Raw genomic sequence first — 224,765 nt, forward strand, 5'->3', positions numbered from 1 at the left:
GTTTATAAGCATTGATTGGCGACAACGTCAAAGTGAGCGCCATTTCATATATCCTGCTTAACGGCATGCTGATGGATGCGCAATGATCTCCGATACGATGCAACGGGGAGATCCGTGCAGGCGGCATATCAAAGACGTGCACACACCAGCACAATTTCGAGCACATGCACACGCTCGGGGGGGCTTATTCAGCACAGTTGGTTTGTGGCGACTTGGATGCATAAATACGGCGATACGTGCAGTCTTGAGCTCGGGGCAGGGGGGGATCGATATCTCCGGGGATAGTTTGTGTTTTCTTAAAGTCTGGGTGGGAATAGCTAATGATAGACTTGGAAATAAAGACAGTGAAATTATGTTTGGAAAATATGTTAGAGTGGATTGTGGTTGCTGTTTGTATTTGTTGTAATGGACATGATAGGGAAGAGTTAGTTTATGTACTAGACTAGATTTGAGTAGTATGTGTTGAATTGGACATTTTTTGAGGGGTTGTTGGATTTTGAAATGGTTGGAGATAGGGTCATCTTTTGTAATGTTCTTTAAAACTGTAGTACATTGATGGCATAGTACTTTTTAATATGAGAAACAAGAGTATGCGTGAAAGATTAGTCTTATTTTGCCAGGAAAAACTGTTTAATTCCACCCTTTACCGTTTCTTTGTACTAAACAATGTAAAATTAGTTGTTTATGAAAGATTTCTCCACAAAATTATAAATGTGTACTCACAAACTGGATTTTATCTCTAGAATGAAGAAAAAAACCTTCACTCTACCAGTTCAAATGCATTGGATGTCTATAACTGTCACAGTCAATTACTAACCCAATTTCTAGCTGTAAACACAATATCTCCTACCTGCTAATACAGATCAGCTTTTTATGTAAAAAGTGATTAAAAATATGCAAATAATTATTCCAACCATCGACACGGCTTCTTTTAGAAAACCCATTGATAGTAAAGATGGATTGCGTTTACCAAATTGTCGCCATTGATAGAATCCAGGAATCACTTTATCATCCAATTTATGATGTGAAATTTTCCATGCGGTTTGGAGTGTGAAGTCAAAGCCGGAACGGCACTTCTGACAAATCCCGACGCCGGCCGGCCCGGGGAAAACCGTGCCAGCACTTGAGGGTGAAGATCCTAAAGTGCTATGCGTGTTTTCCCTGGAAAAGCCTCAACGTGTTGACAGCATGTCCAGAAAAGCTTCCACACAGCAGATGGAAAAAAAACAAAGCTATTTTCTTACCCTCTGTGCAAGTCATATATGGGAAATATTTTAATTTAGAAAGTAAATCTTTCCTGTTTTTATCAATGTGTGCAAACCAAGTTGGAAAACAACAAGTTTTTTTCTCCCTAAAGTTAAAAGCGCAAGCTTTAATTTGAAAATGCCATCAAACGTCTCCAACATTGGCGAATAAGTAATGAGGTGGAAAGCGAATGGCTTACATTCATTATTTCAATCATCAAATTTCATTGGCGTCCATTCGTCTTGCGCCTTCATTACGGATCAATGAGCAAGCGTCCGCATCGGTAGCCGCGCTGTCATCAACGGCCTTAATTAAGATCTTACCTGCATGCCGAATGGCTTTCTCGCTTGTCGCCATGGCTACCGACGTGCCACTCCAATAGCTAAATGACACTAGCACTTGCGCGTTAAACATGCAAAGAAAGTTTCTTCCTTTTTTTTGCACTTTTTCCAAATAGGATGTTATAGTAATGTGTCTATTTTGTACTTTAAGCAAAACTTTATACATTCACCTTGTTTTTTTGCCATGTTTTCGGACAATAAACCAAAAAATAGTCCAAAAACTGCCATAGAATTTCTCACAAATATGTAATATCCTTTTATATTGATTGATTTAACATCTTTATTGCTTTTGACATTGACTTATTCCGACTTTACTCACTTAATGGTGCTTTTTTTTAAGAAAGTGTTAGCACTGTAACTGTGAGGAGGAAAAAAACTAAACATTTCAATGTGTTTTTTAATTTTTTCCCCCCTGATAAATCACTCCATAAGAAGGAAATAATTATACTCCAAACCAATATCTGGAATGGATTTAATGCAGTACTCTGTGTGTATTATGTCAGTGAAAACAGCAGTCTAAAGTCGTTTGCATTCCCCGTTTATTTGTTTGAATAATTTGCTCCACCACGGTGGCGGCGTGCCGTAGCCTCGTTCTGTCAAGCTCCTCCTTCACTGGGGTTTATTTTAGCGGGGTGGTAAGTGGCCTCATAATGTCACCGTTATACTGGGTCAGCCTCCTCCAAATGCAAGGCTGGGGACGAAGGATGAGTGCGCGAGATGGGACCAAAACATCCCTCGTTCATCTTCTGAAATGCTGAAAAACATTGTGCCACACTAGTGACAAAACGGGCTAAATTCTTCGCCATCAAAGTCAGGTATTTCCACGATTGTGTCAGTGAAAGCAGCTTTAAAAAGACAACACATTGAGAATATGTTCTTTGTATTTTGCAGCAAAGTAGTGTCAAAATCCAAAGTCTTTTGGTAGTGTCACCATCTTCTGAGGTTAAGGATGCAAAACCAAGTCTTTCACAGTCTTGTGTGTTTAAATGTGATTCTATAATTGTGGTGGCGCATCTGAAAAGCTTCGTGTTGAATATTCAACGCTGTCGCACGGCTGTCAACCTTTCAGGAGAAAAGGGAACTAGTCAAATTACCGTCCGTGCTTCATTCTGTCTCCTGTGATGACACATTTGTCAGAGAAGGCGAGCAGTCCTCAACTCAAGATGTCGTTTTCTTCCATTACTCTCTTCTCTTCATTTAAGCATCATCGGAAAGAATTTAGCCATGTCGCCGCATCAAATTCTACCTCCTTAAAAACAAACACATACAAATCTTTTCCCTCCATCTTTATCTCAAGCAAAATCATTGTGGTTAAGGCCATAGATTCGGAAGCAGGTTCAAATCCTGCCAACAACCAAGCCGATGTGATCCAATGTCTTTATTTGTCGTCTATTTCCCTTAGCGTTAATGTCAGCAACATTTCTGAAACTTCTCACTTTCCTCTGGGACTGAAGCACTTTGTTGACTACAGCTTGTAGCTAATTGGCTAAATCAGCTCACTGGGGCTAATTAGAAGCAACTCAAAGACACACCAAAACCCAAAGGCTCTTTTATGACCTCCAAATTTTTTAGGGTAGACATTAGCTTTGAGTTTGAATTAGCTAGCTAAATGTACATTGGTGCTTTCATGGCAACAGTACTCAAAAATGGTCTTCACAGTCTCCACCAATCCAGCACAGGCATCAGATGAAGGAAAGCCCCTGTTTTGATAAATGATCTGTACACTACAAGACAGATAGATTCATGGAGGACTAGAAATGAGTCAGAAAACCAGAGTGACGGAGTAACAAAGCATGTCAGCTGGACTGATGAAGACAGAAAGTGAAAGACAGAGTCTCCCTTTGGACAAACAGAGGTAATGCCCAAGACAACTTGATGGAAAGATACACTCACCTGTTCGAATCCTACTATTCTTGCATGTCATCTTAACAAGAATCGCTTCATGCTGAAGATGCACTTGGAAAAGTGCTGCGCCACACTTTGTCAGGTGGTTGAGGAGCTTTGTATAGATTCATTGATTGACAAGATGACTGGAAGCGTCTAGGATTGAAGCATCGAGTTGGCTGGGTCAATGTGTCCTTGTCTACTCAAGGATTGTGATGAGCGTGCTATCAAAACTAACACTTGTATTTCCCATACACTTCCAAACTGTGGCAGCTAGTGGCAGTTGCCATGGTACCAAGCTGTAGGGAGGCATGAACAAATTATCCCTTGACCTCCTACTAGAGTAATAGAATTATACGTAACTATCTTGAACAGAACATAAGGGTGAACACTGTTTTGTTGCCTTAATGTGATAATAATGATTGAATTTATTTACCTACCGTATGGACGGCATACAAGTACACAGCGGTCCAAGTGCAGTGCGAGAACACCGACAGGCGTCCTTCTCTCGCCTAACTGCAGTGAACGCACCTTCCGCCATTCATCAGTGTCACCACGTCGCCGCCGGGTATAGCCCCGGAGCCAATGGCGTCTTCATTACAGTCCAAATAAATCGGAGGGGGAAAAAAAGAAATGCCGCGGATGATTTATTAGCTTCCGATGGCGTCACGCTGGTTAGCATGGTCCGACGCCACTCAGGCCCAAAGAGACGCTTCTCAGATGTGAGCGAGACGGAAATGGGAGGTGACAGAGAGACATTAGTGGAATGATATCGGTTGGTGATGCCTCATAAGAGATGGAAACGTGCCTTTAGTTTACATGGGACCAATAGACAGGACATCGGATTTGCTTTGGCTTTAGGGACTAGTAGTTTTGACTTATCAGGTTCCAGAAGTCCTACCCATTTCATCAGGAAGGCTTGGTACCTGCATAGTATGATTCCCCAGTACAAATAAAATGGACATTGTCAATGACAGTGAAATAATTGGAGTTTACATCCATATTATTTCACTTCAATTGACCTTAACCTAACCAAAACCCACCTTTAGCCAATCATGCATCCTAAAGTGACAACCTCCATCAAACCTTACCATCATTCTTCTATAACACTTAATCTGGTGGAACGTGGGTATTTCCCTTCAGAAAAACCAAAAAAAATACCCAATGGAATTCCCAATGGATTAAACAGTCACCATGTACAACGTCACTCTCTAAGTCGGCATTTCCATCTCAATTCACTGATTTCTAACACTAAAAATGGACCCAAAATGTAGGCAATTGAATATGGAAACAGACTTTATGTGCATAAGTAAGATAAGAAGACTTTGGTGTACGTTAAAGACATGTGGGGGATTTAAGTCAGTCAGAAATAGAGCAAGCCAATCAGTAGGAAGGGTGGCTTCTCCCTTGGCTCTCCGATCCATGTGGTATCAGGATGAGGGATGGCCTGCCAGCACTCAGCCCAAGCCTGTACTCACACTCCTCACAAGGATTCCCCCCTGAAACCATTAGTCTGCGCATTAAACGTCATTAGATCACACATACACTCACAAAGAGGAGTGGCTACGAGACGCTATCGTCTGTGTGTGGCCTTTTTTTTGTCTTTTAATGGCCTTCTACTGTCTGGTATTTACGTGGGCGAGGGCGTGTCCCCCGTGGTCCGGGTGTAATTGGGTTAGTGACGAGCATGACAATATGACACCTGCACTGTCTGGCCTGGAGTCAACTGGAGCTCAGGTATCCTGAGTGACCGATCTTGGGTTCTCATAGTCTTGACAGCACTGTCAGTAACACCTGGTTGTAGAAATGGCCGCCAGCTTCTACCAAATAGTTTTCACGTTCAATGTCGTCAACAAAGTTTGGTAATCCAGACTCTGTTTGGAACAACCCGTTGATAATTGGACAGTAGGTTGATAGGATGGAAGGGTCTCCTGATAGTACAGTTGTACAGACATATGATGGTTTATTTCAGTTTGCTGCAATGTAAAGCTAAAGGTGAGAAGGTTAGAAACTGAGGATATAGTTAGCAAGAAGTGCTGTAGTGCCTGGATGGCTTGAAAGGGAAAGGTTGTAAGGTGAGAGCCAGGAAACAAAGTAAAGGAGAGAAGGTTTTTTTGCGAAGGGGGAAGGAAGGTAGACCGTATGTAGATTGTTGGGTGTACAGCATGCGGGCTTGCGTGGGGGGGTGTCAGTACAGATGCTCTGTGACCGAGTGTCACAACTCAGGCGCGGAAGCTGAATCCGACAATTAATCACCGGGCCCCTGTGCTTGTAATCAAACTGGCTCAAGCCATGATGTATGAGCCGTGTCACAATTACGGAGGGGCGCACACACAAGCGAGCCCCCATAATCGCAAAGGGACCCTCGGAGTTGATCATGTGCATGCGTGCATACACCTAAGTATGAGGATGACTAGACACAAGCACTCAACCTTTGGGAAATTGCCATGGCTGTATTCCAAGACTTACCGATATCACACACAAAGGCAATGGCTTTCTAATCTTAGTCAGCACAGCACTCGAGTTGGTCAAGTGGCTAGTGATGGGGTGAGGTAAATGGAGGGAGGGAATTAGAGAGCAAATCTGTGGGAGTTGAGGGCTAATGAGGGAGACGGATGAAATGGGAGGGCGTAAATGAGCAAATCAGGGCGGAGATAATGAGGAGAGCAGGAAGAGGAGGATCCATAGGGATGCACGGGATTGGGAGGATTAAAGTATTGGTCAGCGCTTTGCAGGGAAGATGCCAGTTGACAGGGTGAATAATTGAGGATGAGGGCCGGACATTGATCCTACCACGCACTTGGGCCTGACCACAATGTGACAAACTAATGTTCTCAAGTAAGCCATTAGAAATTCGTCACTCTTCCTTTTTAACCACAGTTGCTGGATTCGATGTCTGTCAGCGGAAAGGGTTTAGTATCTGCAGCATGTTTTTTGGCCCAGAAAACTGTGTTTTGGAGATTTTTTTTTTATGTTGACAGGGATTGTTAAATTAGGACAGCCATTTTACCAATGTTTTAACATAGTGTTACAAAAGAAAAATTCAATGCAATTCAATGCAAGTCAATGCAATTCATTGCAATGCAATCCAATTCAATTCTGTGCAATCGCAAAGGACAGGGTTTTTTCACATATCGCCATAGCGCTTCCAAAGGTATCACCAGACGTGATTAAAACAAAATGTTGAATTATGTATAATTTTTTTGGAAGACTTTTAGCAACAAAAAAAAGCCTGTCGGCCCACTTGGTTTATAAAACACCACTAGAAAACCCATCAGTAAATGTAGCTAACCCTTAGAAGGCCCGCTTCTTCCTGTTTAATCCACCCACTTCCCGTCTCCGCAGCCTGATACTTCCTGGTTCCAGTCTTTGACTTCTCCATAATTTGTCCGCCAAGCCAAACACAATAGCTTCCAATCTTCAAAGCGTAGTAACTCCTATTTAAAATAATTGACAAAACCTCATTTTCATATTTTCTCAGTTTATACCTAACCTCCTCTTGACATTGAACACATCTTATTTTTTTGGGAAGGGGGGGTTCCTACCATAGCCCTAGGGTATGGCACAACACAACCATTTTTTAAGCGTGTGGAACAATGTTTCTCTCGAATCTCTCAGGCTTTTCAGACACCTCTCCTCTTCATTCATCACGCAGCCTGAACAAGTGACCGGCGAATGACCTCCCGCTACACACACACACACATATATGCACATACACACTTTCCACCAATGCACAAACATGGCATCAACTCGCACAAAAGCCCGATTAATTCATCACAAACGACGGATACCTTGGAACACATGCTCAAACACGCGTGTGTGTATGTGTGTGTGCGTCCACGTTACACACACTCACAAACACAAACGAGAAAATACAAACACACACACACATCCCATCACATCCGTTACAGATGGCTTCACCTCCTCCTCCATCCTAAATGAATATAAATATGTCTGCTTGACATCATTCATCTGCCAGGCGCTGTTGTGTGTTTTACTCTGTATGGCCAGTAGAGGCAGTGTTGCCCCAAGTTGAGAGGGGTGAATTAAGCTAAAACGCAAAGTAGTTTGTTTTGGTCATTGTCAAAAATGTAGTGTATTCGTATTCCGTATTTATTCTGTAGCCATCTTGTGTAATCAACTGTGATTTTATCTTCTCTCTTGACAGGAAGTGTTCACAATCAAGTATTTGAAAGGCCATTAGCAGCACTTTCCAGCGCCGCCGAGCCAACGGCAACCTGATATCATCAGCGAGAGTCCCGATGAAGATGACGGCCAGATGACAAGGAAACTAAGGAGGCCAGAAAGGAAAACGATAACATTGATGAGAAGGCAACATATTCACAAGGTTAGTAGAACATATTAGCAGCAAATTAAGGATTTGAGCAAGTACAGGGTTTCCACTATATTCAAATTGGACTACGCCACCCATTCAAATGTACTTTTTCGTATTTTGGATTTTTTTTTAAATGACCTATGTAGTGGAGGGCATAATTTGGACATTTTACATTGGGAATTTTTCTAGCAGGCTTTAAGTAGTGATTTTTTTTCTTCCAAAATGAAGCAATCTGGAGCTATTTCACATTACACATTCCATTGACTGTAATGTTATGTTTATGGAAAGGGCCCCCCCCCCCCTGACTTAAAATAGCCACTAAGTGATGACGCCTGTCCGCTTTGACCTCCATAGTCTGGGAGAAGATTTGCTAACTGAGGTCACAAACCCACTGAAGTTATAAATGGCTCATTTCCACACTGTCAACTTAGAAAAAATGATCACAATATATTGATGATCTGCTATCGTTACATAACCAATTATAGTATTTACAGTTGATTTGACCCATGCCAACTCAGTATCGCTTATCTGACTAAATTATTGATAACAATTTGGCTAATGTTAATAGCTAGATTATTAAAATATTTATCTCAGAAGAGACAACACTGATAAAGGTAAGTGTTTTGAACCATTTTTTTTTCTTTTTTGTAACTTAGGTATGAGATATGCATACTAATATTTATATTTATATATATGAGGCTGGTCCTGAACCTGTTTAAAGTCTATTTTGTAAATGATGAGTCTACTAACTAACTAACATTGGAGGGTTGATGTGTAGTGCTTGCTTAATCCTTTGGGAGGCAACAGTGGTTTCGCATTGAACACCAGCATCCTGACAATCTGTGCTCCATATGTCATTAAAGCCATTAGGGAAACACTAGATGAACACTATGGCCAGAGTAGGGTCTTAACATGTTTGACATAAAACTGTTGTTTGTAGCTCCTTAAAAAAAATAGATTAGATGGTCGCAGGGTCATGAGCAAAGTGCGCGCCGTCAAATATAGAATTCAAACATTGAAATTACGGATACTAATTCCTTTATTTGTATAAAGTTTGTATTTACATACCCCCGAATGAGAAAATGACTAATTTCAATCGCTGAATAATTTATATTAAGATCACCTTTTTGTTAATTTTTTTGCAGTTTGACAAATAACAATTAAAATTCACCTTAAACTAATTATCTCAAGGCAAAATAAAACGTATAACAATTAGGAAAGGCTCTCTAAAATTAATTAAAACTAAGAAAAAAAACATTGTTTATGTCCCGTTCTTAAGTAAATGCCTGAATATTTATTATGAATCTTCATCATCTGTACTGTTAGCATTTGAACTTTGAAGCAATAAAAGTACAACTTTACTACTCGAAACGGTCAGCATACTTCACCATAACTCACCACTAGGGGCAGTAGAATCGACACAAAGTAATGTCTGTCCATCTATCGGAGCCGCTCTGTTATCTCTGTATGTTTTGTGACGGAAACATTGTTCTAGGCCGTGACGGCTTGTCCTGGCGGAATCCAAATCTAATAGTCGAGAAAGGGAATTTTTCAGCCCAGGTAGAGAGAGAAACAAGCCATCAGCAAGTAGGCAGCCTCCAGTAAAGCAGAAAGCAATATGTCTACGTAGAGGTCGGGCGGAGGTCAACGTGGAGCGTCTGCCTACGGTCCTCCTCCTCCGCCTCCTCCCTTCATTCCCGTGACAAAAGAGAGGCAGTTGTGTTGCTAGGGAAACAGGCTTTTTTCTTTTTTTTTTCTTTCCACGGCCGTGGCGGTAACACGTGGGTCGGGCAGGGCGGCTTTGTTTGGCCCGTGATGAAGCGCCCGGCGCGTGCATTTTTAATCGGAAGCCCCGCGTTGGCACTCCCGAATCCAAAAGTCATCTACAACGGCCTGATTATGTTCAGCCGAGCTTGTGACACTTGTCACGTTGCCTCTTTTATCACGCGGCGCGCCGTCCCATTGTTACGTTGCCCGGCCGGCCTGACGCAGAAATGGCGCAAACACCTTCGCCGACTCCCCCCCTAAATTAAAGACGCCACACCTGGTCAAATAAACACGCCAAGCCGAGGTATACAATTGCTTTTTTTTCTTGTTCTTTTGTCGTAATGGAGCGAACGCCACTGTTTGGCTTAGCTCGACGGGAGGGGGGGGGAAATGGCCGATCGCTATGGTAACGGTGTGTGCCGTTCTGCTACAGCTGTGATGTATATGGTGACACTTTTGACCCTCGGGTGAACTCGCAAGAACGCAAGAGAGGAGCGAGAACGACGTCGTTTGCTCCAGCGTGGAAAAACATGACGGTCATTATGGTGGATTGGGTTGTAGATGCTTTTTGATTGGTTTGGAAGATTTTTTTGGCTCGAAATTGATGTCATTTTGGTGGTTTTTGGTCTCTTTTTAAGCAAATTGCCTGACCAAATGGATTTTGGATGTTTTTTTGCTGTCAATCGTGCTGAAATTTGAATTTTTTGTGTTGTATTTAGTGGAGGGTCCTTGTAAACATGGTGGAAATCTGGTAATTTTGAATTCATCTCAGGCTGTTTTACCTATGAAAGTTTCTGTGGTAAGAGTTCATTTGGATTTTTTTAGATAAAGTACAAGCAGAAAAACCATAGAGCAGACAACAAGTTGATGTATAAGTAGAAAGCAGTATTTTTTCGAAAGGTTGTATTTATTTATCCGTTTGGCGTGCTGATTTGAAATAATAATTAGAATATCTATACATAAACATCTTATTGCTTCAATTTGTTAGCTGACAAATGCAATTTCATGTTTTTCTTCTCGTATTTTGTGTAAAAAAAAATTCTCAAGAGATATTTTATAGGAGATTTCTAATTAGAGTTTGCAATTAGTGCAAACATTAAAAAGAACTTTCAGATTTTTTATTATAGTCTTCACCTTTTTCGTCAAGTTTATTTGGCCCTCATTTGTCCGTCCCCAACTATTGTCCCACAACACTGGCGCGCCATTTTGGCTGGCATATGGAGCCATGCGTGGCGTCTCACGTTAGAAAGCGGCAATCCAAAACAGGCGTAGACAAAACTCGCTGTTGAAATTGCCACACACGTGACTCACAAAAAAAAGGATTCGGAAAGGTCACCCTAAAGTCGGCAGGCGCTCCTTCGGCACACAAAACTAACGTCACGGGCCACACAGAACAACACAATGCAAAGCCACGCCAACGTATGAGTGCTCTCAATCAGCACTTGTCTCCTCATGTCTACTTTTCCCCCCCTTTTTTGTGTGCCTGTATTCTGCATGTTTGCCACTAGGGGCGCTGCAGCACGGCACTTGGAGCGTGCCCAATGCTCCACAGCTGCTTCTGCGGAGGAGCTGACACGCCATAGACGCACATAACCAAGCACCTTCTTAATCATCCGCCTTGTAGTTTTTTTATTTTTGAATTGGAAAAAAATTAGTTCCACATGGCGTTCAAAAAATGACGTAAATAAATTGAAATATCCGCAACGTGAGGCCACACTTTAATCGTTTCCATTACGATCAGGGCCTTTTTTGGCAGCCATTTACATTCTAGCCCTCCCAGTTCAAATAGATTTGGCATATATCGCCGTCAATGGCCGTAAATGAGATAAGAGTAGCAAAATGCCCCCCCCTTTCCGACCTCTTACTTGTCACCACCATTGGCCCCGCCTACCCGCCACCAATGTTGAGCAGGTGACCTTTTCTTTCAGATAATCCACACCAAAAAGCCCTAATTACTACGGCCTCCCCACCCACCTCCACTATCCCAATAATCAATACGGCCGATTGACCGGCAGATCACCGCGTCAAGTCGTCGTCGCATAACATGTGACTAAACGCGCGTATATTTGACGACGGTGGCATTTTCAGGAGAGCCGACGTGAACTATTAAGATATGGAAATAGAAGGAGAATAATACACAGAAAACCTTTCATATTGTAGCTGTATAAAGATGCCACTTTTTGTAGACATTTTGTCCTTATCATTTTGTTTTTATATATGCTAATCGTCACAGATGTTGGTTAGCATTATAGATTTAATGATTATTTAATAGTGAATTTATTTGTCCAACTTTTTGCAGCGTGTTTATTTGTCCAACTTTTTGCAGCGTATTTAGCTCCAAAACTGAAATTCATGTGACACCATAAATAATATTTGATTAAAGTAAGACCAATTTAAAAATAATAATAATAATAATGCTACTTTTTGTAGACTTTGTGTGCCCCGCCATTTTGCTATTCATCACAGATATTGATTAGCATTAAAGCTTTAATGATTATTTAATATTGAATTTATTCATCCAACTTTTTGCAGCGTATTTAGATCCAAAACTGAAATTTTACACCCAGTGTCATATGACACCATAAATAACATTTGATTAAAATAAAACCAGTTAAAAAAACATGACCCTTTACCCCCATATTTATTTGAAAATATCATAATATAAAAATATCTTTATTTTCCCAGCATAGAAAGCAACAAATTGGCATTAATGTACAACACACGACTACTAAGAATAACTCTCAAGGTGGTTTTGACATACGAACCACAAAAATGTATTTTACTCCAATAATTACAGTACTGAATTTCACAATTTGACAGCGCGGTATGTACATAACCCGAAGCGCCTTAACCATTTCCTTACCTGCGTATTATTTTTTATTTTTTTGACGCAATAACCTTAAAAAGCCCAATGTCACAGCAGGAGCGTCAACACTAAAAAAAATGTCTGAAACAATGTTATCAGACAGAAAAAGGAAGTTCCATTTTGGATGCGGCTACAAAAACATGGCCATATCTGCAAAAAAAAAAAACGTCCTGACGCCCCCCCCCCCCATCCTAATGCCGTTTACTTTCTCCTCGCGTCACTCTCACTGACATACTTTGATTGTACGAGACAAGTTAATGAAAAGCTCTTCTGTAGAAAAAAAGGCTGCACCTGCCAATGCGCATACCTGCAGGCGCATTTGTGTTCTTGTCTTCGGGTCCTCGGGCGCTACAGCAGCCGTGACGAGGGGGTGCGAGAGTCGGGGGTGCGAGGAGAAAAAAATAACTAAAATATGACTAACATACTACTTTGAAATCTGCATGTAGATTTCACAAAACTAAAGAACAAACACATAATGCATAAGTCGTGCTTACTATACACAGAAATACTTTTTTAACCTGTTTAAGTCAATTATTGTTTTTACATCCAGTGTGAAACCACTAAAGTAATTCACTTAAAAATATATAAAAATACTTTGTTTTATTATTAGGAAAAATCACTTAAAAAACTATAAAAACATTTTTTTTAACTATTAGGAAGACAAAAAATATAAATCCACATTATTTTGTAGCTTAAAAAAGACCAAGGGTAGGGAACCTATGGCTCAGGAGCCAAACATGGCTCTTTTGATAGGTGCATACGGCTCTAAGCTAAACTGTTAGCTAAAATATGTGTTGCATACTCCTATTTATTATAATTGATGAGAAACAGGCGACAATTTTGACAGAAGATCTTATAAAACGTTAGTACTTTAAAAGTGGTGACATTACTACAAATAGCACATATTTTAGTGTATTTTTCCTTTTAAATTTTGAGTATAGCCCTTACATTTGAATTTTTATTTTTTTATGGCTAACAGTAGTATAGTCCTAACAGCAGTTTAATTTTAGTAAAAAAAAAAAATTTATTTATTTTGTCAATAAACCTATGGTTAGCATTTAGCTTTCTCATCCCTTAACAAAAAATACCAAAGTGCCTATAATTCTTTTTTCGTAATATTGCTAACCCGGAATCAACTGCGGTTAATCTACGAGTCGTGGCAGCATAAAGACTCTAAAGGAGTCAATAACTTTTCAAAATGTCTTTTGTTATGAGGCCAGGATTGTAACCCCAGCGCTTTAATTCTTGTGCGTCGTAATTAGAAAAGCGTCCCGGATGATAAAGTAGACAGCTGAAGCCTTCCCCCAAGTAGCCATATGTAAAGCCAAAATGCCATCCAACGACATAAATAGCCACATCACCTTGATTTACCGACTACGCGGGTAGATTTGAAGGCGTCTTATCAGCGATAAAACCGCAATAAATAAAACGTGTTGTGTCTCGTATCGTGCAAAATGGCCGTCGTATATCTACGATCTTAACAGATTCAATAACAGTGACTCAACAATTGCGCCGCAGTCAATAATAGGCTGTATAGTGAGTGTATATGTTGTGCCGCAGGTACTTGTTGGGTTCAATAAAAATGGTTATCTTATTTTGCAATTGACTTGAGATACATTTTTTCCCTTTTAAAATCCATGATAGTATTCATTTAAATGAGAAACAAAATTAAAATAACATATTTATCTCATTGTCGGGAACTTTTTTGACGAATAAAGAACCTTAAACAATTCAGATTTTCATACATTATTTATTGAGAGCCATATTCAGAATTTAAAAGTAAAAATACATTAAAATGTGAGCATTTATTATTCATTTCATCACCTTGAAAGTTAAAAAAAAGTCGGAATTCTTTTGAAAATATTATTTCAGTTTCTAATCAATGCGTATCAATGAGTCTAATGAAGAAAAATTATAATTTAAAAAGGCAGAGAGCCATTTCCACCCATCAAATGAGCCACATATGGCTCCTGAGCCCGTTTTAAAATGTAATTAATCACTAATATATTTACATGTTTTTTTTGTCATAATTTTTAATGAAGATTTGCATTACCTTCATATATTTCTAATTTATCACAGTAATTTAATCCAAAGGCATTAGATGTCCAATCCATTTGATGTGAGAGATGTGGTCAGGAAATGAATATCACCGCAATGACAGTGATTTTGGTTTTGAAATAGAATAAATAATGAGCAAAATGCATGTGTGTCGTGAAGACGTGCAGTCCCACAGAGAGCTGCCCCAGTCAGGCCGACCCGCTGAGTGAAAGCCTGTGGTAATGTTTAGTTTTCGGGGTGAAGAAGAAGGCGAGGAAAGGGGGGAGTAAAGGGCGAGGAAGGAGGGAGGACAGAGGGAAGGACGAGCGGATGACAAGGTTGAAGTTGTGTGCCCGGGCCTAGAGTAAAGAGCCGTCTGAAGGGAGGGAGGGCGGGACGGGTCACGGAGGATCTTGGAGTCAGGGAGACGGCCAGCAAGCAAGAAAGTCAGCCAGGGAGGGAAAGGAAAGGAAGGATGAAAGGTCCGAGCGGGACGGCGCTTTTTCCCGGAGAGCTCCCACTCGCTCTCGTCAGTCAGCCGTCGCCGGCTGACACCTGAACCTCGGCTGACCCGGTCCAGGCCGCCCCCGCGCGACGGTAGATATGGCAGGGGGGCGCTTCACCTTTTGGCCTTTCCATCGCCACCGCAGCCGGCTCCAAAGAGCTTTAGCCAACTTCTTCTTAGTCGGCTTCCGCAACTTCATTCCTGTGGCTAGCATCTCTGTCGCTGATAGGGAAATAATGCAAAGATTATTGAGAGTTTGAGAGTACACTTGAAATAGTTTAAAATACTTTTTGCAGTTGGGATTTTGTGTAAAAATTGTCATGGTTTTATGGTTGTTGTATTCATTGTCTTTGAGGATAGGGGTCAATAGGTCATGTTGTTTTTTTGTCGGTTTTTTAAAGGCTTATTTATACACTATATGACTAGCTTATATTTTACGTAGACATTTATTGAGGCTTTCAAAATATAATGTTTTATATTATATCACCAAGAAATTAGTGATACTACACTATGTATACATTTATTTCTATTGTATAAATCTACTTATACAGTATTAAGTCCTAACACATTACATTACCTCATCAAATTTGAACAAACTTCATTCAACGTTGTTTATTTTATACAAAATTCACCTGCTAGCAAAACATAGTAATTTTTTCTTCCAAAATAATGAGTTCACAACCGACTATTTAAGTAAAATTAATAACATAATTTTGCATTTTTAACTCTGACCTTCATGAAGTTAAATGGATATAAAAGCTTAAAATGTACATCCTCCATGTTGAAGTAAGACGACCTCAGTACTTCTCAAAGGCCAATTTCACAGCCACACACACACACACACACACACACTTTCGTCCCCCTGGAGAGCAAAGCTTAATCCCGGGTTTACATTGTTAGGACAACAGGGATAATCCCGCTAACAGTGTGTTTATCTAGAAAGTACAAGCATCGAATCCTCAACACTAGCAGTATTGACGTAAAGCCAAAGAGCAGCCACCAAAAAAGACTGCAAGAAGGAATGAAGACAGACAAGTAGGAGAAGAAATGTAATGGAAGGTGACGGGAGAAGACTGTGGTAGGAGATGATAAAAGAAGAAGCTAGATTGCGTGAGGAGAGGATGAGACAAGGTCTGAGCTGTCAAGCATGCAGATGAGAAGCCCATCGCCATCAATGCAGGACGGACGCCGGCACTCCCTGCGGACCGCGGCAAACACTCACACACGCCAAAGAGCATTTAAGCCTTCATTAGCGATCAAAAACACGGAGCAAGGGAGAATGCTAATATGATAATGCTAAAAAGCATACCACAGGGAGTTGAGGAGGATCACTTTTAGGATGATTAGGAATTTGCTTCACTTTCTGAAAAACAGGAGAGCAAAGAGTAGGGATATTCGCAAGCAGCATGTAATGCTACCGCGCGAATTTCAAAATAAAAGAATGGATACGGTTAATGTATTGATGTTTTGGGAGATTTCAGAACTTGGATCTTGTTTTTGTAGATTGGAACAGTAAGGATTTTGTATGTAGAAGCATTCATAAGTAGTATGTATGTTTATTTTTGTACTTTATTCCATTGGCAGTTGGGATTTTTAGGCTTCAGAAAACTAAGCTAACAAGCTATAGAGTAATAACTTGTGTAAACCACAGTTTTATCAGTCTTTTTGTTGACATTTATTAGAAAGCAAGCATGTATTTTTCCCCAAAAAAGTCATTCTTATCATCAGCTTCTCATTAATAGGCAATCAAGCACTTTTTGTCGCGGATAGGTCACGCCCCTTCCCAGTTCATGTATAGATCGGACAACGGTGGCCAGTGCGAAACCCATAGAGGTCATTCAACTCGACTGACTTCTTTAGCATCCGACGCTATGTATTGTAATATTGCCCCGTCTGGCGTAAAGTTGGGAATATCGGCAGAAAGCGCTGCAAGTTTAGCATGCTTGTCAGAGCCTGGGGACGCTCCCTGAGCCAAATGCCAGTCTATAGATCGTGCAGGGGTGGGGGTGGGGGGGACTAAAGATCACATCATGGTCCGCCCGGACATTGGTGACACCCCGAAGGAACGTGGGAGAGGCGGCGCCAGTGATCTCTGCCAGGAGCGGCCGTTATAGACAGCCGCTGTCATTGCGCCACGCGCACGCCGTGATGGCCGCGTTATAGACAAGTGCTGTCATTAGGACGGTCTCTGTGGGGCTGAAACGATAACGACCATTGGGGGGGAAGAGGGGGTTGTGGACCAGGGCCTTTATGTACTGGGCTCGCTTCTTTTTATGTACAGTGGGTTCCAGAACTTGTTTGGATTTTTCATCAATAGAGTAGCATTCCACTGACCTAATTTTTTTTTTTTTTTAAATCTGACTAAATCCTTTAAACATTGATTAAAGTGTTTGAATTTTGTAGGAAATGGGAGAAACACACAATCGAGAGAAAATTAATGTGATTTTTTTTTTTTAAAGTGGAGCGTAGGGATATTTTCAAGCAGCATGTAATGCTACAGCGAGAATTTCAAGATAAAATAACGGATATGGTTAATGTATTGATGTTTTGGGAGATTTCATAACTTGGATTTTGTTTTTGTATATTAAAACAGTAAGGATTTTGTATGGAGAAGAATTCATAAGTAGTAAGTACATTTTATTTTTGTACTTTATTCCATTGGCAGTTGGGATTTATCGGGTTCGAACCCAGGCTTTAGAACACTAAGCTAACAAGCTACTAGAGTAATAACTTGTGTAAACCGTTTTATCAGTCTTATCGTTGACCTTTATCAGAAAGCAAGCATGTATTTTTCAAAAAAAAAAAAGTCATTCTTATCATGCTTATCAGCTTCTCATTAATAGGCAATCAAGCACTTTTTGTCAAGTGTGTCGCTTTCCTCGGCTTAAAGCTGACTGAAAGAGTCCACTTTACAGCAATTTGTCTGGATTTGCACCGAGTTCCCCCACGCCGATCTGGACTGGTCTCCGCCTGAAGGGGACAGCCAGTCACTCCATCAGCGCATAGTTTCACACACTCTCTCGCAGTGGGACGCGCTTCAGGGCGTGCTTAGAGTTACGCCGCTTGTCACTGAAAAATCTCTTTCACTTACAGCACCACCGCCTTCGCAATTGTACGCCATCAATGGCCGCCACCATGCCGATGGGCGACCTATCCGTTTAGACTGGGAGAGGTTGGCTTCGTGCCCAAACGGATGGGTCGCCGCCTATGGCCGGCGGTGGCGCTGAAACACGATCGATGTTCTGTAAATTGTATCTTTCCGGGCAGGTGGCTCACTTAAAGCATCTAACGTGAAGACATTTAATCTGAAAGTGTTTTTTGCCTGTGGCCATTTTGGTTTCTGCACCCGTGTAGTAATACAGTGTTGTTTTTTGTTTTTTGTGTGTGTGCAGTTAGAAGCCGCCCGCAGGCCATGGGAGGAATGGTGCCACTTGATCCGACAAGAGAACAAAGACCCGGGTCGTCATATCAAAGACTCGTCTGGGGCGACATGATTGGAGCTTGAAGGTAGGCCTCGCGGTTCAGTTGCGTTTGTTTAAGCGTCAGAACCATCGGCTAAAATGTAATGGAAGGAAGAGATATGTCAAGGAAAACTTAGATAAGCAAGATAAACCATTAAGTCTAGAAAATAATAAGAGTAGTGTGCCCGAGTATTTTAAAAAATGGATTTAAAATATCCAAATACTTAAAATATCTGACTTGTACAGTCAATCTGAATTGCTGTATTCAATACAAGTAATTTTTGTTTCATCAAAATAAGACATTTATTTAACTGTGAGGAATAACGTACTAATGTTCTAAATTAAAGCAGAGAACAAATCAAAATTCTTTTTATTGGTAGGCCCTTTATAAAGTGTACAAAGTATATTTACTGGTCTAAAATATCTATTGTGATGTTTGCAAAGCTGCAGTTTTTAGCCTCCTTATTTCCAGGTCAGTTGTGATACATGAGTCGTCATGAATATATTATCCTTATGTTACCTTAACTTTGACGCTATTTGATTCGTTAATATTTGAGTCATAGTTTGTTCTTTTTGTTGATCAGGACTCAGTTTTAATAGATTTGGAATTTTCTGTCAATTTCTCAGTGATTTGAGATTTTAAAGGTTAAATAGCGTATTGATTTTCTTGGTTACTGATATGGTGTGGCATATTACATATAAATCCTGCATTGGCAGGTATTCAAGGTCAAAGATCCTAAACCTGTGAGACAGGAATCAAGCAATGACTCTTTGAGTTCATAAAAGACGTAACGGTGAAGCAACCGTAAATCCCACTTGAACAAAACGGAAACTTTGCTCCGAGGTTGTTTGCCAGGTTGCCGCGGCAACATTAATCCCACCCATTTGTTCGTTTGCATTGCTTCAATGACGAAGCCTCGCATGAACGACAAGCTTTGAAATGAGTCACTTTGCCAGTGACTCATTTATTTTCTTCGATTTCAGTCCGAATGGAGCACGCAAAATGTCAACCGCCATTGACGCCAATAGAATCCCAGATAGCCCCTCAAAGCCGTGTCGCCGTTCCCCTTTAATTCTATAGGAGACGGCCTCTTTTTGTACTTCGGGGGTGAGGGGGTTCCCCAAAAGACGGAACGAACGGCTCTTTTTTTTATCAGGTGCCGTTCCTCGCATTAGTCATGTAAACACAAAGAGAGCAAAAAAACAGCGACGGGCGACACAAAAGGGCGTCCGGCCTCCACTCGGCGTCACCCGATCCCCTTCTATGCGGATGCTCGGGCCCGATAAGTGCAGAGGGGGAAGAGGGCGCCTCATTGGCTGCCGACTCGGGGTCACCCCAAGGTCGGGGTGCGGGTGATGGATGGAGAAAGAGCTCCTCCAGGCCCTCAAACTTGATCATAAAATGGCTCCTACACTCACATGGTTTTGTGTGGTCGCGCCAGGCCGAACGGAGTCACTCCACGGAGAGGATCCGGCTCCCGAGGAACCCCGAGGCGAGTCGTGGACCAGATAGCGTTCTCGCACTTGACCGTCGACGGCGAATCGGGAGGCCAAGGAAGCTGGCGGATGTTAACGTGAGTGACGTCACAGTCGTCCGTCACCTTCCCTTCCGCCGCTCCTTCAATCACGCTGTCGATCGCTCGATTGGCTCGCCGGCATTATCGGCGCCACGAGACGAGACGTCTGTCGATGGACGGATTCATTTTGGACGCCCGTCACGAGAAGCTCGTCAATGAACGCGTGGGGTGCCGATACCTGGACGGCTGTGATGAGTGACTTGTGTCGTTTTTCTTTTTTTGTCAAAAGTTTGCATAGGAAAGATGGTAGGATTGGTTTCTTGGGTTACTATGTCGTTTTCCTGAAAAAATGACATGGTAACCTATGTCATTTTTTTGGAGAAAAACGACATAGGTTACTATGTCGTTTTTTTTTTAGAAAAACAACATAGGTTACTATGTCAATTTTCTCCAAAAAACGACATAGTAACCTATGTCGTTTTTCTCCAAAAAAACGACATAGGTTACTATGTCTTTTTTTTTTTAGAAAAACAACATAGGTTACTATGTCGTTTTTTTGAGAAAAACAACATAGGTTACTATGTCGTTTTTTTTGGAGAAAAATGACATAGGTTACTATGTCGTTTATTTGGACAAAAACGACATAGGTTATCATAGGTCGTTTTTGGGAGAAAAACTACATAGGTTACTATGTCGTTTTTTTGGAGAAAAACTACATAGGTTACTATGTCGTTTTTTTGGAGAAAAACTACATAGGTTACTATGTCGGTTTTTTGGAGAAAAACTACATAGGTTACTATGTCGTTTTTTTGGAGAAAAACAACATAGGTTACTATGTCGTTTTTTTGGAGAAAAACAACATAGGTTACTATGTCGTTTTTTTTTTAGAAAAACGACATAGGTTAGTATGTCGTTTTTTTGGAAAAAAACGACATACTAACCTATGTCGTTTTTTCCATAAAAACGACATACTAACCTATGTCGTTTTTTCCATAAAAACGACATACTAACCTATGTCGTTTTTTTCCCAAAAAACGACATACTAACCTATGTCGTTTTTTTCCAAAAAACGACATACTAACCTATGTCGTTTTTTTCCAAAAAAACGACATACTAACCTATGTCGTTTTTTCCAAAAAAACGACATACTAACCTATGTCGTTTTTTCCATAAAAAACGACATACTAACCTATGTCGTTTTTTTCCAAAAAAACGACATACTAACCTATGTCGTTTTTTTTCCAAAAAAACGACATACTAACCTATGTCGTTTTTTCCATAAAAACGACATACTAACCTATGTCGTTTTTTTCCATAAAAACGACATACTAACCTATGTCGTTTTTTTCCAAAAAAACGACATACTAACCTATGTCGTTTTTTCCATAAAAACGACATACTAACCTATGTCGTTTTTTCCATAAAAAACGACATACTAACCTATGTCGTTTTTTTCCAAAAAAACGACATACTAACCTATGTCGTTTTTTTCCAAAAAAAACGACATACTAACCTATGTCGTTTTTTTCCAAAAAAACGACATACTAACCTATGTCGTTTTTTTCCCAAAAAAACGACATACTAACCTATGTCGTTTTTTTTTCAAAATAAACGACATACTAACCTATGTCGTTTTTTTCAAAAAACGACATACTAACCTATGTCGTTTTTTCCATAAAAACGACATACTAACCTATGTCGTTTTTTTTCCAAAAAAATGACATACTAACCTATGTCGTTTTTTCCATAAAAAACGACATACTAACCTATGTCGTTTTTTTCCAAAAAAACGACATACTAACCTATGTCGTTTTTTTCCAAAAAAACGACATACTAACCTATGTCGTTTTTTCCATAAAAAACGACATACTAACCTGTCGTTTTTTTCCAAAAAAACGACATACTAACCTATGTCGTTTTTTTCCATAAAAACGACATACTAACCTATGTCGTTTTTTTCTAAAAAACGACATACTAACCTATGTAGTTTTTTTCCAAAAAAACGACATACTAACCTATGTCGTTTTTTCCATAAAAACGACATACTAACCTATGTCGTTTTTTCCAAAAAAACGACATACTAACCTATGTCGTTTTTTCCATAAAAAACGACATACTAACCTATGTCGTTTTTTTCCCAAAAAACGACATACTAACCTATGTCGTTTTTTTTCCAAAAAAACGACATACTAACCTATGTCGTTTTTTCCATAAAAACGACATACTAACCTATGTCGTTTTTTTCCATAAAAACGACATACTAACCTATGTCGTTTTTTTCCAAAAAAACGACATACTAACCTATGTCGTTTTTTCCATAAAAACGACATACTAACCTATGTCGTTTTTTCCATAAAAAACGACATACTAACCTATGTCGTTTTTTTCCAAAAAAACGACATACTAACCTATGTCGTTTTTTTCCAAAAAAACGACATACTAACCTATGTCGTTTTTTTCCAAAAAAACGACATACTAACCTATGTCGTTTTTTTCAAAAAAAACGACATACTAACCTATGTCGTTTTTTCCATAAAAACGACATACTAACCTATGTCGTTTTTTTCCCAAAAAACGACATACTAACCTATGTCGTTTTTTTCCAAAAAACGACATACTAACCTATGTCGTTTTTTTCCAAAAAAACGACATACTAACCTATGTCGTTTTTTTCCAAAAAAACGACATACTAACCTATGTCGTTTTTTTCCAAAAAAACGACATACTAACCTATGTCCAAAAAAACGACATACTAACCTATGTCGTTTTTTCCAAAAAAAACGACATACTAACCTATGTCGTTTTTTCCATAAAAAACGACATACTAACCTATGTCGTTTTTTTCCAAAAAAACGACATACTAACCTATGTCGTTTTTTTCAAAAAAAACGACATACTAACCTATGTCGTTTTTTCCATAAAAACGACATACTAACCTATGTCGTTTTTTCCATAAAAACGACATACTAACCTATGTCGTTTTTTTCCCAAAAAACGACATACTAACCTATGTCGTTTTTTTCCAAAAAACGACATACTAACCTATGTCGTTTTTTTCCAAAAAAACGACATACTAACCTATGTCGTTTTTTTCCAAAAAAACGACATACTAACCTATGTCGTTTTTTTCCAAAAAAACGACATACTAACCTATGTCGTTTTTTCCATAAAAAACGACATACTAACCTATGTCGTTTTTTCCATAAAAAACGACATACTAACCTATGTCGTTTTCTTCCAAAAAAACGACATACTAATAACCTATGTCGTTTTTTTCCAAAAAAACGACATACTAACCTATGTCGTTTTTTTCAAAAAAAACGACATACTAACCTATGTCGTTTTTTTCAAAAAAAACGACATACTAACCTATGTCGTTTTTTCCATAAAAACGACATACTAACCTATGTCGTTTTTTCCATAAAAACGACATACTAACCTATGTCGTTTTTTTCCCAAAAAACGACATACTAACCTGTCGTTTTTTTCCAAAAAAACGACATACTAACCTATGTCGTTTTTTTCCAAAAAAACGACATACTAACCTATGTCGTTTTTTTCCAAAAAAACGACATACTAACCTATGTCGTTTTTTTTCCAAAAAAACGACATACTAACCTATGTCGTTTTTTCCAAAAAAAACGACATACTAACCTATGTCGTTTTTTCCATAAAAAACGACATACTAACCTATGTCGTTTTTTTCCAAAAAAACGACATACTAACCTATGTCGTTTTTTTCCAAAAAAAACGACATACTAACCTATGTCGTTTTTTCCAAAAAAACGACATACTAACCTATGTCGTTTTTTTCCCAAAAAAACGACATACTAACCTATGTCGTTTTTTTTTCAAAATAAACGACATACTAACCTATGTCGTTTTTTTCAAAAAACGACATACTAACCTATGTCGTTTTTTCCATAAAAACGACATACTAACCTATGTCGTTTTTTCCATAAAAACGACATACTAACCTATGTCGTTTTTTCCATAAAAACGACATACTAACCTATGTCGTTTTTTTCCCAAAAAACGACATACTAACCTATGTCGTTTTTTTCCAAAAAACGACATACTAACCTATGTCGTTTTTTTCCAAAAAAACGACATACTAACCTATGTCGTTTTTTTCCAAAAAAACGACATACTAACCTATGTCGTTTTTTCCATAAAAAACGACATACTAACCTGTCGTTTTTTTCCAAAAAAACGACATACTAACCTATGTCGTTTTTTTCCATAAAAACGACATACTAACCTATGTCGTTTTTTTCTAAAAAACGACATACTAACCTATGTAGTTTTTTTCCAAAAAAACGACATACTAACCTATGTCGTTTTTTCCATAAAAACGACATACTAACCTATGTCGTTTTTTCCAAAAAAACGACATACTAACCTATGTCGTTTTTTCCATAAAAAACGACATACTAACCTATGTCGTTTTTTTCCAAAAAAACGACATACTAACCTATGTCGTTTTTTTTCCAAAAAAACGACATACTAACCTATGTCGTTTTTTTCCATAAAAACGACATACTAACCTATGTCGTTTTTTTCCAAAAAAACGACATACTAACCTATGTCGTTTTTTCCATAAAAACGACATACTAACCTATGTCGTTTTTTCCATAAAAAACGACATACTAACCTATGTCGTTTTTTTCCAAAAAAACGACATACTAACCTATGTCGTTTTTTTCCAAAAAAACGACATACTAACCTATGTCGTTTTTTTCCAAAAAAACGACATACTAACCTATGTCGTTTTTTTCAAAAAAAAACGACATACTAACCTATGTCGTTTTTTCCATAAAAACGACATACTAACCTATGTCGTTTTTTTCCCAAAAAACGACATACTAACCTATGTCGTTTTTTTCCAAAAAACGACATACTAACCTATGTCGTTTTTTTCCAAAAAAACGACATACTAACCTATGTCGTTTTTTTCCAAAAAAACGACATACTAACCTATGTCGTTTTTTTCCAAAAAAACGACATACTAACCTATGTCCAAAAAAACGACATACTAACCTATGTCGTTTTTTCCAAAAAAAACGACATACTAACCTATGTCGTTTTTTCCATAAAAAACGACATACTAACCTATGTCGTTTTTTTCCAAAAAAACGACATACTAACCTATGTCGTTTTTTTCAAAAAAAACGACATACTAACCTATGTCGTTTTTTCCATAAAAACGACATACTAACCTATGTCGTTTTTTCCATAAAAACGACATACTAACCTATGTCGTTTTTTTCCCAAAAAACGACATACTAACCTATGTCGTTTTTTTCCAAAAAACGACATACTAACCTATGTCGTTTTTTTCCAAAAAAACGACATACTAACCTATGTCGTTTTTTTCCAAAAAAACGACATACTAACCTATGTCGTTTTTTTCCAAAAAAACGACATACTAACCTATGTCGTTTTTTCCATAAAAAACGACATACTAACCTATGTCGTTTTTTTCCATAAAAAACGACATACTAACCTATGTCGTTTTCTTCCAAAAAAACGACATACTAATAACCTATGTCGTTTTTTTCCAAAAAAACGACATACTAACCTATGTCGTTTTTTTCAAAAAAAACGACATACTAACCTATGTCGTTTTTTTCAAAAAAAACGACATACTAACCTATGTCGTTTTTTCCATAAAAACGACATACTAACCTATGTCGTTTTTTCCATAAAAACGACATACTAACCTATGTCGTTTTTTTCCCAAAAAACGACATACTAACCTGTCGTTTTTTTCCAAAAAAACGACATACTAACCTATGTCGTTTTTTTCCAAAAAAACGACATACTAACCTATGTCGTTTTTTTTCCAAAAAAACGACATACTAACCTATGTCGTTTTTTCCAAAAAAAACGACATACTAACCTATGTCGTTTTTTCCATAAAAAACGACATACTAACCTATGTCGTTTTTTTCCAAAAAAACGACATACTAACCTATGTCGTTTTTTTCAAAAAAAACGACATACTAACCTATGTCGTTTTTTCCATAAAAACGACATACTAACCTATGTCGTTTTTTCCATAAAAACGACATACTAACCTATGTCGTTTTTTTCCCAAAAAACGACATACTAACCTATGTCGTTTTTTTCCAAAAAACGACATACTAACCTATGTCGTTTTTTTCCAAAAAAACGACATACTAACCTATGTCGTTTTTTTCCAAAAAAACGACATACTAACCTATGTCGTTTTTTCCATAAAAAACGACATACTAACCTATGTCGTTTTTTCCATAAAAAACGACATACTAACCTATGTCGTTTTTTTCCAAAAAAACGACATACTAACCTATGTCGTTTTTTCCATAAAAACGACATACTAACCTATGTCGTTTTTTTCCAAAAAACGACATACTAACCTATGTCGTTTTTTTCCAAAAAAACGACATACTAATCTATGTCGTTTTTTTCCAAAAAAACGACATACTAACCTATGTCGTTTTTTTCCAAAAAAACGACATACTAACCTATGTCGTTTTTTCCATAAAAAACGACATACTAACCTATGTCGTTTTTTCCATAAAAAACGACATACTAACCTATGTCGTTTTTTTCCAAAAAAACGACATACTAACCTATGTCGTTTTTTTCCAAAAAAACGACATACTAACCTATGTCGTTTTTTTCATAAAAAAACGACATACTAACCTATGTCGTTTTTTTCAAAAAAAACGACATACTAACCTATGTCGTTTTTTCCATAAAAACGACATACTAACCTATGTCGTTTTTTCCATAAAAACGACATACTAACCTATGTCGTTTTTTTCCTAAAAAACGACATACTAACCTATGTCGTTTTTTTCCAAAAAAACGACATACTAACCTATGTCGTTTTTTTCCCAAAAAACGACATACTAACCTATGTCGTTTTTTTCCAAAAAAACGACATACTAACCTATGTCGTTTTTTTCCAAAAAAACGACATACTAACCTATGTCGTTTTTTCCAAAAAAAATGACATACTAACCTATGTCGTTTTTTCCATAAAAAACGACATACTAACCTATGTCGTTTTTTTCCAAAAAAACGACATACTAACCTATGTCGTTTTTTTCCAAAAAAACGACATACTAACCTATGTCGTTTTTTTCCAAAAAAACGACATACTAACCTATGTCGTTTTTTTCCCAAAAAACGACATACTAACCTATGTCGTTTTTTTCCAAAAAAACGACATACTAACCTATGTCGTTTTTTTCCAAAAAAACGACATACTAACCTATGTCGTTTTTTTCCAAAAAAACGACATACTAACCTATGTCGTTTTTTCCATAAAAACGACATACTAACCTATGTCGTTTTTTTCCATAAAAACGACATACTAATCTATGTCGTTTTTTTCCAAAAAAACGACATACTAACCTATGTCGTTTTTTCCATAAAAACGACATACTAACCTATGTCGTTTTTTTCCATAAAAAACGACATACTAACTAACCTATGTCGTTTTTTTCCAAAAAAACGACATACTAACCTATGTCGTTTTTTTCCAAAAAAACGACATACTAACCTATGTCGTTTTTTTCCAAAAAAACGACATACTAACCTATGTCGTTTTTTCCATAAAAACGACATACTAACCTATGTCGTTTTTTTCCAAAAAAACGACATACTAACCTATGTCGTTTTTTCCATAAAAAACGACATACTAACCTATGTCGTTTTTTTCCAAAAAAACGACATACTAACCTATGTCGTTTTTTTCCAAAAAAACGACATACTAACCTATGTCGTTTTTTTCCCAAAAAAACGACATACTAACCTATGTCGTTTTTTCCATAAAAACGACATACTAACCTATGTCGTTTTTTTCCATAAAAACGACATACTAACCTATTTCGTTTTTTCAAAAAAAAAACGACATACTAACCTATGTCGTTTTTTTCCAAAAAAACGACATACTAACCTATGTCGTTTTTTTCCAAAAAAACGACATACTAACCTATGTCGTTTTTTTTCAAAAAAAAACGACATACTAACCTATGTCGTTTTTTCCATAAAAACGACATACTAACCTATGTCGTTTTTTTCCAAAAAAACGACATACTAACCTATGTCGTTTTTTTCCAAAAAAACGACATACTAACCTATGTCGTTTTTTCCATAAAAACGACATACTAACCTATGTCGTTTTTTTCCAAAAAAACGACATACTAACCTATGTCGTTTTTTCCATAAAAAACGACATACTAACCTATGTCGTTTTTTCCATAAAAAACGACATACTAACCTATGTCGTTTTTTTCCAAAAAAACGACATACTAACCTATGTCGTTTTTTTCCAAAAAAACGACATACTAACCTATGTCGTTTTTTTCAAAAAAAAACGACATACTAACCTATGTCGTTTTTTTCAAAAAAAACGACATACTAACCTATGTCGTTTTTTCCATAAAAACGACATACTAACCTATGTCGTTTTTTCCATAAAAACGACATACTAACCTATGTCGTTTTTTTCCTAAAAAACGACATACTAACCTATGTCGTTTTTTTCCAAAAAAACGACATACTAACCTATGTCGTTTTTTTCCCAAAAAACGACATACTAACCTATGTCGTTTTTTTCCAAAAAAACGACATACTAACCTATGTCGTTTTTTTCCAAAAAAACGACATACTAACCTATGTCGTTTTTTCCAAAAAAAATGACATACTAACCTATGTCGTTTTTTCCATAAAAAACGACATACTAACCTATGTCGTTTTTTTCCAAAAAAACGACATACTAACCTATGTCGTTTTTTTCCCAAAAAACGACATACTAACCTATGTCGTTTTTTTCCAAAAAAACGACATACTAACCTATGTCGTTTTTTTCCAAAAAAACGACATACTAACCTATGTCGTTTTTTTCCAAAAAAACGACATACTAACCTATGTCGTTTTTTCCAAAAAAACGACATACTAACCTATGTCGTTTTTTCCATAAAAAACGACATAGGTTAGTATGTCGTTTTTTTGGAAAAAAAACGACATACTAACCTATGTCGTTTTTTCCATAAAAACGACATACTAACCTATGTCGTTTTTTTCCATAAAAACGACATACTAATCTATGTCGTTTTTTTCCAAAAAAACGACATACTAACCTATGTCGTTTTTTCCATAAAAACGACATACTAACCTATGTCGTTTTTTCCATAAAAAACGACATACTAACTAACCTATGTCGTTTTTTTCCAAAAAAACGACATACTAACCTATGTCGTTTTTTTCCAAAAAAACGACATACTAACCTATGTCGTTTTTTTCCAAAAAAACGACATACTAACCTATGTCGTTTTTTCCATAAAAACGACATACTAACCTATGTCGTTTTTTTCCAAAAAAACGACATACTAACCTATGTCGTTTTTTCCATAAAAAACGACATACTAACCTATGTCGTTTTTTTCCAAAAAAACGACATACTAACCTATGTCGTTTTTTTCCAAAAAAACGACATACTAACCTATGTCGTTTTTTTCCCAAAAAAACGACATACTAACCTATGTCGTTTTTTCCATAAAAACGACATACTAACCTATGTCGTTTTTTTCCATAAAAACGACATACTAACCTATTTCGTTTTTTCCAAAAAAAAACGACATACTAACCTATGTCGTTTTTTTCCAAAAAAACGACATACTAACCTATGTCGTTTTTTTCCAAAAAAACGACATACTAACCTATGTCGTTTTTTTTCAAAAAAAAACGACATACTAACCTATGTCGTTTTTTCCATAAAAACGACATACTAACCTATGTCGTTTTTTTCCAAAAAAACGACATACTAACCTATGTCGTTTTTTTCCAAAAAAACGACATACTAACCTATGTCGTTTTTTCCATAAAAACGACATACTAACCTATGTCGTTTTTTTCCAAAAAAACGACATACTAACCTATGTCGTTTTTTCCATAAAAAACGACATACTAACCTATGTCGTTTTTTCCATAAAAAACGACATACTAACCTATGTCGTTTTTTTCCAAAAAAACGACATACTAACCTATGTCGTTTTTTTCCAAAAAAACGACATACTAACCTATGTCGTTTTTTTCAAAAAAAACGACATACTAACCTATGTCGTTTTTTTCAAAAAAAACGACATACTAACCTATGTCGTTTTTTCCATAAAAACGACATACTAACCTATGTCGTTTTTTCCATAAAAACGACATACTAACCTATGTCGTTTTTTTCCTAAAAAACGACATACTAACCTATGTCGTTTTTTTCCAAAAAAACGACATACTAACCTATGTCGTTTTTTTCCCAAAAAACGACATACTAACCTATGTCGTTTTTTTCCAAAAAAACGACATACTAACCTATGTCGTTTTTTTCCAAAAAAACGACATACTAACCTATGTCGTTTTTTCCAAAAAAAATGACATACTAACCTATGTCGTTTTTTCCATAAAAAACGACATACTAACCTATGTCGTTTTTTTCCAAAAAAACGACATACTAACCTATGTCGTTTTTTTCCAAAAAAACGACATACTAACCTATGTCGTTTTTTTTCCAAAAAAACGACATACTAACCTATGTCGTTTTTTTCCCAAAAAACGACATACTAACCTATGTCGTTTTTTTCCAAAAAAACGACATACTAACCTATGTCGTTTTTTTCCAAAAAAACGACATACTAACCTATGTCGTTTTTTTCCAAAAAAACGACATACTAACCTATGTCGTTTTTTCCAAAAAAACGACATACTAACCTATGTCGTTTTTTCCATAAAAAACGACATAGGTTAGTATGTCGTTTTTTTGGAAAAAAAACGACATACTAACCTATGTCGTTTTTTCCATAAAAACGACATACTAACCTATGTCGTTTTTTTCCATAAAAACGACATACTAATCTATGTCGTTTTTTTCCAAAAAAACGACATACTAACCTATGTCGTTTTTTCCATAAAAACGACATACTAACCTATGTCGTTTTTTCCATAAAAAACGACATACTAACTAACCTATGTCGTTTTTTTCCAAAAAAACGACATACTAACCTATGTCGTTTTTTTCCAAAAAAACGACATACTAACCTATGTCGTTTTTTTCCAAAAAAACGACATACTAACCTATGTCGTTTTTTCCATAAAAACGACATACTAACCTATGTCGTTTTTTTCCAAAAAAACGACATACTAACCTATGTCGTTTTTTCCATAAAAAACGACATACTAACCTATGTCGTTTTTTTCCAAAAAAACGACATACTAACCTATGTCGTTTTTTTCCAAAAAAACGACATACTAACCTATGTCGTTTTTTTCCCAAAAAAACGACATACTAACCTATGTCGTTTTTTCCATAAAAACGACATACTAACCTATGTCGTTTTTTTCCATAAAAACGACATACTAACCTATTTCGTTTTTTCCAAAAAAAAACGACATACTAACCTATGTCGTTTTTTTCCAAAAAAACGACATACTAACCTATGTCGTTTTTTTCCAAAAAAACGACATACTAACCTATGTCGTTTTTTTTCAAAAAAAAACGACATACTAACCTATGTCGTTTTTTCCATAAAAACGACATACTAACCTATGTCGTTTTTTTCCAAAAAAACGACATACTAACCTATGTCGTTTTTTTCCAAAAAAACGACATACTAACCTATGTCGTTTTTTCCATAAAAACGACATACTAACCTATGTCGTTTTTTTCCATAAAAATGACATACTAACCTATGTCGGTTTTTTCTAAAAAAAACGACATACTAACCTATGTCGTTTTTTCCATTAAAACGACATACTAACCTATGTCGTTTTTTTCCATAAAAACGACATACTAACCTATGTCGTTTTTTTCCAAAAAAACGACATACTAACCTATGTCGTTTTTTTCCAAAAAAACGACATACTAACCTATGTCGTTTTTTTCCAAAAAAAACAACATACTAACCTATGTCGTTTTTTCCATAAAAAACGACATACTAACCTATGTCGTTTTTTTCCAAAAAAACGACATACTAACCTATGTCGTTTTTTTCCAAAAAAACGACATACTAACCTATGTCGTTTTTTCCATAAAAACGACATACTAACCTATGTCGTTTTTTTCCATAAAAACGACATACTAACCTATGTCGTTTTTTTCCAAAAAAACGACATACTAACCTATGTCGTTTTTTTCCAAAAAAACGACATACTAACCTATGCCGTTTTCTTCCAAAAAAACGACATACTAACCTATGTCGTTTTTTTCCAAAAAAACGACATACTAACCTATGTCGTTTTTTCCATAAAAACGACATACTAACCTATGTCGTTTTTTTCCAAAAAAAACGACATACTAACCTATGTCGTTTTTTCCATAAAAAACGACATACTAACCTATGTCGTTTTTTTCCAAAAAAAACGACATACTAACCTATGTCGTTTTTTCCATTAAAACGACATACTAACCTATGTCGTTTTTTTTCCATAAAAATGACATACTAACCTATGTCGTTTTTTTCCAAAAAAACGACATACTAACCTATGTCGTTTTTTTGGAGACTTTTGGACTTCTAAAGACACTCAAATGATTACAAATAAAATTGTAGCCACTTGGTTGGCGCAGAGGTTAGATCACTGGACTCCCGTGTGGGAGTTGTGGGTTCGAATCTCGGATGGGACATTTTTTCACTTAGTTGTTTCTGTGGACTTCTAAAAACACTCAAATGATTACAAAGAAAAATGTAGCCACTTGGTTGGCGCAGAAGTTAAATCACTGGACTCCCGTGTGGGAGACGTGGGTTCGAATCCCAGTTGGGACATTTCTTCACTTAGTTTTTTCTGTGGACTTCTGAAGACACTCAAATGATCACGAAGAAAAGTGTAGCCACTTGGTTGGCGCAGAGGTTAGATCACTGGACTCCCGTGTGGGAGACGTGGGTTCGAATCCCGGTTGGGACATTTTTTCACTTAGTTGTTTCTGTGGACTTCTAAAAAAAACTCAAATGATCACAAAGAAAAGTGTAGCCACTTGGCCGGCGCAGAGGTTAGATCACTGGACTCCCGTGTGGACGACGTTGGTTCGATTCCCGCTGTCGGTGTTTGGGCTGATCACTGAACCAAGTAGTCTGTAAAATGGAACAAGAAGAAAAAAAACTCTTTAATTCATATTAAACATGTAGTCAGACTTTTCAGGAAAACAATTTATTAGTTTTTCAATTTATAGTTTTGTAGAAAAACGACATAGGTTACTATGTCATTTTTCTCCAAAAAACATAGTAACCTATGTCGTTTTTTTTTAGAAAAACGACATAGGTTACTATGTCGTTTTTTTTTTAGAAAAACAACATAGGTTACTATGTCGTTTTTCTCCAAAAAACGACATAGTAACCTATGTCGTTTTTCTCCAAAAAACGACATAGTAACCTATGTCTTTTTTCTCCAAAAAAAACAACATAGGTTACTATGTCGGTTTTTTGGAGAAAAACGACATAGGTTACTATGTCGTTTTTTTGGAGAAAAACGACATAGGTTACTATGTCGTTTTCTTGGAGAAAAATGACATAGGTTACTTTGTCATTTTTCTCCAAAAAAACGACATAGGTTACTATGTCGTTTTTTTGGAAAAAACGACATAGTAACCTATGTTGTTTTTCTCCAAAAAATGACATAGTAACCTATGTCGTTTTTTGGAGAAAAACAACATAGGTTACTATGTCGGTTTTTTGGAGAAAAACGACATAGGTTACTATGTCATTTTTCTCCAAAAAACGACATAGTAACCTATGTCGTTTTTTTTTTTTAGAAAAACGACATAGGTTATTATGTCGTTTTTTTGGAGAAAAACGACATAGGTTACTATGTCGTTTTTCTCCAAAAAAACGACATAGGTTACTATGTCGTTTTTTTTGGGAGAAAACGACATAGGTTACTATGTCGTTTTTTTGAGAAAAACAACATAGGTTATTATGTTGTTTTTTTGGAGAAAAACGACATAGGTTACTATGTCGTTTTCTTTGGAGAAAAACGACATCGTTTTTTTTGGAGAAAAATGACATAGGTTGCTATGTCGTTTTTCTCCAAAAAAACGACATAGGTTACTATGTCGTTTTTTTGGGAGAAAACGACATAGGTTACTATGTCGTTTTTTTTTTTGAGAAAAACGACATAGGTTACTATGTCGTTTTTTTTTTTTAGAAAAACAACATAGGTTACTATGCCCTTTTTTTTCCAAAAAACGACATAGATTACTATGTCGTTTTTCTCCAAAAAACGACATAGTAACCTATGTCTTTTTTCTCCAAAAAAACGACATAGTAACCTATGTTGTTTTTCTCCAAAAAATGACATAGTAACCTATGTCGTTTTTTGGAGAAAAACAACATAGGTTACTATGTCGGTTTTTTGGAGAAAAACGACATAGGTTACTATGTCGTTTTTCTCCAAAAAACGACATAGTAACCTATGTCGTTTTTTTTTTAGAAAAACGACATAGGTTACTATGTCGTTTTTTTGGAGAAAAACGACATAGGTTACTATGTCGTTTTTCTCCAAAAAAACGACATAGGTTACTATGTCGTTTTTTTGGGAGAAAAATGACATAGGTTACTATGTCGTTTTTTTTGGAGAAAAATTACATAGGTTACTATGTCGTTTTTTTGGGAAAAAAATGACATAGGTTACTATGTCGTTTTTTTGGAGAAAAACGACATAGGTTACTATGTCGTTTTTTTGGGAGAAAACGACATAGGTTACTATGTTGTTTTTTTTGAGAAAAACAACATAGGTTACTGTCGGGTTTTTTTTTAGAAAAACGACATAGGTTACTATGTCGTTTTTTTGGAGAAAAACGACATAGGTTACTATGTCGTTTTTTTGGAGAAAAACGACATAGGTTACTATGTCGTTTTTTTTGGAGAAAAATGACATAGGTTACTATGTCGTTTTTCTCCAAAAAAACGACATAGTAACCTATGTCGTTTTTCTCCAAAAAAAAAACGACATAGTAACCTATGTTGTTTTTCTCCAAAAAACGACAGTAACCTATGTCGTTTTTCAAAAAAAAAAAACGACATAGTAACCTATGTCGTTTTTCTCCTAAAAACGACATAGTAACCTATGTGGTTTTTCTCCTAAAAACGACATAGTAACCTATGTGGTTTTTCTCCTAAAAACGACATAGGTTACTATGTCGTTTTTTTTAGAAAAACGACATAGGTTACTATGTCGTTTTTTTTTTGAAAAACAACATAGGTTACTATGTCGTTTTTTTTTTTAAAAACAACATAGGTTACTATGTCGTTTTTTGGAGAAAAACAACATAGGTTACTATGTCGTTTTTTGGAGAAAAACGACATAGGTTACTATGTCGTTTTTTGGAGAAAAACGACATAGGTTACTATGTCGGTTTTTTTTTTGAGAAAAACGACATAGTAACCTATGTCGTTTTTCTCCAAAAAAAACGACATAGTAACCTATGTTGTTTTTCTCCAAAAAACGACATAGTAACCTATGTCGACATAGGTTACTATGTCGTTTTTTTGAGAAAAACAACATAGGTTACTATGTCGATTTTTTTGGAGAAAAACGACATAGGTTACTATGTCGTTTTTTTTTTAGAAAAACGACAGGTTACTACGTTGTTTTTTGGAGAAAAACGACATAGGTTACTATGTCGTTTTTTGGAGAAAAACGACATAGGTTACTATGTCGTTTTTTGGAGAAAAACGACATAGGTTACTATGTCGTTTTTTGGAGAAAAACGACATAGGTTACTACGTCGTTTTTTTTCACCATAGGTGTACCTAATCAAGTGGCCAGCAACAACATTTCAAATCATCTAAATCGAAACTCGAAGCATGACAAAAATGTTTTGAAATAATTATTTAGTGGAGTAAAGGGTTTTGCTCTTATTTACAAAAGATTAAGAACATTAATCCAAAAGCAGTATTACTTTTTAATATTATAAAATACTATTTTATTTTTCAACAGATTACAATACAGGCGATTTTATGTATTACTCTAAATAAATTGTATTTTGCACTATAGTTAGTTAGTTTGCGTTTTAAAAAAAACTACAAGAGGCATACGTTTGTGTGTTTTCTTTGTGTGTGTTTGTGTGTGTGTGTGTGTGTGTGTGTGTGTGTGTGTGTGTGTGTGTGTGTGTGTGTGTATGCTGTGACAACAAACTAGCTAGTGTGACCGCAAGTTGACCTTAGGCTTTCTTTTTGGGGGGTCAGCTTTGTTTTCAATTTGCTTCTTCGATCTCACAAGCTTAAAGTTTATTTTATTTTATTTTTTACTGGATTTTGTATTTTTTTTCCTAGGCCTTTTTTTCCCAAATGGTAATTCAAATTCAGATCAGATTCATTAAGAAAACATTTAAATGAATTACTTTTACTCTTTAAAAGGTCTGTTTTTAAAATATATTTTAGTGTTATAACATGCTAAACAATGTAATTCGGTTAAAAAATAATGGGGCAAGATTTGATGCAAACAACCTAATTCCTTTTCAATCGATTCAAATTATTAAAAGATTAAATGTCGTTTTTAGTTTAATGTTTTTTAAATTTTCATTCTACTACAAACCTGAATTATAAATGCTTTAAAGTTTAGTAAACGCTTGAAAATTTACTTTTGGGTGCTTGCGATTCCTTTTAAATAAAATACTAATACGCAACTAAATGTATTTTCAGGAAGCATTTAAAAATAGACTAGTAGGATTGAAATTACAATGCAAAATTACACGAATTATATAAGCATCTTTTGTAATTATTAACCACTAACATAGGATGAAAACGATTTTAGAGGGAAAAAACAGGCTCGAAAGCAACTCACATGCGGTGGTTCGTGGTTTTGCCTCAGCACGTCCTGCAAAATCCGCCAACTTCAAGTGCACTGCGATCATTAATCATGCTTCTTTTTGTCCTTTTATGGAGGAAGGCTGGACTCGCATGCTGCACACAAGGAATTAAAACAATTAGAACAAAAAGACAGGGCCGAATACATAGAGCATAAAAGGCCCGGCCCATTTTTTTAAAGGCATATCATCAAAAATTGTCATTTTGTGTGAAATCACAAATAGGACATGACGTGCTTTCAAGTTCTCACTTTAATTATTGACCCGTAAATGTTTGAGGTATCGATTAGGAACACAAAAAACCCGGAATCACGTGCCAGGTTCAACTGATAAAACTCAGCAATAACACTTGACCTCACCATGCAATTCAACTTTCACACTAAAATGTTGATTAGGATTGTTTGGCTTTGGAACACAACTTTGGCAAAGTTTTAACTAAAAGAAGTGGACCCCTATTTATCATATGGATTTGGACTACAGGCCAAAAAAAATGCAATTATTTGGATCATTTTCTCTTATGGAGGAATTAAAATTATTTTTTTAAACTTAATAAAATGGTAAATAAGTCTTAATCAAAAGACTTTTTGCGGCTCACTTTTTTTAAGTGATATTAAATGTAAAGGAATTCCAAAAAAAATATCGGGGGTGGGCAAATCCATGAATAAACGGGGGTCCACTTTGTACTGCACATTTTCTGGATTAAGACAACAACGCACAATAGAAAAGCAGAATTTTGCGTCCATGTCCAAAAAGTGCACAAGTCCCTCCATAATGTCAATTTGGCGTAGTGGGAGTTTAGTAGGCGTCGGCGCCGTTGGAAGAAGGCGGCGACGGCGTCGAAGGAGCCGAGAGGGAGCCCTCGGATGTCGCGTCGTCTGATTTATCCGGCGGACGTTTCCCGGGGTCGGAGGTCGTTGCCTTGACAGGGAGCAAGCCTTCCTTTTCTCGCTTTTTTTGCTTCATCCTGCGGTTCTGGAACCAGATTTTCACCTGCGTCTCGTTCAGTTGCAAAGTGGCGGCGATCTCCACGCGGCGTGCTCGCGTCAGATATTTGTTGAAGTGAAATTCCTTCTCCAGCTCCGTTAGTTGTTTGGTGGTGAAGTTGGTTCGCACTGTGTTGGGAGGACTGCCGTAGCCATATTCGCCGGAACGGCCTAGAAGAAAAGAAATTGTTCACTTTTAGATTTCAACAATTGTGCTTTTTAGCTGTTCACTTATTGTTTACATTTTATACTTCGTATGGAAAAATGTGCACCTTTACATGTTGGCCTGTTGTTGACATAATACATGTCGGGAGCTTTATAATTTTGGCTGTTGGTGTTATTGTTGGTCATGAAAATACCAAAGTGGTTTCTCGGTAATAGGATCAATGGCTAGTTTTGCTTCTGTCTCAAAATTTGCGCCCTTGGGTTATTTTATGCTTAAAAAAATAACCAAGCTTTATTTAGTATTGAAACTAATAATTTGTACTTCAATATCTATGAAATGTTGATAAATTGTTGCCTGTATGCTAAACTTCTAATGTGTTGTACAAACATACATATATATACATATATATATATACGTACATACATATACATACATATATATATATATATATATATATATATATATACACATATATACATATATATACACACATAAATATATACATATATATACATATATATATATATATACATAAATACAGATATATATATGCACATATACATATATACACAGATATATACATATGTATATATATATATATACACATATATACAGATATATACATATGTACACATAGATATATACATATATACACAGATATATACATATATACACATGGATATATCCATATATACACATACATATATACGATATATGTCACGTACATACATACCTGTGCTATAGAACCTGGAAGCAAGAGTATTTGATACATTAGTAATGCCACTTAGTGGCTGACGATTAGACAGACCTGTTTTGGGTGGATTCCTCTTGACTTTCATCCAGTCGAAGGTCTGTGCATTGGAACCCCCCTCAGACAGGGGGGAGCAGCAGCCCTCAAGGTGAGCCGCATGCAGAGGGGACAGAGGGTTCGAGCACCCCGGGAAGGGGGTGCCCTGCTCGTGGCCGCCCCCGTAGGCAGGGTGGCCGTACTGCAAATGAGCCAGCTGTGCAGACGCGCTGTAACCTTGTCGATGGTGCGCCTGCACCACCGAGGCGGAAAGGTTCCCCGAGTAGACCAGGGGGAACCCCGCAGCGGCGGCGTCTACTTCCTGGTTCAGGGCGTAATGGTTGTAAGAAGTGCAAAAAGTTTGCGCACCGTAGCCCGAGCCGTAAGCGAGACCCTGCAAGTTGCCCGCAGCCGCGGGGGGCTGATACGAGCTCGCCTGCGGCTGGTGGGGGGCGTCGTCCGGGGAAGTCCTGTTGGCCACTTCGGCACCGCACGACTGGAAAGTTGTAATCCCGTGATCCGGGTGGAAGGCTCTGACCGAGCACGAGCCCCCCTCGCCACTCATGACCGAGTAGTCAAAGAAAGTGCCGCTCATTGTGGCATCTTCGGGAGCGTGTGATTGCGCTGCGGGGCGGCCGGGGAGCGCCTCTCTTACCCTGAGTGACCGTGCCAACATTTTACCTTTGGACACCTCGAGAGGAGGAACGGTGCTGGTCACGTGAACAGGGGTCAGCCAGTCAGACACTTGAGCTTATCCCCTCAGTCGCTGACAGATCGCTGTTTGAGTACCTATTGAAATTCCAGACGCTCGTCGATCAAGGTGACGCGCGTCATCGACCGACCGGGCGGGCGGGCCAGGGAACGACCGGTCGTCCGGCCAGCATTCGCTGGCGGACGGCGGTCGGGCTGCCACGCACCGGGAGGTCGGATGGCGGCGTTGATGGTCCAATTTCCAAGGGCTCAGGTACATTATCACATTTAACTGCGTTTTTTAGGGCGTAATGGTTATAAGAAGTTGTTTTTTGTAACTTGCTGGAGGCTATCAGTGTGCCATTCTAATGGCAAATGTGTCACGCTTTAACACTGCTCGGGATTTACTTGGCAAATATTGTCACAGTGGGGAACAAGGGCCAATTGTTTCGCTCCATTGACCCCCTGGTAGAAACCGATGGAGGATAATGTGCTTTTTTTTCTTCTTACGTTAGCGTCGCACGCGCTCTTTAGTGAATTGCTGGAAGGGGAACGAAATGGCCAGTTACTAATAGAAGGTGATATTATAAATTTGTTTTCTGCTCAGGGTCATCTTCGACTTCACTTATACACCCTGTATGTATTCATTATGTGGTGATCAAATGATGTGATAATGCGTAGCCTGCGGCGAGGGTCTGTTGAAAAGTTCATCAAATCAAGCTGTTGGGGGAAATAAATGAAGGTTTGACGAGATGGGGCTGGCGTGGGAAGAGGGAGTAAGTGGGAGCATACTGGAGGGCAACCTCTTTACCGAGGAGGGAGAAGGGGGAGGAGGTGGAGAGGGGAGGGGTCTAAAGAAATTCAAAGGGAGTTAGCGCTCATAGTGGTCTAATGTGGAACTGCAACCACAATCCATTGCTGAAAAAAAAGAAAAATGACTATGTAAATTCCACAAATAATGACATATGTGCTGATGTAATCGTGTATATAATGAAAAACTAGAAGTAGGTTTGAATAACGTTCGTACTATACGAAGTTTAAGGATATATGCAACATTGCATTATGCTAATAGGAGTCAATGGAGTCTATTCACAATGTTAAAGTAACTCAAGTTATAGTGTGACATTGAAATAATCCAACTATTTTTCAAAGTGTCTTTTTTAACTTAAACTCAAAGTGATAGGGTTAGAAAATAATTGCTAAACTGTGAGCCATTATATCTATAAATGTTCCAGAATGTTCTATTGAAATCCATTTTGTTGCTTTCATTTTTGTTTAATGATAGAGAATATATTTTACTTCATTTTCGATGTTGGTAACCCAAAAAATAAGTAAAAAGACATGTTTTGTGTGTGGGTGTTACTTTACCTCATTGGCTGCCATTGACGAGGATAGACGTCCAATCCTGTTTCAGTGGGAGGGTGGGATCAATCATTCTATCATAACTCAAAAGTGAAGTAACAATGACTTATTTGTGTTTGTTGTCATTACCTTAACTCATTGGCTGCCATTGACGAGGATAGACGTACAATCCAGTTTGAGTGGGAAGGTGGCATCAATCATTCTATCTCAACTCAACAATGAATTAACAAAGAATTATTCTTATTTATCATCATTACCTTAACTCATTCTTGCCACTGACAACTCCAGACATCCAATCCATTTGACAAGATTGGACGCCCAGCGCCATCAACCTTTGCAAACAAAATGGATTCGACGTCTATAAAGCTCCATCTGAAAGAATACAAAATTCAATGCTTTTAATCACAATTTGGTCCAAAATGGACTACCAAAATACTTATACCTTGTCAACATGGATCAAACAAACAACCAAATGTTTGTTAAACCAGACATGACGAATATAAAAACTGAGTAATCTGCAATTCCTTCTCAGGTTGAACTGTCATGGCCGACTACGGACGTCTAATCGCTGCAAGAACAAAATGATTGGACGTTTCTCTGCGACAAGAGTGACGACAAGATTCCAAGTGAGCAATGGCGGTCAGTGGCACTCTCTCTCTTTCTCTCTCTCCCCTTCCCCCCTTCGACCAGCATCTGCTGCGCATGCGTGGGCGCCATTCTGCATTCTGACGCCCACACATTCGAGCGAGCGTTAGCCAGGCAGTCCTCCACTCTTTGTGTCCACCTAGAAGCCCAGAATAGACGCGTTGTCTCGGAATGATTTGCTCACAACCCCACTCTGCTACATCCCCCCATTTTTGTCACCACTAAGGCAACGATTTTTATCATCTTCAGATGATTAAATCGATCCACGCAACTAGTGGCTGTTGATTTGACGCCCAAAGTCCCATCCTGATATCGAGCCTAACGATTCCCATAAGTCAACTCGAGTGTAAAAGCAATAGAGCAAAGCTATTCATAATCATCCTATCGAATCCAGCGTCGAAATAACCCCCCTCCTAGCACCCCCTGACGACTAAAAGCAAATAATCCTGCTAAATAATCGTAAAGATAATAAAAGAAGCCCTCACAATTCATCCGTCAAGGAAGGACGTGTTTCGAATCGGAGGTTTGTTTGCCTGTTTAAACAGGCTGCCCATAAAAATGAATCATTACCCAACGCGTGGAGACACTCTCAAGCCAGATATCGAGGTGGGGGGTGCAGGGGGGGTTCGGCAAAATGGAAGTGGCCTTGTATTCGGGAACATTAAGTCACAATTGCTCTCTTTAATGTCCGTCCCATTCATGCCAGGGTGGTGATTTATGAGCTCCTGGAGGCAAACATGCGAGGCGAAGCAAGACTTGCATGTTTGCTTGCACCGTGTCAAGAAGCCCTGCTAGAAAGCATAGAAAATAACATTAAAATTAAATGGCTAAAAATACATTTAAGGTTAATATAGAAGGCGTTCATTAAAAAAGGGGAGGGGGCTCTCTAACCATTTATATTCATTAGCAACCTGTTGTACAATTTGCATGGTTGTTTAATTTCCTATAGTCGAATTAAGTAAATCTCAATAATAGCTCGGTAAATAGAAAAGGAGTGCAAATCCAAAGAAGATTGTAGCAAGATAATTGTATTCTAACAAAAATAGTCAAGACGTTGGAAGCTATACAAAAATAAAAAGGACGTCGAATTCTTCACACACACACACACACACGGGCGATTGTAATGTTCACACACACACACACACGAAAAAAAATCAATTCGTTCTATAGTTACAATCCTGCTTAACGTCCCGCAAAAATAAAATTAAAATAAAAAAAAAACGTGTGCCGAACGTACATAAAATGTGAATGAAGCTGGGGGAGAAATAGCCGAGGATTGATTAGCGTTAATAGTTGAGATTCTGCAGGTCGATTGTAGTCAGGGATTCGGAGAAAAAGTAAAAAGTGTCGGCGCAAATGTCCGCGGGGCTGTCCAAGGACTCGGATAAACTGGGCGAGGCGGCGTCGGAAAGCTGCAGCTGGCCGCAGGAATCCGACGAAAAACCCTGGAAATCGTGTAGAGAAACATCCAGGCTCGGAGGACTGTGGCCATTGTCCGGCACGGATGCCGCCGAGCCGGGGCCTATTGTTGCCGCACAGGCCGCCACAGTAGGAAGAAAATGTTTCACATTTTTCTCATTGCTGCCGCCACCGAAGCCGGCCGGCCCGCCATTGTGGACCTGCGAGCCATTGTTGTCCTGAAAGGAGAAGGCATCCCGCTCCGGATCCGGCTCACGATCCCTCTCCCGCTCGCGATCCAGCTCATAGCCGGCTCCCTCGTCGTCGTCCTCGCTGCCGGGCCCGAGTTTGCCGGCCTCCCCGTGCTGGTTGTCCTTGCACTGTGTCTGTCGCTTGTGCTTCATTCGCCGGTTCTGGAACCACACTTTAACTTGGCGTTCTGTCAAGTCGAGTAGAGCCGCGATTTCCACCCTCCGGGGCCGGCATAGATACTTGTTGAAGTGGAATTCCTTCTCCAGCTCCAGTAGCTGAGTGTTAGTATAGGCCGTGCGGAGGCGCCGCGAGCCGCCGTTGACGCCTCCGTTTTCGGCCACTTCGGGCGAGTCTACACGGAGGAAGGGGTGGGAGAACATAAAGAGTTAGATTACGAAGATTTCGACATAAAAATCAGTGCGTAAATCGTCTCGCGACAGTCAAAGTAAACACGAAGAAGTGCCGACTTTTTTTAATGAATGCTACGCCATCACTCTTCATTACTGTCATGCAGGACGAGGGGGAATAAATCAAAGCGTAAATCGAGGCAAACTTTTTTTTTTTAGCACGTTTTTTTTGAGTGCGGAGAATAAAACATGGCTTCTCTTTACCTTTAGGAGAAAAGCTGCAGACGGGGCCATTGTTAGCGGCGGCTGTAGCGGTGACGGTAGCGGCAGTGGCGGCGTTGGTGGTGGTGCTGGAGGAGCTGGGCAGGTGGTTCCGCTTGGAGGCTTTCTTCTCCCGCATCCACGGGTACTCCGGGGGTAGAGAAGCGGTGGGTAGTGGGCTGCATCCGTCGGGGCTATGTCTCGGGCGGCCGTGGCGTGGATGGCTGCCCGGGTTTAGGCTCAGGCTGGGGATAGTCTGCTCGAAGGGAGGAGGAATCAGTGTCGAGCTCTTGATTGATGAACTTTGAAATGAATCAGCGACAGGGGGGAAAGATGTCAGGCACTCAGCAAGCGACGGCTGACTATTGATAAATCCGCTCTCTCGCTCGAATTCGTAATTCATCTCCTCTCCCTGCGAGCCGGGGAAACTTTGCGCGCCTTATTTGTCGACGAGACGAAAATTAGTCCGGAGGAAGAAAAAAAAAACACCCCACTCACTCGTGCACACGCACGCGTACACGTATGCGCACACACATACACACACATATACACATAGGAAAAAGCCTGACTCTTCCTACATCAGCGATTATGGCCGTGCAGGGACCCAGCTACTATCAAACTATTGAATTCATGAAGACAAGCTGCAAAGTGGAGCGAGTTGCCTGTCACATGATTGCTTCTGCCCAATGACAATTTGGGCTTTAATCAAAAGAAGCCATGCGCCCGACGGATGCAAAAAAGTCCGCTACTCTGGCCTACTTTGATTTCCATCCTCCTTCTCCTTTCCTCTCTTTCTCGCCCCCTCACCTTACTCAAGAGCCCCCCGGCTAGACTAAAAAGAAGAAGAAAAAAAGCTTCTTTTCAAGAACAGCCCCGATATTACAGACAGGCAAGATTCGTGCACTCCTCTTTCTGGTATTGTTGGAGGGTGTCAAGCGAGAACGCCCCCCACCCCACGCCCTCGTGCACGCGCGCGTGGGCGCCCACGTCACGCGTAACCCACGAACTGCCATTTAAAGACTTGTCCAAGTTAGCCATGCCGTATCCACTTTGAAGGTGATCAATCCTAGCCAACTCAGTGTTTTAAAGCTCAATTTTCACGATGGCGTATAAACGCCTCGACAGGCCTATAAAACCCCCTCCAAAAAAAGCCAAAAAATCGGCAGCGTAAACGAATATTTGCTTTCGAAGCACCCCTGCTGTGACTTGGCTTCTTTTTTTTTACGGCCGTGCAAAGTGCGAAAGCCACATTTGAGCTTTTTTTAAACACGACGTGGTAGATTTTTTCCTATCCAAAGACAAATAGTGAGTACTAAAGAGAGAGGAAGAAACGAGATGGCTCTCTCCGCAGTTTTGTTGCTTATACACCAAACAAAGAGTGCTGGAAGCCTGTGCGCGATCAATCTTACTCGCCAAAAGGTCTGACAGCTCGGTGCCCTCACAACACATTTAAGGCTTCTAACTCTCCCCCGCATCAAATGCAGCCAGGAAACGGCCACAAACACTGCTCGCTCACATTGGAAAGCATTTTTTCTTTCAGCTTCGTTCGGCCCTGTCGCTGGAGGGAGGGAGAGAAGATAGATTAGAAACCGAACAACATGTTTCCTGAGCGGGGAAAGACACTTGAACGCAACACTGGGTAAGTAAGCAGAGGTATACCTACCTTAAGTGTTATCTTGAGAAATATCTGGAAAAAAATGGTTTGTTTTAATATTATTGTTGTTTATTTTTTATTTTTTTAGGGGGTGAGTGTTAAAAGAAGATGGCCATTGGGAGTTTTGCAGGAAGCCTTTGTGTGGAAAAGGTGTGGGTGAGTATTTGTTTGGATGGGGGATTTTTTCTTTTCTTTCGCCGTGCCTATACAAGTCAGAAAAAAGGGATTTTAAAGTAACTTTCCCACGGATGGGAATATATATGTGTTAAATGTATTTTTTGTAGGGTTTAAATTGCTGGTGGTGAGCAGCCGCGATGCTAAAGTCCAGATTTGACATGTTTTTGACAAGACATTGTTCTACCTTTTCCCTGCTAACCATATGTCGTGCACTAGTTTTTTTTGTTGGATTTATCGTGTATATGTTTATATTTTAGGGTTAAGGATATTAGGGAATTGTATTTTTTTAGAGTAGGGGGATTTTATTGTTTTTTGTTTGGGGAGTGATGGAGAATTGATATTTTTTAAGGGGCTAAAAAATTGGTTGTTATTTTTTTTAACAAATCGACCAAAAATTAATGTTGCTTTTAGAGTGTATTTTTCTTATACTGCTTGGGTATTTTAAAAGCATTTTTTTTTTACAGGAGCAGAATGAGAGCACATTAGGCGAGTCGGAGCATGTTGGGGGGAAAAAAATGTTCGTTTTTTAAACGATTTCTCATTTGGCTTGTTGTCTATTTGCAGGGGCTGACATTTTTATGATTATGGATGTGCCCACGCAGGAAGGGAGAAACAAGAAGGCCACCCCAGGATTTGCTTCACATCTCATCGCAGATACGAGGATATAAACAAGGCAAATATTTTACCTTTTCTTATTGAAAATGACCATTTTTTTGTAGATAATCATTTACAGGGTATTTAGGGGTAAATTTGACATAGGCGTTTTTCCTAGTTCTAAATTAACGAGTTGCATTCTGAAGCTAATTTGAATTAAAACAAATATGCTCGGTACGTAATTCAATGGTTTTATTGATTTCGAACTGGAGCAGCATGGAATGTTTATGAAATTGTTCGTCGTGTGTTTAAATTGTGTTCACTAAAGGAAACTCGCCTTATGCTTTTTTCCACCCTTATTGCGTCGACTGATTGAGTTTACATCCTGCGAATATAAAAAAAAAAAATTGAAGTAAATATTCAATCTAAGAAAAAAGGGTGGAAATAGAGCAGATTGAAAATAGAGGGACGCTTAAAACTCACCTATAGCTTCTTCTCGCAAAAGCTGTCAAATAATACCAAGGCCATTTTTTTTGTGTTAAAACTAAAACAAAAAAATAAATAACATCAGAAAGTCCAAATAGAACTAGACAAGCTAAGGGCTACAATAGCTTGTTACCCTTATTTTGACAAATGCATCGGATTCTTTCACAAGTGCAACAAAGTGCATTAAAAAAATTAACTTCAAATGCGGATAAATAAGTTCACATAAAAAAAACAAAAAAACGACTAGCATGTTTACATAATAATACCCTGTTTTTTGAATTTGAAAAACATTTCAAAAAAATCGATTAAATAGGCCCTCTTCGAGCCTGGTTGTGGGGGGTGGGGGGGGGGGTAAATGTCTTATTGGAGCAAAAAAATATATAGATATAAAAAGAGAAAAAGATTATTTATGCTAACGCTACGTCACACGCCATCAAACTAAAAAGAAGGAAGAAAAAAAAGAAGAGAAGCTCGACGCAGTGTGGAGGCACACAAAGGAAAGAGGGTGATGCGGTCCGGAGGTGGCCGCCAGACAATGGGCGGAGTGATACGGACGTATAGGGGATGGGGGGGCCGGGGGGTGGATAGGTGGGTGGGTGTATAATGGTGGGCTGCGCCCTCCTCACATCGCTACAGATGAGTCAGTTTGGGCGCCTCCTGGATTCTTCCCTGAGAGTATTGCGGCGTGAGGTCCGTATAAGTGGGGGGGGCCTCGCAACCACCGCCATGGTGCTGACCGTTGCCCATGCTGATTGCTCCGTTGTAGTCCATGTTAGGGGGCGGGTGGGAAAGGGGGCCCAGGCCAAAAAGGGACGCCCCGGAGTTGGGCGCCGCTTCGGCGTAACCCCCGCCGACGTACGCCACCGGGCTACCCTGCATGTAGTTGCCACCACCCTGCAGGGCGTGTGTGTCGTACTCTGGGGTAGCAGAGTCGGGGTACCTCTTGTGGGCGTTGCCCAAGGGCGCCTGGTAGGACGGCGCCATGCCGTAAGCGTTGGGGAGGGCTTTGGCGTACGAGTTGGGCGACTGGGACTCGTAGGGGACGCCGTTAACCAGAGAATGCATAGAGGTGAGGTAGCCTCCGGCCGAGGGGGGGCCCGCCGGACTACGTGGCGATTGGCCGCCGGGGGATGGCATCATCCCCGCGCCTTTCTGGTCCTTCTTGTACTTCATTCGTCGGTTTTGGAACCAGATTTTGATCTGTCTTTCCGTCAGGTTCAGCAAGTTGGCCATCTCCACGCGACGGGGGCGGCAAAGGTAGCGGTTGAAGTGGAACTCCTTCTCTAACTCTACCAGCTGGGCGCTGGTGTAAGCTGTCCGGGCTCGTTTGGAGGCCGCCGAGCCGGGGGGGCTCTTGTCTCCGGGGCAGCTCTCCGCTGTCGAGAGAAGGACGTCAGTTAGTAATCAGGATGGAGTATAAGACCACCACGTGCATGGCAGATAAGAGCGCCCTGACAAGTTTTTAACTGTGTTGGCCAATCTGTATGGACTGGGGAAGTTGGCAGACATGTTCAAATGGGTCCAAATTATCACTCATACCCAAAAAGAAATGGATTGGATATGTATAGCCAATGGCAGTGCTTGAATTGTCTTGGGTGGTGCACTTAAAAAAGAAGTGGGTCAATAGTTTGAAAAATTATGGATCTATTGACTATTTTTTACCTTCAATCCTCCAAATGGAATCTGTATGGGTCAAAATAAAACTAGTTCAACTGGTAGTTGGTTACATTTGAACCCAAAGTGTCTCTAAAGTGTCAATGTGTTCAAAAATTTGCTGTAAAAAAAGGGAAGTATTGTTTTGAAAGGTATACACAACATTGCATTATTTAAACCCAATAAGTTGAATCACCAAAATTTCAGTACATTTAGAGAAAGGATACTTTTTAAACTTACCTTTAGATGGTTTTGACAGGGAGATGGACAAATAAGGTAATTCAACTTTTTGGTCAAAACAACCTAAGTGGTTGTTGGTCCCCCTTTTGTTAAAAAAAACAAGTTATCTTTTAAACTTGGTACAATTTCCAACTAACAATTGCATTTTTTAGGTCAAAATACTCCAAGTGTTACTTACCCCTTTTTTAACCAAACTGCAAAAAAAGTTTTCAAAAAACATTAACATTTAAAACTATTGGATAAAAAACATCCACCATAACTTTAACCCAAATACATCAACAACCTAAATGTTGTGTTCCCTCCAACCAAACTATCTCAAAATGTTGATTACTGCAATCATCTGAAATACGAGTATCTACACTTCAATACATCTGCAAAATCCGAACAGTTTAAGCAACAAAAAGTCTCCCATATGTCAAACTCATTTCCATCATGGTACACATTGCGGTTTATCTCCAACGGCCTTCACGACTCTAAAGAAAATCCTATAAAAAGTATAATCACCTCATCACATGACACAGATGGGCCTTCACATAAATTGACCACCATCATACACAAACACTATATTACCAAGTACTTATTTAGTATAAAAATACTTAACAATTTGGCTAACATTTCATTTAGCTCCAAAATATTCGCGCAAGATGTTAAACCAAGCATGTTATCCTAAAGGTTTGATCACAGACGCCATTTTTGGGCCAAAACAGGACAGTACTACGAAATAGTAGGCCAAAGTGTCACATTGGGAATCCCCCCCGACTTGCCGTCGCACGGTAGCAGCCGCCCAAGGCACATTTCTCATTGTGAGTGCAGCAGATAAGCAAGCCTGCCTGCCCCCTTCACACAAAAAAAGCAGACACGCTTCTTGCGTGCCGTGGCGGGCGGCCAAAAGCCGGCCGTAAATTTTACTACCTGTCGTGCAAAAACGTGGAGCAGAGGGACTCCAGAATGACATCAACGCCACTGAGAATTTCAGGAGGTTTGTGATGTAAGAGCTTGTACAAGTGCATGGATGGGAGGGGAAGGGGGGGGGGGTGTATAGTAGGCTATTTATAAATATATATGACAGATATCAGAATGGGATGTTCGGGAAAACTACTCACTTTGCATTTGCCTTAAAGGCGCAAAATGCTGAAATTAAAAGACAATTAAAGTATGGTAGCTTATTTTTGATTCAAAAATGGGGTTAGTTGGATGCCAAAAAAGGGTTATTTAAGATATTTGGGTCAAATTTGGACAAATGGTTGTTGGTGATTTTTGCGTAAATATTTACATAGCTTCATTTTGGTGTTTACAGTTTTAAAAAATTACATTTTTTTTCTAAGTGGGTCAAAAAGACATTTAACGATGATTTGGACTATTATGTTCTAATATACTTAACTAATGGTGCAAAGTACATTTAACTTAAATGCATTTTATAAAATAAAAAGGCTATTTTTAAACAAACATGCAATATATGGGCATTAGAAAAACTACATTTATGAAAATAATCGTTTTAAAACAGTTATTTCAAATGTACCAGTAAGGTTAAGTAACCGAAAAACGTAATTTAACTCAATTTCTATTGTTAGTCCCTTTCAAAAAGTCCAAATTTGATTTTGTTTTACCCACAATAATTTAAGGTCTCTCTAGTTATAATATAAATGTTCAAAAAAGTACATCCGAAACAGTTACGAAAGAGTAATCCAAATACATTTTAGGGGTAGTATTAAATTGACCCAAGTGCTAGTTTGTTGAACAAAAGTACATGAATTAAAGGCCTGCTAGGTTAACAACAACAAAAAAGCTAACCAACAACACAAGTGTCCATTTTTGGGGGGAGTATAGGGGCAAATATGGGCAAATTCTTATCCTTGGTCAATCCCATGCAATATCTATTTGTGGGGGTAAAAAAATAAATAAGCAATATTAGTGCTGTATTTTTGGAGTTGACATTAGTGGCTTTAGGGGAAGGCTCACTTGAGACAACTGCTTGATGTTAGCGTGCATGTTTGTTGACTCGGCGGGGACGCTATGTACGTGCGTGTGTGTGATGGCTGTGTTTACAGTAGGCAGAGGTCATCTGCAGGCCAACTTTGGGATCTAACCTCAATGCGTGGGGGCTGGGAACAAGGGGGAGCCGTGGGGGGCCTTGAAACGTCCTCGCCAATACACAAAATGAAGTAGGCCAAATCGCGTATGTATCGAATCGAGTGTAAAATAATGCATTGCGTGTGTATTCATGTACCTGAAGTGGCGTTATTTGCGGGTTTTTGCTTGGTGTTCTGCCGCGATTCCTTCATCCAGGGGAAGATCTGTTTGCCTCGATTGGTGGATGAAGAAGGGGATCCGCTTTTGCCGGGTTTGCCGGAGTCCGGGGGGGAGCGTGACGGCGTCGGCGTGTGGGTCGGCGTCGGAGTCGGGCTGCCGTCGTCGTTAGTGGTCGTTGTCGTCGTCGTCGGCAGCGGTGGTGGTAGTGGTTGTTGTGGCTGTGGCGGCTGGGCGGAGCTCGGGTCGCCGCCTCCACCTCCGCGGCTCTCCGCCGCCGAACCGCCGTCGGGAGACTGTAGCGAGCAGGCGGGTCGATGGTAGTCACTTTCCACATGAGAGGCGCGGGGATATTGGACCTGATTGGCATCATAACCGAAGCCATTTGCGCTTTGATACGGGTAGCCAGTGTAAATTGCCGAGCTGTCGTAGTAGGTTGCCTTTTGCATCTCGCCGTTTCCCAATATTTATTTCACAAAGTGACAGGGTCTTGACACCCTTGTAGAAGAACATTGGCACCCCGTGGTCACGTGACGCCTCTCCGCCAATGGCCTCCTCGGGTGAACCTGGGGTTACAACAAGCACTGTGAGGAGACGAAATGGTGGCGATCCATCTTACTTTTCAATGCGGCCCTGACACGGCGCGCTATAGGCGAGCCGGCGAGATTGGGCCCGTGTGAGATTACCGTTTACCGTATGGCTACTTTGAACGACCTTTTCCAAAAACCATCTGCGTGTGCTAAGCAACGTTCAAAAGCTGACGGCCGAGAATGCCATTTTAAAACTCTGCTCTTCGTTAACAAGTCTAACGCGAAAGCCTTTTTCAAATAACCAACACATTCCTTTTCGTCTGTCTACACATGACATCTTTGCCCACCCACCCCCCTAAAAAAAAAAACTCGAAAAACCGGGTGGACATTGGCGCATCTTTAAAAGCCAAAATGTGAACTTTTTCCTATGCTGACCCATAATAAAGGCTGACCGTCCCGGGGCGTCATTACAACAAACGCGCATGCATACGCACAAATAAAGTAAGATTACATTTTTTTACATTAATTATAACGCAAAAGAATATATTTTTTACATATATATAATCTAAACGCTTCATTTTTAAATGAAAGAGCCTCCCCAAAAAATAAATATAGTTTCCCTACTAGATAAACTGTCTTAAATCCCCCCTAAAATAATTCGTTTGCTCCATCTCCAACCAAATTTAAAAATATATATACAATTTCGCCAAATGCATTGTTGAATACGACTTCCAGCCAAACTCCTCATCGCGATTCTTTGTCTAATCCGATCCCGTAGAAGAAAAAAATAGGGGGGACGCTTTGCAAAAATTCCGCCTGGATCTCCCGTGGTCCTCTCCTCCACGTTAAGCGAAATCTGCTCGCGTGTGCGTGTGTGAACTCTTCCTGAACCGCCGTCCAAGTCACCGGGTGATAAATCACCGCGTGTGCGCGCGACACCCCGACTCGTCCGGCCATGGAGAAGGGGAGCCGGGTGCCTTTTTTCTCTCTCCCCCCTTTTTAGCCCCGCTTACCTTAACCTCTGACGCCCGGTGCAGAGCAGCGGGCAATATTTTCTCATTCAGCGGCGAAATCGATCAAAGTAGTAATCCGGAGGAAAAAAGTTGGGGAGGCGAACGAACGCCTGTGCATGCGTGCACGCAGCCACCACAACAAGGAGAGTGGCGAGGAGGGGAGGAGAAAAAAAGAGAAAGAAGAAGAAGAGGAGGAGGAGGAGGAGAAGGAGAAGTAGTAGTAATAGTAGTGGTGGTGATGGTAGCAGCCCCTCTTTGGTTTTTTTTTCTCCTCCTCGTCTTCTTCTTCGTATCTACCCCACTCGATGTGGATGTGTACATGGAGATTAGCCCCAAAAAACGGGCGGGTCAGTTTAGATAAGTCTTATCTGACTCCAATCGATGGTTAGGCCATCGGAAGCGAGGCTCGAACCGGACTGGAATGGACTAGAGCTTCTGGTGCGAGCTAACGCCACTCCAAGTCGTAGACAAGCAAAATTATGCAAATGGAGTCGCGCCTCAGTTCAAAAAAAATCAAGCCTCCTCCTCCTCATCATCTTCCTCCTCCTCTTCCTCATGTGAGCAAACGAGGGCGAAGGAGAAATTGAACATCATCACAAAAAAATGCATCCTTGATACGAGGAGAAGACAAGGAATGTGTACGTAGAAAGGGGGGCGTAGGTGGGGATGAGGGGGGGGGGGGGGGGGGGGGTTAATGATTAACTTGAGCAAAGTGGATGCAGGAGCGAGTGGTGGGGAATCCCTTGGCGTAGTAATGTTGCCTTTTTCTTAAAGGAAAGAAAGAAAAACGTCTGCTCAGCTCGCTCTCTCCATTTTTTTTTTTTTTGTTGTGGGGTGGGGGGGGCATGAAAAAGTCAGTCCGCGTGGGATGCTGAGGATTAATTATTGACCCCTTTGTGCTTAAAAGTGCTGATTCTTCTTCTATTTTTAAAAAGGAAAGGGTTAAAAGTCATCGACGTAAAGGCCGGTAAAGAGATGTATCGAATTTATAAATATGTATCGCACGCGTACATGGTTGGAGTGGAAATGGCTTTTTGAAAGGAGGCAGCGTCGACGTCGTCACGTTTATGGTGACAAATTACAGCTCGCTTGGCAGACAAGTGCACCGCGAGGAATGATTGTTCCCGGCCGAACGAAAAAAACGCTGCTTAGGTCGGCATAGCCTTTCTTTAAAAAATAAAAAAAGTGGACGTTCTACTTATTATCGGAAATAAATAATAATAATAATAAATAAAGATATCAAGATAGACTTACCGGTAGACTGGAGTGTTGCTTGGTGTGCTTTTATGGAGCCAAAGTTCTGAAATGGAGAAGAAAAAAATGTTAAGGAATGGGATCTTTTTTAAATATATATGTATATATTAATTAGATTTAATGTATTTTTTTTTCTATGGGAAATGAAATGGAGCCACCCGTGTGGAATGTTTAGTCAAAAAAAAGACAGAAAATAGCTTTATGCAAATAGGTTTCTTGTTGTTTCGCTCAGCTACGGATCGAATAGTCATTAGGTGCGGAGCCCCTTCTTCCCAGAGTCCCTTCGCCCATAAATCACGGCGGAGCGTCGTGACCTCGGCTCGGGGCCGTTCGAGCCCCGTCGAGGCGAGCCCAAGCTGCTACTCCGTCTTTCTTCCCAGCCAATCTCCCCTACCAACGGTCACCTACTTCCTAGTACTTCATTTTTACGCACAAATCCAAATGCATTTACCAAAAAAAAGGTACATTCTCAATTCAACTTACGAATTATTTTACCCTTTATGTAGGACTATATATTTTTTAACCACATACAAAATATATATAACATAACCACTTCTAATAAGATCATAATTTTAAATAAAAATGGAGGTGGTGATATTCCTACATCTCAATAAAACAAAAAACACACACACACGCTTTCACATTTCTACACACACACACACACACACACACACTTAAAATGTCATTTTCTCAAGTGTTTAATACTGACCTCTTCTTTGGGCCACAATAACTCACCCCAAAACCGAACAATTGACGGAAATGCCTCCAAATAAAATCCATCCTCCCAAAGCTTGAGCTCTCTCCGCGTGGAAAAACATATCCGTCGGTGACAGCCGTGTAATACCACACACACACACACGCACACACACACATACACACACACGTTCTCTCCTATCTGGTTTGGCTTCTTTCTTTCTTTTTTTTTCCTGCTTCTGCTCTCCACGCGATAAATCCAAACTGGTGAAGGAGTCCCCTCGTGTAAAGTGGGGCTATCAGCAGCAGCATCATGGGCTTGCTCGCCACTGCCACCATCACGTCACGTGACTTAAATCGCTTTTATTTCACCCTGGGAATCATTAATGTGGGAGGTAAACAACCATTCCATACTATAACCCACGTTTCAATGAAATCTTAGGATTTCAACACAACTTTTTTGCACAAAATGAAAAATGATTCATTTGTACAAAATGAAAAATTATTCATTTGCACAAAATATATGAATAAAAAACTTGGGGTGCAAATCACCATTTTTCTAACCCACAAAGATAAAATACTAATTTAGGTGAACTAAGTATGAATTTGTGTAAATAGCATACTCACAAATTATATTACAAGAAAGCATTCTAATGAGGGTGATTTGCACAAAGCTGCAGAAAAGCAATTTGTGCAGAAATATTAATTTGTTTAAATGAAATTCTATATAACACGGGGTGTTTACTAGCAATTTTATGACGATACACAATGTATTTTTTAGCACCGCAAAATATTTACTAATATTTACTAACCCTAATATTTTTAAGGAGTGTTACAATGTGTACGCATTTAGAATACATACATTTCACTACAATAAAAATACTAAGCATTTTCCATAACATTTTGACTATTTTGCTCCCAAAACTTTTTGAACTACCTATTTTTTTTACAAAAAAAAAACAATTCAAGTTACTCTCGGTCAACATATATAATTACAACCCTCCTCCATTTTTTTACGTATTAGTAAGCTCATAAGCCGCCTATTGGAATCCCTGCCAACCCTCCCAGTCAAAAGAAATTGAACATCCATTACATCCAACAAGCTAAAACTACAAGCTAACCGCTGACGACCTCAACTCTGGTTCACAAATCCTCATTTTCAGTTCTTCCTCGGCCTGTTTGTCGCTTGTTTTCAGTCAACACCAAGAAGCGGGCGTGGAAAAATCCCACCAGGTCAATTAATCACTAGTGGACATACACGCTAGCTAGCCCTTCCCCGCCCTGCCCTGCCCTCGCGGCCATCCTTTGTGTAGCTAAACTTGAGCGAAAAACTAAGCATTTTTTTTGCGTTTCTTCTCCCCGTTTACAGACGGAATCCCGGCTCGTCACTATACAATCCCAACGTCGTCGGGGAACGCCGCGGGCTGCTTTCCAGCCGGCAACGCTTCTTATCGTGTCAGCGAGGAGGAGTTCAAAGAGCGGCTGGACGATGGCCAGAAGCAGGCAGGAGCGTATCTTTGCACAATGTTGACAAGCGGCTCTAAACAGCTAGCTTAAGTCAAGATATAGCTTGACATCAGTGATCGTGAGAAAACTACATTCCTGTGGTTTGCCTTTGTACAATTCTACCACGTGTACTTAGCTTTTACTCAATAAAGTGCCTTTTTAAACGGTTGCCTGTCTTTTAATGGGGAATTATGTGCAAAGTGTAGCAATAATAATGAACATAATGGCAAGCAAGTCAGGCCCTGAGGACTATGTTAATGATTTACAATTGTGGCTGGGTGTCCATTGTGTTTTCCTCTTCAAAAGGACCTTTCAAGTTGTCCTGACAACTCCAAAGCGCCCCTAAAGTTCTTGCTATATTCAAAATGAAGTATTAGCTAGCTGTTATTGACGGACATAGGTGTCCAATCTTTGGATCTGGGAGATAGTTGCTAGACTTTCTCGTCTATGGCCGTCTTTGACTTAGTGTAAGTGGGCAAATTACTAATAGTTAGCTAAAAACATACTACTTATTAGTGCTTTCAAAATAAAATGCTTACTACAGTAGTAAGAGTAGAAAGGGGACCAATCCTTCAGTACATGATGGTACAAGATATCAATTTTTTGAATTTGGTTCACTCATTTTAAACACACGCATTAAACACAATTACTTCTAGTTTTCCATAGACAAAAAGCCGGCGTCCAATCCCTTTCTACCAAAAAAATATGCATTGGACATCTTGCACCATTAAGGACAGTAAAATAATCCAATAAAAAAACAATTTTCAAAAACCTGTGGCTCATGAGCCACATGCAGCTCCAGAATCTAGCTCAAATGGAATGGACTTTTCTCACCAGTCAATAAAAATTCATTTTACATTAAAAACGCATTTACTCTGAAACCTAAATGAAAAGTAAGTACTATGGACATTGCAAGACTTAGACATATTTTGAAGGAAAAAAAAGTCTACTCACAAGTCATGCCGGTCAGCGCGGGAGCAGAAGACGTGACCGACGCTGTGAGGAGATGACTTGAAATGAAAATATAAGTCCCATTTTCCATCTATTTCTAACCCGGGGCCATTCATTATTCAACGTGATGGGCAAATTAAAATTTCAGTACGTTGGAAGTGACCTCTATTGGCAAATGACTTCAAATTGGACTTCTTTGGGCCAGTCGCTCACACTCTTTGGACAGCAACATGATATTTAAAATGTTTTTTTTTTGTATTAAAATCCATTCTTTGAATTTTTTTTCCCCTCAAGGTGCCGTCTCGGGGTCACAATCGTCAACGCAAAAGAAAAGACTCTCGGGGGTCTCAGCACTGATGTATGGTCTGAACATTGTATGTGTCGAAAGGTCGGGGGGTCACGAGAAGGGCTGCGGGCCGGTGATTGGTCAGTTTGGTCGTGTCCTTTACGTGAACCCTTCATTGTTTGGATGTAGCAGGTAGTGAGGAACGCTCACACTCGGGTGTATTCGGGCTCGGGGAACATAATAGGCAAATGCCAAGGACGATTTGCCGTCGGCTTGCAAAAAATTACAACAATTTAGGCCTTAAATTTACAGTTGAGGGTCATCATTAAAATGTATAGTGACACTCCCTTAAAATATATATTTTTAGACTAAAACATGCATTGCAAAAGCCAGTTTGACTAAATTAGCTGTAATCTATATTTTTTTAAGTACAGTTATCGGCCCTTATAAATATTGTAATTTTTTGGGGGGGTCTAAATTCAAATCCTATGCAATTGCCAATTATTAAAAATCAAAATCTGTCTCATCCTTACAAGTGAATCCACATTTATTTCACAAAGACATATTGAGTCTATACAACACGACTACGTCGACACAAAGACGAAGGAAGGAATAATATTCACAGTTTCCACCAACACGACATGAGACGGGGCGAGCACGACGACTCCGACAAACAACTGACGACGCCAAACTAACGAGCACAACAACAAAAAAATGTCTATCTGTAGAAATGCACTCCTCGTCGTTGAGCCTTCATTTTTTGTCAATATGTACATTACAACGTGGCCGCATCAACTACAATCAAACACATGCACAACCCTGACTACAATTCAACTCCTTTAACAAATCTGCTTTAAAAAAAACAGCCACTTTCAAGTATATTTAAATTTTCCATGGAAAATTTGAAATGGGGTGGGAAAATTAAAAATAAAATAAAAATCCTAAAAGGATTTGAGCGTCTGGCTCGCCCATTTTTGGCCATTAACGTGAAATGCAACATTTTTTTTTAGTTTGATCCGTTTGACTGTCCTTTATCCTTCATTTGTAAAAAAAATAAAAATTAAAAAGGAAAATGTGAACCTTTCAGTCGCCATGGGGGGGAATTGAAAAAAAATATACATGTCAAGTGTGTGAAGATGGGGGGAAAAAGGGGCAAAATATTGACTCGGTCCGTTTATTTCCATTTGTGTTGTTTCCCATCTCAGTCTGGTTTGGGTTGTTGTTTTTGTTGTTGTTTTTTTGGTTGTTTTTTTTTAAGGGGCCATTATAGAGGGACGGTGCACGGCGTGGGTACGAGCTGTTGGCCTGTTTTCATTTGCTGTTGTTGGGCCCCGGATGTGGAAGAGGCCGAATTGGAGCGAATTTTAGTGTTGGGCAGCTTGTGCTCCTTCTTCCACTTCATCCTACGGTTTTGAAACCAGATCTTCACCTGGCGCTCGGACAGGCACATGGTATGCGCAATCTCCACCCGCCTACGTCGGGTCAGGTAGCGGTTGAAGTGGAACTCCTTCTCCAGCTCCAGAGCCTGCTGGCGGGTGTAGGCAGTGCGGGACCTCTTGGGTACTCCACCGGTGTAACTGGCATTGACTGGGTGGTGGGGGGTTTGAGGTGGGGGGGGGTGCATGGTGGAGGAAAGGAAGATGGTAGTGGTGGGGGGGGGGGGGGTGTAAGGAGGAGGAGGAGGAGGAGGGGGGTCGCAGACAGGCAAACAGGCAGGTGTTAAACACAATTCCACAGATTGTGCCTAAATCGTAATAAAAAGCCATGGACTATTTGCTGCCAATGTTTCCGCGTTTAAAGCGATGACATTGTGGGCTACACTACAAACGGAGTCAGGCCGGCTTAAAAAAAAAAAAAAGAGCGACAGACGTACACGGGCGATAAAATTTACGAGGGTCCTTAATTACCGACCCCGCTGCTCCATAGTCGTAAATTGCAGCCGTAAAAAGAGGGCCGCTCGCTACTGAGCGCTCCCCCGGACAGACGCGCGCCTCTGCGCTGCTCTCTGTGTGCTCAAAGGCGAGAGACTCACCGGTGCTAACGTGGACTTTTTTCATCCAGGGGTAGACCACGGGTTCTCTGCCCTGCTTCCCCGTGCATGGGTAGGCTTCGCCGGCTAGGCTGCAGTCCTTGGCGGGGCCCGGGACGGAGCCCTCCTGGAGACGCGCTCCGTGGTTCTGGGCGAGCGTCGACGTGGTAGACGTGGTCGATTGCGGCGGTGGAGGAGGTGGTGGTGGTTGTTGTCGTGCGACGGCGACGGCGGTGGCGACCGAAAGGTGGCCCTCTCCGAAATCATCCGCCGCTACCGGCACCCCGGCGTAGTCGTAGCCCGCGTCCGTGTAGTTGGAGCGGGGGTAAGACGGCTCTTCGTGGTGGGGGAAGCCCGAGTCCTTTGGCCGCTCGTAGTAATCCCCCGGGTTGGGGATGTATCCGCCTTGCTGGTATTCGTCGCATGGAGGGAAGGATGGCTCGATATAGTTGGAGTTTATCAAGTAGGAACTCATGGTCATTAATTTGTGAAGTGCAACAATACTAATTTTTATCGGGCTGTCGTTTTTCGGATCTCCACAAAACCCTCCTACTCGCTGTCAAATGTACAAAGTTGCGTGGTCACGTGAGCTGGGCCGCCAATCGTCGAGCGTCCTGCGGGCATCATGTAAACAGGAACCAATGGAAAGCATGGCATTGGCACCAGCACAGTCTCGGTGGACTGCCTTGACGTAGCCCCCTTTTTTTCCACCTTCTTCGATCTTATTAGATCACAGCAAAACCAATCAAGCGACTTGTTTACTGCGCCCCGTCAAACTTGTGTGGGCGAGGTTTCGGATTACAAAAAAAAGGGGGGGGGTAAAAAAGAGCAAAAACTACACGAAATGTCAGGACAATATTCATCACCTGGGATCACTTGACAACACGCACGGGGCTTTCAAATATCCTCCCTAAAGGCAAATATAGTCTCTAAAATAAAGCTGCAACCACCAGCAACATCATACACCAATACCAATAAAAAAACACTCACAATCGCCAATTTTTCTTTAAAAACAACCACTGATATTCATCAGATCATCCTTCCTTATCAAAACAGCCATCGATAAACACACAAAACCACAGTGCGAATGCTTCTAGCTAGGAAAAAAAATGCAAAATACAGCCAAACTAAAGCGACATATACGTAGAGGAAGGAGGATTTCCTATCATCCAAGGACAAACAGATTTCCAACCAAAAGAATATCAGCCCTATGTGAAAAAAATATATCCAAAAACTATCATTTCCATCACTTACCTTATTTCAGCCCAAATCCACTTCAGCTAAAATACTATATTTACATCTACATCACCCAAATATCTTAATATATTTACTATATCTAAAAAAATAATTAATAATCATAATTCAAGTTTACAAAACGATATTTTGAAATATTAGCTAGCATCCATAATTTCCCATTTGGTTCCTATGTGTACATTTATATGACGTATTTATCTAAGCATATTTAAATGGTAATAATGAATACATTGATAGACATTTCGTTGTGGTGTACTGCAAGAAGCCCCCCCAAATAGTTGTAAATCCACATTTCTGACCTGCAGCCATCAGGTGTCCAAGCAGCCTCCTTTCCTCCATGTTGGGGGTGATGAAGCAAACTGGTCCAAGATGCTCCGAGGCCTCTGCAGGCACAAACAAGAAGCCCAAAACTTAACAAATATTCCAAAGTGTTTCCTTTCTCCCCTATATGCCCCCCTGTTCCAAAAAAAAAAAGAAAAAAGAAAAGAAAATCCCCCCCCCCCCCCATCTCTGTCTTCACTCCCCCAAAGCGAGATAACTTGTGCCTGACCCCAAAGTGACACAGTTTCCATTTTGTTTCTGATTAATCTTGCCCATTGACAGTCTTTGTTAAACAACAAGGCGTGCCCCCTTCTTCCAAAAGGGGGGACATTTTCATATCGCTTAGACACGCTGACCCGCTCTTCACCCCGGACTTGGACTTCTGGATTTGGGGTGATAGAGCGATGGGTCCATCCACATGCACTTTTTTGCTTTCCTTCAACGAGGAGCTCACGGGTGAGTACTTGCACATTTTCTCTTACCATTTTTGAAATGTGTCTTCCTAAATTTTTGATAGAAATAACCTATAAAACGAATGGAGTGCTATAGAATTTTATTGCATAAGCGGACCGACTTCAGGTGAAATTTTATTCATTTTTTTGGGGAGTGTGAAATTTCAAAAGGCCTTTTCTTGCTATAAATTATTTAAACGAGTGTATTATGAAGGCCGGCAAATATGCATATATGTATGTGTATAGAGGTGTGTGTTGGTGTGTGTGTGTGTGTGTGTGTGTGCATACATATATATTTAAATGTCTATATACTTGCAGCTTTCTATATCTATGTAATTGCATATTTCTATTTCTAAGTTTATTTAAATGTATATTAATTGATCTATGGATATATACATATATGTATATAAAATACCTTTAAGTAGAAACCATCTATACATGCATGTATGTATATAAATGTCATATTATATTCAGCTATATCAATGCGTATGTATATATGTATTGCATATGTGGATTTATTCTATAAATATATGTCATATTATATTCCTCTCTGTATGTATATATGTATATATTTATTTATTTGAATGCCTATATAAGTGTATTTACTTCTAGATCTATAGATATAATAAAATATGTATATGTCTATAAATACATGTAATATATTAATCTATACCTATGTATATATTCATCAATATAGTATGTCCATGAAAATGTATGTTAACTTATATCTATTAAATATATTGAAAAAATGTGTCTAACCATCTATAGCTATATCTCCATATATGTCTCTACATATGCTAAATATGCTAACAAAAATATGTCTATCTCTATGTACGTATATATCTATATCTATATAGATACTAGATGTAATTAATTGGCTACAATTGATAGATGTCCAATCATTTTAAAGTACAAGAATGTCAGAATGGAGAAACGCTGCATGGAAACACACTTTGGTGCCTTCAAATAATTGGACATCTATTGTCGTCAAATGGCAGCAAAGTCTACTGTTCCACTTCATAATTCCAGCAAGGTCTACTCAGGTAAGATTCATCACCTTGTGTGACAGCTTACTGTAAATTTAGATTAGAAGTGAATTGCTGGCGGCTCACACAAGGTCTCTTGTCTGCTGCCTCTAATAATAATGAATACTATCTTCGTGCTTTCAATGTGAATGTGAATGTGAAGAAGGAAAAAAATGTCCATTTCCAGAAAAAGGCCTGAAAATGGAAGAAAATGTGAAGCTGAAGAATGGTGCTGGATATCGAAAAGCATTTAAAAAGGGAGCTGCTGCTTGAATTATTTCAAATTTGAGATTGGTGTCAAGTGCAAATGTGTTATTGGATGCGTGAAGGTTGACTCTTTTGATACTTTGTCATTTATTTTCAAATGAAATATGGGATGGGATGAATAAAAAGGCTTATCAAATAGGGAATGTGTAGCGTTAGCTCATCAAAGTTAAGTTATCACATTGAGACTGTAATATTACAGCTAAATAATAGCATATGAGTAATAATAGCACAAATATGTGAAATACTGAACCCAAAAAAAGGAATCAAATGTATTGATCTAACCAACAAATAAATCAATAAATGTCTCCCTTTACTTCAATTTAATTCCTATGCAATACAATCACTCGCTTTGGAATGAAAATACAAAAAATACGCAAATCTAGATTATTCAAACAGCCATCATTTCATTTAAATTTCCCAAACTTCTCATTTTTACATCTTCCAAAAACAATTCCGTTTTGAATCCATTCACCCCAAAAAAAAACCATCTGTGCCATTTCAGTCCCCCTAAAAGCTTTCTATTCAACACGATGGGGATGAGAGCAGCTAAATGGTTTTTAAGGGGTCCAGGCGCTCCTTTTTTGGGGGTGTGTGGGGGGGTTGCACGCCATCAGACAGGCTGGGCCTTCCCATTAGGCGGTGACCGGGTCGAAAGTATCAATCGTCCAAATGCAAATGTCGTCCCCAAACATATCAAACGCAATTTATTCAAAGGAAATTCACCAATCAAGCGCCATAATAAAACGCCAGTCACGCACTCCATCTTGTTGGCGGGGACGTCGGTTAGGGTGGGGGGTACAGAGGGGCTTTTGGGGGGGTCACCGTGCAAGCAGGGTTCACCTGGAGTGCACGCTACAACATATGTAATCCAAAGCTATTCTGCCTTTTGTGCAACTACGACCAGTCAAGATGGCCGGCCAACTTTTGACCCCCATTTTTCCTTCCCTTGCCAACATTGAGGCCCCCCCCAACTCCCTTAGAAAAGACTACCCTGCACCTCTATTGACGATGGAATATGTAAAAAAAAAAAAAGAATGTTTTCATTTTTTGAATGCATCCTTCCTTTACATTCGTCTCGTTTTTAGGGGTTTTTTTGCAGATGCTGACGGTGAACTTGGCCTAAAGCGAGCTCTGCTGGTGGCTTAGAGAGTCTGCACATTCATCTTAGAGCGGCCTGACCTGCATCTGAACCCTCGCCATCTTTTGACGTATGGCCTCGCCTTTTCATTTCGAAAAAAGCCAAGCTCTCTCCCTCTCTCGTGTTTTATTGGCATTGTGCTGGGAAGACGACACGCCTAAACCTGAGCTCATAAGGTGGTTTGAGGGGGTTTGGGAGGGGGGTATATCATCCAATGAGGTATAGGCAATAGGCGAGGGATGTATGGGCAATAGAGGTTTGATTAAAATGTTCCGAAAGCATAAAAATATGCAGAAAAAGAGCCAAAAAGTAGCCATTGGGTTTCGAGAGTGCTTATTTGAATGAGACTGTTTTTGAGGGAAAAGATGGGGATGTTGGGATTTTATTGCCTTGGAGGCCACTTTAGTGATCACATATACGTAGCCCAAATGCACTTAGGCATACTTTGGGGAAAATGGAATAAAATTAATATATCAAATATGGGCTGTGTTTCGTCTTTTTCTTATCGATTGGGTAAAAGGGGAAATTGTTGTTGTTGGAAAAGGATTTATTGACGAGGTTGTTGGGGGCTAAAAAGATTATTTTTGGGGGATTTTTTTATGTTGGGTTTATTAAAATTGCTACGCACTGATGTTTTTGGGGGATATTGTTGATTTACATGGTTAATAATATTAATTTGAGCTGTAATATAAATATATTTACATATATTAGTATTTTGTTTAGCTTTAATTTTCATTCAAAATGATACACACTTGCTTTAAGATATAATTATGGTGTAACAAAAGGTTGAATAAAAAATTAAGGTTGCCATTCGCACAAAAAAAAATGGATATGCTTTTTTTAATGCAAATTTTACTGAATCTACCAAAATATTTAGGCCTATTTACGTATAATAAAAGCTTGCAAAAGGCCCAGAAATAGTCAAGTGATCCAAATGAAGACAACAATGGGTTTTGGTCTGAGTTGGGGGTCACCCCAAAGCGAGAGTGACTTTTCCCTTAAAAAACGAGGCTTGAACTTTTCAACCCCGAAGTCGAAATGACACATCTGACACAAAACGGAATTCCTTTTTTTCCAACGTGTCCCTGCTGCTAACTTGTGTTTACTTGACATCGTTTACATCCCATCACCAAATAAACTCAACACGGGGGTGTACTTCCCCTCCAAAAAAAACCAATTCCCCCCCAAAAAAGACACACATCCTCCTCGAAGACAAGTCAGTGGGTACAAATGAGCACTGACATAATGACATGCAAAAAAATGGATTATGACTCGCAACCCAGATGGAGAGAAACAAGTTACGCCGGGGAAGGAAGCAATTAAATGTCCATAAGCCGGACGGACCCAACCCTTGCCTGCAACATCTGCCCAGACCCAGAATTCCGCCCAGCACTACTGACAAATTAGCCTAATTGGGAAAGATAGAGAGGAGCTCGTATAATAAATAAGCGAGCCTTAAACACAGACTCGCTTGTTCTCCAAACTCACCCGAAGAGGCGCTTCTCATGTCGGCCATACGTCCGGTCTATCCCGGTCCAATTCGATCATAGGTGATCCAGTCCGGTTTGGTTCGGTTCTGTCCGGTCAAGCGACGTTTCTTGCTGGGCTGCAAAAGGCAGAGTCAAAGCAAACCTTCTCGTCACTGCGATTATGTTATGTGCAATATACTGTCAACTCCCCAAAACCATAAAACTTACTTTAATGGCCATCACGTGACCGTTTATGGCCTGTGAGCCTATCTGGACGCGCTCACGATGATTTTTACGATCTAATTCCTAGACAAACCGCCCCCCCTGCATGAATCCCCCCCATTCATTTAGCAGACAAATGTCAAAGGAAGTAGAAAAGGGCTTAATAAAGTTTACAGCTTGAAAAAAGACACTTTGCTGTATGTCCGAGGTAAAAGAGGAACCCCTAAAAAAGCCCACCCGAACCAGAAAGGTGAGTCAAAATCGATATTTAACTGGAAAACCTGTTGAATTTCTGTCAAACTTTTTAAGAACGAAATGGAATGCGGCCTTTTCTTCTTAATTCTCAGCACACTATAAAAAATGCAGTTCCAGTAGAAAGTTTATTATGATGAACAAACAGCAACAATGTTTTTTTTACAGTACATTCTCGACTTCCAGTCTTAAAAAATAAAATAGGAGAAAAAAATGATAAAGCTTAACACCACGCGGGTTATACACAGCAAACTTGTTTCTTTTTTTTTTTGAAAGCTGCAGAAAATAAAGAAAAAAAATGTAAAATACAAGAATCACTTTGGAATTTTCTCGTCGTTTTTCCATTTAGCACAACGCACAAATAAATACAATACACAACATACTGGAAGTATACACACAAAAAAATGGAACAAGTGAGTGTACACTGAGTGCATTCGCTGGATGTATTAATTTTTTTATTAGGTAGCATTTTTTTGCCCTTCTTTTTCTCCACGAGAAATAATTTAAACCGACATTTATTCGTTTGCTCTAAAATCTAGACAGAACTGTACATTTATTTGACCACTAAAAATAAAAAGTGAAGTCTCTGCAACTTTTAGGGAGGGGGGTGGGGTTAATGAGGGGTAGTAGGGGGGTGGGGGTTCCCCGTTTTAGGGCCTGTACCCCCCTGCACCCGCAGCCATGCTCATGCTCTTCAGCTTGTTGTCTTTCTTCCACTTCATCCGACGGTTCTGGAACCATATTTTGATCTGTCTCTCTGAGAGGCACAAGGCATGTGCGATCTCGATCCTTCGTCGCCGGGTCAGGTAGCGGTTAAAATGGAACTCCTTCTCCAGCTCCAGCGTCTGGTAGCGGGTGTAGGCGGTCCGGGCACGCTTGCCCTCTGGACCGGATAAATCTTAGAAGACGAGCCGAGAGAGAAAGACAAACGTGGGGCTTTTAGTTCCTTTCAAAAAATAATAAAAGTGCTGGACTATGAAAGAAATATGTGGGGAAACGATGTCCATATATATATATAATGTATTTTTTGTTTTTACCATAAAAGTATACGTTAAAAAGGGGCCTATTTTCCTATGGGAAGCGTAAAAACTAATCAAAATAAACTTGACTTTACTACATTGGTCAAGTGTGTGAATGTTAAGGACTATAAAAATGCTAGGTTTGGTGGGAAAAAAAACAACAAGCTCCTCTATTAATATTCTCGAAATAAAATATGGAAAAAGCTGCTCCTTATATGGGTAGAGTAAGCCCCTCTGGCTATTTACATCGATGAGCGAAGTGAAGTTTACCGTGACTTATGTGTAGTTTCCTCATCCACGGATATATCTGAGGCTGGGCTGGGTCGTTGTGTGGCGTTCCTGGGGCGCTGCCTGTGGGTTTCTCTTCGTCATGGGGGGTGCCCTTAGGGGTGCAGTCCCGGTTGTGCAGCAGGGTGCCGGGGCAGGGACTGGTTAGGGAGTTTTTGGCTGCTCGGTGCTGGTTTCGAGACTCGCCTGGGGAAGTGGAGGACGAGGAAGAGGCGCACGGGAGGACTGCTTGCTGTTGTTGTTGTTGTTGTTGCTGTTGTTGGTGTTGTTGCTGGTCCGTAGATGGCGTGTACCTGCCCGGGTCGGTTGCCGAAACCGGCGCCGCCTTGTCCCCGACCCAGTCGGAGGTGCGCTCGCCGCCCTGCTGCTGTTGCTGTTGCTGTTGCTGTTGCACAAAGTGTCCGGCGTTGGCAGATGAGGGCCGACCGACACTTAAGTCCATCCCGTTGTAACCATAACCGTACCTGGGCGCCGGGTGCATACCACCAGAGTCTCGGTAAGGCTCGTCCGCCGAACCGTGCTCCCCGTAATTATGCAACTGGAAGTCCGCGCCATTGGGATAGCGACCGCAGAATGAGTTGACGAAATAGGAGCTCATTTGTTGACAATTCCTCCACCGGTACTGGATTTTGGGGCTCGTTTTTTTTAAGGGGGGGAGACGGTGTGGAAAGCCGAGGCGAGGTAAGGCAAGGCGAGGCGAGGAAAGGCGACAGAAAAGCGCAAAAAAGCCAGCGCGCTTTTGATTTGTGGCTCTTATGCTTTAGCGCGTCCTATAGCAGCCTTGCACAATTTATGATGAATTATGGAAATGAGCGGGCCGTGGACTTGATTCTTCGGCTCTTACGTAGGCACCCAAATATGGGGTACGGCGGAGTATCACGTGCTTTTGTTGACCAGTCGTAAATCCTGCTTGGTGACCTCCGGAGGTAAACTCGCGAGGGAGGGAGGGGGGAGTTGTTCGGTGGGAAGTGAGGAGGACTCTTGCTGGCTCCCGGGGACGAACTTTGCCTGGTCCTGCTGCGCCATCCTCTGGCGCTAGGGGCGAACTGACGCAGCGAGGTCATCGGGAGGTTAACGAGCATTGCGGCAAAAACGCCTCGGAAACAATGCCGTCAAGTGCCGTGCAAAAAAAGTGGACGTTTTTCTTCGACCTCAACGACGCTTCTCGAATATTTGCTAACGTAGCGACAGATTTCGTAGTAGGAAATTCGTGTTTTGGGACGTTGGAAACAAATGTGTATATGTAAATACGCATTTTTGTCTTTTGGTATGTATTTTATGCACCTTTGAATGCATTTGTCAAAGTAAAACATACCAAACCCATCATTTAAATCAATATACTTTCCAAATAAGGATCCCATTTAGTTTCAAAAAGTAAAAATAGGACTATCTATTATATAACATTCAAGTTCATTGGGCAAACACTATTTTTCCTATATTATCATTCAAATTGTGTTATTTTTAAACCAATTTAACATACTCATTGATACAATTGGTTTACAAATAACCACTTTGTTTATATATGTAATAGACGAAGAGAATAATTATCATAGCACTATTTGACCTAAATAAATGAAGTGTTTATAACCAAGAAATAGCATTAGCAAAATTTACATTTCACATTCTAATAAATATTTACAGTTTGCATAAAAAACTATTTTATGGCATCCAAAGAACTGCCCCAATTTTTAGTGTAAAATGACATTAAATGCAAATCGGCCTCCTTTAACACAACAATTTGGTTAAAATTTAACCCAATTTGGGTTTTTTAGTTAATACACAACAACATTTGCAATTTAACAAATACAATTATACACTTAAATCCACAGTATGCGAATGTACTTCTGATTAAATCATCCTAAAAAAAAATTCTGTCACAAAATCCAAACAAATTCACAGCAACAAAATTGCCCTCTGTCCTTCCAGTCCTGTGGACATGAATTGTCCCAAAGGGAAACTCGTCCTGCAAACCGCCGGATGCAAAACAATCGACACCCTTGAAAACTATTGAATTCAATACAAAACAATCCAAAGAAGAAGAAGAAACATAGCCTTCCACGTCACACAACCACAAGACAAAGATTTAGCCTTGGTGCAAAATGTCATTTTACCGCAATTTTCAAAATAGATGGCCTTAAATGCCTCGCCGTCTATTCTAAACAAAAATGGACGTGCAAAAAGCAAGAGCCTATGGAGCTCGACTCCGTTTGGTCACACGCAGACTTGAGGAATTTTTATGGCAGCCCTTTGCTTCTTTTGTGAGCTTGTCAAGTCGCTTTCTGCCTTCACACTTTCCCACCCTGTACTCACACTTACACAGACCCAAAATACACGGACAACCCTAAAAAAATATCAATATAAATGCCTAAATAGCTACACTATTTCTTACAAATTCTTGTATGTACACTACGTTGATTTGACGGTGCGTGAAGGACAACAAAGTGAGTGTATTTCCTCAAACAGCTGATTTATGGCAGGCCAATGGCGACAAAGTTCTCACAAAAGCATTTCCCCCCTCAAGTCGAGACAAGGACACACCCAGGAGCTAAAAAAAAGGGGGCTCGTGGAGAAAAAAAACAGGGGTTGTGAAGAATTAACAAGGCGGCAGTGCACTCTACAGGCTTCTCATACACCAACACATTTTGGCAAAAATATGGATTTGAACTAAAAACTGGCAGATTTTCCATTTTTAAATTGGAATCATATTCTTAGCCACACATAAATAAAACAATAATAGTCATTGTTTGCTATTGTCCAATCCATTTGAAATAGGAAGGGCTAAAAGAATTAATTCAGTAGCCAATATTATGAATTATTTTCATTTACGGACTAGCATAGTAGTTCTTATGCAAGTATTATACATCTAAATAACATTTGCACTGAAAAATAAAATGCAATTTTAAAAGTAGAACATCATTTACATGCAATTGGAATAATTTAAAATCAATGGAGTGTCCGTCATTGACAACCAATCATTTATTGAAAGGCAATTAATCAATATAAAATGTTATTTTTTCTGTCCTTGACTCCAGCAATACATATATTCCAAATTATATCAAGCTAACACAAAAAGGGAATGATTATTATTTAGCGTGTTGATGTATGCCGGCACGAAAACCAAATTCAACCCAGAAAATGTGCCCACTTTTGACACATATGACAGTCAATGGCACACGTCAACCTAACATGAGTGGGCAAGCAAACATGTCATGGTTCCATTTAAACCACATGCACTTAAAAAAAAGAGATTAGCTTAGAAGTTAGATTCATTGTGAAGGCGATGGTGCACTCCCACCGAGCCCCAAACTTCAAACACATATTTCCACTGCAGGAATAGAGGTCAACGTGCCGATCGTTCCTTCCACCTAGACTATAGCGACCACCAGGGGGAGACAAACCCTCCACTAGCTACGTAATTGCGGTTCAAGCCCATCCCAGTTACAAATCCATAACAAACACACATAAGGGCAAACAAATTACAGACTAATATGAACAAGAAAATGATTCTGCTGACGTCACCATGAAGCATAATTCATTAAAAAATGCTGGTTTTAGATAGAAAAATATAGCAGACGACTTACCGATTGCGGTGATTCGAGTCTGGGCAGGTGTTCGGATAGAAATCCAATGACTCCTGGGATTTGTTTTCTCAAAAGCATCCAGTCATATAAATGGGGGAGGGGCATGTTGCTATCAAATCCTTCAAAAATAGAAAGAAAAAAATTAAGAATGTGAGGTTGTAGAGGACCACCGCCTGGAAAAGAACATCCGCGTGGGAGCCTCAGTCTCTTTAATGAAAGGCTGCTGTATTCCTCGATTGGAAATTATATAGAAAAAGTTCATGTTCACTGCTCCGGGCCATGTGACGAGCCGTAGCCAATAGGAAGCCAGGATAGCTCGTAAAGCCGGATCGCCGTGTTGTAAATTTTCATAAACAACAACGGATTTATGACCCAGGAAAGAGAGGGGGTGAGGTAGGGATGAAATGGAAGAGAGGGAGCAGACGCCATCTTTGAAAGGGAGGAGTTGGATAGTAAATTCTCCTTTTTGCGCAGAGGAATGTTGCGCCGACCTTCTACAAGTCGTCTTATACTCAAATTTTGGGCGGAGGGGGAAAAAAGGGATACGTAATTATGGTTGTAAATACAAAAGTGGGGAATATGTTTTCTGCTTTGTAATTTGAGGGAAAATATGACGATTGCTCGGAATATTTTCGTTGGAGAGTTGGAATCAAAACATTGATCAAATAATTGAAGAAAAAATAGTACAATTGATGTGTATTTTTTGTTCTAAAATGTTTATATTATACATATTAAATGTGAATATACTTTTCTTGAGGTAAAAAGGGCACGTGCACAATATGGATGGCTATTGACAGACAAGTCCAATCAATATTTGGTGAATGAGTTCCTAAATGGGACTTTATTGAATTTGTGCACGTGCTTAATGTGCTGCCATAGAATTGACATTTCAGGTAAAATATATCTTCCTGGAGCTTACTATATTTCTTTTAAATGTGCAATTTAAAATGTCAAATGTGCCTGAAAGTTGTCTTTTATTTAAAATGAATTGTCTATTTTTTAATGTATATTTCTGTGCTCATTTTGCAGTGAATCTTACCTTGGAAGGATTGCAGTATTCATATGTTGCAGCAAATTAAATTCCATCCCATGCCGGACACTTTGGATGACAATTTTTCCTCTCCTGTTTGATTATTGGATGGACATCAGCTTTAAACCTGGAAACCAAAGAAGATTATTTTTATATTAAAAATGCAATGTACAAAAAAAAACATGTGTACATTGTCGTTTTTCCCCTGAAATTTGTGCAATTGTGCACCATAAAAATACACCTGACAATTTCTACTTATTTATTTTTTCACTTTAAAAAAATGTGAAAGTAGAGGCCAAGCTGATTTACACAAAAGCACCCTTTTTTTACAACCACAAAGGGAATAAGAGGCGATGAGAGTAATACCGCCCCCCCCTCAACGGCAGGGTCTATTGGTGCCGAACACAGAGGCGCTGACCAAATGAATTTATGGCTGCAAAACTCATTAGTTGCGCAATAAAACTTTTACGATTCCTCCCTTGCAACACCAGTGCTTTGCCAAATTAATTGAAAGCCCAATAGTTAGCCTAAGTATCATTGTGTGAAGAAAAAACGCAGAAAGAAGGACATTTTTCTTAAGAGTAGCCAGCACGTACCTGCTGTTTTTTTTGTGCTTTCAGGCAGACCGCATCCGGCCTTGTCGATCCGGCGGCGGAAAAGTCTCTGCACTTGGCTCGCCCGGCCGGGTCAGACTAGTATGAATGGATTCATAACACAAAATGCGGACTGACCGGTGTTTATTTAGCTAAGAAGGAAAAAAAAAGGCTATCGGATAATAAGAAATCATATTTTGTCGAGGCCTGATTTGTTGTTGGACAATCCTCAGTGTCGTTTTTATGAGCTGCTTTGATATATGACAGCAATAGGGCTGAGATTTACGCCAAACACCAATTTAAAAGCGTGAACCAAGAAACTATGTCACGTGATTTGGGCCCGTAGATAAGGAACCAATCGGGAGAAGGATATGAAATCCGTCATGGCGAAGGCTGCAGAGTAGGAAACAAAGGATTCCCTCGTCCAAAAACTGCACTACTAAACACTATGCAATTTTAAACTGTGCACTAACATGGAAATGGTATCCTTAATATCAAATGCCAAAAACCCAGCAATCCATTTTCTACATTGATATATATAATTCTCAAATATGAATACATCTAAAATTGCTAAAAATATCAACTTCTTCCTTAATTCTCAAATTTCCATCATCCACTGCATTCTAACCTTTAAATTGTCATTTACATGACTATCATTTACGTGTATTTAATTCCAGCATACTGAGTAATACACTATAGAAACATTCCATCCTAAAAATATATATAAAACACATAAAAAAATAAAAATCGATCATGACAAATAAATACTAAATTAAAAATTTCTATGACCCAATTGTTCAACTCCAACATCAAATAACAAATTGCTCTTATACATAGTGTGCGTGAATACACACATTCATAGTCATGTATACACACACACACACACACACACTCAATATGTACACGCCGCCTACACTACATAAATTCAAACATGTATTCTGCACAGAATATACATACATATATATACATACAAATATACAGATATATATATATATACACATATATACATACATATATATACACATACATACATATATATATATACTCATATATACATACATATATATACACATATACATACATATATATACATACATATATATACATATATACATACATATATATACACATATATACATACATATATATATATACATATATACATACATATGTATACACATATACATACATATGTATACACATATATACATACATATATATACACATATACATACATATATATACACATATATATACATATACACATACATATATACATACAAAATATATATACATACATACATAGTGTATATAAAAAATATACTATATGTATTCATACACACACACACACACACACACACACACACACACACACACACACACACTAACACATTTGTAAATACGTATACATTAACACACAAATACACGCTTGTATGCAAAACATGTTTACACCGATATATTTACGTGTATAGGTAATAGATACCACCCATGCATAATATACATATGCCAACATGTATTAAGTTGCAAATAAACTAATCCTAATGATATAATATGGCAATTATAAGGACAAAAAATGATAAATAAAACATCATCATGCTGTGCACAATATAAGAACTATTCAGTAAACAGATTTAATTTTTTCTCATGCCACTATGTAATATTTAAAATAAGATTCAAAATAATGTTATGTTCAACGCGGAGATAGAAAATAGACGCAGCAAAGATATGCCATGACAAAATTGTATTCTTTCGTATAATATAGTAGCAACATTGTATATTACATAGCAACGAGTAAAAATCATCGATACATATTAGAACTGGATTTTTTTGAATAATTCAAGCCCACACTTAATTCATATTTTGCCTTAACAGCCCAGGTTCCATTTTTTGTTATTGCTGCCATGTTACAAGTAATTCCACGAGCCACTATATTCCACGCTTTGCATGTTCAACGACTGCTAAAAAGAGTTAAATTCTAAAAGTGTCAAATTGTTAGTGTTAAAAATGTTACAAGACGATTCTAGCCACCGCAGAGCAGGTTTATTAAAAGGACGTATTAAGGCACTATTGTGGAACAGTGTCGCCACCCACTGGAGAACAACCAGAATGCAGCAAATTGCTTTCTGAAGTCATTTTGCGATTGACGGCGAGAGACGTCCAATCCATTTTATGGAAAGACAATATGTATCTTCCAATTTACATAAACTGGGAGAAGTTCAACTTAAATGGATTGGACGTCTTTCTTCACCAATGGGATTTAGGCAATAAAGATAGTTATTACAAAGATGATACATAGTTTAAATTTAACAATTGGTTTTAAATACCCATTTCGGGTTTTTTTCTGTACTCAAAGTTTACACAACTGGCAGAATTTGAAAAATGGTAGCCATTTTAAAAAAAAGAAAACATGAGGGAAGCAAGTAATTATCCATTAGTTATAAGAGGGTTAAAATAACAGCACATTGATTCAACAAAATAGCAATAAAAATGATTGAGTATTATTCATCAGAAGGAAACGACTATATTTCACACATTTTGCTATCATTTAAACAAAAATATGTGTATATCAGGCTCATAGAAGAGCAAAAAATAGTGTGTTCGAGTCTAGCCTTGATTTTGCAGTCAAAAAATGCTTTACATTGCGAGTAGAAATATTAAATACTAGAGTTTTGTTGTTTTCTCGTCCTTTTAAATATATTTTAGAATCTCCCCCTTTATTTTTGGCTTTTCTGAGACAGTTTATGATCGTCTCGCCGTGTTGCAACGGGGGTGCAGAGGGCGGAAGGTTCCCAGGTAGAAACAAAGGGCGAGTCCAAATGACCGTGAGTCGTGTATGCGCGTCCCCGTTGGGAAGACGCCAATAAAGCTGATCATTTCCGCTCGGCCTTTTGTCCGCCAGCAAAAAAAGAAGAAAAAAACAAATGGCAGCCATTCTGGAAACAGCCTAATTGTGTCTGGACGGTCATAAAACCATTAAAAGTGGAATGCCAGACAGTATAGAAGTTTATGGCACTGTCTCTTCTTTGAAGTTAGGGTCCATCTGTGTCGCCCCCAAGCGCGTCACAACACACTCCAAATTCGCCTTGGAATATTTTTGGGTTTCTGTGTGTGTGTGTGTGTGTGTGTGGGGGGGGGGGGTTCTTATATGATTAGGCGTCATGTTATTTTCTTCATGTGTTCATTTCTTGTCACATATTTTTCTTCGTGTTCAGACTTGAACCTCGAGGAAGGTCCATGGTGGTTTTTGTGTTGTTTTTGGGGGGTTTGCAGATTGAATCTGGTAAAATTCAAATTCCAAAATTCTCCACTTCGTCGTGCCTTGTTCTTTCTTGTTTGGTGTCCGCTCGCCTTGCAGCGATTTGCACCCCATAAAATGTTATAGCGGTAATTGTCTTTTACGGCTCTATAGAGCCATCGACATCCTCTGTATACTGTATCCTCAAAAAAAAAAAAAAAACATCTGCTTATATTTGTTGAGCGTATCCGCATTTTGTCGCCCCCCCCCCAATTAGAGTCGCCGTGCACTTGTGCAGATATAATTTGTTTTATTTTTATTTATTTTTTTAATAAATAAAGTACAAATTACATTTTTGAGAACCGAGATGAAGACGGTCGGTGAACCGAGAGGTAATCCATTTATTTTTTTCACCTACAGTGTGTTATTTAATTCCTCCTGGTGAAATAATGATTAAAAAAAATGCATACTAATCAATGGAGGGATTGGAAAATAATTTACCAGGAGGAAAAAATAGGTTATTGTAGGTAGTTGATAACACATAATAGGTAGTCAGTCATGTAACAGAACTATTCTAATACTTTCAGGAGGTTTGAGATGTAGCACCTATAGGAATATAATTTTTTTTTACTATAATTGTCATACTAAAGTCATAATTCTAGCAATTATATAAACAACAACAAAATGCAACACATTTAACAAACTAGCTCAATTGGAAACATCCAAAACACAAACAAGCACAAAGATCAGGCCAAAAAAAAAATATTATAAAAAAAATTTAAAAATCACTAACGAGGTACTATTTCATAATCGTAAAAAAAACACAAGAGGAAATGACAACTAACATAAAATGGGCACTGTTAAAATTGTGCAATATTAACAAAAAAAGGTAGTCGCTTCAAACGAGAGCCTAACATGCTTTTTTTATACAATAAACCTAATAGTTTGTACTATATTGGGAGCCTAGAGAGGATATTTTTTTCCTGTGCCATTGGCCTCCAAATGTGCTTCATCATTCACTCCCTCACTCACACACTCACTCATCTTTAGACACGCCATCTTTGTTAAACTTCTTCATCTTCATCCGACGGTTCTGGAACCAGATTTTAACTTGTCTCTCGGTGAGGTTCAAGAGCCTCGCCACCTCGTACCTTCGATCCCTGGTCAGGTAGGTGTTAAACAGGAATTCTTTCTCCAGTTCCAGGATCTGGTGCTTGGTATAGGGACAGCGTTTTTTTCTCGTGCTGCTCGCGTGGAGCCAGTTGGACACGGGGTTATCTGGAAACAGCGCATGCAATGCACGGAGGGGAAGGGGAAGAAGGGAGGTGGGGGGGGTGGATGGTGGATGGTGGTGGGTCAACACTCTTTATGGATACGAGGGGGGGCCAAAAAAATCATAAATGCAAGGAAACCTTGACGGGTCGTAAAAAATCTAAGGTGGACTTGGTGGTTATTAATATGGAAGATGCTACTACTATACTCTATACGTATAGAGATAGAGAGGTTGGGGGGAAATGGGGGTGGGGGGGATATAGCTTGGCTAGGCTCGGTTCGGGCGCGCCTACAAGGAAATGGCATGTAAAGAATGGCATGTGACGCCTGACGTGACAGCCAAGAAGCCCTAAAAACTAAAGCTAAAAAAAAAATAAGACTGGACTTACTCGGATCCAAGCCGGGCTTGTCTTCAGCCTCCCCATTCAATTCGGCTCCTCGGCCGCCTGGTGTATCCTTGTCCCCGGCTGGAGGCATAGAGCCGTAGTCGGAGAGCAGCAACGCCGCCGCGTGTGAGCCGCCGGCCTCGGGTTTGATTCCGAAATGGTGCGACGCTGCAGCTGCTGGTAATCCCGATACAGGCTCCAGGAGCCATGACTGGTAGCGGGGGTCTGACTCGGCTCCGACTGAGCCTTGTGGATGCCCGTACGGGTGGTGGTAGACTGACGAGACGGCGCTCGGGAACTGCGCCGGGACGTGTCCCCACGACGGGCCGAAAACGGGCGCTTTAGACGGGAAGGTGCACGTCCCTAACTCGCCGTGGTCTCCGATGGGAGTCGGGTGCTGACGGCCGTGTGGGTAGCCGGGGGTTGGGGCGGGGGGGTATCTCGCCATGGAGAGCTCCTCGCTCTCGGGGAGAATGAGGGAATCGACGTAGTAACTAGTCAGAGCTCCGGATGTCGACATGGCGGACAACTGCACGATCGCATGCACGCTAGTCCGCCGGTCGGCCACACAACAGCGACGGTGGTATAGCAGCGACGATGACGACGACGACGACAATAACAATAACAACAATAACAATAACAACAACCACAACAACAACAAAAAAGCACACACGCGCACGCACGCACACACACAAGTGGCCTCGCCTCGCAAAATAACAATGTGCAGAAATCAAGTAGCAACTTGGCCCCTCGCAAGACTACAGTGGGTTGTAATGTGGGAGCCACGTCGCCATGCCATTGGACGAGAAGGTTCACGTGATCCTACGGCTCGAACAATAAAGTATAAATCAAGCCCCTCCGCTCATTAAATACGCACCCGGCCCCCCAATAACGAGCAGACTCGGGGAAATGAGAATAAACGAATCAAATGAGCAAGATTTGGGGATAAAGGACAAAAAAATGAATGAAGTATTAGATGCCAGAAGCAGAAAAAAATGCATTGGTCGTTGCTTTACGTTCAAGCGACGCTGCAAAAAACACTGGTATTTTCTCGGCTCCTTTTATGAGCTATTTTATTGGCCACGTAAGCAACCAGCATTGCTGTAAAGCAAAACAAAACAACAACAAAAAAGAATTCAAAGTACAACAATGTGTTTCACATGAAGGACTTTTTTTAACACTACATTTGACGTCAACCTAATTTCCATGACTATTTCCATTTCGAATTCAATGATACAAAACTACTTTATTCATTTAGGGGTGGAAATCAAGTGGTTATTTGCACCCTTACGATTGGGATAATGTGCGTGTGGGATGGAAATAAAACATGGCCGTTAACTTTAACGTGGATTGGAGTTCGATTTTAACAACTTGTTCACAATTTACAGTTCTCAACAAGACCAAAACACACACACACACACGCACTACTATCCGTGTGTTTACGCCATTAATATGGCATATATAACTATATTTCCATTTCAAATTCACCTATACATAATTTTTTTGTCATATCAACAGCACACAATTTTGTCCTATTCAAATCATGGCTTGGAATTAGACGTTTATTTTATATATATTTAAATGCAGGTCGCTCCACATTTTAACACACCAAATATAAAACTAAACAAAAGCCATACGTACTTCAAATTGGCAGAAATACTGCAAGAAAATGACAATTTCTAACTACATTATGCACCTTTTTTATAAGTATTTTCGCTACCCAGACGTTTAAAGATGAACAATATAGCATAGTAACTCATTTAAGCAATCAATAATACAAATCAAATAATATCGAAAAGTATTGCATTTTGCACACTGCAACAACATAAATGTATTAGTAATGTATTTTCAGAAATAAACCAACTGCGATCACTAAATTGACATGTTTATAATTTATTTAACTCCAATTAACGTCTCTATAAGCACACGGGCCTGTTTTTTTTTGCGTTTTATTATTGCACCATTACAAAACAGTGCCGCAGTGAAAATCTGACGTCACAATATATGAAATGACATTTTTAAATTCGTTCAAAATAAATCATGATTAGGAACATTTAAATTTACTACCATTTTGTTGCAGACACGAATGTTATGGGGAATAACTGCAAGAAAATATGACACAATATTTACTATAAGAAGCAAGTCATTTTTTTTCAATGCAATGGAAGATTTTAGATATCCAAACCATTTAAAGAGGAATTGATTATTTCATTTTTATTGACTGTAATAGACATCCAATCCATTTGAACAATGCTGGCAGCAACTGTACAATTAGTACTTTCTATTCAAATGGATTAGACGTCAATAGCTATCTATCAGCCTTGACCATGTATATATCTTAAAAACTTTACTCTATTTCTAATGATAGAGAACATTTGGTGTTAAATGATTAGTCCAAGCGACAAGTAATTTTTTCTCAATGACACACAAGGCTATAGATGTTCCATCTATTTCAATTGCAAATGAATATTTCACTTTTATTGACGACAATAGTCGTCCAATCCATTTGACTTACAAGAGTGGCTGGTAGCGAATATACAATCGCTCCCAGCACTCCCAGTTCAAATGAACATGACATATTTGACCATCCAAGCCAAAATGAAACAAATGTGCATCCTCTTTAAATGTTTTAACTCCATTAATTTTCTTATAGAGAACATTTGGCGTTAAAATACTATGTGAAAACTGCAAAAACACATCAGCATATATACAATCCGCAACCAAGGTTTTAGATGCCCAACCCATTCAAACTGCAGTGGAACATATCACTTCCAACCTTCCAGTTCAAACAAATTGGACGTCTATTGCCGTCTATGCCAGCCTTGAACAAGTGTACATCCTAAAAGGTGTGTTGTTTTGCACACAGACAGACATCAAAGGGGGGAGTTGGGGGTATATTGACAGGAAGGAGTGCCTGAATTGAGGAAAGCACACCGCTATTGCGACTGTAAAAACTGAATGAGGGTGTGTCCCCCCTCCCCAACTTTACCACAGGGGCTATTGAGCTCGTTTGCTGGGCTAGATAACAGCAGCCTGTCTGGCGGATCTAAAGCTAGCCATAAAGCCCTTCTCCTTTTCTCTCTCTCTCCCTCTTTCTCTCTCTCTCGACCTCCTTTTGTCTCTAGATTGCGCAGCGGAAGCATCCGGTGTCACACAACCCGCGGAGGTCGCTGTTGGCCCATTCACCTTCCCCTTCCCCTTCCCCTTCCCCTCCACTGCAGTGGTCGTAACCGAGGCCTTGCGTCTGCGTCCACGTCAAAAGCATTTTCTCCCAAGACAAGCAACAAAATAAAAAATAAAAAAATAAAAAAACATGTCATATTTTTTCATGCTTTCTTCATTCGACGTCGACGTTCACAACTGGGGCAATTAAGACAGTTTCATGTTGCAGAGTTCAAAAATGCACCCCAACAACATGAAACTACCTAAACCACACGACAGTCCATCAAGGGGGAGTAAAAAAAAAAAAGTCGTCACAATCCAAATCCTCGCAAGGAGAACCGAGCCTAGCCGAAAATAGCCGAGTTTAGCCGAGCCATTCCGAACACACACGAAGCCGGGCCGCATTGCCGCACTCACTCACTCACTCACTCACCCAGCGCCGATCGCCGCCTCCTGTCTCGATTCCCAGTTAATCCCAGTTCCCCAGCGTCCACACGTATACGCAAAAAGGAAGAAAGCAAAGAAGAAACGTGCAGACAAGTATGGCCTCCCTTCCTCTCCTCTCCTCTCCCAAGACTAAAGCGGGGAGAGCGAGCGAGAAAGCTCGTATAGCATGCAGCCGGTCATAAAACTCCACAATAGCCGCCCGCGTGCAGCTCAGACTCCTTCCAACCTCGTTTCTTCATTATTTCCGATGCTAATTAGCAAACTACATTGCCCCTCGCCGCGCAAATCAAAGATGGGGCTCGGATTTTAGGGGGTGCAGGAGGGGGGGATTGCACCACACGGGGAGCAAAAAAAAACAAGCAACTACTACGTAAATGCGACAGAGCGATAATTTATTCAGCATGACACAAAAACACAATATCGGTATGTACATACACACACACGCACGCGCACACAGGGAAATAAAAAACGTGTGTGTGTGGCTTTTTGCACCCAAAATTGTTGCGCAATTGGCGCACTTGGTAAGAGGCCTGTTGATCGAGCAAGTGAGTTTCGTGCGTGGGTTTTTGTTGTTATTAATTAGTAATAACGTGTGGATTCCAAAAATGTTTCCACGCATGCACAGTGAGGGATTTTTGTGTGGAAATTTGTGTAAAAAAAGAGGAGAAATTGTGGTTGGAATTGAATATTTTTGAGTGTTTGTGGGGGGAATTAAGTGCAGTGAAATGGCTGGGTGGTCGTGGTAATGTAGGGTAGGGGGGGCAGTGATTATGAATGTTTGTTTTTGTTTTTTCGTCACCTCGTTTATCACGAAAATCCGTAATTGGACGTGAGCTCCCGGATCCTGTTTTCCCTGGTCATTTTCTTCAATTTCATTCGTCGGTTTTGGAACCAAATCTTGACCTGTCTGTCAGTCAGGTGCACGTTTTTGCTGATCTCAAGGCGGCGCTCTCGAGTCAGGTACATGTTGAAGAGGAATTCTTTCTCCAGCTCCAGAGTTTGGTGTTTGGTGTAAGGGCAACGCTTCTTCCGGCCACTTTTTGCCGTCAGCCAGTTGGCTGTGTTTTCGCTTTTGCTGTCGCCTAAACATAAGGAACACACCAGTGTGTTGATGCATTGCATTGTGGGAAATCCTCTACACTAAGGTGTCCATTTGGAGATTTGTGACAGTAGGCAGGTCTAAATTCTTCATTATGTGTGTGTTGGGTTGGGAAATATAACTACATTTAAGTGTGCAAATGGGATTAAAAACTAAGAAAAATATTTCCCCAAATTTGGGACTTTCACTATTACTAGTATTTTTAAATCTTTAGAGGGTGTGTTTTTATACACACACACTTATAAAGAGTGTTTGGGCACCAGCAAAACCCATTAAGAAAAAACTGAATAAAATAGTGTAGCTATAGTGGTGTGCTTTAAAATTGTGATATCCCAAATTAATAACAATTTGGTTATTACTTTGATCCAAAAGTGGACACTATTTAGGTAATCTTGACCCAAGTAGTTAAAAAAAGAGGGGATTAAATTAATACAACTGGTAATAGTTAATAATTAATTAATTAATAATTTTCGGGGGACATGGGCTATATTTTAAGTGAAAATAGGGAGAAAATGTGTTAGGATTGGGTTTGTACTTCAATAAATGTATTTTACTTTGAGTGTGTGTGTGTGTGTGTGTGTGTGTGTGTGTGTGTGTGTGTGTTGGTCGACTAGAATGTGTGTGTTCAGATTTTATGACAGTGATTGGGAGTGTTTGATGTTTTGCTTGTGGGTTTGTGGTTGTGTGGAGTTGATCTGTATTCGTGTAATTATGTATTCTGTGTCATTTTATTGGTCTCATATTTTACTTTTGTATGTATTTGTCAAAAAAAGTATTAGTATCCATACTGCTACTTTATATTTTTATTCAAGTCGCTTCGTATGTGTGTGTGTGTGTGTGTGTGTGTGTGTGTGTGTGTGAGTGTGTGTGTGTGTGTGTGTGTGTGTGTGTGTGTGTGTGAGTGTGTGTGTGAGATAGTGTGTGTGTCAACATGCACGCGGATTTAGTACTTTTCATTGTGGTTGAATCTTTACGATTGTGGCAGTGTCTTGTATATGTGCTTTTGTTTACTAAAGAGACTGTTGACTTGCAATAAATGCTGTTTAGCATTTTCATGAGTGGCGAGTATTTTAATTCGTTTCAATGTTTTAAAGGGGGTGTGTTTCTGTACGTGTGTGTGACTACTAATATGCATATCAGCTACATGTACTGTTTGTGTGTGAGCACTAATATATGTATCTGTTATATGTACTGTTTGTGTATGTGTGTGTGTGGGGGGGGGGTACTGTCACAAGTTTCCAAATGCCTTTTAAAATTTGAAGTCATTGTGGTATGAACACAATAAACATTTCGAACACCTGACGTGATATAGAATTGAAATCTATCATTAGCTTCAAATAAAATACACGTCTACAAATAAGCATCGTGCATATCTATCAATAGCTTCAATGAAATAAATATACATCTAAATAACCCTAGTCTATGGTCAGTCTTGTTTCTTTCTACCAAGTAGCTCATTTAAATGTTAAGACTGCAAACAGGTGATGCATGCTAACACGTTGTGGAAGTGCCCCCCTACCCCCCAAAGGACCCCCCACCCCCTCCTACTCCCACCCCACATACACACACACACGTGAAGTCTGCTTACATTTTCCGTCCTTGTCTTGCTCATCGGTATCCTCTTCCGCCGAGGAGCCTTCCACATCTGTGCCCGACTCTCGCGCCTCTTCGCGGGCAGGAGCCACCTGTGCCTGCCGGTGTTGTTCAGCCACGGGGCCGGGCTCACCAACACCCCTGCCGTCCTCCTGCTGAGGCGAGCGGAAGCGGGCTGGAACCCCCGAATGCGAGTAGGGCGGATTGGGCGTTGGGCCGTCGGCGTTGTAAAGTTTATGAGGGTGCGCATGAGTCGGGGACGAGCGGAAATAGCAAGGCATAGCCAACGCGCTTCCTCCTCCACCGTTGCCATTGCCGTGGTCGTGTTCGTCTGTCGTGCCGGGGGCGGCAGTCCTGGCATACGTCAGATCTTCAGCACCCCCGGAAGATTTGGAACCCTTAGTCTGCTCGTAGAGACAGTAAGCACTCTCCTCCTTGATACCCGGGAAGGAGCAAGGCGCCACCTGAGGAGCCGAAGAGGAGCGTTCTTGCTCCACTCGGCACGACCTCTGCGCGTCCATCCACATCTCCATCCCGGACAGGTAGGCGCCCGGCCCCCCCAGCAGGTTCTGGGCGCCCACCTCGGTGCGCTTGGGTGCAAAGTATCCATAGTTGTGGAGTCCGTAGGGCACCTCCACGGCCGCGTAGTGACCCCCACCAGTTCCGGCTCCGATCAGAGAATCCACCAAGAAGGCATTTCCTGACGGGCCGTCCGAACATGACATTATTGGAGAGTATTTTGGCGAAGGGAGAAGGAAGCCCCCTCGGTCTGACATTTCTCGCGCATAACATGCCGCCTATGGTTAGGAGCGCCCCTCGTCGCTGCGTGAGCGAGTGCTGACCAATGAGAGGCTCGGGACTGACCTAAGTCCCGCCCATTGGCAGCCTGCGTAGCTCACCGAGGCGAAAGACGACGAGAGCAGCCATTCGGGATAAATATGCATTCGTCTTGCTTTATAATGCGACTGACAATTCCCTTAGTATCTATACTACATGATATTCTTCTACAACTATGAATGTACATAGAGAGAAAGAAATCAGGTTGAAACATGCCTGCCTAAGACTGCAAAACAAAGCCAAAGGGGCTCGATGGGAGTCCTAAAATGTTGCTAAAAATGAGCCCAGGGCAAGAAAATGGAAAGCACTTTTTCAAAAGGAGAGTGCACTAAAAAAAGACATTTTGTTTGCGAAAATATGCCCTGGGGAGTTTGTCGAAACAGGCAAAAGAAAATTCACTATGCAAGGCCTGACACAATCTCGATACATTAATAAAGCACAGATTTATAGGCAAATGTATTAAATCAAAGCATATTGGCAAAAATGTTTGGTCACTATAACAAAAACGGTCACATTTAGACAAAATGGAAAGCAGTTGCAGCATTTTACTGTCAAATGTTCGAATAAATGTCAACTTATACACTCTTTTTGCTTCTTTTATGGGAAGCAATTTATTCCCAAATACATGATTTTATGATTTGGGGATGGGAAAGGCTTTGTTCAATATTTTTTTATGCAGAAGAATAAATTGTTGTTAAAACCTGCAGGCAAATTACCCAAACTGCAAATTGCATTAAAGCGTGTATTTGGAATAAAATGTCCATAAATGTAAGGGCAATTTAGAATAAAAATGCATGCATTTTTTTTTTACAAATCAATTTTTGGTTTTTGACGACAATAATCATTCAATCCATTTCAACACTCGCTGCCAGTCAAGAATTGAAATAGATTGGACGTCATTGTACATTTTTAAATACAAAACAAACTAAACTATATTTCTATCTTCAAGTAATCAGCAAATATTAAATGGCCTTAAACAAATATGCTTTCACACAACATTTTGCACCAACAAAATGGTAATAAACATATATAAAATCCTTTATAAATCAATTGACTGCCACTATCAACAACTGACACCAAATCCAAGACGTCTAAAACCGCCAATGGCATTACATATGCAAAAACTGAACTTTCCAAAGCACCTCTATATTTAATTCCCCATATAATTTTACCTTAGCTTGCAAATTCAGAGTTATTTGAAGCCTTTGAAAAACATAGCTCACCACACACGTCAACTATTCCAAACGGCTTTAAAATTTCAAATGTCATAAAAAAAACCATGAAATGAACCAAAAAAATAATAAATCCAAGAGCTGATACAAAAAAATGATATCCCTCAGTCTTTTGGGACATTTGAGTCAATGTACGTGGAACTAAATCCATCAATTACTGTGGAGGAGATGGCTATCGATACCTTTCCGCCGCGGTTATTAATTACAGCTATTAAATGCTCCTTTTCACAGCTGCCCGAGCGAGTATTTCCCATCCGACCGCTGTCTTTGATCGGCTTGGGGATCGAGTTCGCCCACCGACGATAACACGGCGTTTTATTACACGCAGCGGAAGCCTTGCTTTGCCAGCTATGGGCTCCAATCGCCTCGGACTAATAAGTCCCCGTGCTCGCTAGGCACGTTCAGCCAAGTGTTCCTTCTTGGCAGGCCGTCAAGCGGTCGGAAATGAAGACAAACGTCCACCCAGGGCCTGCCTTGATTTAGGGAACGACACTCGCGTGTGGTCCTTTCAGCGTAGACGACTTTACCGGAGGAGTTCTCGTCTAACTTTTGGATTATTATTATCATTTATTGTCTTATTTTTTTTGTTTTGTTTTTGTTTTTTACCTGCGGCCGTGACATTGGCTCCCATAGCGCCGCCCGGTGGTAAAAACTAAACCGGAGCCGGTCGTCAAGAGCTCTCTCTCTCTCACCGCGGAGTCAGTGATCCGGGAGCCCGGTAGAAGGAAGGAAGGAAGGAAGGAGGTAAAAAAAAAAAAGTGAAGTCCAGCAGCCAAGAGGCAAAAAGTGTAATCCCCCTTTCTCCTTCTTCCTCTTCCTGTCGCCTCCTTAGCAACAGTTAATAACCTTGGGTCTCAGACGCTTTATTGCGGGTGCACTCCAATTGTACAAATGCTCCAGACCCTCAGACGGCTTTTATGGGCGCGTTGCCGGGGTAACGGGGAGGATGTCCCGTAATTAGGGACAGAATTCCAGCGTGTGCGCGCGGCCAGGGACGGCCAGGCAAGGCAAGGCAAGGCAAGGCAAAGCAAAGCAAAGCAAGGCCGGTCGGACTGCACAGAGGACAACCATAAACTTCAGTCTCGCTCTCTCTCACCCCCCTCGCTCCCTCGCTCCCTCACTCTCGCCGCCGGCCGGCGTTTATGAGCCTTTTGACTGTCATATATGAACGCCAATGCGCTGCGGCTGCCTGCCATAAAGACGCCGATAACAACAGCAAATATGGCGAGGCTGACCAAAGCCTAGTGCTTTGGTGAAGAAAAAAAAACAACAGTGGGGAGACACACCAGGAGAAAAAAAAAAAAGAAAAAAGAGAAGCACTAAGTGCCAAGAAAGAGTGCATGTTGGACGAAAATAAAAGAGGCAATAAGACCACACCAAGTTAGTGAAATTTGAGGAGGGGGGAAAGGCCATTTGGTTGTTTTGTTCGGGTTCATTGCTAAAAAGACGATAGTTTCAAAGTAATGGGGTTTATTTGAGTGAAATAATAGACAATACGACCGGCTGAAATCTACATATCAATGCTTTTTTACAAGTCTATATATGCAAGGTGGAGAAATAGTGGGGTATAAACTAACTAAATTGTGTGATTTTTTTAAATCACATTTCTTAGTTAATGTCGCTCAACGTCATTTTGAGTCATGTGAAGAGACTCCCCCCCAAAAAATGTGGGTCAAAACGTAGCAAGTCATTTTAAAGTGACCTTGTTGTAAATATACCTGTCGTTGGATGTGATATATAGCACATTAGAACAGGTTGGATCTAATCTGGCTGCAAAAAGGGAACATCCTTGGACTGCTTTGACCTACAAAATTGGATTCGCTCAGTTGTAGTTCATCCTTTTAACTACTAAAAGTCACACAAGTATAGTTGTTCCCTTACTGGGTCTTTTTTTTTTTACTCATGAAGAATGCAAACTTTAAACCAGTTGCTTTTGACTTCATTTTATTTGACCCAAATAGTTGAATAGCCCATTTGTTAGGGTCAAATTGGAGGAAAGGGGGAAGAGTCTTTCCTTTTGAAAACACAAGTGGGTTATTTTCAAATTTGGCATTTATATAACCCAAATGTTATTAGTATACCAAAGGCAAAATGCAAAAAAAAATCTAATTTGAGTCAATCACATAACAAAATGTGTCAAAAAGTGACAAAGTCTACAATACAAAACATTGTATGTATTTTAAACGGAGTAAAATGACCAAAGTAGTAAGTATAGGCAGTCCTTTGTTAACGTTATAAAGTTGTAATATATGACAATGCAATCTATAAAAAACACTTTCTTAAATAAGTGATTAGAATGTTGCAATGCAAGTTTTTTTTTAAATACCATCTTCCACCATGATTGACAAGTCTAAATCATTTTAAATGAAAGCCTACAAAATATAGCAAAAAAATACCCTCTAATTTAGCCACCTTATTTGAACATAATATAAACATTTCATTATTTTTGTAAAACTTACCTGCAAAACACACTTTTTTTTTAGACCTGCAAACCGCTAATTTGAATAATACCACTTTAACAAGCCAAAAACACCCACAAAAACACATCCAGCAGTAATATTTTCAATTGTCTTTATTTGCAAATATAGTATAATACACAATTGTGTTTGGGGCAAAAACGAGCGAGAGATTGGACAACCCTGACCAGCTTTTTTTTTTGACTTGACGCATCCACAAAATTCAACTTTTTTTTTGTTTTTTTGACATGACACGCGTCAGTCTTAAAAATCCAAACAGAAAACAGTCGAGTGTTTCTATACTATACCTGCAATTTTGGCCGTGTATTAACGTCAGTGCAACGAGCTTATGTCTCTGGTGGTTAGACCTGCATTATTTAACCACAAAGTCACTTTAAGAACAAAAAAAACAAAAAACAATCTAAAGACGTTGTGGGCTATTAAAAAAATCGATATAAATACAATTCGCTGTGACGTGAAAAGATAGTAAACGAGTGCCTACGAAATAAATACACCCCCCCCCCCCCGAAAAAAATTAAAATAAAACAAAAAAATAAACATCACGTTACATTCTCATTCGTTCTGACGTCATTTGGTCGCACCGTTACTTGTATTGATTCACTTATTAAACATGAATTGTGATTTAATACCAAAAAAATGGATTTTTTTTATATATATAACAAAATACACTGATTCAGTCAGTCCTTTCCACCCAGGACTTTGATAAAGAACCACTGTTGATGTCGGCGGGGAGACAATTAAAACCGCAGCCTGAGAGAAAGAGAGTGAGAGTGAGAGAGTCCCAGTCTCGTTTGTCCCTCGGTGAGGGTCCGAATTAATGGCCGCTTGCTCCCACTAGAGCAACGGGTTGACTGTATAATATTGCAATCGGTCTCTGTTGAGCTTCTTCTCCTTCATACGTCGGTTTTGAAACCAGATCTTGACTTGACGGTCGGTCAGGTTGAGCATCCGAGACAATTGCAGACGTTTCTCCTTGTTAATGTACACGCTGAAAAAGAACTCACGCTCCAGTTCTCGGATCTGATATTTGGAGTAGGGGCACCTCTTCTTGCGGGTCCTGGCTCCATCTAAGAATCCCCCCACACAACAACAAAAAAATAGATGGACATTTAACAATCCCTCTATGAATCATAAAATATCCTATTTTTTTTTACGCTGTTCTCCACTTGACTGAAAACAGTCGGTGCTGTTTGGCTTTGACCTTTTCCAACTGGGCTGGCACACTCCGAGTGGTATTTTGCACACGGTTTTAACGTTAAAAACGGAGAATAAACTAAATATAAAGTGGTTGAATTTTTTTTGCACTTATTTGAATGTAAAAAAAAAGTATTTTCATGGTCAATTTCAAAAACGAGCACGTGATGGTGCCGTTTATACCAAAGTTTGTTCGGGACAGAGAGCAAAGGAGGAGGGGGTTGGGGTGGGGGGTCCGTGGACCCTCTATAAACATTATGCGCTTATAAAAAGAGCATATAAAATGTTTAACAAGATGGCAAAGTTGCAAAACTTACTGCTGGTGGATTTGTCCTCATTGTTGCCGGAAGACAGCTCGGGACTGCTGTTGTCCTCTTCGCGTGGTTCCTTGGCTTCGGAGGAGCCCGAGACTGAGTCGTCCGGAGCCGAAGCGGGGGGTTTGCCGCTCGGCTTGTCCGGGGCGAAGTTGGCCGAAGAGTTCTCCGACGAGGGGCCGTAAGCCGTCTCATAGAACTGGTCGAAAGCTTGTGGAAGAACCCCATTTCGACCCACGTTGCCGTAGAAATTAGAAGAGCCGGCAGCAGCCGCAGCGGCTGCGGCGGCAGCGGCCGCGGCGGCGGCGGCGTGATGGTGATGGTGGTGATGGTGGTGGTGGTAAGCGGCGGCAGCGGCCGAGGCCGGGCTACTCTTGCCGAAAATGTCCGCCTGCGCTTGCGCCTGCGCCTGCGCCTGGACTGGGTGAACCACATCTTCGGCACCCGGGTAGCACTGAGCCAAATTGCTACGGTGGCTCCATTTGCTGGAGGCATCTATGGCAGCGTATTCCCGGAACGTCACCTCCCGGACCGGCTGCACTTGCGGCAGGTTGGACGAGTACGAGTATGGCCGGGTGGATGGACTTTGGGACAAAAAGGAGGGCAGCGCCGAGAACTCATAGTAAGTGCAGCTGGGTAAATACATGTTGGAGCCGACAGGGACCCTGTCGTCAAAATCCATCATGGTATATTATTTCCCCCTGTCGCCGGCCGAGCGACCGAGGGACCGAGGGACCGGGGGACCGAGCGGTCGCCTCCTCCTGCCTGCCTGCCTGCCTGCTTGCCTGCCTGTCTGTCTGCCCTCCCTCTCTCTCCCTCTCTCCCTCCCTCCTTTCTTGGGTCCTTCCTTGCCTCGGCTTCTTCGAGCGTGGGTTGCTTTCTTCTCGCCAAGCTCTTTCTCCACCGGGCAGAAATTGCAAAAGCTGACGTGGAGAGCCGTCGCCATCCACTCCACGGAGGCGGGCGTCACGTGACCGACCGCCAGCCAGAAATTGACAGGTCGCCGGTGCGTGCGGGCGCGCACGCCAAGCGCGTGCACGCCTCCACTAAGCTTGACATTGATAGTTTATCGCTGCATTCGACTCGGAATGAATTCTTTGAAATTGCAACAAATCACCACAACGAGGGGGGAGGAGGTGTGTATGGGGATGGGGGGGGGGGGTTAGTCGGTGGGGTTAAAAAAAAAACTACACGACTTTGTTTGCCATCTTGTGCATTTTTCTTCAATAATTTCCACCATGTTAACTCTCCTGTCGAATGGTTGACATTCTTTGACTGTATTTCACTTTGTGTTCTTCAAGGGGCGAGAAAAAATAATAAAAACAAGAATAATAAACAAAGTCTACATTTTGGAGGCGCCTCAGTCAACAGCATTTGCTGTATTTTACAACTTGCCAGCATTTGGCTGGCATTTGGTAATCAGGGTCATGTTCAAAGCAATGTTGCAACTGTCTGCATGCAGCAAGGTGAAAGGACACTAATCCCCTCCAAAAAAAGTCCAAATGAAGTCTTTTCCACTACAAAAGTGGTTTGACATCACTACAAAAAAAGTGGTGGAAGTCGTCAACTGCTCTTAAGGATAATAATATTCTCTTTTCAATGATACGTGTAGTGATTCCAAGACGGGAGATAAAGCGCTCCATTTCTCGCAGCACGCTGACTTTTTACGTGCGGACGTCTTCATCTTCCCCCTCGACATATTTCAAAAAAGACTGATATTTTGGAAATGGCAACCCAGATTACACACAATATTCTCCAAGTGAAATCTGACTGGATTTTGTGGCTTTTCTTTCCTTTTTTGCAGCAAAACTCGGATTAAGACAACCTAGTCAGCATTTTTTGGACTTTTTGATAGCATTGTAAAACTCAAGCTGGAAAAATATCCCCTTTTCCTCTTCCATCTTGAAGTGACTGGCTTATATTTTCAGAATTATTATGTGTAGAAACAAATAAAACAAATGTTTTAGTCCACTTTTAAGACTCCGCCTCTTGTTGAGTCCGGACAGAATTGGACGAGGTGCGTAGGGTCTTTTTTTGTCAAGTCCTAATTGAGCACAGGATGCGTAGACGTGCCTTTTTATAGTCGGTCGGCTCTTCTGCTGTGCTTCTTCACCCCCGCAGACACCTCACACAACAAAAGGGGTAAGTTCCACTCACGTTGCTTGGCTTGGGCTCAATCGGGGTCTTGTTAAATGGCTTTGGAGTGGCTATTTTCCCCCTTTTTTGGCAAGGAAAGTGCAGCCGGCACGCTGCGTGCGTGGCAGAGTCGTCAAAGCCAAAGCTTTGTGTGGACGGACGGTCGACTTCAAGTTCGGGGGAGGGAAAAGAGGCCCTGAGAGCAAAGGGCCCCGGATGAGGTGCTTTTAATTGCTCTTGCCTTTAAGCACGCTTTTGGGTCATGAGATGGCATTTCGGGGCCTCCATGTTGGGGAAAGGGGGATAGGATAGGAAAGTCGTTGTTGGGATGGAGGGGGGAATATTTGGCTTACAACTTGTGATGTTATTGATTCGTGTTGGCCGAAACGAAAATGTCTACTCCTTAAATGATGGGCTTGGAAAGCAAAGTTTAGATGTAAAAGTTAACTCTAAAAGTCTAGTTTAGGGTATAATGCGTTTTGTTAGAATTGTGTGAAATAAACAGTCACTTGAAGGAAAAGCCTAACTCGAAAAAGCACATGTTGCAGTTTTTAAAGTTGGAAGATGGAATTCATAAATAAACTTGCATTGCACAGAAAATGTAAAAACATTTTTTCTTTCATTTTATGAATTGTCTTGTGATTTTGCAAAGAAAATAGTGAGTGAATTTATTTGACCTTGCACTTACCTTGCAATCTGGTACACTATATACACTACAATTACAAATAAAGATATACTTAAGAAATATACACACACCAAAAAAAGATGCCAAGTTGAAAATAAGCTGCACTTGAGCATTTTAGAATTTTTAAAATACATATTTTGTGAAAAAAGGAGGAAAATACGTCATATTTGAACACCATTTGCAAAATAGTCAACACATTAAAACAAACGCAAGCCCCACACTTTCCCAAATTTTGCCTTAAAAGCTCCAAACATCTAATTCCACCAATCCATCTCCTCTAAAAAAACCAAACAACTGCACAATTTCCTCGCCATTTAGTCCAAAAAAAAGCCTCCAGAAAACCGTCTGACACATGTAAGCATACACACCCTCACACACACTCGACCAAATACACTACACTTCCACTTCTCGCTGTTTAACAAGCACTATTTCAAGCTTCTTTCTCCCAAATTATAGCAAATCTCAATGCATTTTTTTCTCTTTTAATCCCCCGTGCAGACAAGTGCAAAGAAAGCCTATTTAGCGAGTACAGTTAGCCGTCAGGTAGGCCAGCGTGCAGGCTGTAAAACAGCCCCAATTGACGCATTCAAAGCCCCCAGAAAGAAAACCTCCTGTAGTTTCGCTGCACTCCTTCAACGAGAGCAAAAAAAGCCCGTTTTTTAGTGCCTGGTTTTGTCTTCATTTTATGGCGAGAAGGAGAAAAATAAAAGAACTATTACACCTGCAAGGGGGAGTAAAAAAAACTTTACAAAAGATCTAATTTAAAGTGAAAACTAAAAGAAATGCAACTTGTCGTTGCTTATTTCGTGACTAGGAGTAAACAAAAATATGCCGTTTTTGAACTTGAATTTTCACGGGGAGTGTAAAAGTCATTTAGGGTGGAACAGAGACTAAAATATTTACAGAGTATAAAAAGATGGAGAAATAATGAGGTAAAAACCTGATGTTGGACGCTGTTGTTGTTTTTCTTTTTCTTTTTTTGCTCCTCTACAGGTGAGAGCAAATTACCGAGGGATCGAGGATAATCCTTCCGAGGATAGTAAGCAACTCCACGGTCAACGAGAGCACAACGCCGACTGGTGTGTGGTTAACTTGGGCGAGCAACAATGGAGGAAGAAAGACGATTTGAGGCTCACAATAAAGTCAACTTCTTCACACACTGCTTTACATGTGGGTAGTAAAACGCATTTCAACTATCAAAACACTGCAGATATTTCACATTTAGGGGATGGTAATTCACTTTAGGCTAAAGGCAGAAGCAGTTATAATGTTGAAAAGAGGATTTCCTTATGATTAATGCTTGTATTTTACATTAAAAAATATATAATCAAATGTTTTTACCCTGAGTACTTTTTTCTATATTTACATTATAGTAAAAAATAGTATTATCAACTTGTTTTAAATATCTTTTTCATTTACTATTAACACAGTCCTTGACAATTTAGAAGTCTGTTTATAAAAAGTAATTAAATCAAGTTCTAATTATTGGAACAAATTAGAATGCTTATTTTCACGCTTTTAATGGACTGGATGTATATATCCACATTAATAACAACTCATGAGTTAAAATACTGTGTTCACAAATATTTTTTTCCATACAGCCAAAACACATTAGTGTATTGTAGCCCATCGAGTTAAAAAAATACTAAGGGACATGCAAAAGTATTAAAATAGCAATCCATATGTATATTTTTGGAATACAAAAATGCAGTGGCTGCTAATTTCTATTTCACATGTGAATTAAATGCAATTATTTAACATGGGCGAATTTTATTGGTGTCTCTAACATTCTTTTGACGACCTAAACTGGAAGTTCCTGTTGGTGTGTGTGGGCCTACAGCGAAGGTCAAAGTAAAGAGCAAAAGGAACGTCTGGCAGACTCATTCGGCGACGGAAGATGACGTCACGCGCTTATATAAACAGTACTCTTTACATTGTAAAACAATGAAAAAAATCATATGTTCAATTTCAAACGTGGTCATGAGTAAACCAAAGTCCTCTTCCCGTTCAAGTTAAGTAAAAGACAAGGTCAATGCAAGCACGGCAAAACCACTGTTGGCCTCATGGTGGCAGTACAAGCTCATTTGTTTTGTGCACTACTCTACTAAAAACAATGGGCGGTCCATTCATAAAAGTCCCACGTGATGACTCCCTGCCTGCGAGAGTGACGAGGGATCGAGTGACGGGGGAAGCAAAAGAGGCAGGGCTTGGGTTTGTTTTCATTTGGACACGGCCAATCAGAGCTCGCCACCATTGGGTGACGCCTCTCAAATGAGCTTCCGCAGTAGCTGCCCAGTGCGCATGCGGGGAGAGCGTCAGTACTCAGGTGACGTCAGCATAGAAGAGCTACGGGGACACTGTTTACAGTATTCTGGTACCATTGACGGCGACAGACGTCCAATTTGTTGAAATTAATATACTTTTTTGAGTCTAGAAATAACATTTATGTAAATTGGGACTTAGGCAGACTGTCTCATTAGCAAATACAACTAAATACTAAACAAAAGTCAAATAAGGTCACTGGGTGCTGAACAAAAAAGTAAATTAACGTCACTGTATGCTGAAATATGTATAAATGTTAATGTAAAATATACCTGTATGTGTTAAAACAACATAATTTTGTCAATATATATTTTGAAAACATTTAAGAATGTGCCATGATGTTGTCTTTTAAGAGTGTAAACAAAACAGGACAATGTTCAAGATATAAGGAGTGTATTTTTAAATTATGCCAAAAAATGTACAGTTTAATATTTGCTGAAAATATACAGAAATGTCAATTTTGATGAGCGATATTAAGTGTCGTGACAAGCAACTAGTTAGAGTACAATGGAGAAAAATAAAAACTATGGGGTACTTTCATGAAATTATTTGGTACCGTAAATAGGAAAAGCATGCGAATTAGATGAAGATTTCTAAATTTCACTGCACATTCTTATATTTTTGCTACATTTTTTATATCATAGTAGATAATACAGAGCATGATGAAAAGCGACATAATGCGATAAAGTGATGCAAGATTAGGACCGTTGATTGAAACGATTGTTAGTCACAAGATGGTCGCTAAGTGGCAGTGTTTCACTACATATCTGCTCCAAATCCTCCCACAATCTAAATTTACGTCACACATTTTCACACGTTTTAAAGATTTTCAATCCTCATAAAAGCATTCCAATATGATGCAAGCAATTCCACATGACACGTTCACGTTCAAGTTGACCACAAACTCAAAATCCCAAAGAAATCCTTACGAGGACATATTTAAAGAGTCTGCTTTCGACCATCTTAGATACATTTCGACCAAACGTTCCATACTTTATTAGCACGGACACGCACACGTTGACATCATGCTCGAGTTGACTTCATATACAAGCCACGCGTTATCAAAAGCTATATGCACAACATCAACACATAATATATCCCAGAAGATTATCTGAGCATTGCAGAATTGCACGATGGAGATGGTTAAGAACAACAATCACTACAAGCTAAACAAGTGAGTAAAATGAGAAAAAAAACTGGGAGATTAATATTTAACAATCCCAAGGTCCAAATCCGAAATGGCGTCGTTTCCTACGGATCTTTGAATTTTTATCACTCTCGTTAAAAGCTGCAGATAAAAGGGTGGAAGCACCCAAAAAAAGATGGAAGTTCAATGTTTGCTATTTCTCCTTCTTGGGGAACAAAATGGCTGTTTTTGCCCCCAGAAAAAAGCTCCAGGATATCAAACCAACAAATGACTGCAGTTCCAACCTACTCTCTGAGTGTGTGTGTGTGTGTGTGTGTGAGAGAGAGAGAGTGTGTGTGTGTGTTTTTGTGTGAGAGAGAGAGAGTGCGTGATTGTGTGTGTGAGAATGTGTGTGTGAGAGTGCGCGTGAGAGAGTGTGTGTGAGAGAGTGTGAGAGAGAGTGTGTGTGAGAGAGTGTGCGTGAAAGAGTGCGCGTGAGAGAGTGTGTGTGAGAGAGTGTGTGAGAGAGTGTGCGTGAGAGAGTGCGTGTGAGAGAGTGTGTGTGAGAGAGTGTGTGTGAGAGTGTGTGAGAGAGTGTGTGTGAGAGAGTGTGTGTGAGAGAGTGTGTGTGAGAGAGTGTGCGTGAGAGAGTGTGTGAGAGAGTGTGAGAGAGTGTGTGAGAGTGTGTGAGAGTGTGTGTGAGAGAGAAAGTGTGAGAGAGTGAGTTTGAGTGTGTGTGAGAGAGAAAGTGTGAGAGAGTGAGTTTGAGTGTGTGTGAGAGTGTGTGTGTGAGAGAGAGAAAGTGTGAGAGAGTGAGTTTGAGTGTGTGTGAGAGTGTGTGTGTGAGAGAGAAAGTGTGTGAGAGAGTGAGTTTGAGAGTGTATGTGTGTGTGTGTTTGAGGAACTAGCTGACAGGCTTCAATTTGTTGACCACCTTCTTCTCCTTGACGCGTCTATTTTGAAACCAAATCGTCACCTGTCGTTCGGACAGGTTGGTCTGGGCAGAAATCCTCCTGCGTTTGTCCTTGGTGATAAATTTATTAGCGGCATATTCCCGTTCCAGTTCCTTCAGTTGCACTTTGGTGTACGGGACGCGCTTCTTCCTCCCACGCCTGTACGAGCTCGGGTCGCCTCCTGAGTGCAAGGACACCGCCTCTGCAAGCCGGGAGGGAGGGAGGGAAGGAGGGAGGGAGGGGGGCACAGAGTGCGTCAACAAGTGGATCTTGGACACGCACGCCGTTTTTTGAATCATTCCAATGTAAAAATATAAACGGGAAATTTCTATTTGGATTCATAGTGAGGGGGGAATGGAATCAAGAGGAATTGTCCATTGCAAGATTTGTTCTTGTGTTTTTTTAAATCATTAAAGCAAAACGTAAATATTGCATTTTTTTACGTATGATAGTTACTACAAAATGAGATTGTTGGGAATAAAAACATGGAACGAGAGATTAATTTGATCAAAATAGTCAAAGTACTTTTGTAGTGGGCTAGCCCAACTCGTTTGACGTGTAACGTTTTTATTTTTAATTAAAAGCAGTTGTGTTATTTTTATAGGGTAAAATGACTAAATTGTTGGAGTATTTGAGCCCTGAAATGTACTTAAATGCCCCCCAAAATAGATCCATATAACTAAGTAGTAATTGTATTAGGGGTAGTTTCGACTTTTGACAGCTAAATTATATTCTTTTTACATATACATTTTAAAAAAAGCAAATGCAAATGTAATAGGGTTATTTTGTATCAATTTGGATCCCTAAATTATAATATTTGTGTCCCACTAACTCAAGTAACTGCAGTTTTTCGTGCAAACGTAAATGGGTTTGTTTAAAAAGGACACAATTGTAAAATAATAATCATAATAATACTACTTTATATTAAGGTGCTAAATGGATACAAATACGCCATGGGATAGTTCTAAGCCCAGAAAAATCGACGAAGTAACTATTTAGGTCAACGTAACCCAAGTGGTAGTTGCCCCTTTTGACCCAGTAATTTGACTCAAATGAACCCCTATTGGGTAATTTGTTAAAAGCCAAGTGCCAAGACACAGGGGCATTATTTTGTGAGGGGGGGCATATTTTGTATTTCTTCATTTTTTCGCCCCTCGTGGCTCTCACCTGGCAGCGAAGACTTCCACTGCACGTGCCCGGATTGGGGCTGCTCTTTGCCGCAGTAGAGCTGGCCGTTCCAGCCGTTCGGGGCCAGGCTCCAGGGCGGATAGCTCTCCATGGGAAGCAAGGCGGTCGGCTCGTGCCTGGCCTCCGAAGGCGCTCCGAGAGCGGGCACTACGGGGACGTCCAGGTAGCCGGGCATGGGCTGGTAGGGCCCCGACGAGTAGGTGGGGTAGAAGGCGAATTCCTTGGCCCGGGAGGCGAAGTCTTCGCCGGGACCAGGGCAGGGACCGTGGCCGTGACCGGGGACGGGGCCTGGCCCGGGGGCTGCCGATGCGTCCTGCATATAGGCGGAGGGGGGCTGCGCTCCACACGGCTTGATCCCGCCGTGGTGCGGCGCCATCCTGCACGGGTAGTAGCCGCCTCCACCGCCTCCGAAGTAGCCGTAAGGCAGGGAGGCGCTGGAGGAATTCTGCGAGGCCGAGCAAGGGCTGCACTGCTTGGCCGGCTCGCCCTGCACACTGCCGGGAGGGACCTCGGTAGAGGCGGCCGAAGACGGGTACGCCGCAGCGCTGGGCGCCAGCGAGGCCGGGTGGTGCGCCATCAGGTTCCGGCACTGGCGCGCGGCGAAGTTGCCGCCCGCAAAACCACCCTCCATGTTCTTGCTCACTTCATCGGAACCCCCTCCGCCGCCACCGCCGTCGTAGAGGAACATCCCCGACGGGTCGAGCCAGCAGCGAGGAGGACGGAGCAGCAGTGACGTTGTCATAGCACGCCGTCCGACATGGAAGCTTGTGGCTCTCGTAGAAAAAGCCCAGCGAGTGAAAAAAGAGCCATCCTGGCTTGCCGGTGACGCGCACCGGAGCGAAGAGCAAGCGTTGCCATTGGTTGGCTGAGGCACACGTGACCCACTGTGCGGCTTCGGGAGGGAGGCTAAACAATCCCACTTGAGATCATTCCATGCAAGACTATGTCCAAGTTGACCGGACCATCCTTGGCCATAATCAGGAATGCACACCTATAGATTCGTGTAAATCCCCCCCATGTTTCCCCACCACGTTTCTCCCTCTGCCACACCCCTGATGAACAACATTAACGACTCCTGGCCGACAAATCAGTTAAAATACAACGCACCCCTCAACCGTGGACACCCAAAATGGCAAATTGAGATGACACAGCTCCTTTACACTCTTATTTATGCATACAATCTTGTCACAAATGAGACCCCCCCCCCCCCTCCAACCAACACACACACACTCAAGTGCACACTACACTGCGGAATAAATATACTACATATCAATACTATTCCTAATTATAATGATATTAAAGCCAACGTGAATTAGTGTAATTAAAAGTCACAAGAATACTGACAGAAGGCAGAATGAGGCACTTGATGCATGCCACATACTTTTACTGTAAATAAAGTCAAAGTACTTCAAACCAGGTTTGAATTTCAAGCGAACACGTCCACACAGATGCCAGGCATTTTTTTCAGAAGCACTCGCAACGTGTCGACGACTATTTTCATGGGTAGGCGTGCTTCCGAATACTGAGACTGACTGAGAATTCCATTTAAAAAGAAGAAGAAGAAAAAACAGCAACGATGCATAAGCTAAAAGTATGATTCAAATATTCCATTCCTTTCCCCCTACGTCTAACCCCTGGGGTATAGCAAACAAGTTATAATAAAAAAAAGGAAAATAAAAACTATTTAAATTTATTAGTTCCTATTTAAGATGATATTTTCCTGATTTTTTGGGGAGAAAAAAACTTTTGCGACCCCCAACGCAGTACAGGTTTAGGTTTGGAGGGCTATTGTTGTGACTGGGGCTAATTAAGGGGGGTGTGGGGGGCGCCGCTGGAGGCCAAGGTCAAGTTGAAAGTTGCCGTCTCGCCGTTAAGCAGCCTGGGGGCCATTGAGGCTTTGAAGGGAGCGTCTGAGCGCCTTGAAAAGAACGGAAGGGTGAGAATTCCTGTCCCAGTTAAGGCGATTGGAGGACATTAACTTTTACTGTCATTTGGTTTTCTCCAGCACGCAGCTCGTTTCTAACTGCACTTTTCCACGCTGTGGTGAGGGTCTTTTAGGGGCCAAGTGCATCCAAACACGAGAAATGACTCGGGCGAGGATTTGGACATCTTTGGGGGTGTTTTTTTTGTTTTTGTTTGCGTGTGTGTGTGTGTGTGAGGGGAGAGGGTCTAAACATTTTGTCTCTATCTGATTCAGAATGATTTTTTTTTGGTGCATTTAATCTACTATGTTGGAATTATTTTAATTTTTAATGCTCAAAGTTGTTTTATTTTATTTTTTATTATGTTTTATATTTTGTTTGGGGAGGGGGGGTCTTAACGTGTCTATCTGGTTCAGAAAATGACATTTTTGGTCTATTTATTCTACCTTGCTGGACTTATTTTTATGTTTCAGGCTCAAAGTTGTGTTATTTTATTTTTTGGGGGGGGGGTATTTTGTCAATATGATCTTAGTTTTTAATGGCAAATAAATTCATATATATATTTTTGCAGTTGATTTTAGTGGAAAATATGAAAAAGTATCATGAGCATATATCACCAATAAGAATATAGCACATGGTAGTATGATGCTAAAGCCTTGTTTTAAAGTTAACGTTTTACTATACAAAATAACAACTGCATATTCATTTTAAATTAATATTATTTTACATTTGAGTTCATTTTTATATTGGATGAGCTGTATATTTTTAAGCATAAGGAACATGGGGAGGGAATTTGTGTAGTGTGAAGTATAAACTCTATCAATCACGAATATCTGAAATTATTTCATATTATATGATCCAACATTCAATAAAAATAAAGAAATAACTATATAAACTCACAGAGGAAAAAGTTGCATTCAGTTGAAAATTGCTTTTAGGCGTTTTAAGTCATTAACGTCATTTTTCCAATTGGAAAATGATGAAAAAAGGCCCTTAGAATTCATCCACGCGTGTCAATTGGCTGCATATTGCAAAAAAATGTGCAGTTCAAACGTGTCTTACTAGGATAGTGTAGTAAATTCGACAATATTATCAATTCCAAACTATATCAGCCCAACTTGTTGCACGTACAATTTGGACATTCATGATGAAACTATGACGTGAAATGTATAAATAAAAGTACAACGCCCAAATGAAGCGAGACTACAATAAAAGGTATATTTTCAACTGCCGTTATAACACAAAATAGATTAAGATTGACATCTAAATGAGGCGCAAAAGCAAGACATGTCCTATTTATAAAATAAGTCCAAATGTCATGATAAAATGTGAAGTCAGACTAGGATAGAGAGCGAAAAAATGAAAACCAGGGCAAATAGACTCGCCCTTGTTTTACTTTCTCGCCATAAACTGCAATTCAAAAGGACGAAATTTCATATTGAACAAAAACGGAGATGTAAACGCGACAAAACACTACACGTGACTATAATACAATTGTATTGATCATGCTCAAATGATGAAAAATAAAGTTAACAGGACTCCATTTTGGGCCTGACGCACAATCAGTTTCCAGACGAGAGACGCAAATAAGAAAAGAATTTTAAACATATGTATTTATCTCTCGTTTTGAGGTACTTATCCCAATACAAGAAAAAATATCGAGTACAGAAGCAAGCCCATAAATGAGCATATAAGCCTAAATAAAAATAATCCATTTTCTGAGCTATAAAAAAATAAAAGATGCACCCTCTTCCTTCAAATACCACGACACTATTTTAATTCAAATACAAAAAGTATTACTTATGGTATTGCACCCCACAAACGCCCATTAAATTTTCATATATTTCTTAATATTGGAGTTTGAAGCTACGTGTCAAAACGAAATCAGGCAAAACTATAATAATATTCCTATTTTTAAACCAAGATCAGTCCAAAGATAGACGCTTCTAAAATGACTGTTTACAAATGACAACTTACAAATATCATTTTTTCTCAAAATGCCAAGAATGAGTTACCTCGCTATACCACAACTGTTGCCCTACTTTATGCCCCCCCCCCTTCCCCAAGCTTGTCGTTTTACAGTAAGCAGTATGACAGGGATGAGACTATAACGCAAAGAGTTTCAAGGTCAGCCATGCAGTTAAATACACGTATGCGTCATATTCTTTCAAGGCCAAACTGAGGCAAGAAAGGGGGAAAAAGAAGAAGAAAAAAGCACAGGGAGAGGCAATCATCCCTTCATTTTAGCTTCAAAACAAACGCATTTTCTTTGCAAGAAATGACTGGAAGCAACAAAAAGCAAAACAAAACAGGGCCAAAGGCGTGGACTTCCCAGACGCCATGGTCAAGTTCAAGTTGGGCTGCCTCATAAAAAGTGAGGGGGTGCTTTGACACCCCCTCCTCTAACTGGGAACTACCCCCCCAACAAATAACAAGTCACCTTTGTGGACATGAGCCAGAATGAGGCCTCAATATCAATTCGGATTACAAAAATATTAATAATAATCATATTCAAGCGTCTAAAAAAAATGGTCCACTTGTATACTTTTCCATGTGTGTGTGTGTGTGTGTGTGTGTGTGTGTGTGTGTGTGTGTGTATTTCGTCGTCCAATATCCAAAACACACCCTGGTAAAGTAGGACGTTACCGGAAAGCGTTCAAGGTCAAGACGGTTGCGCAAAAGTGTCTTGTTATCGACGTGATTTATTTATTTATTTTAAACAAGAGATAGGACCGTCGCATAACAACAAGGAGTGTAATATAATATTTGCCATATAGGACATTTTTGACATCAACATGGATGCTGAATGGCTTATAAAATAATCAAAGGACGACGAGAGAGTGTATAGTGTTTCTAGACATTTGATAATAATAAATTAAAATATCACTGGAGCACAAATAGGTAAGTTTCATTTGTAAAGCAACTAATTGCAGTGTTTCAATACTAAACGGACTACAAGGGGAGCAAATATTGGAAAGAGATGAACTAAATTCAAGTTAGGAGTGGAAAATATTTACTATATTGATGCAAATCAAATCCAAGCAATGATTTATTTAGAAAATTATATATGATATATTGCATTGGTTAGAAAGGCTGGGAATAAAAACGTATTAAAATAGCGCACTAACAATTGGAGAGTAATAACAATGTATACATTGGGGTACTTATTTAGCTTGATTCAACCTAAATTCTATATCATTCAACATTTATACTATATCAATAATCTTTGCAATGCATTTTGCTTTGACTAATATGAACGTATTTTAAATGTCCCTATCAATAAGTGCGAATATTCAAACAGCAGTACATTTAAAAAGGAGTATGGAGTTATTTAGCACTGAAAAATACTTTGCTATTCACTTCCAGAATAATAAAATTGCCACATTCTCTTGAGCTAATGCACAATATATTGCAATACAATCTAATTTCCCAACAACTGCAATATTATATTTAAAAAGCATGTCATTTTATAGTTTAAAATAAAACCAATGCACTTGTAAGAAACGAAATTTGATTCCAATACATTGTACACTAAACACATACTTTTCTAAAATACTACAATTTCAACAAACATGGCCAAAAACTGCATATTCATCTAACTTCATTTATAATAAACACTTGGTCCTACTGTACATAATATAGTTATTTTGGGATGCATTTCTCCTGGGGGGCAATTGGTATCAAAAATACATTGCAGGTGTATCAATCCTATTTTTGCCAATGACGTCATGACTCATTGGACAACGACTGTCACTCAAATGTGATGAAAAGTCAACGACAGTAGAATAGCCCCCCCAAAACCCCCCTTTTGGAGTTGGGGGAGAAAAAGCAAAGGAATTTGCTTCGACTTCTCAGCAGACACACAGACAGACAGTAAGTCTAGGGGGGGGAAGGGGGCCTCTAGCCGGGGCTTTTCCTTGGACAGACAGGTGAGGGCGCACAAGGACAGCAGAGGCTACCGCGCCTGTCCTTGGCGTGTCTGTCCCAGCATGCCCTGCGGCAACAAACGGGAGGAAAGGGCTATTTCCGCAGGCTGAATTGAAATGTTGAGCACGACTTTCCTGTCAAAAAGTTTCACTCTCCATTCTGGGAATTGCACTATTCAACATCACGTGACTGTCCCCATCTGGATAGTACAGTACTTCAAATAAGCCTCATTTGGACACAAATGCAGTAGCAATTGGTCCATTTGAAGACGTTTGAAGACGTTTCAGACTATTCTTTGCCATCCAGACAAAGATGGAGTATATTATTGGATGGAATGAGTCATTGGAGGGCATTATTAAAGATATCAGGCTCAATCTTCTCTAGTAGAAGTGCACAAATAAAAGGAGGGATGTGTTGACATAGTGATGAACTTGATGTAAAGCTTGAAGGAGATGCAAGATATTTTGCTTCCTGGTCTGCGGGGCTCTTCAAGGCTCCGATGTCAAAGGGTCTCTTATCTAAAGTGACCCTAAGACTTGACCTATGAGGACTTTATTTGACTCCACTTAAGGGAGTGCATGGGAGCAGCAAATGACATGAGGGATGTTTTATTTTGGGGGGGGGGGTGCTGTTATTTGTGTGTGTGTGTGTGTGTGTGTGTGTGGGGGGGGGGGGGGGGTATAACTGGTTTTGAGATTTAAAAAAACAGGGATGTTTTTACAACTATATCCTGCAGTCAAAATAACTACTTATTGTGTTATATGGCTAGAATGCTAATGACATTTTTTGGAGGCAGTCATATGTTGGCTCAAATTGAGCTCTTATTAAATAATCAATCATGTACTTAAAATAAATACTAATACTAATATAATGTGCTTTTCATTTTTCAAGTAGCAACTAGGCAAACTTTTCTATGTTTATTCCTTTGCATGAACTACCAGGACTGGACTTTGGCTTTCCTGGCTTAAACAACAACAACAGTGGGTGGATTTCTTATAATAGCCAACCCAGTAATTCGAGTGTAATTCTTTGCGCTTCCAGTTTAAACATACAATCAATATGTGACGTCAACGGGGCATCCTATACTGGCCTATGACGACTAAGAGGAGGGGGGGGGGGGGGGCAGGCGAGGGAATAGTGATCCCAAGTCTAGCTCCTTCCTCCGCACTCTAGTGTCAGGGTCAGAGCGGATTGCATCCCCACAGAAGCCTCCCTCCTCCACTTCTTAGTCCGGCCGGCCCACAAGACGCCAGCGACCCACGAGCGATTGCACCCCCCCCCTCGCCCCCGTGATACGACCAGCAGCGGAGGGACTGCGCACTTCTGTGCCGTTATTTTTTTTATTTTAGTTGTTGTTGTTTGATTGTTTGTCGGGATGGAGAGCCGAGAGGAGACGCCACCGGTCCAGTCCTCGGAGGACCGGAGCCCGGGGAGACGCTCACTGGGAAAGCCCGAGCACGGACGCTGCGGAGTCGGCGTTAGCGCCTTCACCAGGACGGAGGCGGTGATGGAGATGGAGCTCGCCCGGAGGAATTTGGGGGAGCGTCCCCGTGGCTCTCGAGACCAAGACGGCAGCAGTTCGGACACAGAGTCGGACTTTTATGAGGAGATTGATGTCAGCTGTACTCCGGAGAGTATGGACTACCCCTCAAATAAAGGTGGGTGAGGAAGTTTGGAGTATTGAGATAAAAGGGGGGACTACACATGTGTGTATACATGTGAGATAGGGAATCTAAAAAATGGCCGTCATAATATTTTAGTGAATAGAATCCACTGATTAGAGGGATCATTCCAATTGTCAATATACTGATGCCAGTTTGGCATATGATCTTAGAAAAAGATGAAATGATTGACCACAATGTGTATTTTTATCCTTATAGATCGCCATGGGGATTCACCGGACGCACCCAGCGACTCGGGTTCCGACCCAGGCAAGCCCGTCCCGGGTGCCAACTCCCTGTCCTACTCGGCCGAGCAAATTCGTCGGTACCGAACGGCCTTCACCCGGGAGCAAATCGCACGGCTGGAGAAGGAATTTTACCGGGAGAACTACGTCTCCAGGCCCAGACGCTGCGAGCTGGCGGCCGCCTTGAATCTCCCGGAAACCACTATCAAGGTAGGACTGTTTAGGCATCATCTGAATCAAAAAAATGATCAGAAAACAGCCCTGCCACATCTCACAGATTTAAGGCGGAGCTTAAGCTTCAGCCTGGTCTCTGATCTGGTTAATATTTCAACCATGGCATCTCCATCCCACTCAGGTTTGGTTCCAGAACCGGCGGATGAAGGACAAACGTCAACGTCTAGCAATGACATGGCCCCACCCGGCCGACCCCGCCTTCTACAGCTACATGATGAGCCACGCTGCAGCAGCCGCCGCTACCGGGGGCCTACCCTACCCCTTCCCGTCCCACCTACCCCTGCCTTACTACGCACCCCTGGGAGCCGGCTCAGCTCCGACACCCACCCCATTGCGGGCCTTAGACGGCTTCCGGATGCTGCCTCACCCCTATCAGAGAGCTGAACTCCTATGCTCCTTCAGACCGCCATCTTTGTACCGCCACGGCTCGGCCCACGGGCCGGGGCCCGGGGGGAGCCCCTGCACGTGCCTGGCCTGCCGCTCGGCTACTACTCCCGGAGGAGGCCTATCGCCGGGGGACTTTATCTGCTCCCCGACAAGCCGGACTGAGGCTTTAGTGACATTTACGCCTTCTGTATTGAGCAAATCCGTCACGGTGGATCAACGTGAAGAACTTCCGCTCACTAGATAGAACCTGGACTACATTTCAAACCTGCACCACAGCAAAAACTACAAATTATAACAATGAGGAGCCACAAAAAAAATGTACTGAGATCTCAATTGCTATTTCCAGTCTTTTTCCTATCCGTCGATGACATATAAAGTGACTGTAGGATGCTATTTCTAACAAGGGGGATTTGTTAAGGGGGCTACAGCCGTCTCATTAGAGGAAAATCTTCCCAACGTGGTGGGCTCGACATTACAGCGTGATGTATTTGCGCGCGCCGGTGAATTTTGAATGCGGAATTAATGATAAGAGCAGAAAAGGGGATGCTTGCTGCCGGAAAAAGGTAACAAGGCGCCTGGGGAGCGGATTACAACAAAAAGATGGAGTGGACAATCAAATACGTGAAGAAAAAAAAAGTATTTTGTATTCTTACCTGAATTGAAGAGCCAACACATCATTATTATAAATGTTACTATCAGTGTATTTATGTATTTTCGTTTGATTTCGTTTTTGAGGTGGACTCAATGCCAAGTTTGGAATAAATGCTTAAAAGTATTTTTTTTTATAGTGTTCCATTTTTTGGCTCATGATTAGAGCAAGAGTAAGTTAGTTCTAAGTAGTGTTCTTTTTTTAAATTGTGGGGCAGCCTCATTTTATTCTTCCACATCTAAAAATGTGTATATGTACATTACGAGGGTGAAAAAAATCAACTACACACAGCACTGAATAAAATTTGACAAAATACAATTGTTAACTTACCTTTGAATCCAGTTAAATATCATAAAAAAACTGTTGAAATGTATTCTTTGCAAACGTGCAATTCATATGCATTATGGCAGCATTTTAATTTTGTCTGCCAATAAACACTAATAATACACCTAATATACACAAAAAATATAATCCTTTCATACACATTTAGCAGAATTGGCTAAATAATACATTATCACAACCACAGAGCAAAATGCACCAATTTTAAAACAAGCTGCATAATCATTGCACAATTTCGAGTCCTGAATTATCTCTCAAAAAACACTACTCTCCAACAATTTCCAAAACCTCCTCGATTTTATTCCTAATAAGACACTCGTGCAGCCACGCGTAGCAAAGACCCCCTAGCACCCCCCCACCCCCTACTTGCATCTTGATTGATGGCCTTATTAGCTGCACTTCTTGTAAGTGTGACCGCACTGATTAAAATGCATATGTTTGGAATAACACGGCGTTTAAGCAGATTGATGTCAACTATCAAGGCGGACTTACCTTAAATACACACATATACCATCATGACATCAATATTACTTTCAAAAAGGTGCTGTGCATCGACAAAATGTAAAACCACACACAAATTTGACGCATAAAACGCCATCCACATTTGCAGCTATTGCACAGAATAGGCCAATATCTGCTCCCAGCTTTTACTATGCTTTACAAAACATTTAGACAGGGGGCGGTTCGGTATACAGCTGTCCCAAACCAAACATGAAATATCACTTTAAATGGGCCTCAATCTTAATTCACAACGGGCCACAGCGCAAAAGGCTGCATAATCATGATAAATGTGAGATTAATGTGCATACTAGCAAGACAATTGGGACCTTCATGTGTTTGGATGGCCTGCTAGTGTCATTTGGGAAATGCGATATATATGTGTGCGTGTGTGTGTGTGTGTGTGTGTGTGTGTGTGTGTGTGTCTGTGTGTGTGTGTGTGTGTGTGTGTGTGTATGTGTGTGTCATGTTAAATCAATGGAGGGAGGGGGTTGAATGCCATTTTAAACGGCGTAATGTTTGCTGAATAGACAGATTCAAGCATCCCCAAGATATTCCTAAGCATCCACATTTAAACATCAGTGCAAGTGAATTATTGTACAATAATAATTCAACCCCCATCCCATTTGATCGTGTTTGCACACCAAAATATGTAATTTGCACATGTATTGAAATACAGGGCGAAAGGCCTCGCCCCAAACATTTCAAAAAGCATGCTTCACGTACCTATATTTGATGTCTTGCATCTTGTATGATCCATTTAGAAGAAGGAAATATAAATCCAACAACGATCTTCTGGTGTGCATTTTGGACACCAAAAATAATCCTGATATCGAATAAATCCATTGCAAACAAATCCAGGGTGATCAATCGGACCCAAAGCGAGTAAACGCATGCAAACATTTCGGCCGATTAGAATTGAATTCCACGCCACTTGTTTGGACTGTACCATTTGAGTTGTATATGTGGTTGTCATTAAGTCCGATAAAGCTGTCACTCTGGTCTAATATTAAGACACAGTAAATTCTTTAATATAACTCAAAACATGAATATGATATATTGTATATGTAGATAGATCGATATTCAGATCGAAGAAATATTCATTAAATAACTCGACAAAGTTGTCCATTCATAACTTGTGGTGGTCACTTACCCTTGATAACAATGGTTGAGTCCAGAAATTCCAGAAGTGTCGTCATCATTAAAAAAATGCGTTTCCGTTTTTTTTTTTAATTTTATTTTATTTATTTATTTTAATTTCCTCTTCGTCCAATGGAAATTATTATTATATGTTGTTTAAGTTTGCATAGGAACATTTGCAAGAAAATTACTTTTCAGTTATTGTTTTTTTAAAACACAGTCATTTGTAAACAAATAGAGTTACAAATGCAACACCAAGTATTCAGTATTTTTAAAATTTGTGATTAATTTATCTAATTTTAACCCTTTCCAGGAAGGTGGTTACCACATTAAACATCTTTTTAGATATTGACAACAATTATTTTTAGAAAATTATTACTCATAACAGTACTTTGTTTACATAATTCATTACTCTAAATGTATTTATAAAGGAATACATTGTTAATATGAAATAAATTATCAAAATTAAGATGAATTAAAAACAGAAATACACATTAATGATGGCCCATTGTGATGGATTGGACGTGCATTCCCGTCAATGGCACTTAGTCAGCGTTTTCCATTTTGGTGGGTTAGGGTTACGCCATGGGAACTTAGTGAGGGGAGATATCGGGGGCATAAGAGCTTGTACTTAGTGGCTTAATGGATGATTTGAAAGAACACTCACACTCTTTGGCTTGGAGCAGACCTCCCTAAAACAATAAAAGTCAGCTGATTGACAAGGTAGACTGGGGGTCAAATCATGTGTGTGTGTGTGTGTGTGTGTGTGTGATGTGAAAACATGATTCCGCTTACCGTGTCAAGCTGTGGAAACTTGGTTTCAAGGATAAACAGTACTTAAAAAACAACATCTTTGCATATGTTTGGAGACAAAAAAGAAGTTTCTGTCAAATGGATGATGTTGATTGGACATGGTTTTCTTAGTAATGAGTGCAGATGACGTCAATCCTTGGGAGTCAATTGTTGTTTTGGATGTTGTCGTTTTTCGTTGCTTGGACGGCAAAGATGAAAAGTTGTGTGGTATTACCTTAAAGCCAAGAACTTTAGTGGTGTACTTTTTCACTGTTGAAAATACACAATGACTCTAAAGGTTTCCATAAAAATATCAAATTATTAAATAATAATAATTATAATAATAGCCAATAGATGAATACATGAATATGTTGGGGTCCAATTTATGAATTTAAAATGTCAATACGTAATGATATTCAAAAATAAAGTGCAATTCTCTATAACAGGGGTAGGAAACCTATGGCTCGGGAGCCATATATGGCTCTTTTGATGGGTGTATATGGCTCTCCGACTTTTTAAAATCATAATTTTTATTTATTAGACTCTTCTGTGTGCATCCTCTCATTGATATGCAACAATGATATAATATTTTCAAAAGAATTTCGACTTTTTTTGACTTTCAAAGTAGTGAAATGAATAATAAATGCTCACATTTTCATGTATTTTGACTTTTAAATTCGGAGTATGGCTCTCAAGGAATAATATTAGAAAATATGAATTGTTTATAGCTCTCTTGGTCAAAAAGGTCCCGACATATATACACTTTAACCTGTTTTAAGTCATTTAAAAAAAAGTAGCAGGCAAGCTATTGATAGCAGATTACAATCTGTAAACAAAGCGAGTAGGTGGCCTCCTCTCGCAAACAGGAAACCGCCACTTTGAAAGCCATCAAAATCTGCCACGATGATTTTACATGATCGCCCAGCCGTAAAAGCCGTCGCGACCGGATGCGGCATTTAATAACGCAGACAAGCTGACGCTAACATCTTTAAAGACGCGCCAGTCGCCGCCGAATCGTGTTTCGGTCATCTAAAGGTGACTTTCCTAAAAGGTTGGACACGCCGGCATGGGCACGGTTGGACATTTTTTTTTTTGAAAAAGGAGAGCGGCATTGCGGAGAGATCAAGAAGAAAGGAAGGAGGCTTGGCTTTATGGTGATGCTTTGTTTGTGACGGCTGTCTGCTGGATGAAAACAGGGCCTCTTTAACTTCTCTTGGGTTAATGGAACTTTTATGAGTTTGTCCTGCAATCATGCAACCCCTGGCGTCTCCATGCCTCCCCGCTCCCACGTTTTTCTTTCTTTCTTTCTTTCTGTCGGCGGGCAGATCAGAGGTGAGCCGTCGGGGCCTATCTGTAAACAGGGCTCCTATAAGCGCCACGGCGTCTTTACGAGGACGGGACCGCGGCCCACTCGTCGGCCCGACCCAGTTTACGTTGGGTAAAGACTTGTTTGGGCAGCGGTGAGGAGTTGAACGCGGGAAGGATTGGAAAAAGTCCACTGAAACGTCGACTTTGCTTAAAAAGAGAGAAGTAGCTCATTTGTTTTATGGCAAAAGGCGACACGTTGCTTTTTCCAATGCATGTTGCTTTAAAGCTGGGGTGTCAAAGGTATGGCTCATGGGCCCAAAGTGGTTCGCTAGGGGGTCCGATGTGGTCAGCACAAAAATCAACTGCTGTTGATTCAAAATGGATTAGATTCACAGTGATGTTGAAATTATGCAATAACAATGATATATTAAAAGGTCAGCCTCTGCATAGTTGAAACCAGTGATGAAATAGCTTGGGGTTCAATAACATTGGCTACATCTAGAGGCTAGCATACTGATTGAAAAATAAATAACTTATTAATCTTCAAAAAACAACAACAACTAACACTGGGTGACACAGCCATGCTAACTTTGCTAGCTCTGGTTCCCTGGCTAACAGAAAAATGACATTAACAGTGTGTTTTGCACTATTTTTGGGGTCATTTTTACAAAAAAAAAGATGTGGCGCAGTAAAGTCCAATCTATGGAATTCAGTAAAGTGTGACTTTAAAAGTAACTCGCAAGCATAAAAATACGCAAGCAGGGATTGAACATCGGCCGTCATAAAGCAGGTCTGAGTAAAGAACGCCCGAGTGTCACATTCCACTTTTAATACGCGGTCGTGACTCACGCGCCGTGCTTGTCACTCGCAGTTTTATTCGCTTCCATCATCGGAGTGTCGATTGCAATCATGGAGCTATCTGAGAGAACTTTGATTGACGGGGCAGAAGACAAGTGGAACTACAACTGAAATCAATGTGCAGACGGCTAGCTTAGCATGCTAGGACTATTGGATTGACTGTACACTTGTATTGAGTTCAACCTAGAAATTCTTAATTCTTAGTTGGAATCGTCTTATTTAATGTGAAGATGCGTCAAAGTCCCAACAGTCCTACGCCATCTTTTCTCAAAACAGCATAATAACGTTGCGTCTCTCTGGCTGGCCAAGCCTCGGATCCGAGAGCTAATTTGTCACAGTCAACGGCGCCCCTCCCCGTCCGTCTTCCATTCTACTCTCCCAGGACAATTTTAGCATTCCGTTTTAGTACGCCGTGGCGATCTCGACCTCTCGGCGAGCCACGAGAATGACATTAACAAGCGTTTAATTTAGCCCGACCCGATAACGTAGGGGGGCGTTAGCGCATCCCCTCCGCACGCCTCTAAACGAACCAATTATAGGTGTTTATGTAGCTTTAATGCTTGTAAGCGTCAGGAGAGAAACATTGCAACGCTAGCAAGCTAATCAATAAGGCCTCCAACGCCCGTCCTCCCTCTTTTTTTACCATCTTCCCCCCCCTCCCCCGCTTGTTCCATCTCTGTTCAATTAGCGGCGGACAGGCGTAGCGTATCGGGCCAATTGGCCGTGACGATAACTTTAAAGAGAACGAGATGAGGCTATTGCAGACTCTAAACCAGGGGTAGGGAAGCTATGGCTCGGGAGCCACATGTGGCTCTTTGGATGGGTGCTTATGGCTCACTGTGAGCTAAAATCTGTACACTATGTCTAGAGTCTCTTTAAACTTCCAGTTTTTAATTAAACCTTTCTGCATGCATGCATCCCATTGATTAGCATCAGGGTAATAATTTTTGTCAACATAATTCTGAGACTTTTTCAACTATAAAGGCAGTGAAATGACTAAAAATGCACGTTTTTATGTTTTTTTTACGTCTAATAAATCCTGAGTATGGCTCTCAAAGAATAACAATTGAAAATATCAATCTGAAAAATAGGGACGCTTACATATTTTTGAAGAATCTGCCAATTTCACATGGTTGGAAATGGGAAAACACTTCATGTTGATCTGGCTCTGATTGGATGAGGGAAAAAAATGAATACGCAGGTTTAGAAAACAACAAACTAAGTGTAAAATCCATTAAACAACTTCACCTGTAGCCTTTGGAATACAACCACCCAAACACAGGCAAAGATAAATGTGTTTTCCCGGGATGCCGACCCACCCGCCGGGTATTTAAGACCCCTCGCCGAGTTCTGCGGGGCGCTTTTAGAGCGCGGCACGATTACTCAAGAAGGACTCCGTCGGTACCGGGGCGCCGTTGCAATCCGACCGGGGCCCATGATCACTCTTCCAAAGAGAGTAATTAATATAATGAAGAGCTACTGAGCACGTATGGCGGCGGCGGCGGGTGATGAATAGCGAGCGCCCGCTATCGTTACTCACAGGTGACGTCGGGCGACTGTACGCCCGCGGTGTTCGCGGTTTTTGTTCTGGGGAAATAGTGGAAGGTGGAGAAAGGGCAGGAAATACATGAAGATATGGTAAATATGATGGATAGATAGAGATTGGATGGTAAATGTCTTATAGTAGCATGTTTGGAAAATTGGGAGTTTGTTAATGACTATTATTATTATTTTATTAGTGGAGTATGTTATGGTTGTTAAGGTAGAATTGTTGGGTACAAGTTATGGGATGGATTTACTGTATTGTTCTAGTCTTTGTGGTACAAAAGTGGGAATATATTCTTCATCCTCTGCATGACATTCGCTTTTTTTTAATGATGTCATCACTCAACGTATTGTGAAGTAAAATATTGTATTAAAATACTCAAATATGGTAAAATAGAGTAATTCTGATAATAATAACAGGTTTGTTATTGTGTATATTGCTTTAAATGGGTTTCATTTAGTTTTTAAGAACCTTTTATCAATGTATATGCATTTATTTATATTTCTCTATGCAAATGAATGACATGCTCAAGTCAAAGAATCATGATGTTGTTTTTTTTTCATTATTAAAGTGACTGTTTAGCATGATGACATTCCAAACTAAGGCATTGCATACATATTCAAATCCAAACGTGATGTTGTAATTAGCTGTCACGCCGACGTGTTTGGCGTTGGCCTGCAGTGAAATTATCTTCGCTAATGAACCTAAGCGGAGTCAATGACTCAAGAAGAGGGTTGGGGGGGGTGGTGGGGCGTTGTGGACCAGACTTGTTTGGTGGCGGCCCGGGGCTGAATTATTATTGGCGGCGTTGTGGCAAAGATATCAAGTCCACAATAGTTTACTGTGAGGGGCTTGTTACGGGCTACTGGGCAAGCTATTATAGCTTCCAGTTTTCAGCAGCTAATTTAGCGACGTGTCACTTTGGCTCCATTCCGAATGAATCATTCCATGGCTATAAGAGCCGGTTTGGATTGGCTAGAAAGCACAAGACGACAATATGGACGATGTTATTGAGAGGCGAAACTAAATTGTATTAAGTTATAATTGCATTCATTAATAGAAATGAGAAAAAAATGCAGCCGGGTTAAAAAAAAAATTAAAAGAAAGCGTACACAGAACACATTTTAATAAACATCTTCGGTTCAAGTATAAGGTTGATGGGGAAACTGTTGCTAATACGACAAGAAAAATAAATATATACATTTGCTTAACTGGATTGGCAGTTAAAGCAGGGATGAACTAACAGTTCCTTGACTTTATCTATTCAAGTGACAACAGGAAAACAGGTAGAAGTAGATAACCGGTCGGTGTACAAGTCAAACTGTGATTGACAAGGGTTAATACTTGAGTGGCAATGAGGTAAATTCAAGTCAATCCTATAATCCGGACCCCCTCCCCTGAGTAATGCTAAAACTCAAAACGTCTAAAATGTAACAATATTCCACAGTGAGGATCGAAAAACGGCCAAAACTATCAATTCTTATAATTATCCTGAGGGATAAGTATAGTGAAACGTAAACCTGTGTTATTCTATGCACTGTGTTGTCTAATATTTGGATTGTAGATTTACCAAAAAGCAAAAGTGTAGTCTACCCTGAGTATTTTAGGACGTATTTGTGTAGTTGGATTTTGTGTGCTCGCCTTACTGTCCTTCCTCTTCGCGTAGAAACTGGAAAATGGAGGAGAAGTCCTTGTTGGCGTAGCCGCGGGAAGCCATTACTCTGAAAATCTGGTGCGCCAATGAGCCAAGAGGGATCGGCGTCTTAGTGTTGGTGGCTGTGTTTTGGGCTAAGCCTAGATCCTAGGACAGAGAAAGTGTCAATCAAGTATTATATCTCATTGACTTTTTGCTTACTTTGGCCATGAGTGTGGTTCCAAAGCCTCCTTGGTAGTTATTGGCGGAAGGGACCCCCTCCATGACGCCAGGGACGGGATTATACGTGTCACTGGACCAGCAGCGACCGGAGGACATGTTGAGGACCTTGGCGAGTAACTTGGGGTCCAATCCCAATCTGAAATTAGAAGAAAACATTCAATTTTTTCAATGAAAAAATGTGAATTCGATGTGAATTCAGTCAATGTCTGATTACCATATCAAGCAATGACCAAATATCTAATGCACCAGTCTAAGACCCCTTAAAATGACCCCTGCTGAACTTTCCGCCCGCTTGCGACCATTCTTTAGCGTTAATGGCAGTAGGCTTGGTAATGGCGCCTAATGCAGTATTGATGTTTAGCGCCACATCTATCCTTCATCATCCCTTCGTACAAGAGGAGGAGGTGAAGCGCTTTAAGCGGCACGGGAGAGCCATAAACTTGACTGTCGCCTCTGATTGGACGCAAAAGCAGGCGCAGGATGCCACAACTAAGATACTAAAAATCCAACGTAAAGGCTGGCCACATTTAAGGCTATGTTTTGGAAACGTGGCGTCTATTTTCACTTTCCTCCCCAATCTCCCGCGACTTAAGGGGACATATGTTGGACATCCCCCCCCCTCCGTCCCAGGCATAGACGCTGGCCCCTCCCCACGTTCCGGGTCAGCGGCTGGAAAGGTTACGGGCTGGGCGCACCATAAAACGCGCCAGAGCGGGCCGATCATTTGTTGTGGCGGGCGGGGACGGCGACGGCGAGCTGCTGTCCCCCCGTTAACGATAAATCAATGAATTTCTTGGAGGTGGAGGTGTTGCCCGCCCGCAGTAATTTGCGAGGAGAAGTGGACATGTCACGCTTTTAACAAGATTGTCACGGATGTGCAAAACGTGTTGCTATGACAGAAATGTGCTATTGAGGATTAATCGCAAGTTCTTGGAGGAAAAACAACAACAACAACAACAACAAAAACAAACGTCAGATGTTAATAAAACTCAAGATTCTTCTATGGCCCCCAACTAGAACTTTTACTGTAACGGTATTCCATGTTCATCTCGAGTTACTTCCACTTTAAATTTCATCTTTCAACATATCACACGATAAACACAACAAGTATTCGTCCATATACTCTTTTCCCAAATGTCCTTTGCTGCTATGATTTTTTAAGAACACAAAACCACAACATAACTCTACATAGATATCTATTTTTTAACAATAACAACAAACAGTGAGTCTTGCTAGTCCATTTTTGAACACTCTTTGACAAAACTATCATTTAAACAGTGTACAAATCCGTCACTTGAATCCCATTGCAGGCACTAGCTAGATGCTAACAAATTGGACATCTACGCCAGCAAGTGATATAAAAAAAACCATAAGAACATGAAAAAAAACAACTTTTCGGATCTCCCACTTCAATTAAAGAGCCCAACTCCTGTTTGTTATGGCACTAAAGAGCTAATAAGTGAACTGACGAGCTTCAACGCTTTCATTTAAAGAGCCAACGAGCACATTTATAAGCACTAATCAATTCCTTCAGGCAGCGCTGAGAGAAAGATTTAATTCCTCTTGGCAAAACATGGCTGCCTGTTGTCATGACCTTTTCAAATTTCCCGCACCACTATATATACGTGTGTGTATCTGTGTGTGTGTGTGTGAAAATGCGACGCAGACGCGCTACACTATAAATCCCCTCCTTTCATGTTCATGTACATCATTAAAAAACACAGTTGCAGTCGGCACCCCCCACGCTGACTGCTTGACTGCATGCAGAAATGACAGGACGCGCAAATGAGGCAAAAGAGCAGCAAAGGGATTTAAAAAGGACGGAATAAAATGAAGAGGGAACACAAATACAGACTAAGAAGAAGAAGAAGAAAGACGGCTGGTGTGCGCCTTTCTAATTGGCACGCGGGGCCATTCTTTGCATTTTGACAACGTCACGCTCTGCTGGTGGACGGGTGGGTTCAACCTCCATCTGAGATCAACAAATTAGCTTCAAAAAACAAGAATGAGTAGCAAAAAAATAAAATAAAAAAAGGAAAAGTGTGCAAAAGAGAGCCATAAACAATTCATTTTTTCAAACATTATTCCTTGAGAGCCATACTCAGAATTTAAAAGTCAAAATACATGTAAATGCTCACATTTATGATTCATTTCACCACTTAAAACTAAAAAAAAGTCTGAATTCTTTTGAATACTGTTGCTAATCAATGAATATCAATGAGAGAATATGCATGCAGAAGAGTCTAATGAAGAAAAATGTATGATTTAAAAAGGCGGAGAGCTATATACACCCATCAAAAGAGCCACATATGGCTCCTGAGCCATAGGTTCCCTACCCCTGCCATAAAAATATTGTCGGGTGAGTTAAAAGAACAAAAAAAGGCGCGTGTGTGTGTGTGACCCAAATGTTGCGACGTGTAAATCCCTGTTCCTCCTTTAATGCCTTCATATTTCAGTAGCCGAGTATGAGGATTTACGTGCGACCGCTCTTGCCAATTTTCCTTTTTTTTCCGTCTCAGCAATGATAAATCAGCAGCCAAAGCACAGCTGCACGCACGCACGTTCATACGAGCGCATCAAAACCAGGTGCACAACGCCATTTAAGTCGTCTAAACCCGTAAAAAAAAAAAAAAAAAAACACCTCATATTAAGACAGAACGGAGGAAGTTGTCTGACAAGACAAGTGTATCACTTTTGGTAATTTACACTTGGGGAGGACAGTTTCTATTGAGAAGAACAGGGATAGGCTAAAGAAGGTTATTATTGATTTTTTTTTAAATTGTCATTTATCTTGATATCTTGTTATTAATACTCTTAAATGCAATCTGACGGGATCTTTGTGGGAGTAAATCAGCAAATGTAAATCAGAGGTAGGGACTCCACCTCCTCATCAATCTTTCTTGCAGGCTATGGTGACCTTTTTTGCACTCCTAGGAACTAAACTACTGGATTTTTTGGACTATAAAGTGCTTTTATTTCCTGGATTTTTACTGGCTAACGGGCTTGTGATGTTGACATCTTCTGATGCAACTTTAGCTTTACAGCATGCTAACATATTGTGACAAAAACATACTGTAGAAGAATATAAAGAAGAATGATTTGACGCTACGGTTTAGCAAAAAAGGATACCCATTGTTTTCTATGATGAAGCGACTATGCTAGCACACTGCAAACTAGGGGTAAAGTGACCTTACCTGATCCCAAGGTTCATGGTTTCTGCTGTTCCAATCATCCCAATGGCCAGAAGCATGTTGTTGCAGATCTTTGCCGCCTGGGGAAATTGAACAAAGAACTTTCATGAATCGGTATTTGCATAAAAGTGACAATTGAGACTTTTACCTGTCCGGAACCAACTTGTCCACAGTAGACGACATTGGCTCCCATGCAGGTGAGAAGCTCCTGCGCGGCATGGTACTCTTCCTCGGCTCCGCCCACCATGAAGGTGAGCTTGGCTAAGCTGGCTGCGCCAACACCTGAACACATCACATAATACACCTTATGTAAAAATAAGCAGCCACCCCAAATTTCAACATGTTACATATGTATATGTATGTATATGTATGTATGTGTACTATGTGTATGTGTACTATGTGTATGTGTACTGTGTATGTGTACTGTGTATGTGTACTATGTGTAAGTGTACTATGTGTATGTGTACCATGTGTATGTGTACCATGTGTATGTGTACCATGTGTATGTGTACCATGTGTATGTGTACTATGTGTATGGGTACTATGTGTATGTGTATTATGTGTATGTGTACTATGTGTACTATGTGTATGTATATATATGTATATGTACATGTATATGTATATAATCCCTTGAATATCACGGGTATTGTCGAACAAAGATGGCCACGACCGTTAAAAAACCGCAAAGTAGGATCACCCCTATAATTAGTACATATTCTAATTATTCATCATCAGAAGGCATTGTTACACATTGGGTACATTTCACTTGTAATGTAACTTAACCAAATTTTGCAGTTCATCTTTACACTTCCGGCGTGTTAAGTAGCGTTGTAGCAGAGGGACGTTCGCATGTTTAAAAGGCGATTGTTGCAATCATCCGCCGCACAACCCTCGCGGGAGCCCTTTTGCCTTTTGTCCCGTGGCCCCTTCTCTTTCACCCTCACGCAGACGTACGTCCACGACGCGGCAGCTGCGCCCGACCGACGCGGCTCCTCCTCTTTGGCCCATCGCTGACAAGCTTGAGGGGTAATTAACTTTTCACTTTATCATGTTCAATTAGGCATCCCTCCCCACGCCTGATGGCTTAAGGAGCGTGCCATGTTGTGGGAGGCAACGGTGACCCCCCTGGTGCCCCCCCTCTGACCGGCTCTTCATGTAAAAAAATAACATCTTTTCAAATGCGTTGGAGCCCATCGGGCCAGTGTTATCCTTTTAAATGCTTCGACGGATCTCCCCAGACGCCCGAACAAAAGCGCAAAATGTTGAGCAGCTTGCAGAATCCAAGACTTTTATGGAGGTAGAGTGAAAGGGGAAAGAGAAATTTCTGAATCTCTTCGGGGTGTCGTCAAACTGTAATGAAAGAGCTCTTAATACTGACCACCTAATAATGGCCGTGTTAATAATTGAACAGGAATTAAGAGTGACCAAAGAGACAAAATTACATTATATAGGTACAGGAAGAAGAAGAATGGAGAGGATTGTCATGCAATGTATGCGAAAAAATTAATCTTTTTCTTTTTTACTGGTAGTTTTTACAAATCTTTGGTAAGCAATATTTACACTTTGCTTCTATTGCTAAATACGGATTGGACATCTCTTGCCGTCAATTGAAATAAAGTTTTTTTAAAGCAATTCAGCACTTTGCTCTCTTTTCTATTAATGGTTCACAGTTTTGTCCTGACACATGCTATGGCATATCAAATAAAATCTACCCTTTGAGTCTATTTCTTTACGAGATGCACATCCACTTAAAAAGGGCAGTGCGACAACTGCCGCTTAATTAGCAGAGATCACGGTTCGCCGGCAACTAAAGAGGCAATTATCGATAATGCGGTCAATGCACCGATCAATACACTTCACTAAAGAGAAAACAAACAGCGAATATATAGAGACTCAAATACATTCTTTTTTACCTCCCAATACTTGCAAATGAACTAATCACCCTAATAAGCTGTGATGATATGTAGAGGATTTCTGTAAGCAGTTGTCATAGAGGACGGATGGAAAATCGAATTTAGTCGGGGCCAAAGAGAAAAATACCAATATCGAAATGTGTGCTGGTTAGAATATCGACAACTATTTTTCAACATGCATAAGCGTGTTAGCTATGTTATGCACATATGCATCAAGGTGCACGTGTAGAGGGACGTCCCATTCTCGGGTCGGTTCTGTCAGAGACGGATTAAAAAGGAATCCTAATGAGGTTTCTTGAGAGCCCGGCGCGCCGGCTCATCCATCCCAGCGGGAGTGACAGTCGCGGATCGTTAGCGCCGCGCAGCTACACGACGCCCCCTAGGGGGAGACAAGATGTGTGAGTGCGAGGAGGGGAGGGGAGGAGCCAGGCAGTTGTTGATTGGGTGACTCCAACTTCAGTATTCAACACAATTTTTGGAAAAAAATGCGGTATCGTTGAATAAGGTTTGTGTGCCTTTAGGAGGCGGGGCCTAGCAGAGTTCGAAATGTGAAAAATTATGCAGGGGTGTCAAATCTGTGGTCCCCGGGCCAAAAGTGGACCGCTAGGGGGGTTTGATGCGGCCTGATGGGTACTTTTTTGCTCATTCTTACTGTATGGACAGAATTAAATGCTTTCATTTTTTTGGGGGGACAAAGGAACATTAAGCCACTATTAAAAAAATAGTTCATATCTGATATGCTGGCTAGTGTGAAATAATATTTAGGAATTTGTGAATTTAACCTAACCTGAGTATAAGTTGCAATGCCAATCAATAAGTAAAGAAATGTGCTTTTTAAACATTACATTCAAAACTACTACAATTATTAGTATTGTGGCCCAATTTGATTTGCAAGGCAGTACGTTTGCAGTAAACAAACACAACCTTGTTTACTCCCAAACATTTCCCAGCTAACTTTAGCTTCCCTGCAGGAGCCAATCAATGAATAGAAGCCAACGGCATGGCCTCATGTGCTCCACCAATATAATTACACCCACGGGATGATCGCCTTCTCAAACAAATTAAAAAGCCATGAAGGCGCCATTAAAACCATAACGGATATCGAGTAATTCAGTTAAAGCATGCAAAAAAACAAAACCTCCAATCGCGCAGACTCATAAAAGCTATTAAAAATGTCACTTCCAACCATTTGTCTGCCAAAATGTGCTAATGCGGCGACGTGGTGCTAAAAACACTCTGGCTAATGAGTACAATACTATGAGAACTGACACCGTGAGAAACTGAGACTCAAGTTTTCCTTTCAATTTGCTTCTTAGGGACAACATCGCTTTAGGATGCAAAAATTGCTACGCCAAACCATCGACCACGAGACCAACTTTAATAATCAGCGCCATCATGATCATCATCACCCTCAACAACGGCTCAATTCCGCCAACCGAGCCTTGGTAGTCAATGCTAGTTGACAAGAGAATGGAGTGGGAAGTCAAGGACCACAATCAATCCTTTCTCTCATTTAAAAAAAACCCACACACCCACAAAATGTGCAAGCAAGCGAAGAACTGTGTACAATTATTCTAGCGGCACGTCATTATCAGGACTCTTTTCAAAAAGTGAAAGCAATGCTAATTCCTGCTTAAGCGAGTGACATTTGAGTTGCGTTTGATGGACAGAGTTGGTTAATACCACTCGTCCACCAGCTGACATTGCGCACAAACACAAGTGGGCACGCACAAACACAAACGACAGATGACATTGGAGAAGTGGGAGCCAGTCCACAGCTGCTGTGGCTCCAGCTCCATCTGGAGCACGGGTTCCAGAACCCCTACACCCCCAGAACACCCCCCTCCATCCATCCATCCACACTGACTGACTGTTTACCACCCTTCCGTCCGTCCATCTCCTCCCAACTCCCCATCTCTGTGTCACCAGTAGCCTTCAATGGGGGGCTTGTTATGCTAATCTAGTCTTTGGGTCACCGTCTCACTAGTTCTGGTTAGCCGTCAAAGTGACAGACTGCAACCACGACACACCCCCACTGGCCTTCGAAGCCAAATAATTGCTAACCTCTGCTAACTGGCAGTCAGGCTATGTGACTCATCTTGTCATTAATCCCATTCTCAGACTGGATTAACCTGGACTGAGTGATCTGTTACTTTCTACTGCCACTGACATAGATTGAAAACATGCCTAATTTTTTCCTTGTTCTTTGCTAAAATATCCGAAAAATAGTTTGACTACAGAACTAACTAACATTAGCCTCAGTTTGAAAGAATTTAAGGATTTTCCCAGTGCTGGGGAAAAAAACAAAGAAAATTTTTCAGGGTGGTTTTAAAAGCGTTAGAAATGTGGCACACCGCCGTGGGCATGGAGGGACAAACACAGCCATTTTGGGTCATTACTGCTAACGAGCTTGCCACAGTTTCTATTTTTTTCCAAGTGTACGCCAACACCCTCACAACACATTATTTTCCCATCTGAGGAGGATTCAAAATCATCAAGAAACTTTCACATCATCTAATTTTCTCAACTAATATAACCTCACTAGAGTCACTATATCCTCACTATTTAGAAAAAATATTTTGTGTCTTTTTATTTTCTTAAATAAAGAAATATTTTTCTCTTTCAGTCTTAAATAATGGTTAAAAAAGGGGGAAAACCCTATAAATATTCTTTAAAAAGATTCTGTAGTCTTCCCTGTAATAAAAAAAGTATTGTATAATAATTGAGAAAACCATAAAAAATTAAAAGTAAGAGTATACACGAATGGAAAAAGTGTTTGGCAAAGCCAGTCATAGAAGAAGGTCAATCATTGGCCATCTCCGTCTAGTAAAAAGCTCATTTGGGAGACAAACTTCACAGAGGAGTGCACACACTAACTGTTCTCTGTCTGTAGTATGTAAACAATGTGTGTGTTAAGGGAGAGTATCTGGCTTACGGCTCTGATCTCGCAGACGCCAGCAGCTGGTAAACACGCCATCCTTTTTCGAACGGGAGCGGCCGAGTAGCCGAGTGTGTCGTGCGTTTATTCCCAATTGCGCAATCGAAAGTTGGCTACCGTCAAAGGAAAGCAAATCCGTACGTCACAATTTGGCTTTCTCCAAATCTAAATTTTACTTGCGAGATGAAAGGAATCCCGTTTAAACCTGGTGATTGACAGTTTGAGCGTGGGAGCTTTTCTCCTCTTTATGACTCTCTATCTAACATGAAAGGCACTAACATAGGTTAGCCGCCATTACGGCTCCATCAAGGTGAAAAAGCTCTGACGCGGGACTTCTTCGACGCGGCCCATTAAGAGCGACTGGCGATCCTGTGCTCTGTCAAGCGGCCATGGCGAGGCAGACAGCGCCGACGTAATGAGGACTTAAAACCTCAACCCTGTCTCCGAGACCTCTTGGTCAAATGCGGTAATAAAACCTTAAGACGGGCACCTCGCCGCTTCAGTAATTACGACCCGTGTTGTGACATTAACCCAAAAGGTCCACTAGGTGAAATTTACAGTGATTGGGTCAGGAATAGGTCGCAGAATGACCAATAAGGATAGTCCAATTGGATTCTTAGTTACTTTTAAAATGATATTTTAGTGCTGTGGACAGTCAAAAATGACTTTAAAAATATATAGCGTATTTTCAGGACTATAAGGCGCACCATCAACGAATGACAGATTAGATTTTTTTTCCTATATATAAAGCACACTGGATTATAAGGCGCCATGTTTATTTTGGAGAATATTTAAGACTTTTAAGTGCGCCATATAGTGGTAAAACTACGGTATATGCATTACCTCCTGATACTGGTGCATCCATGAATACAGCGCCCATCTTCTCTGCAGCCACCGCCATTTCTTTCGAGACGGCAGGGTCGATGGTAGAAGAGTCGATTAGAAGCGTCCCCTTTTTGACCTTCCTAATAATGAAACAGATTTTTTGATAACATCGTCAATTTGTGACATGTTTATCGGGACATTTGAAAGTGTGGCAACACTTACTTAAGTATGCCATTTTGGCCCGTGTAAACCTCAACGACATTTGGACTTGAGGGTAGCATTGTGAAAATGCGGTCTGCTTTCTCAGCCACATCTGCTGGGGTGTCCACCACCTGCAAAAATAAATCCATTTATGTACTATTTATGTGCAGCTAGGGTGTCAGAGTCGGCCATATTAACGTCAACTGGATTTTATGTGGGCTGGAACGTTTTAGATATAATATTAGATTTTTTAAAATTATAAATGGATTAAAATCCCTGAATATTCAGTTTTTGATAGATCTAAAACAATATTTTTAGATTTTACAAAATGATTTTTGAACTAAAAACAGAAAAAAATATTACAAAATAACAATTATAGATTTAAAAGGGGGAAAATCAGGAAATTTAATATACATCTATACTCTTCAGTTTAATTTGATCCTAAAACAGAAAGTCGGCACACATGATTTACATTCTCGGGCCGCACAAAATGACGTGGTGGGCCAGATTTGGCCCCCGGGCCGCCACTTTAACACCTTGGATATACAGTGACAAGTATTGAAGGACTTTACAACCACTGTATTTGCGTATGAGAGCTTTTAAAAGTTGTTACCTGGGCTCCGAGATCACGCAACTCTTTGCAGGACTCCGGAAAGACATCAGTACCGATTATAGGGTATCCATTCTTCAGGAGATTCTTGGCCATGGGGCTGCCCATGTTTCCCAAACCAATAAACCCAACTGGTGTTTTGGAGGCCATTGACCGCATGAAGACTGAAAGACAAGAACAAAAAAACAGCATAGAGTCAGCCGTGTAAAAGAAGTCATCAAAGAAGTATTCACTTGAACTTGTTTTTTTCCAATAAAAAGTGCCGTAACCTAAAATGAACTTGTGCAGGTCACTTTTAGAGCCAACCTTTGGATTTTTTTATTCTATTTTTTGGCTAACCTATTAAACAGTGAAGGATGAGCCAAAGTCCTGGCAGTGTAACAATACTAAATACTGGCAGCTCACCAAGCAGACAACAAAAAAGCTTTACAATGAAGTACAAATACTAAGCGCATTTATAGTTAGGCACATTTATCACAGCATTAAAGTTGACCAATAGTTTTAGTCTAAATTCAAAGAAGCTTTTGTGCCAAGTACTGATCAAGCAAAATGGTTTACTTGCAGTAAATGAATGGTGCATCTTGATTTACGATGTATCTGAGTAATTTAAGACTGGAAAATCTAGTTGCTTTATTTTTAAGGGATGATAATTCTGCATAAACATTCATTGGCACGCTGATGTTATGATGTAAGAAGTCATTGGAAATGTGGTTATTTTGAAATGTATTTATAACTTCAATTATAATTCTACTTATTTGGAACTAAAAATACAATTGCAATTTGCATCTGCACGATAAAGATGATTTAAAAGATGAATTAAGGTTGCATTTATGGAACCATGATTGCACAGAGCAGGTATAGTTAACAAAGGGACTGCTGTCACTTCAGCATGCTAACACAACTAGCATTGGTCTTAGCATTCTTGCAGATCTAAAACAAGACAACACCAGAAAAAACACATGGGGAGATACGTTACCCAAAGTAGGGCTGACATGTTTATTCCACGTTGGAAAAACATTTGCAACCCCTCTAAACAACGCTGCCATGCTTTTTCCCCTTGACCTCGGCAGTCGGCATTCACTGTGACAGTTGTCACGCCTCTCGAGCAAAATAAACCACTAAAGATTGACAGTTAATTCAACCAATTGTAGTTCGAGAGCTTTCGTCTCAGCCAATAGGGGTGATTTAAAGGCGGACTATGGTTTGTTTTCATTGCCCTTCAGTCGTACATGCTTTCAAATTAACACAGATATATCCCCCCGATCGCTGTTTTAAGGGTACACTACTTAAAAGTAACATTTTTCTATGATTTCTTGTGTTTTATTTTTGAATGTCTCCCTCAGCATCTCTCGTCATCGCATCATCCCGGAAGTTATCTATCGTTTGCTTTCAGGAAGCGGTGCATCCTCCTCCTCCTCCTCCGCGCTTCCATAACATCGCAGACAGGACAGGGACCAAAACAACGAACCGCTCGTGAGCTATTCCTCTGTTTTCCCACTTGCAGTACTTAGAAATGTGATGCCGAAGCCAATGGGGCGGCCGCGACGCCGGCGATCGAACCATTGTTTCTGCTAGCCTGCTGACTCAAGCCATATTTAGCCAGCTAAAGACTTGACATGACATGGCCTGTTCCCAGGCTTACGTAGCTACTTAGCCAATAGAATTGAGATGACTGCGTATTTACAGCAAGATCGGCTCAGGACACTATAACAAGGCTTCGGATTTGACAATATATCAATATCAGCTTTCTATTGGCTTTGATTTCTACAAATAGTTAATATAAAGTAACGCACTGTAAAGCAGTGTTTCTCTTTCCGAGGGCAATCGAACGCAACACCATCAAAACAATAGAATGCAGTATTTTGGATTAGTATATTATATGATAGGTATAGTACTGTATTATTAATTTACATAGGAAATAGCAAAAAACTATTAAATTGAATCTCATTTAAAAGAAATAAAGTCTGTCTTTAATCACTTCAAAGCGTTTTTAGACTATGTATATTTTGTTATGTGCTTTCATGACTTTTCCCAAACATTAAAGCTTAAAAATGACATAATATATGTTTTTTTAAAGAGCCTCTCACCTCCCCTGATCTCTTTTGTGTCAATAGGCAAATGAAAGTAAACTATATTTTTGTAGCAGGAAATAAATAGTTTCTCTGCATCTTTTTCTAGACCAATGAAGTGAGCAAGAAGAGACCATGTCCTCATTCCAGGTGGTGGATTCCTCACCTGGCAGCAGTGTCATGAGTATCATGGAAACGTCCAATTTTGCTCATGTCATATTCCAAAACGTCGGCAAAAGTTTCCTGCCTCAAGCACCCCTGGAATGTCGCTACACTCTCACCCCTTACATCACACCTCACTTCAAGGACTGGGTGGGCATTTTTAAGGTAAATCAAGCTCCAATCTCCCATTTCCATCCACTCTTTTACTCTTAATCGTCATCCCAATTAAAAGCACCAAATGAAATGTCTCCATAAAGTCACGATACAAAAACATTTTATCATTGACATCAAATCTGCCGCTCCAATTAAAAAGGAATAAAGTTTATTTGCCAAAAGTGTATTGGTAACGGTTTGTGCTAATTAAACTTTAATGAACGGTCATGTTTCACTGCCATCTACTGGAATAGACGTCCAATCCATTTGAAATGTAAAAGGCCTCACAGCGCAAATAAATTGGGAGTCTATTACCGTAAAACCCGTGAAATAAACAACAACACGCAGCGTGATTCTCACATTATTTTTCACGTCAATGACTCACGCAGTTGAATTGACTTGTGCACCGATGCCCCCTAGCGGCCACTACTATTCACAACCTGTCGATCATAAACACACTGTTCCAAGCCTACCATCTTTTGTCTAGTATTCCTTTTTCCAACAAACCTTGAATATAATCCCCTTATTCAACCATTTACTTTAGTTTTTACCTTTTTTTAGACTTCTTATTTTTAATTTTTAGTTTCTCCAATGCAAACAGCTGTCTAAAAAAGCCCCGTGGAAGATTTTTGGTCGTGGCATGTTTTGCCAGGTGAGCAGGGAGAAACCCAATGGCGCGGGTGTGTAATTTAGGTGTCATCGCGCTGTTCCCTCACCCCTTTGGCTGAATGATTGATAGACGCCATGCCTGTGATTACTTTATAACACGAGTGCTGTGCTGGAATGCCGCACCATACCGAAGGCCGTTGTCAGTCACCTTCACTCTGCAATTAGCAAAATTATTTATGTTTCCTCACTGTAACGCAAGCACGCGTGAGCGGACAAGCTGATCTGGCGGGAGGCCGACAGCGAGAGGACGTACACGAGATACTCGTGTCGCCGCATTTTTTTCCCCTCGCGTGGCACGGGTTCGAATCTTACTTTGGTTAAGTGCCACATAGCAGCATACAACGTCTTTTCCATGGCATTTTGTGTCAAATTGTCACATTACACCACCCCACCCTCCTTTTTTTAACCCTAGCTACAGTTTTGGCGCGTATACACACTCTCACACACAGCTGCAGTGTAAACTGTAGACTGACACCTCCCATGAAAGCCTCATTTTAAGAAAGCCAAACAGGCGCCAAAGAGAGGAGAAAAAGCAGTGTTTTTTCTATTGTGGTCCTTTGTTGATTTATTTCTGGGTTTTAAAGAGTTGATTCAGTATTTTTTTATAGGCCTTTATTTATGTTGTATCATAGAGGACGATTCTTGTGGTTGTTGTGGTTTTCAGGAGAGGTTGGGAGGATTGTAAGATTTAAATATGTTGCAATGGTAATGCTTTTAAACTAAAATGTTTGGGACATCGTTTTTTTATAGCAGTTTATAAAAATATTTAGAATTAAGATTAGGATTTAGCATAATCTAATTTTTTTTGCAACTAAAAATACATACAAAAATCCCTTTTTAAGTCAAATATCGCCTAAAAAAATCTTATCATGATACCGCAATTTTAAAAAACTAACATTTAAAAAGTACAGTTTTAATTTTAAAATTCCATCATTACAAAACATTCAAACTGAATAAAAAACGACCTATTTCTAAACATACAGAAAAAATATTGTGAAGCATAATAGTTCATGTATTAAATTGTAGCTAACATTAATATGTTAATGTGACTAAGATGCCATTCTATTATACTTAAATAAATATTAAAAAGGTGAAATTAATTTTAGTGATTGGCCCTCACAGTCAAAATAGATTTAAATGTAAAAAGAAGAGAATTTGACTCTTACCTTGACTTGTGTCGTCCTCAGGTTGGCTGGAGCACAGCTCGAGATTACTACACCTTCATGTGGTCCCCCATGCCTGAAAAATACGAGCCGGGAAGTACTGTGAACAGAAGTGTGGTGTTCCAAGGTATACACTAGCCAATTACACACGCTTGATTTTTTCCCAAATAACTTTAGCATTTTATGACGCGTATTAAAAGAGCACTTTTATTTAATCAGGAAACATAACCGGGACCTGAGCACCTTCAAACCAACCATACACACACACACACACACACACACACACACACACACACACACACACACACACACACACACACACACACACACACACACACACACACACACACACACACACACACACACACACTCTCACACACACATGGACTTAAAGTTATGGCCAGTATGCAACTGGATTTACTGGGCCCAAAATGGTCAGATATTACAGAAAGAAAATATGAGCGCATGCTGTGGTTATGTCGTTAGTCCATAAAAGAAGTTTGCAGACGGATTTCCTGCACTGGAGGGAAACTTAGTTAAAAAATGGTTAACATAAACTCCTGTATATTTTAGCCTCGTTAGTACTAGACATTTTTTTTTAAAAGAAGAAAGTTAGTAGTTAATAATGCAAAACAGTAAAAAAATATTATTTTTTAAAAAAGTGTAGGAGGCATATTAGGCCTGGGCAATATGGCAAAACTTCTAAAATTCACTTTATCCTGATTTGTCACATCGACTCCATATTAGGTCATTTTGTTTATTCCTTAATTTTTAAAGTTGGCCAACTAAAGTCAACCGTCAATTTTTCAATATGAACCACCGCCAAAATCAACTATTTTTCCACATCCTCATTCCTCAAAGCATTACAATGAATCAATTTGCGGTTTAACGGCAAGCATAATCCAACTAATCCATCTATTGTCATGTTTCACTCAGGTTATTACGTTCCAAAATCTGACGGGGAATTCTACCAGTTCTGTTACGTGACACATGGTGGTGACATCAGAGGGGCCAGTACACCCTTCCAGTTCAGGTCGGCCACGCCCACCGAAGAAGAACTTCTTACTGTCAGTGAAGAAGACAGCAATTCCGACATATTGGTGGTCACCAACAAAAGTGGCTTGCTGGAGGTACGAAAAACGGGAAAAAATCACCATAGCGCCCGTTAACTATCGCCCCATTTCGTTATTTCCCTTTTCTTAGCGCGTGGAGGAGACGCATCAGGAGCTGAAGGAGCTCCGGAAATCAATGCGGCTCCTCCAAGAAGAAAACCAGCAGCTGCAGGACGAACAGAAGCGTCTTTCCCGCGAACGGGAACAAGAAAGGGAGACGTGCTGCCTTCTCCGAACACACAACCAGGTTAAATGTTAAATCCCCTTCGACGCCATTGACAGCGATAAACGTCAGTTAAACACGATTGGTTAAACGAAGATATAAACAATAATCTAACGCAAATGCTAACTTGAACGATAAACTAGTTGGCCTAAAAGGGCTTCCGATAGTCCAGTTTTTGATGCTTGTGTGCTATCGCCCTCTAGCGGCGCACTAAGGCCTAAAATTCAAAGCAGGCTGCTTTGAGTTAGAATTGTCTTTGTTTGGCTTTTCACTAAAGGCAAAATGACTATAAATTACGGGTTGGAAATCCGCACGCTCTCTCATTACCACTCAACTTCCTTTTTCCGTTTGTTGATATACGACTAGTGGACGCGTGCGTCCATTTTTTTTTCTTTTGCATCAGGCGTGTTATGCCCGATGAAAATCTTTTTGTGAGTTTTACATGAAATGCTAAGTACATTTTTTTTGTGGTTGCTAATTTTATGACTACACTTTTTATAAGGTCTTTATGAAGTGTTAAAGTGCCTCCCAAACTGCTGCCAAAAAAAAAAAATCATACTGATGTTGCAATGCCCTGAAGCGACAACCGTTTGCATGTCCACTTTGAATTACAATTGAGGGTGTGGAAAAGTTCCTCTGTGGTGACGAATGATATTATTTGTGATTTATTGCGCTCTGCTACTCCAGCGCAAGTTGCAACAAGTTACCAAAGAGCACGTGAAGAAAATAAATATTATTTATTACCGACTGTGAACAAGTCGAACGGAACTTTTAAGGTGCTCGGACGTTTGGTCGCTGGTCTTTTGGCCGCCTGTCTTTTGGTCGCCGTTAGGGATGTCAAATGCATTTAGATATTAAACTCTTACTCTAACCCTGACCTACCCTAACCCTAACCTACCCTAACATACCCTAACCTACCCTAACTTACCCTAATCTACTCTAACCCTACCCTAATCTACTCTAACCCTACCCTAATCTACTCTAACCCTACCCTAACCTAACCCTACCCTACCCTAACCTATCTACCCTTCCTCCAGGAGCTCCTGCGTTCCTCGCAAAGTCTGTCGGAGGAACGCGAGGAGGCCAGAAGGAGGCTAACGGAGGCCAGCGATCGAGTACGGCAGCTGGAGGAGGACTTGTTGGGAGTCACACAGCGAGGTCTACAGAAAGAGACTGAGCTGGACTGGTAACGTAGAAACCATTTTGGAGGAAAGTACGTCTGGTAAACAAGGCAAATAAAGTCTGGATTTTGTACTTTCTAGTTTACGTGACCGTTTCAACAAGCTGACGGGGGAGAGGGATCATTTGGAGATCCAGTTGAAGAATGAAAAGGACGACAGAGATCTTTACAAGGTAGGAGGAGATATTTGTTGACCCGCAAAGAGTTGCTCTGAGCTTTTGTTTTTGGGATTCGTACCTGTGCAGGTTCACCTGCGGGGCACCGAACTGGAAAACACCAAGCTGAGTGCCGAGCTGCAGATGCTGAAGGCGGTGGAGCTCAACCGGGAGGTGACCATCGCTCAGTTCCAGGAGGAGTTGGAGCGGCTCCGGATCTGTGCGGCACAACGGGATAATTTGGAGAAGGAGTTGCTCATACTCAAAGATGACAAGGCAAGCTTCAAAAAATACTAGCATAACAGTTTCATCAGTATATATTATCACTAGATTAAAAGATATGAACAAGCTAAAACTCATGTCTAGCCTTAGCCCTCAGCTAGCATCCACCTGATCTTTTTCTATTGCATTAAAACCCCCAAATGTTAAAAGTAACAATTTTTTTCCAGGCCGAGTTAGCACACGTGCGGGAGAGGCTACGCCAGGCCGAGGAGCAGTTGGCGGCATCCCGCCAACAAGCATCCCTTCTAGCCTCGGAGCTCCGCGACTCGACCGGCGCTCGCGAACACTCCGTGACGGAGCTGTACCGCGCCCGCCTGGAGGTGGACAAACTTCGTGCCAGCCTTTCCGACGCACAGGCCGAATGCCAAAATATGGAGGAGCAGCTGGATCGCATGCGAAGCGCCACGCGCAAGGTGGCAGTTTGTCGTTCGTTAACCCATTGGAGTAACTATTGGCGCATCAACATTTTAGTTGTCATTTTTTCAGGGCGAGGCGGCCACAAACACGCTGGTCGTGTCGGAAGCAGAAGCCGAACTGCAGCGAGAAGTGGAAGAACTAAAGTTGCGTTTGCACATGGCGGCCGAACATTACAAAGAGAAATACCGAGAGTGCCAGCGGCTGCGCAGGCAGGTGGCCAAACTCAACGCCGGCGAGTCGCACGCGGTGAGTGACTTTGCCGTGGAACCAGAAAGACCAAAAAAAAAAAAACCCAAGCAGGAATCACCCACATATTTGCACGCTATTTTTCTGCTGTACGCAGGAGCACAAGAGAAACGCGTCTACCGAGACGGTCCCAGAACCGCTGACCCCAACTCCGGATTCACCCACGGCGGGTATGCTCATACCCGCGAATTTACTGATTTGGAATTGAGGAATGAATATTTGAAATTCCTTAAAAAGATAAAAAAATGTACGCCTCAGCCATTACATATGAAAGTAACATAAAAAAAAACCTACACATGATTTAAAATTGAGTTGAATTAGAATATAATTGTGATAATAATTGCATTTGGCCAATGCACAAAAAAAAATAATTTAAACTATTTTCCCCTTTAGATATTAATCAGAATTTTTCTTTTTTTTTTTAATAGGAATTATTGCCCTCCAAGAGGCGTCTACCTTGACAATCAGCACTGAACTAGAAAACCCAAGCACCACCGCGGACATTGCGGGAGTTAAGCGGGACGACGACAAGTCGGCCCCGGAAGGAGAACGCGATGAGAGGAGGGAGGACAGCCTGCGAATGACCAGCTGGGTGGAGGTCCCGTCCAAGTGGGCGGGTGCCGGGGAAGAAAAGGACGCGGCGAGGGAGGAGGAGGGGGTCAGACAGGAAGAAGACGAAGACGAAGACGAAGAAGAAGAAACGGCGCCACAAAGCCCCTCTGTGGAGGAGGAGCTAGCACTAATGGAAGAAAAGTGGAAGGAGCAGTGCGCCATTAACGAGACGCTCCAACAGCGGCTGGCCAATGAGGAGGAACGATTTCGAGTGAGTGCTCACCGGGGATTGGCGTCCCATCCATCGGAATTGGAGTTGCGATGGATTGGACGCCAATCGCCGTTCAATAAATCCAACTGTAAGCAATCTTAACTTAACAGCACTTTTAAGCATGAGCCCCCTCCCTCCCTGGTCTTTGATCGGACCTCCCGTCTGAGTAGGGGACCCCCACCCGCCATGTTTTACGACTATTTACATCATGGCTGAAGTTAGAGAGGCAGACGGACAGTCGCATTCGTTCCCCACCTGAACTTCACCCTCCTAATGCCGTGCCGTAAATCCCCTCGGGGCTTTCACCGAAGGAGATGAAAGGGAATTTGGAAGAAGGGGGCCCAAAAAAAAAGAAAAACAGAAAAAGCAAACACTATTCAAGAGTTGGCAAAGCCGTCCGGACAGACAGACAGACGCGAAGGGTTTTTGGGGATGAAATAAGAGACGAGATGGCCACTAGGTTGCTATAACTTCTTGTTGTGTGTGTGTGTGTGTAAGGTTCAAATGGCAGAACGGACCAATGAGGTGATGGAGTTGAAACAAGACCTTGCCCGGGCTTTGGAGGACAAAGAAAGGCTACAAGAGGTAGAAACTGGATTTGAAACTGGCACTCATTTCCAGGCACCCTTAAAATCCCATTTTAAAGGCTATATTATTATTTTTCCATTCTGCACGAACACACGTGTGCTCTTTAGTGGCGTGGTTCCATTCCCCGACCTCCCCCGCTAATTAATCTCTCCATGCAAATGCCAGGCGGCGTGTCTGTTTCACCTAGCCAACCCTGGTTTAAATGTTAAACCTGCTAACAGAGCACTAATGAAGTCATCTGTGGAGGTCGGGGAGGGGGTGATGGAGCCAAAGTCTGACACCTATTACAGTAATGAGTAGAAGACTAATGCTAAAGCCGCACATATTATCACAAAGGGCGACGTCAGTGAAGAAGGAAACTAAAGTTGAATCCTTTTGACTTCTTTTCAAGGAATTGCATTACTTTTTAAGTCGGGAGCAAGATGTCCGCGATGAGGAGGCGGACGTGGGGCGGGCTTTGGTGATGAGGTACCCGCTACCGTACCCGCAAGACCCCTCGCCGCCTCCGTTGGTGCCACGAAGGCCCGCGGAACTGCAGTTTGGGAACCCGTACGCCGACCATGACACGCAAGGTAGCCTATTTTTTTTGGATTCTTAAGTCGCAAAAAATAAAATAAAAATTATAAGTCATAGACCCAGCCTAAATGTGAAAAAGTGCGACTTATAGTCCGGAAAATACGGTATATTTCTAATAGGAAACTGGAAAAAAACTTTACCTTGACTTTTTTTTAGACCAGGAAACAGACATCTCTCTTTCTCCGGAGCAATTGATTCGGCCTCCACCCGAAGCCCCGCCTTGTGCCACTCCCTGCGCGCCGCCAATCACTCCAACGGACCCCATTTCCAACCCCGGGGCGGGCTGGGCCCAAGAGGTGGTCCGCATCCAGCCTTCACGCAGCACCAGCCCCCCGAAGACTGCGGAGGAGCCACCTAAAGAAGCACATGACGTAAGCGAGGAAATACTTCCACCGAGCCGCCCAGCGACAACTTACTTTTTGTTTACTTTCCGTGCATAGAGGGGTGACGGAGCTCAGGCGTCGTGCGACCATCCACCCGGGAAAAGGGACGAAGCAAGGGCCGCCTTCTGCTTTGAGTCCAGGTTGGTTCACAACATATAAAATAGTTGTACATTGACACAACAGCTGCCTTACAAGACTTTGTTAAAAAGCAGGATGTCCTCAATATAGGTTATATCTGAAATTAAAAATATCACATACATATTCAACCATTTAAGATTTCAATGCACTGATACTACTTACAAGTGTACTGGATCATTTCTGGTAGACGAGTGCCCCTAGTGTTGTTAGAAGAAATGACAATTACATTTGAGAACATGCATATTATTTCAGCTTCAACTATTCTTGAAGTCTTCTTAATTACATAGAATTAAGTGATTTTGATGGCACTTTTAGGGGTCATTTTGAACATTTAAGGGTATTTAGATAACACATTTTAAAATCGTTTTAATGTAGTTGTTTTTAGAGTGTGGCATTTTGCATCACTTCCATTTTTGGGGTATTTGTGGGTTACTTATGGTCAATTTTGGATGATTTCCTAAGGGTTACTTATTGTAAATGTTGGATAATTTCCTAATGATTTTGAAGGAGGCTTCTTGTTTGTTTGTTTTTTTTGGTTCCTGTTGGTTTTTGGCCATTTCCAGTTGATTTTCTGTTGGTTTGGTGGGATTTTAAGTGTTACGTTGAACTGATTGGCTGCCATTGTCATCCCCCAGCAACCACGTGCACAAACGCTGCCCTCTGTGCGAGGTGATCTTCCCTCCCCACTTTGAGCAGCGCAGCTTCGAGCAGCACGTTGAAAGCCACTGGAAGGTTTGCCCCGTGTGCGCCGAGCAATTCCCCCTCGAATGCCATCAACGCGTCTTCGAGAGGCACGTCCTCACGCACTTTGACGGCCACGTGCTCAACTTTGACCAGATCGAGTAACGGGGGCGACCATTGCCGTTTTGTGTCGTCAAGTGTACAATCATCCGTAGTATTTAATTATTTTTGTTGCAGGTTACAATAAGGGAGACACGCAAAGGCTTTTTTTTTTCCTTCCAAATTTGTCAGCTCATTTTGTCCCCCACTTGCTATTGCATGTGGATATTGTATTTAAAAAAATGGAGAAATGACTGTGTAAAAAGAATTGAAATAAGTGTCATCGTGAGCTCAATCGCTTCCGAACCATTACGCTGCTCTGCCTCAGGGAAGAGGATTTAACATCCATCGCCATTGACGGGAATAAAGCATCGTGTCTGTTAAGATTGGCTTTCCATGGCGTTGAAACGTCAAAAGAAAAAAAACATTACATTTTAATGTATCTGCACTAAACAAGGCTTTATTCTGAATGTAATGTACATAAATGGAAACGTGTGACGTGTATGGTTACTACTCACGTGTGGCCATATTCCTCCATATTCTCCTGAAAAGTACACCAAGTGTCATTTCCACATTCATCAAAAAAACAACAACAACCCTTGATGAATAATAAATGAGCTTACCCATAAAACGACTTGACCGTAAGTCTTTATTTTTTGCATTTTTTTCCAGGCTGGCACCTGTCTTTACATTGAAGCAGCTTCTCTTTTATATGAAAGACGATACACCCTTCCCCCGATACAAAACACTTAAGTCCACATTACATACGAAAATATAATTTAAAAGCACTTGACAAAAGGACACCTTACGATACATTCACTGTACATTGTAAATATGGGACTCCTCGCCTTTTACCCCCCCTCCCTCCCACGTCTAATACTGTACTCTCATTGTCCAGAGGGGGGGACGTGGAATCGTTACCGTGGCGACAGTCATCACTCTTCTTTCGCCGCGGATGGGACTTTTCTTAATGCACAAAATGGACCTTTTCCGCTCCTTTAAAAAAAGGGACGACGTGTAGGTGGCGCTCTTTCCTGCTCCACAGGATTGAGCTGGCACACCCACATGACACAATCGCACTAAACGGCACAAAAACACTCGAAGCTGACGTCTTGATATGCGTGCACTTTCCCCTACGCGCAATTGGAATGCTCTCGTGGCACAAAAAACGGGTTGTAGCTGCTAATCTCTTCTTTTTTTGTACAAATCACCCTTATGAGTGCATGCGTAAAACATTCAACGTACGTACACCCATTTTCCTTCTTTTTTTTTTTGTTTAGGGTGATGAGATACGCCCTCTCCTCACCCTTTTTCTCCCCCCATTCAGGCACATGTTATGGTGGATGTTTTGGCAGTGGAGAGCTGTTGGCAACCATCATGGAAAAAATGTCAAAAATGTTGGCAACTGGAATGACATGATTGATAAATGAAACTTGCTATGAAAGAGGGGAAAAAAACAGATTGCAAATATTTATGAAGGTGTATTACAGCCACATTAGGAAAAAAAAGTCCAGTATCACCATTATAGCTTGTAAAAAAAATCGAATAACTGCCGTTTTAACATCATTATAAAACTTTAAAATGGACTTTTTCTCCTCATGTAGCAACAATACACTCACATTATTATCTTATTGATATTTTTCCCATATTAGGAAAAAATTAGCCGGCGTATTAGAAAAATATCTGAAACTTCAGGGCCAAAAATACTGACGAGAAAAAGTATATAAAATAAAGCTTGCAAATAAAATGTAACTATTCGTGTATAGGCTTATAGTTTTTTTTTGTATATACAACTATGTGTCTACTGTTTATATAGCAATATATCGATTTGTAATATAACTTAAAAGTTGATAAACAAAAGGCAAAAAAAAAGGAAACAAGGAGGTATAAATTGTGCGAAGGGGGCGGGGCTTGGTTGCGTTTTCGCTCTCTTTCTCGCTCGCTCACTTCCTTTAGCACCAAGTTAAAATGTGAAAAAAATAACTGATAGCATATACGAAATGTGCAAATGTACAATCAAAAATAATGCAAAGATATACTTTTGGAAATACGAGTGATATAAGATAAGATAAGAAGGAACTCATAGGGAAAGAACTTAAAGCATGCATTTTTTGTTTTTAGTGTGAGGAGAGGAACCTTTCAGGGGGAGGAGCCTAGCCTTGAATCTTGCGCAGGATTTCCGTGGAGACGGGCGGGTGGAAGTTGATGGTGTGATGCCTCAGGCCCTGCGACGTCTTGTAGCTCTTCCCACAACGGCATTTGAACGGCTTCCTCACACGGATTTGCGTGCGGTGGCCATTCTTGGCGTGGTACTTGATGCCGTTCACGTTCTGCAAGTGCACAATGCCAATGTCTTTAGTTTTTTTTTTGTTTTTTAATAAGCATAAATCTTCAGGAGCAATTGGGAACGCGTCCATAAAAATGTCTGCGGGTCATAAAGTGTTCCGTCATGTTCACATGTGTCAATGTGACATTGAAATAACGTTAAACGATGTAGTAAAAATGTCATTATTCTGAGCGGGCCTCAATCAAGTTGTGTCGAGGGTGACTGACTGACTGATTTTATTCTTGGGAACTTTTGGCTCACTTTTTGACACTTAGCGTGTCAGGGAAAATGTTGTTTATCTTTCATAAATTCAGTCAAATATCACCATAATAATTGGATATAGTGTGTTTTCAATTGTGTGATGACCAACTACAACTGTTATTATGAATGTAAATGGGGGACTGGAATTAGACCATTGAAATAGCTAACAAATGAAAACAAATTATTTTGTATTTCAATTGTTAAGGATGCATTACTCACCACACAGGTTAGACTGTCCTCACTGACCAATAATTGATGCTGGAATTCCTAGCATGGCTTTAAATATAATGTCATTCATATTTAGTTGTTAGGTTAATGCCTTTGTTTGTGGCTAATTCATTCTCAGTGCAATAGTAGTGTATTGTATGTCTAACATTTTTATTTTTATAAAATTATTTATCATGTAGTGGGCGCCCCATTTCACAAAGTTGCACTACTTCAATAAATAAACAGGATTTTTAACATTATATAATTTATCACCATTACATTTATATAAAATAGTCTAATGAAGAAAAACTATGATTTAAAAAGGCACCCATCAAAAGAGCCACATATGGCTCCTGAGCCATAGGTTCCCTACCCCTGATATAAACAGTATGTGCCTAATGCCTAGGTAGTGGGAGTCGTTTGTTTTTTTTAATATAAAAACAAGTGATCTAATTTTTGGTTATAAATATGGAGAAAATGAATGAATTGCGCTTTCCACATTTTGCTCACTCACCTTGTATCTCTTTTTGCAGCCCGGCACGGGGCAGGCAAACGGTTTCTCCTCTCCACCGTTCATGCACATGGAGCTAAGTATGGATTCAGAGCTGATGGCGCTCTCGGTGGTCCACGATTCGTCGCTGTCCGACTCCTCGTAGTCCACCTCCTCTTCGTCGTATTCGCTCCCTGAAAACACGCCAAGGCCTGTAGTAAATATGCTGTCGTATTCGGGGAGAACATTAAATGGGAGCAATTCCCGTCACCCAGGCCGGGAAAAAGTTTGGGCGCGCCGGCCCCCCGCTGTCTCGCAGGATACGCTGCACCACAGCAAGAGGAAATGGATGCTAGGTACTCTGGCACGTGTGGAAAAGTGCAGACCTAACACTAGTTTTGGGAACCATTTGGGCCGATTTGTGCAAGTGTGTGTGTGTGTGTGTGTGTGTGTGTACACACGGGGCCCATTTTGAACACACAGCATGACAGCTGCTATGTAATTAGAAGAGTGTTGACTGGTCTGCTCGCGGCAGGAGTCCTTTTTATTTAAAACACACACACACACACACAGTCTAATGGGCTAGAAAGAACTCATCTTAGTTTTTCTGTGTGTGCACAAAGACGAATACTATTCACATACCAAGATGACGAATTTGCTTAAGGCAAGTGGTGTTAGCATTTTTCAACATATAGTGATTTACTTAGTGGATGAGTTCTGTGGCCAGGCTCATAACTTTTTAAAAAAGACATATTTTAAACTGTTTTTTAACATTGAAATGAAAATAAACTGGATTTATTTTCCCATTGTAGCACCTTTACCAATAGAGATTTTTTTTTATATATTATTAGAAAAGATATCATGTAGTGCTCAGAAAATATATTATATATGCTATATACTATTGTAATCTGACTGGGAGAAATGGCAGTGATCAATGACTGAAATGAAAATGCACATTTTTGATAATTCATCTTCTTTGAATGTATCTTAGAGACGAAAATAAACTCTTCCCGCATTTGGGGCGCACGCACACACACCTGTCGTACCTGTCGGCGTGCTGCTGCGGAAGGACGAGGAAGGAGTGATGGGGGGCGTGACGGGCGGCGTCAGGTTGCCGCTAGTATGGCGAGGGGGCGTGGCTGTACTGTTTCTGGACACGGCGCCCGTGATGGACAGCGAAAGTTTAGGCGCCGCTTTCTTCTTCAGGGTCTCCTGTTCTCGCCGTGCTGCGTCTGTCATGAACCTGAGGACAAAGGGGCGCTGTTTAGATTAGATTAATTAGATTGGACGTCTGTGTCGGTAAGAAAAAAGGTTTTAATGCCCTCAAAGATTAAAAAAAAATGTCTCTTTAGGCACTAACATTTTTTTCATGTTGTGGCTCGGAGTGATTTAAGAGTCATGTGACGTATCGGTTCGCCACAAAACAGCGCTTGGGTCGTCATCCTGAATCAGGCGTCTAATGTCTTCGGAGTGCAACCCCCCCCACCCCCCGCTCTGTGAATGAGTCATGCCGTCGATGGGAAGACATCCGTCATTATTTCGACGGCTGCCCGCCTTTGGCGAATTGAAAGCACGCAAAGGGCCAGATCGGCGCCGGCAGACCCACGCTGCCCCCTAAAGGTGGCGGTTGGTATACCTGTTGATGTAGCTGAGGGCCAAGTAGGTGGGTTGCTGCTGTTCTTGTTTCTCCAGAACTCGAGGATCAGTGTCTGAAACAGAGAGAGATTCCCCATTGAAAAAGTGGACTGATTTGTCGGATAAATGGCGACCATTCAGAAGGGCGAGTGACAAACACGGCACGGAAGACGGTCACGAGTGGCGATAAGGCCCTCTGTGAATGCAGCACGCTGCCCTTCCCAGACTTTGTGTCTTGAGAGCGGCGAAAAAAAGACTTTCGCACGGGACCAAAGGATGAATGTATACAGTGTACTTGGAAAACACACACAAACGGACTTTAGGGTGACTTCCATTGCCCGAGGGGAGTGCCATTAACAATTTCACATCAAAAAAAGGAAGTCTCCTTACCAAGCAATGGGGGGGCCTCAGGATAGGGCTACTGCGAAGCACTACCGCCATCCAGTGTTGAGCTAAGGAATTGATGGGATCCACAATTCGTGTGTGTCATGTAATGGTTGTCAGATGTGAGCGTTTTTTAGGTGCCATATTCTGGATGCTAACACTGACAAACAACTAACGTGGTGACAAAAGGACCATAAAAGTCACTAAGCGGGGGCTTTTTACATGTCTACCAACGATTCAAAGGATTGTGAACCAGCAACGCAGTCGGTTTTATGCGGTGACGATGTCTGTGAGGTGAGCCAGGTGCGGGTTTTCAACGGGCGCCATATTTACGACGTCTGTTCGCCTTGCGGCGCAGGAAACCTTCATAGCTTTACTTTTCTGTTGAACCACTCAGATTCTCGATAACCTATCGTCGTTTTGGTTTTCGGATTTTTTTCAGCGTGGCAAATGAGCGCCCCCTGCTGTTACGATGTAACCTGTAACTAAACGTGCATATGTGTGTTTATGTGTGTGTCTCCACATGTTTTGGAAGCCGTCCAAGAATGCACAGCTTGTTTTGCAGGCTGCTAATTAAGCCACACGCAGTATTTGAACATGTTTCTCGAGCAGCAGGCAACCGGATGAAGGCCGACGCACGGGAATGTGGGAGGGGCTAACAAACCCCCCCAAAAAAGGTAACGTTCCCTGTAATTACACTGTGCGGTGCGTGGCGTGGCACTTGGGGCCCAGGCCACTTCCGCCACACGATGATGATGTGTTAGCTGGCTTGCGTGGTGTGAAAAGAGAGCTTCCACAGTTCCGCTTTGGAGATGCCGATACACTAATTGGGCCGCTACACCCTCACAGGTCATTCAGGAAATAGTACACTTCACGCACACCCTTTCCCGTGTCACACCTCGCCAACGTCAGTGGGAAACAACGTGGCTTTTGAAAGGCCAAGTTGGAGACTTTAGTCAGGCTATGAGCGCCATCTAGGGGGCCGCTAAATCGATTTTCCTTTCTAACAATGGACTTTAAGTGCAGAGGCTAAAGTCAAGCAAACTGCAAGTACATATGTATATATGATTATTAAAGTAAAAACATTTTTTGGGGTGAAATTGCAAAGCACAGATGCGCTATTGTCTATTGTAAGTAACATCATGGAAATGGGGGCAGACTTGTTTACAGTATGGAAAAAAAGAAGCCATTTGGCATTTCCCTACTTTGCCCTCAAGTGTTTTCCCCTTGTTTAATCTCTACTGTGCTCAGATTCTTTGTGCTGCCTTTGTTGGGGTGACGGGGCAGGTTGGTGCGTGTGTTGGTGAAATCCCAATGTGAATGCGGGCGGGTCGGCCTGACATCATCACATTCCACACACCTGACCTATTGGGACAACAATTAAATCTGCTTTTCTTCCTCAATCTAAAGAGCACAGTTATGTCATTGTTGTTGTTGTTGTGTATGTTTGTGTCATCGCTGTTTTTAAAGGATGAGGTCGTCAATGGATATTATCACGGAGTTGTTTAGTTTTCATGTTTGTAGCACTCTAACTAGTTTGGGTGCATGGTGCAATGTGGTAGTGCGACCACAAGACGGCAGCGCTGTTACAAGAAAAGGTTTTTAAAGAGGGCTTGTGTAGTAGTGATGCTTTTAAGCACAACTAACTTAGTTCAACTATTCATGGCATACATACCACTAGTCCTGTAATAATATTGAAACGTCATTGTATGAAAATGTCAATTTAAACTGAAAGTTACATTACAATTTGAAAGCCATTCACACACATTAATCATGAACACATTCACTATCACTGACTGCAACAAACATTCCATAAATGCAGTCAAAATGAATATCACCGCCAATAGCAGCCAATAATTAAACAAAACTATGCTTCTGTCACTCAGGCAGATGCGGTAACCAATCGCATGCCAGCTATCGATTAAACTTGGAGCTTTCATAGCCACTGACGACCAGCTGTGGCACTAAAAGCCAGCAGAGCGCCGGTCATTAATCGGACTGGTAAATGACCAGTCAGCAGGCTCTACGGCTCCGAGGGCAAAGGTCAAACTATGGGGCAGATGGGGGGCCTGTATGGGCAACTGATAGCTGACCCAGGAGAGTGTACAGAGCTATTCATTTTACCACCAGGTGAGCTGGAGGTCCACCCTTGCCTAATTATCAATTTGAAGGGAGTGTACAAATATTTCTTCTCTTCTCATTTTCGACTTAACTAGAAGCAGAGGTAAGAACGTCAGCGCTATTCACAGATTGGAGCAGCCCCCCACCCGGCCTACAAACACATCATCTGTTCTGGTGTGACATCACATGGGGTGTCCTCACCCCGACCGACGGCACGGCCGCGTGGGCTCTTTGTGGAGCAGACAGCAGGTGTGCCGGCTTGACGCCAAAGCGCTGCCTTCCTGACCCCCTTTTAGAAGCTGCCAGTTGCCATAGCGACCGGGTGCACAAACGTTTCCGTCTACGGTCACCGTCGTGCATCTCTTCGTTCCACTGCACCAGAATACTGATGAGCTCGTAATTTTGTTTATTAAGCGTAGTAGGGTTCTTTGTTATGACTGTCAATTTGTCGCTTGTAGATGGGAATTTACATATTGGCGAGTTTTGAGGCGCAGACAGAAACATTCTGGCACCATCTTGTGGGCATGTCTATGTCAAGGAAGTGAGTTGAGGAGTTTCATTTTAAAAGTAATAGGGCCTTGGTGTCATCTCAAATTCTCTTATGGAGACTCTTGGAGGCTGTTATTGTCAGTGATAGATGTCCATTCCATTTTGACCGGGAGGGCTGGCAGATATGTTCAGATTGATTTGTAAACAATCACTGTCAATGGCAAGGAATGAGTTAATTATGCATGGAGTTGGGGATTTTGTCACAGGGTTCTAGTAATGTATTTGTGGTTAAAACACATCTATAAAAAGTCAGGTCAAATGAAAATGAATCTTTATGCTAAGTGAATTTTTAACACCCCCCCCCCCCACCCACATCTAATGGCTTTTCATTGCTCACTGAGGAATTATTACTCTGAATTACCTTGCAACTCATCCTGAAAGGAGACCCCCCCCCCCCCCAACCAAAATAAGCCTATAGGAAATGGTTGGATGAGTGGATGGAATGAAAAGCCTTGCAGGCAGTCCTCAAGCCTTGCAGGCAGTCCTCAATTGCGGACAAACTTTATGAAAAGTGCAACAAGTTCTGACTTGTGCATTTTAGTGGATGGGGGGTGGGGGTCATAATAAAACAAATGCATCCAAGTCAAATGACAGGGACGCAATCACACGTCAATGAGTGTGATTTGTGCTCAGGGTGCCGCTTTGCGGACGTGTTGGATCCGCTAACCGAGGGGCATCGGGCAGGCCCTCATCGGTGGCCAACATTGAAACGTTAGCTGGGGAACCGCTGTCTGATCGGGATGCTAATTACGCGCAAACGCCACCGGGGTCGCATCGGCAGATCGGACGACCCCGATCTAGGCACCGACGCCAAACAACGCTCACTCGGCTTCATTTTCAACGCTAAATAAAGTCGACGCTAAACCCCGCTGCGGCAGTAGCGGAACCCGAGTTGACGAGGCTTTAGCTGGCTAGCTAGCTTGGAGGCTAAGCCGATTGCTCGTCCAAGACCCCCACACACCCCCCTCCACACCCACCGACGGCCGACTCACCGATGTGATTGTCCTCGATGTGGACGATGAGCTCGGCGAGAGACTCGAACTGGAGCCCGCAGCCTCCAAACCTGCACGAATTGGAGAAGAAGGAAGCGGCGGCGATGCCCGTCATGTTGTTTTCACCGGGGTGGTGGTGGGGGCGCGCTGCTGCATTCACCGGGCGGGGTGGGGGGGCGACGGGGTTCTTTTTTGCGGGTGCCGGAGGGTGCGGGGGCGGTGGAACCGAGGGAAGGTTAGCTGGCGGGGAGGGATTCGGGTCCGGGGAGAGGGATCGGGGAAGAGAGCGGAGCAAGGGAGCGCACGCCGGGGCGACCAGACGGGGCAGCGGCGGACGCAGCTGGGAGGCGAGAGAGGCAGTGGGTGGGGGTGGGGGAGGTGGTGCTGGGGGGCTGCCTGCCTGTCTGCCTGGTCCACTACGTCATGACCCGCTTACCTGTTTGCAAGTGTGAACCTGTGAAAACACACCATCATTCATATTCAAATAAGCACCAGACTGCTCATTTACGTGTATATGACAACAATTATCGATAAAGCAATGTTTTATATGCAAATGTCCATACTGAATCGAACATATGTTGTCTTTAAGGGTCTATTTAGATACAATGTCAATATGGCAGTCCAAAATTTGAACAGGGGAATTGAAATATATGTATATATGTTTTTAAATTACATCAGGCCCACATGCATGTGGTACCTGACTACTGCACCTTTAGAAGAACTTGAAATATAATGCTAAAAAAATTACTTGTTAATTTATTTGTGTGTCAAAGGATGGGAAACTCAATGCACATAGTTCTTTTTAGAGTTATCATTAGTTAAATGGGATGGTGAAAAGTGGTTATAGCACACTCACCTCGCAGTGATGAGATCGGGGGTTCAATTCCCGGTGCGTTCCGACGTTCTTGAGTTGTGCCTGCGTGGGTTTTATCAAGGTACTTTGGTTTCCTCCCAGACCCCTAGATGTGAATGGTCATCTGTCTCCTGGTGCAACCAATCTGCGGTACAGAAAATGAATGAATAGAGAAGTCACGGATCTGTAAAGTGGCACAATAATTTCCTCACTGGCTGCCATTGACAGTGATAGGCGTCCAATCATTCATTAATTCCATTCTCAGACATCCATCCATGCCAATGGCAGTAAATGATTTAAACTATATATGTATTTATACCATGAGAGGCCCACTTATGTAGCTGACGTAAAATTTCAGATTTGGATTTTGTTGATATGTCTCAACAATAAAACCAAAGTTGCCTACGCCACTAACAACACATGTCCATCTATAAAGCTTACTGATTAATGTCACTTTATAATGCTTGACTCCAGTGCGGCTCCCAGAGAGTGGAGAATGTTCTTAAATCAGCGAGGTTGGCTGATCTGGGCCGGCTGGCCTGTTAATTGAGCATTATAACAGCCTGCCATAAAATACTGGCCACTGACCTCGGCAAACTCACCCGTGACATGCTGGAAGCACACACTCGCTCACCTCCACGGCCCATAAACAAGATGGTGGAAGATGGTGTAGTAAATTAATGCAAAAACCAGCTAGGCGCCACATGTCATGGGTCTTTGAGAGAAAAATTGCTAAGGACTGTTTTAGGGGAATAGAATGATGGACTTGGAAGCCATCCAAGAGGTATTGTCTACCCCACAGAACCAAGAAGAGGGGCCCTGGTTGTCGTGACGGGCCTGGAGTGTGACTGTTAAGTGCTACTTTGCACTGGCACGCACCCTCGCTATAAAACATCCCTTATCTTGGCTCGAAACAGAACTCTGATTCACGTCCACATGGGGAGAATGGCCCGTGCACACAAAATGACATCATCACAACTTCCTGTTTGGGCTTGTTGCCGCAGCCGTGCTCATTTGCATGCTTCGCTTCATTGGCGGGTGATGAGTCAGTAGGGCTGGGCCCCCTTCTCCTGCACGTCCCACAACTAAATTCCACTCCCCCCAGCCTTGGCTCGGGTGCAGGAAAGCCTGACCAAACATGGCAGACGTTACTGTCACTGGACATGTGAAAGGACACGTTCCATTTGTGTAATAGTTACTGAAGGTAAAAAAAAACATAATTGGATGTATAGGCCTGTCAATGGCAGCTAATGAGTTAACCCCCCCCCCCCACACAATTCAACCACACAGGTGGTAATTTTACAGCAGCTTACAATTCAAATATAGTGTACTTTGCAAGAATGCAGTTTTTCCTTTGTACTGTATTTTATCATTGATCATTGTAGTGGTACTTGGAAAGCTGAGTATTTTTTTAGGTGGTACAAGCACTAGTTTGAAAGGAAATGTAATATATTTTTTTAAATACTACTGTAAATCACATTTGTAGTATCATTTTTAAACACGTAATATCATATTACTACCATATGCGAAATTTTGCAGGACAGACAATAAATGGAGTTTTTATTTCTTTAAAAAAGTAACAAAAGCAAACATATTTTAAATGTATTTTAACCCCAAATGTGCTATTTTACTTAAACATCATACTATCCTTTTCCACTTGTGAATGTTTCGAATCTCGACCGAGGCTTACGGGACGTCCTGCCAAGCCACCCCGAAAATAAGAAGCCTTCGGCGGCCTCATCACCGGCAGTCAGTCCGGTCGAAGCTCCGGCAGAGAAGCGACTTGGTGTGAAGCTAAACCCCGCCCACCCCCACTCAGTGCGGGACCGCAATGATTTAGAAGTTCAGGAATCCCACGTGACGTCACACGAATGATGTAATGCGTCTGTAAATAGAATGTATTGTCATCCCGCACCAGTCCAACGTGGTTCCTCGCGCCGCTTGTCCCTCTTCACTTGAAGGTAAGTTTAGCTGCCGTCTGCTCCCTCCATTCATAAAACTAGCAAGGAGTCCTGCGAACTTGCCGTCAGCTGTTTTTTTTTCTTCGATCGGGGGGCGAGAAGTTCGGCTGTCCCGCAGGAGCGTCTAAGCGCCGGTCGGTGGTCGACCTGTGGTCGGTCGCGTGTGACAGAACGGAGCCGCAAGGGGCTTGTTTTTATTTTTTTGTATTGTTTTTTTAATCTGACTTACGGAAGCTGATTTTGGGAAATACAACTACTGACAACCGCGTCGTAACTCGAAGAGGATTTGATGCGCAAGAGAAACGAGCGCCTGCTTCTGATTTCTGTTTTGTTTTGAATGAACTCCAAAGACGATGTTGACATGCGGCAACAACACAAAGTTAGTAAATAACATTATTAATATGGTTATTAATGTTGGGTTTCCATTATTTCATCTCCTTGTCCATATGACTACTTATTTTCATAAAAATATTACAATTATTAGTCTGCTTTTGCATGATATATAAAATATTATACGCAAACCTATTTATGGTCAATATATAACACACTAAACATGGTCCATATAGTTATTTGTTAGCATTACCTATGGAAAAATGTTTGAATACCTTATTATGTCATATTGTACAGATGAAAAATGACATTTGCTGGAATTATGTTTACCTCAATCACTGAAACTTTGCTGATAATAATTGAATACATAAAACAACTACATTATAATTCTTACCAGTCATACCAATATCAATTGTTACCCCCAAGATAATGCGTTGATTTGTACTTTGTTGGATTGAAGTATTTAAAAGATGACGTCACCCTGCGTTGATGTCTGACAGAAGGTTTAACTTGAAATATGCTGAGTCTGTTTATTTACAAACAAACAATAATCCATCTATCTCCCCCAACCCCCTATCTCTCTATCCATCTATCTATCTATCTATCTATCTATCTATTTTTTCCTTTTTTACACAAGCATACACTTGCTCATGCGCGTGTACACCTATGAAGTCACCTCTACTCACCAGGACTTGGAAAATGGGGGTTGAAGCAGGTTCAAACCTGTCAGACATGGGCCGGTGGAGCCCTCCCTTCCATTCATTGCAACCCCCTCCTCCTCTTCCTCCTCGTCCTCCTCCCCCTTCTCTCCCTCTTTACACCCCTGCCCTTTCCTTTCCATTCCGCGAGCTCAATCACCCCTTAAATCCAAACGACGGACTAAAGCAAACGGTACCTTTGGCGACACGGAGCGCGGCCCCCAATGGAAAATGCTGCTCCGGCAGCACTGACACCTCCAAAGTCATAATCACATCAGCGGCTTAATAGCTGAGTGGAAGGAGGGGAGGGGATGGGGATGGGGGGGTCAAGCCTTTGCCTATTTGCATTTATATTTATATACTACGATGACTTGATTTCATGTGAGGCACGACAAGCATGTGTCCTTTTTATCCCGTTACATTATCGTGCACTAATGCTAAAGTTATATTTGCCAATGTATAGATTGGACATCCATTGCATCTAAAAAGAAAAAAAATCTAATATCATACTATTTTGGTGATTAATCGACTTGGATTTTTTTTAATATCATGCAATTTAATTTTATATTACACTGATTAAATAGTTTTGCATCTCATTTTCATATTAATTTGCACTACATGCCCCCAAAATCAATAAAACGAAATTCAAAAGACATTCCCAGACACATATATATAGAGAATGAACGTCTCAATTTTTTTTAGTCCACTATCAAAAAGAAGGTGGCAGGTAATTTGATAACACGTTGGTAGTAGCCCCAAACAACCTTATCTTACACACAAGAGATCACTGAAGTCCAGATAATGTTTCTACATCTATCTCCCGACACTTGACTTCTTCTAGTCGGTCGGGCCACGATAATCGGAAGCGTAACATACAATCTGCGGTTAAGAGATTTGTCTCCTGGAAATATAGAACAGAGGATGCTTCCTGCATGACATCACCTCACTGTAACTGCAAGATGAGTAAGATAGAGTCCCATGCATACAGTGTGATTACCCTGCCACTAAAAACGCTGCCCCCATTCTCTCTTTGTGTAGGGCTGCATATGACATGAATGACAAACAGGTTAAGCCATTTGGGTGCGAGGCCCCCGGCTGCTCTCAGGTCTGCTTTTCTTATAAATTTACCCTTTTTTTGCCATTCTGCCAAATGCACTGATACAAAATTCCTCCCACAGAGCTTCCAATTTGAGGAACATCTCATCATGCATCGACAAAAACACCAGATGACCCTCAAGTTCTCGTCTTCCAAAACGACTTTTACTGGTGAGAAAACCTAAAAAAAAATCGGATAAGTATTGCCTTTTATCCCTAACTGATCCTCCATCAGATTAGAGAAAAAACAATGATGTCACAGCTGTAAAAAAAAAACACTTTTAAATTAAAAACACTAGTGGGTTAAGGCGTCAGTCCCACTGAGGTGATAAATCACAGAAGAAAGCCCAACGTGTCATTATTGTCATCCTGTTGGTTAGACTAATGGTAATGCGACATGGCTGTAACTATAGCAACCGCTGTCTCTCTGGACACATACTGTACATCAGGCTGATTTAAAAGCTGTCCGGAGGGCCCGTAAATTCACATCTGTGGCTTTGCGTCCCTTTCAAGTATCACTCATGAAAGAATGGAGTGAGAGACCTTCCACCTTGTCTAGAATGGAAATGCTTCCGTTAGACACACAGGTCCTAAAAGGGTGCTCGGACTTTTGGTCGCCAGTCTTTTGGTCCCTTTTGGTCGCCGGTCAAATGGTGACAGAGAGTTTACTGTTGAAACCTGCTCTCAAAATTATATTCATGAGAGAAAGTTTAATATCTAAGTACTGTTTAATATCGAAGTACTGTTTAATATCTAAGTACTGTTGAAACAATAGATATTTAGATTTGAAACTCTCTTATGAATATAATTTTGAGAGCTGGTTTCAACAGTACTTAGATATTAAAAAGTACTTAGATATTAGAAAGTACTTAGATATTAAACTGTACTTTGATATTAAACTCTCTCTCATGAATATAATTTTGAGAGCTGGTTTCAACAGTAAACTGTCTGTCATCATTAGCGACCGAAAGGGACCAAAAAAACGGCGACCAAACGTCCGGTCATGCCCAAGAATGACAAAAAGCAAAATATTTGGAATGATGGGTAAAGTACACAAATCCATTTAATTTTTCTGTTAACCCTAGACGAGACCCCGACCCCCACCCGCTTCCTGCAGAACTGTGAAGAAGTTGGTCTGTTCCAGGAGATAGAGGAGGAGTTTCTTCAAGAACAAGAAAAAGAAAAAGAAAAAGAGGAGAGCAAACAGGTCCGACCGAATAACCAACACACTATTTGGGTCCTCCGGTCCCATTGAATGACTCCCAATCTATCGTCATCGATGAAAGTGAAATGGGATTAAAAGGAGACTTTTAGTTTTTTTGTTGCCCACCCGTGTTTAAAATAACTATCAAAAGAGCCTAGAAAACGCATCCAGCTGCTCCCCCGTCTCTCCACGCAGGCGGTTTCCCGTAATGGGCCTTCTTGTATGAATCAGCACCAAGTCAAGGGCCACCAAGTCCATCACCCACCGCTGCACCATCTGCCCCCCCAGCCCCAGCCACCCCCCAGTTGCAGCCTGGCAAGCCGGCGATCCATTTCCACCACCCAGTCTGGATCCGCCGACAACCGGGCCTCATCCGCATTCACCCACTCGGGGTAAGCGTAATTGGTGTACACACCCAATTGGTTAATAACCATCTTCATCCATTCTCTCAGATGTGAGAACAAAAATAGGAAAAGGAACCAGACCAGCTACTTATTACCAAACATTACACTCCTACACATTTTGTAATGATTACAGACATCCGGACAGTGCGTAAAAAGCTTCCGCTGCGTCCCCCTGGATTATTATTGTAACTGAAAAAAAGAGGATTAGCTAATCCCCTAATAGTCCCTAGGATGGGAAAAAAATCTGTCACCAAAGACAAAAGACTTGTAACACATGTTTAAAATAGGGATACCATCAATAGTTGGACTAATTATTTTTTAAATTTGCAAGGCAGCTCTTATAAAAATGACATTATTCACTATTAATCTGGAGTTAACATGTCCACGTGAAAAGAATTTGCTTGGAAAGTCCATCTTGGAGCAAAAAAAAAAAATCATACGAGCGCCCCTGATTTGAATGTTTCCCCCAATGTTTACCTTCAGTTTCCCTAGCAACCAGACCCCCCTGGCCTCACGCCCCAAGGCCCCATAGAACTGCTCTCAAATCCGTCGAATAACGGCGTTCTTGGCTCGCCCCCTTTTGCCGTAAAGCTAAACGCTCCACATGCCTCGGATTCAGCCATGACATCATCGTCGATGACTTCAGCCCGATCCTGGCCGTGGCGTTGGCCGTCGCTCAGAAGCGCCGGGTCAGAGCGCGGAACCTTCCCCCGCTGCGATTCCTGGCCGTCTCCTTTTCCTCCTTAGCCATCTTTTCCCTTCTAATTTGTGACTTTGCTCGTTCTCAAAGCGCATATGTTATATGTACATTTACATATCGATCTCCATTACAATTTTAGCTGCACCTAACCTGGATATACACATCAATTTCCACCTCTGTCTCTAAGTCGCTATGTTTATCCCCCTCTGGTTGACGACAGGCCCGTTCCCGGACCCCCTTCCTCCCTCCTCCAAATACGCAACAGACAGCGTCAACCGCTACCAGCCTCGCTACCTGGCACCCTGCCCGATCCCGCCATGCAAGGGGCATCTGCTCAACACATGTCTGTAAGTACGGGCCACAGACTCCGACCCGCATCGGGTTCGATTCCCCCATCTGAATGACTAAGACGCCACCACATTGGCTCAAAGTAGTTGAAATGCCCATACGCTCAAAAAAAGCCACTCCAGCGGAGATGAATTTCACAAAAGTGGCAAAAAATGTGACCTCAGGGGAGAAAGGTTTATTCTCATGTCCTTTATTTCTTCTTCAGATGGAGAAGCAGATGTCCTGTATAATGGGTATAGCAGGCCCCATAAACAACCCGTCCTGTTCTTCGCCTCAGGTACTGAATAGTCAGCTATAAAGGAAATATTTTCATCCTGTGTATGCAGATCACTCCCTCCCCCCTCTGTTAAGAACATCAGGTCCTATAAAAACCTAGCGCTGGAGGAGCAAAATAAGTATACAATCCAAATCATTACGCCTACATTCTCTTTTTTAGGTATGTTGCAAGCTGTCTGTGTCATAAAAAAAAGAAAAAGCCCATTGATTTTTTACGTTTTACATTATAAGTTTGAAAATGAAATTGGACATTAGTGCGATGAATGCTGGCGGAATTTATAACACATGCTAATTTTGAAAAGTCAAGGACAGTCGAACACGTCATCGGGACTATTTTTTGTAGCGTTGTTAGAGTTTGGAAATATTGACTTCTTCTTAAAAAATGCATTTATCTCACCACAGTTTCAAAATGAATAGACGTGCAGCATATTAACGAAAAACGAGATGTAAATAACTAATGATAATTGCATGTTAACTCATTGGCTGCCATTGATATCAATACAAGTCCAATTCTTTTAAACTCAAATAAACAGTTTTAAGAAAAGATACATCCACTGGCCCAAAATCATATTCTTTCATGAATAATTTTTCCCTTAAAATGCCTTTTTGAATCACAACCAGCCCATAAAAATTGCCTTTAATAATTTTTAACTTGGCTACTACTTCCCAACAAGCACTCCCAACTCAAATGGATTTGACGTCTCTCCCCGTCAATGGCAAACAACACCAGAAAGTGCTTGATATGCACTTCTCTCTCCATTGACTGATAGCCTGGGTCAAAAATATCACTAGCATGTGTCATCCAGGCCAAGGAGACCTATGATGTAATCCTAAGAGCCCAATGTCAGTGTGTTTCTATGTAGTAAACAGAGCTGCAATCCTCGTGCCCCATCCTGTTCCTTGGGTGCGTATATGTGTGCGTCTGCTACAGCTGGCACAGACGGCGGAATGAGCTCATCCTTGGCGGGCGTTAAAGTGTGCCCCCCCCACCCTCGTCTCTTGAAGTGGAAGAGTAAGGGAGAAAAAGTCAGCTCGCCTCTCTTAAAGAAATATTGTGTAACTTGGAGCAGATAGCGATATTGCCATGGAGGAGTGGGGGGGTTGGGGGGGTGATGTCATGCCGCAAACATGATCCCCCCTCACCCCCCTCCTGCTCCCGGGAGCTCTTGTACTCATTTTCTCCTTTGTCAAATGCGAGGGACAAAAGAAAAATAATGAAATGAGAGGAGAGTTGGTAGCGATTGATCGTATTTCAGTGCAATTGATGGTGATTGACGTCTAATCCATTTGGGTTGGGAGAGGTTGGCAGCAAAAGGATAGGCAATTCATTCCATTTGGCAGGTTGAGTCAATGGTAGCTAATGAGTTAAATCTATCATGGAACTAACGGGGAAGTGCATTCTTTTCTTCCGTGGATTCCGACAACTGTATTTTTCAGACTGAGCCGTACCTGAGTTTGAGTTGCACTAGCCAAAGAATACACAGGGAAAAGGGAAAAAATATATATAAGTCGCACTGGAGTTTAAACTGGATTTTTGGGGAGCAGTTTTCACATTTACCAAAAACAAAAGACAAACATCCAAACAGACATGTGGCATTCATTATCAATACACATTAACAGAGCAAAATCACACAATATATTGAGCCTACTAATCAACTAACCACCAAAATAATTAGTATAATGTTAAAATGAAGTGGTGTGCTTCCATTTATTTAGAGGTCCAAGCAATTGATGGGCCAACACTACCAACAGCAGCAGCACCCAGTCATGCCCCATGTGAACAATCCTCCAAGTTCAATGCTGGAGATCATGTCCCAGCGCCACCAGGCTCCTCCCCTCCAACACCCCCATCACCATCATCCTCCTCATCATCATCATCCTCCTCATCCTCACCCTCAGCTCACCGCTCCCCCCCTGGGCTACCAACAGCGATGTCATCCCACCCATCCTCCATCTCTGGGTAGCCACCCTCACCCGTCCAGGAACACACCGACCCACCCATCGCCCCCCGCTCACCTCACCCGAAGTTCCCCTCCTGCACCCCCATTGACCGTACCTGCACAGGTATGACGTGTCTTCGCCCCCCTGGGGAAGACATCTTGAATTCCTCGTTGCAAAGACGCTTGTTGATGTTGACAGATGTCGCCAGAAATGCGGTCCTGTCACTCGCCGCATTCCCATCACGCGCTACAGGCCAGCGGCCATTGCGGCCGGCGGAGGAGGACGGCCGAGCAGGACCCCGACGAACGGCGGCAAAAGTTCCTGGAGCGCAACCGGGCGGCCGCCACACGCTGTAGACAGAAGAGAAAATTGTGGGTTTCGTCGTTGGAGAAGAAAGCCGAGGAGCTGACGCATACTAACCTCCAACTCCAGGTGGCGTTTATCGTTTTCTATCAGTGAATTACACTTATGTACATGGTTTGAGTATAAATAAAGTTGTGTTTGACTCCTACCTAGAACGAGGTGACATCATTGAGGTCGGAGGTTGGTCAACTGAAGCAAATTTTGCTGACACATAAGGACTGTCCTGTCACAGCCAGACAGAGGGAAGCACAAGGGTACAACAGTGAGTCCAAAAAAATACACTCAAAATACACAAAATAATACATCATTGACATTTCAATTAAGAATTTCATTGGAAATTTGGAAATACTACATCACATGACTTTGGAGTAAAAATCTGCAATAACATAAAGTCTACAAAAACCCCAGATTAGATTAGATTTAACTTTAATCTAAAAAAAAAAACCTGTGTATACTTTATGTTATTGTATATTTTTACTCAATCACTCCAAAACAAGGAGACAAAAAAAATAATCACAGGATTTAGTTCCAGGATTGCTGTCTCATTTAGCGGATATATCTGAATTATATCATTTTGCAACCATAAAACCTAAATTACTCACAAAAATGGAAACAAAATCCAACAGAAGTTTAAACTTAAGCAATTCTAGTCAGATTTCCAAACAGTTTCCACATCTTCAACCACCATAATTTGAATTATCGCGCAGGAGTACGGACACGAGTACGCAGGACCACCAGCGAAGGCTCGAGTGACTTTGATTGACAGCTGTCTCTGTGTCCAGCTGCAGGGGTGAGCCCGGGTGGAAGCCCCTCCCCTGTAGAATCCGGGTGTCATCGGCAGGCCATCCAGCACAACAGCGTCACCACGTCCTCGCTGATGCCGGGCGACCCCAAACCCGGAGATTAGAGATGGGGGGACTGGACTGTATTTTCAGTGTTAACGTGGTGAAATGTTCATTTCACTAAAGTCTATCTTTTTTTTAAAATGGCTGCATCATCAAGATTGCTAATTAGGGACGCTCATTTTAATTGGCCTTGCTCCTGTTTCTTGCACTAATTTTGAAATATAAATACCTACTTTAAGCTCCTATTTTTTAACGGAACATATGCAAAATGTGCACCTTTTGCCTTGTCCTCAAAGAAAGGACTATATTTTTGTACAATAATAGAAAGAACACCTTTTTTTAGATACAAATGTCATTGCATAACACATTTAACTCGATATATATTTAGGTTGGAAAGCCATTAAATGATGCAATATTTCCTTCCAGGCACTTTTTGAAAAATAACTTTCTCTAAAGTTGCGCTTATTTGTGATAGCATAATTTAATTTGCACTTGGATTGAATTTTTTTGTACTGCAAAGATGTTGACTATGTTGAATATCTTTATTCCCAATAAAAAAAAAAACTCAATTTTGCTATTGCTTTTAGTCATGATTGATTTTCTTATGGAGAAGTCTATAGCGCCGTCTGGTGACAGCTTTTATACAGTTGCTTTTTTTTTTTTATAAGGGTCAATATATTCTTCAGGTGTTATGATAATCAATATCCTTTTACTGCCATAATCATTAATAACAAAAAAATAAGAACATAACCAAAAAAAAAAAAAAAATTGTGCATTGTGTTTAACAAATCAGGCTTTATTAACGCATTAAAATAAAACTACCCATACAGCACACTTTAAAAAATGAATGAAAAGTATGAAAAAATGTATAAAAAACCTGTACAAATTGAAAAAAAAGTATGTAAAAGTCAAAAGTAGCACCATGGTTGAAATCAGTGATCTCTCATTCCTACAATCACTCATGCATTCAAAACAATAATAGCACAACATGTCAAAGCACTTGCAGGTGGGAGGAAATAAAAGGCAAAAAAAGGATGTGAACGTCGGAGGAGGAGGAGGTTAGCGTCTTCCTCTGGGATTACACAGGCCTTGATGACTAAGCTAAACAATTGTTGCTTTATTGGCTAAAGAAAAAATATGCTTTACTATACTGAAGATAACTCTTAACTCCATTATGTGGCTTAAATTGCTTCATCTGGGAGCAAAACTAAAAACTGGGATTCTGACCCTAAAATATATCCCATCTTTACATTTCCCAATGAGTTCAAAAAAGAATGTAAAATCCCATTCCATTGCAAACTAGTCCGAAAATCTTGGCATATCGAGTTCTCTTCGAGAGGAACCATCCTCCTGAAATCGATCACCAGGGAACTCAATGAGGTCTCCCAGTTTTGGCGATCCAAATCGAGCCAAGGGACTACTTTGATAGGTGGTGAAGTCATTAGACGCCGTCGTGTTGGCCACGTTGGCACGAAACGGCCTCCTGGTGGAGTACATGTGTCGCACGTGGACTGCCGACTTCCTCCTCTGCAATTTTTTCCTGATGCGGCGCCCCAGCCAGACCGAACCCACGATCACGACCAAGGCGGCGTTTCCCGCCAGCGTCAACACCGTCACCAACTGAAGGTCGGAATTTGAGACGGAGTCTTCGGCGAGAGTGACCAGACCGGAGCAGTGGTCACGTGGCGCCACTTGACAGACAGACCCGGCGACCACTCCCTCCACACACACCATATAGGTGACCTCCGGGAGGAGTTCGCGGAGGGTCACCGACCTGGCTGAACCAGGGGTGTAGACATAACGTGGGAAACGGTCGGTTGTCCCGAACCGGTCGAACAGAATCCGGTAGTGCACTTGGTCCAGGAAGGCACTGACTCCTGGTGTGGTCCAGTGGACTGTTACGGTGTTGCTGGTGATCTGGTCGACTGACACATTGGCGATGTTATGGTGGTTGAATCCGCATGGATCGGTCAAGGTATTGGGGAGCTTTTTCGGCAACGTTCTTAGGACTCCTGGTGGGATGGTAGAAGTGGGAGCCATCTGGCTTGGGTTGAGAAGATCCTTTACCAATGGTGTTCTGGGAATTTTCCCTGCAACTTTGGCACGTTTTCTAAGTGTGTCTGTTGGGAAGTTGGACCCCATAGGGTCTTTTTTGAATGAATGAACCTCAGTTTCTGGCATCTCGGTCCCCCCTTGGTCTCCTTGTATCCCTACTTGTTCTTTCCCATCAGTTCTCAGAGTTGTCTTCTCCTGCTTTTGTTGCAATGGATTCTCTGGTTCTTTTTCTCCATGCCAGACTTCACTCTTAATCTGGATCCGAGTTTTCCCCCCTTGGCTTTCCTCGGGTGCGATGTGGCTGCCGCACAATTGGCTCCAATTGCCATTGGACTGTAACTGGGAACGGTTCACATGTTCCAAGGAGTTCCCCTTAAGCGTTGCCGGGCGATGGCATTGAACAAACACTTCGGAAAGTTTTCCCCGAGAACGGGCGGTGGACATCCATTTTTTCAGTTGGTCCAGACGACAATCGCAAATCCAGTTGTTGCCATGGAGATCTACTTGGTCAAGTACTTGGTTCAAGTTGAAAATGTCACCGGAGAGGCTGGTGAGCAGGTTTTGGTTTAATTTTAGAACCCTGAGATCTTTAAGGTGATGAAATGCTAAAGAGTCGACGACAGAGATGCGGTTGCGGCTGAAATCCAAATGCTCCACGAGTTCCAAAGGATCCAGAAGCCCAGCCGGGATGCTCTCCAGTTCATTCCCATCAATCAGGAACTCTTTGAGATTTGACAATCCCAGCAGAGCCCCGATGTGCAGATGTGAAATCTTATTGTTACTCAGAGATAATTTCGACAGTCTTTTCAGATGATGGAAAACCTTATTGCCGACATGCTGAATTTCATTTTCTGAAAGCAGCAACGTCGTCAAGGCGGAAAGATGGGAAAATGCAAGGGCGCCACGCAGGACCGTCTGATTATTGACAGCCAGGTTGAGAAACCGGAGATTGGCGAGTTTAGAAAAGGCATTTCTGCGAATGTGCCGAATCCGGTTGGACTCCAGATGAAGATAACGCAAATTATCCAAGCCTTGAAATACAGAATCCTGCAAGCTTTGAATCTGATTGCCATCCAAACGCAATTTAACGAGATGATCTAAACTAGCAAAAATCCCTGGCGATATTTCACTGACATCATTATTATTTCCACAAAGCACCGTCAATTTCTTCAAGGGTTGCAGAGTCCCCAGCTGAATATCCGACAAATGATTATGTCCCAAGTAGAGCTCCTCCAAATTGGACAGTTTCTCAAACGCCTTAGGATGGATGCTTTGGATTTGATTAAACTGCAAATCCAACCTAACTAAACCAGCGTACCTTCCCAAGTCAATCGCAGAGATGTTCCCGATAAAGTTCCCCCCCAGGCTCAAGACCAGCACCTTCTCCTCCTCTCCGGCGGCATTCCGTGGCACCTCGCGCAAACCGCGGTTGGCGCACGAAAGACGCTGCGGTTGCTGACAATCGCAGCGATCGGGACAAACCCCAGTAGAGGCAAAACCTCGGAGAGATAGAAGAGCCCATCCCATCGTCGCCAGGAAATAGACGGTATCCATCCCCGCGGCGCCGGTGGCACCGGTGCGGCATTCGCGTTCTCCTTATCGGGCGCACCGGAGTAGCATGTTCCACTTGTTGCTGGCTTTAACGTGACAATAAGCCTAGGGCAGGAATCCGGGGGGAGGCTCCATCAGTGTAAAGGTTCACATCCCCAGTATTGCTCCATCCCCTTCAGTGGCCATATGCTGTGAATTACACACACACACACACACACACTCGTACAATTTAGTCCCTCCTTTGCGAGCGTGACAAGTGAGCGGGTGAAGTTTGCAGGGTGGAGCGTGGACGCCAGAAGGGGAGAGACATTGACCGAGTTTTTTGTGCGTGCCCGTGCGCGGCCAAGCGCGACGCTGAGGTACGGTTGAATGGTTTTTCGGAGTGGACAAAACTCCCACGCTGTTGAACTACTATGGGGAACTTCAAAGTATGCCTAAGGTTGCAAATGGTCGTTTTTTTTCCCAAGTGTACTGAAATATTTATCAAATATTTGGATATAGTTGTAGTATATGTTTATATATATAGTTACTCATATGTTGTATGTCTCTACATCAGGGGTGTCAGACTCGGGTGGGTTTGCAGGGCGCGTTAACGTCAACTGGAACCATTTTTGATATAATATTTAGATTTTTAAAAATAAATTAGATTATAAGAACTGGATTAAAAGCCCTAAATATTCAGTTTTTTATAGATCTAAAACAATGTTTATTTGAGCTTTCTAAATATATTATTAGATTTTACCAAATGATTTTTGAGCGAAAAACACACAAAAAATGATTAAAAAATTACAAATATTGATTTAAAAGGGGGGAAAATCATGAAATTTCATATACATCTATACTGTTCACTGTGCACTCATCATTTACTTTAGAGCCGCCACTTTGACAGACTCTACATTGAAAGACTATCATTTGGAGGCACTTTAAATGTAGTGATATTGTTAACATCTCTAATATATCTTTTTTTGCATGGAAGACTAAATACCAATTGAATTCAAAGAAAACCATAATACATTCCTGATTGTCAACAAGAGTGATTTTTTTTCATTACATTTCTGCTGGTTCATTTTCAGAAGGTTTACAAATGACAAACTTTACACGGGAAATGAATATGCCAGCTTCATTTTTGAATCTAGGTTAAGTCCCAGAACAGTTTCCCGTCCGTCCTTCCTTCCTACTTGCATCCCTGTCTACACCATTCATGTTATGTCCTCCATTCCAAAGAGCAAGATTTCCTCTACTGACTAACGCTAAAGTCCAAAGCTAACATCATTTGTCCATGACATAAACCAGACAACGGGGGTCCGATGTCTTCTGACTCCATGTGTGTTCCACAGTCGGGGACGTGGGAATAAGACCGAAAAAATGGCCTAGACAGGAAATGACTCCTCGCAAGAGGGGGGCTTCCCAAAGGGTCCTGTTTTTGTCTCTGTAATATACAGATCTTGACTCAGAGAGAGCTCACATCACACTGTGATATCTTCCAAATGACGAGAGCATGAGAACAAGGCCCAACAGCGGGATTTGTTCCCCAAGAGGCATCCAATCCTAAACTCTGGAAACCATTTCAGCAACCGAACCTCAACTATGACCCCCCCAAAAAAACATGCGTCCTTCAATTTGAAGTATCTTTTTTCTAGATGAAAGTACACTACTTTTTGTGTGCTAATGGCTAAATGACTTAAATTTGTAGATGTGACAACTGGACACCTCATGGGGGAAAAAAACATAAGATTCTTGTTGGCTCAAGTCCAACACATCCTGCATTTAAATCTCCTTTCAAGCCTACAGATCAGATTTGGCACATCTCCCTCTGGTGTCTGCCATTTGAATTCTTTGGCCTGTAAATGCGAACCATGTGTGCAACTTCTAAGTCATTTTATCGTAAGGTGCACTTATGAAAATAAAGGTAGAATGTCAGTATAGGGCTACATTAGGAGTCAGTTTTGCTCTATTGTGGTAATACTACTAAAAGAACATAAGGATCTTTTTTCTAACTGTTGCTCTCAAAACATACACAAATATAAAAAATCAATTTTTGTGAGTTTTGCAGCCCTGAAGCAAAAATTGGAAATTGCTGTTTGGGACTTAAACTTCCATATTTCGGGTGGAAAGTACTACATTTAAAAATGAAAAATACTTGGGTATATATTACCAATTTCATTATGCTGAAATATATTATAGTGTATAAAAATATTAACCAAATCTACTGCATTTTAAGGGCCTTTGATGGCGTTAAATTGCTTTACCAATTCTGTAATTTTTTGAAAACAAACATAAGAAGGGACATTTCAAACATTTGTACTAAACATTTTTAGGAAAAATGAACTGTTTTGACCGTTTCTTTAATTAATGAATAAATGTGCAGAAAATTAACTCAATTTCAAATGCAAATCTCAGTATGACAAAAGTTAAGAAACACTATCTGCATTGTTTATATGAATAAAGTGTGACGGACTAACTAGCAAAGCCAAAGCAAAGGTGTCTTAGTAGAAACATATGTATCCTGTTGTAAATCAGCTTTCTTTTCCCTTCTATGGGCCTGACCTCAAGTTAAGAGTTAACCCATATGGGAGCAACATGAAAACCAATCAATCTGACTCAAAAGAAAGATGAATGGCACCTTGGTTACTTAAGTATCCAATCAAATGACCTCAGTTGCAACTTGGGATTAGTCTAATCTTGCATGTATCTTTGACATTCTTGACTGGCTTGTGGGAATGGAGGTGAGGAAGCAAAAAGAGGCCGAGGGGAGGCGGCGGGATTGTGTGTTTACAAGAGCAACAGCTGCTGGGATCATTAAGAAGAGCTTTGCCTTGGACTAACAGTGTGTGTGTGTGTGTATGTTGTTGCGGGGGTGAGTGAACGTGTTTATGCACTTAGAGGGGGAAGGTGGAAGAGATTCTTTCCTATCTATCAGCGCGTGGAGATATGTGGGCGCGCGTGGAATGACCCAACGTTATCAAAAAAACTGACCTATATTCCAATTTAAAAGAATTGGGCACCCATCGCCGTCCATGGCAAATCAAATGAACAAAAATGGCACAAAAAAAGGAACATCTGGACAGGAAAGCTCCAAACCGCCACTTGGTTGACAATACACAATACAAAAACACAATACAATGTGTTTTATAAAAAAATAACCTCAAAATGACCCTTTTCCAAAAACACAGCAATGCAATATAGCATATTTCTTTGCATTATGTTCAGATCCAGTCACCCCCCTTTGCAAGAGCTATTCAGGCAAATGTTGGAGAGAAAGAAGTACAAGAGCTTGAGACTTTGAGAGTGCAGAAGTGGAGAACACAAGGCGAACTTGGACATCTGGAAAGAATTACAACACGCCATTGCCATGTTGAAAGGGTGGCGAGTGTGGAAGCGGGTGGTGTCAAGGAAAAAGAGTGAGAACAAGACTTTGATGGACTAAATGGGACTAAAGAGGCTGCACGTAATCAGACTGAATCATATCATGACTCAGAAATGATGTCTTCAGATCGTAAAAAGAGCAAAGGCAATAGACTAATCCTCTAAAAAACTGAGGTTTAAAGTGGGGGTTGTGACAAAAGGCACACTATCCTCTGAATTTATGTATCGGGTCTTAATTCCAAACAGATTATAGAACAAAAAGTTTGGCCGTAAAAGTCTTCATTCAAGCACTATTATTTCACAACAATGGAGTGATTCTGTCAAACGCTGCCCTCTGCGGGTACAAAACAATATTGCAACAATGAGCTACGCTAATAAACAAAGAATAGCAATTGTTACTTTTTGTAGTTCACGTTTGAGTATATTTAAATATAGATCGACACGTTTTGGTCTGTATGTTCAAATCATAAATCTGAAATTATTAATTTTGAAGTACATTAAAAATTACAAGAAATTCCAATCAAGATAATGCAAAAAAATACAATACGTCTTAATTCCTTATCTTTGTACAGTTTGAGCCAGAAATGTGATACAAGAAGCGCATAAATAGCTTTTCCGGTATCAGGTTTCGTTGTTAGTTTATTTACAAGCTACTGTCTCTTCTTTCGCTTTTAAATTCCATGTTAAAATCATAAAAAGGCATTGTTTGTTGAGTAAATTAGGCCCTCTTGTATTGGAATGTTTGATAGGTGCGGTTCACATAGTGTAACAGTGCCAAAAAAAAATGTGAAGGTGCGGTACTTTAGTTTTAGGTTGAGGACATGACACAAGCTATTGTTTTGTTTCCCTCAAACTGTCTACATAGTATTTGTACTTTGAAAATATTCAGGTCGGAATGCCGACAACGATAGTATACGTGCACAACTCCAAATTCCAAGCACCTTCAGCCACGTTGCAAGTTCCTACAAACATTCAACTCTCTCTTTCTCCTAAATGTTCCCCTTCCTTTCACTCCCAATTCTCCACCCCTTGTTGCCATAGAAATAAGCGCACACACAGACAGGAGCAGCCTTGTACTCATGCAAAGAAGAAAATTTGTTTTGTTGGCTAAACAGAGGCAGGGCAAGCATTGCAAGGAAATTGAGCTATTTACTGGTCAGACACATTTTACTGTTGACTTCAAAAGGATAGTTTTCTCACGAGTGTATGTGTTTAAAAACAACATTTGCCATCTGTTACATAACAAAGTATCAAGAAAGAAATAAATGTACACATCCACAAGCAAAAATAAACAATTTATGCAATACTACAAAGTGATTTTCTGTCAACATTTGGCTGGTAACAAAGTAGTACACATAACAAATGCTGTTAATGAAGTCAATTGGTACACCTGTACGTACTAATTAATAACATTTTGCATTGTCTTATGGTTACTTTGTCAAAATATTGATTCAAAATATGATTGACAGGCATTCAAAGGACTTACCTGATGGAACACAAACCAAGGAACATAAATAAAGAAAATAGGAAATAAAAGTTCTGATTTACCTCATGTAAGATGTTCGGTTGGTGTTGCGGACTCAAACAATATTTGTTGGTGTCCTTTTTATCGCCATCTCTTTGTTTTGTACTTTTCCATTGCCTCTGTGAAAATATACATATGTCAGGTTTGTTTTTTTCTCAATTATTCATATTATTAGTTGACATTATTAGCAAAATAATAGATCTGGGATCATGGGTTAGATTCCAGTTCGGTCCGCACTTTACATGTGCCTATGTGGGTATTCTCCAGGTACCACAGTTTCCTCCCACATTTCAAATAAACACATATGTAAAACAATTAAAATACCTGTACCAACTATGTTCCATGTTTATCACTGCATACATTATGTTTTTTCATTTTTCTATACCTTTAAACAAGTCGATTCTTCGTTGTTTTGGCGTTGAAATCACCGGCTGAATTCAGCGTTAAATATATGTATACGTCATCAAAAAGAGCCCAGTTTCAAACGAGCGTCAACCTCAATGTTGCGCACCTCGCAACTACATTCCCTCTTGTGATTGGCTTACAAAACTGCCCATCAATTTAAGATGCCCACAGACTACGCCCCCTTCTACAATTTTCGAGCAATGAAACGAGGACTAGGGAGAACTTCCCGGACAGGTACTACTCCACCTTTCTACGCTCATCATGCGAAGCGATTGTTTTCACGGAAGCCGATTTTCTTCCTGCTAGGACTTTTAACTCAGGTAAAGATCTATATTGGAATTATCGCCCCGTGTAAATAGCACAGCAGCACTGACACGATTTCGGTCAAACGCTTTCGATGGAATAATTAATAAGAAGTCGTGACATATGGGGGAGCGTCTGCAAGCATCTCCGCGTTAACAGTTGGGTTTTTTACGCTTTAATTCGTTGGTAAATGAGAGGATTGCTCTCTTCCTCTCTCGGGATTTTGCTGCGTTGGCATCGGGTTGGGGGAAGTAAACGTTTAAAACTGGACACCTGTGGAGTCGATCTCTATCTTAAAATATTTATTAGCCATTTAGTTAGTCGATATTGGTGCCTGTTTTTTTAAATTTGGCTATTACGTTTTAAAAAACACAATAAAAGTCATGAAAAATCGCTTTGGGGGCTTGAATATGATTTTAAAAAATCAAAACAATAGTAAAACTTGTATTGTCTTAAATATAAATCGGAATTATAACAACAACAACAACAGTAGGAAAATAATAACAAATATTTTCATTAAAAAATCAACAAATTCCCCTTAAAACTGCAAGACAAATACAAAATCAATCCTTGATATACTTTAAATACTCAAGCAGAAGAACTAAGACTTCATCTAAGGGGGAAATTGTGCATCTATTGTGCTAATTAGAAGGTAACAAATCAATTATTCCACCAAAGTGTTTTTTTTTCCTCATTACGTTTGTGTTTGTCAGCACTCAAAAGATGTGCTGATGTAAGGCGCCAATTTATCACTCCATTTTAACGCACCCACTTAAAAGCTGTCAAGCACAACATTCCATTGTGAACATATATTCTTGATTTTCATTCCTTATGCTCTTTATTACTATGTACTGCATGGCTTACTTCAATTGCTCGATCTCATTCATGCAAAAGTTTTGTTATCATAATGAAGTTGAATGAATGTTGTTCATGTTTTGTTCCCATAGCCACAATGCATAACATAAGTTATCTTAGCTGACACGATAGCTTTCAGCCATGACAAGCGTTCACGTTGAAATCAACCATGTCGTTAAAAATATGTCCGCTCAATGGACATGATGTCAAAGGTCAGATAAGTACTGCAAAGTGCTGCTACTGCCATATGTTTTTTTCTCTCTCCACAAGGCAGCTGCTGTATTTTGTCACAAAATTTGAATGCCTGATCATTTTGTCAGGCTGTTTAAAGCAATCTCATATTGCAGTCTGATAATCATGAGATAATAATGCACAGATTTTGCAGGATCATTTCTGTAAAGAAGCTTTTCAGGAAGATACGACAGGGTTTGTAAACAGCTGGTCCATTTGCAAGGATAGATAGTCTTTGCAGTCTATTTCTATGCTAACACAATCTGGAATGTTCAATATGGAAGCCATTTGAGATTTAAAAATGAAAATATAGGGTAAATCTTTGGGAAAAAAAGTGAAATTTGTACATGTAAGAGCAACATGTATCACTAGTTATTGCAAGTTTGCACTTTTAATTTTGTTTTCCAAGAAATACTAACTTGACAAACTAGTAGCAAGTATACATTGACTTTATTTATGTAATAGAGCAAGAATATGAATGCTTGCTCAAATATCTTTTTGTGTCTCACTTTCTCATGACTGGAAAGTCCAGTCTGACATTTCCTCAGGCTGCTTCTCTCTGTTCATCCTGTCTTAATGTTGGTGAACAGGAAAGATTTATTTGCCATATCATACATGTAATAACAAAATGTTTGTAAGAAACAAGAGACAAGTTACATATTTGGCTTCCCCAAGGCACCTTCAATGTCATTCTTGTGACTTTCTTGATGACATAACTGCTTTTCTCCTTTAACAGATCATTTACAACCAATTGTGTCATTAATGATTGACACTTTTCGGGATTATATGCTGAGCCGGTTACCGATAAACCGCGATAAAGTTTCACACGGCTAGCATTACCGTTTGGAATTATACTTAGGTTATCTTAAAACCTTTTCAAAGTCCCAGACTGAAACATTTTGTATTTATACAATAGCGTTTCAGACAGCTAGCATCTTACTTTAACTTAAATTAGCATAAAACACACTTTACAGGGCTAAATTATGTGAAATAGGAATAAAAAGGGTGTTATGTAATGGCCTGGTTGTAATGACCACTCATTTAGTCAGTCAGTACCGTAACATGAGTGTGGGAAATTTGTCGAGCTAAATTAAGACAAGTTCAAGTGTATTGTTTCTATGATGTCTGTGTTTTGGGTCTGAGACTAAGAGTGGATTTGGTATAGTGTAACAGAGCAAATTCTTTCCTGTCGCTGACTCACCCTCTGGGCACGGCAAAGGATACACACTCATTTAAACCATTGCTCTATATGCGGAAGGTGGATTGAACTGCGCCTTATTAAATGAACTTTAGACTATTTACTGTGTACAAAACATTGAATGCCGTTTTGAACTGGATTCAGGTCTTCGCTTAGGCCCGTATGGGGCGTGGCCGCGAGACGCTTGTGGTAAAGCAACACAAAAAAAAAGCATGAACAAACACAGCCATGCGTAGCACGGAGTGGAATTTCTGTTACATCACAATGAGAGGCCATTCTTTTCCACTCATCTAGTATCAAATGTGTTTTCATCAAAAAGAGTGTAACCTTTGCACAACGTTTTTACATGAGATTCTTTTAACCTTTCTCGGCAGACCGCCGTCGTGTGACCTTCAAAGGTCGGCGTTCGACTCCATCGTGATCTCTGGTAAGGACGACCAATGATGACATCACCGTCGCCAACTCATAGCGATAGTAGTGATTCTTCTAAGCAAGATTGTAACCAGGTAAGATTGGACTTTGGTCAACAGTTCTTAGGTTTTTGTACGTGGATGCTCTTATTTTTTTGCCTGCTCTCTTTACAGGATAGTTGGGAAATTGTGGAAGGGCTCAAGGGCGGACCTGCCATGATGGAGCAACCTGAGCCACAACAGGGTTTTCTGTTGAAAAGGAGGAAGTGGCCCATGAAGGGATGGCACAAGGTACAAAATGGCTTGGATGTCGTTTGGTCGCCTGTCTTTTGGTGACATAGAGTGTACTGTTTAATATTAAAGAGAGTTTAATATCTAAGAGAGAGAGAGTTTAATTTGTAAGAGAGAAAGTTTGATATCTAAGAGAGAAAGTTTGATATCTAAGAGAGACGGTTTAATATCCAAGTACTGTTTAATATCTAAGTACTGTTTAATATCTAAGTACTGTTTAATATCTAAGTACTGTTTAATATCTAAGTACTGTTTAATATCTAAGTACTGTTTAATATCTAAGTACTGTTTAATATCTAAGTACTGTTTAATATCTAAGTACTGTTTAATATCTAAGTACTGTTTAATATCTAAGTACTGTTTAATATCTAAGTACTGTTAATATCTAAGTACTGTTTATCTAAATACATTTGACCAGCGACCAAACGTCCGGAATTGGTGTGTATTAATAACATTTCTGTTATATTTTGTCTTTACTCAGAGATATTTTGTGTTGGAAAAAGGCATCCTAAAGTATGCAAAGCGGGCCACAGATGTAGGTATCTCCTTGAGTGTAGTACATTTCTTCATAGTTGTAGTTTTCCATGTTAACTTTTTGTTTTACTGATAGTTGAGGAAAGGAAAGGTCCACGGCTGTATTGATGTGGGCCTGTCCGTCATGACCATCAAGAAATCATCCATGTGCATTGACTTGGACACGGAGGACAACATTTATCACTTGAAGATGAAGTCGTTCGATGTGTTTGAGGAATGGGTGACCAAGCTGCGTCATCATCGTGTATTTCGTCAGAACGAGATTTCATCGTATCCTCATCCTCACTATTACCACAGCCACAAGTTTTCTTCGCCCTCCCTCGGTGACTCCATAAGGAAGGTGTGGTATAAATGATATTTGTGCTCTTTTGAAATAAGTTATACATCTGAGGAGCCTTTTTCAAGTTGCTAATGGCACATTTCAATAATTTCATAAAGACGACTTGAGCCATTTGTCCTTTAATTTCTAATGATGTCTATTTAATTCAGGGGGCTTCCCTCCGCAAGCAGACGTCCAGCCATCAAGCCAAAATCAATTCTTGGCTTCAATCCTCAGAGGACATGAACAAGTGCGCCAAAGGTTTGCCTTCAACTCATCCATTTTAGCACCAAAACACTCCACTTTCGATACCTTTTTTTGCATTAGATCTAATACTAACTGAAATTATTTCACTTGCCTAGATTTGGAAGAATGTGAGTCCAACTTACAAGAACTCAATTTAGTCTTGAGGAGCATGGAAGTCATGCACCGTACATACTCCGCCTCATCCATCAACATGCTTCAAGTAAGAAAAATAACGACTTTTTGACATATACAATTATGTTGAATCTACCTTAGCAAAATCACTGTATTATGCTACCACAGACATCTACTAATGACATCTCCAAAAAGGAGAAGAGGTCCAAAAAATGGCGATCCAAGAATGGCAAAAATAGCAAAGTAACAACACAGGTGATGTCAACAAAATTGTGGGTATTGACGTTCATTCCGCCACATATTTGACCTTTTAATCTCTCCTTCAGATGCCTCAAAACCACTCCCTTAATCCCAATCTCCCGTACGTGGAAGCTAACAACCAAGAGACATTTCCGGACTCCCCGGACTCTCCGGTTGAGGTTTCCCGTCTACAGGAAAACTTCAATAGGCTTGCTAACAACAGTGAGTCAGCCTTCTTTATAAATGTCTTCTTTATGTGCTATATACATTACAATTATTTTCTCTGCAGTCCACACTTCACTGAAATCAGCCTACAGTTCCCTCTCCGCAGAAAGAGAAAGATTAAAACACACAATGGAACTACAACCCCCTCAACCAATGCAGGTCACAGCCTTAAAGTCAGCCTATAACTCCGTGAGTGTCAACATACTAATGTGATAACACTATAAAAACAGTCATTTTCTGTATTGACATTTTCCATCCAATCAGGAATGCCTGGACGAAGACCATTCATTGGTGCACCAGTCATCCAATGACAGCAGAGCATCAATTCCCGAATCCGTATGCGAGTTCTATGACGCGCAGGAATACCTGCTTTCCTCGTCCTCCTCTGAAAATGAGGTAAGGCATCATCAACTTGGACACAGGTTTGCTGCAATCTTATTGTATTTATAGCAAAAATCTGATTGGCTGTTGATTTTTCCCTATTTTTTTTGTTTGGACGTCCTCAGCTGTCCGACGACGATTCCTACATCAGTGACGTGAGCGACAGCGTTTCCGTGGAAACCTTTAGTAACGAAGGGGCCAGCCAGAGACACAGTTCAGGTACATTAAACCACACAACCACTAAAATCTCAAAAGTAACGCCATTTTTTTGGTCACTTTTTACAGTCAGTAGTGTCGGATCCGTGGTTCAACGTCGCCGCAAAACACTACCTTCGCCTAGTCCGCCATCCAGTGTGAGTTTGTGGAATATTCTGAGGAACAACATTGGCAAGGATTTGTCCAAAGTGGCCATGCCGGTTCAGCTGAATGAACCACTCAACACGCTACAGCGACTTTGCGAGGAACTGGAGTACAGCGAACTGCTTGACAAGGCTAATAAGACTTCTAATCCTTACCAGCGTATGGTAAGATGTAATAATGTAAACTCACAGCATGAAAAGTAAGGTCAAGTTTGACCATTTTCTTCTCTGGTGTAGGTATACGTCGCTACATTTGCTATAACGGCGTATACATCTTCCTACTATCGAGCTGCAAGTAAACCTTTCAATCCGGTTTTGGGAGAAACCTATGAGTGTGATAGACCTGATAAGGGCTTTAAGTTTATAGGTGAACAGGTCAGTACCTTTTTTTTTTACCTTTGTTTCATAAAAAAGAGACAGAACTGTTGATGACTTTTTGTCATGTTGTGTTTTTAAAGGTAAGCCATCACCCACCAGTTTCAGTGTGCCACGCAGATTCAAATAACTTTGCTTTTTGGCAAGGTGAGCATGAAGAATTTTTGTATCACAATGTGTGTATGATAATTGGTTAATGGGGATTGTGCTTATTTTTTTCATCTATGATTCATTACAGATGTCCGATTGAGGAACAAATTTTGGGGAAAATCTATGGAAATTGTTCCAGTGGGTACTACTAATGTGACACTGCCTTCGTAAGTCCATTTTTTTTCTGTTTACGTTATTGAATGTCGACATGGACATGAATTTTGACGTTCTAACTGGGTTTGTTAGGTTTGGGGACCATTATGAATGGAACAAAGTGACATCGTGCATCCATAATATTATCAGTGGACAGCGTTGGATCGAACACTACGGAGAGATGACCATTAAAAATGTCAACAATAACACTTGCGAGTGTAAAATCACATTTGTCAAGGTCAGATTATACACAGTCACTCTTTAGTTATTCACAGCCTAATATACTGCACTCTTAGTCTCATTTTAATGTTAATTTCAGCCCTTTCCAATTATAAATACTATTTCAGCCTTCATTTTTCCTTTAAATCCTCATCACATTAACAAGAGAGTGGAACGCACCCTCTGTTGGTCAAATATGGTATTACAAAAACAAATGTGGATCTGTTCAATGATTAGGTTAAAATTACACTTGGAAAAGTTTTAACTTATGGATGAAGTCTACATAAATTGGACACCAAATGATGGATTAATCAACTTTTTTTATCCGATAAACTCTTTCAGGCAAGATCGTGGAGTTCTTCTGTCAACGAAATTGAGGGCGTAGTGACCAATTCCAGCGGACAAGTCGTCCACTCCATGTTTGGAAAATGGCACGAGTCCATTTTTCAAGGAGACCCACCTTCCGCCACCTGCATTTGGAGAGCAAGTGAGTAGCAAAGTCATTTCCGAATCACACTCCAGCTCTCCAATACTCACGGATATGTGCGTTTAGATGCCATGCCGCCAGACCACGACCAGTACTACGGTTTCACTAAATTTGCCATCGAATTGAACGAGTTGGATCCAACAACAAGACCTCTGCTGCCCCCTACAGATACACGCTTCAGGCTGGACCAGAGGTGGACATTGATTTCTTATATATATTATATATTATATATATTTTAAATACATGTGACTTCACTTTCAGGTGTTTGGAGGAGGGCAATGTGGAGGAAGCGGAAGGACAGAAACAGAGGATAGAACAACTTCAGAGAGAGAGAAGGAAAATGCTGGAGGACAACAACATGACCCACCAACCACGTTTCTTCAAGTATGTTTTGGGAGACGCAATCAGACAAGCACACATGTATTTTTTTGTTTTTTTTGTCGCTCTCATGATTGTGAGATAACATATACGTACATGACTGTGACTCAAGTGATAGTCCGTTACCTCCTCACTGGTGTTGAGATGTTTATTGTTCATTTTACTGTTTATGTTTCATATGTACTGTTAACGGATGCACTTTTTTATATGTATCGTATCATGTGTTGACCCGGCCCATATAATCCCTAGAATCTATATATAAAAAAAATTAAACTATGTGGCTGTACAGTGTTTTTTGGAGTAATCAAAACAATTTTTTTCTCATTTTAATAGGAAGTCAGAGTACGACACGTGGGTGAACAACAACTCGTACTGGGAATTACGCAGAGATCCGGGCTTCGCTAAGGTGGACTTCCCTGAGTTGTGGTGACCTGCGGTTATCTTTTCACTTCACTACAAATTACAACGCAATGGGAAGTAAAAAAATACGAAGTGAGAGTCCACCTCACGTCCTGATTTGTGTCGTGACAACCTAAAAGTATCAAAGACTTCCTCTGCCGTATTTTTCATTGCGGTCTTTGTGTAGATTCAAGTGTCTCTTTTTAAATATTATTGAACTTTGCTAGTCTAGATTCAAGACATCATTTTATGCATCAATATTTTTAAAGTGCCTTTTATTGCTGTGCTGCACCTATTCAACTTTTATTGGAAAAAAATGTGTTATGAAAACAACCATTCAACTGTTTTGAAAAAGTTTTTATTATTACTTGGTTGACCACAGAAGTGAACTGTTTAGAAGTTGCTATTTTAGTAGCATATTTGGTCAATAGAGGCAATAAACTACTGTTTGAATCAAACTTTAATGCATATGTGGTTTTCTGTGACTAAAATAAGAAAATATCTAGACATTTTCTTTATGAAATATGATAGCATGGGTTATTTTTTACCCATTTGTGTACTGATAATAGTGTAAAATAAAGACATTTTTTTTCTGGTATGATATGAAAAACATAAGCAACGATCAATTAGTATTAAAACCAGGTGCTTCAATAATGTTAGGCAAATTTAATCACGAAATAAATGAATTTTAACAGATGAGAATGGAGAAAAAAATCATTCAAGCTGAAACATGGCAAAAGAATGTTGTGTATTGAAGCGGCTTTATAAGCCATTTTACTACGAGTACATTGGAAGAGGGTTAGCAAATCAACCCTCCCAGTTGAAATGGATTGGACATCTATTGCTGTCATGTGGACAAATACAACACACACACACACACACACACACACACACACACACACACACACACACACTCACACACACACACACACACACACACACACACACACACACACACACACACACGTTGGTTAATTAAGTGCAGTGGAGTGGGAGGAGGCAAAAGTAAAAAGCAAGACTGGAACTCCCATTGCCATTCTTTTCTTTTTCTCAACCAGCATTTAGCACTTTTATTTAGTCCAAAGTTTTCCAGCAAGACCTCCACTCGTTCTTTTCGGTGACCTTCAACTTGAAGAACTTGACACCACACAGCTTTAACAGCGACGCCACAACTTTATTACAAGAGGTAAGTACTAAGGAATGAATAACTACTACCATACGACTTCTTTAACTCTGAGAATGGTGTGTTTATGCTTTTTTTGTGTTTCTTGTGACAAGAATGTGTTTTCACGGTTAAATCCGAGTCATGAGTTTAGCTGTGTGCTTTTTTTTATTAGCCGTAAGGGTCTCTAAATGACTACCCTGTAAAAATGTAGTTGTTTTATATCATTCTTACCACAATATTCCATTAGTCATAAGACACAGAGCTTCAACTGCTTTGAAATATAAAACTACAACTACTGTGTACATTGTTTTCATCTCTAAATTAATAACCTAGTACATTATTTGCATTTTTGCTTCAAAGACTTAAAAATAAACATACATATACCTCCATAAATATCTCTACTCTATCCAACAACTTATTTTGCCCCACCCCTTTATCTTCTCATCACATGTCATAAGAAATTCCTCCTGTTCATCTTTAACCAATAACGGGCCTTCTAAAGCAATAATAAACTGTACATGTATAACAAAGTATCAAAACTAATCTAATAAGAAACGTTTTAATTGAATATACAACACTATGAGTACTACATAACTTGTTTGCTAGTATATGTCATTGTCACCAGTTTCATATATATATATTTGACCTCCATACACTTTTTGTTTTGTTTTGTTTTTGTTCTCTCAGCGGTTCTGGCCATGTTCTCCAAAGCCACCGCCAACTTTGTCCGTCAGGTGGACCAGGACGGAAGACTGATCCACGTTTCCCGCATGAATGACTCTTCTAAGCTGCTTCCAATGGCTCTGGTGGTCAAACAGAAGCGTATATGGTTCTGGCAGAGGCCCAAATACCAGACGACGGATTTTAATCTTAGTGATCTGTTGCTAGGCGATGACGTCCTAACACCCGGTTAGCCAGTGTTTGTCAATAGCAGCCTTTTAATAATGAGATTCAGATTCTAACCAAAAAAAAAATTGTCTTTTTTAGTTGTGTTCAAGAAAGACTTCCTGAAATACATCGGGATTTTGGGCGATAAGCTGTCCGGGACGCTTGAAGCCGAAGCCGGTTCTGTCGGCATGAAAGTCGAAGGTCAGGGGTCATCAAAACTTCTCTCGGATTTCGGCGAGCTGGTGAAAGAAGAACTGGATGTGAAGAGGTTGCTACAGGACTCGGACAACAGGTGCTGAATTATTTATTGCATAGCACAAAAGACGCTAATGACACATTCAGGAGGATCTTGTTACTTTGTATATTTGTCTACTTTGAAACAGGTTGGTGGACATGCAGCATGTATTGGTTCAGCAGCTGGAGAAGCGATCTGATGTTCTGGCTGTGGTTAAAGAGAGGATCGTCACCACGACTGCCAGCGTTGTCACGGAAACCAAAAAAGAGAAATGTGCATTTTATGGTGTGGTGAACCTGTTGGGCAAACTCGGGGCTAGCATTAAGGTGAGTTTCTTCTACCCTGGAAGAAGATAAAGATGATTTTCTGAGCTTTGGTTCCTCGTGATGTTCCAGATGTGTATCAAAGAGAGCAACGACATTGAGGCGGACAGTGATGTTTCTTTGGAGATACCATCTGGTGTGGTCATTGCGTATAGTATTCTGGAACTGGATATAAAAAAAGAGGGGCACTATAGTAAGTAGAAGACCCATTTGTTTTGTCACTTCCTCATAAATTCAGGCAGTTCCAGGGAACTTTCTTCTTCATTTTTCTGGATTTCCATGACATATGCGTGTCATTGCAGAACTATGCCTTCAACCTGGAAAAATTGGCGGTTTTGAGAATGACATGCGGGGGGCTTGGTCTGAAGAGTCCTTGATGTTCGTGGACGGAAGATGTTTTGATGAGAAAATTGTAGAAGAACACATTGAGCAGGATGGTTGTTGTCCACTTATTTCTTTAAGTAGATTTAAATCCTTAAAAACATATGTTCCTCTATCTACATGCTACTTGAGAATAAGTAGCCTTACAATAGGAAAGTAACATACTAAGAAATTTAAACCACATCTGTTCTTAGGATCTCACATGGATGACCTCACTCCCCTCACCGCTCTTCCCCAAACAACTTGTTGGGCCTTGTTCTGCAAACTTCAAGAGATTCTGAGCGACAGAGCTACTCTCTTGTATCTGCAACATGTCGTGAGTGACTATTCAGTTGCGTGGCGACCATTCCAAGTCTAACTATGTTTAAATCACGGTTAGCTTGAGGAAGTTTGTGTCAACCAAAACTCTGACAATGCCTCCATCAATGCAGTTCATCTCTTGGTCAGTGCTTTGGAAGGTAAGACCCAAAACTGCATTTTTAAGAACATTTCCAACAAATATTTGAGTGTTTTCTTCTCCGCAGAGCTTCCAGATGAAACTTTGAGTCTCATCTGTGACAGTCAGCCTAAGTTCTTCCAAGCCTTCAGCGCCATGGTTGGTCCAAGTCCGTTTTGAAAACTGTTTATCTTTATTTTTAAAGGTCTGAAATGACTGTACTGCTGTCTTCAGATGGGCTTGTTGAAGGAGAGTGGTGATCCTCTCTCCATGCAGTTTCTACCTACGCTTTTGTGGGAAAAAGAAGCTTTCCAGCAGGTAGAGAAGCTCCTCGGCTCCATCGGAGTGACGTTGCGGGTCGACGGGGACCGGCTTTGGGTGGATATGGTGGAAAACAGTGGCGTACGCGTGTTAGTACTTCGCCTCAGTATTTCTGGATTGTCTCTGCTGTGTAGTGGGCAAAACCAGGATTAATTTTCATGTATGATTTAGGCTATATTATATTTCCACAAAAGGTTACTGTATTATATTATTGTGGTAAAATTCTGAAAGCGGTGCACTAGTGAAAATATTTTGCATGTATTTTTTTATCATTCCTTTATTTACTATATCATACTTAGTATTAAAAAACGAGTTATGCATGTTAAATTGCACAGTTTACCAAATTAAGCTAAGATTATTAGTATTTGATGCCATAGCAGTGTTTTACTTTTATGCAAATATTTATTGGTGATGCTGAATGTCATGTAATTATTTAAAATGCAACTTGGTATGATAGTTTTGAGAGTTGAGATTTGTTTATATTTTATACATTCACCATAAGACCACTATTAAGCTTCCTTTTCTTTGCACTTATAAATTTCTTGTTTGTTGAGTTGGATGTTTCCATCTCATGCAACATTTGAATGTATCAAATTTGTTTCCAAACATGTTTAACAATTTATAGAGAAAATGTATTTTTACTTGCAATAAATATGTGGTTGTTATTGTCCTGATGAACCTAATGTCAATGTTGAGTGGTTAAATAAAGTTTTTAAAACACAGCCAACGTCATCTATCTTTATGACCAATCACGAGCCTCTTTACTCACCGTCGTGCGTTACACTACGCATGCCCGTAAGAAGCGCTTCCTCAGATAAAAGCATCAAACAACAAACCTCGCCGGTAGTGTAACATTTGTATTATTTATATTTTAATTTCCAGCATATTGTGCTTTAATGTATACTTCAGTCACATTAACTTACGCAATACTTTATACGACATTGTTTCTAGTGCTACAAGTGCCATGCTGTTTTCAGGTTTAGCATGTCGTTGATGCTAATCTGCTAATGTCTACATTCTTTAGAGCACATAATGGACACCCCGCAAGATGTGCAGCCACCCCGGCAGCAGCCTATGTTTTATATATGTGGAGGTAAGTTTATAGTTAAAATTAACTCTCTTATATCACACTCGGTATTTTGAATAAATTTACAGTACTCCCGTCAATCGTTAGGTCTTGAGCGTTGACAGTCAATACATTCACTTCGTTAATTTTAATGCTAAATGATTTTATTGTGTTCTAAGAGTGTCACACAGAAAACGAAATCAAGGCTCGTGATCCGATCCGATGCCGAGACTGTGGCTACAGGATCATGTACAAGAAGAGGACAAATAGATGTATCCTTTCTGTGTTGTTACAAAAAGAAATATGTCATTATGAATAACATTAACTGCTTTCCTTGACTGTTGGTTCCCAGTGGTTGTGTTTGACGCTCGCTAAAGTGGGGCTCTTTTGTTTTCTTATTGTTTTTCGCCCCTGTTTCTTAATGTGTGAATAAATCTGGACGATTGGTCTTCATTAATAACCATTTTTTTCCCCTGGAAAATATCTCACGGTTTGCCTTTTATGGGTCACAATTACACAAATAATACAATCCACTAATACTTTGCTTTTGGCTAATTTAATTTTTAAAATATTTATTAAAAATAATACTCTTAATCCACCCCAGCATCTTTTACAACGCCACCGAGAGGAGAGGCATCGCACTGCATAGTACTTCCTTGGCCCCGCCTCCTAGCCAATGACGCGTCCCGGTGGGTGTATCCTGACGGAAACCCCCCTTCCAGATGGAGCTACTGCAGCTTTGAGTGCTGAGCAAGCGGACCCACTGCAGAGGCGGTGCGGCATGGGCAACACGCAGGAGAAACCCCCCGGCGCCGGCCGAGGGGGCGTATCCGGCCCAGACCGCGCCAAAAGGGTGGCCAACGGGAATGTCGAGGCGATCCCCGAGTCGTGCCGCCCCTCCGTGGACCAGAGTTATCTGGATGCCCCGGCTGGGGGTCTCCCGCCCCACCTGGCTCGCATGAAGAATGAGGGCAACCACCTTTTCAAACACGGACAGTTTGGCGACGCTTTGGACAAGTACAGCCAGACCATTGACGGTTGCACTCAAGCGGGTAAGTTCGCATCAAAAAATAAACCCTGTTGACCTACAGATTGGATGTCAATTGTGACGTTTACATTGCAGGTAGCGGCGACCCCGAAGACTTGAGCATCCTCTACTCCAACCGTGCCGCTTGCCACTTAAAGGTCGGGAATAGTCCCGAATGCATTGAAGACTGTACCAAGTAAGCGTGTTTACAGGGGGTGGGATTTGAGGATTTTGGTGACCCACAAGGAAGCTTCTGTGTGATCCTCTTAGGGCTCTGGAGCTGCAGCCGTTCTCCCTGAAGGCGCTTCTGCGCAGAGCGGCGGCCTACGAGTCGCTAGAGCGGTACCGCAAAGCCTACGTGGATTACAAAACCGTCCTGCAAATTGACGTCGAAGTGCGAGCGGCCAATGACAGCGTGCACAGGTCAAGTTCAAATATTCGTAGTATTAATCTTCTGTTTTAAAGGCTACAAGTCACCATAATAATCCCCAGATGTAAGAATATTGTTAAATTGATGTTCAATGTATCCCTCCCTCCAGGATCACGAAATTGCTCATTGAGCAGGACGGGGCAGAGTGGCGTCAAAAACTTCCGGAAATTCCCACCGTGCCGCTATCCGTCCAGCAGGCGCATCAGGGGAACCCGGCCAGCATCCAGCGGGCCCAAGAACGGGCGTCACGAGACCAAGGTCCGTCCTGACTTTTTCTACATCAATAATGCAGACATTGTTGTTGTCATGGAACAAAGCGGGTTGGGTTTCTTCGTCGTGATCATGTTTCAGTGCCGTTGACGGGGATGGACGTCCGATTGTAAGTCGACTTTTCATCCATTTTTTTTTCAGCCAGGCGGAACGAGTCCCGCTTCAACACCTTAAAACTGCAAGGCAACGAACTGGTGAAAAAGGGTCACTTTGAAGACGCCCTGGTCCACTATGACCAATGCCTGTCCTTAAAACCAGAGGAATGCTCTCTCTACACAAACAGGTAGCGACAGTAACAACTCAAAACAGCCAAATTTGAATAAAGACGCTCCTTTGGGCAGAGCTGTCTGCTTGCTTAAGCTCGAGCGCTTCCAGGAGGCCAAGCAGGACTGCGACTCGGCTCTCCATTTGGACCCCCATAACAAGAAAGCCTTCTATAGACGGGCACTGGCCCACAAGGGTCTACAGGTGACGCCACTATATTATATCAAAATATAAACTTTTTTAGGGCATTCACTTGATCTCCTCGCCATTCAGGACTACCTGGCGGCTAGTGGCGACCTACAGGAGGTCCTTCAGTTGGACCCAAATGTCAGGGAGGCCGAGGAAGAGCTACTGGAGGTGACCTCACTTCTGAGACGGAGCCTTATGGATGACCTCTGCTTAGGTAACTTCATTTTAATCATAACTCTCCCTTTTGAGATAAAAAAATGCTTGTTTGTTTTTGTTCTGCAGGTTGACCCTCAGAATGTTCCACTTAACCCGTTAACAGGGATCATGCTAGCAGCTAGCATCATTTTTTTTGGTCAATGACACTGCACAAAATCAACATGCTGCATGTATTTGAGGTAAATATCAAAAAGTTACATCCATTGATAAGAATTGATTTGAGCATTTCTTTATTTGGATGCACATTACAAAGCTTACAATTAGTAAATATAACGCCCCCCACCCCCCATACTGTAAATAAATCAGTATAATTGTCATGAAAACAAACCACTTCTCTTCTGTTGACATTCGGGAATTTGAACATGATTTGATGATAATTAAAAATTGGAAAACTTGGCAAAGTTTCCCTAAAAAGGCACTGAGGGGGAAAAGGAAGTGATTTTTGCACCCATCATGGAAAAAATGGGTGGAAATCAAATGATAAAATGGGAATTATTCAAGGGAGAAATAAACAAAGTATTTCCTCCCATTGAACAATCTCATTTCTTAACTAAAATTCACAACTTTGGTGAAATGAGAAGCAATTAAATGCCCTTTATTTTTTTTACAAAATGAACAATTTTTTTTGCATAGCTTCCTTTGTAAGATTTGTCCAAACGGAAAATATGTTGTCAAATGACATGTAGAAAAAAATTCAGACCCAACTGTGTGGGTTGCGACATAAAAAACTTCAACTTTCCCAAAATGGAAAATAAGCCAGAAAAGCATTACTGCATATGTAATAAAAATGAAAGTGTTAAAAAGAAAAACACATTGACTTAAAACTGCTACCGAATGGTCCCTCTTTGTAAGAACGAGTGGCACAGTGGTGGATATTTGTAAATCTTTTTTTCCCCCATCTTTTCAAATCAACCGCCATGTTGGAAATAACGTTCTTGCGTACATTCAAGTTGACCTTCGCGTTCCCCACAATTCCTCATCTCAACGCCGACCTTCTGCTTCCCGTTTTTTTCCTTCAAATTTGACTTAAGACACGATTTGTGAGTTTTTTTCCCCTCAAACGTCAGTGGCGACACATCCGCGGGCGTCGGCGGGGTCTTCGGCGATATACAGAACCTCGTCGGGCGACGCCGCCAGTCGTCGGAAGGCCTCCGTTTCGCCGAGCTCGGCCGACAATCGGCTGCCTTGCGAGCCGGCCACCGACGGCAAACTCCCGCTCAGCGACGGCGAGTCCAACTCGGACGAGACGGTACTTCGGCGTTCTGCGTCTCCGTCGGCGTGGTTGACTTTAGACTCGGCTTTGCCTCCTCCGCGTTTCCACATCTTCCCTTTACTTTTCGTGCTCCCCGCGGATGAGGCGTCATGGTCCTTGGAGGGGGCGGCGACGACGGTGGGGGCGCTGCAGCCGGCTTCGTCCAGACTGCTGCTGGCGCTGCAGTGTCGCACTTTGTCCTCTTTAGACTCCACGTCCACTTGCACTTCCAGGCTGTTGTCTCTGCGCAGAATGTAAATGTGCATTGTGGTTGTTAGCTATTATTGTAATTCCAATATCAACCACTAGGTAGAAGCACTTATATGCCACTGACCTTTCTAAAGGCATGTAGGCACTGAGTATGGAGCCTGCCATGGCTTTGGTGCTGGCATTGTCGCTCATGGTTCCCAAGCTGACGGTTGCAGACTCCCCGCTCAGACTACAGCGCTCCTTCTGGACGTCGGCTTGAACCTCCATCCTGAAAAATAACCCGGAACATTTAGCACGACATAATAATATTGCATTCAAATGCTGCCAATATTGATTATTTCTTAATACATTCCTTTTGACTTGACTTTGTACTTTACACTATTTACTTTAATGATGAGTATGTTAATACTTTAGTCCTTTTTTTCCCCACCCCTGGGCTAACCTGTTGTAGCAGCTCCCCGACAAACTGCCAGTGATGCTAGCGCCGGCGAGGGCGGTGGTGCTGGCGTCGTCGCTCATGTTGTCGCGTTGGGCCGAGCCCACGCCGCATCGCTCCATGTGGGTGCCGCTCACGCTGAGGCTCAGGCCGGTCAGACCGCCCACGCTGGCGCCGTCTCCCAAGCTGGCGTTGTTCAGCCTGGTCTCGGCCACTGACGTCGTGTCTGGTGGAGGCGAGCCGCTTTGTTATTTTACTGCGGATTGCACGGCATGTCGGCGGACTCACCTGTCGCCGCGGCGCCGGCGCCCATGTTATCGTTCTCGTCGTCGAACTCGATGCGGACTCCTTTGCCGTTGCCGGTGGACACGCCGCAACCGCCGCTCCGGCACAGCGAGATGGGCACGACGCCGTAGACGTATGCTAGCATGATGGGCACTCCAATTCCTCGAATAAAAAAAAAAAAAAAGATATATATATATATCCCTGTCATAAACTGTTACAGAGTGAACCCCTACATCAGATAATTCAACTATCCAAATTTGGCAAATGTAATATCCTATCAAGTTTGATTCTTACCAACAGTCACAGCTGCAACCGCCGGCGACACGAGGACGGACAACGTCACGCCGCCCGCGATCACCAAATTCCTCTTGTGCTTTGACACGTCTTTGCCCTCATAGCGATTGTGAATCTACCCAAAAAAACAACAACATTTAATCCACTTTCTTTTTTTTCCCCCTCCTTCAAGCTTACCTTCCTTCCCACATAAACGGGGATCCCGATGATCATGGCGGGGAAGGCGATACCCGCAATGAGGGCAATGCCCACAGGAGCGCCCACTAAAGTCCCCAGCTGCCAGAGGATCTTCTTTTTGCGGCTCCATGGCTTCTTGCCCCAGAAGGTACAACCGGATGGACTTTGGGACACACACACACACAAAATGGTTCAAATAACCCTATTTAAAAAGTTTCAATGACAACAAAGCATATTTTTGGACACAAATGACACAAACTACAAATTTTTTGCGATGTCACAACCAGAATTGCCTAGAAAAAGTGGTTTAAGAATGTTTTTTAAAAAAATACTGCAAAATTTGAGAGCCAAATCAATTTTCTACATGTAAAATGATATTAGTACATTTGTTTAAGTTTTTTCCCCCCAAATGTCCACTTCATAATATCTCACCTTAGATAGTGCAGGTCCGAAATCTCCTTCATGCAAAGCCAGCAAAACTCGCATCCACACACAGCGCACGTCATGTGATTACAGCTACCGTCGTTCATTTTAATGATACAGGCGGCGCAGCGAGGGCACGGCTTGATGTCGTCGCCTAGGAGACACGCAGATATACTCCGTTAAAAACGTGCATTTTTAGGGTTAGGTCATCCGCGGCAGTGTTTTTTTTTTTTTTATTTACCGACGGCGCCGCTCTCCTGGCTGTAACTCAGCGACGAGGAGCGGAAACTGCGTAGGCGGAAGTGCTGAGCCCTCTGTTGGCGTGCCGTGTCGCACGTCTGGTTGGGGTGCCACAGCTGCTTGCAGTGGTAGCAAAACTCGGTGCCGCAGCCCTCGCGCCCGCATGTAATCTTGGGGCAGCTGGCGCAGCCAAACGCGATGACGGCATAACTGTGGGAAAACAAATGGGGTAGAAATTAGGTGAAGTAACCATTTCAATTTACCAAACCAGTCAAATTGATGTGATGATAAATCTCTTTTCTCCCTGTTTACAACAAAGTTGAACATACTTTGACAAGTCTCAAATGTCCCCATCTTGGTAGTTACATGTAGCAGGTTAGTGCCAAATATGGTAAACATGGAGACGCCTTGGTTTGCCAGCACATAAAATGCATAAAGCCTCTATGTGAAATGTCAACACAGCATCTGTGTGTGTCTCTAAGGGAAATATTCTTTCCAAAATATTCTTCCCCATAGTTAAACTCTACTCATAAATTGGACGTCTATTGCTGTCAATTCATTTAAAAGCAGTTTTTATTTTATTTTTTTTTTAATTCATATCTTACCCGCAGTCCGGCGCCGGACACCAACGACAATCGGGCTCGGCCACGAGCCACCTACGTAGCATGAACTCCTCGTACTTCTCCATTAGGGCGCGGTCGTCCAGAATCATGGCGATGTCGTGCGGGTTGAAGCGTTCCGAGCACTCTGGGCAGCAGATGTTGACACGCGACTCCGAGATCTCGATGCGCAGGTACTGCCGTAAGCAGTCGGCGCACGAGCGGTGGTGGCACGTCATGATGTCGGGGAAACGTTCGCGTGTGTGGCGAAGTAGGCACAGCGGGCATTCCAGCAGTTCTGAGCCCGATGCTGTAGTGGGGGTGGCCGTGGTAGTGGTGGTGGTGGTTGTCGTCGCCGCCGGGACGGAGCGCGTGGAGACCCTGTCGACCTCTGGTGGGACGCCATCCGCACTGGGGGTAGACGGCTCCGCCGCGGATTTAGACTTGCGTTTGGCGTCGCGTTCGGACCGCCGTCGCCGGCCGAAGAGCGCCTGTAGCGAGAGGCGGCGCTTCTTGGGGGTCTTCCTGACGGAGGGTAGGCTAACGGAGGAGGCGGCAGAGTTGAGCTCGCGTTCCGAGCCGGTGCTCCCGTGATACTGTTGCCGCGGGTTACTCATTGCGACCTCATGGGATGGGAGGGGTCTCGGGCTAGGTTAAGTCAAGGGCATGATGGGCTTTGCGTTGGAATGACCTGAGAAACAAATAATCAAATGATCACAAAATAGGAGCGAATCCGCATTGTGTTCCTAACCTATTCTTCCCCAAACCTGATTCTGTCGCAAACAGGGGACGGAAAAAAACTGCGTTTCAGCAGAATACTATCCAACCCTAGACACAACACCCCTGGAAAAGCCTGCTGAGAGGGGGACTTTCCATCTGAATGTGAACTCTGACTCAACGTGCGTTTCCACATGCTTTTAGTCAACTTTTGTGCTTTTGTGCATTATCAGTGCGCAAACACACTGTGGGCCCACGTCCCAGTTCCAAAGAGCAGACCCCCGGGGGGGGCAGGAAGCCCACCGCCAAGGCACGAATGTCCCCCTCCCTCCCTACCAATGGCCGCTATATGCGTCAGTCGACGATTAGTCACGTCTACCGCGGTGGAAATGGTTTCGCCCGGCGTAAAGTCGCTAATTACGGAATGCTTTGGCCGGGCAACGTGGGAAAAAGACAAACAAAAGCCGGCGGGGCAACATTTTAACAAGCCGTAATGGAACAATCTCGCTCGGCGCTTTGCTGAAGTCATTCGTTGTTGTTCATGGTGATAGCTTAGTAAAAGGTCACTTTATTATTTAAACTAGGTGTTCATTGGCCCCTCCCATTCAAAATAAAGTGGCGTATTGTTATCAACCCCAATGGGTTTTTAACATTTTTATTTCAAAGTATTGTAAAAAAAACTCGACACAGGCTATTATGTGAAAAATCTCAATGCTTCCTGGTGTCGGTATCCAAAACAAACAGAGGCGCGCTAACGCAAATATCACTCGTGACTGTACTTTAACAACTTTTACGTTTCCCTCTCAGCGTTATTTACACGCAAACAAGTAAAATAAGGACACTGTCAAAGTTCGGGTTGAAATCCTTTAAATGGTGCTTCGTCTCAATCGAAACCTCAACGGGAATGATGTCATTTCCGGTCATTTTGCGACGTGGGCTTCAAAGTCGCCCCCGCACAATGACAATCTGGGAATGGGGAGATTGAGAGTGGACGCCGGCGTCCGGTGACATTCCAGTCAAAGGGCAGACTTCCTGAGTGCGACAATGCGACGTTTGCCGTTAGCTAGTCGACCGCTTTTAGTGACGCTTTTAGACCAGAACCCCGTCTTTCGCTATTGTTAGCCAGCGCGACACTATTTGGAGCTCGTGGCTCGGTTAAAATATGACACGCTATACTTGACGGTAATTGACGTTCAAATTATTGAAACTAGGAGATAGGACAGGATTCATTTGGGGTTTTTACTTAAAAAAAACTTCCTTTTAGGGTTTTACAGTTGTTTATACTGGGATTTTATGCGTGATCACATGACTTCTTTTGATTTCAAGTAGCTTGGTTGGCTCGAGCAAGAATGCGCTCGTAAAAAGACGCTCCGCCGGGAAAAAGGTCAACAGAGTAGCCGTAAACCCGACAAAAAACTTTTCCCAATTATTACGAATATCCGCTGAGAAAAAAAAGCCGACCTCATTACTTCTTTTGCAAAGACGCAATTTCAGTCGAGTCATTTATAAACGTAAGCAATAAAAAAGGGCCACAGTACAATCAGGACTGTGCCCAGCAATTGATGTCTTATCATTGGTAGGAAAAACACAGCTGATAGCCCACCATAAAATTAGCACCAATTTGTTGAAGGCCTACATTTGTAATTTGACCCAAAAAAAGTTATTGTTTTGTATTTATGATCAAGTTTTTTTTCCTTTATTTATTCCTGACGTTTATTAGTAATCAAATATGGTATGGTACATCTTGCAAAAAGTATTTTGTAAACTGCTATAGTAATAAATCTGTCGTAAACAAGGAAGTATAATTCAATAGAAAACTGACTCTGTAAATCACGTGACGTTAACTGATAATTAAAAACATGGTAGGAAAACAAAACTCATGATTTTTAAAAAGGGAGGTTAAGTAAATAAAACAAATGGTAGAAATGACGTCATTTGTCCTGGATAGCCTAAGATAAGTGAAAAGGAAAAGTTTATATTACTTTTTTTTGCATGTAATGAATTTCACAAGGCATGAATAGCACGAGTTTAACGATGACAAAACGTCTTATTCGGTTAGTTAATGAGTGTACAATGATGACGCACGATGATAAGCTTGTACAAATAGAACTAAATCATTAATCCAGTCCAAATAAAACCAATTTTGGTGGTTGGATTGTATTTCTATCCTGGTCTGATTATGATTTTTAAGCAATTTTTACATGATGACACTAAACTTGCGCGTTATGACGAAGATCAACGCATAAAATGTCACGTACGGGAGATCAGTGACGCTTTAAAGATGACGACTGCTGACTCCAAACTAAAATCGTCCCTGGGGATGTTTTCCAAAAATTTAATCTTTGTAAATATTGTATTGTTTTGCGCCGCCTAGCCTCACAGTTAGCTCTTTTGTCGCTTCATCGCTAGCATTTAACTTTAAAAATCGACCAAAGATGAGTTTCCTTTGACATACATTATAATAATAATAATTTTAATCTACATAGGGATTTAAAAAAACTGCCATCGGGAGTGATTTAATCGTGTAAAACCTTAAAAGTGGAGAACTGTTTACATGCTAAACGACTAGCTTTGCCGTCGCCTTCCAAACAAGGAGGAAGTTGGAGCTTTTATGCCGATTAAACAATACAAAACAAGAGGCGATCTTTGATTTTTCGGTCGAACTCACCGTCGAGAGTGTCGGATGAAATGTTGAACACAGAGCTGACAATGCACCGCCTTGTTCCAATGGATTATTGGGGAGGAAAAAAGTTGAGGTTTGCTGTGGACAACCGAGGTAGGGGACGTCCCCTGGGTGTGGAAGTCCTTCATCAAGTCACGCAAATGGGATCCTAAAAAGTACATGCTTCCGGTAGCTTTTTCACAATAAGATGTCCCCATTCAACACGCTAAAACGCCTTTAAATTACCTTCAGTTCAAATAGAATGTATGTGCGCTCTATATTCAAAGGGTGAAAAGAGCCTACATTATTGGACATGTCTCATCGTCAATGGTAGCCAATTAGTTGAACAGTTTTAAAGGAAAATTGTGCTTTCTATTTCACAAATGTAGTTTTACTACTAATAATCATGACATTGACCTAAAAAAAGGCTACACGCCCCAAATAAACAAATCTTTGAATAAATCCGTTTTATGATTGGAAAAAAATTAATTTTTGGACAAACCCGGATGTAGTACTTATTTAGTCAAGTGTTGTCTTGACATTCCCAGAACGCTCAAATGAACATGACGTCATTCTTAACTATACAAATACCATATACTATACTACTAGACAAAATGAAAGTTGCAAATATATTACATTTATTCAGTGAAAATAAAAACTTTAAAGGCTTCTTGATGCATAAAATGAAACAAAGGACAATTCTTTACATTACCAAAACATTTCATTTTAATTTATTGATGGAACACACAAAACATTCAACTGACAAGGTTTTTAAAAGGCAGTTAAACAAGCTACATCTTTCCGTGCATATTTCATGAAATACATTTCACAAATGGCTATTAAAGCTCAATTTGTGAACCAAATGTACAAATTATTTGGCCTCTTTTCAACTGTAAAATAAACAGGCACTTTCTGTTCATTTATTAGACATAATTACCAGCCCTGCTGTATCATGATTTCTTCACACCAAGTTCCCTGAAATGTTTTTAATTATATTTTGGATCCAAAAGCAAACAACCTTTAAAACAATTTAGTTCAGAGAGTCCCTACCAGTACCAAAATAATCTATTTAGGACAAATAATGTTAATTTATCAATGCCAGAACACTTCTGATTACTAATATATGCTTTGGTTTAACTGTTGGGAAACATTGGTTTAATTGTTTTAAGTAAGGGCAAAAAACAAACAAAAATAACAGTTTTTTTTTCCAAAATCGAGTTCAAGGTGAGAGCATGCATCTCTTTAAAGTGCTAAAGCTATCGCTGGTTATCCAACCACCGCGGAAAAACTAATAAAACAAAAAGGATGGCATGTTATTGCAGAGATGAAAAACAAAACTAGAAAGGCAGCAAAACATACACACAGAAGTCATGTTATTATTACACAATTGACTTTGAACCTTGCATTGATAGTTGAGAAAAACCTTTTTGCTTCATGTCCTCCATCTTTGGCCACTCATTTGAAAAAAATAGGGGTCAGTTATGTCCATTTACTTTACGTACTGTAGTGCAGGATATAGTAGTCATGCACGTACATCAGCACAGCCACCGGTTGGCCAATAATGAGCGACATCCATACGGCTGCGTTGCCATAGATACCGTTTAGGAAGCGACCCACGAACCAAGCGAGAGGAACCTGCCAAAAAATTGGGATATTTTAAAAGAAAAATCACATCGGTATGCATTATTTACATTTTTATTTTACCTGAGCCATCATGCCCATAAAAGCCCATAGTCGGAACATTTTTAGAGGGACGCTCACCAAATACTGGGGAAAACCAAAAAGACGGGTTAATATGATAAATTATTATTATTATTTTTCGTAATTTACCTCATGGAAAAAGGCAGACAACAGGAAAACAGCACTTTGGGCCACTAGCTTGTTGACCCCTTTCCTTAACATGGGCTTGTAGAAATGCCTAGAAAACAACAAAAAAACGTAAAATAAGTGTATCAAGTTCCCTAATGTGGTCTTGCTCACCTTAGGCACCACTTGTGAACTGGGATATTCCAATTAGCCCAGAAGTAGGTGACGCTCTCAGAGTTCCTGCATCATAAAAAAAGTGTTTATCCGCACTTCTGTCTACATTATGCTAACATCAGCCATTTTTGTTGTTGCCATTACCACCAGTCCCTGTAGAACTCCCTGTCCCCGAATTGCAGCAGCTCAGCCACGAAATTCATCGACGAGTGGAAGAACCAATAGAAGAAGATTAACCAGATTAAATGGTTGGGCACCTGCAGACAAGGTAAAAAATATCTTCAGTTAATTACATCACACCCAAATTAAAACTAGCTAGTCCACGTAAGATCTAGTTGGCACAAATGTGGCCCGCGGACCAGAGTTTGACACCCTTGTGTCGGAATTGTGATCTCTGACGTGTTTTTGAACACAATGTGGAAGTCACGTGGCGTTGGTGTTACACATTAGACCGTTTCCGTTGTGTCACAACACATCCTAACACTCATTAAAAATGGACACAAACATTGTCTGGCATGCCCTTCAAATACAATGTTTTGTACATTTTTTTTCCTTTGGCGTGGCCTAAAAACATACTTTGACACTCACAAGCTGTTCCCAGCTGCCACCACATTCACACCATCTAAAAACTGCGAGACTCACCGCCAACTTAAGCAAACGCTCCACCATTCGAGAGAAGTTCATTTCCTGAGTGAGACAAACAAATGTCACTCAAAAGCCATACCGCACCTTTTAACTGTTACTTATTAGTACTTCATCCCCACCTGGAATGGCTTCATTGAGTTCTGGATTGTGGGAACCATCCACTATAAGACAGAAAAAGGATTATGTTGATAGTGATTTGTATATATTTAATGTTTGAATGTTAGAAGAAATACCTGCTGTATTAGTCCCACCAACAGTTGCATGAAAAATAGCTATAATGGGGAAAGACAGTCATAATTCTGAGTCAAAATAGGACTTTTTGTTTATTGTAACATTTCAAATGTCACCATTTCAAAGAGCCTCCTGAGGAGGAAGCGCTTTCGTATCCGAGGAGAGCGTGGGAAGTTGAGCTGGTAGCAGAGTGTCGGTGCAAACACAAAGTAGTACATGTCTAAAGACAAAAAAAAAAAATTGTGCATAAAAAGTATTCCAAACGACGACAAAAAAGGATGTTTTCACCTCTGTGTGTGAGATTGCCTGGGTAGGACACATGGCTGTGTACTGCTGATCCATTGGATTGAGCCACAGATGGGCCTGGGAATCACAGAAGTATTGTTTTAAAGCATAGTTGTCTAAAAAAAAATGGGAAAAAAATCGTAAAATTTGTACTAACATGAGTAGGAACGTGTCAGTTTTTTGGCTTTGGCTTGTCTAATCTCACGGCACCACCTGTTGGTGTCCTGGTAAGAGTACAGCTTGAGGAACAGCACTGTGTGAATGCCCAATGAGAGAATACCTCCCACTGAAAGATAAAAACTTCCTTAGAATGTGCTTTTCCATAAAGATATAATATTAATTTACATACCAGGGGTGATAGAAGTCACCGCAAGAACAGTTGCAGAGGGAACAATCAGTAAAAATGCCAAGTTGAATATGTGCAGAATCAAGCCAGTGCTTTCAGACACAGTTCCCTTGAAAACACAAAAAACTAAAATATTAACTCATTGCTCTTAAAACTGTCAGATGTGGAGGGTCTCACCAAAGCTAGACGTCTCTCCGTATATAAAGCCACCAAAATGAACACATTGGATGCTGGGAAAAACGAAGAAGAAAAAAACACGTGAACTTTGGTAGGAATACGTCAGTTTATGACCAGGTCAGCTCTTGCTCAAAACAAATGTATGGACTTCAGACAAGGACTCTTACTCAAAACAACTTTTGAACATAACTCAAAAACCCAACAGATAATGATAGAAAAGTGTCATACCAATAATGAGGCAGGCAGCTGGCCAGCTATAAGGGTCCTTTAAGAAGAGAGACACCACCTGTATTGGGTCTACTAGGATACCATATCTAGAGAAGAGAGTTTTAAGTCATCATATTGAAAGTATCATATAAAAAAAAATATGAAACTCACTTAATTATATTCTCCAGGAAGAGGCGTGCATTACTCAGCACCTAAGAGCATAAAAAATATTCTTTGTATGATATTTTGACAGCCGTTATTGAGGTGTGGGTTTTTTTTATGATCAGGAAAAAGGTCGAGGTGCATCTGATAAATGTTTATGAGGGTGCTTATTTTTCAACCAATAAGTGCCGTAGGTGTGTTAGCATGTCATTGCTAGTTATAAAAAAAAACATGTTTTAAATGTAAGTTTTGACTTTAGCAAGCTGTGTTGCAACTGGTATTGCTGTAATGTCGAAGTATTGTCTGACCAATGCTTTAGTAACCTTTAGTAAGGACAGCAAAGGTCATTGTGTCATCATTTTGGACGGCTGTGAAATTTTGAAATAGTGGTGTAGCAAGTCTGGAATGGATTTGATCCTCTTGAGTATTCTCAAAAACATGAAGTCAACATTTTTCCTTTTGAAAGAATCTCTCGACAAAAGACTCAAGAATGGAATTGTCACTCTATTAATAGAATCAGTGTCTTATTTTTAGGATTCGGATATTGCAGATGGAAAGATGAGAACACACCGGTGTATATAAATAAGTTAGCTTTGACATGTTAATTTGGTTATATGATGGCAACAATTTGAATGGCTAACCTCCTTAGGGAAATGTTATATTAAACTTACCAGCATGACAACACACCAGTTGAGAATTCCTCTGTAGTTACTGTAACCGCTGGCAGAGCTAAGTAGGGACTCCTGTAGGACATGGCAGCTGGAATATAAAAAAATAGGTCAAAATATTAAAAACACTCAAGCAAAAACAACAACTTAATCTAAGATAAAGGATTGGTAGATTGGGTTGCATTCAGAAACAGTAGGATTGTGCAAACCTGAGGCTTTTATTGTGTAATTCTGTATGATAAATCAACCAAAAATGTTATTTTGCAACACACATTATGTTTGCCTATTGGAAATTGCATACCATTCATTGCTATTGTGACCCAACATGAGATTTTAAAATGCAACAAGATGGTAGAATGCAATTCTTATAATATAGTAAAGTTTATATTATCAATGAGCATGATTTAGTTTTTTTTTTTTTTTTTTAATTTCCATTAAGGGTCATTTAAGGTTTATGACAACCAGGTTACACACCTGTCCCTGCGGCGTTCAGGCACCCCAGTTTTTTCTTCAACCCAAATTACACCATAAACTGAATTGCAAAGACAACTATAGCTACACAACTAGTTTCAATACTACGACTTATAATAATAATAGAGATAGCATTTGCCAATAACTAAGCGAGTTATGAATGTAGAAAAGACCGATGTTTAGGTGGTGTCAGTAAAAGGTTACCTGAGCCCCTCGCCGATTTCGTCCAATGGACTTCCTGGCGTGCTGTGTTTATGGGTCGATTGCTGACCCAGTTCTGCAACCGCTTTCCCGTCATTGTTATTAGGACGCTTGGTCGTTCCCTCCGTCTTCTTCCCGACAGGATAGGGCAGTGATTTGTCCCCAGCAGAGCTCGTGTGCGACTTGCCTCCGTTGGCTTGCTGCTTCACACCCCCAATAATAGTCGTTCTCCTTTGCCGGGCTGCGGGCCCTCTCACCACCTCGGCTCGGTCACTCATCCCGGTTCACGCCGTGTTCATCCGCCCGGACATGCCAACGATGCCCTTGGCTTGTCGGAGCCCAACGCAGCACACGAGTCACGCGGTTAAAAGCACCAAGTCTCCAGAAAAAGTGTACGCGCAGAAGCATGAAGGCGTGCTTTTTACCTTCGCTATCAAGCTCATGGGGCAATTAGCCAATGGGTTGCCAGATGTCAACATGAGATTCCCATTTTACTTTATTTAGAAAGTGGGTTACACTTCTTCATGGTCATCTAAATAATAATAAACACTACTGTTCAGCATTAGCAATGTAAATGCTAAACATGTATTTTTTTATACTTCTTTTCACATTGATTTAGCTGCAGTTCGTCGAATCACCACTATGTGTCAGTAAATCCTGAAATATGAGTGCTACAAATACAACCAGGCTAACCGTTTTATGGTATGTCCAAAATAATATATTATCATACTTACGAATTCTTACTATACATTTATAAACATTGCAAGCTTCTAATTTATCCAAAACATTTAAAAATGCCCACATAACTTGGAAAACTACAAACAGGTTTGCTTGACGTGTCCAACCACATTCACTCTTGTAGCCACGTGTTAATTTTGTCCAATGGGATTGACTAATAGTAAGCAGTCACAATAACAGACATGAGGAAAAGTTGCTCGTGGAAGTGGCGTTAAAAAATCTTAAACAGCTGTTATATTTGTATGCGTCTATGACAGAACAACGATTTGTTTCTTTCGATTATTTTAAAAAGGGATGAAAAAGTTCAAGAGAAAGAAACTAAATGGATCGAATGTACCTGTCACGAGAGGTAAGTAACAAGGAAGGTCAAACTATTATTTTTTCCGCATTCATTTAGATGCACGTGTGGTTACAGTCGCGTTATGTTACTTTATGTATACGTTAATTCGCGATCGCAAATGTTTGTCCGCGTGGCAGCTTGCCACGATCAAACCGACAGACACATTTCCTTAATAAGTATGCTTTCTCAAACCTTATAGATCGAGCGACTTATTGCTGTCATAACCATTTAATTGTGATCAATCTATTCACAGAAGTGGACTGTGGGAAACAAACGAAGTTGGTTGACATTCACCAAGCCTTAAACAGGTAAAACAATGTGGTATTTTGTTATACCCAGCTGTGTATGATGACAGAAAAGACCTTTGTTTGATTTTATTGGTATGGTGTATATATTTTGAATCAAAATACACCCAATTATTTTAAAAAATTAAATACAAAATAAAATAACATTTCCATCATATATCCAATTCAATCTACAGTGACCCAGTTGACATTGAGTCCCTGAGAAGAGCCACAACCACTAGAGGAGGCCTTCTTACAAATGAAATTCGAAGAAAAGTGTGGCCCAAACTGCTCAATATCAACGCCTATGATTTGCCTTACAAACCTGGTTAGTACAAAACTTAAATAAGGTATCAATGAAAGGAATGTGTGGGGAATAATCCAAAATACGTTGTAGGTAAAGATGGACGCGAGAACCACAAAGACTACAACCAGGTGATGCTGGATGTCAGCAGATCTATGAAGCGCTTTCCAAAAGGTGCGTCTGCTCAATATTTTTTTACTTTACTACAAAAAGCAGCGTATATTAATAGCTCATCTCTTTCAGGTATGCCTCCTACCGAGCGAGCCGTGCTCCAGGAACAGCTTGTGGACATCATCCTGGAGGTTCTGAGGTCGAACCCGCAGCTCAACTACTACCAAGGCTACCACGATGTGGCTGTCACACTGCTGTTGGTTGTCGGGGAGCGTATGGCCCTTGCAATGTTGCGCACTTTATCCCAATATCACCTCAGGTAGGATCAAAAAAGACAATATTAGCAGTGGAATTTATCAAATTCGTGTACCTGAATTAAAAAAAAAAGCATTTTTAAAAATACATTTTCACATATGCAACATTTTTTTGTTGCCACTGCATTACATTAGTTCTATTCTGTTCTCTTCCCAGAGATTTCATGGATCCAACAATGGACAGCACCAAACATATTTTAAACTACCTGATGCCTTTATTGGAAGAAGTGGACAAAGAACTGCATGATTTTATGATCAGGTACAAATCAAGCCATCTGTTTTCTTTCCATTACAGCTGACATTAGTGGAAGGTTGAGTTCACTCAAGACCTGAGCACAGATGGTCAGCCTATATAGTAGTACATACACTTACCATGTGTAGTACCGTCTTAGTCCACAGGAGGGCATCGCAGTACAGAGTTGTGAGTGGCATACAATGATAATGCTGCATGAAACCCCAAAAATCATGTCGTTTTCCATGAAAAACTCGCAAACCCCAAAACAAAACATTTTTATTTGAAACCACCTTATATATTTTATTTAATATTCCTTATTAGATCTGAAGTGGGAACCATCTTTGCCCTGTCCTGGCTCATCACGTGGTACGGACATGTTCTGTCAGAGTTCAAACTTACACTACGACTCTACGACTTCTTCTTAGCTTCACACCCAATGATGCCCATCTACCTCGCTGCTACAGTAAGCCTACCTCATTTACTCACTACTACTACTACTACTAAACTTTCGTCTTCTCACCCTGTCCTTTTCAAGTGCCTGCTGAAATGTGCCCCTTTTTGACCAGGATTTGTTTCTTGCCATCAGATCGTGTTGCACAGAGGGACAGAAGTGAAGCAAACAGATTGCGACATGGCCTCCGTACACCAACTCCTCTCAAAAATTCCCCAGGATCTCCCATACGAAATCCTAATTGGCCAGTCGCAAGACCTATTTCAATGTTACCCTCCTGCCTTGCTGGCAAAACGAGTGGCATTGCACCCACGGAAAAGGTAAGCAGCACCACCTAGTATTTTTTCGCTATATAAATTCCATCAAAAATCTAAAAAGACTCCATTTTTTATACCCCAGTTTGTCCATAAGTACCTTCAAGGCCTTTCATCTGACGACACGCCACCAGAGACCGGATTCGGTTCTGCAGCGTCTCACCAAGACTACTTCCAAACGAGGTAATCATAGCGGCTTAAAAGACGGTTAATTAAAACTACGAAAAAAAGTAAGCTAAAACTCTGTAGCATGTAATTCTGGAAGCCAAAACAGTATAACGTCATTATCCCTGTACTCCATCCACAACAATATTCTCAAGTAGGGATGAATGACCAAAAATTAAGGGGAAAACTTGATCACTTTTCTGCCTACTAGAACTAGGAAATGACTCCACATAGCCCTAGACACAGCATAATTACTCAGGATAATCTTGTAAAGGTATGCTAATCAGGCCTTGCTCATAGTCAGCCTGATGGTCACCAAGTGTGTACCCCAATTTAACTTCACCTTCAATCAAGCGTGGGAAGTGTTAATGAGCGCCCCCTTTGTGGATGAAAAAATAATTAGAGACTCCCTCTTCCTCTCCTCGGTACGGTAATATTCCCTCTAATCCTGGGCAAAATAGCAAAATTGCAAGCATGAAAATCCCCTACCCTCCCTCCCACTTCGACTCCTCTACGACCCCCCCGCTCACACTTGTTCTGTGATCGCCGCCGCAGCTCGCCATTCGAGCTTGGACGTGGCTTTGCCCGAGGACGGAGGCCAGCAGTGGGGGAAGGGGAGCAGGATGTTGAAGATGGCCGTCTGGGGGCTGTCGGCCACGCTGGGGGCCGCCGTGTTCGCCGTGGCCCAAACGGCCATGGAATGGGCGCCTGACGTAGTCCTGCAGCTCTTCTAATACCCTTTTTAATCGTTGACGTTCTTGAAATATAGTATTTACTACGACCAGTACAATTCATCAGAAAAAAAGTTGCCTTTCCAAGGGACTCCTTAAGAATACATATCATTATAAAACATGAAAATGGAAGATTAATAATACAGATGAGTGCGTGTGTGTGTGTTAGCCATGTTGCAATTCAGCCTCAGTAATGTCGACGTCTTGAACTCTGAAATATTCATCAGCTTTTACCAACATGGGTCGGCTAGATCCAGCTATAAATGTATTTTTTCTTTGTTTTATTTTATTTTTTTGTGGCAGACTTAGTTTGCACATCTACCTGTGCTTAAGGCGAGTAATGAATAATCCTTTAAAGTCGGTCACGCCATCAGATTGTTTGCTAATTGGTTGGCTTTCTCACAAGAGAAAACTTTTATTGTTAATAGCTTTAATTAGACGCTCGATATATCAGCACCTTTCAGGCCAGTTTTGTATTTATTGGCTGTGGTCGTTATTTACGGGTTTATTTTTTAAATTACATCCTTCTTTAGTGTTTTGCCAGTCCACGATTGGTCACAATCCAAAAAGAAATCCAAACCAAAACAAGAAAAAAACCCTCTAAAATGATCAAATGGAAAGTACTTCCAATTGTTACATTGAAGGAAAAATGTATTTAGATGTATTTTTTTTCATACAGCTATTGTGTGTTTTCATTATAATGATAAGTTATGAATACCCAACAAAATTGACTTGGTGCCCCCGTCTAAAATGCTAAATAAATTATGATTGGTGTTTCATGTTTTTTTATGACTCACAACTCTTGTCATCTTAAGCACCTTCATAAATTATTATTCTTTGCCAGGCTAAAGGACGGAAAAACCCAAGCTTGCATCTGTGTCTATGTAACAGTTTGTAAATCCGGATGTCATGAAAAGACACAATATTTGAATTCCGGTGCCTAAATACTCACCAAAAATGTCTTGCCACTTTGGCTCTGGTAACCTTCATATTTTTCAAGCATATGTTTGTTTTCCGTGTCACCTTTAGTTCATGTTGAGGCATGTGTATGTGTGTTGTGTGTGTGTATTTGCGTGCTAATAGCACATGGTCCTCACTGGGGACAACAGCTGCTCCAGGGGTCTGCCTGTTTACATATGTATTTGGTAGTTTTTTTTGTTTTGTTTATCATGACAAAGTCACGGCATAAATTGTGCGGTCAGTGAGAGCACCTTGAATTCGCTAACTGTTGGGCTTTACACTTTTTGTGCAAAAGACAAGTACATTATGTGTATGAGGTTGGATTTTATACCAAGGCATGGTATGAAATCCATTTTTTAAATTAAAATTGGATAAAAAAAATGAGGGGTGTGGTTAAAAGAATCTAGATTTAAAGACAATATTGTATGGTAAGGATTTTGGGGGGTATACATGTTTTTTTTCAACTGTATATTGAATTTAAGCAATAATATTCATTGTTTTTTGTCTTTATAGTACTGCAATGAAGTTACCAAAGAGAATATATATAGTAGTGGCTTATACATTCAAATTAATACCAAAATAACCCTATATTATTTATCAAAACTGTCATTGATTGCAATAGACGTCCAATCCAATGTACCTGGGAGGCTTTTAAAAGATAAACATGCAGTAATCTAGCACATTCTGGATTTCATGGGTTTTTATTTGAACAATAATGCCATGCAATTTCAATCTGTCATGCAGTGCAAAAAAATAATTTTCTGCAATTAAAAAAAACCTTGGTAAAATTTTGCCCAATGAGTGTTGTTGCAATGTATGCAACTATGGCCGAGTTCTCCCCTTACAAGTCCCACCTTCCCCCCTCTCAGCCCTTCCTTCACTCTGTCATGGATCAGAGAACATGTCGCAAAGTGCTTCGCAGGCAACACGTGTGTGTGTGTGTGTGTGTGTGTGTGGCTTGCACTTGTGCATACTGATGCATCTTGCTGCATGTAATCCCAATGAGAATTCAGCAGTAAATTGTACATCACGACCAGGGCTTCTAGCAAATGATTTCCTGGTAGAAGCAGATTGGACTCCTATTGCCGTCAATGGCCGCCAAGGAATTTTGGCTCTTGTGTTAAAAATGACTACGCCCCATTTACCTTTTTTCTTAAACTGTTGACAAAGTAAACCCTGACATCAGATATGATCACTTTCACATTGTGATTTGATTTAAAGTATTTTTTCCTCCCAAATACTTTGTCTCCACGGTAACACAAACCCCACAGGTAGTGGCAAAATAGAAATTAGCAAGGCCCATATGAAGATATCAACACCCCAAAAAAAGACGCTCCCGTAATTGGCGTTCTCACGAGTCTCCGCCCAAATGAGACAAACTATTTGCAACATCTGTGCAGCAGGTGTGGTTTTTGCAAGTACAACTTTTCCCATTTCAACCTCTTCAATGTCCAAAGTACCTTTTTTTTAACTGAATTTCTAATAACCCTTGGGCCTCATTAGTCTGAAAACCTATCCTGGCCCTATAGCCCTATGAATACTCCTTTTTTCCAGAATTTCTACTTCTGTGTATTCTTACTCCATCTACTGGGTCCAATCCCACCTGGGACTTCATCTTCTACCCTTCCAACTTGACCATTTCTAGTCTTTGGGGGAAAATCTTGAACTGTCAAGTATTCCTCACTCAAAATCCGCCAAATAATTCCCTATACGACTCGTATGTCAAAACAATCTGTACTGCTATTTATTCCCGTTACTGTCTGATTTCACACCCCGTTAAAGTTCACCAAGTCCCTTTTAATCCCTTCAGCCTTTCTGTCATCTGCCGACCGCTAATACGCTAGTTGCAGATGGCTACTTCATTTTTTTTCTTAAAGCTTCAATTGGACCCGTCTTTTTTTTTTTTTTTGCTTACACTGCCGTGAACACATCAATCTGTCTTAAGTTGCACGGCGTCCGGCTCCCCGTCCTTCATCAGAAAACGCCTCGCAGAGAAAAATGTGCAGTTGTAAAATGTCAACAAGCGTTCATTGGCGTGTTTGCATGTGTGTAAGAAATGGGGATTTGTGGGTAAATGTCAAGAAGTTGGCAGTCTAACAGCCTAGGCTTTGACAAATGATCCATAAAGGCACCAAGTGATTGGCCGGAAGATTGTCATTCATTCTAATGCAAGTGTCTGGGTGACACAGTACGCCGCAGTCACGCGCTCGCCGTCCGTTTAATTACAACCAGAATAGACTGGCCTGGACGTTTGTCACTTTGTCTGTTATCGGGAGGATTTTTTAGGATTTCCCATCAAGACTCCTGCATTCTAATTTGTGAGAAACCTGTCGTTCTGATCATGAATTCTCTGATACTTGAGTATTAGTTTATTTCTGGAATAAATATACCTTTTGGGTTATTCCGGAATGGGAGGACATTTTACATCCTGCTCCACCAAATGTAAATACTTTCTGAGTACATTTAGTACTTGTTTTAACCACTGAATGGCAAATTATAACTCAAGTAATACACTTAAGATTAAATTATCATCTTTTTGAAACTCTATGAACATTTTTAAATGAAAATAATATGAATCCTTTATCAAATTTGGCTTTCCCAAAATGACCACAACCACATTTTTTTTTTAGTTTAGTACAATAAAGCAGTGAATTACATGCTACCATGAATCACATATTCCATAAAAAAATCTATATATTTTTTAAAACAGATCTATACATTTAGCTAATCAGCATATACTATTGATAAATATGGAGCATCACATGTAAAATACCCAAGTTTATTTTTAAAATGTCCCCCAATTCTGGAATAGAGAGTGGAATATCTCCCAATTCTGGAATAGTGAGTGCTTTTTTTGCAGTTTGTGTAATATTATGCATTAGCCTTCCTCATTTCAAATACTTGGCTCCATGTAGTAGTCAGCTCAAGGCTGTTTGCAGTCCTTTTTGATGTATGCATGTTGCATCTTTAGGGAATTTAGCAATCCACACCAAGTGAAAGTCTCTCCTAGGATGGTAAAGATTTCCCAAAGTGCTTAGTTTGCATAAAGTTTGCAAAAAAGAAAAAATATGTTCCATCTGTACAGGCTACTAAAGCACCAAAGATTAGAGAGTGGGCGAAAACTTTAAAAAAAAAAAATGACTTCACACATCATTAAGAGATCAGATGGCCGACCAGGGCGGGAAACGCCGGCAGACACGGGAGACGCCGCCGTCCGTACCAGTGGAAATTCATCTAAAGATTTGTGTCTTGGCAAAAGGTTTAAAGGTAGTGAAAAGCAAAGTGGGATCAAGGAAAACTTGTCATCTTCTATATAAAAAAGTCTAGGGGGGAAAAAAAAATGTTCTTCCAAAACCTTTGTACCTTTATTAAAAGAGCAAAATAAATCAAAACCGCGTCCCCACGTTAACGACCAAAAACAAATCTTTGCGATTCTCGTATCGGAATTTCATGTTTACAAGACGTCGGCATGGTTCTGTTGTGTTATCGTGTTTGGGGAAAGCTATTTTGGTATGTTTGCCAGTCCTCGGTCATCTTGTCCGATGATGGGGTGTCATCCGTAAAATCACCCCAAGAAGAAGAAAAAAACAGGGTGTAGTAAGTCATCGTTAACAGGATTGTGTGGTGGGCCGCAGATTAGGGTCTTTGCGTCTCTGCTTTTTATGATTGCGCTGTCACAACTTGTGGACATGGCATCGCTTTTTGAATCCCTTTTCCAATCTGGGCTGGATGGGATTGCCTATCATTTTAAGATGATGGGCCGCTGTCTATCTTAATACATCTTTGATGGTTTTCCCTTTTTTTGATGAATGAATGACAAAGTAGGCTTTTGGATAAAATATCCATGCTTAATTTACTATTCCTCCTATATTTGATAATAATAATGTTGTGGTTCTCAAGTTGGAATCCGTAAAATATTCCAAAAGTGCTCTATTATTCAAAGTAGTGCATGTTTATAGTATATAAACACCAAATTCATCCTCCATTTTGAGAATATTTCTAGAGAAAAGTAACTTTTAAATTCCCTTGTTAAAATAGGACTTTCCTTCTTAAACTTTGACCTCAATATGATGGTATACAACTTTAATTAGGGAAAAATACTCCTCATAATTGCCATTTAGACGAATACCGTTCAATATAATGATCCTAAACGGTCCTTATTATGACCCACTAATCACAATAACAAGTATTGCTGAGCCTGGGCAAAAAAAACAGACTTTACACCAAAAGTAAGATTTAAAATGATATTTAATTGGAGAAAAAAAACATTAAGCTATTACAACTATTAATTTTGACACCCTACTCCTTTAATCTATTACTATATGCCCTCTATCAAATTCACAAAACAGAGCAAGTAACAGTAGTCATTAGTTTGTGCCTATTTGTTCCATTGTTCCCACGTAAGCACCTTTTAAAAGAGGAACAGATGTTTACGCTTCCATTGGAATTCTCCTCCTATGCCGGCCTTCCAATTGCTTGCGTGATGTGAAGAATGGGGATCAATTTGCTGAGCATAATGACTATTGATTGTGTACGACTGGCCAGACAAAAGAGGGATTTTAAAGTATTTGGATAAGAAATACTGTAGTACTGCTTTTCACTTTCATGCTACACTGAGCTCCTTTTTAGTAGTTTGCATGCAGGTCCAATAAGGGGAAGAAAATCAACATTTCAGGCCTAGAAAATGGAATTTGCAACTGTCAATTGTAAGAATATCAACAGTAATGTTGATACCCACTCATCAAATGTGTAATATTCTATATTTATATATGTTAGGAAAATTATTAAATGACTTTAAGTCAAGTTTAGCCATGTAAGAGTTGACTGTAAATTAGAGTATTCCACTTTTTGGCATCATTTAACTTTATTCCACTTGATTCAATAGAATTTCACATTACATATTCCACATTTTATTGCACTATTCCACATCAACTGTTTATCTAATATTACTCCACTTTCTTAAACATGTTAATTGTTTAAGCCTATTTCACTTTATTTAACACTATTAAAAACATTCCACTTTGAAAATCATTCATTTATTTACCAGAATTTCAATTCAGGCATTCCTTATTCCACATCATTTTACAGTATTGTACATCCTTCAACATTTCTTGTTGTCGTTTAAGATTATTATACAGAATTTCCTATCATGCATTATTCCACACCATTTTACAACATTCCCATTTTTATTTTGCATCATTTATCAGTATATTCGGGCGGCCCGGCGGCTGAGTGCTTAGCGCGTCGGCATCACAGTGGGGGGGACCTGGGTTCAAATCCAGGTCGCTGTGGAGTTTGCATGTTCTGCCCGGTATTGCGTGGGTTTTCTCTGGGTACTCCATTTTCTCCCGCATTTCAAAGACATGAACGGTAGGCTAGTTGGACAACTATCCTCCACATATTAGTATGAGCTTGATTGGTTGTTTGTCTCTTTGTGCCTCTGTTGGGTTAAGCTCCAGCACCCCCTGCGACCCTAGTGGAAAAAATAGTGGTTCAGAAAATGAGATAACAGCATTTCTTGTAGAGTATTACAAAATATTCCATTATTCATTCATTTATTGCAATTCTACAACACACTTTATTCCACATCATTTTGCAGCATCCACAACATGCAACTGTCCTTGTATTTGTCACTTTATTCAAAATCATATTCCATTCACATGCATTTCCTAAATAGAAAACAGCATTTTTTAGTTGAAAAATGGCATCACATAGTTTGACATAGAATCCAGCAGTCCAAGAAGCTGTGCAGGAGAGAAGAGAAGAGTGCGCCAGAGAGCCAATGGCGGGCGGGCGACTCAGCTTGCTTATCTCCGCAGCCAGACTTTTGCAAGGTCACACTGCGGTCTGCAGCCTGCACAAGATGCCTTCTTGGAGGGAAACTAATTGCTACAGCCCACATTCATTCATTCTCTGAACCGCTTATCCTCACAAGGGTCAGGGAGGGTGCTGGAGTCTATCCCAGCTAACTATGGGTACTAGGCAGGGCACATCGCGGAAGCCAGTGGCAGTAGCTCTGTCCACTCTTATTTGTTTTATAGCCAGCCCCTCTATCTTTTTTTAAATGACATTTTAATATTTCTTAATACATTCCTTTTTACTTGACTTTGTAGTACTTTATACTTTTTACTTTAATGATGAGTGATGAGTATGTTAATAGTCCTTTTTTTCTGTTTATATTTCATAGTACGCTTAACGGATGCACTTTTTTATATGTATCCTATCTTGTGCTGACCCGGCCCATCTGTCAAATTTTTTAAGTCAATGTGGCCTGGCATACGGACAGTGGAGTACCCAGGGAAAACCCGCAGAACATGCACCTGGTATCAAACCCTCAATCTCAGAACTGTCACATGCTAACCACTCACCCACATCTAATAGTTTATAGTTTAGCAAAAATGTTTGTGATTAGCTCTGGGAAATGGGGGGCAACACTCTAACGCAAACGCTCCAACGTGGACCCCCTGCTGATTCAGAGCTGGCTTTTCTTACTTTTATTGTCTTTTTCAAGGCAGACTTTTTCGTTGTAGCGTTGCCTTTGGATCTCATTAGATCCAGTTGCGAGTGTGCAGTGGCTAATTACACTAAATGTCTCACGGGTCGTTTCTTAGCAGCTTGTGGGCGCAAACAACTTCCACCCTCAACATATGGAGGAAAAACCTCGGACCCAATTACTCTGAAATTCAACTTTTCAATCAAGTTTCTTCCAGATGCTCACCGAGGTTTAAAGCGCCACATTAGTCTGCCATAGAAACACAACAGCGTACCAATATGGGCGCTTTGTCGTCGCGGTCACTCGGCGTCGCCGCGTGATTCGACGTTGTTGACGCTGTGGAATTCACGTGGCGCCGTGTAGCACAATCAATTACACGGCTAGATGCTCCCAATTAGACGAGGCCGATCAATGTCAGCCAAGATCACTCGGCTAATCTCGCACGTGCGACGCATGGCGGAGATGATTTGATAATTAAATCAATCTTAACAAGTAGAGCCGCACTAATGAAGCTCTGATTGCAGATGAAATTCATCTTTGTCTCAGCGTTTGCTTTGGATTTCGTCAATCTATAAATATGGTTGAAATTATGTTCTGGTATTTAACATGGTCGTGGATGTCTTTGCTATTTGTGGCAGCCATTGATTTAGACTGCAAACTTTATAGCGAATGTTTCTGAGGTGAGGGTTTATTTGTGAATTCATCTGAAATTATCTTCTGGACAATATTCTGTTTTTGCTTTAACTTTTTTCTCCAGTGTTTATGTCACCACTATGTCAAGTAGTTAAATTTGATCAATTGTTGCAAAACAACCTTTTGTAGTTTCACAGTGAAGCGTTTTTTTGGTAATTAGTAGTTCATTTAAAAATAAACTAGCATGTGACATCACTCTGTGCCAAATCTGGCCGCCTGGCCAACAGCAAGATGAGATGAAAACTGCATTTTTACGTTTTTTTTGGGTTGTATTTCCAAAATACAAAGACAGGGATAGAGAACTTATGGCTTACGAGCCATATGTGGTTATTTTGAAGGGTGCCTATGGCTCTCTGCTAACCTGGAAGCTAAAATGCACTTTTGTTGATTAGCAAAACTGTAATCATGTTGTTAAAATAACCCATTTGGGGCATTTCATGGCACACATTTTTGGGCCAAATTCCTGACAAAGTTGATATTTGACGTAAGCAAATATGCAATTTGTCAGACACCAAAATAGTCACGTATTAAAATACTTTTCTCTCCCTACGGCACGCGCTCATGGAGCACTGGTGACAGTTTGATTAAGCCTTTAGAGATGAAGTCACTGCGTTGCGTGGCCAAGCTTAAACTCAGCAGGGTGCCACCATAGAAATGTGCTTGCCAGATTTAATTGCTAATCACCAACGTGTGTGCCTTTTGCTTCCTTATTTCTGCCTGAAAAAGACGAGAGGAAAGTGTAAGGGAAAAATAGAAGGAAAAAAAATTATTAACACGATCCGTCACCCCGACAATGCCATGATTAATGCGGCGGTCCATCGCCATAGCGATTCAACGGGAATAATGTAAAGGGAGATGAGGATGGACAAGAGTGAGTAACAATAGAACGGAAAGAGGAAATGAAGCCAATTTGCTATAAAAGAATAATGCGTTGTTGATATAAAAAAGGACAGAGAAGCGAAAAAGAAACAAATCAACAAGTTTTTTTTCGCCACGGACGAAAATAGACGTCCAATCCAGACAAGTAAAAATGCTTTATTATTCTTGTTCAACAGTGCGTGCATTCAAAAGCCTTGTCTTGTCCTTCGGAGATGATACAACACTTGCTGTCTCATTAAATGGCAAGTAGTGATGTCATCAGTCTTATTTCCTACCCAAGCGTGGGTCATTAGAGAAGGCGATTGCTGTGGAAATTGCGAGAAATGCCGCGGAAGTAATTGAATTGTTTCGGAAAAATGGATTTGGAACCAGTCGGACATTTTTTTTTTACAGTAGAGACATTTGGTCGTGTGGCTTATTTTGGCATTGGGATAAAAAAAATGAGTAAATTCCCTCCTACCCTGTCCTCCTGCCCTTGTCTGGTCATTTTAGCTGTTAAAGTCTTTTCCGACGTGACGGAAACGAGGAGTGCTCTCGTCAGCGTGTGTGTGTGTGTGTGTGTGTGTGTGTGTGTGTGTGTGATGACCCACTTTGTCCGCCATGCAGCAACAGAGTGGGTAGTGCATTTTTTAATAGCAACAGTCTACTTTTGAGATGCCTCCGTGTGTGTTCAAGTGAGCAACTGGGGCCAACAATTTTCACAAATAGTGGCTAAGAGGGATCTAAACAACTACAGGGGATAGAGGGGGTTTATAGGGGGGGGGGGTAGAATAATAACATCCAGTTTAAAAATTGCTGACTTCCATAGTTTAGCTGGGCCTATGACTAATACTCTATAGTGCAATGTATTTATGTATATTTTTTTTCATTCTCTCCACTTATTATTATTTTTTAGGCTTACAGTTAGACAAAAAAACTAAATGTTACATTAACAGGTACCTGAATTAGCCTGTTGCTCACACTGTAAAACATGTCATTAAAAAAAATAGGGGGATTTGTTGCATATGCTTTTGATTTCCAATTTTTCTTTGCTCAGTCGCCCCATTTAAGAACTAAACCTTGCTATTCTGGGTACGCCTCGCACAATCATCTGCACCAGTAATGGCAATATCATGTATATTCCATGAGAGATAAAAGCAGAGAGGCATCTACAATAAGTGCAGTGTGCATTCTGTTGAGTGTCTATGTGAGCCTAAGATGGCAAATGGTTTCCCTTTAATAAAGCGCCGTTCCGCTTTTCAGCACACAAACGTGAGCATGATAAACAAGTCGAGATGGAAGAAGTGTAATTTCAAAGCCTTACATCATTCATCTTTCCCGTATGAACTTCTTATTTTTCCGATGCTTGTAATAATAGACGCGCTTGTTTTTATGCAGATGTTTTATAGTGTTTACAGCGATGGGTAATGTATGTTTACATGTTGGAATACATCATCAGAAAATAGATGAGTTTAAATGATGTCAAACAAAAGTCATATAGACATGGACAAAGCTTAATAACTTCATTTAGTTTTGTATGAGTGAAAAAAGTAGTACTGTTTTTTTTTTATAATAGAAAGTGACATTTCTGGAGAAAATGGCATCAACTTTTAGTAAAAAAAGTCCTTATTCGAATTGTAATGAACTTGTTACTTTGAAACTAGCCATAAGAAGTTTGTGTACATGATAATTGACAACAATTTAAGAAAAAAAGTAAAGTATAAGCTCGCATGAATGACTTAAACTGAATAACCAACTCGAGGCCACAATCGAAATCACCTTTAATGTCACCATCATTGCCACAACTTCCTATTTTGAAGCCAATTACGTCCCACCACTCCAATCGTGTGTTTGCCACCTTTTGTGTGCGCTCTTGTGATGTGTGAGTAATGACGCCCCCTTCTGAATTTTGCTGTCCGGGTAAATTACTCAACACTTTCTCATATGGGTCCCTCCCGGGACGTCGGCAATACTCTCTGAAAAAGCCCGGCGAGCTTATTACAGCCGCGGCTTTATTGATCAACACCCACAAACGTAGTGGCGTACTTGCACTTTGCTCCCTTGGAGACGTAACACCTGCAACAGCGAGACACACCCACGCCGGAATGCCGATATGAGATTTTTTTTTTTTACCCGTGTGTGGACTTGCTACGCAAACACACACACACACACACTACCAGGCATTGTGGCTCATTAAGGGCTCTCTTCGCACTGTGTCCTGTAAGCACTTTGGTTCCCCGGCGGGGCGCTAATATACTGCTGCGTTTCCATCGCGTGTCGTGGCGTCAGCTCTTTTGTGGCCGTTAAAGCCGCAGTTACGCTTTGCGGCGGGCCCGGGGAGCGTTTGCCGGCCGGCCGGCCGCTCGGCTCGGGGAGGCCACTGCCACCACCGACGTGCCACACGTGCCTTTCGCCGAAAATTTGGATACCGTGACCAAAAAGTTTCTGTTTTATCAAAGGCAGATATTCTACTTAGTGCCATATTTTTTGTAAATCGCGCATTCAATGATTGGCCTATCTTAGAAATTATATGATGTTGTAGTAGTGGGGGATTGTGTTATTAATCCACTTATGGGGTAGTAGTGGGTTGTGTTGTAGATTCAATAGATAGAGCTGTAGTAGTAGTAGTAATAGTAGTAGTAGTGATAGTGGGTTGTGTTATACCAGATCCAATAGATGGAGATGTAGTAGTAGTAATAGTAGGAGTAGTGGGTTCTGTCATACTAGATTCACTAGATGTAGTAGTAGTAGTAGTAGTTGTAGTGGGTTATGTTCTACTAGATCCAATAGATGGAGATGTAGTAGTACATAGTGGGTTTTGCTATAGATCTACTAGATGAAGCTGTTGTAGTAGTAGTAGTGGGTTGTGTTATAAATCCAATGAGTAGATGGAGCTGTAGTAGTAGTAGTGGGTTGTCTTTTAGATCCTCCAGATGGAACTGTAGTAGTAGTAGTAGTTTTGGTAGGGATTCATTTTTAGTGGTGGTTATAAATCGAAGAGTGGTTTCGACCGCCCTGCAACCTGTTGAGAAATTGTTTGTTTTGTAAGACGTGAAACTTCAGTTTACTTCTTACAGAAAAAATATAGTAATCAAGAAGTGTATTGTGTGTGTGTGTGTGTGTGTGTTTGAGTACAATTCATTAGAGTGATATTGATCTGGTCAAAGTCTCTTGGAGGGCTGCGGCTGCTTGCCGCTGTCCTTCCGAGACCGGGACGCCGCTTTTGATTTATGATGACTCCTCAGGATTTTTTGATTTATCTCATGCCTCGGGAGTGCTGGGGTTATGTTGTATTGAAAGGGGGGGGGGGGATAATGACTGTGCATTTTGTTCTTAGGCTAATTAAAGCGGCAATGAACCACGAAACAGCAGACTAATGAATGAACTTGTGCAGTAAAAGTCATGAGGACCATGAAATTGACCACCAAGTCATCCATTTTGCTTCGCCGCTGACCGCCATTTTGTCAGAAGTTTCAGGGCTTTAATTTATGGGAAAGCTTATGAATATTTAGTTTGTGGATTTTAATTCAATCAAATTTGTTGCCGGACCTGGGATCGAACCCTCGACCCCAGAACTGTGAGGCCCATGGGTTAACCACTTGTACTAAGACATAACTCCCCAAAATACTAAAAGGTGGCCATGAATAACTGGGCCATAAATCGGGAAAAACGGCGATCAGCTGAGCGAGCGTCCCTCACTCATTACTTTGACGTGTTGTGTGTGTGCGTGCGGCGTTAATAAGATTTTAACATTCATGAATCACCGACAGGAGAGGGCGGAGAGGAAGAAGCGCGATATGACCGCGCACCGTAATGAAGATGTATGTCGCCAATAAACGTTGGGCCTTGTGTGCCGTGTAATCGGCTGTTGTCGGGCTCGTGCGTACGCGGGGACGTTGGAGCAGAACTCTGGTGCATCTGTGGAGCCTTGATGTACGCCAGACCAATCAAAAGGCTCATACTTGTCGCCCGCACTTTTGTCAAACGCCGTGTGATCACAGTTCGCCGCTTTTAAAGTGCCACGCCAGTTTAATGGCTTTTAGAAATGCATGTGGAAATATGGATTTCGGCTTTCAAAGTAGTAATGCGGGCCTGTCGGAAAAAAAAAATCACAAAACTGGATTTTCTTTTAGCTGATGATATTTTCTATAGCGTTTTTTTGGAATGCTTCTTAGATATTGTTGTTATCTTGACTTTTTCAAAAGTTTGAACTGTATATTATTTGAAAAAAAGCCCAAAAGTTTCTCCTCCAAACTCTTTGTTTTTTTTCTCAGCTCCTCTGAGAGTTGTTTTCTTGTCTGAAAAATGGCCCAACTTGTCCTTCATGCTCTTTTTCCTCTTGATCAACCACACGTTGCTCCAAACGTAGCTCAAGTGGAACATCAAGTCCTTGAAAGTCACCGTTCAAACTCCCCAATGAGTACACCCCTACCCCCTCCCACGCCACACGATCAATGCCCCCCTGTCCCCCGTCGGACGTCTCCTGGCTGATTCCGTCCGACAGCCGGCGACGCACGATTAGGCGAAATAATACGCCGGGCGTCGCGCCGGACGGTATCGATTGCGCAGGCCCGGCCGTTGTGCGAGGAGGACGGATGGAGCTTCTCTAATGGAAGCTGGAACATGATCTCATAAAAGAAAGTAGGAAACACACCCTCAATCACCCTGTTGCAATGTTGCAAGGTCTTGTGAAAATATACTTTCGACCCCGTAATTTAAGGCGGCCTACAGGTAACAGGTTATCTTAATCTAATGTATTTTCTTAACATTGAATACTTTTAATCAACAAATTGTAGTTTGTAAAATATATGTATATTTACATATGTACATATGTATATATATGTGGTACATATGTATATATGTGGTACATATGTACATATGTATATATGTGGTACATATGTACATATGTATATATGTGGTACATATGTACATATGTATATATGTGGTACATATGTACATATGTATATATGTGGTACATATGTATATATGTGGTACATATGTACATATGTAGTACATATGTACATATGTAGTACATATGTACATATGTACTACATACGTACATATGTACAACATGTGTATATGTAGTACATAAGTACATATGTAGTACATATGTATATATGTAGTACATATGTACATATGTAGTACATATGTGCATATGTAGTACATATGTATATATGTAGTACATATGTACATATGTAGTACATATGTGCATATGTACTACATATGTACTTATGTACTACATATACACATATGTACTACATATACACATATGTACTACATATGTAGTACATATGTACATGTGTACATATGTAGTACATATGTACATGTGTACATATGTAGTACATATGTACATATGTAATACATATGTACATATGTAGTACATATGTACATATGTACTACATATGTATTTCAACCACAAAAATGTGCCCCACTCAAAGGAAAGAAAGTTAACAGTTTTTTGCTTCTGTATTAGTTGACGCTGACACGCATCCCGTAGTCCATAAAACACAACAACTGGAGCAGTCTTGAATTAAAACTACAGGATGTGTGCAGCATATATATGGAGTGATTTGTTCATATTAAGCTCAACAGACTGTTATTTTTTTTTCTTTCTTGCCCCAAGTGACTGCCCGGGGGCCTTGTTTTCTTGCGGCGCAATAAAAGACACATTAGAGCAAAAAGAGAGATAACGCTGAAAGAAAGAAATAATACAAGGCCTAAGGTTATTTTCTCTTTCCATCATGGGGAAAGAAACAAGAATTTTTTTTTCATGTGTGAGCGTGAGAAGTAGGCGGAAAGACGATCACACCCGCTAATAGCTGATACAAGAAATTTGGTACTATACACAAAATCTATGGTTTGCCCTACAAAATTTGCCTAGCAACAGAAGGACGTACGCGGTTTTTTTCCCTTGCAATATTAAAACTAGAGACGTCCCCAATCTGATTTCATATGAGGTTTTGTAACTTGGATTTTTATTGTATGTTGAAGAATTTGTAAGTACATGTATCACTATACTTTATAGTATGATTTTAGTTAGTTTAATGTTTATTGACTTATACTCTGGTGCAATGTATATTTTGCATGCTTTGGCTAGTTTGACTTGTTGGAAAAATACTATTTACAAAAATACTTATTGTACATGGATAATATTCATTTGATCTTGATTGTAAAACCCGAAACTTGACGGGTCGCCACTCACTGACACCTGAGAAACAAGTGATGAATGGATGTTTAAAGGCGAGGGTATCATTCCTTGTTCCTTCTTTGCAAAAGTCTTCTCCATGGGGGGACGTTCATGGCGTGCGCCTCCCTTGACAAAACAGGAGGTCAAAGCGCTGCCACTCACGCTGATGTAAAAAAGGAGAGCGGAATAAGAAAGGAAGCGCTTGACGAGAATCCAAATGAACGTGCGCTAGACACACTGTCAAACTGGGCTGCTGTGTGTATTACCAGCTAATTGAAATGCGATGAGGTGTGAAACAAGCCTTTTAAAAGCCTATCACACAGCAGCGTGTGTGCGTACCTGTGAGAGCGTCTGCGTACTACACAACAACGCATTTTGTGTGTTGCCGTTCGCACATAAACAAGCAACAAATGGATGCTAGCAACGTGTTAACTGGTTTTAATTGTCATAACATGACAGCCAATGCAATGGTTTGGTAACAACGTCCAAACTGTTTTGTGATATTACCATGAGTCGTTTGACTTTTGGGTGTCGGGGGCAACCACGTCCAATGTCGTTTTTGCTCTTACTTTGAAAGTTCGGACTTTGTTACACTACGACATGAATGATTTAAGTGGCGAGCGCAGAAGGGAGCGAGCATGAACAATTTAAAGCAGGGGTCAAAAGGTCAAGCGTCGTGGGAGAAACGGGAATTGGCATATTTAAATGTTGCGCGGCAATAAATAAAATATGGTTGGCGTCTTCTTATGCTTCTTCGTCGGCGTACTACAATCAAGGCATTTAATGCATAAGTAAAATGGTTCAAACTTGCATTTTCTCTTGTATAATTGACACTTTAGATACTTTATAAGTATATATCGCAGTAGTTTCGTAGTATTTTACGACTCCCATAATATTACCATCTGAGTTTTGGCATTTAATGCATAAGTAAAACGCTTCAAGTCGCAGTTTTGTTTATTTTTATATGTATAATTGACACATTTGTTCATGCTGCCAGCCCTCCCAGTTCAAATGAATTGAACATCTAATGAAATTTCACACAAAAAATGAAAGTGAAGTCGTAGTTTTCTCATAATATTCTATATTACCTTTACTCTCTTATGCTATATTCCTACCTAATATTTAGACCTTGGCTGATCATTTTGATATAGTGTACTTTTAATGTATAAAAACTGCTCATAAAATGTAGTATATTCTCATATTGAGTGTAATAGATAAAAGGTAATTAAAAAATCACTATATTTTTAAAGTAAAAATAGAAAACCCTTTATGTGTAATTTCTACATATATACGTATATATTACTACAGAATATATATATGTGGTATATAGGTGGTAGTGTGGAGATGCTTTAATAACCAAAGCGTGTTTTATGTTGAAACTATCTTTTATTATTAATAAGGAAGTGAAAGAAAGGGAGAGAAAATGCCCAGTGTTGTTGTCTTTTTGTGCTTTCCAATGGAGGTCCCCGGATATATACTAACGCCCCTCTCAGAGGAAGTGGGAAGCTCTGGAGAAAAAAAAATCATCCTCATCATCATCATGACTCCTCTATACAGTACAGATCTATAGAAATAATCCATCAGTCCATTCAATGCTTATTTACAAGGCTTGAAAATATTGAATATCTAGAAAAAGTTGCCACCGTTTTGTGTTAAAGTTTATCATCAGTTGGACGTTATCATATTTTCTAGTAGAAAAATCCGACTGCGGTTCTTATCCCTATAAACAAGGCGTCGTCTACCTGAATCTCTAAACGCTTTTGTTGTGCTACTCACGTAAAAAAATGAAACCAAAAAAAAGGAAAAACATAAAAAAAGTTACAATTTGTAAGAGGATCAAGAAGTGCTTTCCATATAAGAATAGTTGAACTAGCTCGAGGCTATCGTAGACTACAGAAGTGTCGTCTAAAAGTGTTTAGTCAGGGCTCTCTGGTGCTGAAACATTGACTGCCAGTGAAATGATTGGTCGCCATTCCAATAAAAATGGCCCAAAATCTTTAATATCACTAAAACGAATTATAGTATTTTGCCCTAACCTTGTTTTTCCCCCCACTATTGACAGTTTTTATAACTTTTCTCTATTTTTTATGTGCCCAATTTGTTTTAACAGCACTTTTACTATCTTTTTTTGTTATGTAGAACTCGTGATTTATCAGAATGAGTGTTTTAAAGTATCATTTTTTATTTTTTTTTTGACATTTCAGCACCAGAGGCTTTAACGGTAGTACTTCTACGTTCTTCTACTTATACGTTTCGAATAATACAAGGCAGGCAGTGCATTAAAAAAGCATGTACAAAAAGGAAAAAAGCCCTCCTGTCCATAACTGTCATGCGTAACGTGTCCATGATCGGTCGCCTCAGCGGAGAAGGCCTCAAATGTATCACAGCATTCTGTTTGTGTGAGTGTGTGTGTGTACATAATGCAAATATATAGATTATATATACTGTTGATATAGCGTCCGTGGTTTGCAAACTCCCTGAAATTTCATCATATTTCATTACTACACATAAAATAACAGAAAATATGACTAAAAAAATCCATTATTGCTTGATCAAATGTGGGAAAACAGAAATAAAACACTGCTTTTTTCGCCAACTAATCAAAATAAGATTCATAAATCTGGCATAGTTGTTATGTTCCCTTTTTGCAAATGATAAATAAGTTAGGGTTTAAATGTTTTGGCATTTTCTACCAAAATATGTCAAGTGGAAAAAGCTTCACATAAAGTGCAAATGAATGGCGTTAAATTAGAAATAAATAAATACATATAACAACACAAAAGTGGAGTACAGTGGGGACACGTTTAAAAAAATCTTTTTACAAAGTCCCTTTAAAAGTTAGAACTTGACATTTTTAATGTCTTTATTAACATTGGGAGCTAACAGATACTGTTTTTATTCTAAATATTGAGTATATTGCCTTAGTATTAATGTGTACTGTGTATAAATTCATGATTTAAAAAAAAATGATGTCAATTTTACAATTACAAGACCCCATTTTGGTCCCGATCCATAGTTTGGGAACCCTCCTTTCAACATAAATAGATTAAAAAAATACCCTGGTGGTTTCCATGTATTGTCCGCTTGACTGGCATTAGTTGGGGTTTGTCATTTTTCCAATGCAGTTTGTGCTTATTCGCGTTAACGAGTGATGAATAACTGACGACCAATCAAACCGGAAGGGTGTGTCAGGGATCGATAGACCCCTGACGGCCTTTCCCAGTCAAACGGATTGGTCGACGACGTCAATGGTAGTTAATGAGTTTTGTGTTCCAGTTCAGCTGTTTGAGACTTTTTTGGATGCATAGTGGTCATTTCTGCTCGTGACTAAGTGGATTTTGTCTTATTTTAAGATGTATTTATGTATGTTTTTACCAATTTAGTCATGTATTTTCTGAGTATGATGACAATTAGGCTTTTGTCGAGTCACTGATGATGACAAAGCCTATATCCGATTATTATTACTATTATGTATGTATTTCTAGTGGCTTTTATGGATTACATCAAGTATTTGGTGAGATCCAGTGTTGTTACCAGTCTGATGAATTGTATAGTTTTTTTTTTAGTATTATCTCGCTATTGGATAAATATGGATCCTAAACACTTGTGGGCGTATTAGGTTTTTCAATTGGCGACATTGTGGCAGAATTGAAAAGCCAAAGTTGGCAATCGTAGCGACCGCCTCTGCCCGACTGAAACTCGAAACCAGATCGAGCGACAGTTACTTCGGAGGAAGGGAGGGCAGTCCCATTTGGAAGACGAATGTCACTTTTCGGGGCACTTGTCTCACTCCCCTAGCGAGCCGACGGGCGAGAAGGCCCCTTTAAAGCAGGCCGACTCGTAGTGCTTGTTCAGGTAGCTCTTGAGCGCAAAAGTCTTGTCGCAGCGTTTGCACTTGTAGTGCTTGAAGGCCGAATGCGTCTGCATGTGCGCGCGCAGGTTGGAGCGATCGGCGAAGGCCTTGCCGCAATGCGCGCAGCCAAAAGGCTTTTCGCCCGTGTGCGAGCGCATGTGACCCTGCAACAGCCACGGGCGGCTGAAGGCCTTGCCGCAAACGTCGCACTTGTGCTTGAGGTCGTGAGTCAGCAGGTGCATGGCCATGGCCGGCATGGACACGTACACCTTGCCGCAAGTCGGGCACTTCTTGGCCATCTTGCTGTCCATGCTGCGGTGCGTCTGCTTGTGGCGACTCAGATTGGACGAGGTGGCGTAGGTCTTGCCGCATTCGCCGCACGAGTGCCTCTGCGGGGTCCCCGGACCCCCCGGCGGCGGGGTCTCGCCGCTCGCCACGTTTTTGCGTCTCGAACGCCCGTCCACGATGAAGAAGGCGTCCACGGCGTAGGCCTCCCCGATGGCGGCGTCCGAGTTGATGTAGCCGCTAGCCGCCGACGAGACCTCGGAGCGGGGGCTGTCCGGTTGGTCCGAGTCGCCGTGGGGGTCGTTGTGGGGGTAGCCGCCGTCGATGCGGCCGTAGATGATGGACGGGCGGGCCGGGGAGGGGGGCGCTTTGGAGATGGGGGGCAGGTCGGGACGTGTCGCCTCCACATAAGGGGACGGGCTCAGGTAATCTCGATCGTAACCTGCAGTGAGGAATAAAGACCACTCATTTATTAATTCAATCTATGTGTCTATCACAAACATTGGTAAACTACTATCTAATCTTATTACATTCCTTTTGACTTGACTTTGTACTTTATACTTTTTACTTAAAGGATGGGTGATGAGTATGTTAGTACTTTAGTCCTTTTTTTCTGTATTTGTTTCATATGTACTGTTAACGGATGCACTTTTTTATATGTATCGTATCTTGTGCTGACCTGGCCCGTCTGTCAAATTTCTTAAATCAAAGAACGCCCCAAATTAAAACCCTCAAATAATATACTTTTTATTCAGATACAGTGATATGAAAACGATCCCATAACATCACTTTGAGTCAATAAAAGCCAGTCTTTTGTGCACTTCCCGAAATGAAAGAGAATCCTTTCCCACATGTAGCTGATTCCACAAGTGCCATTGGCAGAGCGCGCCCAACTGTCTTCTTCTTCCCCGTCAGCACAAAACGGAACTCAAGCGTGGAAGCAATGCGAGCCGACTCGGCAGGATGGACGCCGATCGATAGCTCCTCCATTTCAATTAGCGCACTCTGAGATTCTTTTGCTGGTAATATCATTTCGCCGCTCACTTCGGAGAAAGGCATCCATGTCGGTAATAGCGACGACTGGGGGGCCAAAGACGGCGGGGATCAAGTCCAAGGGTGGAGGTTAAACTGGCTTTTTTTTTGTTTGCAAATCAGACTTAGACTTGACGTTGTGAGTCATGAATATTCCATCATTGCACTTTGGACTCTTTGTGTGTGTGTGTGTTTTGTAGAGCATGAGTAAAATTTGTAAAGATGACCAAGTGTTCATTTTAGCAAAGCGGAAGGTTGAATCATGCAGCCAGATTGTGGGGAAGATGTGCTCAATTTACAGAGGGGAGGGAAACAATGCATAATTCACTTCAAATCATCTTTCTTTGACAACATTTTATGCTTCTATTCGATGAACATTGTACTGCTCCCTGTAGTGCGTGCACATTGAAATTGTAGAATCCTGTTGGTCTGGGACTGTTATGTTTATAGTTGTGAGAGTTGGACATTGAAAAATAGGATGATATTCATGTAAGACTTTTAGACTTTCAGCAAATATTAACTTGACTTTAATGCAAACCTTTGAATGAAAGTTTACTCAACATTATTTCCCCCAAATATCACAATACTTATAGTATAATGTAATGTGTTGAAAATAGTATTATTTGTCTCTAAATCAACGACGTTTAAATTGCTCTGAATGTTTGGGGAAAGTTCCTGAGGTGAGAGTTTACTCAAACATAGTAAAAAGTGTACCTTGAAAATATATAGAACATTCAAAACTAGTTAAAAATGTGTTTTAGGAAGTATTTTAGAAATGAATTGGAATTTATGCTTGCTGACACTTGATATGTTGGGATGCAAATCTTTGAGTGAAAGTTTCTGAGGTTACTCTATTCAAAGCTTGCATCTTTTCTGGGATTTTTATATTTATTTATTTCCCATTGCTAAAGGAAAGCGATTTGAGGGTCTAAAATGCTAAAGTTCATTTGGAAACGCAACAGCAGTAGAATGTTAATGGCTGAGAAAGATGCAAGCATCTTAACGCACACTTGTGTGCTTTGGCCTCCATGTAGGTCGCAGAGTGCTTCTTGAAACGCCGCGCACTCAAGCGTGTGAGCTGCCGGGAAAATATGCCGACTTGACAGAAAGACTGCAGCGGCGGCGTGAGCGCAACAAGCGTCACTTGCTCCAGTCAAAGTCTTGCTATATTTATAACATGGGAGCACAAAAGGTCCGTCATGTTGTTGCTGTCTTCCTCTTTGCTTCCTCATTCTGTCATTGTGAGTACTTCCACTCTTGTTGATTCCCCCACAAGGGGGCAGAAATGTTCCCAAAGCAACCGGTAAAATGCAAAAAAAATCTTTACTATTCAACACCAAGACAAAAAGATTCTTGTTAACTTATTACTTGCTATTGATAAGCGATATATGTACAATTTATGGATTGGCTTTCAATGGCAGACAATGGGTTTGGATGTTGTTGTGAATGTTTTGGAGGTGAGGGTTTATTTCAAAATTTTGAATGTGTTTTAATGGAGTCTAAAATAGAAAATTTTAAGTTAAGCTTTAAGTCTGACTGTGTTTTTTGCATTGTATTGTATTCTTTATAGGAATTTATAATCTTCACTCTATCTACTATTCAAATTTAATACACAAATTTGTCTCTATAATGACCCATAATAATGTTTCTTCAAACCAAAATGGCTGACATCCTTTGCCTTCTACAAGCATGCCCTCTTGAGACCTTTTCTGCGTCTCCTCCTTATAAACTCGACTATTAAATTTCCCATGGCTGAGTGGAAATGTCTCCTTTTTCAGGGCATTCACAGCAAATCAGCAAAATTTGCCACCATGCACAGAATGACGAAAACATTTGCAATTTAGCATCACCTTCTAGCCCCTAAACTTTTATTTCACCTGCACAATTAGAAATGATTTCTTTCCACTTTTCCATTTCTTCCACAACCCACGACATTTGGCGCCTTTTTGACTTTCCTCAGTTTGACCCCCATCCGAACCTACCTAATGCAGCCATCTCCATATTTTAAATAACTCACCTTTATGATGATGGAATCTCAAGCTGAGTTCTCCACGTCGACCATGACAGTAGGAGCTCTCCAGCTCGGCAGCCGAAATGTCATCGAGCTTGACTTTCTTCACCAGAAAAGAGCGAGGCATGATGGCGGTCACGTAGTGGACACTTAGGCACACTCTTATAACTTTACACTCGGGAAAAAAGTTATTTCAAAAGTTTCTCCTCGCCAAAAATATGCAGCAAGAACATTCCAGGAGTGGAAGACACATTTACTCTGAGTTAATTCCTCTCCCCTGTGGAGTATTTCAGGACTGGTCAGCTCCTTCAAGCCTTGTCGTCGCTGTCCCTTCAGCACCACCAAAGCAAAACAAGTCAGCCACATTCCAGTGTGGGAAATAATCGGATGGGTCTCTTTTTTTACCCTGAAAAGTGCAGAGTGGAAGTTCAGCAAGGTCCAAAAGGCGTCCCCCAACGTCCTTGTGTCCTTTTAAGTCCCATTTGGCGCATTATTGCTGCTGTAGAAATGGCTGAAATGCACACATCCTCACGTTCTTCTTCCTCCTCATTCTCCTCTTCTTCATCTGACTTTGCTTGTGTGAAGCTGCGGCGGTTCTCTGGTGCACGAGACCAGCTGTTGCCTTTATATAGGGGAGCGAGATAGGGAGGATGAGGGGGGGAGAGAGAAAGGGAACGTATCAGGTCCAATGGGAGACGGCGTGGAGGGATTTAATGAGCTACTTTGAAAGCGCTCGGCGGCTCGGCGCTGATTTATAAGGCCGTTAAAGGGGAGAAAAAGGGGCTTTGCAAAAAAAAAAAAAAAGAGTGGAATCACTGGGATGAAAGAAAAATGGCCACACTGAAAATGAGGCAAATTAGAAATAAGTGATGAATAAATGTATGACGGTGAAGGATGAGAACCACGTTGAAAAGAGACATTTATATGACACAAGTCATCTTTTGCATTGTACATTATTTGAATATAAATACAAGTAATGCGTATATTTAGAATTTAGAAAGTATTTTTGAATTCAATTGTTTGGTATTTGTGTGTAATATAAAACTTAATTTGAAGTCAACAAGAAATAAAATGTTAACTTTAAGGAAAGAAAATCAAGCATTAAAAATTGTATAAAATAGAAACAAATACACTTGATTCATATTTACGAAAAAATCTATTTGAATGTCACTTTAAAAATATAAAGATGATGATTCAATGGCAACTTTCTGCACATTTTCGCTTTAAAAATGACTGCAAAGAACGTTACTCAGCAGCAATGCATTGTTTTGGATGTTTACACTCAAAGTGACTTTCCCCTGCAGCCATACACACACACACACACACACACACACACACACTCAGAGACACACACACAGCCCTACCCCCTCATTCATGCTGATGCAGAGAGGCTTGATGACGGCGTGTGTGATGTAATCTGGTGACGCTTGCGCTTTATATAAGATCCACTCGCTAAAGTCCTTGGCTTTCATTTTCAAATTCATTCCCTTTTCAAAATCACACATCCTTTTTCTCCCCTAGGAATAGCAAAACATGGCTACCAAACAAACAGATATGAAATAATATTTGTCAGTCGGATCGATCTCGCGCGCTCAGCCGGCAGGAAACGCTAAAAATAATTCCCTCCTTGTTGTGATTTTTCCTGCTGAGCTCAGCATTGTTTGTCTACTCTGTGCGCGGACATGTGGAGTTCTATTAGCATAATAATAGACTTGAAATCAGTGGCATGCACGTGTATTCGTGTGTGTGTGTGTGTGTGTGTAATTGTGTGTGTGTAAAATGCTCTCAGGAAACACCATAGACAGGAGGTTGTTGACTTTTCATTTCTGTCTCTTTAAAGAACCGTCCAAATGAGTTAGACCCCCACTTAAATGGAAAAATGACTTTACATTGCAAGCTAACTCCAGTCAAATAAGCAGAAGGGGGGGGGGGGGGGCTTCCAAAGGACAAAGACAAGGTCAATGCGGGTTATGGAAGGATTCCCTTATAGAAAATAATGGGAATAAGCCATTTCAAGGTCAGGGAAAAGTCCCAGTTGATTATTCTTAAAGACGCAGTAACTTTAGAGTAAGATGTATACATGGAGCAAAGTTAGTTTTTTTTCCTCCAGTGTATTATTTGTGCAATTGCTGTGCAATTTATTATTACATACTTTGTGCTATTGTTTTTCTGAAACATATTTTGCATGAAAACAAGTGCATTTTCCTTAAGTGAATGAAATGCATTGATTAACCAGTTTCAGTCAATTTACTTTAATCCCTATGCTTTGGAGTAAATTCTTACCTCAGAAACATTCACACTAAGCTTTGCATTCCCAACTCTGCCACTGACATTGAGAGACGTCCAATCCGTTTTGACTGTGAAGGTTGGCAGCGGATTGGACACCTTTGGAGGTCATTGGCTTTGAAATGGAAAGTGCAAAATGGCAGTTAAAAAAGACAAGACAGGACGAGTCATTGGATCCATATGCGCAATGTATGAATATGTATGCGCAATGTATGCGCGACCAGGGTGGCCATTAATATGTATTGTTTGGTAATGAGGCGAGTGGGGCACATCAGATGGGTCCTTCCTTAACTACTCACATGTGGCTCATTACGGAGGAGACATTGCAGAGCACCTGACACCTTGGAACCCCCACCCACCCCCAGCCCTTCCCCGAAAACAAAAAAAATGACCACAATATGATGACATTTAATCAACGTACAAATCATAACGTAACTTTAAACTGTCAGCAACTTGTATATAAGAAATCAGTAATGGAGTGATGGGGGGGGGGGGGGGGGGTCCAATTGCTTTCCTCTATATTTGAATGAATGAATCATATAGACATAACATAATGAACTGAATACACAATGTAAACTATCATTCTACTTTGATTTGTTTTTTTTTTTACCCTTTGATTACAATTATTAGTTCTTCTCAATTTTAATGTGTACTAGAATATCTGGATTATATAGTATAAAACTGAAAATATACTTGTTATTGACTTTTTGTCAGGGTTATTAAATTAGTATAAGTATAAGTTAGTATAAGACACCAGCATCCAATGAGATACTATCTATGTATTGGTTATCCAAAGTACTTTGGAATTTCACTGCTTCCAATAATAAGTTCAACGTTCACATTCATCATTCCCAACCACGGATATTATTAGTCAATATTTCAAATTTGCTTTTTTAAAATTGGGCGTGCTCATCATTATTTCTGTGAATGCAAATCACCTTTGAAGTAGCGGGCGGGGCTTATGTGCATATAGACAGCTTTACGAGTCATCCATTCAGATACAGACAGCTTATTAACCAGTCTGTGTTCTCAGCTGCGTCGCACCTGATACAACCGCTGGACCCCCCCCTGGGCGTTCTGTTATAACAAAGATGACTACTTGACTGCCATTGACGACTATAGACGTCCAATTTGAGAGCATAAATGTGTTTATCGACTTTAGAATGAACGTCTATTGCCGAAAAATGAGACAATTTCCCGCCACATCACCCCATTCAGCCTGCATTTGTTAAGCACCCCCTCAAACCAGAACATTTAAATTATCGCATTTTGCGCCACAATATGAGAGACGCACCCAGAGAGGCGATTTTGGGGGTTAATTGGGTCTAGACACACACACATAGCAAATCCTCTTAGCGACTATAACGAAGGAAGCGAAGATGCTGGAAATGGGGTTGAAAAATATGTCGGGGGGAAAATGCGGGTCAAGATAAAAGTATAAACAGGGATCTTTTTATTTGGGAGAAAGGGATAATAAAAAAAATCTGAGTAACGTTTTAGCATCACCATGGAAACCGACAATAAGTAGCTAAGATATGAACCTTCCTTGTTAGTTTGGTAGGATGTTGTTGCAAGTGTGTGTTTTTGTGTGTTTTTGTGTGTTTGTGTGTGTGTGAGAAAAGAGTGCAACAGCGTGTTAATGAAAGCCTGCAGGGACTGTGAGCACTTTGTTCTTATTTTGCTTCAGGCTGACTTTTCTCTGCCAGCTTTGGATTAATTACAACACTTTCTAGCAGCGCTGAGCACCGTCTTGATATTTTTACCCCGCCGGTAGAAGGAGTACAGGCGGAATAGTTTGGCAGACAGGTCGAGTGAGGATTTGGAAAAACATTCTGGGATGTTAACAAGTGATCATAGGGAGATGTGGAAGATGAATTTGTGGTTTGTGGATGGAAATATGTATATATGGGGGCGGTCAGTTATCTTCCCTTTACTTCTAGTGTATTTTTTGTGCTTTGTTGCAATTGATTTGCACTTTTTATTTATTATGGCATAAGTTATGTATTGTATATTGTATTTGTAATGCATTTAAAATGAAAAAATATTTTTATACCTATATGCAATTATGGAAACTTTACTGAAATACTTGCCACCTCCAAAGTTTAGTCTTGGAATTTTTTTTTGAAGCAAGCATAGTATAAAGAAAGCTTTCAGAAATGGTAAAATAGTATTTTTTGCTCTAAATTAAGTCATAGTTTTAAAGAAATAGCCATAGTTGCTAGTTGATTCACTTTAATTGGAGAGGATATGTTGATCAATGTCATGATATATAGGATAGTGAAAATATTTCAAGGAAAGTACCTTAAAAAGGTATCATAAATATATATATAGCTTAATTCCTTATTGCAAAAGTAAGGTTTTCTCTTGGGGGAGGACATGTTGTGCTTGGATGCTTGTGAAAGTGACTCAGTGTGACGCAGTGGCGTTCTCTTCCAGTATGTTCCGTCTTTGTCAATGTCACTTGACTTCTATTGGATTCTTAATCTCATATGCTCTATAATGGGCGGATTATTGCGCGCCGGGATATCTTGGTCAGCTCATCCCGGCCGGCGCGCGGCGTCAAAGTTTGGAGTGGGGCGCACGTGTAGCCGGCCAGCGCGAGCAGTAGTGCTGATTCCAGCGTGTCACCGGAGTTGCAGAGTGCTCCATTTATTCCATTGAGTTATGCTGCATCCACTAAAGTGGAGGACAATGAGATCATATCGCTCTTCCTCTCTCTTTTCTTTTTTTTTTTTTTTTTACCTTTTGAGACAAAGATAAATGTAGCCCGTAGACCGCATTAAAATGTCTTGCTGACTTTTGCTTTTGCTTTGGAGTTGCGGCATGAAAGCTTTTCCCTAAAGAGAAATGAAATATTGCCACCACACTCAAATATAGAATGTATATAATGGGGGAATCAAGTCACTGTTTTTTGACAGTTTTTGGTTTTTTTAAAAGGACAAACATATTCTACTGTTCTCTTATATGTAGAATTTTGTGTATGTTGTAAAAATAGACAATCAAATGACAAAGATTCACATATTTTGAGAAAGAAATATTGCAAAACTAGTCTTTTTGTTAAATAAGTAATAAATATATAGGCTGATTGATTTGAATATTTTTGGGGATGAAAATCCATAGTTTTATGACTATTATCTGTAAAAGAAAACATGAATCTATACTTGGTTAAGAATATATATATTTGATTAAATAATTATAGCATTATACTTCATTTTTAAAATGCTTTTTCCTCTTGTGAAAGCTTGACTCGTTCCAAAATGTCCTTTTCCATTCTCAAAATACAACTTTTCAGCTTGGCCCCAATACTATTTTGCACTATTTATAAAATATTTGTGTCGTGGGAGGAAGAGGAAGAGGAGGAGGAGGAGTAAAAATGTATAAAAGCCAAGGAGGCCCATTCAATGCTTAGGGGACGGGGAGGGAGGGAGGGTTGAAGGTCTCTTAAGGCGTCGCGTCGACCGAGCGGATCAACGAGACGGCGGAATGAAACGGAAAGACATGCTTTAATGGTTTTAGGGATGAGAACTTTTGAAGACTTTTTTCCCCTCTCGCCTCATTCAAGTTTGTCCCCAAAGCTCGGCGGCGGTCAACACGGCTTTCAGTCTTCTAGCTTAATTGAGGCCGGCTTGCTGGATGAGACGCTTTTAAACCAATCAAAAGTCGCCTAGGCCTCAAAAGTCACGGCGACCTTTCGCCCGACAAACTTGTGGCGTCTTC

General features: G+C 40.8%; 23 protein-coding genes and 2 long non-coding RNA genes across 39 annotated transcripts in view; 10 read left to right on the top strand and 15 right to left on the bottom strand.

The window, feature by feature from the left end:
* Positions 1-18,482, top strand: part of LOC144215099 (uncharacterized) — a 22,054-nt gene extending 3,572 nt beyond the window's left edge. The window contains exons 2-3 of the long non-coding RNA XR_013330348.1: positions 7,639-7,818; positions 18,374-18,482. This is a non-coding gene — a long non-coding RNA (uncharacterized LOC144215099). The remainder of the gene's footprint in view (positions 1-7,638; positions 7,819-18,373) is intronic.
* An 18,611-nt stretch (positions 18,483-37,093) lies between these two features.
* On the bottom strand, positions 37,094-42,029 carry hoxa1a (homeobox A1a). Its single transcript, XM_077742780.1, has 5 exons — positions 41,233-42,029; positions 40,920-41,162; positions 40,797-40,833; positions 38,760-40,346; positions 37,094-37,956 (listed from the first exon to the last, which is right to left on the bottom strand). Exons 4-5 carry the CDS (start codon positions 39,412-39,414, stop codon positions 37,598-37,600), a joined length of 1,014 nt encoding a protein of 337 aa, XP_077598906.1. The 5' UTR covers positions 39,415-40,346; positions 40,797-40,833; positions 40,920-41,162; positions 41,233-42,029; the 3' UTR covers positions 37,094-37,597.
* LOC144214453 (uncharacterized) lies at positions 39,419-48,177 on the top strand. 2 transcript variants are annotated; one of them, XR_013330233.1, is made up of 7 exons: positions 39,419-39,702; positions 41,323-41,416; positions 43,703-43,860; positions 45,234-45,332; positions 45,436-45,503; positions 46,089-46,197; positions 47,820-48,177. It is a non-coding gene; the product is annotated as an uncharacterized LOC144214453 (long non-coding RNA). The 2 variants fall into 2 exon arrangements; XR_013330232.1 differs by having other exon boundaries at positions 39,421-39,702; positions 41,323-41,429.
* Positions 42,236-45,315, bottom strand: hoxa2b (homeobox A2b). Its single transcript, XM_077742779.1, has 2 exons — positions 43,697-45,315; positions 42,236-43,437 (listed from the first exon to the last, which is right to left on the bottom strand). Exons 1-2 carry the CDS (start codon positions 44,094-44,096, stop codon positions 42,722-42,724), a joined length of 1,116 nt encoding a protein of 371 aa, XP_077598905.1. The 5' UTR covers positions 44,097-45,315; the 3' UTR covers positions 42,236-42,721.
* On the bottom strand, positions 46,357-71,394 carry hoxa3a (homeobox A3a). Of its 5 annotated transcripts, XM_077742776.1 has the most exons (7): positions 71,334-71,394; positions 70,295-70,413; positions 64,952-65,069; positions 60,560-60,643; positions 53,542-53,587; positions 50,725-51,310; positions 46,357-47,980 (listed from the first exon to the last, which is right to left on the bottom strand). In XM_077742776.1, exons 6-7 carry the CDS (start codon positions 51,191-51,193, stop codon positions 47,235-47,237), a joined length of 1,215 nt encoding a protein of 404 aa, XP_077598902.1. In that variant the 5' UTR covers positions 51,194-51,310; positions 53,542-53,587; positions 60,560-60,643; positions 64,952-65,069; positions 70,295-70,413; positions 71,334-71,394; the 3' UTR covers positions 46,357-47,234. The 5 variants fall into 5 exon arrangements, 4 of the variants coding, with proteins under 4 accessions (XP_077598902.1, XP_077598904.1, XP_077598903.1 ...); XR_013330231.1 differs by lacking the exons at positions 53,542-53,587; positions 60,560-60,643; positions 64,952-65,069; positions 70,295-70,413; positions 71,334-71,394 and adding an exon at positions 52,288-52,705 and having other exon boundaries at positions 46,357-46,503; positions 46,602-47,980; XM_077742778.1 differs by lacking the exons at positions 60,560-60,643; positions 64,952-65,069; positions 70,295-70,413; positions 71,334-71,394 and adding an exon at positions 56,695-57,196.
* Positions 57,507-59,658, bottom strand: hoxa4a (homeobox A4a). Its single transcript, XM_077742783.1, has 2 exons — positions 59,010-59,658; positions 57,507-58,564 (listed from the first exon to the last, which is right to left on the bottom strand). The coding sequence occupies exons 1-2, from the start codon at positions 59,485-59,487 to the stop codon at positions 58,242-58,244; spliced, it is 801 nt and encodes a 266-aa protein (XP_077598909.1). The 5' UTR covers positions 59,488-59,658; the 3' UTR covers positions 57,507-58,241.
* On the bottom strand, positions 65,516-67,541 carry hoxa5a (homeobox A5a). The gene is made up of 2 exons (XM_077742781.1): positions 66,696-67,541; positions 65,516-66,304 (listed from the first exon to the last, which is right to left on the bottom strand). Exons 1-2 carry the CDS (start codon positions 67,309-67,311, stop codon positions 66,057-66,059), a joined length of 864 nt encoding a protein of 287 aa, XP_077598907.1. The 5' UTR covers positions 67,312-67,541; the 3' UTR covers positions 65,516-66,056.
* Positions 71,395-75,537: 4,143 nt separating the features above from the next.
* On the bottom strand, positions 75,538-77,658 carry hoxa9a (homeobox A9a). Its single transcript, XM_077743557.1, has 2 exons — positions 76,814-77,658; positions 75,538-76,430 (listed from the first exon to the last, which is right to left on the bottom strand). The coding sequence occupies exons 1-2, from the start codon at positions 77,328-77,330 to the stop codon at positions 76,189-76,191; spliced, it is 759 nt and encodes a 252-aa protein (XP_077599683.1). The 5' UTR covers positions 77,331-77,658; the 3' UTR covers positions 75,538-76,188.
* A 3,209-nt stretch (positions 77,659-80,867) lies between these two features.
* Positions 80,868-108,358, bottom strand: LOC144215016 (homeobox protein Hox-A10a-like). 2 transcript variants are annotated; one of them, XM_077743779.1, is made up of 3 exons: positions 108,164-108,358; positions 83,107-83,811; positions 80,868-81,501 (listed from the first exon to the last, which is right to left on the bottom strand). In XM_077743779.1, exons 1-3 carry the CDS (start codon positions 108,195-108,197, stop codon positions 81,227-81,229), a joined length of 1,014 nt encoding a protein of 337 aa, XP_077599905.1. In that variant the 5' UTR covers positions 108,198-108,358; the 3' UTR covers positions 80,868-81,226. The 2 variants fall into 2 exon arrangements, with proteins under 2 accessions (XP_077599905.1, XP_077599904.1); XM_077743778.1 differs by lacking the exon at positions 108,164-108,358 and having other exon boundaries at positions 83,107-83,990.
* On the bottom strand, positions 87,738-89,954 carry LOC144215019 (homeobox protein Hox-A11a-like). Its single transcript, XM_077743781.1, has 2 exons — positions 89,169-89,954; positions 87,738-88,724 (listed from the first exon to the last, which is right to left on the bottom strand). Exons 1-2 carry the CDS (start codon positions 89,848-89,850, stop codon positions 88,492-88,494), a joined length of 915 nt encoding a protein of 304 aa, XP_077599907.1. The 5' UTR covers positions 89,851-89,954; the 3' UTR covers positions 87,738-88,491.
* Positions 96,263-98,391, bottom strand: hoxa13a (homeobox A13a). The gene is made up of 2 exons (XM_077743780.1): positions 97,555-98,391; positions 96,263-96,589 (listed from the first exon to the last, which is right to left on the bottom strand). The coding sequence occupies exons 1-2, from the start codon at positions 98,315-98,317 to the stop codon at positions 96,339-96,341; spliced, it is 1,014 nt and encodes a 337-aa protein (XP_077599906.1). The 5' UTR covers positions 98,318-98,391; the 3' UTR covers positions 96,263-96,338.
* Positions 104,772-106,311, top strand: evx1 (even-skipped homeobox 1). The gene is made up of 3 exons (XM_077743765.1): positions 104,772-105,082; positions 105,305-105,540; positions 105,686-106,311. The coding sequence occupies exons 1-3, from the start codon at positions 104,800-104,802 to the stop codon at positions 106,193-106,195; spliced, it is 1,029 nt and encodes a 342-aa protein (XP_077599891.1). The 5' UTR covers positions 104,772-104,799; the 3' UTR covers positions 106,196-106,311.
* Positions 108,359-114,588: 6,230 nt separating the features above from the next.
* Positions 114,589-125,744, bottom strand: hibadha (3-hydroxyisobutyrate dehydrogenase a). Its single transcript, XM_077742992.1, has 8 exons — positions 125,612-125,744; positions 124,639-124,799; positions 124,047-124,156; positions 123,843-123,964; positions 118,297-118,430; positions 118,152-118,228; positions 114,937-115,093; positions 114,589-114,882 (listed from the first exon to the last, which is right to left on the bottom strand). The coding sequence occupies exons 1-8, from the start codon at positions 125,679-125,681 to the stop codon at positions 114,724-114,726; spliced, it is 990 nt and encodes a 329-aa protein (XP_077599118.1). The 5' UTR covers positions 125,682-125,744; the 3' UTR covers positions 114,589-114,723.
* Positions 125,745-125,964: 220 nt separating this feature from the next.
* Positions 125,965-136,388, top strand: tax1bp1a (Tax1 (human T-cell leukemia virus type I) binding protein 1a). The gene is made up of 17 exons (XM_077742995.1): positions 125,965-126,108; positions 126,814-127,031; positions 128,876-128,978; positions 129,788-129,981; positions 130,055-130,210; positions 131,224-131,372; positions 131,449-131,539; positions 131,612-131,797; positions 131,971-132,216; positions 132,290-132,466; positions 132,564-132,636; positions 132,895-133,289; positions 133,788-133,874; positions 134,269-134,449; positions 134,610-134,824; positions 134,894-134,976; positions 135,610-136,388. The coding sequence occupies exons 2-17, from the start codon at positions 126,840-126,842 to the stop codon at positions 135,818-135,820; spliced, it is 2,739 nt and encodes a 912-aa protein (XP_077599121.1). The 5' UTR covers positions 125,965-126,108; positions 126,814-126,839; the 3' UTR covers positions 135,821-136,388.
* LOC144214537 (juxtaposed with another zinc finger protein 1) lies at positions 136,385-145,075 on the bottom strand. 2 transcript variants are annotated; one of them, XM_077742993.1, is made up of 5 exons: positions 144,720-145,075; positions 140,675-140,747; positions 140,076-140,281; positions 139,063-139,232; positions 136,385-138,084 (listed from the first exon to the last, which is right to left on the bottom strand). In XM_077742993.1, the coding sequence occupies exons 1-5, from the start codon at positions 144,832-144,834 to the stop codon at positions 137,908-137,910; spliced, it is 741 nt and encodes a 246-aa protein (XP_077599119.1). In that variant the 5' UTR covers positions 144,835-145,075; the 3' UTR covers positions 136,385-137,907. The 2 variants fall into 2 exon arrangements, with proteins under 2 accessions (XP_077599119.1, XP_077599120.1); XM_077742994.1 differs by having other exon boundaries at positions 140,085-140,281; positions 144,720-145,073.
* A 2,312-nt stretch (positions 145,076-147,387) lies between these two features.
* Positions 147,388-156,317, top strand: LOC144214535 (cyclic AMP-responsive element-binding protein 5-like). 4 transcript variants are annotated; one of them, XM_077742987.1, is made up of 12 exons: positions 147,499-147,533; positions 147,768-147,912; positions 149,600-149,666; positions 149,740-149,827; positions 150,742-150,863; positions 151,056-151,252; positions 152,185-152,311; positions 152,518-152,589; positions 154,305-154,652; positions 154,728-154,961; positions 155,046-155,154; positions 155,675-156,317. In XM_077742987.1, the coding sequence occupies exons 2-12, from the start codon at positions 147,887-147,889 to the stop codon at positions 155,797-155,799; spliced, it is 1,515 nt and encodes a 504-aa protein (XP_077599113.1). In that variant the 5' UTR covers positions 147,499-147,533; positions 147,768-147,886; the 3' UTR covers positions 155,800-156,317. The 4 variants fall into 4 exon arrangements, with proteins under 4 accessions (XP_077599114.1, XP_077599113.1, XP_077599116.1 ...); XM_077742988.1 differs by lacking the exon at positions 147,768-147,912 and having other exon boundaries at positions 147,388-147,533; XM_077742990.1 differs by having other exon boundaries at positions 147,506-147,912; positions 155,600-155,810.
* Positions 156,318-156,574: 257 nt separating this feature from the next.
* On the bottom strand, positions 156,575-159,594 carry tril (TLR4 interactor with leucine-rich repeats). Its single transcript, XM_077743647.1, has one exon. The coding sequence runs from the start codon at positions 159,344-159,346 to the stop codon at positions 157,037-157,039; it is 2,310 nt and encodes a 769-aa protein (XP_077599773.1). The 5' UTR covers positions 159,347-159,594; the 3' UTR covers positions 156,575-157,036.
* Positions 159,595-164,825: 5,231 nt separating this feature from the next.
* Positions 164,826-172,988, top strand: LOC144215110 (oxysterol-binding protein-related protein 3-like). 2 transcript variants are annotated; one of them, XM_077743907.1, is made up of 21 exons: positions 164,826-164,959; positions 167,601-167,732; positions 167,811-167,927; positions 168,409-168,462; positions 168,538-168,801; positions 168,951-169,041; positions 169,143-169,246; positions 169,327-169,413; positions 169,485-169,620; positions 169,688-169,812; positions 169,888-170,019; positions 170,130-170,223; positions 170,290-170,528; positions 170,601-170,738; positions 170,822-170,885; positions 170,977-171,055; positions 171,135-171,279; positions 171,603-171,747; positions 171,814-171,940; positions 172,009-172,131; positions 172,459-172,988. In XM_077743907.1, exons 2-21 carry the CDS (start codon positions 167,667-167,669, stop codon positions 172,553-172,555), a joined length of 2,427 nt encoding a protein of 808 aa, XP_077600033.1. In that variant the 5' UTR covers positions 164,826-164,959; positions 167,601-167,666; the 3' UTR covers positions 172,556-172,988. The 2 variants fall into 2 exon arrangements, with proteins under 2 accessions (XP_077600033.1, XP_077600032.1); XM_077743906.1 differs by having other exon boundaries at positions 170,130-170,528.
* A 507-nt stretch (positions 172,989-173,495) lies between these two features.
* LOC144215209 (gasdermin-E-like) lies at positions 173,496-176,444 on the top strand. The gene is given in 9 exon segments (XM_077744043.1): positions 173,496-173,710; positions 174,377-174,598; positions 174,677-174,869; positions 174,961-175,138; positions 175,208-175,328; positions 175,438-175,572; positions 175,711-175,974; positions 176,041-176,111; positions 176,187-176,444. Coding segments are annotated over 8 exon segments (1,431 nt in total). The 5' UTR covers positions 173,496-173,710; positions 174,377-174,387.
* A 534-nt stretch (positions 176,445-176,978) lies between these two features.
* Positions 176,979-177,820, top strand: polr2k (RNA polymerase II, I and III subunit K). Its single transcript, XM_077743671.1, has 4 exons — positions 176,979-177,116; positions 177,298-177,366; positions 177,519-177,611; positions 177,692-177,820. Exons 2-4 carry the CDS (start codon positions 177,306-177,308, stop codon positions 177,712-177,714), a joined length of 177 nt encoding a protein of 58 aa, XP_077599797.1. The 5' UTR covers positions 176,979-177,116; positions 177,298-177,305; the 3' UTR covers positions 177,715-177,820.
* Positions 177,821-177,972: 152 nt separating this feature from the next.
* Positions 177,973-182,915, top strand: LOC144214929 (sperm-associated antigen 1A-like). Its single transcript, XM_077743670.1, has 9 exons — positions 177,973-178,391; positions 178,463-178,562; positions 178,637-178,789; positions 178,906-179,054; positions 179,208-179,349; positions 179,408-179,534; positions 179,604-179,733; positions 179,802-179,914; positions 182,385-182,915. Exons 1-8 carry the CDS (start codon positions 178,016-178,018, stop codon positions 179,804-179,806), a joined length of 1,182 nt encoding a protein of 393 aa, XP_077599796.1. The 5' UTR covers positions 177,973-178,015; the 3' UTR covers positions 179,807-179,914; positions 182,385-182,915.
* On the bottom strand, positions 179,892-187,183 carry LOC144214926 (E3 ubiquitin-protein ligase RNF19A-like). Its single transcript, XM_077743663.1, has 10 exons — positions 187,037-187,183; positions 183,658-184,342; positions 183,054-183,262; positions 182,822-182,966; positions 182,390-182,552; positions 182,213-182,327; positions 181,922-182,080; positions 181,640-181,859; positions 181,322-181,465; positions 179,892-181,230 (listed from the first exon to the last, which is right to left on the bottom strand). The coding sequence occupies exons 2-10, from the start codon at positions 184,266-184,268 to the stop codon at positions 180,792-180,794; spliced, it is 2,205 nt and encodes a 734-aa protein (XP_077599789.1). The 5' UTR covers positions 184,269-184,342; positions 187,037-187,183; the 3' UTR covers positions 179,892-180,791.
* LOC144214928 (TBC1 domain family member 20) lies at positions 186,705-218,233 on the top strand. 4 transcript variants are annotated; one of them, XM_077743669.1, is made up of 11 exons: positions 186,705-187,206; positions 189,161-189,278; positions 193,735-193,789; positions 193,963-194,093; positions 194,163-194,243; positions 194,313-194,499; positions 194,652-194,753; positions 195,051-195,192; positions 195,316-195,500; positions 195,580-195,677; positions 217,786-218,233. In XM_077743669.1, exons 5-11 carry the CDS (start codon positions 194,204-194,206, stop codon positions 218,013-218,015), a joined length of 984 nt encoding a protein of 327 aa, XP_077599795.1. In that variant the 5' UTR covers positions 186,705-187,206; positions 189,161-189,278; positions 193,735-193,789; positions 193,963-194,093; positions 194,163-194,203; the 3' UTR covers positions 218,016-218,233. The 4 variants fall into 4 exon arrangements, with proteins under 4 accessions (XP_077599795.1, XP_077599794.1, XP_077599792.1 ...); XM_077743668.1 differs by having other exon boundaries at positions 186,705-187,144; XM_077743666.1 differs by lacking the exons at positions 186,705-187,206; positions 189,161-189,278 and adding an exon at positions 193,270-193,490 and having other exon boundaries at positions 217,786-218,232.
* dgat1a (diacylglycerol O-acyltransferase 1a) lies at positions 187,652-192,869 on the bottom strand. Its single transcript, XM_077743672.1, has 17 exons — positions 192,407-192,869; positions 191,735-191,822; positions 191,073-191,113; positions 190,923-191,008; positions 190,695-190,747; positions 190,521-190,626; positions 190,329-190,457; positions 190,175-190,249; positions 190,003-190,106; positions 189,889-189,927; positions 189,775-189,816; positions 189,653-189,697; positions 189,155-189,267; positions 189,011-189,076; positions 188,861-188,948; positions 188,735-188,797; positions 187,652-188,665 (listed from the first exon to the last, which is right to left on the bottom strand). The coding sequence occupies exons 1-17, from the start codon at positions 192,679-192,681 to the stop codon at positions 188,525-188,527; spliced, it is 1,554 nt and encodes a 517-aa protein (XP_077599798.1). The 5' UTR covers positions 192,682-192,869; the 3' UTR covers positions 187,652-188,524.
* On the bottom strand, positions 215,318-219,372 carry LOC144214933 (transcriptional repressor scratch 1-like). The gene is made up of 2 exons (XM_077743674.1): positions 218,769-219,372; positions 215,318-216,161 (listed from the first exon to the last, which is right to left on the bottom strand). Exons 1-2 carry the CDS (start codon positions 218,887-218,889, stop codon positions 215,368-215,370), a joined length of 915 nt encoding a protein of 304 aa, XP_077599800.1. The 5' UTR covers positions 218,890-219,372; the 3' UTR covers positions 215,318-215,367.
* Positions 219,373-224,765: the final 5,393 nt, after the last annotated feature.

Source organism: Stigmatopora nigra, chromosome 21, assembly GCF_051989575.1.
Source record: "Stigmatopora nigra isolate UIUO_SnigA chromosome 21, RoL_Snig_1.1, whole genome shotgun sequence".
NCBI lineage: Eukaryota > Metazoa > Chordata > Actinopteri > Syngnathiformes > Syngnathidae > Stigmatopora > Stigmatopora nigra.

What these genes read in the sequence shown, in the direction of transcription:
- hibadha (XM_077742992.1), bottom strand. Translation starts at nt 125,681, where the DNA reads ATGGCAGCGTTGTTTAGAGGGGTTGCAAATGTTTTTCCAACGTGGAAT. An exon ending in GGCCAAAATGGCATACTTAA is followed by an intron (nt 123,965 to 124,046) that starts GTAAGTGTTGCC and finishes TTTCATTATTAG; the next exon opens with GAAGGTCAAAAAGGGGACGC. An exon ending in GAACCACACTCATGGCCAAA is followed by an intron (nt 114,883 to 114,936) that starts GTAAGCAAAAAG and finishes TCTCTGTCCTAG; the next exon opens with GATCTAGGCTTAGCCCAAAA.
- LOC144214933 (XM_077743674.1), bottom strand. Translation starts at nt 218,889, where the DNA reads ATGCCTCGCTCTTTTCTGGTGAAGAAAGTCAAGCTCGATGACATTTCG. An exon ending in GAGATTCCATCATCATAAAG is followed by an intron (nt 216,162 to 218,768) that starts GTGAGTTATTTA and finishes TCCTCACTGCAG; the next exon opens with GTTACGATCGAGATTACCTG.
- LOC144215016 (XM_077743778.1), bottom strand. Translation starts at nt 83,887, where the DNA reads ATGTCAGACCGAGGGGGCTTCCTTCTCCCTTCGCCAAAATACTCTCCA. An exon ending in GCAAGACAAGGACGGAAAAT is followed by an intron (nt 81,502 to 83,106) that starts GTAAGCAGACTT and finishes CCTTATGTTTAG; the next exon opens with GCGACAGCAAAAGCGAAAAC.
- hoxa2b (XM_077742779.1), bottom strand. Translation starts at nt 44,096, where the DNA reads ATGAATTACGAATTCGAGCGAGAGAGCGGATTTATCAATAGTCAGCCG. An exon ending in CTGCAGCTTTTCTCCTAAAG is followed by an intron (nt 43,438 to 43,696) that starts GTAAAGAGAAGC and finishes TCCTCCGTGTAG; the next exon opens with ACTCGCCCGAAGTGGCCGAA.
- LOC144215019 (XM_077743781.1), bottom strand. Translation starts at nt 89,850, where the DNA reads ATGATGGATTTTGACGACAGGGTCCCTGTCGGCTCCAACATGTATTTA. An exon ending in TGAGGACAAATCCACCAGCA is followed by an intron (nt 88,725 to 89,168) that starts GTAAGTTTTGCA and finishes GGGGATTCTTAG; the next exon opens with ATGGAGCCAGGACCCGCAAG.
- LOC144214928 (XM_077743666.1), top strand. Translation starts at nt 193,436, where the DNA reads ATGAAAAAGTTCAAGAGAAAGAAACTAAATGGATCGAATGTACCTGTC. An exon ending in GAATGTACCTGTCACGAGAG is followed by an intron (nt 193,491 to 193,734) that starts GTAAGTAACAAG and finishes ATCTATTCACAG; the next exon opens with AAGTGGACTGTGGGAAACAA. An exon ending in TTATCCCAATATCACCTCAG is followed by an intron (nt 194,500 to 194,651) that starts GTAGGATCAAAA and finishes TTCTCTTCCCAG; the next exon opens with AGATTTCATGGATCCAACAA.
- hoxa4a (XM_077742783.1), bottom strand. Translation starts at nt 59,487, where the DNA reads ATGACCATGAGTTCCTACTTGATAAACTCCAACTATATCGAGCCATCC. An exon ending in AAAAGTCCACGTTAGCACCG is followed by an intron (nt 58,565 to 59,009) that starts GTGAGTCTCTCG and finishes CCCACCACCCAG; the next exon opens with TCAATGCCAGTTACACCGGT.
- LOC144214926 (XM_077743663.1), bottom strand. Translation starts at nt 184,268, where the DNA reads ATGAGTAACCCGCGGCAACAGTATCACGGGAGCACCGGCTCGGAACGC. An exon ending in TGTCCGGCGCCGGACTGCGG is followed by an intron (nt 183,263 to 183,657) that starts GTAAGATATGAA and finishes GTTTTCCCACAG; the next exon opens with TTATGCCGTCATCGCGTTTG. An exon ending in CCAGGAGAGCGGCGCCGTCG is followed by an intron (nt 182,967 to 183,053) that starts GTAAATAAAAAA and finishes CGTGTCTCCTAG; the next exon opens with GCGACGACATCAAGCCGTGC.
- evx1 (XM_077743765.1), top strand. Translation starts at nt 104,800, where the DNA reads ATGGAGAGCCGAGAGGAGACGCCACCGGTCCAGTCCTCGGAGGACCGG. An exon ending in GGACTACCCCTCAAATAAAG is followed by an intron (nt 105,083 to 105,304) that starts GTGGGTGAGGAA and finishes TTATCCTTATAG; the next exon opens with ATCGCCATGGGGATTCACCG. An exon ending in TCCCGGAAACCACTATCAAG is followed by an intron (nt 105,541 to 105,685) that starts GTAGGACTGTTT and finishes CATCCCACTCAG; the next exon opens with GTTTGGTTCCAGAACCGGCG.
- dgat1a (XM_077743672.1), bottom strand. Translation starts at nt 192,681, where the DNA reads ATGAGTGACCGAGCCGAGGTGGTGAGAGGGCCCGCAGCCCGGCAAAGG. An exon ending in AGCGTTTGCTTAAGTTGGCG is followed by an intron (nt 189,268 to 189,652) that starts GTGAGTCTCGCA and finishes CCTTGTCTGCAG; the next exon opens with GTGCCCAACCATTTAATCTG. An exon ending in TTATGGGCATGATGGCTCAG is followed by an intron (nt 188,666 to 188,734) that starts GTAAAATAAAAA and finishes ATTTTTTGGCAG; the next exon opens with GTTCCTCTCGCTTGGTTCGT.
- hoxa13a (XM_077743780.1), bottom strand. Translation starts at nt 98,317, where the DNA reads ATGACAACGTCACTGCTGCTCCGTCCTCCTCGCTGCTGGCTCGACCCG. An exon ending in GTGGAAGTCTTCGCTGCCAG is followed by an intron (nt 96,590 to 97,554) that starts GTGAGAGCCACG and finishes CCCGGCTTGCAG; the next exon opens with AGGCGGTGTCCTTGCACTCA.
- hoxa3a (XM_077742776.1), bottom strand. Translation starts at nt 51,193, where the DNA reads ATGCAAAAGGCAACCTACTACGACAGCTCGGCAATTTACACTGGCTAC. An exon ending in CGCAAATAACGCCACTTCAG is followed by an intron (nt 47,981 to 50,724) that starts GTACATGAATAC and finishes TTCTCTCGACAG; the next exon opens with CGGAGAGCTGCCCCGGAGAC.
- hoxa1a (XM_077742780.1), bottom strand. Translation starts at nt 39,414, where the DNA reads ATGTTGGCACGGTCACTCAGGGTAAGAGAGGCGCTCCCCGGCCGCCCC. An exon ending in GAGGAATCCACCCAAAACAG is followed by an intron (nt 37,957 to 38,759) that starts GTCTGTCTAATC and finishes CTTTTCTTCTAG; the next exon opens with GCCGTTCCGGCGAATATGGC.
- LOC144214537 (XM_077742993.1), bottom strand. Translation starts at nt 144,834, where the DNA reads ATGACGGGCATCGCCGCCGCTTCCTTCTTCTCCAATTCGTGCAGGTTT. An exon ending in GCCCTCAGCTACATCAACAG is followed by an intron (nt 140,282 to 140,674) that starts GTATACCAACCG and finishes CTTTGTCCTCAG; the next exon opens with GTTCATGACAGACGCAGCAC. An exon ending in GCTGCAAAAAGAGATACAAG is followed by an intron (nt 138,085 to 139,062) that starts GTGAGTGAGCAA and finishes GTGCACTTGCAG; the next exon opens with AACGTGAACGGCATCAAGTA.
- tax1bp1a (XM_077742995.1), top strand. Translation starts at nt 126,840, where the DNA reads ATGTCCTCATTCCAGGTGGTGGATTCCTCACCTGGCAGCAGTGTCATG. An exon ending in TTCTCCGAACACACAACCAG is followed by an intron (nt 130,211 to 131,223) that starts GTTAAATGTTAA and finishes CCCTTCCTCCAG; the next exon opens with GAGCTCCTGCGTTCCTCGCA. An exon ending in TCCGGATTCACCCACGGCGG is followed by an intron (nt 132,637 to 132,894) that starts GTATGCTCATAC and finishes TTTTTTTAATAG; the next exon opens with GAATTATTGCCCTCCAAGAG.
- polr2k (XM_077743671.1), top strand. Translation starts at nt 177,306, where the DNA reads ATGGACACCCCGCAAGATGTGCAGCCACCCCGGCAGCAGCCTATGTTT. An exon ending in TATGTTTTATATATGTGGAG is followed by an intron (nt 177,367 to 177,518) that starts GTAAGTTTATAG and finishes TTGTGTTCTAAG; the next exon opens with AGTGTCACACAGAAAACGAA. An exon ending in CAAGAAGAGGACAAATAGAT is followed by an intron (nt 177,612 to 177,691) that starts GTATCCTTTCTG and finishes GTTGGTTCCCAG; the next exon opens with TGGTTGTGTTTGACGCTCGC.
- hoxa5a (XM_077742781.1), bottom strand. Translation starts at nt 67,311, where the DNA reads ATGAGCTCCTATTTCGTCAACTCATTCTGCGGTCGCTATCCCAATGGC. An exon ending in GAAACTACACATAAGTCACG is followed by an intron (nt 66,305 to 66,695) that starts GTAAACTTCACT and finishes TCGTCTTCTAAG; the next exon opens with ATTTATCCGGTCCAGAGGGC.
- hoxa9a (XM_077743557.1), bottom strand. Translation starts at nt 77,330, where the DNA reads ATGTCGACATCCGGAGCTCTGACTAGTTACTACGTCGATTCCCTCATT. An exon ending in CAAGCCCGGCTTGGATCCGA is followed by an intron (nt 76,431 to 76,813) that starts GTAAGTCCAGTC and finishes CGCTGTTTCCAG; the next exon opens with ATAACCCCGTGTCCAACTGG.
- tril (XM_077743647.1), bottom strand. Translation starts at nt 159,346, where the DNA reads ATGGATACCGTCTATTTCCTGGCGACGATGGGATGGGCTCTTCTATCT.
- LOC144214535 (XM_077742987.1), top strand. Translation starts at nt 147,887, where the DNA reads ATGTTGACATGCGGCAACAACACAAA. An exon ending in TCCGCATTCACCCACTCGGG is followed by an intron (nt 151,253 to 152,184) that starts GTAAGCGTAATT and finishes GGTTGACGACAG; the next exon opens with GCCCGTTCCCGGACCCCCTT. An exon ending in CATTGACCGTACCTGCACAG is followed by an intron (nt 154,653 to 154,727) that starts GTATGACGTGTC and finishes TGATGTTGACAG; the next exon opens with ATGTCGCCAGAAATGCGGTC.
- LOC144214929 (XM_077743670.1), top strand. Translation starts at nt 178,016, where the DNA reads ATGACGCGTCCCGGTGGGTGTATCCTGACGGAAACCCCCCTTCCAGAT. An exon ending in TGCATTGAAGACTGTACCAA is followed by an intron (nt 178,563 to 178,636) that starts GTAAGCGTGTTT and finishes TGATCCTCTTAG; the next exon opens with GGCTCTGGAGCTGCAGCCGT. An exon ending in GCCAATGACAGCGTGCACAG is followed by an intron (nt 178,790 to 178,905) that starts GTCAAGTTCAAA and finishes CCCTCCCTCCAG; the next exon opens with GATCACGAAATTGCTCATTG.
- LOC144215110 (XM_077743906.1), top strand. Translation starts at nt 167,667, where the DNA reads ATGATGACATCACCGTCGCCAACTCATAGCGATAGTAGTGATTCTTCT. An exon ending in CATCCATCAACATGCTTCAA is followed by an intron (nt 169,247 to 169,326) that starts GTAAGAAAAATA and finishes ATGCTACCACAG; the next exon opens with ACATCTACTAATGACATCTC. An exon ending in TAAAGTCAGCCTATAACTCC is followed by an intron (nt 169,813 to 169,887) that starts GTGAGTGTCAAC and finishes CCATCCAATCAG; the next exon opens with GAATGCCTGGACGAAGACCA.